The following is a 281,360-nucleotide window of genomic DNA, read 5'->3' as shown; positions in this document are numbered from 1 at the left end:
ACGCCGGGACGTTCCAGCCTGGAGGCAAGTTTCCATCCACAGCAGTCGTTTCTCGTTTTCCACTTTAATGGGTTTATTAATGAGCGTCGCTCCAGAGACTCTTGTTAATATGAAAACATACAAAATGACAAGACTGATGGTGCGGAGACACCGAACACCAAGCGCATTTTGGCACCAGTGAAGCTCCATCTCATCGCTCCTCACCAGCGTGATGTTGGACAGTACTTTGCAGCGGTGGAACATTTACAGAATGATAACACAGGTTAGCCAGATGTTCCAGATGTGCTTATTCCACATCCTCCTTGGAGTGGACAACATCTCCGTGATCCACATTGAAGTCTGGCTGTTGTTTCTGCTCTTCTTCAGGGTGTAAGTTGAAATTTTCCATGACATAAATACAAAAGTGTGGTTTGAAAGTCCACCCCGGTTTGTAGATGTTATTAAGGCGGCGGTGCAGGAGGGCCGTCAGTCCTGGATCCTGAGGATGCTCCTCTTCTCCAGGTCGTTCATCTCCTTGAGGATCAGGGCCACGTTGTAGCGCAGCTCCTGGAATTTGGACAGCGACACCTGCATGGGAAATTAACACGGAAGAAAAACAAGATCATTAAACACATGTAAATATTCCATGAGATAGATCTGCTTCGGGAACTAATAAAACCATTTTAGGGAAATGCGATGGTCCTCATCTTCTGATGTGTCCATGGTAACCTACTCATAACTGCTTCCTGATGTTAGATGATGACGCTCTGTCTGATTTAAATGAATACTGTTGTTGTAGGGAATGTAATGTAACTTCTTCTTCCTCTCCTTTAAGCCTTTAAGTCTTCTCCCATCTAACTCCCAACCAATCATCTGGCTCCATCTAACCCTCTCCTCTTGCACCTACTAACTTCCTGTCCTCTTTCCCTCCATCCATAAACCTCCTATCTGGTCTTCCTCTGAACCTCCAACCTCAGCGTCCTTCTACCAAGATCTCCTCTGTCCATGTCCAAACCATCTCAGTGTGACTTTATCTCCAGAACATCAAACACCCACTGTCCTTCTGATCGACGCCTTCCTGATCCTCTCCATCCTCCTCACTCCCAAAGAGGAACCTCCACCTGTCCATCTCTGCCTCCTGTCTTCTCCTCAGTCTTCTTCCTTTAACACTCTTTTCTCCACCCGTTCCAACCTGCTGGCAAACATCTCCACCCTCTCCACCCTGCTCATGCTTGAATTACTGATTCGTACTACATGAGAAACCAACAGTAAAAAAAACCACACACACACTTCAGCAGTTAACCAGTTCTCCAGGTCTCTGAGGAGACAGTTGAATGAGAAGGTGGTTGGTTGTGTATCTCCGTAAGTGGCCCTGTGATAGATCCAGGGTGAACCTCGCCTCTCGGCCAATCACATCCACCTGCAGCCCTGAGCGCAGGATAAGCAGTGCAGATAATGATGCCACGCGTGTCACGCCTCGCCGAAAGTTCGGCCTCCAGAGCACCGACGCCGACGATCGGCCTCCTCGTACAAAAAGACGTAACCATCTAACGGGCGGTTCATCTAAAATGCACAATTACATAGCTGTTTCTCCCGCAGGAAAACAGAGGCGCATGTTTGGATAATTAGACATAGATTAGGATTATCAAAGAGAATATTTCATAGATCTGGATGGGGTTGTTTGGGAATACAGTCAGCCTCCTATTGAATTAGCAGGAGGGGATCGCGAAGCACTGACAGCTCCACTCTTAGAAGATAAACGTCTAGTGTTTCTGATAATTATATGCATTCAAATAGCTCTTACAGCAGATCTGTGTTTTCACGCGCCGGCTTCCTTTAGATTCAGCCAAGCTGAGCCTCAGCGTTTACGCTATTTGATCCCCATTTGAGAGACGCAGCAGCCCTTTCCCTCCGGGGATCCATTCGTTTTCCTCCCCCAGCTGCCGGCTTTCCACCGAAAGACGTAAAAGAGAGATGTCTCCATCAGTTTGTCATCTCTCCCGGGTGTCAGATGATTTAGCTGTCGCTGGGGACGATGGTCATATGTCCCGCCGCGACAGGCGTCTAGAGACCGTTTTGTCGTATTCTTACGGTACGGTGTCAGATTACCGGGACGTGCACCACAGGGTGCGACGGCACCGCCTCGCCACCCAACAGGAACGCAGCTGTGCTGGCCTGCATGGCCACGGTAGGACAAACAAAACACCTGGTCTGAGCTCCAACTGCTTTTTTTACTTTGCTATTCACCTCCTTGAGTGTTTATTTGGTTTTCTTCTCGGATTACAGCGAGAGATTTTGCACAAGTGCGGTGCATATTATTGGCTTGTGATTTAAATACATGTTTTCATGGTGCGGTAAATGCACACTCCACTAGTTTAGTAACCCTGGGCAGCTGCCGTCCATATTCATCTATGCGCTATTTAATGTCCATTTCAACTGTATTTCTGTGTAGCATAATTTATCATCTGTATATTTCTACTTGTAAATAATGTCCATAATCTACTACATTTAATGCATATGTCCATCTGTGTAATTTGTTCATGGACCCTATCTGTAAATTATTGACATAATACACATTATATCTCCACCTGCTGCTCTTTTGCACTTCTGCTTAAACACTAAACTGCATTTTGTTCCGCTGTACTTGTAACTGTGTCATGAGAACAAAAGTCGAATCTAATCTAAACATGGAATTTGAAGGACCCAAGTTTAGCCGTGTGGTTGCAGTAAGCTCATGAGATCTCCAAGGTCTGATTCGATGGGGGGGCGCCAGGCTGCGACCTGTCAGCGGGTTCTTTAGAGGACCACATGCCCCATTAGCAGCGGGGATGTTAATCGTCCAGCTCGGCTGCCCCGCTTACATCGTCAGGGTTCCTGAAATAGTCTTCAGGGCAGGAGAACTCGCGTGCGAGCTCACGGCGAGGAGCGCAAACCGGACTGGAAATACGGTGAGGGTTCAGGAGGAGTGTGCGCCATCACGTTTCTTTGCAGCTGCATGAGGGCCACTTTATCTGCTAATCAAAAGCGAGCGGTTTGTTTGTTTTGTGTATTGAGAGCAGAAGATATCCTTCAGAGACAAATCCTCAGCAGCATTTATCAGGTTCTTCCGCCGATACAATTTGCACATCGGATGTTGCTGGTGCTTATCTCCTAATACTGCCGTAATCTGGTTATATAACCGGGTGGAGTCCTCCCACTTGTTCTGATTTAAAGAATCTATCCTGAAATAAAGAGGCAGGTACGGGAGGCGGCTCCCCCTGTCGGGGACCACCGTCACGCACTAACTTCTGGAAAATTGCTGACATGGTTGGGTTAGTTTCTGTCGGACGTCCGTCTGATTGGAAGATTCGATTTAAAGGCTATGAAACTATTTGAAAGCAGCCGAAACACCAACTTGCTCATTCACACACCTCCTTTAGATCACATTCAGGCTTCAGAACCCTTGAAGCAGCTGCAGCATGATGTTAAGAGGACCATCCAAAGAAACCCTATCATGATATCTGAGGGTTTCTGAAAGCCAAAATGAAAGCTCCCTCCCTCCCTATCTCTCTCTCTCTCCTCGCCAAGAGTCAAAAGAATTTCTCTTCATGAACCTTAACAAGGAATTTGAGAGGTAAAGAGAGGTAAAACATTCATCCACTCAACATCTACACCACTTATCCTGCACTCAGTGCTGCAGCCTATCTCCGCTGGGATTGGAGCTGGGGTTCACCCTGGACCAATCACAGGGCTGCATATTGAGACATACAACTATTCACCCTCTCATTCACACGCTCAGACACTTTTCTCCCCCCATTCCAACCTTCTTGCACACATTCCTCCACCTCTTCTCCACCCTCTCCCTATTAACTTCTTAAATCCTCCACCAAATTCTATGCTAATTTACGATAGAATATTTAATTTAGTTGTTGCTCATTTGATTTTATGTTCGTACAATCGATATTCTTCATAGATAACTTCATCGACTATAAATTTAAAGTAGTGTCATTTTGCTCATTTACAGGTCTCCATACTTTTCTGTGACTTTTTTTTTCTATTTCTCCTGGTTTGGAGATAGTTTCAAGGTCATTTCTTGCATTTTTGTGAAGACCGAGGTAAACAAAGCTACTGTATGTGTCTGGATGTACAGAATGAAACATACCATCTAAAAGAATACATGTTACAATTTCATTAATTAATTATCAATAACGCTTATCCTGCATTCAAGGCTAAACAGAGTCATAAACGTTCACCCTCACAGTCACTCGTCTGGACAATGAAGGGTCTCAACTGAACATCCTTCATGTGTTTGGACTGTGGGAGGAACCAGGAGAACCCTGAGGAACCCCACGCAGACATGGGGAGAACATGGAGACTCCACACAGGAAGGAACCGGGAATCTAACCGCAGACCTTCTGGCTGTGAGAAGAATGAGCTAACCGCTGCACCTTCTAAGGTGAAATTGGGAAACTTAAGAAAAGAATGACAAAACCAACATGCTGGGCTCAGCAGGCTAAAAACCTGCAAGTCAGCCGGTCACCCACAGCAAGCCGCTCCACAGGCCCACTTTGTTACCATGGTTACCTGCTTCCAAAAAGACTGGAAGGGTTTACTGAAAGGCTGCCAGGATGCAATGGAGGCTAAAATTGCCCCCACAAACCCAAACAGGAGTATTTGCAAATGCAGAAATAGGGAAGTAAACAAGAAGAACTCAGGGGGAAAAAGAGCAGAATCACAATATTCACAGGCTTTTCTCTTAATGTGTCACCACATCTGCTCAGGACTGAAAGCCTTCACTGACACAGGCTCCCGACACAGCCTCAGTGAGCAACCACCTATTTGAAATTTGTTTGCATGGCGAAAACACGTCGAGTCACACTCAGATGTTATCTGATGCTGAACGATTCATAACACGAAACCCCTTGAGGCGGATATGTAACGTTCTGGATTTTTTTCCCGAAAAAAAAGGCCTCTGACGTGCTGCCTTACGTACCTCAAATCTGTGAAAGCGTCCATCAGAGAGCTTCATCTGCATCAGGACAGAAGGCTGCAGGGCCCGGGCCAGCGAGCTGGGGACGGGATGCTGACGTAAATCATAGGATCTTTCCGTAAAAATGAGCAAGTGATGACTAACTGTGAAAAAGACTACTTGGAAAAAATGTTAAAAGTGGGGTAACATGTAGTGTCAGCAAAAACCAATAGCAGTTTTCATATGACTTTCTTAAAAAGATTGTCAACATCGCAAAAATGGACCCTGTCGAATTACTAGTTGCTCTTTAAATGTTATTTTAAATGAAGATACCATGGGTGTCAATGGAGTTAGTCGGGATTTTATAAAAGCATCAACTTGCTCAGCGGAGACACACATGACCATCACATCCAAAACCTCAGAAGTCTCACTGTTTGACTGCAGTGTCACTGCTCCATCTAGTGGCTTAAGTGAACACAACGGCAGTGCAATGCAGGCAGCCTTCACATCAAAATATAGAACCATTTTTTACAATCATCCTTATTAGATGACAGTTTTTACTAAATTGTATTATTGATTCTTTCTGGACACAGATATATATAGACTGTTAAATTTACACTTGTACCTAGATTGACTTTGTATGTATAATGTGGTGTTGTTGTTGTTGTTGTTGTTGTTGTTGTGTACCTTCCCGTCATCAGGAGGTGTGACTGTAAATCCAAGACAAATTCTTTGTATGTTCGAACAGATTGTGATTTTGACTGGCAGTGGAGAAACAATGCCTGTCCTTATTGGTCGTACCTTGTAGAAATGGCGACGTCCACCCTCCATTTGAAGTCCTCTATTGTCGGCAGGTGGGGGTCATTCTGGGACATCGCCGCCTCCATAGCCACGCGGCTGGAGATACAGAGAGAGGAGAGGATGAGGTGGACTGTGGTCTAAGTGCCGTGGCGAAGAAATACAGTTAGGATAAATAGGCCGCCAATACATACCGATTTCCAAACACCGCACTGGAGAAGTCTGAAATAAAGTCCTCTGGTATCCTGAGGTGAGAACATGGAGAGCAGCAGATGACTGAAACTGCCAGCTAGAGGCTAGAATGATAGTGAACAAACTTGTGCTGGGCGGGCTATCGTTACCTTAGTTCTCTAAGATCTTCTCTGAAGGCCTAAAAATGGAGCGCATGTGAGGTTGAAAGGAATATTCAATCATGTTACTTTAAACATATGATCAATGTTTACAAAGTAAGCCTGGGTGGTACAAAGATACACTGGATGTTGTGTATTTTCCAAGTGTGGTGTAATGGCTCAAATCAGTATTTCAACGTTCAAACCTGAACAAAGACTTTAGTCCCGATAAAATCGCGTATTATTGTTTGTGAAAATTCTCTGCCTCCATCCAACCCACAGCCAATAACCTGCCTCTTCTCTGACATCAACTAACTTCCTGTCCTCCACCCTCTCCCAATTAAGTTCTTCTCCACCCTCTCCCTATTAAGTTCTTAAAATCCTCCACCATTACTCTGTGCTAATTCAGTCTAGAATATTTAATTTGTTTTTTGCTAATGTGACTTTATGCTCGTATAATCTATACACTTCATTTAAACAGTAACTTCATTGACTATGAATAGAAAGGAGTGTAACTTTGGTCATTTAGAGTTCCAGCTTGTGCAGATTTCTAGGTTAAATTAAGCACAGGTTTTCTGTTGTTTTTTTTTCTTTTTCTCCTGGTTTGGAGATGTTTTTTTGGTCATTTCTTGCATTTTTGTTGAGAAAGAGGTAAACACAGTCCTGTGTCTAGGTGCACAGATTCAAGCACATCATCAAAAAGAATACATGTTAGAATTTCAGTCATTCATTCATCATCTATACCACTTATCTTGCACTCTGGGTTGCACAGAGTCATAAACATTCATCCTCACACATCTGGATAATGTAGGGTCTCCAAAGAACGTTCTGTGTGTTTTTGGACCGGGGGAAGAACCCAGAGAACCCTGAGGAACCCGATGCACACATGGAGGGGAACATGGAGACTCCACAAAAAGGCCCCCTAAGGGAATTCAACCAGGGGCCGCATAGCTGTGAGGCGGAGAGCGCTCACCGCTGCAACACACGATGCTACTGTATAAGTTGTTAAATAATATGTCACATATAGTTCTATTGCTTCCTTGCCTATATATATATATATATATATATATATACATATATATATATATATATATATATATGTATGTGTGTGTGTGTGTGTGTGTGTGTGGGTGGGGTTGTTTTTGAGGCTCGGCTCACCTCCTGTTTCAGTAAGGTGGCTGGGATGCGGATCGCCTCAGACAGGATCCTGTGCATTCCAGCAACGATGTGACAGAGCCTCTCCTGCGGGACCACACTGCCCTCTGCGATGGCCTTCAGCACCTCCCTGCAGTCCTTCCCCTCCAGGGCACTGACCACAGCTGAGGGTAGAAGAAGGGATTTGCCTTTTTACAGATGTTTAAATGCACAGGAATTTAATCACATCACGCTTTGGACGCAGAGCACTTTCATGTATCCTTTTAACTGTTACTTTTTCCTTTCTTTAACAATGTGCAGTACTACTTTCAATATGATGGGATATTTTTGACATCATCGGGTGCAATATTGATCTCAGTTCCATGGGCTATATTAGGTTCAATATCATGTGCCCTATATTTCTCTATCACATGATGTAATTCAAGATTCAAAGTGTTTAGTGCCTTATGTACAGTCTGGAAAGATGTCACCCTGTACAATGAAATTACTATTTTGCTGTCCACAGTGAAGCCAAATAAGTAGCAAAAACAAAATAGAAAAAGTAAATAATATGCATATTATTGCAATGAGATGTGAACAATGCAGAAAAATGTAAACAGTATTAAGAATCATAAACAGTATTAATAGAATGACAGTATTAATAGGTCATGTTTTATAAAATGCATACTGTCATGTCCAATATTGCTGGCCAGTTTCCAATTTTGGAGCTATCTGGCACAAGAAGTTCTTTCAAGATTAATATAACAAATATCGTATCTCTCTTTGCTTCTGCAGACCTAAACAACGAGTATTCAGCAAAACTTACCCTTGAGGATTCTTCTGAACATCTCTTGGTCTACATCTTGAAGGTTTTTCGACAGCGACTCGATCTCTGGCGGTATCCTGCCTCCAAGGAAGCTAGAGTCCTTAGCATGAGTCAACGACATGGCTAAACATTAAATGTCTTTGTGATATTTGTCAACAATAGTTAGAGAAACTTAGTTTTTTCTCCGATGGACCCAGTATTGGTGTTGTGTCAACGTCCACTTCCGCGTTACGGTCACGTGACCACATTCTCGCTCCCGTGAGTCTCGCGGGGACAGCTGAGATCTCATCCGGGGAAGAAAACAGGGGATTTGCAAATGGTGGTGGCACAAATACCCGCTCTTTAAATGACAAAAGGTTGGTGTTTTCTTCATCGGGATTTGCGTTAAATGACACATTCGACCGCGTATTAGAGAGATCAGATTCATACCGTTTAGGATGAAAATGAGTCTAGTGTCATTTTAAGCTTCCTGCGGGCGCCGTGGATATTTGAAGCGTTAGCATCTAAGCTAACGTCAACGTCAGCTCGCGTTGTTTCAAGCTAACGAGCAAACTTAAATCTCCATTTAACTTTTAACTTTAAGAAAAGTATGTTTTACTTCAATTTTTGGCGACAGACCTGCTTTTCAATATCACAAAACGGAAATTGAAAACGAATCATTAAAAAAATGTTTAAAGTGGGGTGACATCTAGTGCCAGCAATTACCAATAGCAGTTGTTATATATGTTTTTCTTAAACAGCTTGTCAGCGTCAGGAACATAGGGCCTATCTAATTTCTGCTTACTCGTTAAATGTTATCTTAAATGAAGATATCATGGGTGTCAATGGAGTAAATGGTGATTATACAAAATACAATTGTCAACTCACATGCTACCATCACATGAAACACATGTAGGCAAATATATATAGATATATGTACATACATGTATCCTTGCCCTGATCTTTATGTCATCTATTTCTTTCTCAGCTGCGAGTAGACATGTCTGATTCTCTGTATGAGAAGTTTTTGGCCCCCGAGGAGCCGTTCCCTCTCCTCTCCCAGAGGGCCAATCTCAGCGATGTGGGAACCCTGGATGTCAGCGACTTTGGCTGTCAGTTGTCATCCTGTCACCGGACAGACCCTCTGCACCGCTTCCACAGTAACAGGTACAGCAGTGATGGAACACTCAAAAATGCCATCTTTGGGTGATAAAGAGAGTCGGGCAGAACTTAGCTGTGTGCATAACAATCATCAGGAAAGTTATATCATGACAGACATGTCCACAAACAGACAGCAGCTACGCTAACTGATATTATCCCTGTGAAAGAATGGGTCACAAAAGATCCATCTTCCTGTAAGACCCCCAGTAACTGTAATACGCCGGTGCCGTGAAAACTGGCAGCTTCACCTAGCAAACTCATATGAAGGGAAGACAGAGGAAGGAAGCCTTCACTTCCCAGTTTCTTGACAGCCGTATGAGAGTCCCCGTTTTATCCCCCTCTTAATACATCAATGAATGTATATATTTTTTTCATGTTTAACAAACGGGGATGAATCACAGCCCAGTTGTATGATTTTCTTCAATTGTTTTATAATCAGTTGACAGCTTTGAGTATTTTTTCATGGGCCAAAATAATTGTACCGTCAAAATTTGAAACACTTTTCTGCTCAATTTTGATCGACTTTTCACATGGTTTTATCCTTCAACAGAAGTAACAAATGATAGGTGTTTTGATGGCTGAATAAATGGATGCTGAAATCCTGTCTGCAAAAGTTCTGACTTTTCAGCCAACTTTTGAAAAGTAAATCACAACTGACCTGACAAGATGTGCTTCCTTCTCTTTTCGGATCGCATCACATGAGAGCTGAAACCACATGATCGGTCCATCAACAAAAAAGAATTCACACAACTGCTCCCTCAGGTGGAACCTGACCTCCTGCGGCACCAGCGTGGCCAGCTCAGAGTGCAGTGAGGAGCTCTTCTCCTCCGTGTCTGTGGGCGACCAAGATGACTGTTACTCCCTGCTGGACGACCAGGAGCTGACCTCTCTGGACCTGTTCCCGGAGGGCAGCGTTTGCAGCGATGTGTCATCCTCCATCAGCACCTACTGGGACTGGTCTGACAGCGAGTTTGAGTGGCAGGTTGGCCGGCAGTCTTTTACCGTAGCTTCTTGTTCAGGCCTCAGTTCAAGCAAGAGGCAGTCATGACAGGCTGATTATTAAATATTCATTTTGACGTTCAAGTGACCCAAAAGGCTATTTTGTTATGTCGAAATGAAACCCTTATCACGTCTCATCCTACAGTTGCCAGGGAGTGACATTGCCAGTGGCAGCGATGTCCTGTCTGACATCATCCCGAGTGTGCCGAGTTCACCCTGTTTGTTTTCCAAGAGGAAGCCCAAGCCTCATCCTCACCGCAACCTGGACGAGCTACCCTGGAGTGCCATGACCAACGATGAGCAGGTACCGAAAACAAACGTGTCTCTCTGCTTATACGTTGGCGGTCACTGTTACCGTGATCTAGAAAAATTAACACTCGGTGTGCGTTTTTGCCCGCAGGTTGAGTACATCGAGTACCTGAGTCGGAAGGTCAGCACGGAGATGGGTCTGAGGGAGCAGCTGGATATCATCAAGATCATCGACCCCTCGGCTCAGATCTCTCCCACTGACAGCGAGTTCATCATCGAGCTCAACTGTCTCACTGACGAGAAACTCAAGCAGGTGGGTAAAAACACCTGGACTTTCTGTGGAGGGTTTGACCTCTACGATCTTCATGAGGAATAAATAGATGTATGGTTTAAAGATATGGAAGGCCATGAATACCAGCTGGTCCAGTAACTTTCTCATCTTAATACATCAAGTTTCAGTTTTGTCACAGCCATTCTGAACAAACTACCTGGGCAAGTAGTTGCGTTCTGTGGTATTAGTGTGTGAAAACCTCCGTCTGCACGCCCCCCCCCCCTCCCCTCTCATTGCCAGGTGCGCAACTACATCAGAGAGCACAGCCCGAGGCAGAGGGCCACCAGCACCAGAGAGGGCTGGAAGAGGAGCAGCCACAGCAGCGCCAGCACCGGGGGCGTCAGCGGAGCCAGCAGCAGTAACGCAAGCATGGTCAGCTCGGCCAGCTCCTCCACCGGCTCCACCGCCTCAAACTCTGTCGCCGGTAAGATACTGTGTGATGGCTTAGCACGGCTTCTCAAGCCTGCGGGGCCCTCATCGCTGTACACTGGAGGTCCTGTTGGTCCTGACAGATTACTGTTGTGTTGAAGGAGGGACAGCCTCTGCCTGCAGCGGAAGCAGTGCCACCAACATTAGCAGAGCCCACAGCGATGGAAACCTCTCTAGTGCTGCTGAACGTATACGAGACTCAAAAGTAAGCCCCTGAACTGTCTCCTCATCCAGTTTGCATCAAAAGTTGTTGTTTTTTTTTCTTGTGAAAACGCTGACCCCCCCCCCCCTCTCAAAATGACTCCAGAAACGCTCCAAGCAGCGGAAGCTCCAGCAGAAAGCCCTGCGGAAGCGCCAGCTGAAGGAGCAGCGTCAGGCCCGCAAGGAGCGCCTGAGCGGCCTCTTCCTGAACGAGGAAGTGCTCTCGCTGCGCGTGACGGAGGAGGACGACCACGGCGACGACCTGGACATACTGATGTGACACCAGTGAACCAATCAGTGCTCCCTCTACGCCTGCCCGCACCGCCCCGCCACTAACACCGAGTCTGTAGAGCCACAGGCAGACCGCTGCATGCGTTAGCTAACCCGCTCATAAGTAGCAAGAGCTTCTAGAATAATAGCTTCATATTTTGCTTGCTAATGCTAAAAATGCCATAGTTGATTCCAGGCTGCATTTGCTACCATGACAACCAAGACCTTTGCACATGGGCACGACGTGACACATTCTGCTCAGTATAATCAGCTTGAAGATAGCTTTTAGATGCTGGAAACCGCATACATCATGCGACTAATACAGACACGGCGGACAGAAGGACAGATCGGGCTCCTGAAAAACGCTAAATTGCTGGGATTTCAGCTCAGGCCACCATCCTGTACAGTCCAGGGGGATGGAGGAGGGGGGGGTGCTTTAGTCATATTGAGCTCCTACATGATACTTAAAAGTGTGCTGACAAGTGGGTGGTTCAGGTCCTTTAGGACAATGAGGGAAACACTGCAGGAGAGAGCCAATCTCATTATTTTACTTCACTGAGTCATTTCATCAACTGGTGATTGGGGATGAACACATTAACTCTGCGCTTGACAAAAATGGGTTCTCAGTCGAGTGGAAGCAAGCTGGTCTGTCTTTCTATCTGCTCAGTGTTGTGGTCCCATTTCACTCTCAAGGCCTAGAGGGAGCACTGAAACCCTGCATGTTTCAATCACCACCCTGCACACACACTGTGTGCTCTAGTAACTAACCATCGATATATACGCCCTTGAAGCACACGTGTGTTTTGTAAATATATGATAAATAACCACTGGCTTTTAAGTTTTCCCTGGTTCTAAAGGCTTAACTTAAGGGGTTTCCTTTGTATATATTATGACATGGTAGTGAAGTAATTGGTCTCAAGAGCTAAAATATCTGACTAATCAAGTTGCTTTGTCTCGTACTTGAGTTTGTCCATCGTCTCTGTCGGTCCCTGTCTTAAGTTCCACCTTGTGTTTCTCGCCTCGGCCTCACGTTGTCCACTAAAGAGGATGTCTCGGGTGGAAATGATACTTTACAAAGATGTGAGCGTTCAAACCAGTTTACAACTGCTGTGGCGTTTTTTTTTCTGCCCCTGAAAACGACTGGGTTTTCCGGAAACATCAGTTTGCCGTTCACTTTGCTCCGTTTTAACATCCTTTGCTGGATTTCTTCTGTTGTGTCATTTCAGAATTTTGAGTCACCTGAGGTATCTTTGTTTTCCCCTCCCTTTTCTTTCTGTCCAGCTTACAGTGTTTCGGACACCCTGCTCTCCGTAACGTGTTTTGTTGTGAGCTTCCTCTCACATCTCTCCCAATGAAGTTATGTTATCGCGGCGATCATGTCAAAGCAGCTTTACGTATACTGTAGTAATGAATTACTAAAACTCTATTTTGAATATTTGACTATTTGAGAATTTTAAAAGTAAAAAAGAAAAAGAAAAAAAAAACGTGCTTCGTCGTGATGCGACAAATTTATTTGTGTAAATAAAAATGCCATGTGATTGCAGAAAATTGATGGTATATAACTGATTAAACATGGTTGAAAATGAACAGGGGAGTTCTGGTGGTTTCCTGATGTCATAACACTTCTCTGTTGACTGAATTGGAAAATGGGATTTTGTTAATGTCACTATCACATCGATAGGGGGTGGTAATACACTCTAAAATCCTATAGCAAACTCGTATAGGTCAGCTAGTTAAAATTGGCTTATTTTCTGTTTATTCCCTTCAATTTATCTGCCAAAAATGTTTTAAATAAATATCAGGCCTTAAATCTTGAAATACCCAAAATTTTAATCCAAATATAAAACTGACCCACTTCTTATTACTTTTCTCAAAACGAGATTCCTTTCCTCTGATTTTAATTCCTCTTAAAATAAGATTTTCTCTGTATACGCCCCTTCGAGCAGAGAACCATCTCTCAAACCGTTTAGGAAGGCTAAAACAATAAAATGTAAAAAGAGAAAAAAGTTCAAGTGATAAAAATGCTTTTAACTGCGGCATTATGATCTGAAAAATTCCTATTTACAAAATTTGAATGAAAAAAAAAAATCGTTCAATTACCTAAAATGAAAGTCTAAAAAAAGCGAGGGGGTTGAGATCGAGCGTGTTGCCTGTGGAAAAAAAAACGGGGCAAACTTCCTCCAGGGCAGGGGAACCGGAAACCGGAAGTAGTCTCCCGTGACGTCACAATGTTTACACCACGGAGCTATGAAGGAGCGCGCAAGGACGCAGTTCTTCTGATACGACTCCTAAAATAAGACACCGCAATCTTGCAGGGAATCGCGTGCGCGAATGGGCGCGCACGGGATTTTGGGCAACGAGCCCGCGTCGATCGACTACTCCGTGCATGAGGCGTGGAATGAGGCCACCAACGTGTACCTGCTGGTGATCCTGGTCAGCTTCGGCCTCCTGATGTACGCCAAGAAGTGAGCTGCCATTTATCTTTTACAGCCGCGCCGAACCCCGAAGCAAAAATCACGTATTTTGTGAACGTGTGCGATTTTTCACGTCATGCATAAAAACTCGCCGTTGGTCCACAAACGCAGAGGGTCGAGTTGCATCGGTGCGATTCGTCCCACTTTACGGCCAACCGTTATCGCTCCGTAGGCGGCTAACTTCTCTTTTTCTCTGTTCGCTTTTAACTCATGATCGTGTCGGTTACACCGCAGAAACAAGCGGAAGATCATGCGGATCTTCACGCTGCCACCCGCCGCCGGAAGCAGCCCGGAGCCCAACTTCTACGACAGCCTGCAGAAGGTTCGCCTGCGCCAGCAGCTGGAGATGTACTCCCTGGGTGAGTGTCTCCAAACCGTAAGATCTCAAGAGCTGCTTCTCCCTGCAGTCACTTCGGTCATTCTAGAGCTTCTCATCCAGATTGAGAATGAACAGCTTTTACAGAAGTTCATTTCAGCTATTGTTATAAAAAATCTTAAAACGACCGACATATTTGCAAGTTAAAGCTTTGAATATATAGTTCTCATGATATCAGGTCAGTTTTTTCCCCCTCACACTTGTGTTCTGGGTGAATGCATTGTGTACGCAAGTTCAACTGTGCTGCAGAGAAGCCTTGATATTGTTAACTTACCGTTGGTCCTTGGGAGTGTTTTGGAGTGAATCCATCACCCCCTCTCACCCGAGCTGTCCGTCTTCTCCTCCAGCCAGAAAGTTTGAGCAGCAGCAGCAACATCAGCAACAGCAGCAGCAGCAGCAGGGCCAGTCGGACAGCGTGCAGCTCTCCATGGAATGAGGGCCGTCTGTGGGCCAACAGAGGACATACACGCCCATGCCGCCGTGCCCGGAGCAGATCTGACCCGATGGGAAAAGCCGTGGATGTGACGAAAGTCAAGGGTCAACCCAAGAACTGTATCATACTCACCAATCACTGCCATCCTCTAAGCTCGGCATTGTAGATGTGTGTGTGTGTTTTAGTTAGCAGTGTGAAAATAAATATGTGCTTCAGGAGCTGGTGGTTTCAGTCGATGGGATTCTTCACCTCTCCAGAAGTCCACATTCGCTTTCTAGCTTCACCACCGCCCCGAGGCAGATCCAGACCTTCCAGTTCAAACTAGAGCAGCGTAAGAATTTAAGTAGGAATGCAGGTGAGATTCAGGTCAGCATCATTTATTTTTCACACTTAAAAGCAGACAAGCTGGACAAACCAGATGAGACAAAAACCCGATGGAGCAACGCGAGCTGGAAAGATATTAGCGATTGTGTCCGACTGCCAGTCGCCACCATGTTATTTGGACAATCTAATTGGAACCGTCCTCTTTCTGACAGCAGCTTCCATCGCAGCCCCACTGGAATACATGGATTCCTTTGACAAGGATGAATGCCATTGTTGATTGTGGACCAATCTTTGTGTCTTTTTCACGCTTTCCTTTTTGGGCGGAGAAGAATTCAAATGAAAACATTAAAAAAAATAAATAAATAAAAAATGTAAAGAATCCCCCACCAGAAAAGGTCCCATTACTGTCCTACTGAGAGGTGGGAGTTGATAGGTTTCCTTTAGCAATTAACTTGATTTTGGATTACTAAGCTAAAAACCCGACCATTTATCGTGGCCATTTAACATGCACATACGTGTGCATGTTGTCTCTGCAGGGTTACTCTGTCCCATTACTTTCCCTCACTCTGGGAAAAGGAAAATTAATGGGTTTTCTGTTCAGGTGGACAACAAACATGGCTGCTCTGTCAGGACAGAACACCGGAGGAAAAAAAAAAAAGTCTTAAAAGGCAGCGCACACGCACACACACACACACACACACACACACAGTGACAAACTTCAGGTGTTTGCCGGTCAGCTGAAGGTATCTACAGGAATTCTTTCCTTATTGAAGTGCGGTGCCTGCGGACACCCGGCACCCCCTCAGGCTCTTCTGGAAATGTGTACAGATTGCTTCAGGCAGGAAGCAGACTTACAGAGCGAGTTGGCTGAACCTCAGACAAAAACTAATAAAACCAAGCACCTGAACAGTATAAAAATAAGCTTTTTTTCCTAAACTTAATATAAAAACGCAACTATGTACAGGGCTGTGTACAGCCCGCAGTGGACAGGCTGCCGTTTGCATCCAAAGGCCAGAAAGCTATGATAGCATTAGAGAAGCTGAGATGAAGCAGTGTTTTGTTTCTTTAGGGGGTTTTCAAACAAACCCCTCAGCGTCTGGCCCGAGAGCAGATGTCGGCGTCGTCGGCGGACAGCGCGGCGGCGTGTTCCGAGTTCCAGTCCCTGAGGAAGAGTTCCTCCGCCTGGTTCCGCAGGCTACGCAAGTCATCCCCTGGCGTTGATCCCGTCTGGTTGACCACCACGCCCACGCCGGCCGTCTGGGTGAAGTAATCCTCGGACCAGTTGGACGTGCCTGTGGACGGGAGGGAGGAAAAGCGGGGATTCAGAGTCAGGCCTGACCTTCGGGTCATCTGGGAGCCTCCAGAAGGTGAAGACTGAGCTGCAGGAGGAGTGTAAGGAAACACACAAACTGAAAGGAATTATCAGCAAACACAGAGAGGCCTGGAGATGATCCTCCAATGGGCTTGTTGTAGTATCTTATTCATCCATTCATTCATTCATTCAGTTGGGTTCAGCCTGGACCTGTCCATCACAGAACCCCAGAAAAACAACCACCCACTTAAACAACAATTCACTCACATCATACGGAGACACACAACCATTCACCCTCTCATTCACATGTCTATATATAGACAACCATCCACCCTCTGTGCACACACTGATTCACCCTCTCATCCATACATCTCTAGAGACATACAACCATCCACCGATCTGAAAAAGGCAGCGTGCTCCGTACCGATGTAGAGGACTCTGTCAGTCACCATGTACTTGGCGTGGTTGACCCTGGCGTGGGGGATCTGCAGCTGCGCCGCCGTGGAAGGCACCGTGAAGACTTTCTGCACAGAGACACACGCCCGGTGTTCACAGGAACTCCAGGTGATTCCCTTTCACGCCCCGCGGTCTCCACACCTACCACTTGGATGTCACAGTCCATGTGGGGCTTGTTGAGCACCACCAGGGAGCGCAGGAAGGTGAACATGGCAGGGGAAGAATAGGGCCAGCAGCTGACCAGGAGGCGGACCTTCACCTTGTGGTCGTAGGCGGCGGCTCGCAGGGCCGAGTCGATGGCGGGCCAGAACCTGAGAGCGGAAGATGCGACCACCGCTTTAGAGAAGGACCGGAGAGTCGGGAACGCAACTTTTCAAATCGGTGCGCGGAGTCACGTCGTCACCTGGGGGGCTCGCTGAACTTGGACAGGGGGAGGAAGTCCATCACCGAGACGAAGACGAAGCTCCGGGCTTCGGCGATGACGGAGAGGATGGTGGTCAGGTCGTCAGAGCGGCCGCGGGCGGAGATCTGCGGGGGGGCGCTCTGCAGGAGGACGGAGACAGTGAGGCCCGCTCCACACCAAGACCGGACTGGAGGTACCAGATGTTTCTACTTTGAGCTGCCTCGGGCCTGAGACGTGAACTTACAGACAGGTAGACCTGGGCCGGGAGGCCATTCAGCGTCAGCTGCAGGGGCTCCTTGGAGCTGGACAGGGCGGAGAGGCGACTGGGCCAGAAGGGAGGCAGGGAGCCGTTCTTCATCCCGCCGACGAGCCAGTACAAGTCGAAGATGCGAGCGGCATCCTTGGCCAGACAGCTGCAGTCCTCCACCCACAGGCCCACCTCCTTCACCTTCACCAGCACAGGACAACACATCTTGTCTGAAACCCCTCATCCTTCTACATAAGCGACAAAGCAAAAACCCATGAAGGGACGAACGTGCACGCCGTGCGAGTTTACCTCATTCAAAGAGCGCCAGTCCATGTTAGCGCTTCCGACGTAGAGGTGCTTCTCGTCCACCACCCACAGCTTGGTGTGGATGATGCCTCCCGTCAGGGCCTGCAGGTTCACCTCTCTGACGTCTGCACCTGGAGAGAGATGACATGACCTACAACCTTCTTCTTCTACTTTCGTCTTCTCTTTTCAGGGGTCGCCGCAGTGAAACAACCTTTTCCACTCACCCTTTTCTCTGTATCCTCCTCCTCTCTCACACCAACTACCCTCATATCCTCTCACTGCATCCATAAATCTTCTATTTGATGTCTCTCTTTCCCTCCTCCCTGGCAGCTCCAATTCTCGCATCCGTCGAGCAAGATATTCACTACCCCTCCTCTGTACATGACCCAACCATCTAAGTCTGGCTTCTCTGACCTTCTCTCCAGAACATCTAACAGGTGTTGTTCCTCTGATGGACTCGTTCCCGATCCTATCCATCCTCATAACTGTTTCTAGGCCATACAGCATCACTGGTCTCACCACTGTCTTGTACACCTTTCCCTTCATTCTGGCTGAAAGTCTTCTATCGCATAGTTCCCCTGACACTTTTCTCCATCCATTCCAACCTGCTTGAACCCGCCTCTTCACCTCTTTTCCACACTCTCCATTGCTCTGGACTGTTGACCACAAGTACCTGAAATCCTCCAGCTTCTTGATCTCCACTCCCTGTAGCCTTACGGTTCCACCCGGGTTCCCCTCATTCACACAAATACTGTCTCACTGCAACTAACCTTCATTCCTCTCCTTTCCAGAGCACACCTCCACCTCTCGAGATTTTCCTCAACCTGTTTTCTGCTCTCACTACAGATCACAACGTCATCTGCAAACATCATGGTCCATGGAGATTCCTGTCTAACCCTATCTGTCAGCCGGTCCATCACCACTGCAAACAAGAAGGGGCTCAAGAGCTGATCCCTGATAGTCCCACCTCCACCTCATACTTGAACTTCTGTTACCCCTACAGCCCATCGCACCACTGTCTCACAGCTAGCATACATGTCCTGCACCAGTCTAACATACTTCTGTGACATGACCTACTACCATCGACCTGAAATACACCAAAACATGACACCTGAGGACAGCGTCCAAAAAGTGAAGGTCTACCTGCTGCAGCCAGTTCCGATGCGTCTTGGGTTGACTTCTGCGGGCTGTTAACGGCGATCTGGAGATTAACGCCTCTGGCCGGGAGCTGCTTCAGCTGCTCAAAGACCTCTCTCCCCTAACAGAAGGACGAAGAAAAGTCATTAGATGTCAACCTGCTGAGGATGCGTGGAGGTGCCACAATACCCACCAGAGCGTCTAAGGGATCGGCTCCGGATTCCAGATTGTCCCCTTGCAGCGTCAGGTAGAAGGCAGCGATGCGGACGGAGCTCTCAGCCTTCCCAAGCATGTGGAGCCAGCTGTCTGCGATGCTCCTCTCGGATGAAGGCTCCAGACCCTCGGGGATGGTCTCCACCAGCTCCACCCTGGAGGGGAACACTGCGTCAGTACACACTTTCAACCTGGGATGGGAGTGTGTCCAATCAGCTGTGGCTCTATCACACACTCACACAACTGATTTTGGATGAAACCTGCATTAGCATTAGCATGACACCACTTGAAAAATCACACGAAATTCAGCTAGCTGCAACACATAAGGGATGCCTCTGCACAGAGGATTGCTCATGCTAATGCTCCACAGGCTGATGATGAAGCTGTCCAATCTGACCCCCACCTGGAAAATAAGCGTCCTGCTGCCCTGACAGACCTCACAGTCCAAACTGCTACCCTGACACAGATATTTCAGCATCACTGCGATTAGATTACAGCCAACGGAGGGAAAAGTCAGACACACAAATTGAAGCGGGTTTCATAGGTCATCCTGCAAAGATGTTATCTAACGGAGGAAGCCGCATCAGCATGGAGGTGGAAAGGCAAATGGTGCAACCCTGGACAGCTGCAAGCTTCTTCCCATCTGACAGAGTAACAATCTCGCAGGTCCTTTTCTGATTGTGGTTAACCCCAAACAGGTGTGGGCTGTGTGACGCTGGAGAAGTGATGGCTCTCATGATCCTGCAGAGAGCTGTGGGCTCAGCTGGTAGGATGATGATGATGATGACGATGATGATGATGATGATGATGATGATGATGCGCATGGTTGCAGTCTTCAACCTTTCCCAGTAGAGGTCACTAGATTTGACACACCCGTCCTGATTGTATGGTCTGTTTGTAATCACTGAGTCACGCCAACATGACTCTCACGTTACTGATTAAGTAAAATATAACTTATGCACTGCTTTGGAGGAAGCTGGAATTCACTGGTGTGCCTAGAATAGTCTGGATTTATCTGAAACCATTTTTTTCTCTGCTGCTCCGGGCCTCATATTGGATCGGAGACGCGCTGGCTTTTGAGAATGTCTTACCGACAGTCGCGGCTGCAGGAGTTGGTCACGACGCCCAGCCCCTCCAGCCAGTGTAGCTCCAGCTGGGTGGCAAGCTGCTCCACGGACAAGGGGAGCCCGTACTGCCAAACGTGCAGGCCGACCCCACTGAGGAGCAGCATGGTCATGGGTAGGAAGCAGGAGAGCAGAAAGGAGGAGCACCGTGACCTCTGTGAGAGAAGAGAACACAAAAAAAAACAGACATGAGGTCATTCCACAGCAGTCCCTTGCAGGTGATCTCGACTGAGGCCAGAATCACTAACCTGGTTGCACTTGATGGACGCAGCATTGGTGGGTTTTTCTGGCTCTCCAGCGAAGGATGGTTGGTCATTTGGTGCACCTGAGTGATCCTTGTGCCCCAGCTGCTCGAGCTGCTGCTTGCGCTTCTCTTTCACTTCCAGGGAAACCCTGTTTCCGCGCTTCTCCGCAGGCAGATCCTCCTCGTAATCCACATCCGAAGATGAAATGCTGTCCTTCTGTTCGAAGGTGTATATAGGCTTCATGCTCCATGGCGGTTCTTCGTCCATGATGGTCTCGTCCTCATTCTCATGAGTGGAGTCCGCACATTCTGACTTTGCGCTGTCCCCCGAGGCGGTCGCCGTAAAATGTCCACTCTTCTGTACTTTCTCTTCCTGCGGTTCGTGGCTGGGAGGAGCTATCAAGTATTCATGTATCTTTTCAGAGTCTATTCTCAGCTCCTGTTCTTCTTCTTCCATCTGCTCCTTCTCCTCCACCACCTCCTCCCCCTCCTCCTCCTCTTCCTCCTCATCTTCCTCATCCTCTGCTGCTGCTGCTGCTAGTCTGATGGCAGGCCTGCGGCTTGCCATGAGGAACGGTTGCTGGGCAGAGGGGAAGAACATGGAGCCACGAGGGCCCCCGTCCAGTTCTTCCATGGTGTTGACCAGGGAGTGAGATTCATCTTCAGGCTCAGGCACGTGGGTCCAAGGCGGCGGGGGTCCTTTCTCTCTAACGTCAGGCGGCCTGGGCTTTGACGATTCCGTGCTTGCAGCTCTCTCAGCGTGAACCGACTGGACGGGAGAATCTTTCTTAGCGCCGGACGGCTCAGCACTCTGGCTGGAGCTGTTCGGGCGTTTATGGAAAGTAGGAATCCGAGAGACTGGTTTTGCGCCTCTGCGGTTCATGTCTTCCCTTTCCTCCTGCTCTCTCCTTGCAGCCTTGTCTTCGAGTCTGAGGCGGTCCAGCACAACACTGCAAGGTTTAAGGTTCTGAGGAGGAAAGGAGAACAAATCAGTCGCAAGGCAGTACAATCAGCGTATCCGTCAGCAATGCCGCCGCCTGCTACCTTGAAGACATCCGGAGCACAACAGAGATTGGAATACCTGCGGCCACACCTTTTCAAATGAGTACCGGCTGTCTAGCAAAGAGAAAACAACGCCCTTCTCATGACATGACTTAAGATCCCAGCGTTGTTCATGAGCTTGTTTAAGCTACACTGAATGTGCGTTGAGCTCTTTTTCGCTGCCTTTCAGAGCTTCCCGTTTGACTGAAGTCCATGTGGGAATGTGAAATCTTCTTCAGTGCTTTACAGCCACTAGAATCCATGGAGGTCCAATGACAATGTTGTTTTGAATTTGTCCCGTACGCCGACCTTTTCCGCTCTGCGATATTTCGCCTTGATTCGTTGTGTTTACAGAGACGGAAACGATGTCACTTCAGCATCTCTGTGTGACATCACACCCCTCTCCTTCACAGCACGTACATAAGCCGCTGTTGCTTCACAGACCCTGAATGGAATCAGATGTTTGGTTTGGCCTGTCACTTATCAAGTCTTTGTGATGTCACTCTCACACACACACACACACACACACACACACACACACACACACAACTTCCCTGTGTGAGGTCACCCCCCCCCCCCCCCCCCATGCGACCTGATTTCTGGGGTCACAGCCTCGAAATTAGGAGGAAAAGATTCTAAGAGATCGAAATAAATACTTTTTTGGAGACCGACATCCCAAAATAATAATAATAATAATGATATGTTGGAACCTTCACAAATAAGTAAATAACAGACACATACATCGAGTTCTTTGGCAATGTAGTGAAATTTGTTCATGGTCTCCACCTACACTGATTATAGATGAACTTTCATACAGCAATGTCAAGAAAATTTTAACCAGTGCATTACTTACTGTATATACAATAGAAACTGCAAACACTGTACACATTGTATATGCTGTAGTCTACATAGAGTAAATACTGTATATACTGCATTTAGTGTGCTCTGTATATACTGTAAATACTGCATATGCCATGGATATTGAATATCGTCACCCTCTTAAAATAATCACCTAAGTCGTTTTTTTCACGAAACACAAAAAACTGAACCATTTGACGCACTCTTGACATAGGCAGTTTCTACTAAAGGGGCAGAATGGCACAATCTGTTTAACTGAGGATGTAGGCAATTTTGCCAGAGGTGGTCAGCATCATGAGGAGATGATTTAGGCAAAAAAGAAGCATTTTTTGGAAAAAAAAAAAAAATAAATAAATAAAAAAAAATGACTTAGGCGAATATTTCAAGAGGGTGACAATATAGTGTGGACACTGAATTTACCATACAGTACATAGACTGAAGGCAGTCTATGTACTGTAGAACCTGTGTATCCTCAACTTCCTGTTTAGATGCTAAACTGCATTTTTGTTGCCTTGTACTTGTGCATGTATTATGACAATAAAGTTATGTTAGCCTTTCAACCAATTGACGGGTTGCTATTTTTTTATCTAATATAATATATATTCTATCAAAAGATAATATCAATGCTTTACCAGAGTAATTCATAAAATGAGGAAAAAAAAGATACTGATAAGACAGTCCAGCACTCTTTCATGGTAAGGAAATGTTTTCCATGATTCGGTTTACGTTTGAGTCCAATTGATTTAACAGATCACTGGTTGGCTTCATATGCTTATATAAAACACATAGGCGGATCATGAAATATATGCTTTCCCTGAGGAAGTACAAGATACAACCATTTCGGAATTGCAAAGGCGAAAGTTGTCTCTTCAACAGTGATTACAAACCTATTTCAATGAGTTTATCAGACGTTGTCGGGATCATTCAGGAAACACAACACTTTGGGTTTTGGTAGAACGGGGAAAACACAGGGGAAAATACAGCCTCGCTCCAGAAGCTGGAGGGCTTGTGGGTTATATCGGTCGAGAATCCATTCACCCATCCTCGCCTGTCAATAAGGAAGAGGAGGAGGAAAAGGAAATAAACAGCGACCACTCCTTGCAGATGAGAGGAGCCAATAGGGGAGGAAAAATGGGGTTACTACGGGAAAGGAGGTACAGGTTGAGAATAATAATAATTTTTCCTCTATTTATCCCCGTGGGGAAATTCGTTCTCTGCAGTTAACCCATCATGGATGAACCATGAGCAGTAGACTGCCATCCACCAGTGCCGGGGAGCAGTTAGGGGTTCAGCGTCTTGCTCAACAACACTTTGACACACTAGGAGGAGCCAGAAATTGAACCAGAAATGTTCGGTTCCAAAATTGCTCTTCCACGGTGCCTCAAAAATATAGAAGTGAAGGGAGGTGAATAAAGTAGAGGTGAAGGAGGTAGGAGGGGAAAATTTAATGGCATGGAGAAAGATTTCCAACACCAGGAAGGTGTGTGTTCCTCCTGAGAGCAGTTGCAGTCCCGACGGGACGCCCACCCAACTGAAAACCACAGAGACGTAAGGAGCCAGCAACTGGCTGATCATTAATGATGCTGATAAGCTCAACACACACACACACACACACACACACACACACACACACACACACACACACACACACACAAACATGCATACATGCACAAACACACACATGGCCTGGGTCCTGCAGGCGACTGAGATGGTCTCCTACCGTTGGCTCTGCGTCTTCCTCGGCCGGGAGATGAGCGTCTCTCTCCATGTCGAGGCTCCTGGCGGAGTCTGACTCATCGAAATCCTGACAGCATCACAAAGGGGCGGTGGGGGGATAAGGGGGGAGGATAATGCAATAAGACTCGTTAGAAACAAGAAGAGGAGGAGGAGGAGGAGGAGGGGGGTTAGGCTGGAGTGAAGCAGACTAAACCGGAAGTCCAAAACTTACCATGATACGGTGTTTTGCTACCTAAAAGGTGTGGGGTTCTGGCCTCGCTGCTGGAAAATAAAGCCTCGGCAGTCCAACCGAGATCGAAAATAATTCTTTAAAAGTGTAAATATGGCGCGCGTATGACGAGAGAAGTTTTTTTCTCGGAGCCCCTATGGTGTTTTTTGGAGGGGGAAGGAACTAGCGTAACTACCGTTGACGTTAGCCTGCGAGCTACGTGGCCGGCTGTGAAGTTTGTCGGCACCAGAGGAAGAGGAGGCGGGGAGCCCTGCCTAGAAATACCCACCTCGTACGTAACTCTCCCGAACAGGCGGGTCGACCTCCTCACTGGCTCCACTCCCGGCTCCCGTGGTTCTTCCTTCCCGGCGTAGCTAAGAATTCTCCTGGAGCGAAGTAGCATGGACATGGTCCCCGGCGGCGTGCCGGTCACACTCCCGGGGGGAGCGTTGCGGTTACCCGCCGATTAAAAAGAAAAAAAAAAAAAAGTTTTTTTTTTTTTTAAAAAAAGGAAAGAAATAAAAACGTTTGGAGCACCGTTGAAAGTCAATTAACGGGTATTTTGTCGGCTTGCGGGGGAGGAGGGTGGGGGGAGGGGCGAGGAGAAACAACAAATTGAACAAACCGCGATTTCCTGTCTGCATCTGATTGGCGGTTGAAATTTCAAAATGCCTCCATGGCCACGCCCACTGACAATGACGTAGGGTAACGCTGCGGAAGTGGAGGGATTAGCGTCGCTCTGCTGGATGTACCTGCGGATCGCCCTCAAAACAAGGTCTGTCGTCGACGATCGTAATCTCTGATGGGTTAAACATACATTTTTAACGTTTATTTGTGGTGAAATTGTCTGCTAATTGCTGGTGGTTTTTGTTTTTAAATAAAGCTAACAGCGACTAGCTTAAGCCGGTGTTAGCTCGCTCGTAATAAGCGGCTGTAGTCGAATGTTGTTGTTGTCGTCGCTTTTATCTCTCGCTAAGTGTCAAAGGTTGATTTAAACAGTAAAACAAACAGTCTGGTGTGAATTTCAAAACCTGGGATCGGTTTTCAAGTTTCCGCTGTTGGGTAGTTTTTTCTTGGCTGCATTCGTTTGTTGACAGAAGCGTGTGGTCGTTTTAAATCCCCAAGCAAAACACTGATTCATAAATTAACGTTAAGATAAGATAAGAACCACTTTATTTATCCCGAAGGAAATTGCTGTGCCAGAGTTTCAAGTAAAACATAACAATAAAAGATAATAATTGGAAGGAGGGAGAATAAGAAATACAATAAAATATAAAGTGTCAAAGTTAAGGCTATCGAGTGTTAATGTTTTTTGTGGATTGTCATCTCAACATTTTATTTATTGTGATCTCACCATAAGGAAGAGCTAGAAAAAAATTACTATATATGTGTTTTTATTATATTTAATTTTCTGAATGCAAACCATGATAACTAGAAGAACCGTTTTCAATATATTGCTAAGCTTGGCAGGAAAGGAGAAGTCTATTTTTTTTCCTCTGAAAGACTAATATTTGAAACACATGATGTAAAAATGCGGTATTTCCTCAATTTTAACCACATTTCCCCAGTTACCGGATCATTTTTTGCAGCGTGTGTAAATATTTGGAACGTTGTTTCATGTTATGCCATATAAAGGACGTTGCATTCGATTCATCTTGTATGGAAACCACAGGAGGACATTTGCAGGTCACTTGTTAGATTCAAGAAGTAGGATAGAAGCTTATTTGATGAGACGGCACTTTGTGGAGATGTTCTACCGATTTAGTTTTTCGTCACACTTTACTGATTGGCCATTGGAGCAGATGTTTTGACATTTTGCAGGGAGGCTGTCTGAATTCATCTGTGTGTTTTCTGTCACCAGAATCTCCAGCCACGAGAGGCTTCTGGAGTTTCCCGGTCATCATGGAGCGTTAGTCTCGCCTGGACTCCGATGGACGCTCCGGTCACGGCGGCGACTCTGCCCAACTCCTCCACCCCGCTTCCCCCCCTCACCCTTCGCCCCGCCGTCCCCCCCTCGGTCCAGCTGGGCTTCACCGTCCTCTATACAGTCCTGTACGCTGGCCTCTTTCTGGTGGTCTACGCCCAGCTGTGGCTGCTCTTCCTCTACAGACACAAACGATGGAGCTACCAGAGCACCTTCCTGTTCCTGTGCCTGCTGTGGGCCGCCCTGCGCACCATTTTGTTTTCCTTTTACTTCTGCAACGCCCTGGAGGCCAACCGCCTGCCCATAGCAGTCTACTGGCTGCTGTACTGCTTCCCTGTTTGTCTGCAGTTCTTCACCCTCAGCCTCATTAACTTGTATTTCACCCAGGTGAGACCCGTGGGTGTGGAGATCTGGGGGGAAGGGCGGGTTCCTGCTCCAGGTTGGGTGAAGCAATGTCAACACAGAAGTGACGCGCAGCGGTGATCCCCTTATGTTGCGAAAACTACGGGACTTTTCCTCCTCGTGTCAGCGGGAACTTCCACTCCAAAAGGAAAGGTCACGTGTGAAAGCTGTCACATTCAGCCTGACTTTTTTTGTCCTGTTATTGCAGGTTCTGCTCAAAGCCAGAGAGATGTATAACTCCGGAGTGGACAGAGGATTGTAAGTAAATACCAGCTTGAAAACAGAATGAGCTACAGTGAGCGCTGTATCTCAGGCTTCATTCTGAAAGAGCAGATCCCATTTATCTACATGGCCCTGGGTGCAGTATGCTGTGCAGCACCTCCCTCAGGACTGCTTCGGTGTGTGCGATCAGACTTTCACCTCATATAACATTAGTTACAACTCAGCGGAGTTCTGAAACATAACAGGATGGGAGACGGATGGAACGCTAAAGGAGGTCTTAACCTGTAATGTGGTCACCTGATCACCTGAATTCAGAAGAATCTGGATGTGTAAAAGCATTTTGGTGTCACCTTGAGAGAATGACCGTCTGGTCCATACACACACACACACACACACAAACCTTTGTCTGGCGAAACAAAAGAATGTCCCGGCAGTGTGTGTGTGTGTGTGTGTGTGTGTGTCCCTCAGCTGAGCCACATTTAGAGAAACGGCAGTCAGCCAAGTGAGATTAGGGTGAACCTCCCTCTGCATCCTTTGTGATGGTGTGTGTGTGTGTTGCTTTGCAGGAGGCTAGCACGATGTTTGTACGGAACGCTGTGTGCCGTCTTCCTCTGCGTCAACGTGTGCTGCGCCGCCCTCGGGGACCGAGGCAGCGACGGGGGCTCCGGGGACTGGACCTGGATCCTGGTCCTGGTCCGGGTCGTGGTGAACGACCTGCTCTTCATCCTGGACGCGGTGCTTCTGGCTGCCCTGCTGCTGCTTCTGACGCGACACTCCCGCTCCACCAGTCCCTATCTCACCAGCAAGGTGGGCTCAGCCTCCTGCACCTCCTACACTAGTATGCCGATGACATGCTGTTTTCTGAGTCTGGTGTTCTTTGTGCACCGCTGCGTGCAGGGCACCACTGTGTGTCGCACAGTGGCGCTAGGAGCCGCCGTCATCCTGCTGTTCGCCAGCCGGGCCTGCTACAACCTGACCGTGCTCATGGTGTCATGGAACCACCACGTGGAGTCCTTTAACTTCAACTGGTACAACGTCTCCGACCAGGTACAGTTTAACCAGACTGACATTGCAGTGGTTTGAAGTTATGATTGTACTCCGGCATCTCCAGGGACGGAGGGTGCACATCTGCCATTTTCTCAGTTTGAAGGACACACAAATATCCACGTTGTGTCCGACATTTTGTCAAGAGATCTTTCAAACGGCGCCTAACGGAGTGCTTGTTCAATATTCCTCATGTTGAACATCTGGACCAAAGATGTCCTTTGCATCAGTGACGCAGAGCTTCAGGTTTCCTCTGTGTGAATAATGGATTTTTTTGATACAGACTTGGAAACTTCTCAGCATAAGCCTGCACGTGGTGCGTCTCCGCGTGCATTTCCTCTTTTTCCGTATTGAAGTGGAAAGCAGCGGGTGCAGCGAATGTGACCGCTGCTGCTGGCTGGCGTTATTGCCTTGTCTCAGCTGAGAGACCCTCAGGATTTCACTCACCTGTCCGTCCCCAGGCGGACCTGCACAGTCAGCTGGGCGACGAGGGTTACGTGGCGTTCGGCGCCATCCTCTTCATCTGGGAGCTCCTGCCCACGGGTCTGCTCATCCTGATCTTCAGAGTTCGCCGGCCCACTCAAGAGGTGTGTCTCCGGCCGTGTAACTTTCCTAAAGTTCAAAGTGAGATAAAAAATAAAACACAGATGAGATGAAGATCTGAGTAACCTTCAGGATGATAGCACCATTTGGCTGGTCGTCTCCTTGCATATGTGTGTGTGATGTGTTTGTAGAAACCGCAGATGAAGCTAATGCCTTGAGTGTTGGTCCTGCAGGTCAGCACCCGGTCCAGCACCAGTAGGATTCTCCCACGACCCTATTTTTTCGATGATCCTCAAGGCAGTGATGATGACGGCTTGCTCCCCTGGACTCGGAATTCCCATTTGCATTCCAGGTGCGTCCTGCTTCATGTTCTGCACAGCGTGTGTGTATGTGCACGGCAGGTCCGGTCATCGCCTGATGCTCTTCCTCTGGTTCTGTTGCAGCTGGTATGGTTCGGAGACAGCCCCGCTCCTGTTTCCCAGCAACCCTCCGGACCGAACCCATCAGCACCACTCCTTCTACTCCACCCCTCAGAACTGAGCGCCGCCGCTGCGTGGCGGCCGAAGTCGCCCGTCTGCCGTCGCTCCAAGGACGAGGACAAGCAGCCCGAGGCCAGTAGCCCTGCCCCTGTGGAAGTCTGTCTGTGTCGTGCACTGAAACCTCAGGAAATCCTCCACCAATAGGGAAGAAGCACCTTCTAGTTTTTGAACAAACCGTTTTAAAAACCAGTCGATGGCGATCAAAGGGAAGCCGTGGGCAAAGCCCCGAAGCTCCGCCGGGTCCGAGCGGCCCGGAGGTACGGACCGGCGCCTGTCCTGCTTGTGTTTGCATTTCTCCCATGCCGGCATGGCTGGACACCATTAACTGGCTCATAAAACACTATGGCCAATCAGACATATCAGTCAAATTCCTGACCCTTCTCTTGCCGAACAGTGTCACTTTGCAATATTTGAAGTAGCTTTAGCTCCCCTTATCCCCTCACATGTAATTATTTTCTACTTTAACTTATTTTATAAAAAAAAAAAAAAACAGCTGCAATTATTGGTTGGCGAGTCCCTCGCCTGCGGGTTTATTTGCTGTGTAAGAAAGATGACCAATAAAAACCCAACATGTTTGAACCCGAAGGAAGTTTTTCCACAGCGCTCCACACACACTTTTTTTTTTTTTTTTTTCAAGCATAGTCTCGTGCTCACATGATAAATGCAGTTCCGACAACTCACTTGGTCCCAGGTTGAGACGCTTTGCTGCAAACCTAAAATACCTCCTGTGAGAGAGGAATGAATACACACTCTGAAATATTTGCGTTTTCTATTTAACGTATTCTTGGATTTATCTTATTCAGCACGCCTAAACCAAGGCGGTAAAACACATAAGACAGAACTAGATGGTTTTTTTTTTAAAATTGGGATCATTTAAGCCCCCGATCGGCTTGCCGTGATCCACGCATTAGGAGAAAAATCCTGCTGTGATGGCCGACCTCCGGCCTGACGGGTCTCCGGAGCTTTCCTACAGGAACCCGTGATGAAGGATTGACTTGATGCATTCGATGGAAGCACCTGGAGGAAAGCCTTCCTGCTGCTGGAGGCGTGGCCCGATGGACAGAGCAGTGACGCTGCCTGTTCAGTCAAACAGTTTATTCTGCTTTATGTACAGATCATCCTATTAAAACTCTTTATACAGTATGTACAGGTTCAAATAAATCAGTATGTTACAACATGGTTGAGAAACCAGAGTGGCGGACAAAAAAAAAAAAAAAAAAAAGCGTTTCCGGCTCCCTGGATTAGACTCGAGCGGACGTGGAGGGCGATCACCGTCCCGTTTAACGTGGAGTTGAGGAGAATGACGGGGCGGGCGAACACCTGGACGACAGCGGGACTATCAAAACACAAATGTGCCACATTGCTGGTCTGAAATGAGAGTCCTCTCCCCCAGCGGTCCTCCGGTGGAGGGAGACAGCCGTGAAAACTGAATCCAAAGAAAGGAGAAAAAGAAAGCATGCTATTGCTATCGGGCAGAGAGCGCCCTGACGAGCGGTCGGGGTCGACGGGTCTCCCGAGTAGCGTCTCGGTGCGGCAGAAGGCAGAAGCTCGGCGGAAGAGGAGCGGCGGAGAGCCGGAGCCTCTCGCACGAGATCCGTGTTCGGGGTTCGTGTTGGTCCACGGCGGCGCGTCCAATCTGGGATCAGTCTTCGGGTGGAGGGGCGGACGCCGACGTCTCCAGCTTGCGAAGGCGGCGGCGCCTCAGCTCGGCAGCGTTTGGCTCTCCGTCCTCCGGCTCCGCTACGTCTTCTAGGCCGTCTTTCTGTTCTGCATCTGAGGGAGGGGACGTGGAGTCGGCGGGCTGAGGGACGGCCGTGGCTCCACTCGCGGCGCCGGCTGGAACACAAGGGGAACCCCGTCAGGCTCTCAGCTTCACCTCAGGTGGACCGCAGCTCGTCGGGGAATCTGCGGGCGACCTTCTACTCACAGCTGGGGGGGTCCGTCCTCCTGCCGGGACTCTCCGTGCTGCCGTCGGCTGGGGTGGAGGATGCAGAGAAGTTTGTCTCGCCCGCCTCTCCTGTTCTGCCTTCAGCCCGGGGGGGTCTGAAGTGGGGGAGGGGGGGGGGTGGTCAGAGGACTTGTTGCGAATCGGGTCAGACTAGCTGCCGGGACAGCCGACTCACGTGAGCGTGGCCACGGTGCTGAGGTAGTGGTGGATGTTGAGCATGGCGGCGTCCAGCAGGGTGTGGATGTTCTGCAGGCACTGGAGCCGAGCCTCCAGCCCCCGCCGGCCATCGGCCTCCATCTCCCTCAGCTCCTCCTCGGACAGCTGGGACAGAGAGGCTGGGGGCGGCGGCATGGACGACACTAGGAGACAGAGAGAGGGTCAGGGTCCGTCTTCATCATGAAGCCCTGCGTGCAGACTATGAACGAATGGCTTTTCAGAGGCGCTGCTGTGACTTACCGAAAGGGGGAGGCGGGGGCATGGGCAGCCAGGGCGTGGCGGGGAAGGGAGGGGGTGGCAGAGAGAAGGGGAAGCCGGGCACCGACGTCCCGGGGGGGGGAGCCGCCGTCGACGGCGTGTCCGCAGCGGCCGAGGGGGGCTGGGATGAGCCTGGAGGAGACGGAGGTAGGACACTGATGACCTGCAGGCAGAGAAGGGTCGGCTGCATGTACGGACGGCGAGGCGCTTACCGTTGGCCTGCGTGGCCTCGGCGCTGCTCTGCGGCGCCTCAGGAGCCGGGGGGGCGGCGGCAGGGGGGGGCACGGCGGGGAAGGGACCCCAGAAGGGGAAGATGCCGGGGGGGAAGCCGGGCAGCATTCCTGGAGCCACTGGACAGCAAAGAACACCAAACACACCTTCAGTCCAGCTACAAACCCTGACGAGGAGTAACTCCAATAGGTGCTTCCACCCACCGTTGGGGGGGGCTGCGGGCGCGTTGGCGTTGGCTGCGGGAGCAGGGGGCGGGGCCTGCGCCGGAGTTGGGGCCTGGTTATTGTTGGTGGCCCGGAGGACATCCATGCGGCATGTGGGACAGGTCTGCTGCCTCTGGAACCAGGAGCGCAGGCAGCTGTGGGACAGAACACCAGCACGGGTCAGACAAGGACTTTCACAGGTTCTCTGGATCGGTGGTGAAGCTGCTCCACCTGGATTTCTGCTTCCTACAAATTTTGGTGCCTTCAAGCCTTTAGAAAATGATCAAGAGAAAATGTCTTCACTTGAGTAGTATGTGTGTGTTTGGGGGATATATGCAAGTCTAGATGTTTTCAGACAGCGGGACAAGAAGAGCCCCTGGTCCATGTAAATCTCCAAAGTGAACTTCTCCTTTTCTGTTCACCTGCTCCCTTCATGGATCATCACAGCCAATCACCTGCCCCCATCGAACTCACAGCCAATCACCTGCCCCCATCAAACTCACAGCCAATCACCTGCCCCCATCAAACTCACAGCCAATCACCTGCCTCCACCAGCTTGGCACCTTCTCTCACACCATCTACCTCCCTGTCCTCCTTTCCTACTATTATTTATTATTATTGTTATTATTATTGTTATGTTTAACTTGAAACTCTGGAACAACAATTTCCTTCGGGATAAATAAAGTTGCTCTTATTCTTATTCTTCCTCTCCATCCATAAATATCCTCTCTGGTCTTCCTCTGGACCTCCTCCAACCTCAGTATTCTTCGACCCAGACCATCTCATGGTGAAATACAACTGAGACACGTAACCATGGATCTGTCTGAGAAGCCCCCTAGAGTGAAATGAGCTATTGGAACATCTCAGTGTGATCTGTTTGTCCCACTGACGTTTTCAGAGTCTGGCTGAGTTACAACTGAATCCATCAGGGGCCGAACCCGTCAGAGTCCTGCTTTATGGGAGATCTAATCCAGATGTCAGACAGATCTTTTTCTGATTTGCAGGGGGGCCGAAGTGACGCCACGTCCGAGCATCAAAGAGGAAACCCTGTCTCCTGGCAGAACCCACGGACATGTAGAAAGGCCTCGATGTTCCACGTTGGTTGTTGATACTCCAAATGCTCTCCAAACCCCCACTATCACGAAACTCCACTGAAAACACGAGACAAGGCCCTGTTTTCTCCAATCCCTGATCTTAAAAGCAGCAGTTATCAAACAGAAGACCTCTCACACGTTTTAGCAGCTGATCCTTGACAAATCTGAGCCGAACCTTTCGGGACCTGCCTCTGCCGGGACCGAGCCCCCCCATCCTGGATGTTTCTAACAGGACCGACCTGGAGTGGAAAATGTGATTACAAGGCAGCTTCTTGGCTCCGGTGACCATCTCCTCCCGGCAGATGATGCACACGTTGTCGGAGGACTGCAGATCCTCCGGAGTGGCGTCGGGGTATCTGAGCGGAGACGGAGAGGAGCACAGTTTAGGGACGGAGAGCTTCCACCGGGTGAAAGTTCATTTATCCTCGCATGAATCGTCTGCAGAAGCTCAGATCTGACCTCTGAGAATGACGTTAGCACAACAAAATGTCTTCTTGTGCGTGGGTTGGAGGAAATGGGAGTCCATTAATACAAGAAAATAGTAGAACCTTGACTTCGGAGCTGAACTGAGCTTTCCATGACCGAGGTCGTAGCTCAATATGTCAAATTAAATTTTCCCCTTAAAATGAAGGAAAACGCTATTAATCCGATCCAGAGCCCCGGTTTGATGACGTGTTCTTAAATAAGAGAAATGTACTTTATGAATAACAAGTAATGTGTAAAAAATAATACATTATAAGAGAGAATAAGAAATAAACTGGTCTTAAGTGTATTTACGCGAAGGATGGAACAAAGATACAGGCGGCAGCCGAGGACTTTTTCATTTGTGGCTCTATCCTTTACTTACATTCCACACTTGAGTGTTGCTAAATGTAACTTTGCTACACTTTGTCTAAACTTCCTTTATCAACTCTTCAGACGCCTCTTCTGTCAACATCCCCGCCGTCCGCTGCACCAAATCCCCATAAATGTCTCCTGCCTTTTCACAAAGGATGCTCTCCGCCACTGTATCTCACTGAGAACAACTTCTCAATCTCTCGCACACCTCGCTTGTGTATTTCCATGATTTTCTCTGGGCTACCTAGTGGCAGGCGGCACGTCCCACTGTCTGGCGGGACCTTGACACTGTTGGTGTCAAAAACTCATCCTGCTCACTCCTAACTCAGATCTTGGCACAGATCGCACAGCAAAAAAAAACAATTCCACTGAGCGATGGCTCGGAGCTGTTGACGCACTGATAAGTCAAGGTTCCACTGTATTTGTCCCACGCCTTTATTTTATGAAAGCTGTTCTTGCGTCAAAGACAACGCTGCCTTCCAACATTTACTGATACGCATCACATGTCCAGCACCGCAGAAACCCACTTCCATTTGCACTCTTTGGACAGATTGGTTCTAGAGAGAACGGTTACTCACAGCGTGTTCATGTTGCGAATGGCTCGGCGGGACATGATGGCGTCCGTGACGGCTTTCTTAAACTGCCTGAGGAGAAGGAAGCGAGAGAGAACTCAAGACACGCCCCGATTCCATCTGATTGCAAAGCTAGGAGCTGAGATGTTAGCCCGCTCACCTCATGGCCAGGTACATGGGCCGGATGGCAAACAGGGGGAAAGTGTGAACTTTGATCATGATGGTCATAAACGCGATGTACAGCAGCACTTTGATGAAACCTGGAACAAAAGTAGAAAACACCCTGTGAGTAACTCTGTATTTCAGGATGCGATGTGATGTGATGACAATTGGGCGGATGGGCCCTTTACCCGTGAACAGCTCTGTGTAGAGCATGTAGACGGCCTTGTTGTCCCAGGGGTTCTCGCTCTGCAAGTCCACGGTGTGCAGGATGTACTTGATGAAGGTGGTCAGCACCATGGTCAGCAGGATGGCGTACTGCATGGGGAGGGGAGGAGGAGGGCTGTGAGCCGGAGGAGTGATCTGCTGGCTAACAGCCCGGGAAGAGGCAGTCTGTGTTCGCCAGTTATTCACAGATCACGCAAACAGTGCTAATGTTTGACCGTGACCAGTGAAGCGGTTCACTATCATCCCCTCTAAGACAGGTTTTAGCTAAAACTTCCCAATGTTCGGTGCTGCCTTTGGATTTTAAGAGCTCATATTTACTCGCAGAATGAAGAGGAGACAGCGTCATGGATGGCCTTCTGGAATACTTGATTGATGCAACCTTTTTTTAGGATTTTGAAATACATATAGATGTATAATATTGATGAACAACCAGATCACAATGTTCAGTGTCAGAAAAACATAAAATGGATCACTTTTCTAGCACTGGAATGCAAGCAGTACTTTAAGGTTGACTAAGAATACCATTTAAAACCCATCAAGGACAGAATGGACTAAAATAATTCCCCGGATTTATTTCATTTACATAAAGACCGAACTTTATGCAAGCGTGACAAACCTCAAAGCCGAAAACCAGCTGCACCGAGGCTCCGCGGGTGATGATGCTGTAGCAGGCGTGGTTGACGAACAGGAAGTCCAGGATGCCAAGCAGACCCATGAGAGCTGAGGAGACCAAAAACAACAGCTTCACACATGAATTCTAATCCCAAACACCCATTTGCAAAGTGGAACTGGAAGAGCATGACAGGATACTCACACAATACTCTGAGGTGGAAAACCCAGGATATGTTGGGGCTTCGTTCCATCTGATTCACAAGCAAAGATAAATATTCAACTGATAAAAGAAACACAGGGTGCCGATTTATGCGTGTGCTGTCTGAATGAACAGAGCCAGGGAACCGTGTCACAAATTCAGCTCTCAAATACTGTGTTTGGTTTTTGCTTCCCTGTAATAAATGCATCTGCACTATCTGTTTCTCACATCTAGTTCTCATTCATACTGACAAACTTGATGAAATGCTGAAACCTGGACCAGAAGATGCCCGACATCTGGCACATTCTCGTTCATTGTTTACCAAAGAAGACGGTGACACATTAACTTGGCTGCTTGCTTGAATATGAACGCCACTTACAAAATCCACCCGGTCCTCCGCAAGCCAGTGGAAGCACTTGAGGAAGAGCAGGAGGGTGAAGAGGGCGACAAAGCGGGGGGAGAAATCATCCCTGAACACTGTGAACGCCAGGCACGTCTCGGTCACAGCGTACCAGGAGCGCTCGATGAGATGCTGACGGCAGGAGGGAAGACGCATTAATACAAGACAAAATGAGCTTATTCAGACTCCTTGCTCCCATTTGCAGCTGGGACACTGCATCAGTTTCAAACCTACCTCCATTTCTGCAGCTCTTAACTGCCCGAAAAAGACCTTCCTCATGAACTTCCCCAGAAGAAACACCAGCACAAAGGCCTGAATATACAACACCTAAACACAGACGTAAAAACAGGATGGATCACTTATCTGCTTGACGATGCCGACTTAGTTTCACTAAATCCAGGATGGTTACACTGGCGACACTCTTACCGCCATGCTCGGGCTGCTCTTGGTGAGGTAGACAACAGTCGGGTAGAACTGATGTTTGAGGAAGTAGGCATGGGTCACCACAACCCCGGTGAGAATCAGACTGGTGGCGGTCACCAAGGCCGCTCGCACCATGTTTGCCTGAGCTCCAGACACTGGAGGGGAAGCAGGTCACTGCCGTGTTATAGCTGTCTTGTCAAGCAAACTGACATGCAAATATTTGAAAACGGTCCTTGTTCGCATAGAACTGGCTAATATTTATGCCTCAGTCAAAAGCGTGTTGCAAAGCTTTGGATTAAGACATCAGGTCACAATTACAGAAATGCAGCTATTCAAAGCGATAAGGATGTAAGTAGGCCACCGTCACATGCATTAAATTAAGAGGTTTTTTTTTGTGCTCGCCTCTTTCACGATAAATATGACAGAGCTTGAACTGAAAGGATTTTTTCCATATCCTACTAAAGCAAAGAAAAAAAAAGACACTCATACATTACACTGATTTAATTTACTATTCTAACCTCTTTGTGCCGAGTTCTTCATCTCACATAATTACATGATGGGATTTTACTGAGATTCAAGCGGGAGGGTTGTCGCAGCCTCCACTCTCAGAGAATGTGTGACACGACAGCCACCTCATATTTTGCATAAACAAAGACTGGGTTTACACAAACTGCATCTAGTGAGTGGTGGGATTAACCAGGTAAGGCTTCAAAAGAAAGGTGAGTCCTCAGGACAAGGAGTTGCTTCCTGGAAGAAGAGGGCGAGGTTCTCCATACACTTGTAAACGGTGCAGAATCATGAAGTTCACGTTAGAATTCACAGAAATCGAGTAAGACTACCTCCACTTTTGACAGGAAACCAATGAAGCATTGCATTGCAATAAGTCTCTTCACAACATCTGATGTAGTAAAATCTGGGTCTAGCAGTTGTTTCACAGACAATAAAAATATCATCTAATTGACTTAAATCTTACTTGGTCAACTGAAAAACTCCAACTAAGACACATATACCAGTCAAACACATTTTTCTCATCTAAAAATACCAATTATAAAAACATATTCTTGCTAAAATTCAACATCTGTTCCTCAGTGTTTCTTTCATGCTAGTGAAAAGCTAATGTAGCACGATCGCAATGAGGCTAATTGTGGAACACTTAAGTTTCAGAAATCCGATCAACCTTGACACAGCTTTTCACGATGGGGAAAAAAAACTTGAAATGACAAAAGACTAGGATTATACGTCTGAATGCAACGGTAAAGATATTTGTTTGAAACAATAGCGTTCATTTGCCATAAAGTCTAATTCAATCTTCAAGACAGGTAGCTTATTAGGTTGGCTAGCTGCTGCTTGCTAACGTTAGCTAGCTTAACTGATTCCGTTGCAGCTGTCAGGACTCTGATCAACTCACCGATTTCAGCGGAAGACTTGTACCTTGCACGATAAGACGTTTTTTTGCTTGACTGCTAACAAATCTATATTCTTCAAGCTAATCCATTTCGACTGTTAATGACAAACCTCTCAGTGATATTTATTGTCTTCGCCCCTGGATGTCTCGCTACGTGTTTATCTTTGGCTTGCTATTTGGCAGCCACATCATATCCGGCTGTTACGGTAATTGAGCGCAAGCGCAATTCGACCCCCAGCGTGCGACATCATTTTATCCGGTCTTTTGCCCATTTCAAAACAAGATTAGGCATATATTTTGTACACGGTGTGAAAAAAATACAAATTTTTTACAGAAGCGATTTGAATGCCGTACACGCATTGCATTTGCTGTATTAGCGCAATGGTGCGAATCAACCAATGCGGGCTTATCTGGACTTACGGTATTTTACAACGTGGACCAATGGGAAGTTACGATGTTGGTGTCAAAGCTGATTTAAAGTTGTGCAATAATTTACGAAACATTTTTTAAAAATAACACATTTTTTTTCTTTCAGTGTATATAAACCCATACCTGATTTAGATACACATTGTTAAAGCTGTTTATAATTTTTTTTCTTTTGGAAATAAATAAACCCTGCTGGTCCGACGTTGCTGTCATTTCAGCCGCGGCCGCTCCCACGGGATGGGGTGGGGGTGACTCACGCCATGCATGGAGTGCTGCACTTCTTTCAAATTACAAATGGTCATAAAACATAAAAATGACGGCATGCATCATTCGATTGGGATAGTTTTTTGTGTAACTTGTCAGGATCTGCAGCCGTCACGGCCTCATTTTACACTGGGTATTTGCGTTTGCTACGGACTCAAAGGAAAAGGCGTGCTTATGTGAGGACTAAGCTAACTAGAGTGTGATATAAACTGATGAGAACTCCAAATGCAAAGATATTCGAGGAGGACCCTGGAATTCATGAATAAGGCAAACACTGCTCGTTTGTGGAAATTCTGCAGACACAGAATTTATGCACAAGCACATTACCCCCCCCCCCCCCCCCCCCATGTCATCCTAGATGGCAATTTGAAATTAGTAGAAGGGCTTGAAGTCCAGTGAATGAAGTTGTATCATCAACCGTATATTAATAAAACCTGGGCAGCAGTGGTCAGCGCTTCTGCTTCACAGCCAGAAGGTTCCTTGTTGGATTCCCACAGGGGGGCTTTCTGTGTGGAGTCTCCATATTCTCCCCATGTTTGTGCGGGGTTCCTCAATTAAAAATTGTTAAAATTGTCCAGCTGTGTCAATGATAAGGTGAATGCCTGCATGCCTCTAATATATGTGAATGAGTGAGTTTATACTTGTATGTCTCAATCTAGTGTTAAAATGAGAGGGGGGTGGTTGCACATCTCTTTTCATGATCCTGTGATCCACTGGTCCAGGGTGAACCCCACCCCTTTTCCAATGACAGCTGGAATCAGCAGCCCTGCAATCCTGAGAGAAGGAGTGGCTCAGATAATGAATGGATACAATCTCAACAACTGCTTTGACGGTCGTTCCTGCAGAACTCCATACGTCTCACTTTAGATTCTCAACATTCAGGTGTTGATTAAAGACAAACAGATAAAAACACATGGGTTACCAAATAACCTGTTTATTTCATTGAGCTAATGAAGTCAGTTAAACATAATGCCTTGGTACCCATGGCAACATTTAATATGCCTCCACAAAATCCATGAGTGCACAATATTGTTAATACAGTGAGTATGGAAAATGCAGTCACTCTTATTTGAACTAGAGAACAAACAAGAATCAGTAATAACGTCCATTGTCCGATTATATCATGACTACTTCTATTGCAATAGATGTAACATTCACAATTTTGTTAGCTTATGGCATAATAAACTTGTTCAGTGATTGAGCTCCCATATGAAAAACTATCAGGTTGGCAGACATAACTTTCTTAAAAAGGCAGTAGCTCAGTGTTCTTTTCTAGAAGTAGACTATAAAAGAAAGCATTTGTTATATCTGAGCCTAATGGTAAACATAACTGTGTCTATCTTACATGTAAATATCTGACAGATGAATTGGTGTAAAAAACAAAAAAAAACAAAACAGAAAATAGAGTTCAGTAAAATTCCAATCTGTCAGACATAAGGCAGGAGCAGTCAACCATTCGCTTCATTTAAAACTACACAGAGAAATAAAATCATTTGACTAGACAAAATTGGATGCAAAAAAAAAAAATTTAAAAAAAAATTAACATTTGACAGATTCAAGCTTGACAATGGAGCCCTTGATTGTTGCAGGTGTAGTAACATTGTCAAGTTGTACTGTGTCCCATGTTACTGCTACTCGGGCATTCCTCTTACCTGTCTTTTGCCAGGTATATGCCTGTAACATTACTGTTTCAACAACTAGATTACGGCCACAGATGCATTTTCCAGCCAGAGTTCCCCAAAGTAAGTGTAAACAGTTCAGCCATTAAGACCACCTTAAATTATAAAATCACTGAGGGGGTGGAAAAAAGTAAAAAGAAAAACAAAAAAAACAAATTAGACGTGGGTGTGCGGAGTGGGGTGGGGGACTCTCCCAGGCTCCTTGACAGCCGCCATTAGGACACGGAGGAGATGGGGTTTAGAGGCGAACCCATTTGCGTTAGCACTTTGTCCAGCCACTGGAGAGGCCCGTGGAGGTGCACCTCGATCCAGCAGGGGGTGCTGGTGACGTCCTGTCGGTGGTACTCGGCTCCCCAGCCCTGAGGAGGCAGAGCGGATGGCGTTAGGTCCTCTACTTACATCGGAATTATGTTCCTGCTGTGCCACCAGTCGGAACTTACATACTGCACATAAGTGCGTCGTTTGCACAAACACAGTAATATCATACCACATAAAAGCACTGTGCGGTCACTACAAAAAAAAAAAAAAACAACAAAAGAAAGCAAAAGTAGCCCAATCCAATATGGCATACAACAAGCGAATGTAAACGGAGCCATTTTCCTTGTATTATGCCGAGTGACCTCGTATTCATCCACTCCGCTCGCAAATTTGTTTCTTTGCAAACGGTGTACATTTGGGACAGACCAAGACTCTTACATTTATGGAAGATGGCGACATGACCATGAAACACTATGTCAAGGACGTCGTAAACCCGAGGACTGCCTGTACAGTAGCTATCTGGGCAGAACAATATTTTTAACTGTTTTAAGTACCACTCTTGACTTCAGTACTGCTCTAAATTTTAATATTAAAACACCAGCTTCCTGAATGATACATTATTCTTTATTCCCAGCCCTGATTTTGACATCTGAAAAAGGGTTACCTTGACAAAGCTCATTCTAATGGTGCACATTTTGGTGAGCTCATAAACAGCCTCGAAGCCGTGGTTGACCGACTGGGCCAGAAGCTGTGCAAACTCCTGGTTGTTGAAGATCTTGAGGCTGCAGCCGCTGGGGATCTTGCAGACGGTGGTGGGGTGGAAGCCGTGGTGGTAGTTACAGTTACGGCTCTGGACAAAGATGCTGGTGTCGCTGAGGCACTCTGCATACACCTCCCCTCCCACATAGTACAGGTGAACTCCTGATAGATGAGACAGTGTCGGGTCAGGGTCTGTGCACAGCCATCGTTGACCATCTAAATTGGCTCTCTTTCTGTGGAACAGCTCAGTGTTCATCCTACCTTTGCCAATGTGTCGGCGGGTATTTTCGATAGTCGAGTTGCGATTGACGTTGGACAGCAGGCCGAGGCAAAAGCGGTTCTTGTTGTTTGATGGGTCGGTGAAGCCGTCCACTAGCACGCTGGTCGACGAGGCGTGATAAGCCTCCCCAACTCGATTGTTGAGTTCATAGTAGACGATTGAGCACCAGTGAATCGGCTCCTCGTATTCCACTGGTTGCACGTCTAGTGCCACAAAGGAAAAGAGACGAGTCAGACTTTGCCTTGAATATTCTAAGTCTAAGGCATATTTGCTCACTCCTACATTATGGCACAAACAAACAGAAGAGGTTTGGACCACCAAAAAAAAAAAAAAAACTAAGCCAAACACTCGAAAATGCAATCCAAAAACATTTTTTTCAAGATGTAAAGATGGATTTATGAATTTTCAAGCATTGTTTGAAAATGTAAATGCTTTGCGTTGAAACCTGGTGTGAAAAACGTAAGGCCTACTTCTCCAGTCTATTTGGAGAAAGGTTTGGAATTATGGAGAAAAGCGACATTCTTCACAAAAAATTATTCTGACTTGCCAAGAAAACAGATTGAAAGCAAACAGCTCTTAAAATAAAAGTTATGTACTGACTATGTCCAAACTGGACTCTAAAGCAGCCTCTCTCTCAATACAACATTGGAAGCTTTAGAGGAATATGTCTAAGTACCAGGAATGCCCAATCAGTGAATGTGTGCTGGAATTTGTATACTTATTTTATGTAAAAATAGTAAAATATCTGCATCAATGCCATCTTATTTGGCATAAAATTGCTATTTCCCTGATCCTTTTTCTGATGGAAAAAAGCTATTGATCACTGCTGGGGTAAAAAGAAATAGCTTGGCACAGATATACAACCATTTGGATAGCTCTGGTATAAACTAATTATCATTTGACATTTATTTCGGTGTGAAGATCATCATGTTTACATGAGACAACAAAAAGAAACAGGACCACTTTCAGGACAATCTTGTTTCTTTCAAATTTTCAACAACAGATCTGCCAATGGCTGATGGAGTTCTGCTAACATTCACGATCTCAAAGGGGGTTGGTTTCTGGATTAAATCAAAGTCAAGGTAGCCACCGTTTTTGATGGTTTCCACCTCCATGTTGTGGCCTTCAATGGATGCCGTGAATATCCCACACCGATACTATCTAGATGGAACACATGTTCATCCGGTGCGACGACATCGAGCTAACACCTCACCTCCTCTGGCCATGCTCTGTGGAACCAGGCTGCTGCTGGTTTCCATAGACTGGCTCTCCTGGCCCAGCTGCTCATCAGGGGGCATGTAGGCTGGGGGTGGTGTGTCAGCTGAGACAATAAGAGCAGTTAGTGAGGATGAGACCAGTTGCTGCTGGTAAATGCTTTTTGAGTGTGAGTGTGCGAGCATGTGCTTCCACGGTCTGTCTGTGCGCGTGCACAGACACATAAAGATACAAACAATCAGCACATACCCCGGAAAAAGGTCTCAGATTTCACATATTCTTCCCTTGCTGAGCTGCCACATGCTAACCTACTCCCAACAGAGATGCAATATGACCTCCTCTGCATTTTGAGACACTGAGGGGAAATAAAAACCAGGGCAGGAGACATTCAATTTGATTTGATGACCACTGAGTGGCTTTTCTGTGAAAGAGTGAAAATCCCCCAACATCTTGACAATAGCAAGTACCTGTCAAACCCACAAGGTCAAAGGTATTTCACCGTAGATGCTTTAACAGGGCAGGAGAAATGTCTCTGTTAATTACCACTGATTCATATATCGATTCTGTCTGCCATTGGGAACGACTGCCTGCTCCACTGGGTTTATGCCTTGACAGCAGCCAGCAGCTCAGGCAGACACCGCTTACATAGCATTCCCTTTGTTCTCGTGCAGGGCTGTAGCTTGATTCAGACTGATCTAATAACTTGACCTGATTTCGATACAGTTAAGGAGGTTTAAGGCAGGGGTGACCAACTCGGCCAGCCAAAAAAAACATTACAACATCACAACGAATGCACGCCTGCACCTCCACAACAGCAGCAACTTGCGTGGTAACCTATAGGCCAGCAGAGTTCACTGGTATTTTCTCACCTCCACTCACTCAGCCAGATGCGTGACTGTGCTTATTTTCAAAAAACATTGTCAGATTTGGCTTTAATTCAGTTGTGGCCACCACAAATTATGACTATTTTAGCACAAGTGTGACTGTCTTTGAATGCTTGGTGCATTTTCGGGGGGAGAAAAGGGGACTGCTTCATGTTATAAAAAGTTCACCTTGTTCTTGTTGTCTTCGAGAAACTCCTTTTTAGTATGGGGCGAGCGAAAAATCAGCTCCAAGGGGAGGTCTGGTATTTCAAAAAAGAAAGACTTCCCATTGGACATGAATGCCTCAGTCCCCTCTTCTATATTTACACTCTGCTTTACCTTTCCCCTGACTCTTCTGTACAATCCAGATATTGGTGGCTAAGCTAATGCTGCGTTACACAGGTTTCAACAGGAACGCCCCCTCCAGTCATATTTCTGAACGACTCACCAACCCTGATAAGCCTGTTCTAGGATTGATCTGACTTGTTTCAAATATACTGATAACACTATGGGGAAATAAAGTACCTCTATTTTTGTTTTTCTTCAAATGCACATTTATGAAAGGGGAAAACCTCGAAAGACAAATAAAATAAATCCTCTTGTGAAAATTTTGTGTATTTGTGGCCTGACCTCTAGCTTCTGAAATAGTTGCTAGGAAATTAGCAAATAACCTGACTCACACAAAGGACCGAAAAGTATTTTTTGCATGAGCTGCACAACTTCTGAAGAAAAATGACTGGACACAGAGCTCCGAGACGGTCAGAATGCCAGAGAAAGACAATAGTTTGGATATCTGCCCAGGGTGAGGTTCATCGGAGCATGTGGCCTACCTGGGAGCTGGAATGGACTGGAGGGCCCCGAGCTGGCAGGAGAATTTGGGTAAGTACCACTGCTAGCTGGAGAGGGAGGATAAGGAGAGTTGGGTGAGATAGGAAAAGAACCACCTCCACCACCACCACCACTGCTGCTGCCCCCACTGTGCGGCTGCTGGAAGGACTCTGGAAAGGTGGCGTTCAGGGGCATGTGTGGCTCATTGTGGGTCAGGTTGCGGAATTGTACTAGCAAGCTGTGCTGCGGGTTGAACTCGCTGTGCCGCGGTACCAGGACAGGAGGGAGAACTGAAAGACAAGGCAAGACGGCGACAACTTATCAGTATCAGATGCACAGCACAACATTAAGAGGGAACTTCTAAATGTTGAATAATCACTGAGTGAACAAGTGGAAAGAAAAGTAACGTTAGCAGACTCAAGCATACCAACGCTATAAAAAATGGCTTCATGTCAAAGCGCTTTGAAACATAGACACGCACACATGTGCGCGTGAAAAAAAAAGAGATTTTGGTATTTTAGTACACACAGTGTGTTCATTTATATCTTAAAGATTCAAAAACCCATTATTTCCATTAGCATGTGAGAGGATGTGAAATGTAAGCATATTCTATTAGGTGTTTTGATTTGATGCCCCGGTCTTCCTTTGTAGGGTCAAATAAAGAGTGATTTACTGTGGCCCGTTCAAAACTTTACAAGCTAAACTTGCTCATTGGGACTACCAATTTTTAAGATTTGTGATGTATTTGTTAACCATTTTAGGGAAAAGCTACAGACTTCCTATATTTGTCTTGATAACCTGTCAAGCTAATGCCCGGTGCAACGCTGCTAAATGAACGTTTCAAGCATTGCAATTGATAAATCAAGATTAGAGTGTGGCAAAGTGAACCCAGAGTCACAAATAACCAGTCTCCTTCCATTAGCCTCTGCAGCAACATGCTTTAAATGGACTCAAGAAGCCCGGCCACCTTCAGTGGGTGGTTTTTAACGGACATGACATGTGATCCATATCTTTGTACAAGTCAATACTGAGCAGACAGTCACAGGCCAGCCTAGTGTCAGAGGGTCTGTCCCCTCAGGGTCATCCTGGAGATGGTGAGTGACAGATACAGCAAGACAGAGAGGGTGGTGCAAGAAAGCACTCGGGAGTTTGGTCTGGTTATACATTTAGTAACCCTCTCTGATGCCACACCCCATCAAGAGTGCCTCTGGCCCATAATCTAATAAGACTCCAAAAGAGCTACTGATATTGATTTTCTGTTAAATGGAGGGAGCAGCTAGAGCAGGCCTGTGTGATGACAGCCTCCTGACCTTTGTGGATTTGGTTTCCAGCTCTGGTTTACTCAGAGCTTCAGCTCAGGGATGTAACACAGCTCCATTGCGGTGTTATATTTGCTACTTTCCTATATTATATCTGCCATCTATTACTTCCTTTGGAGCAAAGGCTTTTTGTCGGGGAAGAGGGGTCACGGTTTTTCAATGTGAATCTCTCTAGCTTTGACAACTGTATTGTTCTGTTCACTGACTTTTAGTAATGCATTTATTTCCAAGTTTTGTCTTTCCTCCATCGTAAGGCGCCTGCACCTTTGTCTGCTCTGTTTTGATATAATCTTGACTGGAGACGACGCTCTCTGCTGGGGGGGACATGCAGTAAATATTTAGCCTGGTCTGATCCTAAATGTGGTGCTGTGAGATGCACAAAGCTTGTACGTGCGGATGTTTTTCTATGTGAAGTGTTGTATGCAACTGGCTTTTCCAGGCATTTTTCAAACAGAGAGACCCGTCTCCATCTGCAGCCACGCCATTCTGTTCTAGCTCTTGTCTGATCCAAGGCAAACCATAAATACCACTGTGATCTGAAATTTACGTGGGGAAGTGAATACTAAATCACCTCTCCGAGTCAATGAAAGGCTTCCCCGATAAGGACAACGCATAGACCTAGTCTCATCTACACATTGAAAGACGACTCCCGATCTGCATGGATGGACACAGATAATCCCAAAATCAAGTTGGCATTTTCCAGCACTGATGCATAAACACAGATCACTTTGCTCCCTATAAAAACAACTGAGGAGAATTGTGACCATAATTTAATTGAAATAAACCATTTGAATAAAATACCATAATGTTCGGTGTGCCACATTCCAAGTCTTTGAAGTCTCTCAGCAGATGTTTGAGAGGAAGCTGCTACGCTGTTTTCCTGTGGAATTCCGGGAGTGTATTGTGGATCGGGGAGGGGGGGTGGATGACTCAAAACAAAACACTTTATCTGCCTTTGTGTCTCCACGTGGATAGATTTAACCTTCCGCTGAGCCATCAGATCACTTCTATGGTTGGAGCAAATCCCCTTATTTTTGCAAATAACATCAAAGACAGGGTTTCCCTTTGATAAACAACAAATACACTTGTCACATTAATTCTGACTTTGAGAACTTCGTCGACTGGATTTTCGACATTTTATCCGAGTGACATTCTCCTGCCAAATCGCACGTGCGCACACTGGACCAACAAACGTCTTCATGGCAATCAGCGGTACGGCTCATACTGTATGTAGCTATGTTTTGGTAAAAAACATAGGTCATAGGTAAAAAAAATCCTAGTGTTTTTATATGTTTTTATATTTTTTTTGGGTTGATGAAACTGGAATCTACTCCATTTGGCATTGAAGGGAAAACACCAATGCAAAAAAGGAGAAGACTTTGAACAAACTCTTTGCTTCAACAGAGAACTTAGTTGCAGTAGAAGTGAGTTTTATAAAAAGGATTCATCGAGTTCGGGGAAATCAAGCGATTCCTACACAAACGGCTGCCTAAAGTCGTTTAACTGACCGATAGGGACACCGTGACTGACGGCTTGTAATGTAACGAGCAGCTAGCCCCCTTGCAGAAAAAGTAACTGTATATTTACACAAGACCCAACTTTTCCAGATGCTGGTCAGATCATACCAATTTCCTGAAGCTTACATTAAAGCAAAGTATTACTGGGAATAAATCATCCCACTGGATTAATACGATATTTTCATTTCCCATCACTGATGAGAGAATTAAGCCTAAATCATAATTTCAATTTAAAAAATGGCTAACTAGTTCTATGTTTTGTATGGAAGTAAAAATCAGGTAGCTAACAGTAAGTGACAAGTTGTATCGTGTTTTGCGGAGACCGTGAGTACCTACCGGGGCTCTCCACTCGTTTGTAGTGATAGGGGTTGATGCAGACCTCCTTCTGTTTGGAGCCAAATGGGTACTCGCACACCTCCAGGGGCTTGAGCTCATGGTGGGACTGGAGGTCTGGCCAGCGCCACACTCGGCAGTAGATTACGTGAGGCAAACCTTTCCGGTGGGAGACTTGTAATCGACCGTCCAGCGATCTTGGAATGGTAACGCATTTGCTGGGCTGCCCCGGGCAGCTCAGCGCTTTTTCTAGGTCCTCCATAGCACCCTTCTTCTTCTTAAGCTTTTTCACCAGTGCATCGACTGCCTTTTCGGCCCACTTCTCCTCCTCGTCCCCTTGCTTCCAGCCAAGCAGCCGTTTGACCGCCGGGCTTGTAAAGGAGAAGAGACTGGACATGGAGGTCATGCTGAGAGGCGTTATCTAAAAAGCTTCGTTGGACGGTCGTTCCAAATAAGTCCAGTGGACGACGATCCCCAACCAACGTGTGCAGACGGAAAACGACGAGCGTTCAGCCGAAAGAAGAAGCCTACAGGGTGTTAGAATGAGAGTATGTGGGGTAGGGGAGGAGAGAGGACGTTTTAGCCTTGTCTGACCAAGGACAGGAAGCAGGGGAGGGAGAAGAGTCAGCAAGCAGGACGCAGCTGCTGCTGCTCAGGAAGGGCCCTGCAGCAAGCTGTCCGGGGTAGGGTCACCGTCACTGATGGAGCAGGGGGTGGGTGGAGGGGGGTGCGCTCTGCACAAGCACTGTTCAAGACTTCTGTCCGACAGGATCCTCTTCACCTGAACCGAAGTCAGTGACTGAATCCCACAGCTTTCTGCGAACCAAAGCAGACATGACATCAACATTTTTTTTTAACTTGGAATAATCCAAACAAAGAAATTATCAATTAATTTAATTATTTAAATACTTGAATGATAGACTGCAAAGGGCCTCCTTCCCCTTTTTTCGTCTATTAATTTCAATAGACCTTCCATAAACCTTTGAGTCAATTGCATGATACAAGAAAATGAAGCCATTAATAATATCGACATACCCCCTCACACTCAAAAAAAAAAACCAAAACAACAACTTGTGTTCTTCCAAGTGACCACAGTAAATTGCATCAATATAAATGTGCATTGCAGAAAAGATACTTTAAAACACTACATAGATAGTAGGGACAGAAAGCAGTGCTTCGATCATGCTGGCACAGCAGCTGATCAGCTGTGAAGCACATCTTGTCTACTTCTCTCCATCTGTTGTAGACTGAGCCAAAAGTTTAAACAATTGAGTCATATCTGTCGTAATGAAAAAATAAACTTGGCCAGCATGCATACAGATCTGATATAACTGCAAGATATGCAGCTAGACCTTGATTAAATGCAATCTAACAGGTAAATAACTATGCAAAATGAAACACAGCAAGAAAAAAAAAAAAAAAAAAAAATTCTAAAAAGGCAAAATACAATGACTACCGAAATATTTAAATATATGCATTAATGGTAATGTTAGCTCTAAAATCAACCTGCCGATAATGATAATTTACTGCTCAAGTACACGTAACCAACCACATACAGGCATGAGGGTGGCATCTAAACAGTCACAAATATTGAATTATCACGTTAACCTTTTGAAAGGCCTGTGAATTACACTCAATTCAAATGTGTACTAAAACTTGAATGCTGGACATGATTCATCACTGTATGAAGAACCCAGAGAAGCAATATAATACATTACTTTCTTCCACACATGCAGATTTTTTTTTAAAAGAAAAAGGCACAAGAGAATTCATTTTGACCCATATAGTTATTACTGTCCCTACATTTACTCCAAGTTATTACAGTGAAAATACACCAGGGCCCCCAAAATTATAACATATGACAATCTAAGCATACCGTGATATAGCAGACAAACACATGCGGCAGCAGCTGTTTGGGGGCTTGTGAAACTAGCCCTGATAGGAAAGGATGTGACCACAAAGAGCTACTTCCTGCCTCATCCCATCTCTGGCTTGATCCCTCCCTTCCAGCACACAGCTGTCCAACAGCGCTGCACCCATTTCCACGGGGTATTGTTCCACTTACTCCAGAAAGTGAGCGGAAACCTCCAAAAGCGGGACAGGTAGGCATGCACGGGGTGTTGTTTGTGCACCTATAAATGTTGCAAGAGTCTTTTCAGATTTTCGTGATCGTTTCAGTGGGATCCGGCCCCCCTCGCAAACCGTCCCTCCAGACGTGACCGGCAATGATTCACCAGTCCAGGGTGAACAATGACAACACATCATGAGGATATACTTCCAGTCCTGCCAGGGCAAGCTGAAGCACACCAGAGTGAGGAGCACGCCTCAGATGCAGCAATGTTCATCTGGATCGCGAACCTTCCAGATAAAAGCTGATCGCCTCTACAAGTTGATAAGACACTGAGAAGCCTGCTCTGTTTCCACCATCAAAGGGTGCCATTCAAATATCCACTAAATTTACATTCCCTCTTTGAAGAGAGATAGGAGGGGGGACATCAATGGGATAATTAGCCATGATTTAAGAGGATTTGCAGAACTCCAAACTCAGCACACATTCTGAGAAAAGGTAGCAAACATTCATTTATGCCCACTGTGTTTATTTATTTGGTTAGAAAAAGCAAAACAATGACAAAGTCTCAATCGTGCACCCAATACACAATTATGCACAAGTAAGTGGAAGTAGAACTACAGCATTAGTAGTAATACTTGTGCAAGCTTGCAAAGTTGGGCTAAATAAACAATGTGCTATTTTTAAGGCATAAACGAAACAGAGAAACTAGAATGGATTGGAGAACAGTGAATCACAGCGCTGATTTTCCACACACACTGTAAGAAAAACACAATTATTAAATTTCTTGTTACAGGGTTGTGTTTAACACTTAAGCCAAGTGTGGAGAAATAAAATAGAAACAAGGGGAACCACTTTTGCGGCAATGTGTGAAATCTTTTCTGAAACGCAGGGAACGGACAACATGGAAGAGCGACTCGGTGACTAGTCAGCACCCCCACCCAGATGGAGGAGGAATAGAAGAAAAGAAAAAAAGAAAACCAGAAACTCTACACAGAGCTGCAACGCGAATCTGTATTATTCCTCGGTCTAAGTGTGCCACGGAAATCCACGGAGCCGTGACACGGAGTCGGCGGGGCTGTGGAACCGCGATAAAATGCACACTCATGGAAGTAACTTCGAGAAGTTAGCTAGTGGCTAAGCTAACGCTCACGGAACACATCTCGCTTAACTGACACAGTCAGACATATTTAGCTAAGGGGGGGGGTATGTAAAATACACTCTTAAACGACAGGTATCTCTTTTAAACATAGCGTTATCGATGGATACTCTTCCCGTCTAGGGTGAAAGCCTTGAGTTTCATCGTCTTTCCTCATTTATTCCTCCATTCCAAAAACTTTTTAAACTTCACAACTGAAGCTAGGCTAGGCTAGCTGCTAGCCCTGCCCTCTTGAGGGAAAGTGGCTCCGCGCTGATGAGGCGCTCAGTTCGGTCAATCACAACCCTACTTTTCTCCCCCTTTCCCCCCCAAGAAGCGTCGTCATTTTCACAAACCCAGTTTCAGCTTGCGTACCTTTAAGCCGAAGGCGCGACTCATCGCTATCCGTCCCGAGTGTGGCAGTTCCGACTTTCTTTAAGATTCCGTCCCGTTTTCCAGCGCTTCTCCCGTCACTCTCTCCATGCCATGTCCTCTTGTCCCGATCCCGAAGACAGGCAGGCTGGAGAGGCGGAGTACATATCCCTCCGCCGCCAACTGAGAAAATAGTGCACGTTTTGACATTGCAAATCCTGTTGCTTCTACATCGCCGGATCTACCTCCGATTTATATAACATTTAATAATATTTCAAACTTAAATGCATTCAATTTGAACAGCCATGCGTTCGAGATTTTGCAAGTAGTTCGATGCAACTCTCCGCCGCTTCACAGAAAACAACCAACGATATCATCACAACTGTAAAACAATTCAAAAAGCAGAATTAAAAAAATGCTTATGATAGCAAGATAAATTAACATACTCGGCGGTGGTTTTGGCCGATGCCAGTGTTTCCGTGAGTGAAGTTTGAATCCTTCCGCGGGGTGGTGCTGCGGCTCCGGGACGCCTCACAAGTTGCTGGCTCCACTTAGTCTGGAGCTCTGCGGGTTTGTTGTGTATTGTCGGCCTTTGTACTGAGTTGTCCCGAGCGTCACCAGTGTCCGCGCCGTTAATTAATTCAATTAATCAAAACAGTAGCCTCTCTCCTACACGCATGTCTGCAGACGATCGGCTCAGGCCACCGCCTCCTCCTCCTCCTACCCGGTTCCGGGCACAATAGCGTCCAAAGTGCGGATTCTCCACAGGCATCGGCTCCGAGCGCGGTGCAGGAGCTCCGCCCTGCCACTAGAGGGCGCCACTGACCACTTTAAGAATAAGGACAACTTTATTTATCCCAAAGGAAATTGTTGTGCCAGTTACAAGAAAAAAACATAACAATCATAAATAATAGTAGAAAATTGTATAAACAGTAAAAAAAAGGGTGAGAATAAGAAATACAAATAAACTACAAAGTGTCTTAAGTAGCAAGTGAAAGATAAGGAGTGCACAGGATAATGAAAAATATTGTACATGAAGCTGTTATGGAATGAAATATTGCACAGATGCACATATATACAGATAAATTATTACAACTTATACACCTGCTCTATAAATATAAATATCACGATCAGAATATTTTATCGATCTCCAAGGGGGAAGTTGCTTTTTGTTGGAAGCAGTTCCTGCTCACAGGATAAAGGGAATAAGAATATAAAAAACAGAACCACACAGATGCATTTGAGAGTCAAAGTTCATGCCCACTGACACATGAAATTCTGCACAGGCTGCAGATTTCACTCATTTCTTGTCATCAAGTCAACTCCTGCAGTATCAACAGTCCAGAGCAGGGGTCCGCAACCAGCGGCTCTTTCATCCTTACACAAAAATAAATAAATACAAAATAAATTATAAGTATTTAATTTAAGTGTATTTTATTTGTGATAGTCCTTTTTTATTTTTAGATCTAAATTGGAAGATTGTTGTGATCTTGAAATATTAAACAATTTTTTTAAAATTATTTATAAATATATTATTTATCAAAAATAAACGTCACACTCGCGGAAGCTGGTATACCCTTCAGTCAGTATAACCCCGATTTGCAGATGCTGTGCGCAGAAGTTCAGGAGTAGAAATTTCTTTAACCAAGTAAAATAAATATTTATGAAGATATTTTACAAATATTTTTTTATATTTTACAAATATTTTACAAATATTTTACAAATATTTTACAAATATTTCACTTTTTAAATTTTTTTTTTATTGTTTACTGATAGTGATTTTTTCCCAATTTATTTCTAAAATTCAGGTCAAGGCTCCGCTACACACTCTGAAAGCCCAAAGCTCAAAATATTCAAAATGTGTTCATTACATAAATTATATTTAATTTTCTCTGTAGCACTTCGTGGATTTCATAAGCAACACACTACACATTTGTTTATGCAAAGTGTAAAGGTAATAAAAAGCAATGTATACAATGGAACCTTTATTTTAGACTTCAAAAAGTAATTGCGTCTCCCAGTGTTTTCTTTTCTGTGGAAACCAAATGGCTCTTTAGGTGTTAAAGGTTGCCGACCCCTGGATTAGAGCAATGGAGAGGGTGGAAAAAAGAGGTGTGTGATATAAGAGTATCAGCCAGAATGAAAGGAAAGGTGAACAAGGCTCCAGTGGAGAAATTCACAATAAAGCTGACTTTGACTTTGAAAACTGCTAAATCTGTGTATATTTTTGTGCATAGGATATCCCAAAGGTGTGTATTTTTAGTTGTAAGACGGATATGTGAACAGTTTGCATGCATGGAATAAGTGGAGATTCTGTTCTTGCATCAACAGTGTGTTGAATGCATAATCCTGTGACAAATAATTCCCTGCAGAGGATTAATAAACTATTTGTCTATCTATCTCTGACGGCTTCATGCAAAGAGGGATGTGTTTTCAACCTCAACCAGCAGATGTTTAGCTGGGGAATAAAACTTAATTTGTGACGTGCTTTTAAAATTTTAGTTTTTTTTTTTTTTATATTGTCACACTACTATGGATCATTTAGAATTATTTGCCGTGAACTTCTTTGGTGAATTCACATGGGTATTTTTTTATTATAAGCAAAATGGGCAAGTTGCTGAGATAGATATATTAAAAAGAATGAAGTAATTGGGAAAAAATTAAATTTGAACATTCAGGAGAGGAATTTAATTATTTCTCGTCACGTGGAGGACATACCAAGTTGATTTATTTTCTTAATAGCTACGTGTATATTGTGATATATATTTATGCTGATTGACAATCATGTGCCCAAAGTGGAGCAATTTTTTTGTAAAATCATGTGAATAAGATGAGGGCCGGGTGAACAATTTAAGGACAGGAAGAATGTTGTTTTTTTTTGTTCAGGTTTTCAGTATATCACTAACTTGATGGGAAATATCACACAAATAACACAACATCATTGGTTCCATTATAACCAAAAAAGTTGTGGTGTAACTCAACAGTAGGAATAAATAACTGTTAAACAGAAAGGATACTGAAAAGATATGAAATGATAATAATAATAAGAAAGTTGCAGTTTCTCTGTCTCCGATATTTCTCATTTTCTTGTCCTTGGTAATTTAATTTTTATTTTATTTGCATCTATATTTGGAATACTTGCACAAACTTGAACGGTAAATGAGCAAGAAATGACACAATTTTATTCACAGTCTGTGAAATTATATACAGTCTGTATAATATATAAGCACAAAATCAAACAAGCAAAACCATAATTATGACCCAAGTAAAACAGCACAGAATTTGGTGGATAATTTTAAGAGAGGGTGGAGAAGAGGTGGAGGAACGTGTGCATGAAGGTTGGAACGGGTGGAGAGGAGTGTAAAAGGAAAGGTGGAGAAGACAAAGGTGAAGAGCAGCCATGGTGTCTGGGTAGAAGGATGCTGAGGTTGGAGCTGCCAGGCAGGAGGTCTGGAGGAAGACCAGAGAGGTTTATGGATGAAGGGAAAGAGGACAAGAAGTTAGCTGCGTAAGAGGAGAGGGTTAGATGGAGGCAGATGATTGGCTGTGGTGACCCCTGAAGGCGAGGGGATTGGCCCAAAGGAAAAGAAGAGGAAGAGTTAAGTTATTTTGAAAAAAAAAAAGAAAAATGTACATCACAAACAATGTTGCATCCACAGTACATCTTTATATTGTCCAGCCCTAAGTGACATATCAGTGTCCTTGTGCATGAAGATAAACAATTTAAGACAAGCTCTGCTGTGAAGGCTGTCAGCTTAGAGCTCACACATTCTTTTTAATTTTTATTGGATTTAAATTGATTGAGAGAGAAGAAAAAAGGCTCCATTTAAAATCAACAAAATCCTTCACAAAAAATTCCCAAAAATGATTTCTGCAGTTTTCATTGTGACATAGATATTTACAGAAAGTGAGTGATGCATGAGCATAAAGTAACCGACACTCATGCTGTTAAATGGGGATTACAGTGTGAGGTAAAAACAGCGCTCTCCTCCTGCAGCAGCGTGGAGGAGACGTCCCAGCGAGCGTCCTCCAGGACAAGGACGTCGTGCTATCAGTTACTCTCCGTTCAAGACATTTTTTGTTTTTATTTGACACGTGGAACAACTGGCGTCACAACCCCCGGGTCAGTCACGTGACGGGTCCATGATTGAAAAAAATTAAACATCTTAGTGTCGGAAGAACCAGCAAGAGCATCGACTCGATCGATCGTTGAGCCCTATTCAACTGGATATTAGTTTTGATTTTGTGGTACACGGCAGCTAGCGGAGTGAGTCGGGCTCTCCCCGACAGTTAACAAACAATAAAATAATCCTTTTCTACTTATTGGTTAAAAACTATGACACCAGGTTGGAGTGCGAGAATAAATGGAAGAGTCTGGAGCGTTGAAGGGTTCATTTCAGATGTTTAATGGACCAGAGTTAGACTCCATTTATCCTGTGGCTGTTTGGTTTCATAACGGGCTTTAAAAATACAAAATAAACAAAAACACACACTTTGGCCTGTAGCAGCAAAGAGGGCAGAGTGCATGCGCTGACCCGTGCCGGGCGTCCGATGGTTTGAACAGCCTCTATTTTTGATTTTTTTTTTTTTTTTTTTTGGAATGTGTGTCGTACACATGTGCTCAGGCATATTCTACATTCTTCTAGTCAGAAAGTTTGGGATGGTTTCTTTGTTTTTGTTGCTGCGGTGCAGTTTTTTGTGGGTTTTCTGACAGAGAGGGGAGGGTGAAGGCGCCGGCCTCACGGTGGCAGAGCGCCCCCAGGACGGCTCTGATCAATAACTTGGGAAGGTTGATAAACCCTCCTCGCTCTGACGCGTGGACGGTGAGGTTTTCTGTGCTTTTTGGGCACTGTGAGCTTCCTCTGGGTCTTTTTGTTGACCACAACCTGAGCCAAGTCTGACCTGAACCGGTGTGCAGACATGAAACGCGCCTGTCTCTGCACGCAGCATGGCCTGAGCCTTCATAGGCTGGTTTACGACGGCCAGTGTTTATTTTCTGTGCTACCACATTACATTTGGCCGCCTGCGTCTCATGCAGTGGGTTCTACCCACCAGTACGGTATTGCTGCTGATTCCTATTCAGGGACTTCTGTACACATTACTATTTTTCAGGCTAAAACACATAAGTGGTGGAAAATACGAGGAATCGCACTGGATCCTCAAATTGACAGAGTGGCACCCATGGTTGTAACGGATCCACTTTTGGTACTTAAAGAAGGAGATCGATGAACAATTTATCAAATGGAAAGTGGCGGTGATGGATAGTCCACAACGCGTCACGATGGTCACCGGTTGTAGCAAATGAAGGCACTGAAAACAAAAACAAAAACAGAGATCTGTCTAAAACACCCCTACGGTCGGCGTAGAGACGAAACATTCTTGCAGCATCTGAGTTTTATGTATCAGAAAGTGAGGAGCAAGACTGAAGATTTGCATTTCACGAGGCAAACGGCTGGTGAGCTGGGACGCGAGGAGAGCGCGGCGATCCTTCGGCGCCGGACACTATCTGTCCTGGCTGTCCGGCCTGAGGCCGCAGTCCGAGGCGTCCTCCGAAGGTGTGTCCAGCACGGGGTTGACGAAGCCTTCGAACTCGGCGTCCGCGCCTTCCTCCGGGTGGGTGCTCACAAAATCATTCTCCCACTCCAGCGCGGTGGAGTCCTCGGAGGCTGAGGCCGGGCCGCTGGACGCCTGCTTGCCTGCGGGCCTCAGGGCTGCGCGCAGGATGTCCTCCTCGGTCCGGGACCGCTCCCAGGCGGGGAGGGCTCGATTGATCCCTGTGGCGTGGATGCATCATTTAAAACTGAGAGCAGAAGGTCACACGTCCGGTCCCATCTAACACCGAGGTGGGATTCTACATAAAAAGCCAAGAACCCATTGCAGAGATCTACTCCAATTTGAGATGTTAGATTTGCACCAAAATGCTGTTTATGTCATTTATCGATGCGCTGCTTTCCTTCACAGCTTGGACAAGGGTTTCCAAAAATGACTGGGTATCCCTAAAGTTGAGCAGCATAAAAGCATCATGAAGGCCTTTAGTAATGACTACTTTTTGCTTTCATAATGATTTGGAGATGGCACTGTGGTTAGCTCCTCTTTCTAACAGCCAGAAGGTCCCTGGTTAGATGTGGAGTCTCCATGTTCTCCCACAGTCCCAACACATGGAGGAAGTTCATTGGAAACAAGGAATTGTGGGAGTGAATGGTTGTCTGTCTGTATATGAGGCCCTGTGATTGGTCCAGGGTGAACCCCGCCTCCTGGCCAATCACAGCTGGGATAGGCCTCACATTATCAGTATTTGAGTGTCTTATCAACTTTGAATATTTCACAAATCTGTTCGATTTTAGCCATTCATAATCCCCATCCTGTACGCTGGGCTTTTTGGAGCAGGAGAAAATGGGCCAGAGGTGGGGATGAACCTGTTCACCTGCCAATCACAAAGCCACATACAGAGACATAGGAACTTTCACTCCTTCAGTCTCCACGTTTTTGGACTGCAGGAGGAACACGGAGAACCCAGGAGAACATGGACACTCCTCAAAGAGAGGAGTTGACTTGGCAATCCGCTTGCTGTGACCACAGTGCCAAGTCACATAGCAACCCCGCGCCCACCACCTCTGCTCTTCAGCCCTCACGCTCTGAACGTTCATGCTCGGACCTACGCCTTCAGGAGGCCGTGAATCATTTAAAGCTGGTCGGCAAAGAACTCATACCTTCCTCATCCTCCCACTCCAGATCCAGCGAGGTGCCATCGTCGTTGGTGGAGCGTGTTTTGGTGGTGAAGTCCCAGCTGTACTCCGTGTTGGGGGTCACCGCGGTGGTGTCCGAGGGGAGCCCTGAGACGACACGTGTCCACGAGAGGGGAGGACGACAGATTTGAAGGCATCTGCATGTTTCTAAAGAGGTTACGGGGTGTGGGCGTTTCACTCACTGTTGCTCCTGAAAGCCTCTGACTGGGCTTTGACATTTTGGAGGTAGACGTCGAAGCCTTCGCCGGGGGTCTGTCTGGAAAAAAGGCGCGTGGATCAAAAAGGATAATGAAAAGAACGGCACCTGACGGGCATGCAAATATAGAGTTAATTTGTCCCGCAGCCAATCGCTGCCAAGGGTTTCCGGGAGAGATGAAAGGTGTTACTTTACTCCCTTTGCCAATTCTGTAGAAGACATCCCCTCGCCAGGCTTGGGTCAATTTCTCCTTTGGACAACAAAGTAAATGTCTGTCGTCATCTGCCGCTTTCTCTTCCTTCGATGTTGGAAGATGCGAGTTGAGTGTTTGGCTTTTAGAAGACGTTTTATAAATGGTCTTGTTATTTTCGCGTCTCGAGACCTGCGTGCCACAATTACTCCGTTGTTTAATGACCTGAAGTGACATACTTGCTTTGAGGGGTTTCGCCGCTCGGGCCGTCCGCCTTCCCCCGCTTCCTCTGGGCAGACAGCTGCAAAGGAAAACACGAGATCAAGCACAAAGATAGCCTGGGGTTTCCTGGCAGCTTGGTGCGGTCTGGGAATTGTGCGGTTTGCAAAAAAAAACAAAAAAAACAAAAAAAAAACACTCAAAGAGGCGGTGGGATGGATGTAGGATGACACGAAAGATGCCTCGACTTATTTCATTTCCTTGGTTCAGACCTTCGAACGTATGGGAGCTTCACAACCAGTCCTTTTTTTTTTTCCCCAATGGAAGCGGCTTTGGGTCAAAGAAGCTGCATTCATATTAGATTTGGATTCAATGGAAGATAAAACCAGGAGCATCACAACATTCAGAGGCCTTACTTCAACATCAATTTAGCTTTTGCTATCCACTGGTCTTTTTCTTCTAACTGTGGACTTATTTTGTTCAGGAGTTTTCATTGAATGAGACATCGAGATGAAGTGTGAACGGTCTCATATCTCTACATGCTGCCCTGGTGATCCCGCTTCTCATTCAGCGACAACTGGGATAGCTCCAGCAATGAATGAAAGAACAAAATCCCAAACTTTGACTGGGGAATAAAACAATCAATCTCTTTTTGGATTTAAAAAGAATCCCTGATAAATTCCACGGGGAGGAATTCGCTCTTTTCTTCATCAAAAAGCTCAAATATGAAAGTCTTGGCTTTTATTTTTTTAAAGCTTTTTCGACCAGTTTGTGTTTTTGTGCAAATCAGTGAATCTGCATTTCCCGCTCACACGCACCGGACCGTCCTGTGCGTTCGCTGAGGCTGCGGCGAGGAATGAGGGAAAACACTGACATGAAAATGTGGAAGTAACAGGCAAGTCAAGACTGCATGCTGTGACTGACACCAGGTTAATGAGGACAACGGGAAATCAAAAGAAAAAAAAAGAAAAGAAAAGGTATGACAGAAAGTAAACACTGTGTGAGGGCGAGGCACTGAGGTTGTTAAGGTAAACTGGCAGAAGGGAGGAGCGCTCTGTGTCGCCTCACCTCCGTCAATTTGCGTTCACGTGCCAGCCTGGCGGCCTCACGCTGGGCAGCGTTTCTAGCCTCCTCTTCTAGCCTTAACTTCTCCTCTTGTTCCTCTAACTGAACAGATGTGACACATTGAAACAAAAACAAAACAACAAAACACAGAACAGAAAAGTTACAGAAACAGAAAAAACAATGCGGCAAAATGAAAAAAAAAAAACAAAAAAAAAAAACAAGCAAAGTCTAAAACATAGAACAAAAAAAAGTAATGGGGCTTGGTAGCTTATGAGGAAATATTAATCTCACTTCACATTCCTCTTGGAGGTCTTTAAATTCCACCTTACCTCCGCTTGGAGCTTCTGGTCTATCAGGACCTGCTTGTCTGAGATGGCAGCGTAGTGATGGTCTTTGAGGTGCTTGATCTCGTCTTCGCTGATGGGCCTGACAAAGCACAGACATGCTGAACGGGCAGAAGATCTAGACACGACACGGTGTTTCTGCTCAGACGTCTGCGGCGTCTTACCTGGGGCAGGGCTGTGGGCTTTCAGCCTGCAACGAGACACACGACATTCAGAAGGCGTCCTCAAGCTACTAGTTTAAAAAGGGGGCAGACCGTTCGATCTACTAACTATCTACACGATGAAAACTAAAGGAGGCCAGAAACCTATCTGGATAAATAAGACCAAGAGACACAGAGCAAGGATCTAGAAAACAAATGGAGCCGTCACTCCTCCCACTTGCTGAGCTTTGAGCAGCCGCTTCATCTTTTATTATTTGTATACCTATACACGATCTTTATGCTAACATATGTTACATCTCACGCTTTGAGAATACAGTGGACCCCAAAAGTGAAGTAGGCACGTGATCATTTTGATGGTATTTACAGGCATATTAACCCTCAACGAACCTCAACCGACCATTCACGAACCTCCCTGCGCATACACCTCCGCCTTCTGCTTTACTGCTGTTTTTTTTTCTTCAGAAACATTGTTATAGGCACTCGCTGCCGCCGCTTTTTTTTTTCTGGTTGAAAATGGTTTTCCACTGCAATGGCCCCGTCGATCAAGTTACAAAAGTGGAACCATATCGTCGTCCCGATATTGTGCCTTTTTTAGCAGTGCATTTGCGCTGTTTGTCAAAGTCATTCGAGTGTGAGACCGGCCTCTTCAATTTCTTCCCCTTCTTGTCGGTTCTCTTCCTCGCTGGCAGACCTCATCATCTCGGTGAGGTCTTTGCCTGTCAACGGATCCGACTGGCAGTCTATGAAGCCATTGATGTCGCCAGGAGTCATGTCGGAGAAGCCATCTCCTCCAATAATACGTGTCAGCAAAGGAGATCTCAAAATGATTTATTTTATAAAATTAATTTTAGTTTAATCCTACAATGTTTTTCACCGTTTTTTTTCTTCTTAGGCTACAATGAGACTATTTCATCGTGAAAACATTTTTCAAATACTGCAAAAAACGCTAAAGAACTATAAATCGCGATAACCGAATTACAAAAAAAATCCAGAGTAGTGAGGGCGCGAAAGCCAAACCGCAAAGTAGCAAGGATCCACTGTAATTGGTTTCATGACAAGGTCCTTGTTGACTGCTATCGGATCTGCGCGCTGGACCCGCTTATGAGAATATAGATAAATACCAAAGCTAAAACAACAGGCCTGTTCACACAGGTAAACAATATCACTATTTGTTTTCATAAATGCCGGCCAGGGACCGAGGACGACTACTGGCTACTTCCCATGAGGCAAGAAATGGAAAATTTTCACGTCATTTAGCAACGCCTTGTTTCTAAATGAAAGCTTGATCATTAAAACTAAACAACCAAAATAAAAAATAAAAAATCACTTACCTCATCGCTTTCTACCAGGTTCTCAAACTGCAAAATAAATCACAATTTGCACAGTTAAAACAACATAGTCATCATCTAGATGAGACAAGGATTCTGTGAAAAATACCTCTATTGTGTAGTGTTCCCCTCTTGTGCTGCTGCGGAAGTATTTAGATCTGCGTGGATAACGGAGGAAATACATAATTGAAAGACCCGACAGGAAAGTCCTAGTTAATCTGCTGCAAAGGTTGACATCAGCTCAAGCCCGAATTGATTGCCGCGGGAAGATGGAGCACCACGTCTACCTCAGAGTCAACTTAATTTGAAAGCGAGCAATAGATCAAAAGCCCATATCGGACCTAAATGCCAGTGTTCTCGCTGCATATTCATAAGAACTCGGAATAATGTGGAAGCGTAGGCTGTATATTTTCCTACTCAGCACACCACCGTGGAATCCATCTAGTGAGGTTCTCAGAGGAATTCTCAACTATAACTATCTTGGTGGGTTTGACCCCGTTGTTAGATATGACTCATTCTTCGATATGTGATTGGAGGATTAGACAACATGGAGTGAGTGAAGAGGAAGATGCCGTCGCCATGACATCACACCCGAGGGTGCCGGAGGCTGATTCACTTGCTGCCAGGAAAGCAGCTGTGGGAGAAATCCTGGCTTTGCCTCGGTCTTGCTCATGGTGAGACTGAGGGCAAGGCTCCAGCGACTAAGTCAGGAGGAGAAGAGTCTTTGTGGTACAACCCCAACAATCGAGGGTGTTGGCCCACTAGATTTGAGGAGCTGGTCATGGTTACTGCATGCAGAGGGAATCACATCCCCCATCTGCTAGGTAGGGACAGACTTTTCCCAAGGAGAGCAACCACATGCAGCATGTAAGGTGACGCTAACTGTATGGGATGGAGGAACATGGTCTTAGCCTGCTTTGGCTGATGCACACTGTTTGAAAACACAAACCGAGACAAGGTTTGCTGATGCTTATTTCAAACTCTGGTAGTTTTAGAACTAAATCTATTTGCTACCAGGGGAAACGGCCCAGCTTTGGCCAGTTTCTGTGATCACCAGCCAGTCAGTCTATAGCTTTGGGTTGCATTTATACCGACCATGAACCACAAAGCCTGCCCAGACAAATGGGGGCGATAAATAACAATGAGATTTGGGCTCGGTTAGCTGATCATGACAACAGGGGTGAGTTTAAGGTGAGTGGAGTCCAAGCTGTTTCAGTGATTGCATGCATGAGGCACACCTGTGCATACTAGTTTATATTTACAATAACACGACAGTGCTGTTGATGACTTCATTTATATGGTCAGTTAGGCCTCAGGCAACATGGAATTAAAAAAAAGGTTTCAAGCGATAATCAAATTGTCTACAAGAAGGGAGATATTTGGCAAAAATGCACAATAGCATTTAATATACAGCACAGATAAGCCAAAGCAGCGCCGGGTGCAGACCACTCCATCATATTTAGGCTTCTATGGCATTGATCTTGATATGTTTTTCAACCAGAAGAGGCTGGTACAAAGGCTGAGGATTCAGGATTTCTGCAGGCCTGCGTGGGTTCCCCCAGTCCCCTTCCGCTGTACAAAATCAAGCAGGATGTTCATTGGAGACCCAGATGTGTGAGTGACAGGGTGAATGGTTGCACATCTCTATGTAGCACCGCCATCAACAGGCAACCGGTCTGGGGTGAACCCCGCCTATCTGACAATGACAGCTGAGACAGGTTCCTGCACCCCTGCAGAAATTCGTTCTTTTTCAGCAAAAGTTGACTTTCAAGAGGAACAAATCATATTGCAAAGGGACTTGTAAAAAATAATACTGTCTATACATGCGAGGCTTGCACTCAGATGAAATGTGCTTATCATAAATTGTTCCAAAAAGCGTTCGACCTCTCAGTGAGAGTTTTCATGCAAACCCTAATCTACTAAGATGTGGCCTCATATGATCAAATATTAGGGAAGGAAAACCAGAAGAGGGATGCTGGTCTTGACTTTGGCTGTACACACACACTGAATATATTTCAAACAGCGCTGAACAGTATGAAAACTAACTCACAGAGATGTTCCTCAAGATTTTTGTTTCAATTCTCTTTATTAAGGATGGCGCAAGACCTGTTACACATCAAACCATGACACGAATGGAGCTGCAGCAATTCATGAAGTCAATGAAAAGTGAATTACAGCCTACTGGTTGATGCAAGGCACGAAACTCTCCGGATACACATGCTCTGATGTTTTTATAATACTTAAATAAACAGTAATTAGGTACTTTACTGTTGGCTGATATATCACATTCGGCTGGGAGGAGCTGCTGGGAACTTTTGCTTCATATATTAAGAATATTAGCCAATCTGCATGGCTAATGCTAACCATTATCTGTTTTGTAAGGCTCGCTAGTTTACTGTCCGAACTGATGATGACAATAGGGGTGGGGTCTGACTCCCAGCTGTCACCGGTGGACTGTGGGGGGGTTACACCCCACGGAATTTGTCAGATAAAAAAACAAAAAAAAACTTAGACGTCGAGAGTTTCTTAAAATAACCCCATCTTTGCTACTTATAGAGGCGAACGCAAGGCGGTAGCAAACGTCCTGACTGATACGATACACCCGCTAAACAGCTACTAGCTAAGCTGAATGGGAGCTAGTTAGCTCCCCGAAGCTAGTAGCATGTTCCACTCACCCGCCGCCCCTGTGGATCCGGTCGGCTTCCCGTCTGTAGAGCCCGGCACAGTAAGCCCAGCAGTTTCCCATGGCATCGTCAGGTAGACGGGCATCCAGCTGACGAGCCAGTTACTCCCCGGACAGCTGTTCGGGTTCTACATGTCCGGTTTGCCGCTGATCAGGTGGTCTTCCCCCACAGTAAACTTACTTCCTCGTTCCTCTGTCGACTCGGCCGAGGACCGATCAGACGCCCCGGTCCAACAGCGCCACCTACCGTCTGCTTCCGGTATGGTGCTTGCTGGAAAAGCCCATCAGGCGTGGTGACAAAATGAGCATTCTTGCATTCATTCATTCATTATCTAAATGCTTTTCCTGCACTCAGGGTCGCAAAGGGGCTGCAGACTGTCCCAGCTGACATTGGGTGAAAGGCAGGATTCCCTTCCATCACATATGAACACAACCATTCATCCTCACTCACACGTCACGCAGAGCAGCGGTCCCTGGACTGGTACTGGTCTGTGCATCATTCAGTACCGGCCCGCAAAGAAAATCTTTCTTTGCACAAACTATAGTTTTTTCATTAGACCTTCCGGATCTTATTTTGAAAAACGATAGTGTAATCGTATTCAGATTAAATACTGTGAACTGACAAAAGTTTTGATCATTGGAACTCCTGCGCCTGTTACTGGTGTGCGGCAACATTTTGATGCATAAAACCGGTCCCTGGTACAAAAAAGGTTTGGGACCATGGATGTGGAGCACATGTGTTCAAACTCAAGGCCCACAGGCAAAATGTGGACCGCCATCTCATATTATGTGGCCTGCGAAAACATGTGAAAAGGTCTGATTGTCTTAAAATAAATAAGTCAAACATTGACAATAAACTACATTTCCCGCAATTCATGTCGATGGTGTTACCCATGAAGTTACCCGCCATTAGATTGCAGTGACACCTATGCCATTTTCAACAAGTGATCCCTAAGTGTCCAGGAGGAGAAAGTTGATGCAGATGGAAGGTTGTTTCAAGAAAGATGGGAATGCATATGTAACATTTTGTATTTGAATGAGTAATACATTCAGAGTTATTTAACATTAAGGAGTAATTACATTTATTTGATATTACATTTGGTTGAATTTACTTACATTTGTACTGTTAATGTTACATTTGGCCCTTTGAGGGCAACTATTATGCTGATGTGGCTCTCTGTGAAAATGAGTTTGACACTCCTGATGGAGTGTGTGTTTGGCCTGTTAGAGGAACCCGGAGAATCCGGCGGAACCCCACGCAGACACGGGGAGAACATGGAGACTCCCCACACATTCTTGCTGTGAGGAGGAGGTACAAAATACTGAACATCATCCCAAAATAACACCAGCACCTTCTCCCATTTAATCCAGCAGCTTTATTAACAGCATGACTGCAAGCTTAACTTTTAACCCCCCCTTTTCTCCCCTGGTTCCCCTGGTTCTCCCCTCTCATGGTTAGTCAGATCTTTAATCTGTGTCATCTGCAGTGAAAAGGTATGCATGGAGCTCATCCTCCACGGGAATGCTCTCCACCTTCTCTACTTTGACCTTTTGGGGAGCAGGTGTGGACCTGGGGAGGAGCTTCCGTCCACTCTGGAATAGAACATGACAGTGGGTTTGGTGTTAACCTCTCAGATATACATTATATAGATATATACATCCACTTAGATGTTTTTTTTTGCGCCATGATGATCGGTTGTCCCTGTGAGATCACACCGCCGCACTCACGGCTCTCTTGGTGTCGTCCATGGATCTCTCCATGTAACGCCTCATCCTCTCCCTCTGCTTCTCCTTCTGCTCCCTCAGCTTCTCCTCCCTCTGCCTGCACAGACACAGACCCACGCATGAACACTCGGGACATCGGCTGACTGCCAGAGAGCAACACCTGCACAAAACTGGAGACACGCTAGGTGGATGATGTTGAGCAAAACACTGAACTCCTAATTGCCCCCCCGGTGCTGTGGATGGCACCTTACTGCTAATGGGTCTTCCATGATGGGATTAATAAAGGATAAATTATTATTATGATGATGATTATTATTATTATTATTGTTGTTGTTGTTATCATCATCATCATCATCATTATTATTATTATTATTGTTATTGTTGATGTTGTTGTTGTTATTATTTATATTATTATTATTATCATCGTCATCATTATTATTATTATTATTATTATTATCATTATTATTATTATTGCTGTTGTTGTTGTTGTTATTTTTATTATTATTAACTGACAACTTTTATGCGCTGTTTTGATTTCTGGATATTCATTCGTTCATTCATTCTCTACTCCGCTTCTCCTGCACTCTAGGTCATGGGGGGTTGCTATTGAATTGCAATTTTTGTAAGTCGCTTTGGATACAAGCGTCTGCGACATCAACCATTCACCCTCTCATTCACAAGTCATGTAGAGAAAAATGAACATTCACCCTCTCATTCACATATCTAGACTAATTCAGGGTGTTTGGTGGAGGAAGTGCAGATTGTGCACCTTTCTGATTTCTAGATAATGAACCAAAATACACAGATCATGAAAAATGTTATTGACAAACCTGGTCCTCCTCTCGCTGTCCTTGATCTTCTGCATCAGGTCCAGACGGTCCTCAGGGATTTTTTCGAGGTTTTGCAGCAGCGAAGACAAGTGGCTCTCGATGCTGGCCAGCTTCTCCAGGGTGCTGAGGCCGCTCACCCTGTCATCCACACAGCAGCGGTGCACCTCGGCCACCTTCTCCCCGAGAGCGTCCAGCATGCCGTCCTGCGGTTGGAGAGGAAGGAGCAGATGTCGGGCTGCTCAGATCTTCACATCCAGTCCTGCAGGCGGCGTCCTCCCTCACCTGGTCCTCCGTGTTCAACGACAGGTGGAGCTGAACCTTCTGCCTCAGCTTAGCTGCTCTCTCCTTCTCTCTCTGGATTCTCTGGTTCATCTCAGTCATCTGCAAGGTTTGCTGCTCTTCATCCTTGGCGCTGGCAGTGGGGTTCAGGAAGTAAATGTCATATTTCCAAAGTAGAAAATCCTGCCGATTCGCACAATTTTGTCAGAGGCATCCAAAAGACAGCAGGCAGAACTAGAAGTTGCAGAGATGAGGATGTTGAGGTTCTTTTCGGGAGGGACCAGGATGGATAGGATCAGGAATGAGGCTATCAGGGGAACAGCACATGTTAGATGTTTTGGAGAGAAGGTCAGAGAAGCCAGACTGAGATGGTTCGGTTACGTACAGAGGAGGGATAGAGAATATATTGGTAGACGGATGCTGGAATTGGAGCTGCCAGGCAAGAGGTCTCGAGGAAGACCAAAGAGAAGATTTATGGACGTAGTGAGAGAGGATATGAAGATAGTCGGTGTGAGAGAGGAGGATACAGAGAATAGGGTTAGATGGAGAAAGTTGACTCGCTGTGGCGACCCCTGAAGGGAAAAGCCGAAAGAAGAAGAAGTCAGAGGCATCCAAACATTCACCCTCTCATTCACATGTCTAGACAATACGATGTCTCCAATGAACCTCTTGCATGTTCTTGGACTGCAGGAGGAACCTGGAAGAGAACATGGAGACTCCACAGAGAAAGGCCTCCTGTGGGAATCCAACTGGGGACCTCCACGCCATGAGGAGGAGATGCTAACCCCTGCTCCACATGCCATCCTTTACTTTAGATAAGTGATTTTAAAAGTAAAGTAAGCCGAGAAGTTTCTAGATCGCTCTTCCGTCCGCTCCTAGCTGTGAGAGCCTCTGAAGTAAGGTGTTTACTTGTCGGCATAAAGCCTTCTCTCCACCGCCGCTTACATCTTCCTCCGCGTCGACTCCATCGACTGCCGCAGCTCGTCCAGCCTCTCCTCCACCCGCGTGGAGTTCTGGATGAGGGACAGGTTCTGCTCCGTCAGCTCCGTCATCAGATCCAGGAGCTGCTGGGGGTCGGTGAAGAACAGCTGCGGCTCATCCTGCGTGAGACGGGCGGACGGAGGTGAGCGGCTGGGACGCCGTGGAAGGGGGAGATCAACAAAAACCCACCTCGTATTCAGAGTCGTCACTGGACATCAGGGATTGATGGCGCAGAGGAAAAATCACAGCATTGGTTATTTTTGTGTGAGCAAGTGTGTGTGTGAGTATGTGTGTGTGTGTGTGTGTGTGTGTGTGTGTAGAACCTGGCATTGTCTCTCAGGAGAGGTGGCTCCAGCCCTGGACCAGACGCCGCCTCCTGCAGACCTGCATGTCAAATTCTTCCATCAATGCCTTTTATTTCCTAAGATTCAGCGGAATCTAAATTATGGGATGCAGGCTTGCCTGCTTGCTCCTCAGCCGCGGCCTGTCCTTCACCAGGTCTTCTCAGATGAACCTTGTGAGATGACTTTGCCCTCTGGGCCTCCTGCCACTCGGGAGGGGACAAGTTGAAGAGGAGATCTTTGTATCTCTTGTAGTCCTTGAGGGTTTCCTCGAACACCAAGATCTCGCTGCAAAGACAAACACGACACACCGGCAGGCACAGCTGAACGTGAACATCAGAAGAAGAAAGAAGAACTGCAACAAATGGAGGAAAGTGAGCCTGAGGAGAGGTGGTTTGAAAAAGACGGAGGATCAGAAACAGATAATAGAAGGAGAAATGTGCATTCATGTGGGATCATGCATCTGAGCTTCAGCTGGTAGACCTCGGTGAGAAGATCACCTCTTAATGGTCCCTATTTGGGAGGTCAGCTTCCTGATTACTGCGTTGTTCTCTTGTTTGGTCTTGGCCTCCTGTTCCAGGCTGTGAAAGGAGACAGCCGTGTGTGAAGGTCAGCAAACAATGAGGTGTTTTTCCACACCTTCTCCGTGGGGTAACCCTCACAATGTCCTGGTCTCCACGGACTTCTTCTCGTTCTCCCTCAGGAACCCTTCGAACTTGAGGTTGTCTCTCTCGATGGCTTTTTCCAGCTGCCTCAGCTGTTTCTCCTCCTTTGCGATGGCCTTATCGATCTTCTCTATCTCGGACCTCGTGGTCACCAGCGATATCTGAGGAGCCAGGGGCGGAGGGGGTCAGGAGGTCAGTCACGAAGTACCAGACTGGAGAATTTAGGAACCCCACGCAGACATGGAGCCTCCACACACAGAGGCTCACAGTGGGAATCCAACCAGGGACCATCTGGCCGAGGTGGAGGAGGAGCTAACCCCTGCTCCACCTTGAATGTTTACCAGAAGACATAACCTGTCCTTCAGAACAGAGGACACACACTATATGGGCAAAAGTATTAGCTCACCCATCCAAATAATTGGAATCAGTTGTTTCAATCACTTCCGTGGCAACAGGTTTATAAAATCAAGCACTTAGGCTTGCAGACTGTTTTTTACAAACATTTGTGAAAGAATGGGTCGCTCTCAGGAACTCAGTGAATTCCAGCGTGGAACTGTGATAGGATGCAACCTTTGCAACAAATCCAGTTGTGAAATTTCCTCGCGCCTAAATATGCCACACTCAACTGTCGGCTGTATAATAAGAACATGGAAGTGTTTGGGAACGACAGCAACTCAGATGTGAAGTGGTTGGCCAGGTAAACTAACGGAGCTAACATCTGCATCTGCTAACAGCTGCATCCAGGCCACACATCACTAAGTGCAATGCAAAGCGTGGGATGCAGCGGTGTAAAACACGCCGCCACTGGACTCTTGAGCAGTGGGGACGCGTTCTCTGGAGAGACGAATCGCGCTTCTCCATCTGGCAATCTGATGGACGAGTCTGGGTTTGGCGGTTGCCAGGAGAACGCTACTTGTCTGACTGCAGCGTGCCAAGTGTGAAGTTTGGTTGAGGGGGGTATTATGATGTGGGGTTGCTTTTGGCCCTTTATTCCCATCTTTGTGGGAATAATTTGGAGCTGGACCTTTCCTTTACCAACATGACTATGCACCAGTGCACAAAGTCAGGTGCACTGGTGTGGATGAACTTGACCGGCCTGCTCAGAGACGGGATGAATTAGAGCGGAGACTGAGAGCCAGGCCTTCTCGTCCAACATCAGAGTGTGACCTTACAAATGCGCTTCTGGAAGAATGGTCAAAAATTCCCATAAACACACTCCTGAATCTTGTGGACAAGAGTTGAAGCTGTTATATCTGCCAAGGGTGGACCGACATTGTACTGAACCCTATGGCTCAGGAATTGGAGGTTATTTAAGTTCATATGAGTTAAGGCAAGTGAGTGAATACTTCTGGCCATATAGTGTATCTCCAGTGTGTGTTTTCAAGCGGATGAGAAGGTGCTTTACCTCCAGCACTGCCTTCTGCCTCTCCATGGAGATCAGGTCGTGCTTCCTGTCCTTCATCACACCTTCTGGGGATATAAAACAGAGAGGACTCTGAGTAATCGCAATCTCCGCGCTCCTCCACAAGCGCTGTGTCTTCCCACCTCGCCTCAGCATGGCCATCTTCAGCCCGTGTCTCTGCAAGGTTCGTTCACAAAGAGGCGCTTCGGTGTGCTTGAGATGCTTCATCTTCTCCTTGGCCTCCTCGCTCTCCTCTTCATGGAGCTGCTCCAGGAGCTCCCTTCTCTGCCGGGCCACCGGCGGCGTCGTGCGAGTCGTCTTCTCGGCAATCGGGAGAGGGAGGAACATTCGCATCTCCTTGGGGTTGGAGGAAAGGTTGTTACATTTTCACTTTTTAGAGAAACTACGCACACGCACACACACACACACACACACACACACACACCTTTTGCTGTTGGGCCTTCTCTTCTCTGCTCTGCAGGAATATGTCATCACCGTCGGGCACTTTGAACGGACTCGCTGGCTCCGCCCTTCCTCTCCTCCGTCTCATGTCTGCCACACAGACACCGTGGACACGGTCGGTGTGTCTCTACGTCTGATAAAGTTATTGTCAAGTTCTCACGAGTGTTATTGGTGACTCCTGGTTGTCATGACAACATGTCGGGTGTAACTTAACACCCTGGCCAATTTCGAATAACACAACCTAATCAATCTGATCAGTGGAGTTCAGATGTTTTATTCAACCGTCTTATTCATCAGACATCCAGAAAATGATTCATTCACTCATTCATTCATTCATTCATTTGTCCAGTCACTATTCCAGCTGTGATTGGCCGAGAGGAGGGGTTCACTCTGGACCGACCAATCACAGGGAACACACGGAGACATGCAACCCTTCACCCTCTCATTCACATGTCAAACTAACACACTGACAAAAAACAGTATGACACCAATCTAAGATACCTATCCTTATGACAAATAGACTTTATTTACAATCTTTGTTTTTTTCTCTCCTACCTATTTACTTCTTATTTGAGAGAGGTTTTTTCTCATGAGGCCCAAAATCGCCGACGGCACGTACTTTTAAAGTCCTTTTGACTTCAGAGCTATCCTAGGAAATATCATTATTATTATTATTGCTGTTTGGCGGTCACCCCCTGGTGCCTGCAAAGAGCAGCGGGGACTCCTTGAGTTGCAGCAGATGATGCAATGCCTCACTCCCCTGCTGGTGTGAAGCCTCCGCTGGACACAGAGGATGTCCACGTCCTGTCTGCAGGACTTACGTGCGGCCTCCAAAACCAGAGAAACCTGAAGACGGTCCTACCGTGCGTTGGTGCGGGTCGGAGTAGCTCTGGACGAGTTGAGTTCCCTCTGTGTACTGTTGTCATGGTAACTGTTGCCTTCACGGCAACTCCCTCCGTGCATGTGGCGTGTGCGTGTGTGAGCGTACACGTTCCTTCCGCCAGGGGGCGCCCGAAGTCCGAGAGACCGCACAATGTCTTCTTCTTCTTCTTCTTCTTCTTCTTCTTCTTCTTCTTCTTCTTCTTCTTCTTCTCCTCCTTTCGTCTTTTTCCTTCAGGGGTCGCATGTAATTTTAAAATGATCTATGAGTATGGATTTTATACATATAATACAGATTCATGAATTGTACTTATGTGTATATCTAAACACATATTTATTTTTTTAGAATATGTATACATACATACACAGACTGTATATATGTATTCCAAAAAAATACACATGTACAATTCATGAATCTGAATTTTATGTGTAAATCCATACTTATAGACTGAGACAGATCAATGATTTTGTATATATATTCCTAAATATAAACACACACAAATACATGTATATATGCTTTGAGTGCAGAATAAGTGCTATAGATAATGAGTGAATAAATAAATAAATATGTATGTAGATAACTCATGTTTTTTATGTAATTTTAAAAGTATATATAAATTGTAGCGAATCACGAAAGTTGGGGTTTATGTTGATGCTTGTTTTCCGTGTGATTTTTGGGTTTCTGGGAATTTTGTGGGTGTGGTTTGGGGTGCAAGGAATTCTGTTTTTTTTTGTTTTTTTTTACCTGGAATTTAGCGGGAACAGTTGTATTGCAGTCTTGTGTGGCGTGGCTGTGGCCAACAACAACTATCGCTTATTAAACAGACGTTTTACTGTCAACCAGATGTTTCCCTGACTAAAACACTACAATATTATGTTCATATGTCCTTTTGAAAAGATACATGTATCAAATTCGATTGTAATTTTTAAAACTACATATACACACACTCTAAGACGGATCAATGATCAATATATATATAGATTAATGTATATCATATGTATCATAATAGTATGTAATTTTAAAAGTATATATATGTACAAACACACAGATAAAGAGATGTATACATAGATGCATTCGCTAATATAGTTTGATCTAATTCTGTAATGAAGGGAAGTTGTCTTCATTGCCAAGACCTGTGTGTGTGTGTGCGTGTGTGTGTGTGTGTGTGTGTGTGTGTGTGTGTGCGTGTGTGTGTGTGTGTGTGTGTGATTTCACTTAGAAGCCAGTGTTGTACCTTGGCTCCCACGCATCCACACATGACCCCAGCGCATCTCGGCTGCTCAAAGCAACCCACACACTACGCTCGCTCGGAGGAAATCCCGGTGTCGGGCTGCCGGGTTAAAGTAACACGAAGGTGTGTGTGTGTGTGTGTGTGTGTGTGGGGGGGGGGGGGGTGTTGCGCTGTGTTTTATTCACACTGAAGACCAATAATTGTGGGGGTGAGAAGGAAAACTAACTCCAAGCCCGTAGTTGGAAACTTGAAATAATCCAGTGTGAGGTCTCAGTATACTGTGAGTATATTGTACACTGCCTTCTGCTAAAACGCAACTGACTTATATCCATCCATCCATCCATCCATCCATCCATCCATCCATCCATAGTCTGCCGTCTGCCGTTTATCCTGCACTCAGGGTCGAGGGCGAGGCTTTAGCCAATCCCAGCTGTCACACCAGTCACCAGTCAATGGCAGGGCCACATATACAGACTGACAACCATTCGCTCACTCATTCATTCAGGGCAATTTTCCCAGTTTTTTCCAAGGAATTCAGGAATGAGTTCACCAGAGGGACAGCACAAGCTTGATGTTTTGGAAAAGTCAGGAAAGCCAGACTGAAATGGGTGGACCATGCATAGAGGAGGGATAGTGAATATATTGGTAGATGGATGCTGGAATTGGAGCATCAAGGCAGGAGGTGTAGAGGACGACCAAAGAGAAGATTCATGGATGTAGTAAGAGAGGATATGAAGTTAGTGGGTGTGGGAATAGGATTAGATGGAGAAGGTTGATTTAGTGTGGCGACCACTGAACAGACAAGCTGAAAGGAAAAGAAAGAAAGAAGATATGTATATATACTACTCAAAAAATAAAGGGAACACTAAAGTTACACATCTGAGATCTGAATGAATGAAATCTTCTTATTAAATACTTTGTTCTTTACATAGTTGAATGTGCTGGCAACAAAATCACACAGAAATGATCAATTGAAATCAAATTTATGAACCCATGGTCGTCTGGATTTGGAGTCCGCTCCAAATTATAGTGGAAAAACACACGAAACGCTGATGCAACGTTGATGTAATGTCCTTAAAACAAGTCAAAATGAATCAGTGTTGCTTCCTAAATGGACACTTTGATTTCACAGAATATGATTGACTTGGAGTTACATTGTGTTTTTTCAGTGTCCCCTTTAGTTTTTTGAGCAGTACATATATATATATAGGTACATGAGCCTAGCCTAACCTTAACTAGTGTAGCCTAACCTTACCGAACCTAGCCTAGCCTAGCCTAATGTAGCCTGGCCTTATGTAGCCTAGCTGGTGGAGCAAGTGTCCCTCCAATCAGGTGGTTTGCTCTGCAGTTGGATGTGTCCTAGGCCAAGAACCCCCACCACCACCACCCAATTGCTCTGCCACCTGCGGTGTGTGTGTGTGAGTGAACATGTTCACCAGTGAATGTGATCCTGCGTGCACCACTTTGGAACTGCAGGGTGTGAAGGTGCTTTTTAAGTGGATGCTGCTAGTGACTGTGCTACTAGTGACTGTACCGGTGTAGCATTTGTCTTTCATTCATTAATTCATGCATTCACTCTCTCAGTCCCGTCGCTGTTCCGTTCGCTGAAGGAAATAATGTTGTTTCACGTCATCGTCACACGTGAAAATATGTACATGCACTTCTGGTTGTGGCCACTAGGGGGCGCAGTGAGTCTCCTCAGCCAATGCAAACTGCCCCCACCTTCCTCCCAACGTAAGCCAACACTGGGGGTTGGGTAATAATAATAATAATAATGATAATAACAATACGTTTTATTTAAAACGCTTTACTCGAGATCAGTGTGACAGGTCACAAATTGATGGAAACGCCCTTTTTATTTATATTTCTCAAGTATGTCAAAACGATAGTCATGTTTTTTCAGATGTTTAAAGCCGGGACATCGTTTGCGGAGTCTTAATGAATGTACTCGATCGATTATCCTCGGTGTTATTCTTCCCGGCGCTCACACACACGGTCTGCTTAATTGAATTAATTATTGCACTGTGAATTGGGAATTTGAAAAAGACATTTTTTTTTTTCTAAAATTAGGACCCTCTGAAGCATGTCTAATACCAGTTTACACCAAACCGCTATTTACTAGGGGTGAATGTGGAGCTTGACGTAAAGTGGGGGAATTATACAATTCCTCTCTGCGTGAACTTTTTGTCAATAGCTTCCCATCAAAGGGATTTCAAATATCCTCATTATCTTCTGTGATTAGCATTCTTTAAAGACCACCGGCAACCGATATAGACTCACGGTATCGTCGCTTGTTCTGACACACACCGGCTGGAGGATTCAACTGAAATGAGGCCACTTTGCAGCATCAACAGCAGGACCCCCACATTCCTCCTCCTGGGATGCAACTGATGAAGGGTGCATTGATAAAGACACATGCACTATTTTCAACATGAGAGGCTGTGCGCATATACTTTTCTCCCGTTATATACAGTATATACAACATCGGTTTGTTCTTTGTACCTTTTCCATCTCATTCTGTATGCATGTATTATATCATCCCATCTTTAGATACATGTTCTTATATATCCATCCCATTCTCGACATTTACACCCTAAATTCCGGACTTTAAGCCGCTACTTTTTTCACATGTTTTGAACAGTGCGGCTTAAACAATGATGCAGCTAATTTATGTATTTTTTAGAGCTAACAAGCTTCAAAACATTGAGCATTGTCACATTGGACCCGTGAAATTACCGTGAAATTCTCAGGCTGCTCAATTCCGACGCCGAAGATGACGACTTTACTGGTTTAAGTGCGCAGGAGGAAGACAAAGATAGCAATCAGCTGGAGTAGGACAAAGCAGGGATAGAAAATTGAAGGATGGATGGACTTTTCCTTGTGTTATATATTATTCATCTTTTCGATCAGCTGTGTTACAGGCGCTGTTTGGAAAAAAGCATTTCCAGTGAGTATTCGTGGATGTTACCAGGATGTATTCAATTTAAAGTTTAAAAAAAGGGTTTCTGTGTAAATATTTCATGTTACAACATGGACACCTGCTGCTTATACACAAGTGCGGCCTATTTATGTACACACATATTTATTTAGTACTTTTTAGCCAATGCGCTATATATTCAGGTGCGCTCAATAGTCCAGGAATTATACTTATATATTCATCTCATTCTGTATTTATTTTTCTATATCCATTTCATTCTGCAAGTACTGTGCATCAAAACAAAACAGCTTGAGAAAAGTAAACAATAACAACAAGCTAGGATGGGGTTGGATTGGATGGATGGATATACTTCTAAGATGTGCACAACAACCTACAGCAAGCAAAAATCTACGTGGATACGTAACTCTCAAAGGTTGGGATTTTGCAGGAATGGATGCTTGTGTGGACACTTCCGGTGTGAAGTCTCCATATTCTCCGGGCTTCTACCACAGTCCAAAAACAAGTAGGAGGTTCATTGGAGTTGAATTTCATGGATGAGTGGGTGAACGGTTGTATGTTCCTATACGGCCAATCGCAGCTGTGCGGGATATACGGAATAAAAAAAGGAATGAATGAATTAACTTTTGTGTGATAAATAACTTTTAGTGTTGGTCCACGACATGAAAATGGAACAGGAATATGTTTGGAATGGAGAATTTCTACCAGAGGGTAGTTTTAGACTCTTTCACCCCATGGCTGTATTATTCAATTCATAGAATCACCGAATATAAAGTCTAAGTCCTGGTATTATATGTCTGAGATGCATCCTTACGCTATTTCGCATTGATTGCAGATTAAAGGGGAAACAAACAAAAAAAAAAAAAATCACTTTGTCACGTGACGGCGGACTCGGGCAGAGAACCACACCTCGGAGCAGGAAACTGGGTTGAAGCGCTTTATTTGAGTAGAACGGCAGGTAGGGTCTCGCTGTAAGCCCCTGGCCCCAAGACGGAGTTGCACAGGGCTGGATCTCAGACAGGGTCCAGGCTGGGTAGGGGTCCGGTCATGGCTGGGTAGGGGTCCGGTCATGGCTGGGTAGGGGTCCGGTCATGGCTGGGTAGGGGTCCGGTCATGGCTGGGTAGGGGTCCGGTCATGGCTGGGCAGGGGTCTGGGACAACAACAATCCCCCGGCATCAGGCAGAGCGTGCCGCTGCCCTTTATAGGGATCTTGATTAGCGGCAGCTGCTGCAGCTGGCGCCGATTACGAATTGGACCCAGGTGTGATACCCTGACACTTTTATATTCAATGGAAGTAATGGAAAATGAAAACAAGGATTTGTCACGATCAAAACTCCGTGGCGGTGAATCTCCGAGCTCGGACTTCCAGCTTCCTGAGCTCAGGAGCCGTCACAAATGGCCGTATACGTTGCACTCTTGAGTTAAGGTCAGTGAAACGCCAATGGGTTTGCAACAAAATCAATCGGTAGCCAATTACCGGGTCAATTTCAGAGGACGTGCAGATAATCATCTGAGTAAAAGGGTGCTGCAGCAGAGCAGGGGGGGCAGCAAAACAAGATTTGGCTGGATGGCAGACAGATTGGAGGGAGTTTGGTGCCGCGGCATCGAGGTCTGAAACCCGGAGGAACGCGTGAGGGCGGCTCCTTACTCAGCAGTAAAACTGCAGATCTGCTCCGAGGACGTGACAGCTACAGGAAATGAGAGTGCAAGAAGCTCAGTAATGAGAACATTGCATCTGTTCATTCATTCGTTCATCCGTTATCCTATCCTGCAACCAGGGTCGCAGGGGGGTTGGAGCCTTTCCTAGCTGTGATTGGGCGAGGGGCGAGGTTCACCCTGGACCAATCACATGGTTTCATATTGAGACGTACAACATTCACACTCTCATTCCCACATCTGGACAATGCAGGGTCTCCAGTGAACCTCCTGCATGTTTACTGTGCGGAGAAGGTGCTAACAGGACACCACCACAGCATGATGTAAGACAATGAGCAGGCTGGGAATTGGGCGTACTCATGTGAATGATGCATTGTTTATTACATGAAATCACTTTTCAGGTGCCCTTGACCTGGAGGTTAGATTCTTTTAACGTGCAGCGTTTGTGCACCAGACAGAAAGACCATGATGTGCAGGAGTGGAAAAAAAATACAACTTGCAATTCAGTATATTTTTCCACACATAGCATAAATAAATAAAAACAAGTAAAAATAAAATAAAATAAAATTCTATTAAATTATATTAAATTAAATTAAATTAAATTAAAGTAGCTGCCTGCTACTTTCCTCCTTGTCCTTGCTCAGCTCAGTGAGGCTTTTGCTTCACCATGTCAGGAAACAAACCCTGAGAACTTTGCTGACGCTCTATTCCAGCGAACCCCCACCCTTTCCGGACGAAATGCTGAGCGCCGCATCCCGACGGCGGCGACGGCAGTGCTAAACCGGGTCGGATTAGCCTGCTGAACACTGAGTGTCGGCGGTGGACGCAGGCAGCAGCTGGCCTTGAGATCTGAGCTGCACCAAGTGGAGTTTGACCAGGTGACATTTGGATCTCACCTGGATCTCAGAGAGAACCGCTAACAAGCGTGTCCTAGTGTGCTGCAGGACACGCAATTTAGTGAAACCAAATACGCTGCGCCTTTGGAGGATCTTCGGGAAGGAGACAACTGGATCCCATGATCAGAGGTCACACGGCGGCCCATCTAGCACGCCGTTATTTTGTTTGCTTTCTCGATGTGGAAGCTTCACCCGACTGTGAAACCACCAGCTGTCCATGGAAGCTGTGGGAACACCACAGGCTCCTGAAGGCATTAGCATCAATGCTATAGAATAACCACGTTAGAAACGTTGAGGTTTTCTTCCCTGGAAATGGCTTCTCTCGACAGAGAAGAAGTCCTCTTTTTGCCCGGCATCCAACCACCTGCCAGGGTGCATCTCTGAAAGTTCTCGCTGCTCTCTAAAACTGTATTTCTTCCACAGGGGATTTTCACAGATCATGGACACATGGACCTGGAAGACCCCCTCGAAAGCAATGAGCGTTGCAGGAGGCGACAGTAATGATATTCACGGATAACCACAGCTCTAAAACCTCACGAGGGAAGCAGAAGATAAGTCCCTACTTGTACCCCTTGGTAAGTAGCTCCTGTCAGGATTTGAAGGTGACCTTCTTGCCCTTGTCTTTATGCTTGTCAGAGCCGGTTAGCACCGTGTGGAACACCGGGTACGGCTCCCATATCATGTCCATGACTTCATCGCTCGCGCTGTAGTAATCACGGAGTGTGGCGTTCACGTGTGTGATGGGCGGAAACGGCCTCCGCTCCAAGTCCTCCACCCTGACGGCGTAAATGGGCGCCTTGCCCTCCTCTTTGTGCTTCTCGGAGTTCTTCAACATGGTGTGAAAGGAAGGAGACGGCTCCCATAGCATGTCCATAACCTCATCGCTGGCGCCGTAGTACCTGCGCAGTGTGGCGTTCACGTGACTGACGGGCGCGTACGAGCTCCTCCTGATCTCCTCGTGCTTGTCGGACCTCGTCGGCGCGGCGGTGCTCGGTTTGGCGTCTTTGACCTTGTCGGTTGACCGGGACGTGGTCGAGGTCGGCCCACCGCTCGCGGACTCCATCCCCGGCCCTCTACGGGGATGGGCGGCGCGGCAGCAGCGACGGCGCTGTGAAGTGATGTCACGGCCCTCTGAGGCGAATCACAGTGACATCACAGCCCCGCCTTTCACAGCTTCCCGCCTTGCTCCGTATGACATCATGGCGGCCCCCGACACAGCGCCTTCGCTCCCAACATAACTCAAAATGCAACCGTGGCAAATCCGCGTCGGGCCAATGGCTGCTTGGTGGAGTTCCTGACTCCTTGGGGATCCACGCCGGTCTTCGATTGAGATCCGGATGATCAAACGATGCTTTGCTTATTATGATAACTTCATGACAAAAGGGCCCGTGACAAATGAGCTGAGCACGAGGAGGCGGCACGGCGATTCGCACTTTCACCCCATGGTTAGCCCTTTCATCCAACGGTTAGCAATTTCATTCTAAGGTTAGTACTTTCACCCCACGATTAGCAATTTCATGCCATGGTTAGCATTTTCGCCCTACAGTTAACGCTTTCACCCCATAGTTAACGGTTTCACCTCACGGTTAACGGTTTCACCCAACGGTTAGCAATTTTATCTCACAGTTAGTGTTTTCACCTCAGGGTTAGCAAATTTCATCTCATGGTCAGCATTTTTCACCCCATGGTTAGCAATTTCACGCAAAGGTTAGCGTTTTCACCACACAGTTAGCAATTTCATCCCACGCTTAGCGTTTTCAACCCACAGTTCACACTTTCACCCCACAGTTAGCTATTTCATCCCACGGTTAACGCTTTAACCCCACATATGTGGAGGTTCTCAGTCATCCAGGTCACAGTGAATTCCTGTTGAAATCTTCTTGTTGTGGACTTGGTTAGTGCTGCATGGTTAGCGATTTCACCCCACAGCAACAAGGTTCTCTGTTGGAGTCCGACAAGGGGGGCTTTCTGTATGGAGTGTAGCATTTCTTGTTTGCATTCATTCATCAATTCGTGATCGGTTCCGCTTATCCCGACTTTACTGGCCGTCATTGTCTAGAGGCAGGTTCACACAGGGCCTCACATAGAAACCAATCATTCACTCACTCATTCACACCTTAAACAGATGTGCAACCATTCACCTGTTCCTTCAAATGCCATATGGAGATTTAGAACAGTTCACCCTCTCATGCACATGTCTGGACAATGTAGGGTCTCTACTGAAGCTCCTGGGAGGAACCTGGAGAACCATGAGGAACCCCACGCAGACACTTGGTGAACTTGGAGACTCCACACAGGAAGGCGGTGGACCTTGTGGCTGCGAGGCGTAGCAGCTAACTGCTGTGTTGGCTGATATTTTACATATAATTTTGCATTGCTGTCTGGACAAGCGTACACACTGATCAACTCATTGGAAGGTGATGGGTATGGATCTGCGTGATGAACATTTTAAATCTCCGATAGCCCGACGTGAGGCTTCTCAACTTCTGCAATTTCAAAAACAATCCATCCAATGCTGAACACTTCACCCTTAAATTCATACTTAGTGTTTATTCGCCGTTCACAGACTGGAGACCCGGTGAAACAGCGTCCTGCCGCGTCACTGGAAATTCACCGCTGAACATTTGGGCGATTCCACCCGCGGCCGGCACTTTGATCCCAGAGGGAAATAATCCTCATATAATTAAAAACTCGTTAGCGAGCAGACGCCCAGTCCTGTCTGGAGAGAGCGGCGTCTGTATTTGGAGACGCAGGCGGCAATTTGGCAGCCAAAGGACGGCTTAGGGGGTTTAATTGGGGGGGGTGGGGGGGTGAAAATAGACATCGAGCAGTCGTTTTTTTATCGGGCGCTGCTGCGGAAACCGTCCCTCAGCAAGGAGAAACATGCGATTGCTGCACTGGGATGGTTTAGTTCTCTAACCCCGGAAAGTTAATTGCCGTGGAGACAGCTGAGAATAATGGGATCCACCTTTTGGACAAAACCATTAGCGATAAAGGACAATGACTTCTCTCACCTTGGCCCACAATTCAAAACCATTTAAACCCCGTCATCACCCCCGACCTGAGGGTCGCCACCCACAAATTTCGATGTTCGATCGTTTCCCCCGGAGACACGCTGGAGTGGTGGTTAGAGCCTCCTCCTCACAGCCAGAAGGTCTCCGGTCCCACAGTCCAAACACATGCACTGGAGATCATATGATATCCAGACCTGGACATGCTTATATGTCTCTACACGATGTTGTGACTGAGAGGGTGAAAGGCTGTAGGTCTCTAGATGTGGACCGGTTTGAAGGACCGGTCCAGGCCCAATCGCGGCTGGGATGGGCTCCAGCCCCTCTCCGAACCCTGAGTGCAGGATAAGGGTTGTAGCTAATGAAGGAATGAATGAATTCATTTATTTTCCCGGTGAGTTTATTTTGCTGCCAGAACATTTTGTCCTTGTTCAGAGTGCAGTCTTCACGGTGTCCACAGGTACCTGTGGGTGCCAAAGGACAGCAGGCAAATCGTCCTGCAGCTTCCATTATGGGAGTTCTGTTGAAGGGCACTTAGGTTTGTCCATGTGTCCACTTGCCAGTATCTTTGTAGTTTCTGGTGTGAAAATGTATATTTTATGGGATTTAATCAGAAAATAATAGCCTCTCTTTGATCCGCCTTCCCTTTTTTTTGGCCGACATGAACTTCCAGAAGTGTCCAAAGTACGCCATTCAGAGGTCAGCGCTGACCACCAATCATTATATTTTAGGAGGGAGCTCCTCTGGGGTCCAACTGTGGACCCCGGACCTTCACTGGATGACATTGTCTCTACATTTGGACGGGCGTTGCGATCAACACGACCGCCTTCGTTCCAACTGTCCAATCAGCTCATGCTCATCTCCTTCCCGCCCTAGCTGGCCCGGCAGGGGCCGACGCCGGCTCCAACGAGCGGTTGGCTGCCGGCAACTCCTCCCTCGTGGAAGGTGATTCGGAAAAGACGTTTCATCCCGGAAGGGTTTGTCTCAAGGTCATGCATGTATTGAATCTAATCTCAGTGCCGGCACACCTGGGACGCGATCGACACAGTTTGCTCGGCTTGATAGGCCCGCGGCGACCTTGAGTACCCCGATGGACTGAAACCCTCTCCCGCCCCTCCTTCAGGCAACCAACATCCCATCACACATTTGGACGGTTGCACTTCATCAGGTCCAAACTCATCCTGGATCCTGTGTTCGTACGCCATCTTCATTGGTACTCAATCTGAGCAGGCTGAACGGTTGTATGTATCCGTAGGTGTCCCTGTGATTGACAGGCCTCTCGGCCAATGACAGCTGGGATTGGCCGCTCCCCAGAGTGACAGATGATACAGATGGTATAATAAATGAATGAACAAATGAGTGAACGTTTCTTCTCCTGACTTGTGTTTTTTTCATCAGCCGAGTCAGAAATCTTCATTCCAGTCATTCTTCGAGCCACCAGGGTTTTTTGTTGCTGGGTGATTTATTCATCTAGCTAATGTCACCTGACCCCTCCTGCCACTTGGCTGCTCCCCATCAACAGCCGGGGGCTCGAGTGCTGTTGATATTGTCAGAAAATCTGCAAACGGCTATTTTCTAATTAGCTTCCTCTCAGCTCGCCGCTTAATTGTCATGCATATAAAACATCTCACTTTTGGCCGTACTTTCGTGCTCCTAAGTGGTTCCGATCGGCTTCGCTAGCTTCAGCGGGCTCAAAAACGTGCCCGAATAAGGCAAACAGGAAAAAGATGAGCATAAAGAAGCACGGTGTCGATCTCAAAAGATGATCACCTCACTTGAGGACCCAGGTGGAGTCATGTGTGTCCGTCAGGGGGCTGCGCAGACATCTGAACAGGATGGAAACAAATGGTGAGATTGTGATTCATTAGCACCTCGGGCACCGAAGGAAAACGTGTCCGCTCGTGTAAGGTGGAATTCCCACAGGAGGCGTAGGAGCAAGGGTGGAGAGGGAGATGAAGATGAGGCACGGTGCTTTGGATGTGTTGGCCCGCGGGCGATGAGGCACACTGGAGGAGATGGAGAGTGAACGAATCGAATGTCTGTCTGCGGGAGGAAACAACCCCGGCGCGTCCTCGAGAACTGTGAGATGTTAGCGCTTCTTTTTGGAGATGCGACGGGATTCTCCTGTCCAGATGTCTGTAACGCTCTGGCCTATATCTCGGCGTCGGAAACCTGGCCGTCGGTCCAGGCCCTCATCCCGGTGGCTCCTCTGAGAGCGAGACGCTATTTCCAGTGTGTCTATTTATACGGCACTGCCTCAATAGAGAGGCGAAATGAAGCGAGAGCTTCCCTGCAAATCAGGACAGGATACTGAGGGCTTTGACGGATCAGGATCTCATTTTTCACCGCCAGTTACACAAATTTATCCGGCCACCAAAAGCCTCTACAGGATTGATACAATGAGTTAACTGTCATAGGGAGAGCGGCATGCTATTCATTTGTAGAGTCAGGGAAAACACCTGGTTGACGGTAAACCGTCTGTTTTATAAGCAATAGCTGTTTTGTTGGCCACAGCCACGCCACACAAGACTCAATACAACTAACTGCTCCCGCTCAATTCCAGGATAAAAAAAAAAAAAGAATTCCTTGCACCTCAAACCACACCCACAAAATTCCCAGCAATCCCAAAATCACACAGAAAACAAGCATCAACATAAAGCCCAACATTCGTGACTTGCTACGTATTGATCCCGCTAACTTGAAGTTCGGCTCACCGTCAACAGGGACTCATTCCAGTGTTTTTTCCGAAAAAAATAAAACAGGAGGCACTGAGTGTGCGGGATTCTGTGTTGGAGATTCATGTTTTCCCAGCAGGTTGTTGGTCTGCGACCCCATGTGATGACCTCCGTCCTGAGGTCACCTCCGGGCTTCATCCTCCGCCGGGGAGAGCCGGGTCCCTGAAAACCTCAACACTTACAAAAACACCCAAGATAGAGCTTGAATGTCTTAGATAACGCGTGAATGAATGAGAGATTGGTTGTACGTCTCTTTATGATTTGTAAATAAGAGGATGAATGATGGTCTTTATATGCTATGCGATTGAGAGAGAGTGAATGGTTGCATGTCTCTCTACGACATGTGAGTGAGAGGGTGAATTGTTTGTCTCTATAGGATTTGTGAATGAATAGTTGTATGTCTATGTGACGTGAATGAAAGGGTGAAGAGTTTCATGTCTATATGACGTGAATAAGAGGGTGAATGATCTTGATATGATGTGTGAATGAGAGGGTTTTACGTCAATAAGAGGCGCTGGGATTGACCGTTCTGCAGAGAACCCTGCCTGTGGCTCAATCCCAACAGGGATAGGCTCCAACCAACAGTGAATGAATGAATGAATAAATGAATGAACGGCTTTAGGGATTATAACGTGTACATGCACAATTTATAGTCAGTTTTTATAGGTCCCCAACCTTTTTTGCAGCACGGACCGGTTTAACGCCATACAACATTTTTACAGACCAGCCTTTAAGGCGTGGTGGATAAATACAAATTAATATCAATATAGAAATATTCCTGCTCTTTTTCTTTCAAAATACTCCAAAAAATTTTTTTTTAAGTTTTGAAGGCTTCATTGCCTCATTGAAGAGTCGGTCGCTGCAAATTACGCGGAGCGGACTCTGTGCGTGGGAATCACCCGTCACGATAAATCCATATTTTAGGTTGGTCTCCTGTTCGGTTGGTCCAGACCTTTTCCCCTGTACAGAGAAACTTTCCAAAGATTTTTTTTTACTCATTTTGCAAGCTTGTGGGTTTAATATTAGCGTTAATGTATCGTGTGACCGAGACAAGCGTCTTTACAAGCATCTTGACATTCGTCAAGAGTGACATAAGGGAGAGAATTCAGTCATTTTTCAAGATTAAACCTTGTTCAGACTCGGATCCTAAATAGAACGGAAATAAAGTAAGTTATTTATTCTCTCTGTGTGGCCCGGGGGGGCCGGGGACCGCTGCTAGAGCGGATCATAACCCATCATGTATATGTACATCCCAGTTTTCCAGCCTCTGTGAGCTGCATCACTCTTTCTGTAAAGAAAAAAAAAAAACAAAATGTACAGCTCAATGTAAAGTCTTTCTCCTTCCCGCAGCAGATCATTTGTCCCTCCACTGAAGCCCGTGCAGTCATATTGTGTGCAGGAGAATTCAAACTGAATCCGGGCCGTTCTCTTAGCAGCTGAGATACTTCCGCGTGACACTTTGCGGCCCTTTTGATTTAAGGCAGGTCTCATCCCTATTTAATAAGGAACGCTTGACGGAAACAGGTGCCGGCTTAGAGAGCAAACCCGCACATTAGAGGGAGGATGACTTCGCGGCCGCTGAATTCATTTTCCTAATCTTCTTCAACTCTCTCTAATGGTTGGATAATCTATGTCTGCGGCTGCAAACGGTGCGTCGACGTTTGCGTTTCTATACCCCGGGATCTGCCGGGGAACAAAAGTAATCCTCTAAAATGTATATTTTTAAATCCATTCACATGAGGTGTTTATTCATCATATACAGGACTGTCTCAGAAAATTTGAATATTATGGTGAAGTTCTTTATCTTCTGTAATGCAATTAAAAAACAAGAATTACTTTTTCATGATATTCTAATATTTTGAGATGGATTTTTCTTAAGATGTAAGCCATAATCAGCAATATTAAAATATCAAAAGGCTTGGAATATTTCAGTTGCTTTGTAATGAATCCAGAATGTATGACATTTATGTTTTTGTAATTGCATTACAGAAGATAAAGAATTTTATCACAATATTCTAATTTTCTGAGACAGTCGTGTAAGTTGTGATTGAAACACGCACGCGACTTTTCCATCCCATAAAAAGTAGCATAAAAACTTGTCTGGTTGTCCCCCTTGCAGGGATTCAAAAGATGCTACTGTTTCCATGGTGACATGCCAACACTCCTTATGTGCTCTGTGTGTATGTGTGTGTGACACCCAAGGTTATATAGTGTCACACTCTTTCCGTTGCAATTGTCATGCCTCAGCAGAACGACTCGGTGGAGTTTGCGTGGCTCCAGCTGCTGCTGCCAGTGGGGGTCCCGGCTGCCGGGGGATGGGGGGGGGGGTTGTGCAGCACAGGGGGACTTTTGGGGGGGCGGGGTGAATTTTATTCACATACATACTGTAGACCCTGGGCTTACCAACGCCCCTAATCCCAAACAAATCGTCCAACAAACCATCAAATTTTGAGTGCCGCTGCGAGCCGTGGACGAACATGAACAAACTCACTTGCTTTCTGTGTTGTGGCGTTGTAGCGGCAGTCGTGCGTGCTACTCCGTGTTATTTCCACCATTCATCGTTGTGTTTTAAGTTTTAAGGCTGTTTTCTGTAAGTTAGCCTCATTAAAGTTAGCCCCAAAAAAGTTAAAAATGCCGGTGACAGTGGTGTTAAGATGAAGTTAAGCATTGCAGTCGAACTGAAGACAGAAATAATAGCTAACCGTGAGAGCGGTGTTGGTGCTACTATGACATGGCTCAGTCAACCGTCTGGACAATCCTGGAGGACAAAGATGTGCTAAAGACAGCTGATGTGGATAAAGGGGCGTCTACGCTAACAAAACAAATTCTCAAGTCTTAGAAGGAGTAGACAAGCTATTGTTTGTTTGGATGAAATACAGACAGCTAGCTTGAGGTAGTGTTAGCGTTAGCGTTGGCAAGGGTCTCACATGAGAGAAGGGTTTACTTTTACGTTAGTGAAGAAAATGCCGAGTTCAAGTGCTGGCAAGAACAGACAGAACACCAGAGATAAAGTAATTATTAAGCTTATCTTAAATTTCTCTCTGTATCTTTGCCCCAACTAAACCTATAAAAGGATTCCAAAGAGCACAGTATGCTTTTGGTGCTGCAGAACAGATCAATAGGGTTTACATTGATCTCAACGGGAAACATCGATTCATGTTGCAAACAGTCAAAAACTGAATTTAATTGGTAAGCCCAGGTTCTGCTGTACTGTATATGTGCAATTGGCCTTGCTGTGGGAAGTAACATCTAAATTACATAAGATGGATATCTTAATGTCTTTTTCAGTCTTTAATTTAACATTTAGAGCGATAGACTCGCTGTCCTTCCAATCAGAAGGTTGGCGGTTCGATCCCCAGCTCCTTCTGAAGCGTCCTTCGGTACTGAAATCCCCCGAGTTGCCCCCTGATGGTCCGGCTAGCGTCTTGCTTGGCGGCCCTGCTGGTGTAATGCCATAGCAGTGGAGATCATTTACCAAAATGGTCCATCATGTCAAAACACCAATAACAGTTAACTTGCTTTCACTTCTTGGTATGGCGGCAAAGTGGTACAGCAATACCAGAAGGTCCCTGGTTGGATTCACACAGTTTGGAGTCTCCATGTTCGACCCCATGTCTCATTGAGGCCCCTCAGGGTTTTCCGGGGTTCACTGGAGACATGAAAATGTCTTGACGCATGAATGAAAGGGTGACGAGTCGCTTGTCTTTATGGCATATGAATAAGGGGGTGATTGTATGTCTATATGATGTGTTACAGAGAGGAGCAATAGTTGTATGTCTCCATATGATGTGTTAAAGAGAGGGTCAGAAGTTGTATGTCTAGAGGACTTGTGAGAGGGTGAATGGTTGCACGTCTCTGTATGATGAGTGAATGAGTGAGTGAATGGTTGTATAAATAAATGTGGCCCTGTGATGGTTCCATGGTGAACCCCACTTCCTGCCCAATGGCGGCTGGGGAGCGTCTCCAGCTGCTCCTGCAACCCCTCACTGCAGGATGAGCGTCACAGATACTAGATGAACTTCTCGCTGACGCTCATTCTTCAGGTTGATGCTGTGATCATTTCGGCTTATTAAATAATTATCAGGGAAAGTATACGTGACTCCTTTTCCTTCGTTTTGAAACCATCACAGGAAAGGCGCTGATTGCAGGAAGAGAAACCGGAGTTCTGCCAGACAATGACCCAATTTCCGTGGACTATTTTCGAACACCGACGAATGAGCGGCTTTTGCCTCTGCCGTCGACGCCGATAGAACATAAATTTGCGTAGAATTCCTGCTTCTCAAAGATTCTACCTGCAACTGCTCACTGTTGCTTGCCAACTCAAAGACATGTGTGAAACAGCACACATGTAGAAGTACACGTGTGCGCAAATTCACACATGCACTCTCGCACCATTAGCCATGGAGAGGGGCGAACATTCGCCCACCGGCACTTGCATGCCTCGTCTTGTATCTCCCGGCGGCAATGTCTCTCGCAGACGTGTTTGGAGTCATCACCGGGAAGCATATATGAACGTGTGAACGCCTCATTTCCGCCCGTGTTTGAGGAATAAATAGATAAATAAATGGAAACGCCGCCGCCGCCCACAGCAGCTGCGCTCCTCTGCAGGCGGCAGAGCCGGCATGGTGAGTCAGTCGTTGCCAAGTGTGTTCGGAAAAAAATAAAAAATAATTAAAATAAAGTAACAAAGGGGTGATTTTTACTGGTTGGAAAAGATGGGAAGGGACCAGGTGCCTCCAGGTTTGGAGAAATGGGTCTCCGTCGTTGTTTGGTTTGTCATAAGTGTTAGAAGACAGGAGGTAGCAGAGGTGGAGATGTGGAGGTTCCTCTCTGGGAGTGAGGAGGAGGGAAGGAGTCCATCGGAGGGACAGCACATGGTATTCTGGAGATAAAGTCACATTGAGACGGTTTGGACATTGACAGAGGAGGGATGGAGAAGGTTTGGGTAGAAGGATGCTGAGGTTGGAGCTGCCAGACAGGAGGTCTGGAGGAAGACCAGGGAGGTTTATGGATGGAGGAGAAGAGGAAGTGAGTTGATGTGAGAGGAGAGGGTTAAATGGAAGCAGATGGTCTGTAAAGGGAGCAGCCTAGAGGAGGAAAAGAAGAAAAAGATGTTTATGGAGACAAACATTGGAGATAAAGCCTGTCCAGATTCCCTCATGCACTGATATCTCCTGCAGAACATGTCCTCCAATGTTCAGGTAGAAGATGGCAGTTTTTTGGCACAATAGTACTAACAGCTTTTCGGGCAAGTTCCATGGGGAGAGCCTTCAAAGTGGGTTTGAGGTCTCCAGCGTGGACTCAGCGCGTCCGGGCATGAGGAGACCCGGGGTCCCACACACCGGCGTCCACCTGGACAGATGGCTCGAGGCTGATTGCCAGAAGGTGCAGTCACTGAAGGTACCTGCTGATAAACACAGGAAACCAACGGCTGCTGTGCTCAACATACTGGTCATGTATCTCTACCATGGGTCGAACTGTATTCATCCATACATTTGACTGCGCCTCCATGTTCTCCCTGTGTCTGCGTGGGGTTCCTCGGGGTTCTCCGGGTTCCTCCGACAGTCCAAACACATGCAGGAGGCTCATTGGAGACCCTACATTGTAAATGAGAGGGTGAATGGTTGAGCGTCTCCATGAATTCACAACATGTCTTCTGAATTGCTCCTGCAGTGAAACAAGACGAACAGAGTTCCTTCAAAATCCACCATCTCTCTCTGTTCGTACAAATTATCTGCCATCGCCGGCCGGGCCGCCCACTCCGATGGCTGCCGGCGAGCTCTTTGTGGGTGTGTGTTCCCCTTTAAGCACCGGCACCAGATGGCTGCCGCAAAAAACAAAATCCCACAGGTTATTGTTTTAAATTCTGCAGGTTTTAATGCATTCATAGGTTCCGGCAGAGCAGACGGGACACAGATGTGTCCGCTGATATAAAGCATTTTTGCAATGGATAGCATTCACCTGTTCGCTAATAGCGGCAGAGCCGCCATGCTAGGCTGTGACCCGGGGGGGTCGGTGTCTTTGCCCAAGGACACTTCGGCATGCAGACAGGAGAAAGCCTTGTGAGAAGGCCCATGATGAACCCTGCTTCTGGCCCAATCACAGCAGAGGTCGACTCCAGCGGTACAGATAATGGATGAATAAATTCACCCATTCACGAACACTCACAGAAGGTCATGCAAGGTGCCAACCATACCATCTGGAGCAACTTGGTGTCTTTTCCAAGGTCACTCCAGCATACAGCCAGGAGGAGCCGGGATTTGAATCGACAACCTCCCGCCCTATCAGCTGAGTTATGGCCGCTCTTGAATCTTGAAAATCGCTCTGACTCAAATCTGAAACATTCTGCAGACCCCAGGACCTTGTACTGCTCTGGGAACATGATGGCGGAAGCCGATCCGGAGTCAGACCCGACCGCGGTGCACGCTGGGTGTGTTCCCAGCCTTCGTCCACGGCCCGCTCAACAACCGAGACCCTCTCGAACCTCACGGAAGAGCTCTCCGATCTCCGAATGGAAAATTTTCCATCTGCCACCTCGCCGGGCTCTCAAGCCTCACCAAGTGGCTCGGGAGGCGGATGAGAGGACGACAGGCCACTCTCACAATCACTCACACTCACAAGTGTTTAATGGTTCCAGATGATGCCTCTTTTGTCTTCCGTGGATGACTCTGGTTTTCATTATTAGGAAAAAAAAATGCTTAATGTGGGGTTGTTTTTTTTTTTAAAACCCTTCCGGTAACCCGTTCTCGGAGGAGTCCTCCTGGTCTCGGGATCACTCTTAGATCCGGATTGAGATGCCCGGCGCTGCTGGAGGACTTTTGGGACACGAGCGTCCGGTCTGACGCCTTGTCCTCCTCTGGCCGGGAGGAAGGAGAGCGGCGGCGCAGATCCCCGAGGCGAAGGAGGCCACGCTCCCTCCCATGAACACGGCAGATGCACCTTGTTGTTATTTTTAAAGACTCACGGGTCAGAGAAAAAAAAAAAAAACAACCTTGAAGGGGAGATCACTTCCTCGCCATCTTCCGTAGAAGGACAGGCGTCCGGCTCACGTCTGCGGGAGCAAATCAAACTGAGTGTCGGATAAATGCACCCCCACGCTGAACGGGAGCCAGATTTTGTGACCCCGCCGCCGCCGCCGCCACCGCCACCTGCATGCACTCTGGAGAACACACCTATCAGCCCGAGGACGTCTCCTTCTCAGAGGATTCATATTGGACTCGCCCAAGCGCAGAACAAGCGCAGATGTTCATCCCATTAAGGAACCGTCCTTTTTCCTTGAGGAAAGACAAACATCCAGGCGATATATTTAGTAACTCACTCGTGGAGCCGCGCTCCGGAGGCCCCGTGTTCTGGATCGGGGCCAGAGTACGGAGGATCGTGGTGCGACGGGGCCACATGACGGCTGCCTCTGGGTGAAGCTTTGACGGTTGCAGGACTCCGGATCCTGTGATACAACTGTGGAGGCCGGGGATATCAAAAGGACTTTCACGGATCAATATGTACGCAGCGAGGAGGTGAAAGTGAATGTTGTATGTCTCTATATGTGGCCCTGTGATGGACGGATCCAAGGTGAACCTCGCCTCTGGTCTAATGACAGCATGGACCCGCAAGCCTGAATGCAGGACAAGAAGGAGAGAGAATCAATGAATGAATATATTCAGTGCAGCTGCTGCTGCTACACCTTAGGCATATCAGACTAAACTGTTTGTTGTGGAGGACTACCGGGAATCTCAACCCCCCTCGGGCGAATCCTGTCTTCCGTGTGCTGTGATGTCACAAAGGGGGGAAGGAGGCTATCTGTGATGTCACAGACAGCGGGCGCTGGCTAACCCTCAAAGTCAGCCTACCAAAAAGAAAGAGTTATCCGGAAGCTGACGTTCTTGGAGGGCGCGTGCTGACGCGAGATATCCCCCGTGCCGACTGCCACGTCGAGATACGCCAGGAGGAGCCGCCATGGCCGAGGCGTCCAAAGAAAAGTCCCAAAGACGGGAGAAGAAGACGGGCAAGGGGCCATCAGAGGGCAAAAGCAAAGACGGAGCTGCCAAGACCAAGGAGTAGGTGCAGGGTGATGTTTAGCCCCCCACCTCCGAGTCATCCAGGTCCCATTAGTTTTCGTGAAGTGACGCGATGCGTTCACCGTCTCTTACAGCTCTGCTAGCACAGTGTCGGGCACGGACGACGTCGGACACCATGACGACTTGACGATGGCAACAGAGAACACCTACCAGCTGGGTAAATCTAAGTATAAATATCAGATCCGGGGAAGCCGATGAGGAATCATTACATTCGCTCATTCATTCATCATCTATATGGCTTATGGCTTATATAGCCGATCCCTGCTGTGATCGGGCGGAAGGCGGGGTTCACTCTGGACCAATCACGGCGCCACATATAGAGACAAACAACCATTCACCTTCTCACTCACACATCTTTTGCAAACATACGATCACTGGGATGACATCCCGGGAAATGGAAATAAAGAGTCAAAGTCCGACTGGATGAGGATTTAAGGCATATATTGGTCATCAGAGGAGTTTGGAGCTCAGCTAGGTGGTGACATCACGATGACATGCAGAGCGATGCAACTGTTACGTCACATTTTAAATGTGAATTGAACCTCAACAACAACACGTTCATCACAATTGCAGATATCACACCCAGCCAATGATTCCCAATCAGAAATAGATGTGTTTTATTTTTACATCTCTACCTATATGTGAGTGTAGACCACCCACGAGAAGGGTTTTACAGGTTTTACCACCTGTATTTCAATGTTTTCACACCAAAGTAGTCACAGGGAAAGGATCTTCTGCTGTTACCTCTCTTCTCAGGACCTTACAAACGCTTCCCCGTCACTGCGGTCACAGACATACTGAGGGAGGTGCTCACCAGCCACATCCAGGGGGAGGAGTACGAAGTCCAGTGGTCTCAACAAGTGGCAAAAACGATATGTGAGGTAAAAATGAAGTGGAAATTGAGGTGAAAAACGAATGGTACCAACCATCTGCTTAAAGGCTCTGGCACGGTTTAGACAAGAACGGTTCTGGGCGAAAACGCAAAGTTCTAGTTGCGCTCTGGCCGTCTGTCCGAGCGAGCACAATATGGAAATGGGCTCCAGCGTGGAAAGATTTGAAAAAGCCTGCGTCTCCATAGCGACGGGAATGGTGATTCAACATGGCAACACTTTGAAACAGGCATGCTTGCCGAGATTGCAGCCAGTTGCCATGCACAGGTGAGTTGGCCATAAGGACAATGGTGCACCCAAGTGTACTCTAGGGCAGTGGTCCTCAACCTTTTTATCACCGTGGACAGATCAACACTTGACAATTTTACCTGGGGGGTAGATTGTAGATCGTTTATATTGCAAATATAATAATTAATGTGAATCCACCGTTTACTCTTATGCAACTTTATCAGCAGCTTCCTCGTAACATTGCGTCAACAACATAACATGAGCATATTGAAGACTTCATTGCCTCATTAGTGAGCTGGTCGCTAAATATGTTGCAGAGCGGGCTTGGTCTAAGGGAATCACCTGTTGCGATAAATCCAGATTTTAAGTACTCCTGGTATTGTCTGTTAAAACCTGTCTTTCCCTTGGAAGGTGTAGGCTTGTCTTCTGTCTCTTCACTGGGCATTTTCCCCTTAGAAAAGAAACTTTCCAAAGACGTCTGTTTTTGACTCATTTTGGTAGCTTGTGAGTTAAATTTTTGGCGCTCAAGTGACCGAGATGTAACTGAGAGAATACGGTCATTTTTCAAAATAAAGATTATTCAGACTCATATAATGAATCCAACGGATATAATTCGTTATTTCTTGGGTGACCCTGTATCAACTAATCCACGTACCGGTACCGGTCCGCAGCCTGGGGGTTGGGGGCCACTACTTTAGGGTACTCCGGAGTTGTATCCTTGAGCACACTTGGGAACACTTGGGTCCACCATTGTCCTTGTGGCTATCTCACCTGCAGCTACTCTGGAGTTATACCCTGGAGTACTCTGGGTACTCCAGGGTACTCTGAGTACTCCGAGTACCTCAACCCCACATCTCCATGTAGGGTAACTCCAACTAATCGTCGGTCCATTCAAACGCCCCATGTCTCACCATTGTTGTTTACAGTCATTTCAATTCCCATGAGACGGGAAGTGCCTCTAAGCACGCATGTGTTTAGTTCATCACATATTACAGCGCCACCTACTGGCCTGGCAAGTTTCTGGTGTTTCCAGAACTTCTAAAACGTGGACCAGTTTTCCTGTGGTGTGAACCGGGGCCTTGTTCTCTCGGATTGTGTCTTCAGGTTGTCAAGGGCCGCATTAAGGAGCTCATGATCCCCCGTTTCAAGATGGTGGTGCTGGCCCACGTCGGCCAGCTGGCCGGGCAGAGCATGCAGATCTGCAGCCGCTGCCTCTGGGACGTGAGAAATGATACCTTCGCCTCGTACTCCTACAGGACCCACTCTCTGTACGGCGTGGCCACTGTTTACGCCGTTTACTATGAATGAAACGGACCCTTGCGTATTTCCAAGTATACAAAATAAAATTATAAAATCGTGAATTGATAAAAATAACCTATTCTGGCAGATTGTCGGGACCTAAATCCAAAAAACAAAGAATTGACTTCAATGGTATAAATCGACAGGGGCCGGCTGAGTCTCAGCTGATGCGCCCTTCCAATCAGAGGGTCGACTGTTCGATTCCCCGCCTCCTCCTGTCTGCATGCTGAGGTCGTCCTTTGGCGGGAAGGAACCAAACCCCAAGTTGCTCCCCGTGGTCTGGTTGGCGCTCCGAGTGTAAATGGCTGAATGCTGTCTAGTGTGAATCACTTTGAAAACTCAAGGAAAGCAATTCTGTCATGTGATGATGCAAGGGAAGCATGTCTGGGAAATTTCATGTACACCTACTAGCCTGAGTGCTATATGTATATTTACAGTAGACCCTGGGGTTATGAACCCCCCGAATCACAAAATAATTGGCTTACAAATGGAGATTTCCATCAAATTTTGAATGGAGCTGCGAACAAGCCTCAGTGCACGAACACGCAAGCAAGCAAACTCGCAGGCTCTCCGTGTTGTGGCGATTTAGCGTAGCGGCAGTCGTGAATGTTATTCTTGTGTTCTCCTATTTTTTTCTAAATAAGCCGGCCTCATTATGACTCCCAAAAAAGCTAAATGTGCTGGTGATAGTGGAGTTAAGATGAAGTGAAGAATCACAGTTGATCTGAAGAAGGAAATAATAGCTAAATGTGAAAACGGTGTTGGTGTTACTATGACAGGGATCAGTCAACCATCTGTACAATCTTGAAGAACAATGAAGTGTGAAAAGAAGGCTGATGTGGCCAAAAGGGCAACTACGTTAGCAAAGCAAAGGTCTCAAGTCTTAGAAGAAATAGAAAAGTTATTGTTAGTTTGGATGAATCACAGACGGCTAGCTGGAGATAGCGTTAGCATTAGTGTTAACATTAGCGTTAGCAAGGGTCTCATACGCGAAAAGGCTTTATGTTTGCTGCTTTAGTGAAGGAAAGGATGGTTTGAGAAATTTGATTGAGAAAATGAATGTCCCATTTTTGGATAATTCTCCATCAAAGAACAAATTTCTCTGGATTGTTCCCTTACTCAAGGAGCAGCCGCCCAACCAGCCATCGAACCACTGAAAATGACACAAAGAAGGCACAGAACACAGGAAACACTAAAAACAAAGCTTATCTTTTATTCCTTTCTGAATTTTTGCCACAAATAAATCCATAGTTTTAAAATGAATGCAGTATGTTTTTGGTGCCTGTTGGATTTACATCGATTTCACTGGGGAAACATTGATTTTGTCAGAGAATGACTTACCGTAATTTCCGGACTATAGGCCACGACTTTTTTCACACGTTTTGAACACTGCAGATTAAACAATGAAGTTGCTGATTTATTGCGAATTTATTCATTTCTTGTGGGGGCTAACGGGCTTCATGCTGCCAAAATATTTAACCTCGTCACTTTGAACTAATGATATTAACGTGAAATTCTCAGGCTGTTCAATTACATACTTGTGGATCAGGCTGTTCCGGCACATATTTGTGGATGTATTTACTTGAAGGTGAAAACAATTTTTCTGTGTAAATATCTCAAGTCACAACATGGACACCTGCAGCTTATAGACAAGTGCGGCCTATATATGTACACATATATTAATTTCCCAATTTTCAGCCGGTGTGGCTTATATTCAGATCCGCTCAAGAGTCCAGAAATGACGGTAAATCGGTGAGCCGAGGTTGTACTGTATTTATTTATGATGCTTTACACTGGGTCAGAAAGTTCTGCGTGATATCCAGGAGCAGGCTATAAATAAATGCATTCATTTTCATTGTTTGCTGGGACAATAAAGCTAGAAACAGGTCAGTCTATGATCCGGACTGTGCTTTCCCGCCGCTCCGTCCTCCTCCTCCGTCAGCCGTCACACCTGCCGTCAATCACCTGACCGACCCACCTGAAGCCGATCACCTGCCGTCAGACACCGAGGACTCTCCGGATCTTGCGAACCACCCCTGTTCTTGTCATCGCCGTTAGCTTTGTTTCTCTTGAGCTGCCAGACGCCCCGGCCGTTCCCTTACGGTGATCTCTTACACTTGGACCTTCAACCCTTCATGATGCTGGAAGTTAAAAGCGACAAGACAGAACTTTTGGGTAAGAGCGAAAGTCACAGACCTGAATCTACAATTTACCGGAATTGTCTTCAAAATGGTAGGGATTTAAAATTTGAATTATTTAACACAAGTATCTAAGTCCGCAAACTAAACTATATCCGGCAACGTGACTCCTACAAAAAAAAAAAAAATCCCCTTTAGTTGTCCTGATGGTCCACAATTGACTTTTACAGACTTTATTTTTAAGTGAGAACCTAACGTGGGGCTAGAAAGGCCAACATCCAACACCAGTCCGATATTAGCTTTTAATTTTAAGTTGGACAATAAACTGGACCGGACTATTAACACCAACGCCATCTTCAAGAAGGGTCAGAGCCGTCTGTTCTTCCTCAGGAGGCTCAGATCTTTCAATGTCTGCAGGACCATGCTGCAGATGTTCTACCACTCGGTGGTGTCCAGCGTCATCTTCTACGCTGTTGTGTGCTGGGGCAGCAGGCTCAAGACAGCTGACGCTAACAGACTCAACAAGCTCAATCAGGAGAGCTGGATCTGTCCTGGGTGTGGAGCTGGAGTCAGTGGTGCAGGTGTCAGAGAGGAGGATGCTGAAGAAGCTCCTCAGCATCATGGACAACATCCATCACCCCCTGCATGCCACACTGACGTTCTGTCAGAGCTCTTTCAGCCGTAGACTGATACCACCGAGGAGCTCCACTGAACGCCACAGGAGGTCTTTCCTCCCTGAGGCGATCAGACTTTTTAATTCCTCTTCATTCAGCCGCCGGCAACCATAAAACTTTAACCTAAAAACAAACAAAAATGTGCAATATCTCATTTCTGTGCAATATTCAGAAACTGTGCAATATTTCATCTCATAACAGCTACACTACAATGTTCCCTTCTTTCATACTATTGTGCACTCCTTACCTCACTTGTTACTAAGACACTTATAGTTTTATCACTGCTTACTAAGACACTTTATAGTTTCACTGAGACACTTTATAGTTTATTTTATTTCTAATTCTGCCTTTCTTTTATTATTTATTACTGTTATATTTTCTGTAACTGGCACAGCAATTTCCTTCGGGATTAATAAAGTTGTTCTTATTCTTATTCTTAATTTGAAAAGGAAAATCAAGATTATGTCCACCAACTTGGAAGCAGTGGCGCCGGAAGCGTCTGAATATCTGCATCTGCATTTCGGCTGAAATCAAGAGCATTGAAATGTAGCCGGTTTGCTAACATGTTATATTTATATATGAATGGCTTGAATTATGTATAAGCTGTGCTATATTTGCTTGTCTGGAGCTTCGGCCTGTCAGAGCCTTGCCTTTTGAAGCGGACGCCTGTCAGCCGGTCTGCTGAGACCCGCCAAGACGCTCCATTAGTTTGTTCCCGGTCGATGACGACGATGATCCAAAAGGACGTCAGGAGGCGGTTGAACTTGATTTAAGTTCACGTGGAAGCCGGGAGGAGAAGCAGACTGTCGGAGGAGGATCTGATATGAGGTGTGTGTTCCTCTCCAACCACCTCACACTCTTCCCTCCTCCCTTGATTCATTAGCACCCTGAATGGCCACAGCACCCCAACAAAACACACAAACACACACACACAAAACTTCAAAAACCCAGGAATTGACTGAACATCATGTTGTGTGACAAAAAAAGTCATGGGAAAAGGTTATCAACAGGCCCAACATGCTTCCAATAAGATGCAACGGCCCTTTACCGCTGTACCTCACCTTCACACACACTCACACACACTCATCACACACACATGAAATCTAGGTTATCTTAGCAGTCCTGCTGCAGGGCACACAGCGTGTAAAGCCTGAAGAAACCTGTTTCAAGGAACGTCGGGACAAACGGCGTCTTGCACACACACACACACACACACACACACATATCCAGGAGCACAATGTGTATCTGTGCTCACACACACACACACACGCACACACACTCTGAAGCCATAAACGAGTCCAGTAAGTGAAGGTGGATTAGAAGCTGCTATCGGGGAGCCTTGCTGAATGCGCTGCATGTAGAGTGTGTGTGAGCACAGATACACATTGTCACATTGTGCGTGTGTGTGCGTGTGTGTGTGGGGGGGGCACAGAAAGGTCAGCGCTGCATAATCAGCTGACTTTTCCCCCAAACCTGGACTCCCTGACATTTCAGGGCTTTTAACAGTGTGAGTGAGCGGAGGGTCTCCTGGTCGGAGAAACTGATCCTAATCAAACGCTACAGCAGGGAATAAAACTTGGATTAAAGCCTGCCTCTGCGAAGAACATGTATATTACACTCACACACACACACACACACTCACACACACACACAGCCCGCACAGAGCCGCCTCGCTCCAGTGCGTTGTGGGAGGACCGCGGTGGGCCGCTGTGCTGGTGGAGCGGAGATGTTCTCCACACAACAGGACTTTGGCGTGCATGGAACGGCCCTGCTTAGTGTTTCTTCATATGTCCAGTCACACCAGGTGGCCCCTGTGTGTGTGTGTGTGTGGCGTGTGTGTGTGTGTGTGTGTGTGTACTGTATACACTTCAAATCTAATCAAGGGAGCCACTGTGGTGGAACCCAGACATCTTGCTTGTCCTGCGAGACTTAGTTGCACTTCACCTTCAGAGCTACACACACACACACCACACACCGAGACAGTGTCACAGCACACACACACACACACACACACACACACACACACACACGGGGAGGGGGAGGGTCTTGTGCTTGTCCTAGGTGCAGAGAAATCTGTGAAGCAGCATGTGGCTTGTCCCAGTTCTTTTACAGTACCTGTGTGTGTGCACGTGTGTGTGTGTGTGTGTGTGTGTGTGTGTGTGTGTGTGTCTGATTGCGTATTGCGACAAAGACTGACCCATTTGAATTTCCACGTCGCCGCTCCACGACGGGTCTCGGAAAGTAGTCCGACGTGGCGGCGTGAAGGTCGGGAGGTGCCCCGGGGTCAAAGGGCACGCCGGCTCAAAACCAGAAAGTAAGTCAGAAAGGAGGACGTTGGTGCATGTGTGTGTGCATGCATATGTGTGTGTGTGTGCGTGTGTGCGTGTGTGAAAAGTGAACTCAGCCACCGCCTCCTGTTTAAGTCTTTTTAATAGCAATACATCTGAACTGCATCTTGACCAGAGAGAGAGGAGGAAGAGGAGGAAGAGGGAGAGGAGGAGGAGGAGGAAGAGATGGAAGAGGGGGAGGAGGAGAGATGCAAACAGAGGGAGGGAGGGAGAGGCAGAGAATCCGGGTGAGGAAGAGGGTGCACTGACTCTTCCTCCGGATGCCCGCGGTGACAGCAGCAGCGGCTCGGAGTGACCAGAAGGGATGAAGGTGTGTGCGTGTGTGTGTGCGTGTGTGCGTTATGACTGCAGGAGCGAAGCTCTCCGCGCCGCTCTGACCTCCTCCTCCTCCTCCTCCTCCTCCTCCTCCTCCTCCAGCCCTGGAAGGCAGCTGGAGCTGAGATGTGAAGCAGCCTGAAGGATGGCATGCAGAGATGGGAGCTGCCAGGAAGGAGACGGTGACCGCGACGCGCACGGCGCGCATTCGGACCCTCTACTTTCTCCTGTTGGCCACCTGGTGAGTCTCCAACCCTCCTCCTCTGTCACCCGTCCGCTGCAGGAGGTGCATCTCCTCAACTTTGCGCTCCTCTGCTCTCCAGGTTGAGGACGATCTCCGCACAGACGCGGAAGGACGAGCGGATCTACCCGGAGAATTTCACGCGGATCCTGGACCGGCTCCTGGACGGATACGACAACCGGCTGCGCCCCGGATTCGGCGGTGCGTGGATTCACGCAACTTCTAATTTCTTCCTTTTTTTTGTTGTTTTTTCCACCGAAAAAAAAAAAAAAGGCATTGCGGGGTTTGGGTGGAACTCCGACCCGTAATACAACTTTATAACGCTGTAATAACAACTTTGACTGGGTTGGAAGGCAGAAGAAGAGGTGACAAACCCGCCGAGATGATTTGTGTGCAACCAAATATCTTGAACGTGTGTGTTTGTGTGTGTGTGTGTTTCCTCTGGAAGCCCTGCCCTGGACTCCACCTTCTCGCTTGCAGTTGTGTAACCAGGTCGCAGGGACGAAAAGGGGTTAACGCGCAATGCAAGTGCTAAAACTGTGGATTTCATTTCCTCTTTTCGTCCTCCTCTTCCTCTCCAGCGTCAGCGCCGTCCCCCCTCCTCCACCTCCTCCTCCTCCTCCTCCTCCGCCCTCCACGTCCAGGAGAAAGCCCATCAGACGGGATTATCCCGGGACGCGGCGGGCTCAGGGCCGGATAAAGTCCAGTTGCATTTTATTCCCGCGGCTCCCAAAAGGCCGTGTAGAGCAGGTCTTCTGGACGGCGCTCTCCGAGAGGACCTGCAGAGACCCCGCGAAACACAAAGGAGGAACCCGGGCCAGATCCTGGCTCGGGACGGGCGGCCTTCTGCCTGGAGCAGAGGAGGATATGGAGGGTGCGAGGGTTGGGAGGCACGAAGAGCTCAGGCTGCTAATAGCAGTGGTGCTAACAGCTACATGCTAAATAACAATAACAGCTTCAATATTCCTACCAACCGTGGTGGACGCCTGGTGGGTAGATCAAGCCCCGCCCCTCCTGGGAACCTGACCAATGAGAGCTCAGTGGTCACTATCACTTTGTGGAGTCAGCCCAGCTAGCGGCTTGGCTAATGCTAACTATAAGCGTTTGGAAGCTGTTCTCCATCAAAGAAAGGGTGTCCACGCACCTGGATGGAGATCTGACGATGGTTCCGCGGAAGAACGTCAGGGGTCGGTTCCTTCTTAAATGCGCCGGAGGTTTGAACGTGCGATCTGTGTTCTGTTGTCTCCTCAGGACCCGTGACCGAGGTGAAGACGGACATCTACGTGACCAGCTTCGGGCCCGTCTCGGATGTTGAGATGGTAGGTTCTCCCGTCTCCGCCCCCTCCGGCCCGCGTTTCCGTCCCGATGACCGTCCCTGCTGTGTGTCCGCCGTACCTCAGGAGTACACCATGGACGTGTTCTTCAGGCAGACCTGGGTGGACCGCCGGCTGATGTACGAGGGCCCCGTGGAGATCCTGAGGCTGAACAACCTGATGGTGACCAAGGTCTGGACCCCAGACACCTTCTTCAGGAACGGCAAGAAGTCGGTGGCTCACAACATGACGGCGCCCAATAAGCTTTTCCGCATCATGAAGAACGGCACCATCCTCTACACCATGAGGTGACTGTCTTTAGCTCCAAACATCTGAGGACGATGTGAACCAGTGAACCGGACCTCCTGGACTTTAGTCTTTAGGTGGAGAACTTTGACCTTTGACCTTTTGTGGCAGAAACCTGTTTGTCCAAAGAGGAAGGGAGGGGTCCAGGTTTGGCATGGATTCCTCATTAGAGCAGGAACCTTCTCACTCATGTGCACATCTGCTCTAACATGTGTGTGTGTGTGTGTGTGTGTGTGTGTGTCCACTGCACCAGACTGACCATCAGCGCTGAGTGTCCCATGAAGCTGGTGGACTTCCCCATGGACGGACATGCGTGCCCACTCAAGTTCGGGAGCTGTAAGTTCCAAGTGTGTGTGTGTGTGTGTGTGTGTGTGTGATGTTGAAACACACCTGTGCAATAAAGGAGAAGACAATGATGTTCTGAGGAAGAGGGCGGGTCGAGTGGCGGAAACCTTCAAATCTCTTCCAGAATTGGATCTACCATTTTCTGGCCATGAGCCGAATCAGGTGTGTGTGTGTGTGTGTGTGTGTTGAGACGAGTCCCATCCCAACCCGCTCTGACCCTGGAGGCCGCGGTCTCCCGATGTTCTGCGGCGTCCGCCCGATCCAGGAGGATGACGTGCGTCTCCGAGCCTGAACAATGAAGTCCCGGCCCGACGGAGATGTTTCCAGCGGCCCTCTGCTCAGCAGAAAGTCCTTATCTCCAGCACGGCGACTCCTCAGAAGGAGCTGCTCGCTCTTATCGCGGGAGAAGCAGCGATGTGAAGATTCCATCAGGAGGAGGAGGAGGAAGAAGAAGAGGAAGAGGAGGAGGGGGATGAGTTTCTCCTCCTGCCACTCACATCGCCGTGACATTGTCGAGGACAAATTCGCGTTTCTCACTTATCGTGGTCTTTCCGCCCCTCCTCCCTCCATCTCCACCTCCGTCTTCACCTCCTCCTCCTCCTCCTCTTGCGGTCCGGAGGAAGGATCTGCCGTGGCCCAGAGCGAAGGAAAGGTCAGAATCCCTTCCTCTGCCTCCGGGCAGCGCAGACCTATGCAGCTACTTTCCATAACCGGTGTGTGTGTGTGTGTGTGTGTGTGTGTGTGCGTGCTAATTTCCCCTTTGTCTGCTCTGCCTTGGTTCCTCCTCCATCAGCCCTGCCCTCTGCCTCTCCATCTGGAACCCCCCAATCCGTCCGTCAAGCGTTGGTCCAGGAGGATCTGGCGATCTCCTGCCGAGGACGTCAAAAGCCCTACGAGGCTGAGAACAGAAGAGAAGAAGAAGAAAGTAGAAGTTGTTTCCACCAGCATACGGGAGGCAGGTCCCTCTGGAGGAGCTGCTTCTCCGTGGTGGACCACAGGCCGGGAACTTGAGATACCAGGCAGATTGGAGATTGAGAGGATTTGCAAATTGGACCTGTGAATCTTCTTTTCCTTCCTCCTGCTACCTTCAGGGTCTACAGCCAATCATCTGCCTCCATCTAACCTTCTCCTTTCACACCAGCTTACTTGCTGTCCTCCGTCCATAAACCTCCTCTCTGGTCTTCCTCTGGACCTCCTTCTAGATCTTCTCCATCCCTCCCTCCTCGGTCCACGTCCAAACCATCTCAGTGTGACTTTATCTCCAGAACATCTAACATGTACTGTCCTCCTGATGGACACCTTCCTGATCCTCTCCATCCTCCTCACCTCCACATCTCCATCTCCTCCTGCCTCCTGTCTCCACCTCAGCTCTTTCCACTTCCACCTTCTCCATCTTTCCTTTCCTCCTGGCTGAGACTCTCTTCTCCACCCTCTCCATTGCTCTGGGCTGCTGAAGTACTTAAACTCCTCCACCTTCTTCATCTCCACCCGCTGTAGCCTCGCCGTTCCTCTTAGGTTCCTCTCACCTGGAGCTGATGACCTCCACGAGAGCATAGACATCTTATCTTCTCAGCCTGTTGTTTGTGATGAATGGACATAATGGAGGTGGAACTCATCGCGATGTGGTTTGACCTCCACCGCCGGGTTCCCGGTGGAAGTCCCAGTGGTGGAGTCAAACCCCGCTCCTTCTCCTCCGGTGGTCCACTCCGAGTTCAGTCCAAGCCCTACGTGACGGGAGAACGCTTGATCTTTGGAGTCGAGAAGATGCAGACCAAGTGGATGTTCTGCCCGGCATCAGCCCGCTTTCTGCTTTCCACCCGCAGATGCGTATCCCAAAACCGAGATGATCTACACGTGGACCAAAGGCCCTCAGCATTCGGTGGAGGTCCCCCCCGAGTCCTCCAGCCTGGTCCAGTACGATCTCATCGGCCAGACGGTCTCGAGCGAGACCATCAAGTCCATCACAGGTGAGACACGGAGCCCCGTGGAGTTAAAGAAACATCCCGACGCCTTTAAACAAAGCTTGAAGAGCTTTGTCTTCTCTGTTGAACCTCCAGGTGAATACGTGGTGATGACGGTCTTCTTCCACTTGAAGCGCAAAATGGGCTACTTCATGATCCAGACCTACATCCCCTGCATCATGACAGTCATCCTCTCCCAAGTGTCCTTCTGGATAAACAAAGAATCCGTGCCGGCGCGCACCGTCTTCGGTACGTAGACCTTTCTGCAGACCACGCCGCCAGAGGTTCGTGTGGGAACGTTTGGACGGCCGCGAGGAGCAGACGTGACCCGTGCAAAGCCTCCAAATCTGATGAGAATGAACAATAATCGCAATTACACGATGCGGGCGGCACGGTGCGGGAGGGGTTAGAGCTCCTCTTCGCGGTTCCTGGTTGGGTTCCTTCCTGTGTGGAGCCTCCATGTTCTCCATATCTCTGCATGGGGTTCCTCAGCTTCCTCCTACAGTCCAAACACATGCAGGACCTTCACTGGAGACCCTTCATTGTCCAGACGTGTGAATGAGAGGGTGGATGGTTGGATGTCTCTGTATGCGTCCCTGTGATTGGTCCATCTCTTGCCCAATCACAGCTGGGATAAGCTCCGCCCCCCCCCCAACCACCACCCTGACTGCAGGCTGCATGATGACTGAATGAATGAACTTTCTCCTCATGTGGTCATCTACAGTCTGCAATCCAGTATTTCACTGCCGCCGAACCTCTCCCAGAATTTGTTTTTATTCTTCTCCTCACGGATCTGGAAGATACTGGACCTTCTCCGCTCCCTTCCTGATGCTCCTTTCTGCTCCATGCCTGTCAGGTGTCTCCTGGTGTCAAGATCCAGCTTTCTGTTGTCACTTATTGTGCTGGGAGTGTCTGAGTCTGTGTGTGGAAGGAGAGTCCTCCTCCTCCTCCTCCTCCTCCTCACCGCCGTACTGTTTTGACAACGTCGTCTCTCGGCGTCCCGCTATGAGTGTGGAAGGAGCAGTTTGTAAGGAGGACAAACGGGACTCCGGGCAAATCAGCTGGTGCAGCTTGTGAGCAATGAGCAGCGCTGGCAGCATGACGGCCAGAGGGCGCCGTCTTCTGCAGGGGGGGGGGGTTTGTCAGGTGGTAGTTTGAGACGACAGCGCGGGTGTGGAAAGGTCACGACGCTTCCTGTTTACGGTTTCTTGCAACAACTCTGATTCCACGTTCTTAATCTATAGCCTCTTTCACACTTTTTCACGCCGGGAATTTCTGCAAGTCCTAGAACTTTTGCTGGAAAGAGAATATTTCCTGGCGAATCGGGAAACCATGGGAACAAGGGACCGTGAACCTCAGCTACTAGAGTCTTCCTAGCTCCTTCTCCAAGCCAGGGCCTCTTTATGCTTCCACTGGAACTCATAATTGATACTTCTTGCAAACTTCGGAGTGTATTCTTGGGACAAAATGGACAGAAGCAGCAAGAAGTGAAGCTACGAAGCGGTCCAAACTCTTCTGTCCTGCCACGCCTCAGAGGGATTTTGCAGAGGAACATCTACATTTTGGACCAGAATAAGTGTGGAGTTAGCTAACGGCTAACAGGGTTCTTCACAGTGCCGGGAGAAGATAAAAACACCTCAACCATCTGATAGTTGATGGTTATTATTCCGTGAATGCTGTGGTAGCTTCACCCCCATGGTGTCCACATCCTCTTTTTCTTACTGGTTTGTTTTGGTGTGCGGAGGAGGAGCAGGAACCTTCATCACAAAACTTTACTTATCAACGTTTCAAGTTGCTCAGCGACTGAAGGAATGGTGATCGGAGAAGAAGTGAGGCGGTATCGCCTGCAAACCCAGTGTTTGTGTCCATGAGCAAGGCACTGAGCCCATTCCATATTTTCCTCTTAGACATGACGCCTCCGATCCAACCGTCTCTCCTGTGGGGTCTGAAGAGGTTAATTACAAGGTGCGAGCAAATCCAACTCTGCCAGAAAAACCCAGGTGGTTGAAACCCCGTCAGCCTGGCTCGCTCTCCGCCGTCCCTCGTTTTTTTCGTTCCTCTATGTTTGCCTGCCATCTGACAGGAAGGCATTATTTATGAGCCCGAGCCCCGGGTGTCTTGGAGTCTAAATAGTCATTAAGAATGTTCTGGAAAAGCCCGCGGACTCCTGCGCTCGCAAGAAGCCCCGTCAGATAGTCAACAGATTGAAGGGACTTTCACCTCGAAATGGCATTTCAATCATCTGCTCTGCCCCGTCTGCAGAGGATCGAAGCATGGTGATTTGTCCATATATGTGGACCTTCTCCAACCTTCTCTTCTCCTCTCTCCATTGCTCTGGACCGTTGACCCTCAGTCCTTAAAATCCTCCACCTTCTCGATCTCCACTACCTGTATCTACTTGGGTTCCTCTCATTCACACACATATTCTGTCTTGTTGCAGCTGACCTCCATCAATCTCCTCTCCAGGTCATACCTCCACCTCTCTAAATGTCCTTCCACCTGCTCCCTGCTCCCACTGCAGATCACAGTGTCATCTGCAAACATCGTAATCCGTTGTGATCCCTGCCTCACCTCATCTGTCATCCTGTCCATCACCATAGCCAACAAGAAAGTGCTCCGAGCTGCTCCGTGATGCTCTCCTACCTCCACCTTCGACTCCTCCTTCACACCTCCCAACCGTCTCTCAGCGGGCATACATGTTCTGCACCGGTCCAACACAGTTCTTTGGTCCGTGCGTATAGTGCATACTGTCTGTAAATGAGAGACGGTTTGCCTCCTCTGTTTTTTTGTGCTTCTGCTTCTGCTTCATATTGGAGGTTGATATCCTCAGCCTGCAGCTCAGAGCTACGGTTCACCTATCAATGTCATCCAGCCGTTTTTGATTGACAAGCAATTATATGGCGGTCACGTCCTGGCTCAGAGGGCGGATTTATGTTGAGGAAGGACTTCGAGGCGCAGCTTGTTCTGAATAGCCGACGTAAAAGGGGATTTTCTCCAAATCACATTATTGCTATTGGTTAATAACAGCAAGGGCGAGCTACAGGCGGACGCCGCGTGCTCGTGTTGCTGTAAGATCCAAACACGACCTTGCACGGCGGGCGGACCAATCACGGGCCGTCCTTTAGTGCTGTGTTGTATAAACACTTATTTTACCCTTGGCTGGGCCGGTGGAGTCCACGTCTGGAGTTCTCTCCGCCCATGTACGTCATGAGGAGACCCCGGAGGGCACGACGAAGCATTCCGTCACACTTTTTAGTTACGCTAATATCATTTGTGGTGCTTCCTGACGGCCAAGGTGATCCCACATAGAACCTCGCTAGTGGTGTGTCTCTTTCTGGAGCTCCCAGTCCAACATGTGGTCGACCCCCGTTCTCATGGATGAAGGGGCAAAGTAACAGGAAGCTCTCAGGAGGACACACTCTGAAGTTAGCGCTCTAGCAGATGCAGATCCAATGGAAGTGAAAAGGGATCCTCACAGGTTCATTACTGTGGTTACCGTGTTGCTACGGAAACGCATATCGTTTGTACCGACAGAAGAGCCGCGCACGGCGTTGAATCCGATAGCTGCACTGAGGGTTTTCTCATCTTCAATTCATGACGTTTAATTGAAGTTCATTTTACCGTCTCCCGTTCCCACCCTTGAAGGCATCACCACCGTCCTGACCATGACCACGCTGAGCATCAGCGCTCGCCACTCCCTCCCGAAGGTCTCCTACGCCACGGCGATGGACTGGTTCATCGCCGTCTGCTTCGCCTTCGTCTTCTCCGCCCTCATCGAGTTCGCCGCCGTCAACTACTTCACCAACGCGCAGATCGAGCGGGCCAAGAAGAAGCCGGCCAAGTGTCCCCCAGTGCCCCAGACCACGCCTGTCAAGGTCAAGGACACCGAGGAAGTGCTGCAGGTGAGATTCCGGTGGAGCCGCGACAAACAACGTAATAGCACTTAGGTTCGAGGAGCTCTCACGCAGCATGATTATGTGCCCACTGGAGGTTGGAGAGACCTGAAGTGGGCCTGTCTGAGGATCATTCACTGCTTTTAGAAGATCAGAGGGGCATAAAACAAAGCCCACCTGGATCCTGTATGTTCTCGGGAAGCCCACAGATTTAGAGCCAATGACCGCAAACGGAGAAGTACCGTCGGCGGTTGTTTGGGAAAAGTGTTGCATAGTATGCTCAAGTGCGAAAGGAGCAGAGAAGAGGAAGGAGATCAGGAGATCTCCATCCACATGCACTCACATGCCTCTTTCTTAGAATATATTCGTACCAGCTCCTCCATTTGTTATCGTCTTGAAGTGATTCCTGTCCTGTAGTGGACGTGTTATATGGAAACACAACGCATGCGTAGGAAGTATGTGGTCGGTGACACAGTCATACTTGTTTACCTGCGTCACCTGAGCATATATGATCCAATGAGGGCCAATCGAACCATCGCTTCTCGGCCCGTCCACTGGCCCGGCATCCGTCTGGGGCTTAGGCACGGAGAACTCCCGGCTACTGACATTTCGTCGCTTCGCACCTCATGGCCGCACCGCCGTAAATAGCCGTCTGGTTGGTGCCACTCCAGCCACTCCCCGCCCATCTTCATTGCATGTCTGCTCGTGCTCGACGGACCACCGTTTCAGCCAGGCTGCGTTTGAACTAGCGTGGCCTTTTACTGTAGGCCCAAACCCCTGGAGCAAGGTGTTTACGCCTTCATCGAGGTCCTGGTTGAGACATCCGTCGATGCTTGTTTTGAAGAGAGAAAGAACTTGGTCGCATTCGGTTCTACATGCAGTACACCATCGGCGAAAGTCAACCGCTGCATTCACCCCTTGACAGATGAACCCATGAGCAGTAGGCTTCGCCGCACCAGAGGAGAAGTTAGCGGTTCTTGCTCAACCACAATGGACTGGAACTGAGTTGCTTTGAATACTCGAGCTCCCTGGTTTGTACCAACGGCGACGCCTTCCGCCGCTCCACCGATAAATCCATGAATTAATTCAGGTGTGATCTGACAGGCTGGTCAGGTTGCAGAAGGAGGGGAAGCAGCGGCGTCGGACGTTAGTCGAGATGCGGATTTGACGGTAGCCTTGCGATGTGGCACATCTTTGTGTTAATTATTGCTGGTGTGATCTGCTGGGCGCGGGGGGAGCGTGTCTGACGGCGATATGAGATTTAGCAGATAGATCCCAGAGGCTGACATAACGTCGGCCATGCATATGTCACTTTTTACGCTAACCGCTTTAAGTTGCCCCCTCCGGTCCAAATCCCAGCGTGGCGTAATCATGCAGTACAGTGACAACGGCACTTCAGTGGATTAGTAGGTTGCCACGGCAACAGGGCCCGAGTTTATCTATACGGCTTTCAGCGAGGCTCTTGCTCCGGGGAGGTGGTGGCGAACACTCGAGTCCCGCCGAAGCCCCCTCGGGGTTTGACGTCGAGGGTCATCGAGGTTTGCCGTCCGGCGTCGCTGCGGACGCGACGGAATCCGGAGAATTCTATTCGCGACGTGGTTTGTTCCCACAAATGCGTCGCCGCCAGCAGCGCGGCTCTGCTCCTGCTCGGAAGCATCAACCCTGGCAGGATAAGCTCCTTTGACGGCGCGCTGCATTACCACGCAGATGCACTGGTACCTACTTTCCGTCTTAAGCTCGTGCGGAATGAGTGAAATCCCTGGTAAGTGACATCTGTATCGCACACACTCCCTCGGCCCGCCCGCTGATGAAGGCCATCTGTGTCGCGTGGGTGTAATCAGATCAATACGTGGCCATATTCACTTTTCACCGCGGGCTCACAGCGGGAACTGTGACTGATTAATAACAGCTGCAGAGATCTGGTACTTAGTGTTTGAATCAACAGAAAAACAAACACAACCAGATTGATTGAAAAGAATAACAGGAGAATAAACTCTGAAATGAGTGAATATTTTTAATTTCCCGTCCTATGTGTGTGATTAATGGTTACCTAACTCTCATTAGGTTATTCCTCATACGTGCAGGAAGTGGATTAACCAACATATGGTACGGGATTCTGGACTTATAATGGAATAGATAGAAATCACAATCTTAATCTCCGATCTGCTGTTATGGGATTCAGGTTGAGGAAATGAATATTAGCAAGCTACATGCAGATCTTCTCCACAGAGACCTGCACGGGGTTTTTCATTTCCAGCGTGGCCTTGTCAGGGCCCTCCGGTGGATCATGAAGCACAAGTGGTCGCTTCTGCCGGCCTTCATGCTTCTCAGTAGTACATTGACGACGCGTTATCAGCTTTGCCACTGGAACTTACGTCTCCGGTGATTCCAGCCGATGGAGGTTTATCTCATCGTGGTGCATCCGGCGCATTAGCGGGTGGATGTTAGGTCATGGTGCGCTTTCCCTGGGGTCTTCCGCCACCGTAACGCTCATTGTTTTCTGTCTGCCTCACAGCAAAACCCCGACACCAATGGGAACCTGAGGAAGCGGATGAATTATATCCCCCAGCAGGAGCAAAGCAGCCAGCAGAAGGCCCAGTCCACCACGAACATCTCAGGCGTGGGAAAAGCCAGACCGCCGCTACCTTTGGGCAGCGGCGCCAACGGCAGCTCCTCCACCCTCTCCCGCTCCAGCCCCAAATCCGAGAGCCTTCTCAGCGTAGCCTCCTCCTCCGCGCAGCTCATGAAATGCGCGCCCCAGGCGGCGGCCTCCACGCCAGACGTGATGGCGGGAACGCCGCGCAAGCAGAACGCCCCCTCTTCCTCTCTGCAGCATCTGCTCGCGCCCAAGCTGGAGCGCATCCAGATGATGGGGAACAAATTGGAGCTGAAGCAGACGCCGTGCTCCCAGCCCACCACCGCCGGTATGGGCGGGACCAGCAAGATCGACAAATACGCCCGGATCCTGTTCCCGGTGTCCTTCGGGGCGTTCAACATGGTCTACTGGGTGGTCTACCTATCCAAGGACACGATGGTGGCTAAAGGTGGCTAGACTCTGCACCTGCAACCAGATTGAAGTATCATTGCTTTTTTTGAAACAAGAGGGTGCGAATAAGGATTACAAGTTCCGCGAGCAATACAAAGAAAGCAGAATGTACTTCGGTGGCGCGGAGGAGACACTCGCAACACATTCGCCATACTGAAGTTCATGAGCTTGCATGCATGGGAACAACTTAACCCAATCACTAACGTCCAAGACTGAAGTCCCACATTCTGGATCGACCTCCTCGCGTCTTCGGCGACAATCTCAAGACGTTTTCTTTTTCCCCCATTTTCCTACTTTTGTACCTCGGACTCGGGAAGACTTTTGGACATGTCTGGCATGGTTGCATTGAGATGAACTGTATCATGTAAACATATATATATATATATATATATATGCATATATATAAATATATGCATATATATTGATCTTTTAGAGTTGTGCCTGCTGGGTTATCTGAAGGCGAGTTGATGGAGAAGGTCAGCAGGAGGTCAGATCGGAGTTTCCAGGGACTTTTCCTTTAAAAAAAAAAAAAAACATCTCTCATGTAATTCATTTTTAAATACCCCGTTGACTAGGACTGATCAACATGGAAAAGCCTCTTTTACAGAACTTGCTAAAAAAAAAAAAAAAAAAAAAAAAGCATCTCGCTCATAAAGGATTAAACTAAATCTGGAAAAACTGGAGATAAAAAAAAAAATTGATGAACGGCGAAAGTATATAAGCTTCTTTTCTGCCATGGCGGGTTGCCAGATCGTGGACAAAAGACTGCATGTGAGATTACAACTCTGTCATTGTAAGACGTGCGAGTAGATCACTAGAGCAATAATATGAGATGGTTGTTTATTCAGGGATATATCTGCATATTGGTTGGAGCTGGCCGGTGCGATCCAAACGCCAGAGCAATTTTTACCTCCTTGTGGCGTTTCGACGCCATTTCCATTTTTTTTAACCGAACGCATAAGTTCACCGCATTTCATGGTGATAGACGGGGGAAGCCATCTGCGAGGTGTGACTCAGCCCGATTACACCAGCTGCATTTCCTAAGTTGCTTTCCTTTTCTTTTTTTAAATTCATCCCTGAAGGAAGGCGGGAGTCTCACGGCAGCGGATACTGTGAAGGAATATAATAAATGGACTAAATATGAAAAAGAGACTAAGAATACATGCGCTGTCCTTTTTATAACGTGCATAACTCAGTATCTGCAACCGAGGGAAGATGTAGATCGGACAAGTGGGCCGTGGGGATCAGAGAACCGTCAGAACTGGACTGGATTGTACAGATTGGAACGTAGAGCGCCAGCCATGTGCGTGTTAGAGCATTAATAGCAACTTTAAAAAGTGCAACCAAAGGCTCATTTACGCTCAGTGTTGATTATACAGTCGGGTCCTTCTGCCTGTCCTTGCCTTTCGTTTCCTGCGTAGTCCTGTACGCTCTCGGAGTAGCCCAACCCAGCAAACGGAGCATACCGGAAGTCGTGCTTCACGGTATGCCCAAGTGCAACCAGCCAAAGGAACAAGGAAGGATCATGCTGACGTGTGTGCCATGTACTGCGCTGCCTCTTCCTTAGATTGTACATTATCACCAGCTCCTCCGCTGGCGCCAAATTTTCTATTGTCTGAAACAGAACTTGGGACTTAGAAGTGAACTCTGCACTGTCCTCCTGTAGATGTAGACAACTATGGCAATGTAACGCAAGCATGTAGCAAGTACATGAACAGTGACGTTTGAAAGGGACGTACATGTTTAATTACGTAACCTGAGCAGTAATGAGCCTTTAGTCCGCTTTTGCTAACTATCAGTATGTGATTGTTGTCAAAACTTGTCACGGTAACTGGATTCTCGAAGAGGGTTTTGTTCTTTTTTTTATCTTGCAGACGTTCCTTCTCTCATGTGGGCCTTGGGTTGGTCCAGCTTGAGAGGGTTTGTTTTGCAGCGGTTTGGTCGAATGGGGTTGTTTTGTTAATGTGTGCCTCATTTGGGTAACCAAGGGAGGAACTCTGGGGACTAACCTGAATTGGACTCAGGTAGGACTTGGACTTAGGTAGCAGTAAGGCTGATGTGAAAAACAGAAGGAATCTGTGAGCTCACCTGGATAGAGGCTCCTACGTGAGTAGCTGGTTCCTGATTTGGGTTGCTGAACTCTGCGGGTAGACCTCAGCATGGCATTTCTATGGAGGTGAAGGTTGACTTGAAGACTTTGGTTCAGAGAAGGCCTCTTAGCTTTGACAAAGATGGCTCCTTTGACTCCTCTCTCAAATCAGAAGTCTTCTCTGTCTCCATAGGAGTGGCCCTACACTTCTTCAGGTGGAGTCCTAACCTGAAGAAGTGTCTCTCCTTTGTTGGATTGTTGGGTTGCATTAGTCCTGGAATAACTAAGTCCAGTTGGCACGACAAGATTCCGTATCGATGGATGTGTGATGTTTCTCGATAGAGTTTAGACAATTAATGCGGATGTTCAACGCAAGATAACAAACCCGTTTGTCAAGCTAGGAAGCCAGATAACATGGGAATACTAAAGAGCTAGAATTTCAGAAATCTCTGCCAATCGTTGGTCAACCAGTGGAAGGAGCAGAATGCTTGCTGGAGGTGCATCTTTGGAGGATTTTTGCCGTCCCATCTGTCCCGCCCAGTCCACGGCTTCTCAACAGATTTGATAAACAGCGTGTCATCATTCTTTATATTTCCGGGACTACCCAAGCCCCGAGATAGGCCCATGTGGAACCTCGCACTCCCGCTGGTTGGGACTCACATTAAATATAAATCACGAATAACTTCAAGTCCTACATTGGACAACTAGACCACAAGACCACTAATATCCTCTTCAAACCGCCTGTTTCACGTTGTATGAGTGTTAACACCATGATTTTTTCAAGATGTACGACTTGGGAGCAGGTGTTGAGAACACCTCGAGAGGTGATAATGAAAAACATGGTCAATAAATAAATCTGCTACTATGTGAACCCCTCCTCCATCCCCCTGTCATCCTGGCATCACGCTATGCTATCTGCTCTCGTCACATACATGTAGGGGCCAAGGCGAGCGCCGTCCCTGGACCATGTGGACTACTTTCTGCGAGTGGCTTATTTTCTTTTGGCTCTAGTCAGTAAATTCCAGGATGCCTTTGGGACAGCAGTTACGAAGCTATGTTTGAAGACAATATCGTGAACCGCAGCAGGAGCACGGAGCAGGTGGGACATCTAGAGAGGCGGAGGAATGACCTGGAGAGGAGAATGATGAAGGTCAGCAGCAACAAGACAGAATACATGTGGGAAATGAGAGGAACCCAAGTGGATACGGGTAGTGGAGATCAAGAAGGTGGAGGATTTTAAGGACTTAGGGTCAATGGTCCAGAGCAATGGAGAGTGGAGAAGAGAAGGTTGGATGATGGAAGAGTAACAGCCAGAAGGAAAGGAAAGGTGTAGAAGACGGAGGAGAGGTGTCTGGTTTGGAGACACAGGAGAAGACAGGAGGCAGAGCGGGAGGCAGCAGAGATGAAGGTGTTGGAGGTTCCTCATTTAGAGGGAGGAGGAGGGAGATGATCGGGAAGGAGTCCATCAGAGGGACAGTACATGGTAGATGTTCTGGAGATAAAGTCACATTGAGATGGTTTTGACATGGATGGAGGAGTGATGGAGAAGATCTGGGTTGAAGGATGCTGTGGTTGGAGCTGCAAGAGAGGAGGTTTATGGATGGAGGGAAGAGGACAGGAAGTAAGTTGGTATGAGAGGACCGGTGGCCACCCCTGAAGGGAGCAGCCAGAAGGCGAAGAAGAAGATAAACACGGTATGTACACATTAGCCTTGACAGCCCTGACAATCTGTGCTTTCCCTGAATGCAGCAGGGTAATGAGCTGGACCAGGAGCACCTGGACTCACTGTTTCCAAGGTCATGACCTCCAGCGGTGAGCCTACAACTCCCCCTCGCAACACCTCCACACAGCCTGTGACATCTGATGCGATCACACCACCCATCTGACGTATCTTCCAATCTATAATCGATCGGTCGAGAAGACTTGTAGAACCTCATCGGACGCGCTCCGCCCCCCGGGAGGTCCAGTGGACTCAGAAGGTGGAGGCTGTCCTGGTGCCACAGCAGAGTCATCCCTTGTTGTGATGTGGCGGCGGCGGCGGCGCACTGATGGACGAATGGCGCCGCTCGCCGATCGCACCGCTCATGAAGCCGCTCGAGTGTGAAATTGTTTTGCCGTTATTGCCGGGCTGTTGTTCCTGGCGCTTCGCCCCGCCACTCTCACAAGGGCCTACAAGCCATAGCTCAACTCCAGAACACGGGACCTGCACTAATGAGGACCCCGTCAGCAGAAGACTGATGCTCAGGGCGGCTTTGCTGCTCCAGACGTCTGCACCATGGATGGATCCGCCCCGGACACAGCGGCCTGCCTTTTTGTGCCCCTCTAACAGGTGGCTCGCGAGGGTTTGCGCCTCCTCCTCACAGCCAGAAAGTCCCCGGTTTCCTTCCTGTGGGGAGTCTCCATGTTCTGGGGGTTCCTCAGGGTTCTCCGGGTTCCTCCCACAGTCCAAACACATGGGTGAAAAGTTGTTTATCTCATTGAAGTGTGAATGAATGAGTGACTGGTTGAATGTCTCTGTATGATGTGTGAATCAGAGGGTGAATATGGTCTAGATAAAGTGTGAGCGAATGAGTGAATGGTTGTATTTCTCTATACAATGTGTGGATGAAAGGGTGAATGGTTGTCAATTTGAAGTTTAGATGAATGAGAGAATGATTGGGATCTGACACATGAATGAGTTAGGGAACGCTCGTGTCTATATTATGTATGAATAAGAGGGTGAATAATATTTTGCCTAAATGATGTGTGAATGAATGGGTGAATAGTTAGTGTCTCCATACTGTGGCCCTGTGGTTGATGGAGATTGAACCCTGCCTGTCGTCCATGGGAGCTGGGATAGGAATGAATGAATGAATGAATGAATGGATGGATGGATGGATGGATGGATGGATGTCACTGGTGGTTGCACCGGTGCCTCCCAGTGTTTTCTGCTCCCTCTGAACTGTAGGCAGGTTGTATGTTGAGCTCCAGCAGGGAACCATCTGTTCATCAGTAACATTTCCGTCTATATAACAGCTCCTACGCCCCCTCCCACAAACAAATCATGATTATGTATAAATGACCTCCGACCAGCAGGGGTGTCTGAGACGGAGCTCCTGGAAAAGCATTGAAAACAAGGTATGAAGCTCCCTCTAGTGGCTCAGCGCAGAGAATCCTGGTCCTTGTGGCGGGACAGGAAGGATCGCACCGGCTTCCTCTGCGGGATCCAGAACCACGAGGCTTCACACCGTGACAGATGAGGGTCAGAGGGCTGGAGGTCACAGAGGGGTCACCGGGCCAGAGGTGAACTGCAGGGGTTTAAGCTGTGAGCAAACACACACTGAATCCTAATCGTTTTTTTTTTCTTCCCGAATAGGTCAATAGATCTGTGATAAACCAATGGCGTTGATGGAGAAGTTGGGTGTGGGTGAAGATGCTCTTCTGCAGATGTGTGATGGAGGGACTGACGTCCAGGTCCTTGGACTCCTAGCGTCTGGAAAAATGACTGACAAGGGGGGCTAATTACACACACACACACACACACACACATTCAAGATCTTTGATTGCACACAAATCATTTCAGATCATCTCACACGCACATATGTACACACTGTGCACACATACAAGCATACACATAGACAAACACCTATCAGCAGATACACACACACACACACACACGCACACGATAAAGCATATACACACGCACATACACATACCCATAAACAAGCATATACAGCCATGCACGTGCACACACACACACGCACATACATATGCACATACTGATACACTCTTATAAATACACATATACACATGCACTCATAAAATCTGTGCACAGATACACATTGACTTACAAATATGCACATACGAAAACAGACACATGTACACACATGCTACTCATATACACACGTACTGTGCTCATACAGACATACAGGCAAAGACATAGACAAACACATATAAGCAGGTACACACACACACACATACACACACATACAACACACATACTGTGCACATGCTCACATATACATAAACATGTACACATACACACACGTGGACACACATACAAACACACACACATTCATGAACTCATGTGCATACATACTATACACACATACACGTACACTTCCACAAACACACATATGTAAACACACTCGTACACACCCGCACACATTCACAAATGCACCGACACTGTGCACATGCACACATCCAGGCTACACAAGGACACATGCACACATGTGGAAACACACACACAAACACACGTATAAGTAGGAACATATATGTACATGTACACACACACACATAAACAAGTACATACACTTATACGCGTATACACACCCATATACACAAGCATATAAACACATGCACAAACACACACACATATCAAACATGGATACATACACATACAGGCACACACACACACGGACAGGGATGGGTACATACACAAACACTAAATACTGTGCAAATGCATAGACACAGGTACACACATTGACACATGCACACACATACATATACAGATACACATACACACACACACACACACATGTGGACACAAACACATGCACATTCATGCACACACACAAACAAGCACATACACCCACACCCATGCATACACACACGTATGCAGTGAGACAAACATATGAGGATTCAGAGCTGACACACACAGAGTTGGAGGAAAATTTTAAGTCAGTATTTAACCATGTCATTTATCACCCTAATTGATCAGCTCCACGGATCAATACATAGGTGTGTGACGTGGCACAGCCCCTCAGGTCTGAGGGACCAGATTACAGTTTATCGATGACTTTCCTGATGGTCCTTCAGTTATTGATGCCGCTTTATGATTTCAAATCCAGAGGCTGCGGGGCATTCTATTTGTCACGGCCGTGATCGATAACCCTGATCAATCTAATAAGGGCGGAGGCATAGTATTGATCTCGCAGTGAATTAGTCCAATAATGACGGTGCTTATGTGGAGCAACTGAATCATGTGGACCAACTGTAAATGGAAATGACAAGGAGAGGGAAGCTTTCTGTGCACGGCCAGGAAGGATTAACAAGCATATATATATATATATATATGTAAAACCATACACTATGTACAGAAAGACACACACATAAACGCACACACATGCACACAAACACACTCTTAGACACACTGAACACACACATACACATACCTATATAGACACGTACACAAGTACACTAATGCAAATATACTCATGTACACACACACACACACTCACATACACACACGTACACATACACACACAAATAGACATGCTGAACCATACACATACTCACACACACAAATACATGCCTTTACCCACTAAGGATGCACGTACACACAAACACATACACACTCATACATACAAATACAAGCCCATACACACATACAGATGCACACACATACAAATACAAATATGCACATACACACAGACACATGCACACAACATATACACATACTAACACACAAACACATGTACTGTATACACATGCAGATGCCTGCACACACATACACAACACACATGCACACAAATAGACACATATACGTCTACACGGACATAAACATACAAGCACATAAATACGTACATATATGCCCAGACATGCATGTGCGCACACACACACACACACACACACACACACACACACGTGTGTTCATACATAATTAATTAGAAATCTGCTCTTATCTATTGATACTATTGATACATTTTGGCAGGAAACCCCGTGAATTTGTTGGAAGAGATGGCCTACCAGAGTGTGAGATGTGTGTGTGTGTTTGAGTGTGTGTGCGTGCATGTGTGTGTGTTGCTCCAAGATCAATACGAGTGGATCAGGAAGGAAAATCACGGAATTTCAACCTAAAAATGCAGAAATTCTCTATAAATGCAGCAGAAGCGGTGTTATGTGGTCACTTCCAGTGAACACGACCACGCACGGGTGGAGCCTTTGGGTGGCGGTCGATGTCTGGGCCTGATGTATCTCCTTACTTTGCTGACGGACCCCCCCCCCCCCCCCTTTACCGGATGGAAAAGCCGTCACGCCTCTTTACCGGATGGAAAAGCCGTCGGATAAGATGCCGCCGCATTAGGTAAAAGTGCGGCGGCTAGATAGAAGGCTAATCTGATAAGCTGGCGTGTGCAGATCGGAGAGTGCAGATGTTCACTGGCAGGAAATAACATTAGGACAAAAGGGAAGAAAAATCCTGATTGCCTGATTTAAATGGTATTAGCATTAGAGTAGAAGCTATGAAGCCGGGAAACACTTGTCGGGAGGTGGGTGCTCTTCAGCAGATGATTGACACCAATGGATATTTATGTAAACAAGGATCTTCTCTGTTTTCCTTCTCCGGTTGTGTGGGCTTCCGTCCTGACACCCTGGTACGATGTACGTTTTAGCCGTCTTGGTTCGTCGTCATCGACGTGTCGGCGCAAAATCTGTCCCGAAAAAGCAGAGGATATACAAACTGCGTTCAAAAGAGGGAACGCGTCCAAGATCGTCTTCCACCCACTGGAGACAGGCGTTCGCCCAACGAACCCCTCTGAGATCATCGAAATGGGAAGCTTCCCCTGCTTTTGGTGCCCTCTAGTGGCCGTGGGTGATACGGCTTGGAGGATCATCAGCGCAACACGTGTGTCTTTGCTCCACCTCCAAATCCTCGCTCCCGTGAAATTTATCTCTATTTTTCGGATTTCCAAAGTGTTGCAGGACCTTCAGGAGCTGCCTCTCCCACCAGCAAGATGCTGGCACCGGGTGTGTGTGAGTTTATTTCCCAGCCCCTTGCACACAAGCTCAGCGGTTAATTTTAGCTCTGGTTGGAAGAAAGAAAAAAAAAAAAAAAAAGGTGTTATTGTGAAAAAGATGGCAGACTCGGTACAACCTGGCTTTGGTTTCCGTGGTAACCTGAGGGGGCGGGGGTGGGATTTTGCAGCGCGGAAGAACTCCAGCCGCATAAATCACATTACCGGGGTCACTAAAGTGACCCTTATTTTTGTCCTGTGAATCACGGCTGGAATTATGTAAGCTACAGGAGCATGACACGCACGTGGCCTCGCTTGCGTCACCTGATGTGATGTCATCACGCAGCCGACGGCGTGAACTCCACCTGAACCCGTTCGCCTCCGTCCGGCGAGCCGAAGGACACGTCCGAATTGTCCGCCAGGCCTGGACGTTCCCGGTGAGGAGCCTCCATCCTGGATGGATGTCTGTCTCCGGATCAGGGGTGTCAAACTCATTTTCACCGAGGGCCACATCAGCATCATGGTTGCCCTCAAAGGGCCACATGTAACGGTAAATATGTGACCAAATGTAATGTAAAATAAATGGAACTACTGTATTTTCACGACTATAAGGCGCACATAAAAGTCTTAGATTTTTTTCAAATGTGCGGCGCGCCCTATAATGCAATGCGCCCTGTGTCCGTAATAGAGAACACCATGAGAAAGTTATAGGGGGAAGTGTGGGCGTTGATTGTATATAAAAGAACGGGTATGTGCGTTATGCAGAACATTGTTGTTTTAACAACCCTGAAAACATCGCTGACAAACACATCCAGCCCGGCCACATCACTAACATGGACGAGGTGCCGCTCACTTTCGACATCCCGGTGAGTCACACTGTGGGGAAGAAGAGGACCAGCACGCTAGCGGTACGCACAACAGGGTACGAAAAGTCTTCTTGGAGACCATAGTTTCACTAAGAGTGTAAGGCAGCGCTGTGCGAGTTACGCCACAATTTGCGAATGGATTGCAGATGCTCGGGCTAACGTGTCTGCTGGCACTGTTGTTCGAGCTTTCGCAAAAACCGGCATCATTTCCGAGGAGCCGCGCGGCGCGGAAAGCAACTCCGACAGTGAAGAAAGTGAACCTGGCATGCTTGATGGAGATTTAGCGCAGCTGTTCAAATCAGAAACAGAGGATGAGGGACTTCCATGGGTTTGATTGATGACGATTACCGGTAAAAAAATGTGAATACCAAACTTAGTTTTGCTCCCGGTCTATTTTTAAATAAGCACACTTGTATGCTTGTGTGTGTTGTTGTAAGGCGGACGTAGTAGAGGACACTATGAGAACGTTAAAGGGGCAAGTGTGGGCGTGGATTGTATATAAAACCCGCGCCCTATAATCAGGTGCGCCTTATGTGTGTGTTAAATACAGTAATGGAACGCATAACTGAGACTGCGCCTTTTAGTGCGTTGCGCCCTCTGGTCATGAAAATACGGTACTCCTTAATTTTAAATAACTGATTTTCTTTTTGTTGAAAACCTTTTTGTCTCATTTAAAAGGGCAGAATAACAGAAAGAGCTCAGGCGATTTCTTCAGCCACACTAAAGCTAGCTTTCACTGCCGCAGTGTTTTTGGATGAACGCATTCTGCTGTCATTCTAGTTTGGCTTTTAATTTTTGGACAGTTTGTTGTTTTTCTGGAAGGCTAATTTCGGCATACTTAGCTCCGTGTTTGGTGTCAAAACACCAACGCAGATCGTTCTCTTTGACAACCGACAGCCTCATAACACAAAAGACATGCCGTTTCTTCTCCTTGAAGCACAAACACGTATTCGCCTTCCCATCTTTCTTGAATCAGCCTTCCATCTGCATCAACTTTTCTCCTCCTAGACATTTAGGGATCATTTGTATTTCTCAATTCCACTTGTTGAAAATCACATCAATGTAGATACAGTGCAATCTAATGGCGGGATGCTGTAGCATGATCTGGATGAATCGTGGGAAATGTAGTTTATGGTCAATGCATGCTTTTGACTTCTGTTTTTTAAGACAGTCAGACCATTTTAGACGTTCTTGCGGGCCACATTTGTCCTGTGGGCCTTGAGTTTGACACACGTGCTCTAGATGGTGCCTGAATGAGAGGGTGATTGGTGCTTCTACTCGCACAAACGGCTCTATCTATCAATCCATCCATCTATCTAGCTTGCTAGCTAGCTGGATAGCTATCTGTCCATTGGTACATCTATCTAACTATCTGTCATTCTATGTGCACGTGTGTGTATGAGTGAGAACACACACAGAAGAGTAAATAGACAAGATAGTAACTTTAATCTGATATGTAATCAGGTTACTCCTGAGCAGGGTAATTTGTTACTCTGTAATTCGCCTTATGAATCACCGAATAGGGTAATTGCGGTCCTCCACCATCCAGGTGGATCTCAACTCCTGCAGTCACCTTGGTCACCTCAGCTGGAAGCTCCTGTTCTGGAACCCACCAGTGGTACGTTGCCTATTTCCTCCTGGTTCTTAATCCCATGTGAATATCACCAACATGAGGATCTTCGCCTCATCCCATATTCCCACATTGTACCTGGTGTCCATGATGCTTCATCTGCATGCAGGAGGTTTCTGACGGTGTGTGTGTGTGTGTGTCGTGCTTCCTCTTTTTCGGGCACAAGATGTATGTGCGCGTGTCAGACTTGTGAGGAGACGTCTGCTGGAAGCCGGGCGGACACATGGAGGTTCCCACCCTCCTTCCCACTGCAGCGTCCACGCCCTGAAGACCCCCGAGCTGGAGGCAACCTCCACCACACACACTTGGAAGAACCACATCCCACCGTCCAGGTCCTCCTCGTCAAGAAGACGTTGGACCTCCATCGTGCGTGGCTCTGTGAGGTGACCTATCACTTTAAGAGTCTCAGCGCCCTTCCACGGGCTCCTCATCTTCTCTCCTTTCCCTCTCTCACAACATCTATCTTCTGCCATGCATGGCTTGTTGCCGAGGTAACAAGGCCGGAGAACAGTTTAGCATTTCCAGCTTCAACTCATGCTGACACACAGCTGACAGCAGAGCGCTGTCTCCACCCCCCCAAAAAAATGTCACAGAAGTCTCCAACCATGGCAAAGTGAGCGGTGGCTGGAGCTTGTGTGTGTGTGTGTGTGTGTGTGTGTGTGTGTGTGTGTGTGTGTGTGTGTGTGTGTGATGACAAACAGACTGTAGGGGATGGAAATGCTCCACTTTGTACATTCAAATATCTGTGGAAGGATTTTACCGTCTCTGACCAGCAGAGGACACTGTGTGTGTGTGTGTGTGTGTGTGTGTGTGTGTGTGTGTGTGTGTGTGTGTGTGTGTGTGTGTGTGTGTCATATCAAATGAACATATGCAAACACATGCAAATACGTGCACGGATGTCAGCCATGCTTCCGAGCACGACACCCCCCCCACCCCATGTCTCACATTGTGGTTGTTGTTGAATTCCAGAGATGTTCTTCATCACCCCCCATCATCATCACCCCTGACAGGAAGGGGTCGCCCTGTGTGTGTTGTGTGTGTGTGTGTGTGTGTGTGTGTGTGTGTGTGTGTGTGTGTGTGTGTGTGTGTGTGTGTGTAGCTTCCCTACACTGTTTAGAGGTAATCCATCTATCAACAAAAGCAAATAGACGTTCATTCATTTATTCATTCATTCATTATCCTATCCTGCACTCCGCAGGGGTGGGGGGGGGGCTATCCCCACTGTAATTGGTCGAGAGGTTGACCTTTGACCTGTGGTACACCTTTTCCAGGGGTCACCTTCACCGAGGTGACCATAAGTCCCCTGTCACCGCTGTGAATTATAGGAGTGAGGCTAGAGGGAGAACCCTTTTGTCCAGAGATGTGTGTGTGTGTGTGTGTGTGTGTGTGTGTGTGTGTGTGTGTGTGTGTGTGTGTGTTACATCCACCACACCTCCCCTTCATATACACATCATTTCCTGTGAATCATTTCAATATGATATGTGAGTGTTTGGATGTTTGAATAGCATGAATGAGTGAATGGTTGCATGTCTCTATATGAGGCCCTGTGATTGGTCCAGGGCGAACCCCTCCTCTCGTCCAATCACGGCTGGTGTCACTCACCTGTGGCCGATCGCCAATCAGGACCCCGCCCTGAGGTTCCTCCAGGCACCAGATCGTCCCCTCACCTGCCGCCGGCGCTCCGGCAGGTCTCGTGCACACATTTGGATACTTCTGCAGACATCTTCTGCCCGTGCCTCGCGAAGAACTTCGATGGAGAACCTCGGCCGGAGTGGAGCATTAGCACCCTGCCGAGAAGGCGAGTTCTAGTGTGGAGAATCAACTCCAGGGAGGCTTCAATCAAATACATGGTGAGGAGCTCAAATAGAATCAGGGAAAACACCGCGCCTTAAAATAAACCTCAAAAATAGAAGCGACATGAAGATACCTTCATGTACGTGAAGATCAGCGTGTTATATTTGTGCGTGATGCATCGATTCACAAGCGATCACAACACCAGGCCATCGGCGTGTCCGTCCCAGCGCTGCAAAATCACCTGCCGCTCTGCATCTCTGCAGAGTATTTGTAGGGATGCCCCACAGTGTGTGTGTGTGTGTGTGTGTGTCAACAAAGGAGGTGTGTGCGTTCGTGCACGACAGCGTGGCTGTTTGTGGGGCTGGAGGTTCCCCACGTTTTTTTTTTCCCCCGCAGATGTTTTGAATTTTTAGACGTGAATAGTTGTATGTCTCCATCCGCGTCCCTGTGATGGTCCAGGATGAACTTTGGGATGGATCTCCTCCTCCACAACCCGGCTGCTGCAGGATCATGCGATGAGATAATGAAATATACTTTAATAATCCCATGATTGGGATTTTTTTTTTTTTTAGCCACAGCAGCAAGGCATTCAAATAAAAAGGCATAAAAATAAAGAGTAAACATAAGACCTTTTGCAGGTAGGAGTCTAAAATGTCCTCGCGGGTGGAGCATCACTGATGCAGAAGCAGCTTAGGAATGTTCTTGTTCTTCTTTTTCGAGCTGCTCCCCTCAGGGGGTCACGGCCAATCATCTGCCTCCATCAAACCCTGGTGATAAATCACTGGCTTCCCCTTTGTTTGTAAGCCTGGTGTGTGTGTGTGTGTGTGTGTGTGTGTGTGTTGATTGGTCACAATCTGCAACCGAAACACTGTTTCGACCGAGTTGATCAAAAGAATATGAGATCAGTGCAGCAAAATATTGTGTTTTTTTTTCCCGATATCTTTGATAAAACATGCAAATTAACCGTTCACCCTCTCCTCCACACGTCTGGACGACGTCAGGTCTCCAGTGAAGCTTCTGCACGTGTTTGGAGAACCCGACCGCGGACCTTCTGGCCTTCTCACAAGTTCTCCGCCCTTACGATGTAGTTAGACGTGACGTCAGCAGAGATCCCCGCCCGTCCTCCTGCAAAGGCCCGGTGAGGAGCGAGGAGCTGGAAGAACATCTCCCAGGTCTTCCAGGGGAAAGCGGCAGCAGCAGCAGGAGCCGAGCCGGGGCTGCGCCGCTTTTAAGTCTGGCATGCAAAGTGTCCAGAGGTGGAAGCTCACCCAGAAGGTCTGCGTGGATGCAGAAGATCAAGCTACGTCTAGTGGGATCCTGTGAGATAAGGAGGCCCGGGGGCTCGGCAGGAGATACCGGCTCAGGAAAATGGATGCCCTTCTGTAATTAGTCGGGAATGTTCTGGATCACGGGCTGGTGGTCCGGATGAGAGGATGAACGTATGAGAGCTCCACCGGGAGTGGAGGCAGATGTTCTGTTGGTGAACGTCCACCCAGACGTTCAGCAACTGGTACGGCTCCTTTTGAAGACACGTCCTTTTTCCATCGTTCCACAGAGCTGCTTTGTTTTTGCATAATCAATACTTTGCTCCTAATTGATCGGAGGAGGAGGAGAAGCTGCAGGAGGAGATGTAGCTGCAGAGGCAGGAGGCGACAGGAGAAGCTTCAGGAGGGTCTGTAGCAGGGGGAGCTGGAGGAGGAAATGAAGGAGGAGGAGATGCTGGAGAAGCTTCAGGAGAAGGTCAAGGAGAAGAAGCTGCTGGAGGAGGAGCTGAAGAAAGAGATGCTGAAGGAGGAGAAGCTTCAGGAGGTGAAATGGGAGGAGGAGGAGCTGTAGGAGAAGCTTCAGGAGAAACCTTAGGAGTCTCTGGGAGAAGCAGCAGGAGGAGAAGGCTGCAGGAGGAGCTGTTGGAGGATGCTGGAGGAGTAGCTGTAGCTATAGAAGGAGGAGGCTACAGGAGAAGCTTCAGGAGGATCGGTGGCAAGGGGAGCTGGAAGAGGAGCTGAAGGAGGAGGAGATGCTGGAGGAGATGGAGAGGGAGCTGCAGGAGAAGCTGAAGGAGGAGGAGCTGGAGAAGGGGACGGTGAAGGAGGAGGAGCTGGAGGATGAGGTGCTGAACGAGGAGAAGCTTCAGGAGGTGAAGTGAGAGGAGGAGGAGCTGCAGGAGAAACCTGAGGAGTCTGTGGGAGAAGCAGTTGGAGGAGCTGTAGCTGCAGAGGGAGGAAGCTACAGGAGAAGCTTCAGGAGGATCTATAGCAGGGGAAGCTGGAAGAGGAGATGGAAGGAGGAGGAGATGGAGAAGAAGCTGCAGGAGACGCTTCAGGAGAAGCTGAAGGAGGAGAAGCTGCAGGAGGTGAAGTGAGAGGAGGAGGAGCTGCAGGGGAAACCCTAGGAGTCGGTGGGAGAAGCTGCAGGAGGAGCTGTAGGAGGATGCTGGAGGAGTAGCTGGAGCTGCAGAGGGAGGAGGCTACAGGAGAAGCTTCAGGAGGATCTATAGCAGAGGGAGCTGGAGGAGGAGCTGCAGGAGGAGGAGATGCTGGAGGAGATGGAGATGGAGCTGCAGGAGGAGTTGGAGGAGGAGCAGCAGGAGAAGACCCGCTTGATACCAAACTACCTCTAGGACCCAGTGCTTCTCCTCCTGAAGCCTTTGTAGTTTTTTTGTGTGGAGACTGAGGAGGTGGGGGTTGGGGTGAGGAGGGGTGAGATGTGCTCCTCGCTTATCACGATTCGCATCGAGCTGCTGCCGGAGGAGGACGAGGAGGAGGAGGAGGAGGAGGAGGAAGAAGAAGAAGAAGGGGAGGAGGAGGAAGAGGAGGACGCCGAGCAGGGAGGCGTGAAGGCAGCAGCGGCAGCAGCAGCACCGTCTCCGCTCCTGATCTTCATCCTCTGGTTCCACCGCTTCATCTGAGGGAGGTGCCGGTTCTTCCCCCGCAGACCGGGATCGGGGTCCGCAGCTTTTGTTCCCATGACAGCCGCGCGTCCCCGCACAGCGGCGCCAGGCGCGCACAACTTTCCCCGCGGCCCGGCGGGCTCTCTGTGCACCTGAGGTGAGGCCACTCCATTCCATCACCTGACATTTTTTACGCACGGAATTGTGGCCCCCGCGCACTGACGGGGAGCCTCGATTCACGCGTGGAGGCTGTCCGTGAATACTAATCCAGGAGGAGGAGGAGGAGGAGGAGGAGGGGGAGGAGGGGATCCCCGACCCCACCGACACCCCCCCGGAACCGGCGAGTGAGTGAACCGGAGCCACCGTTCTTTGCAGCGGCGGCTCCTGCGGCGTGCAGCCGGTGGAGCAGCCATGTGGAGCGGGGGGAGCGCACCTCTGGTCCTCGCCTGCCTGGTGCTCGCCTGGAAGACCAGGTGAGCCCCATCCACCCCACCACCACCTCCCGGACCCCAGCTTTATTTTTCTGTGTGTGATCGCCCACTCGGGTCTCCAGGGACCCCGGGTGTTACCCGACCCCCACGGCATGCTGGTGGGTGGGTGGGTGGGTTCAGAACCCGCATGCAACCCGCAATCTGCATGCATCAATCATATAAACCCCTGAGACGGCCATCCGTTTTCTCGTGGTAACGAGTTATTTAACCCCGTGATGTCGAGATAAAGGTTCCCTCAACATTGTGGATGTAAAGTTTAGAGAAGTTAAAACAAAAATCGGAATAAAAGGGGGGTGGGGGGTATCTCGTTACCACGAGGAAACGAGGCGTGGGCAGGCTTCGGAGCAAAGCTTGCAACGGGTGGAGGAAAGCGTCCATCCCAGAATACACCCAGCGCTTGGATTCCTGGCAACACCGGGATGGAAACCATGGCGGGATTCCAACTTGAGGCCCTTAGCCAATCAGGAACAGGCAGCATATGTGCACTTCCTGTTTGTGGGTTACTTCCTGTACTCTGCGTTCCCCATGACCAGCTCGGCAGTCATCGCCTGAAACTAGTTTTCAAGAGATTTTAACACGAGCTTCAAATATCTGCTTTTTATTTTGCTGGGGGGATTATTCTGGGATGGCTTTCAACTTTTAGCGGTTGAACCCATGATGGCAAAAAGTCTGCTATGAATTTTGTGCCATTTTGTGTCAATGCATCGATGCATATTTGGTAATTGATATGATTCGTGGCGTGCAAGTTGGCGCTCGGCGACAACGGCGAGGAAACGGCGCCGTTTACCAAGGAGGAACCTCGGGCAGATCCCAGCTGGACGGGGGCGGTCTTCTGCCTCGACCGGTTGGGGTTGCGAGGCAGAGATGGAGGGGTTGCGAGTCATATCGCTGCTAATACCTTTAGCGTTGACAGCGAAATGGTAATAACAGACACAATCCAAAAGTAGCTTAAATATTCAGAGGAAACAACAATGGTAGCCCCCTGGGGAGATGCTTCAGTAGATTAGGCCACGCCCCCTACAGAGCCGCCCAATCAGAGAGCCCGGGGCCTGGAAGAGAGGGTACAAGGTTGCTTTCAAGCACTTGTGAGGAGACGTGATTGCAGAGAGAGGTGCATCATGGGATGTCCCTCAGCAGTCAGCCTATGGTAGCATGGCTAGAGGCTAGGCTAATGCTAACTACAGGGTTTCTCAAAAAGATAGTTTATATAATCTGGTGCTCGCGCGGCGTCAATTCGAGGAACGCTACAGAGAACAGGGCATGTCCAGAAAGTATCGGATATCGCCATTTTGGGCGGTGATTTAAGTGTAGAACCCTCAAATGAATTATTTTATTTATGATGAACCTGCTCTTCTGCGTACATTTGCATATCCGCTTGTGTCTTGGCTCTGGTAGCAGTTGGCTCAGGAATGTTCTGCTTTGAACTGGGTCATCTGCGTGGATGTGGCGTGGCGTTCGCGCGAGCGTAGGCAGGTATCGCTTCCCCGCCAGACGATGGCGACCTCCTCTCCTAGATAAGGGAGGTAAATACGGTTTCCGTGGTTCTCGTGTGTCCGTTCACCAGGTCGGTGGAAGCCGATTCCACGTCGGACGCCTTCAAAACCAACATCACGCTGTTCACGCGGATCCTGGACCGACTGCTGGACGGATACGACAACCGCCTGCGGCCCGGCCTCGGAGGTAAGACGCCACCGGCCAATGGTTCTGCGGTGGGACGGGATGGTGGGGTTTGGCTGCGCGGGGATCTGGTGATGGACCCCAATCCTGGAAGACCTTACACTACATTACTGATATAAAGCTCATGGTTTGTGAAGATTCATTGCTCATTTGTAGTGGATTTCTCTAAGTTCCTTGCAAATTTTTGGTGCAAGAGGGTCCCTTGCTGGATTCCCACAGGGTTCCTCTCTGTGTGGACTCTCCATGTTCTCCCGGTGTCTGCGTCAGGGTCGTCTTGGTTCCTTCCACGGTCCAAACACATGCAGGAGGTTCAGTGGAGACCTTACATGGTCCAGACGTGTGGATGGAGCCAACGGTTATACACAGATCTGAAACACCGGAGAACCCTTTCATTCTCGTCCTTTGGAACGTAATGTGAATGTATGAGCTTGTATTTCAGAGTTTCAGAATTTCAGAGTTTCTAATCATATTCACATTAGATCAGGGGTTGGCAAACTTTTTGGCTCAGGGGCCGCATTGATTTTAAAAATTTGACAGACGGGCCGGGTCACCACAAATTACGATGCATATAAATAAAAAAAAAAAACGCATTTGTTAACAGTGCATAACAGACTCGTGTGATTCTATGAGCACCCACCCAAAAGTCTGATATAGACCCCAAGATTAGCAAGAAGATGCTGACGGTTGTTCAAAAGATAAAACCAACAATAACAGATAACAGTTGCCAGGAGGTTCGTTAAGGGTTGAGCGAGGTTCGTTGAGGGTTAATATATCTGTAAATACCATCAAAATGATCACGCCTCTTCTTCGCGGACATTCACATTTCAGCGCACAAATCGTTTTTTCCCTTGTAGCTTCACGTCCAGCTCATTCATGTGTTGTCGAGTAGCTCCTAAAATGAAATAATATCCCGTTTGAGCTCCAACGTTCATCGATCCAATCATTCACATCAAGTATGAATTCTGTACCAATCTTTAAAGGGCCGGATTAAAAAGACCAACGGGCCGGATGTGGCCCGCGGGCCGTAGTTTGCCCGCCCCTGCATTAGATAAAAAGGTGTTTCGTTTACCCCCCATGCCTGCACCTCATAAAGACCTGGGATTTTTCTGTTTCTTCATTAAAGATTGGATTTTAATCTCACGACCGCTCCGACGTAGATCCTCGGAGACGTTAAGTGAATCCCCGCGGTAGCCGAAAGGTGGCGTTTAAAAAGCGAGATCCTTCAACTCCGTGTCGGCCTTCAATATTTCTCACCTCCCAATCCGCAGCGGAGGCCACATATATTCCAACGTGATGAAGAAGTACGACTCCTCCGGCGGGCCGAGGCGCGCCTCACACCTCCCCCATCACTCTCTGCGTTTTGGCATCTCATATCCAGCCGGTACCCCCTCGCCCCCGAAAAAGCCGAGCGCTCTCCCGCGGGACCCGCCGCCATTTGAAATTCAAATTCCCGGGGCCATCAGCCCCGGCCCCGGGAGCCGCCATATGGGGAGGCGGACCTCCTCCGGCTGGGCCGCGCTCAACGCTCCGGCGCCTTATTAGATGTTTCCTCCAAGACAATGTGTGTTTTTCAGCGCAGATACGGGGCGAAGCTCGCACAGACACAGTTTTCCATCATGGCGTGGGGTGACATACAGTTTTAATCAGATTCAGCCATCCCGGGAGCCCGAAGGCCCCCGACATAGAGCGGGGAGAGGAAAAATTACATTTGATGGAATTTTCCATGTCGCAAACACGCTAGATGGGTAGCACATAAATGCACCACCGGACTCCCGTTCAAAGCACATCCATAATTGGTAGTGAGGAGCGGCGACGTGGCGTGGAGGGCGTTCCAGAAAACATACATGCCTTATCATAGTGCTGCTCCGCATCAATCATTTATCCGGTGATCAATCATTTATTGGCGGCGTCCTCGGATACGCAGGGAAGACGTTTATCCTCTTCTAATAAGAACAAAACCCTCCAAGTCTCTTGTTCACCGCCGACTGGAAGCACCAGTGGTTTCCTTCGTCGACAAAGCATTCATTCATCTTTCAATACAAGACAAGATGTTGCTGGAGTGTAAATAGCCAAAGTTATTTGTGCGGTGATTTAAATGTAGAACCTCAAATGGATTATTTTTTTTATGATTATCATTTATTTAATTTGATTTAATTCTTATTGTTATTCTTATTGTAATTCTTCTTGTTACTATTCTAATCTTATTTAATTTTTATGCGCGGGCCAACTAGGAATCATGTAAATTGAACAAAATGAAAAGTGAAATATTTAATTTTTTTTGCATTTTATCTTAACTTTAAAATTATTATCATATACATAATTTTGTATATAATCATCCAAACAAAATTAAACAAAAAGAAAAAAAATAAGAAGCTTCTAAATTCAATATTGATTGAAAAGACTTTATTCAAATATTCAAAGATTCTCACAGTGAGAATGATAGTCTGATCCTCGCTGCAGATCCGCTGACCTCGATGTTTTTATTCATATGTCACTCGCTGATCGGTGTTGTTGTCTTCCCATTAACGGCCGGGGATCGCTCGGTAAAGAACTCCCACGTGGGTTTAGAGATGGATAACAAGGTCCAGGTTGGGACTTTAGTGGGACTGGATGACCGTCCACACGCTGGAGGCATGCAGTCGACCTTCTGTGTGTGTGTTGTCACAGCGATGAAAGATCTGAGCTTGCACTTTCATTTTCACTCGATTGGTTGTTATCGGTCCCGATGTGGCGGCGCGCTGGAGCAGCAGTCGACACCTCCTGACAGCCAGAAGGTCCCTGGTTGGATTCCCACAGGAGGCCTTTCTGTGTGGAGTCTCCATGTTCCCCCCGAGTCTCCAGGGGTTCTCAAGGGTTCTCCGGGTTCCTCCAAGAGGGTCACCGGAGACCCTGAATTGTCCGGATGTCTGAATGACAGGGTGAATAATAGGTGTGATTTGGAAATGTCTGGGCTAATGTTCACGTCTCTCTGAGATTTGTGAAGGACGGGGTGAATGGTTGTATGTCTCTGTGACTGGAGAATGAGAGTTTGAATGGCTGAATGTCCCTGTGACATGAATGAATGGGTGAATGCTTGTTTGTCTATTTGATATGTGAATGAGTGAAAGGTTGTATGTCTCTATACAACAAATGAATGAATGAGTGGTTTTACATCTGCATGTGACGAATGAGAGAAGGGTTGTATTTCTTGAAAAACAAATGAATGAATGAGTGAAGAGTTGTATGTCTCTATATAGCAAATGAATGAATGAACGGTTGTACGTCTGCATATGATGTATAAATGAGTGAATGGTTCTACAGTATGTCTCTTAAAACGAATGAATGAGTGGTTGTACATCTGCATAGGACAAATGAATGGGTGAATGGTTGTATTTCTCAAAAACAAATGAATATATGAGTGAATGGTTATATGTCTCTAAAAACAAATAAATGAGTGAATGGTTGTATTTCTCTGAAACTGAATGAATGAATGAATGAATGAATGAATTAAAGGTTGCATGTCCCTATAACGAATGAATGAACAGTCCTGCATCTGCATATGATGAATGAATGAGTGAATGGTTCTATGTCTAAAAACAAACTAATGAGCGAATGGTTGTGTTCCTCTAAAAATGAATGAATAAATGAATGAATGAAAGGTTGTATGTCTCTATATATAACAAATGAGTAAATGAGTGGTTGTACCTCTGTATATGAAAAATGAATGAAGTAGTGAATGTTTTATGACTATATGACAAATGAATGAGTGAATGCGGAAATAGGCTCCTGCAGTAGATACTGAATGAATGAATGAATTAATCAATTAATGAGTTCCAATGCCGAGCCGAGGTTCATCCAGCCTTCTTACTGGATGATGGTCAACCTCTGTGAGGAAAATGCTGCGCCTACAAGGACTGAACCTCCATAGACCCGCACATGGACGGAGAACACCAGAGCTTCTGAGTCCTGAAGCAAGCAGCAGCTGGAAGTTGTTCTGGGGAGGAAGGGAGATGGACGGGGTGAGGGGTTGGAGACGGTGGATCGGCTGTTTGAGGAAGTCATTTCTGGTGAGGCCCAAACCAACCCTCCGGCTGCTTGCTGAACTTGTCCTTCAACACAAGTCCTTCTTCCAGGAAACTGCTGCAAAGCTCCGCACCTTTAATTCCAATGAAGCCTGACCTCAACCATCACCAAAGCTCTCAGAAGGGAATGATCCCTCAAGCTCACGACACCTTCTCCTAGCTGGCTCCGGACAATGCTTCAGACGAGGAACGAGCTCAGGAGGATCAAAACGAAGAAGGCCGCCTCTCCTGCTGGCGTTAGGAGGAACAGAGCTGTGGAGAACATCCCGTCTGACGTTCCTCCCGATTGGAGATCATCCTCTTGGTGGGAGCGATCTTCTGTGATTCTAGGACGCTTCTCCCGGAGGACGAGCTGGTCTGCGCCGGTGGAGAACACCACTCTGAGCTTCTGCCGTGCGGAACGCGGCCCTGGCTCTGGTCCTGCCCACCCTCTGCCGCAGACACTCTCCCACCGCACGCCCACAAGCCACCTGCCGCAGCTTCTCCCGGGACTCGCCGATTGTGAGCTCCACCACGGGCGGAGACTACAGGAAGTGCAGAGGACCGATCCAGGACCGGCGCCAATGGAACCGCCTCCAGATGGATGTGGGGGAGAACCAAAGGATGCCAGGAGATATCTGCTGGTGGAGCAGTGTCGCTGTCATATATAGAGATATATATTTCCCTCTGTGTGTATATATTTAGATATACACTGCTCAAAAAAATTAAGGGAACACTAAAACAACACATCCTAGATCTTAATGAATGAAATATTCTTATTAAATATTTCGTTCTTTACATTGTTGAGTGTAAAGAATGTAAAATCAGAAAAATTATCAATGGAAATCAAATCTATGAACCCATGGAGGTCTGGATTTGGAGTCAGACTCCAAATTAAAGTGGAAAAACACACGACAGGCTGATCCAACGTTGACGTAACGTCCTTAAAACAAGTCAAAATGAATCAGTGTTGCTTCCTAAGAGGACAGTTTGATTTCACACAAGTGTGAGTGACTTGGAGTTACATTGTGTTGTTTGAGTGTTCCCTTTTATTTTTTTGAGCAGTATATCTTGCTTGTGTAACTTATTCATTTGTTTCATCATCACTGGAGATTCTGCTGAGAGGGTGATTGGTTGATAAATGCAGACGGACATTGATCACCTCGATGCAGCGACAGCTTCTTTTGTGCATTTAGATTCCCTTAAACACTATAATATATATGTATGTGTGTGTGTGTGTGTGTGTGTGTGTGGGGTCAAGTGTAATCCATGGTTAATCTGATTCGCTTATCTTGATGTTGTTTTGTTGTAGTTTCGTAAGTGTTAGCATGTAGGCTTATAGCGCTAATTGATAGGGATACAAGAAGGTCCCTGGTTGGATTCTCCAAGTTCTCCCTGTGGGGTGGAGAAGTGAGAGTTCCTTCCGGGTTCTTCCACACTTGCAGGGGGTTCACTGGAGACCCTGCATGGTCCAGACGTCTGGATGAGAGAGTAATTGGTTTGCATGCGTCTATATGTGGCTATATGTGATTGACGGGTTTGGGGTGAATCCCACCTCTCAGCCAATCACGGCTGGGTTTACTCCAGCAACTCCCAAGTACAGGAAAGGCGTTGTAAATGATGAATGAATGAATGTTCCTGCAGGGTTCATCTAGTGTGTCTGAGTTGTTCGTCTGCCGGTTGATTTCCGCTTGAAGACCTTCTGCCTGTTTAATGTCACTGCGTTCATCACACACATTTAATGGGCAGAAGGTTCCTACAAACCCCGGACAAACCGGCTGTCCAGGACGTCAGACGTCTGACAGCTGAAGAGTAAAGTTCTTTTCCCTGGTGCTGGGCCGGGATGTGCACCGTCACCAGAAATCCAAACCCACAGCCTCGTGGCTGCGAACGGACCTGCTGAGTTAGCGAGCAATAGTTGTGATTCCATTAGCAGCAGATTCCCCGATGCAGTGTCTTCTTCTTGGGGTTTTCACCTCCCAGCGTGTGTGTGGCGGCTCTCCGACGCTTTCCCGTCTTTCCTACCACGGTCCAAAATGATAATAATGGCAGGCAGGTTTTTCTTATCGTTCCGTAGGAACTCATGGATGCTGTGATTGGTGGGACTCACAAGCCACTAGCTATTAGCAGAGACTTCCTGTGGATCTTTCCTGGTCACTGGTCAGATGTTTGGTTGGGACAAAAGGGTCAGAATCAGTGAGAAAATGGCGCGATCTCCTTGCCTGCTTCGCCTCAGAGAGGTTTCCAGGGCTTGCAGAGGAACATCTACATTTTGGACCAGAACAAGTGTGGAGCTAACAGGGTTAGCCGTTAGGGTGCAAGATAAAAACACTTCAACCATCTGGTAGTCCATGGTTATTATTCCATGAACGCTGTGGCAGCTTCCACCTCCATGGTGTCCACGTTGTCTTCTTCTTCTTGGGCGGTTTGTCTTTGAGCGTGGAGCTGAAGGTGCACGTCGCACCGATCCTTACCTCATTGCCCGTGGGAATGCAGGACTAGAAGGTTCCCCAGGAGGAGGAGGCTACTTCCCGGAGCTGAATCTGAGCCAGACGCAACTTAGCAACTTTCTGTCCAAAAGCATTTCCTCCAGCAAACCTGGAGCAGCTACAAGAACACCTGCTTGCAAAGACCCCTGATCGTTGCACCGCCTCCACCGGTAAGCCTTTAGCTATCAGGGTGATTTATGAGCATTGATTTCCTTGTTTGTCATTCCGACGTGACCGGCGATCTCACCGCCATGGTGACCGTAGCCGCTTGCGCGCGAGCTAAAGCAGCACGAGCGTTACATCCGAAACGGGCAGCGCGATGATGATGAAGGACGCGCATTAGACCCCGGCTCCAGCTGGAAAGCGGTTGCTGAAATACAATAGAGTGGAAAGCTCTAATGAGCTCTGCTGGATCAATGCCTGCTGGAATAATCAGCGTCGGGGCGGGGGGGGGGGCTCCGTGGCACTTTATCCGAATGTTATAATTTAAGTGCTGCCGTGGTTTGATCAATACAATTAAATCTTGCTCCGGTCACAAAGCTGGCGGTTCGGTGAGCCTCCCCGCTCCGGGCCCGGGTCCAGGCCACCTTCAGATGATCCGCAAAACACACCATAATGACCGTTCTCTGTGGGAAAACCGTGTGAGGTGTTGCCTTCAAGCGCGAAAAACAACAATCATCACATGGTGATGGTATTTTGAAAAAAAAAAAACAAACAAAACAAAACAACTCATCTTTCCCCCTGAGGGCTCTCCTGGGTTTTCCTGCAGAAGGGAAGCCTCTCTGAGAATTAGCTCCACTCTTCATAAGGACCTCCTTAGAAGGTGCGGGAAACAGCTTTTCAAAGGGAATTTCCGCAAAGTAGAGAGGTGATTTTGATGGTATTTACAGGTATATATTAACCCACACTCAATTCTTTACGAACCTCCCGCAAACTGATATCAACACACCGTCATCATCCGCGTTCTTGCACAGGTTCGTCGGTCGGAACGGTATCTTCGAATCCTTTTGGATCTTCTGCTGAAGGCGCAGGCGTATGCTTGACTGGCGTTTTTTTGCTTCAGAAACATTGTCACAGACACTTGCTGCCTCTGCTTTTTTTCTGGTTGAAAATGGTTTTCTACACCGCCATGGCCCCGTCGATCAAGTTACAAAAGTGGACCGAACCGAACCGTATCGTCGTCCCAGTCTTGAGACATATTTTGCAGGGGCTTTCGCGGCGTTTGTCAAAGCTGCAAGAGACCGGTCTCTTCAAGTTTTTCCTCTTCTTGTCGCTTCTCTTTCTGCCAGACTTCATCATGGCTATTTAATCACAAAAGAAATGTTCAAACGATAGATAGAACGATAAATCGCGAGAACCAAATTAGAAAAAAAAATTCAGCCAAGTAGCGAGGACACAAAAGCAGTATAGTTTGTGTCTAATGGACACGAATGTTCAGATGCTCACAAGATCCCTCCTGAAAAATATACAATATATAGCTTGATATCTTTCTGGATATGGATAACGACATAGCGGATTAGCCGAACACATAAAATATATTGAAGTTTGAAAACTAAATGTCATCAATTTGGATATTTTACAACTCTTTTATTGCAAATGAAGCCTTCTGGTCTCCTCCGGAGAGGCCTATCGGAAAGCACGAGGTGAGCGGAGACGCCGACACTCTAAAAGATTAAGACCAGAGTTCTGGGATCGCTAAACATCTTGTCCGTCGTGTAATTCACTCCAGAGGGAACCGGACCTCCGCAGCGTGATCCATTAGCGTCTGACACGGGGCCCAAAACGTTATTTTCTAAATGAACATATATAAATTAAATTAACGATGGAGTCAATGCCTTCCTAGCGCACATTCAATTAGGCTCTCGGGCAACGGAGCGCCGCCGCTGATCACAGCTGGCAGCCCGAATACTTCAGCCCCGTGTTCATTTGGATTTTCCAAACCCTATCGGAATCGTATCTTCGTTCCCTCCCTCACGTCTGCTCAGGAGCTGCGGATGGGGAACGGAAAGAACCGGATCAGGGATGGGGTGAGGAGCTCGGCCATCCAGGAGGGGCTCAGAGTAGAGCCACTGCTCCTCCAGCATCCAGACGAGCTCGGGGTGCCTCCCGGATGCCTCCGGGGCGCGTCCCGCCGGGAGGGGAACCCGGAGAAGATCCGGGACGTGCCTGGGAACTCCTCGAGAGTTCGCCTCTGGAAGCGCTGGGATGGGGAAAGGAAGGTCAACTCTGTCTGCTTAGGAGACCCCAACCTGGATGAGAGGCAGAAGATGCCTGTTTGGATGAGGTTCTCCATCATGGTGGAGGAAAAACATCGATCCGATTTTGATGAAGATGCACTTATGTCCTCCTAAATGGACACCTCCACTTTCCCTTGATCTGCATCACTTTCCTGACCATTAATACACTGCTCAAAAAAATAAAGGGAACACTTAAAAAACACATCCTAGATCTAAATGAATGAAATATTCTTATGAAATACTTTGCTCTTTACACAGTTGAATGTGCTGACAACAAAATCACACAAAAATGATCAATGGAAATCAATTGTATCAACCCATGGAGGTCTGGATTAGGAATCACACTCAAAATTAAAGTGTAAAAACAAACTCCAGGCTGATCCAACTTTGATGTAATGTCCTTAAAACAAGTCAAAATGAATCTGTGTTGCTTCCTGAGCGGACACTATGATTTCACAGAAGTGTGATTGACTTGGAGTTACATTGTGTTATTCAAGTGTTCCCTTTATTTTTTTGAGCAGTATATATCTTGTTAGGAGGCCGAGGCCGAGGACCAACCCCTCGGAGTAACCATCTCTTTGGACTGTACCTAGCGCCGTCGTTTTCGCCGTGTACTCCAGAGCGACGAGTAAAAGTGAAAAGCTTTTTTCTTTTTTAAATTGACCGAGCATGAGCGATCCGGCTTCAGTAATTATTGAAAGAGACGGAGTGTGGAGGAAGCAAATGGACCTAAAGCGCAGCGGCGGCGGCGGCACTGATGCGGTTGCACATTATCACGTGAGCGGGGAAGCATATGAGGCCCCGCGCTCCCTATCTGTCACATCAGCGTGAACATTTAGGACAGATTTCATGCGTTTAAAATCACGACCGCCGCGTCACTGACGCTCGCTAACTTTGCCCCCCCGCTGGAGTCGCGTTCGGACGGGTTCGCGGGGGGTCAAGTGCGGGTGAAACGCTTGAAAGCGGCGGCGGCACGGCAAACATTTCAAGCTCCCGGTGAAACTCGGCTACACAACGTTCGGTAAAACCTGTGTTTTATGTGTTAGACCTGCTAGCTGCTTCGCTAGCGGCACACTGGGACGGTGGTTAGCATCTTCTACTCACGTCTTTGGTTGGATTCTCAAAGAGGTTGCTTTCTGTGTGGAGTCTCCATGTTCTCCCTTTATCTGCGAGGGGTTCCCCAGGGTTCTCTGGGTTCCTCCAAACATGCAGGAGGTTCGTGTGAATGAGAGGGTGAATGGTTGGAAGCTCCATATGTGGCCCCATGGGTGAACCCCGCCTCTCGGCTAATAGTAGCCGGGATGGGCTTTCGGGCCCTCTGTGACCCCGAGTGCAGGATGAGCGATGCAGATCACGAATGAAGTTCTCGGTTCCAAGATGTCCTGCTATCTTTTGTATCACTCCAGGCTCACCCTGTGTTGTCTTCTCTCCAGACAGAGTCACTGAAGTCAAGACAAACATCTACGTGACCAGTTTCGGACCCGTCTCAGACACAGACATGGTAAGGAAAGATTTGCACTTTTACTCTTTAGATGATACATATATATTTTTTTATCTGAATATCTGCTATGGTACGGAAAAGCATACATTAGTCATGTGTCAGTGTTGAAATGGATTTTCCATTTGGGATTATGTTGACATTTTGATGGTCCCACATCTCAGTACTGGTATGAGCCAAAAACAAACATCTGTTGACCATCTCCTGGATGATTTTAGCTAACTGCCTTGTTCTTACTTTTGGATTTCTAAGCTAATATTGGTGTTATCACCGACTGCTTCAGTGAGAAGGAAACGGGTTGTTGTTTCTTTCTCCCCCTCCTCCAGTTTGGAAACAACAACTCCATTTATTTGCATGCGCGCATGTAGAACACGGCGCCGAAGTGGGGCGACTCTTCCCCGCTCCAGCGTCACGGCTGTTCATCTGACAATTTCCAGCTTATAAATTATTGAAAGTTCTCTTGTTATTCAAGTCAGCCCTTTTGTTTATCCCGGGCTCCCCCCTGCTTATCAATCTGAGACACGCACAGACGCCAGCCCATCACACCGTCAGCACCACGTCCCCGTTCAGAAGGCTCATTTTCCAAGCAATTGATCCATTGATAGGACGGTTATCGGGCTGGAGTTCAATGCCGTGGCCTCCGACTGATATGTAAATCCGTGAGAGCGGAAAGACGAGGAACAGGTCTCCCAGACGGGATCGGAAAATGCGACAGCTAAAAAGGGGGAAAAAGAAAAACGATCTGTTCGTTTCGGCTTTGCCCGACTTTTTCCTTATGCGACCCATTTTCAGCCAGAGAAGAACGACTGGGCGGGACTAAAACTCCAGAGGTGACCAAAGATCTTAAATCTGAGAACCGCGTTAACCCGAAAAGAAAACCGTCTCATAAAAAGGAGCAGCAGCTGTAAAGTGGTTTCCGCCGCCCGACGTGATTTATCTGGCAATCCATCAGATTGCTGAGACGGCTGCTGTGAACGATTTATAGATGCCACTGATGCTAAAAGTTAGTCAGTGGCTAGTCAGCTAAATGTGCTTTTTAGTGGCGCTCCAACTTGAAATGAATCATTTTAATTTAATCTTTAACTTCCATCCCATCGTAGCGTCCACCTCTGCTCTTCAGCACAGCAGATGATTAAAAACTAGCCTGTCTGCATTTCATAGTCATAGCTGCAATTAGACGCTGCTGCTAATGCTCTTGGATGATGTTTCATCCTTCCGACCATCAGCGGCGACTTTTTTCATCGACCCATCAACATCAGTCCTGATGCACGTGGCACCCGCTGACGTGCACAGATGGCACAGCTATGGCACAGCAGTGCTGGCAACCCTTAGATCTTCTGCAGCTTCTTGTACTCCAAACCAATGGTTAGCATTATTCGGGTAGCTAAGGGTCATTCATAGAGTCGACTTCCGAGTACCACGTTCCGTTTCCGGCCATAACAAAGATGGGGATGGCAAGATAATGTGCATTCCAAGAATGAGGCAGCGCCATAGAGGGTGGCGGTCTCATGTGGACGTAGAATTCCTGTACCCGGTTATACTGACTCCATGTAGCCTTCTTCTCTGTTCCCCGAGCATACCGTGCAACACCGCCCCACTGCAACTTACAGCGATAACTCTCTGTTTGCTGCATTTGGCTAGGCGTCCGTGAGCTCCTGGAGAATGTAAAGGAGTATGCAGGAAATAAACGCATAGGACGGACAGAAGGCTCAGCCCAGATTTTACATTAAGCATAAATGAGGCTTCAGCTGCAAACAGCCAGTTTGAAGTTGCCATTACTGCTCAAATGTGCTCATAACTGGTGCTATGAGCTTTGGAAAAACAAACTCATGGACTCATTTGTGAATTATTAAATTTCTCAGGGCAGACCTCAGATAGAAGATAGCTGAAGCGGCCGATATTAACTTGGGGTGTTTAGCTGATTTTAAAATAGGCCCAGTTTTACTTAACAATTGTGTCGTAAACACAGGCGACACCGCAGCACTCCAGATTTCAGGAATCTCAATGGTCGCCATTGGAAATGTTGAGCAGCACGTCAAACCAGAACACGATTTTGTCCGGAGTTCTCTTTTAAGGAGCGACTTGGTCCTCCCGGGCTTCCACGAGTCTAGGATTCACTGGGCAATTTTCAGTGTCCCAGTATCTCCACGCCAAGGGCTTTTCAGCTGTAAAGAGGGAAAAAAAAGAAAACCCGGCAAGAGTTTATCTCTCCCCCTTACTCCCAGCAACTGAATCACACACACACACACACACACACACACACACGCTCACATATATTTTCCACAGTGCAGTGCTTTCTGAGCTAAATCCCTTTGTGTGTATGTGTGGTTTCTTTTGACAACGGAGGATAGTCGGTCAAGGGGTTGTCCTGGCCTGAGAGCCAGCCTAGAGAAACATTGGTGCACGGCTGCAAGGAGCACTCGCACACACACACACACACACACACACACACACACACACACACACACACAAACAGACACAGGGCCACGGCCTCACCTTGATGGAGCACTGGCTAATAGGGGGAGTCATTCAGGGCCGAGGTGGCAGGGGAAGTCATTTGTGAGGATCGGCTTGTTTGGCTTGATAAAACATGGCAGTGCGGAGTGCACTCCTTTATTTGACGGATTTACTCGGGAATGGGAGTGAGCCTCGCACACTGTGGACACTGATTCTGGTCCAAGTTTGACTTCAGGGTGCGACTGACCCGCCCATCCATCTCCTCTGCCCTCAGGAGTACACCATAGACGTGTTCTTCCGCCAAACCTGGAAGGACGAGAGGTTGAAGTTTCACGGGCCGATGAATATTTTGCCGCTCAACAACCTGATGGCAAGTAAAATCTGGACGCCGGACACCTTCTTCCACAACGGGAAGAAGTCCGTGGCTCACAACATGACCATGCCCAACAAACTGTTGAGGATCCAGGATGACGGCACGCTCCTGTACACCATGAGGTAATTCGGTTAGCGCAAGTAGATCAGCCATTTTTGAATGACACTGACTTGCTGACTGGCAGAGGTTAATGAAGGAATTGTTTTAAAGTCAGTACTCCAACTATGACACTATGGACAGACCTTCTTCATTGTGTTATTGCTTGTTGTATGTTGCATGTATATACAAAGCAAAGTTACTCAAACATGACATCACCATAAAAGGGGCAAAGCAGAACTGAAAAATTTGACTATTCCAATGCCTCTCACTGCCGATGGCAGTGACTACCCAACAGATCAAGGGAAGATCACTGACGATCAGGTTACCGTGGCTACCATCTCTAGATGGGACATGTCGGGCAGCAAGTGATTTGTCTCATCAGAGTTGGTATGTTGGACGCACATGAGTGACTTGGAAAAGTCCAAATTGTGATGGCGAGACGCTCATATGGGTTCTTCCAAATCTGGAGTGGCCTGGTGCCCGATGCAGATGATGGAAGGATGGAAAAGTGGTGGACTGGTGGCCGAAGCTCACCGGTGCACTGGAGGCAGGCTTGTGTGGTCCAACAAAAGATCTGCTTTATGTTGAATTCCAGAACGGGTTGGTTTGTTTTGAAAAGGGTCTGAGTCCACTGAGAATCAGCTGCATACTGGTCAGATGGTCTGTGCCAAAAGACTTATGAGGGGGAACATGACGTGGACCAGAGAACGGTAGAAGATGGTCACCTGGTCTGATGAATCATGTTTCCTGTTACATTAGCGCCCTTCTCTATCGAAATGCCAAGAACCTTTATTACCAGGAACTCATGCACCCTGGGAATAGAGCTCTTGGTCATTTCCGTGGTCTGCATTTCCACTGAGCCTCAAAGTTCAGGGGGAGTTATTCAAATCAGGCAGAAGATACATGGGGAAGTGGTCATGGCACTACATCTCGAGCATACACTCGGACCCTTCGTATCGCCTACTCAGAAGAGCCTGGAACTCGAACAAAGGTTGCAGCCAGAAAGTGTTTTCCACCAATCAATGTCCACGGTTTGTTGAAGTGCACTGATTGGTGGAACACACTTGAGGTGTTTCCCTGCCCCTCAGATAATCCTGGGTATTTGGAAAGTCCTATCAGGTCCTTTTTGTTTGGGATCGAGGGAACGTTGCTTTACCTGGGTAATGCCCTTCGGGGCCCACCGGAGCTTCTCAGAATTCCAGGTAACTTAGAATCTTGGGAAAAGGTGCTGCGGTGGAAAAGGGGCTAATGTGCAGATGGCTGGGTGTGTTTGTGTATTTGTTTTGTGTGTCCGCTCATTGGCGGGGGAAAACGTGCCACCAGGGTGTTCTATGGGAAGAGGCCAGGTCGGTGGAAGCAGGGCGATACTCTGGACCCTGTTCTGCGGGGAATCCTCAGGACATGCCATTATTTGGATGTCCTTTGGACCTGTACCACCTACTTGATTAGTGGACCAATGCACTTGAATGATCCCATGATTGGGAAACGGACCATGAGCATGCCGTCATGGAAACAGCACTCCCCAATGTCAGCAGCCTCTTTCAGCAGGACAATGTGCCCTGCTGCACTGCAAGATATGTCCCAGGAACGCTTCAAGGACGACCAGTCCAATGCGTTGCCTTGGTCACTCGTGGGATGTTGCTTGACAAGCTAGTCTGATCCTTGGAGACTCGCAGCCTCCGGGATCTGACGTGGAGGTTTTTTCTGCCAAATGCCAAAACACAACAGCTGGAGGTCTAGAAAATTCTGTGCCTTGAAAGGGCAGGGTCAGTTTAGATGGTAGGAGGGGGACAGCAAGGGACTGGAGGTCACAGTTTTATATCTGATTAGTGGACGTATGCTCTGGTAGCAGAAACATCTCAAGGGTAGCTTATTGCTAACCTGGGGACCCATAGTCAACCAATCAATGGCTTGCGTCGATTCCACATGACACCTCTTTTTCTCGTGCATCTGCTTTTTTACAATTCGGCGTTATTTTTTGTTACCTTGCATTTCAGGAAATTCAACAGAAATGATAAAATATAGCAAGTTCCTCTCACATTGGCCAGCTGTAATACACCCAGCACAGGTGCATACGACTCATTTTCTCTGCAAAGAAAGACTCCAGTTGTAGCCTTTTGTTTCCCGCTGGTCCCCTGCAGCCCCGTTTTTACTTTGTTGCGGTGAAGATGAAGAAAAACATCACGACACATCTTGAATACCGCATCTTGAACCGCCGCTGTTTGCTCGCAATGCATCCCGGAGGTCTTTTCTAATTCCCTTGTGAATTGGCTGCAGGTTAACTGTGCACGCCGAGTGCCCGATGCACCTGGAGGATTTCCCCATGGACTTTCATTCCTGCCCGCTGAAATTCGGCAGCTGTGAGTAACCAAGATCACGGTCAAATGCTTGTTTTTCGACCCGCCAGTTTCTTGCCACGGCAGGAGATGGGCGTATTCCAATGCAACACACCAGCGGTCCCCAAACCCCGGGCTGCGGACCAGTAACGGTCTGTGGGTGGTTTGGTGCCGGGCTGAACAGAAAGAATAAATAACTTACATTATTTCCAGTTTATTTACTGTCCGAGTCCGAACAATGCTTGTTTTTTTTTTTAAAAATGACCAAATTCTCTCCGCTACATCCATCTATGACTCGTTCTTGACGCATGACAAGATGCTTGTCATTAACGCTAGTATTTAACCTACAAACTAGCAAAATGAGTAAATAACAGAAGTCTTTGGAAAGTCTCTTTGCAAAGGGGAAAAGGCCTAGTGAGGAGATAGAAGAAGAGTCTGTAACCACGAAGAAAAAGAAAGCTACATTTAACAGACAATACCAGGAGATATACCTAAAATATGGATTCATCACAACAGGTGATTCACACACACCAAGCCCGCTCTGCATTATGTGCTTCAAAACTGGAGACCAAGCACCCTGCATTAAAAACAAGCCTTTGGAGTATTTTGAAAGAAAAAAAGCGGGAGTATTTCTATATTAGTATCAATATGTATTTTTCTGCCACACCTAAAAGGCTGGACTGTGAAAATATTAAACCGGTCCATGCCGCGAAAATGGTCGGGCTCTGCTACAATACACGACGACATATTCCAATGCAATACGCTGAAACCTTGGTTAAAGTCACAGCAGGCGTAATCTATTTACCCCATGTGAGAAATGTTACTAAAAAGTACTATCAGAGGTAGTATTTCCACAGGTACTACCTGAGTACTGCGTCCGTCCGTGGCTTTCGACCGGAGCGGCGCCTTGAAGTTTCCTTGTGGCAGCTTTGAACATCAACGTCGGACGCGCGTTTTCCCTTTTTAAATCATTCACGCTCGGAGGCGAGAACTGTCGGAAAAATAAATATTTAATTAAAAAGAAAAATGGATTCTATCTCAGGGGGTCGGCCGAAACAAGCCGGGGCGTCCAGCAGTCGATGGCGCTCTGACAGATTGAAAAGGGCAAATATCACTCGGCATCGATCAGCCGTCAAACATTTACAAACGACATCTTCAAGAGGGTTTTTCTTTCTTTCCGGCAAACAGAGGGGGGTTTTCATTTGTCTCCCCAAAGTAATGACTTCATTATCATCTACAGAGGTTGCCGCTCCACATCTATCCCCCACTGGATCTGTTTTTTTTTTTTTTCCGTTTTAGACGCCTACACCATTTCCGAAGTCACGTACGCCTGGACTCGCAACGCCTCCGACTCGGTGGTGGTGGAGGGGGAGAGCTCCCGCCTCAACCAGTACGACCTGCTGGGACAAACCGTGGGACAGGAGACCATCAAATCCAGCACAGGTGAATCTCCTGCAGGGTTAAAGAAAATGAAAATAATGGCACTTTCACGACTTGACGTTAAGCGTTATTCCGATCCGGAACGTCGTCAAAGTGCATCGATGACGACAAGTTGATTCAGTTGATTCCACCGGCACCGGTACGAGAAGGGTGGCAGACCTCTGCGTGACCTGAGTGAGAAGGTGACGGTCCGTATGTGATGTGAATGAGAGGGTGAATGGTTGCCTCTTGGCCAGTGACTGCAGGATAAGCAGTGTAGATAATGAATGAATGAATGATCGAACAAACGAACTCTGAAGTCCGCGCGCTGGCAGCAGTGAGTGTGCACATTAAACGTGCAAGCCGAGATGCAAACAGTGGCGTGCAGCCGACTGTCCATGATTGTGACTTCCTGTCTGATGCATTTGAGCTCGGTGGGAAAAAACGAGCAGTGAACAGTTCGCCTCCATCACGTCGGTTACCTCTAACTTTTGGCTGCACGGCTTCAGTCTAGCAGCAATATTGTGATTTCGGCTGAGAGCGCTCTGCTGCCGACGCCGAGCTCCTCTCGCCGTACCGAGCCGCAGGAGCGCTGAGCAAAGTGCATCGCCTGCCCCCCTCTCCCACCCCCGCTTTGTTCCTTGTTTTGTTCATCTGCGTTTGGTCGTGTCCCAGAGACCCAGAAACAGCAAGATAGGTGAGCCCGCCGCCGCCTCCGCCGTCGCGACAAGCCTTTCCACTTTCCCGGCGCTCCCCTCGGAGCAGACATTTTGATGGATGCGAGGGTCGGGAGGGAGCGCATCTGTCTGCTGTGGATGTGGGAGAGTTCTGGGCGGATGGAGTGGCTGCCGTGTACTTCAGTGATTTTAACTCGGCGCCCAAAGACACGGGGATGTCTGACAAAAGTGCAGCGAGGCAGTCATGCGTGACGCGTTCCCGGCCCGGGATGTGAATAACTTGGCGTGCGTGGAGAAATGGGGCATTTCACTTAAACGGTGGCGGGGCGGAGGAGGGTGGGGGCTGAGAGAGGCATTAGCGAGTGAATCCAACAGCGGTGAGCTCATTAGCGGACATGATGTTGAAGCCTGTTTTACAAGATAAGGCTCAGATAGCGGTTAGCTTTCCAGATAAAATGCAAAGGGAGCGGAGGTGTTTTAGTTTTGGACTTGTTGTCACATTTTAAGATGATGAGGAGATGTGCTTGAAAGATCCCATGATCGGGAAATTGTTTAGCAGCAGCAAGATATGCAAGGACAAGACAGTGACAAGCTAAAAATACGAGTGAAAAATAAATCAAATGAATAAACTCTGAAGTGTAAAAATAAGATTCTTTTGCCACAGCAGCGTAAGTTATAGTGTCAATAAATATGAATATAAATATAAATAGAGAGACAATTAAAAGACAAATAGCATAAGATATCCACCAAAAATAGACAGCAGAGAGAACAACAACAACATAAAGGATAAGAATGGACAACAGGATGGAGAAAAGGAAAAAAAAAAGGGCAGTAAGGGTGAAAATAGACAAGCAAAACAACAACAACAACAGGGATAGGAACATAAACAGAGCGACAATAGCAATGACGTAAATAAACCAAGAAAAAACAGGGTGTGAATGGGCTGAACGAGGATAAAATAGATAACAAAGGTAGGGCGTGACACATGTGGTAGCAAGTATAAGTAAAATCTAAAAACAATACAAAATACAAAAAACACGGTACATATTTGCAGAAACATGATTTGTGCATGTTTATATGCAGAAGCGCTTCAGGGACGCAGCTCTACATGCTTTCTATGGTGAGAAGGTGAATGAGATGAGACGAGATGTACCATATTGATCCCTGGATTAGGTTAACATACAAGAACAGACAATAAAAAAATAATAAAATAAAATGAATCAAAATCTGGGGGTTTAAAAAGGTCTATCTAAAAGCGTCTATGCTTAATTAAGATGAGATAGGATATACTTTATTGATTCCCATAGGGGAAATTCTTTTGTCACAACAGGGCAGCAATGACAATATCAATAAGTATGAGTTTAAATATAAGTAAAAGAGACAATTAAAAGATAGCAAAAGACATCCACAAATAAATAGACAGCAGAGTGAACAACAACAAGGATAAGAATAGACAAGAGAATGAAAGAAAAAAAACAGCAAGGGTGAGAATAGACAACCAAAACGATAACAACAAGGATAAGAACGGAAACAGTGACAATAACGATGATAAAAATAAACACGATGCGAACGGAGTGACACGAACAAGGGTTTAAAAAAAAAAAAAAATAGACAACAGAATTAGGGCATGACATGTGCGAATGAGAGAGGTTGTAAGGTTGTGGTAGCACAGATGCATCTCCGGCCAGAGATATAGGCAGCAGGAAAAAAATAAAATAAAAGGTTTTGCAAAGTGGCAATGTGGCAATGTAAAGTCAGTAGTGTGATTAATGATGCAAACGCATCCTTGAATGGCTGTAGGCCTCTGTGTGACGTGTGAGCGAGAAGGTGAATGGTTGTGAGTCTCCATATGAGGCCCTGTGATGAAGCGGTCCAAGGTGAACCCCGTCTCTCGCCCAATCACAGCTGGGATCGGCTCCCCCGCTTCCCTGAGTGCGGGATAAGCGATATGGATAATGGATGAATGACTGTATTTGTAGCGTATCCATCCGCAGTACTCCCTGTAGATGTCTTATCTACGTATACATGATGGGAATGTTTCCAACGATAATCCCACAAAGGACTTCAGGTTGGTGTTTTCACAGACTCCGAGCGAACGCGAGCAAACAGCGGCGCCTTTGTTTGTACGTCACTTTGCATTTGCTCAAAGGATCAACAGAACACACAGCTGTCGCGTAAAGACAGTCCTCTGGTGTGATTTACCGAAATTGCACGCGTTGTGATCGGCGATGTTGCTCACATAGTGCAGCTTCCCCACGGGTGCAGAAATAGCCGTGACGCCGTCGGTCAGAGGCGTTCAGGAATCGGCGGCCGACCGTTTCTGATCCCAATTATTATTATTTTATCGGGAAACACTGTGTCATCACATGCGCCGCTGGATTTCCTCCTCTTCTCGCTGTTCTTTGCTTCTCTGGAGTCGAACTCAGACGCCGTCCGGCGCTCTGGTCGTCATTAGCGATAGCAATGGTGACGATGGGTGGTGTTGGTGGAAATGTACCAAAGTGTATGCTGGGTATTAGAAAGGTAGAGCTAGATTCAGAGTGCAGTCGACTTATTTGGTTTGTTTACTTATTTATGTGTATGTATGTGCATGTTTATATTTATATATATCTATATATGTGTGTGTGTATTTATATATTTTTTCCACATTGTCACTATTGTTTTGAATTTATTTATTTCTACTTCGTTTTTTTCTTGTTTTTGTTATTGTGTATTGTTTCTTTTAAATTTGTTTTTGTCTGCACGGTGTCCTTCAGTAAGGTCGAATAAGGTGCCTTAAATAAAATGTATTATTATTTATTATTATCAAATAAGATTAGAATGTGTGAAGCAGAGGGTGAATGCTGGTTTGTCTCAATGAGTGGCCCTATGATGGATCCAGGGTGAATCCCACCTCTCGCCCAGTAACTGAAATAGGCTCCAGTGACGGAAAAGAAGGATGGATAATGTATGAATGAATGAATGAATGAATGAATGAATGAATGTGATCATATTGTCTAATGCTGAGGCCATCTCGTCATGCCTCCATTTGTTGCGAGACAATAAGTTTTTCTGTGAGAGGTGAAACCTGGGGATGTTCACCGGTTGTCGAAAGACAAAAACTCACACGGCGGCTAAATGTGGAAACATTTAATGTCATCCCGCAACAGGGGTGACACAGAGAACGGTTGTGAGAGGGTGAACGAGCGACGCGATCGTGTTCCGAGACGGAGTTCGGCATCCGAAACGAGCTGCATAGGAGAAACGGCTTCCTGAGGGTGGATCTGAATGCGGAAGCCCTTCTGAGGCCGACAGCGGGGCGGGAGAGGGCTGACAGACGTTTGATTTATTTGTTTATTTCTTTTATTTATTTTTCTTCTCGTTTATACTCGCCGGGGACTGACAGGCACGCTGACATCCGGTGACTGGAGGTTATAAAGTGACAGGAGGCGAGTCTCGGTCGCGGCCGACGTGGAATACATTTGGAATCGGTGATGAGAGTCTGCTGTTGCCGTGGAGACCCGCGGAGAGGAAAGGCCGACGTTTACCGGCGTCACGGGGAGAAATGGGTCCCCCCAAATATTTGCACAAACAGTGATTTGATAGCGGAAGGATCGGCAGACGGAGAAAGAAACACCGTCAGTGCGCCGAAACCTCGGTGAATGGACATCATCCCATCGTCATGACGACCAAAAGGAAAACCCCAGTATGTCTTTATGTAGCTGGGAGGTGCAGCTCCTCGACCTTCAGGCTCAGATCGAGTTCCCCTTTGGGTCAATGGTTGTACGTCTCTAAATGACATATGGATGACAAGGTGAATGATTGTGTGTTTTTCTAAAATGTGTGATTGTGAGGGTGAATGTGATTTCACTATGAATGAGAGGGTGAATTGTTGCATGTCTCTAAATCTCACGTTGACGGGAGTGAATGTGTCTGTATCGGGTGTGGATGAGAGGGCGAATGTAGTTTTTCTCCATATATGGAAGATAAATGGCTTTATGTCTCTGTAGGAAGTGTGAATGAGTGAATGAATGGTTGTATGTCTGTAAATGACATGTGAATGAGCGGATGAATGCAGTTTTCCTCTATGTGACTCGTGAACGAATGAGTGAATGGTGGTATATCTCTGTTCTGAGCGGCCCGGGTTTGACCGGGCCGCAGAATGACAGCAACTCGATTTTTTCCTGTTTCTTATGGGCCGGGTGACACGGAGGCGCTGTGGGGGAGGAGAGAGAGAAGACTCAGCGCTTCTCATACCTTCTGTCTCCTCGGCACAGAAGCGACAAGCCTCTGCAGCCATTTTATGAAAATCAGGCCTCGGCCAGAGGAAAGACGTATCCATGAAGGAAGGGTTACGCTAACCAGGGAATAATTACCCGCTGATCAATAACTCGGAGATTGACGCCCCGACCGGCGATGCCGAAGCAGCATCGGTGTTCAGAAGGAGGGCCGGGAGTCGAGCGCTCGGCTTGGCTGTCAAACAAAACAATCAAGTCGTCCCTGCGAGACGGAGGAACAATGAGTCGGGAGCAGAGGACGCGGCCATATCGTTAGCATGCACGCGAATGTCCGTAGAGTTGTGCTGAACGCGTCCCAAAAAGGGAGAAAGCCTCAGCCTACACCTGACAGCTGAGCCAAATTTAACACACAATTTGTTTCCATGGCAGCGCCGCATGTTGCCACGGAAACGTAGCTACAAAACCGATCATAGAGTACTTATATAGGTTAGCGGGCTTTAAATAGAAGCGTGGAGATACGGAGTCAGAAGATCGGTCTGGGGGGGGTCGCGAGATGATCGGGGACTGGAGCCTTTTGTTTATTTACACAAAATAATCCAGATTATTTGCAGAACGAAGAGCTCTTTTAGGGTGGATTTTGAAACATGCATATTTCATACACTGCTTCAGAGTCTCATTGCAGGGTCTGAAAGCAGAGCGTCTGCATGGTTCACGAGGCAGATCCATCAAACGGACAAATGGACCACTTGACCTCTGACCTCGCTGGGGGGGGGCGTCCGTCCAGATGATTTATCATTTATGGCCTGATTAGCGACTCGGCGGTGACAGTGATACAACGCTGAATAGCACGCTCTCAAAGGTTTCTACAAATCCAGACGCGGGTCAAGCCCCTTTCCAGTAAAAAGAGATAGTAATCCTCGATGCGAGGGAATGCGCTGGAAGGCCTGCGTCGCCGCCACGGAGAAGAATCAGCGGACTCCAGGAGTGGATAGCAAAGTGATCGGTGGTTCTGGTCGCGGGTCCGCCCATCACCGGCGGTGGTGATTGTCTCCATCCCCCCGGTGTTTGTCGAGTGCGGAGGCTGTTTGCCGAGACTGGAGAGATCTGTGTGTCGGAGCGGCGGCGCTGATCTAATTTTAGCGGCAGAGGACGGAAACAAGTGTCAGGCATTAGTGGTTGAGCGGAAGAATTCTCGCCTGCCGCGCTGGAGGCCCGGCTCGGATTCCTGGCCAATGCAACCCAAACTTATCGTCCTTGGAACTGAACATTCCTGGTTCGATTCCTGGCTGCTCCGAGTGGGCTGGTGGACGGCAGCCTACTGCTCCTGATTCATCCCATGATGGGTTCATTGCAGAAAACGAATTTCCCCACCAGGGATTAATAAAGCAGAAGAATAAGAATAAGAACAACGTTATTTATCCCGAAGGAAATTGTTGTGCAAGACTTACAAGAAAAACATAGCAATAATAAATAATAGTAGATAATTATATAAACAGTAAAAAAAAAAGGGGGGAGAATAAGAAATACAAATAAACTATAAAGTGTCTCTAATAACAAGTGAAAACTATAAAGTGTCTTAAGTAACAAGTGAAAACTATAAAGTGTCTTAAGGTCTTAAGTACCAAGTGAAAGATAAGGAGTGCACAAGAGTATGAAAAAATATTGTACATGTAGCTGTTATGAAATATTGCACAGTTATTAACATATATACAGATAAATTATTACAGTTTACAGTAAATGGGTGAGATTTTTTTTTTTTTTTTTTTTTTTAAGATTCCCTGCGGTTGAAGGGAGAGGAAATAAAAAGTCTGATAGCCTCAGGTAGGAAAGACCTCCTGTGGCGTTCAGTGGAGCTCCTCGCTGGTATCAGTCTACAGCTTAAAGAGCTCTGACAGGGCGTCAGTGTGGCATGCAGGGGGTGATGAACATTGTCCATGCTGCTGATAAATTATTGTTATTACGTTTTACCGGTGAAGAGCAGGGGTGAGGGGGATCTCGCAAACTAGGGATGTTACCGTGCGACGACACGATACTTCTAAAAGATCTGCCTGCCCCAGGACGCCCACCAGTATGACATAGTTTAGCCTGCTGGTTGTCATCCATTCAGTCATCATCTTCATCGCCTAGCCTGCTTTCAGGGTGGCAGCGGCGGAGCTGCCCGAGAGATGGGATTCACCCTGGTCTGGTCGATCTCAGTATAGGCATACGACCTTTCACCTTGTCATCCACACAAGCGAACCTCCTGCATGTAATGCGTCTTCCATCCCCAGCGGCTCAGCAGGCCCCCTAGAGGCCATTGCTGGAACTGCACATCCAATCGTACTGTATGGTGAGGATGATGAAAGGGATGCCGCTCATGTGTTTTCTAAAACCTTAATGAATCGGGTTCAAGAGATGTTGGAGAGAGAGTTCTGAGGAGCTTCTTGGAGAAGGTATGGATCCAGGGCCTGCGGACTCTGGTTGGTGAATCAAGCAGTTGGTGCTCCTCCTTCATGCTCCGATTCTGAAGTCTTCTCTTGGCTGGGGTTTTCTAGAGCAGCATCTAGTCTTTCGTTTGGCTCGCACATGACAACGGGCCTCCCTGGTTCAGGTATCAGTTCCCAGGATGGAGCTTCTCCCCGGTGGTTGCTCCACTCCGGGGAATCCCTGCCTCGCTCTCATTGAGTAAGAACATCCTTTCATGCACTAAATGGTCCTATCTAGGTTAAGTGGTGTGCGATGCTTCATAGGAGGCGAATGCCTGCCTGTGACTGTTCCTCTTGTTTAACTAGTCGCTCCGCGTTATCTGATTGGCTGGCTTTAAATGAATCATTCATCGCCAGTGTGTCAGTGTTTGATGTGGCGTACTCGCAAAGTAGGTCATTTGGCACGAACGGGAGCGCTCTCGGGCTTCGCGGGGACGGACATCTTGCGTAAGCCGGCGAACGCATCACGCCGGGACTAACCCCCCCCTCTCCTGTGCCGCCATGGAGCCATACGTTCGCGTTCTTCACCGTTTTACGCCGCCGTCCTGTTGCACTTGTTCATAATTCATCACCGCGGCGTGTCTTCGAAGCGTAGTTGCGGCTTTGACCCGACCGGGCGCCCCGATCCCTTGGAGATGTAGTTTTTTTTTCCCCCCGATTCACCCCGCGACTCGATTACATGACTGTAATGATAACAACGAAATTATTGAATAAATATGCTGGAGAACGGACGAGGAGCGAAGCATCTGGTGCGATCTGCAAACCAAACTGGCCTTCAGAAAGCGTCGGTCGAAGCGGCGTTGTGTGAATCGGCGTCAGAGACCGTGAGATGTTGGATACCCGGCCCTCGGAGGCGAAGGCCCCTCTTGCAGCCTCGTCTTCTGCAAAGGCGCCGTTTACATCCGCTCCTCGCCTCCATGAGATGATCCTTATCTTCACGCCCCACCTCCTTCACGAAGGCTTTCCTGGAGGAGATTCCACCACAGCTGATGGATTCCTTCCTTCGCCTTCCCAAATGAGTGCGAGAGAGGGACAATTAATATCTTTAAATACAAGCGGTGAAGCTCCGGCTTCACCGTGAAAGAGAGAGAATGAAAAAAAAAATCTGGGATTAGTGATCAAAATGGCCCCCCTTCTCCTCCTCCTCCTCTCCACGCTGCTGAAAAAGGACTTTCCTCCTGCCAAGTGTCGGTGGTGTGTATCAAGGCCTTCGTTTCAGCATCGCAGCAAATGAGCTATGTTTCTCTGTTCCGTTGCCATGGGTAACACAAGCTTTTTTTTTCCTTCTTCTCATGTCTAATCTTGGCTTCTCTTTGCAACGTCTTCCATGTGGAAGGCCTGCTGGTAGTTCAGGGGCTCATAGAGCCCCCTTCTAATGAGACACGCTCACTCACACACACACACACACACACACACACACACACACACAGTACCTCAGTGATGACTGTTAACAACAACATGCTGTGATGATGGTCTGATTAAGATCCTGTCTCCGACCACACGGAGGAAATCAGGCCACCCGGTCCGAGGGATGGGGTATCCAAGAGACCGGTTATGGTTGAGAGACAGTTACCATCCACGGATGTGCACGGAGGTGACTGCATGAGAGGGTGAAGGTTGTGTGTCTCCACATGTGATCCTGTGATCATTCCGGGGTGAACAGAATGTGTCGTCCAATGACAGCTGACCCCGAATGCGGGATAAAGGCTTTAGATAATTAATGAATGAATAAGTATCGGGTTTTAATTCACACAATCAAATTTCTTCTGTCTCCTCAAGTCTGTGGAGGTACTCGGTCATCCGGGTTATGGTGAATTCTTCATTTTTCGACCAAGAATTTCTCTTCCAGGTTCTCTGGAAGTGTCAGTGAGTTTCTCCTCGAGGTGTCGGATACCGCACGAGTCTAGCTGCGGAAAGCGTCCCGGTCAAAGTAAGACCTAGTCAGGGATATCGGGCTGTGTGGCTTCGCCAGGGGTGGCAGATCATCGCAGCACCAGGTCCATAGGGACGGACCTTAGGTGGTTCTGCACGAACAAACCAAGCACCACAGTGGGGCTGCTAACACAACTGAAAGGTGTTGGTGACATCAAGTTGGTCGGTCCTTATTGTCTCTTTGTTTCTTGCTTGATGTCATTGTGTCGCGTATTCGCACAGTTGTGCTAGAAGGGGTATTTTCCAAAAGGCAAACCCTTCTGCACAAATATTAGAGACAACCGATTCCGATTTTTCTGCTCTTTACATGGCCGGGATCTGACGTTGGCAGAACGGCAGGAGTACACTGCTTAACCGACAATCGATGTGTTTACTTTAACAAATGAGACTTATCCGGGGTAATTAAGTGCCTGAGGAGATTAGCCGCGACTGGCTGCCTTCGTGAATCCAGAGCAAAGAGATGCGTACCCGTCTCGTGAAAGATAACTCCCGATCCCAGCGGGACTCGGGACGCGCAGTCTTCGTTAGCCAAACTCGTCTGGTTACAACTGTGAGATTGCATCCCTTTTAAATCGCCTCTTCATTCAAATCAAACTGTCGGTTGGACTTTTATCCAGCGGAATTCTCAATGTGAGTCTGCAGATATTTGAAATTTTGGACGACGTCACCAGCACGTGATCCGAGGGTTGCGACCTCTTGACCGGCCTCTCGTCCGCGCAGGTGAATACACGGTGATGACGGCCCATTTCCATCTGAAGAGGAAGATCGGCTACTTCGTCATCCAGACATACCTGCCGTGCATCATGACCGTCATTCTGTCCCAAGTGTCTTTCTGGCTGAACAGGGAGTCCGTGCCGGCCAGGACCGTATTCGGTAAGTTTATACCTTTGTCATCCTCCTCCCTAAATAGAGGCTCGAGTCCCTGTAAGCCACCGGTTCCAGATCTTAGACGAGATCTCGGTAAATGGCCGCAAGCCGGTGACAAATGGACATCGGAGGAGAAAGGGGATGCATCTGGAGACGCTTCACTGCCTTCTCAGAAAAGTCGGACTTGTTTGCTACCCAAGTGGAACTAATGCTAGCGACTCTGGAGTGGTTAATTCACGGAGGAGGAGGAGGCAATCGTCCTTTAGGCAAACAGTTAAAGCATTACCGAAGGTCAGTGGACGTTGCGATTGTAGCCGGAGATGTCGGACATTATTAAAAGTGGTAAAGATGAATAACGGCGTTACATAACGTCTTGACCAGCCTGACCGCATCCTCCTTTTGTTATGTAACAACACGCACTCATGCTAATGTAGCGTATCGTCCCAAGAAAAAACTGGACGAGGTAGCTTCCCCTGGGTTTGTTTCTAAAGATGTCAAATGTGTTGTGAACCCATGTGTTGCCAGGCGTCACCACCGTTCTCACCATGACAACTCTGAGCATCAGCGCACGGAATTCTCTCCCCAAGGTGGCCTACGCCACGGCCATGGACTGGTTCATCGCCGTCTGCTATGCCTTCGTCTTCTCCGCCCTGATCGAGTTCGCCACCGTCAACTATTTCACCAAGCGCGGCTGGGCGTGGGACGGAAAGAGTGTCGTGACGGACAAGGTGACGAGGGGAAGAGCCCACTTTGATGGTTTCTAATGGTCAGATGATTTTCAGAAGGTCGCTGGGGGACGCTTCACCACTCCACAAAAGTTGTATCTGGGGAAGTATTTATTTTACTGAAAGATCATTAAATTACGAATGGAACGCCGGTCACACCATATTACATGATCAGTAGGTGGTGCCTCAGTGGAGCAGTGGTTAGAACTTCCTCCCTGATTGGGTTCTTCTGGGCTCTCTGGGTTCCTCCCAGAGTCCAAAAACATGCTGGATATGGATACGTCTCCATATGTGGCTCTGTGATCGGCCGGCGATCTCCACCCTCCCCAACCCGTGACCTTTACTGCAGGATAAGTTCTGTCCTGATGAATGAATGAACCATCAGTCGAAAGTAATGATCTCTAAAATGCCCCATTTGAACAGATTGTTGTGTCTTGAGTTCTTGTCCTGCACTTTTTGGGTAACTCTGGTTCCTTTTACTGTCCCTTGAATGTTGAAGTTTGGGTGTGTTAGACACAATATAATTCAGGGGTGGGCAATACATTTTTACAAGGGGCCATATGAGAAACCTGAATGGTGTTGGATGATCGAACAGATGATAACGTAAACTTATATCTGCTCACGATTAATCATGCTACATTGTAAAAAGGCAGTAATTTACATATATATCCTGATTAGCTGCTACTGCTTATCATAATAATGAAATAATAAACATTGCAAAGAAAATCAATAATTACATCAGTGATTTAGACCTTCTTAGAATGTCTAATCTGTTGACCTTCGCAAACACTAAAAAAAGTGTTTAGCGTTATGCCAAAGATATAAAATTGATCAACTTTATGGAAAAAGCAAAAAGTGTTTTTTGATAGCATATTACTGCTGCAGAGTTCGACAAACACTCCTTAGTAAACTGTCTGTCTGAAAACAGCTTACATTTCCCGCCACTTTTGTGGGATATGGTGTAAATTGCTTTTGAAAGCTGCATTTCTTGGTTTGTTGATAAAAATTGATAAAAAATACCCTTGCTGGTTTTGTGGTTTTGCTAGCAAGACATCTGATTACCTTCATCAGAGGAAGTCTTTGTATCCTTCTTTAAATTCCTTCAAATTTTAATCCTTATACACCGCTTTACCTTTGGCTTCTGTAAATAAATATTTTGCGGCCCATGTCTTGTTAGAGACATGGCGTTCGGTATCAGCTTTTTTTGGCATGAACTGACATTTCGAAGGGTGAACTGGCTAGCATCTCAGTTCACATGCCCATGTCATAGATGTAGATGCGTGCTTCCTAACATAAAAAAACAAAATTAAATTAAAGCAACACTTGTATAACATGAATGGAATAAATGTTTTTTCATTCATGTTCTGATTAACCTCCAGTGGGCCGGAAAGGGATGCCCAAAGGGCCGGATGTGACCCAAGGGCCATAAAATGCCCAGGTCTAATATGATGGTTTGTGTGCACAAAAGGGTCGTGGAGTTACGTGAGGTCCATCCCAATGTAGTTTAAGGGAAGAATCACGAGTGCTAGATTTGCATTCATGTAGACTCCGGTTGCATGTCTTCATGACTTCAAGTATTTACCAAGCAGATGTTTGATTTGTGCCTCTCTCCTTTTTGGTGTGTCGGCAGAAAAAAGAGAGGGCATCTGTGGTCAAGAAGAATAACGCCTACGCCGTGGCGGTGGCCAACTATGCACCCAACATCACCAAGGACACGGGCACGCTTCCCACCATCGCCAAAGGGGGAGCGTCCGACCCCAACAAGCCCAAGGCGGACGGCAAAGCCCAGGAGAGCAAGAAGACGTTCAACAGCGTCAGCAAAATCGACAGGATGTCGAGGATTTTGTTCCCGGTGCTGTTTGGCTCCTTCAACCTGGTCTACTGGGCCACCTACTTAAACAGAGAACCCGTTATAAAGGACATGGTCCCGTCCAATTAGAGGTCCCCGTTCTCCGGCTCCGGTCCGGGGACTACGGGACAAACCAAATACCTCCAACGACTGTGTACTCAAACCTTTGGACTGCAGCGTGACCCTCGACTCTCCGCCTGTTTTTTACACCGTCCGCAGCACTTTTGAGGAACCCTGGCTTTTTGTAAATGTGTACGTCTATTTCTATCCATAGTTCCATGGTGGTATTATCGTGTGAGTATTTTAGTTAGAGTGCATACTTTATTTGAACCATGTGACCACTGTACATACGATCCAGGAAGGGGGAGGGAGGGAGGTGCGTGTAAAAACACTGACATGAACATCTGACTCAAGATTAAGTAAATGTTTTGAATTTCTGCCGGTTAAGTCCACTCTTGGTATTTCAGCATATTCTCTTTTTTTTTTTTTTTTCATTTGAGCGAAAGGGACTAATTTCATCTTCTTTTCTTTGCCCTCTAACAGTGGCCTGACTTTCTTTTACGTCCAAGCCAATGCAAAAACTCCGTTGTATTATATATTTACAGCGAGGACGGTATTATTCTCATTTTTTCTCGTGTGTGACTATTGCTATGGGGCGTCAACACGTAACACTGAGAAGGAATGATATAGAAGTGCATTTTTACTTTTGATTTTTAATTTAACTAAAATAACAACAGAATAATCCGATGATTGAATGGGGGCGTTTTTCCTATCCGTGCTTTTTAGAACTGAAACAACCAAGTTTACATGCACGGACGTGTATTTGAAAAGTCTTACCTCCAGGGGGCAGGGAAACTCCGCAAGTGGCCGGCGCTCACACGAAGCGCTGACCGATCATTGCCTTACGCCAGCGTACCAGCAGACATCATCATCCTAGCTCGACCTTCCATGCATCCAGTTTCGCTCCTCGGTAGCGGACAGCTTCCCTTCTTTTCCCTTTTCCAAGCTTCTCCTCGAAGGCGCGGAACACTGACGAGTGCTGCAAACCCCAAATCCAAGATGTGACTCATTCATTTGTTCATTATCTATACCTTATCTGAGGCTGACCAATATAGACGCACGCAACCATTCACCCACTCATTTACGCGTTCGGAGAGACACACACATGTGATATTATTTAAAATAGAAAAAAAAAAGAAGAAAGTGGGAACGATCTGATTCACTTTCCATGACTCAGGTTGTTTTTTTCTTCATGCTTTACCTGGCAAACTGTATGTTTTCACTTATAGAGGAAACCGGGTTGGTTCGACGAGCGTTGAATCACTGACGCGTAATGGGATGGTTACCAACGCGTCTTGTTCTCGTGCAGAATGATTGTTGCACTTCCCTCGCGCTCATGTAATCCACGTCTGTCAGCGACCAAACCACACCGGTCGGTGTTGAGGTTTCCCCTTTCTTTCTCAGTCCTCGGTCTGAAACGAGCCCCATATCTATAGCCACATGTGATCACCTACTGCTTATTTAAGATTATTTCGAATACAGAGGTTCAATTGTTTAGACGGATGTTGCATGAACGACAATTGTATCTTCCTTTCCTATTAGGTTTTCAGGATTTATTCATTCATTTGAACTGATTTTCCCCGGCATCCTGATGAAATCTTAAACATTCCGGACACCATGATTGTCCTTGAGGTGGATGCTGGATCGCACATCTCCTAATAAAGACACGTATCATCTCGGTACTTTAAATCCAGTCTCCCGTGCCTTGCTGACACTGGATATTCAGGGCTGACAGTGATATTTGGGAGATTGCGTGTGTTCTGTTATTATTATTGTTGATTTTTTTCTATCATAAGCCTATGAAAATAAAATAAAAAAAACACCCTTTCTGTAAATGATTCTACGGATTCACTTAAAACATATAGAGATCAGAAATATGGGAATTGCTTTCGCCCCATGCTGGATTCACCCACGCAAGACAGAGATCATTAGTAGGAAGTTGGGGTTCAGCGTCTTTTGCCTGTGGTTGGTAAGCAAATCACTGACCTTTCGATTGGAGGGGCGCCCCGCTCGTTCAACAGCCACCCCGAAATACGTGATATCAAGGTTATAACTGGAGCAGAGGAATTTGCGGTGGTGCTCTTCTCTTGAAACTCATGCTTTCACTAACACTGGCACACCATAGGGGATTATTGGGGCTGAATTGGGGGTTTACAAGCGATCGACAAAAGCTACTTTGACATTCTTATCTCGTATTTGATGCAGAAAGCGGTTCAGCGAGCGAGAGGCCAGCTTTTAAATTAGATCTGAAGACGGGGGGAGGACGTTAACACCATCGGCCAGGACCTGTCACTGTGAGCGGGGAACCCACAAAGGGCCCTGTGGCACTGAGCTGGGAGATGCAAAGCTCTCTGAAATTCAGTTTTCTCATCAAGTCTGTGCACCACTAAGCCTCTGTGCATTCAGACCCCATGCTGTGCAAGGTTTCCCCCCCTCCATCTCCTCTATCTCCTCCATCCACAGCTTCCTGTTCTCTTCCTCTCCGTTCACATGCCTCCTTTCTGTTCTTCCTCCAGACGTCCTGCCTGGCGGCTCCAACCATAGCATCCTTCTGCCCAGATCTCCACCATCCCTCCACATACCAACCATCTTAGTGTGACTTTATCTCCAAACTTGAACAACACCGTCTCGTTTAAATCGCTCCGCTATCATTGAGAATATCGAAACACAACAAATAACGAGGGGAACTGAAACAGCCCATCAGCTGGTCTGATGTCCAGGATGGGATGCTAATGAGCTCGCTAATTTTGAGCCAAATGTTTAACTTTGTGACTCCTTTTAATCAGATAAGTCGAGTGTGATTATTATGTGTGCGTGTGTGTAAGTGTGTGTGTGTATGTGTGTGCGTTTGTGTGTTTGTGTGTGTGTGTGTATATAGCTCGAGAAAGGAACCCTCCCTCTGCTAGGTAGCTTAGTAAAATGAGCTGTGGCAAACAGTAATCGAATAACCAGCGTGTCAATTGAAACATGCTCTCGCGTCCATGTCATAGCCAACACATTCACCACGTAAAGTGACAATATGAAATGAAGAGAAATTGCCAGTCATTTCTGATAACAAAATATAGATAAAGCACTGAATATTGCACAGGTTTACCTGTCCAAAGCCTCAGCTCAACGAGTCCTTAGCTGCGATGTGTGAAACCCAATTCGGTGACATCTTGATCCACATGCTTTTAAAATGGGGAATTCCTTCTGAATGTCCAGACAGGATGGAAAACAAAACAAAACAAAACAAACTATTAAGTCTGACATTTGTCAATGAATCATTTCATACTGTTTGCAAAGACAAGCGACGGACATCGTCTAGCTAGTTGTTAGCTAATTGTTATTTTCTGTCAAGACTATATTTACACCTTTTTCCTAAGCTTATAGTATTCCAATTCAAGTATATATCACACACATAAACTTTCAAAAAAGACATATTTCACATTATTCATTTTGTCATTTTTACTGTTTTGTTAGTCAGCAACAACTTATGAATAAACCACCATGTTTGTTAGCTCACATCCAAGCGTCGAGATTTGCTAATGAGATGTTATCAAAGACAAATGCAAAATTGGCCTTAACAACTTCCTCTCATTCTATTTCATTTTCTGTACATTGTACACATGAGGTGCAAATGTTGAATTCTTGATGGAGATGGTGTTGGGGAGACTTAGGAGGGATGGAGACCCAAGCGAATGACGTGCTCCTGTTTTTCGAGACGTGAAGCGGCTCTTGAGCGGGGGGGAGGAGGTATCGTTGTCATGGCAACTGGTATTCCGTTTTACCCTCAATCTGAGCAAGTTGTAATTCCCTGTATTCGAGCTGACACAAGGATAATCATCGAGATAGATAGATAGATAGATAGATTGCTTTTCAATTTCTTAAAAGTACTTAGAAGTCACTTTAAAAACGTGTAGTTTTGATCATTCGCCAAAGGGTCGTGTTTCTGCGTCCCTTCGCAAAAAAAACTACATCTCCCAGAAGTCCTTGCGCGTGATGCGTCATCCAAAATGTCAGCGCGCGTGTAACTCGCTGTGCCGGGGATCGCGATGAAGTACTCAATTCCTGGGGGACTGTGTTTATTTGTACTATCCTGGCGTCCACGGGTGCTATCTCACTGTGACAGCAACCCCCTGAGTTGTTAGTTTTATCATTAATATTGAAATAATGGTGTTGTTAGCAATGCTCTCGGTCAGCAAGCTAACACTAGCTAGCTAGCAAGCAGAGATTAGCCTTCCTCCTGTCTCACTGTGGGGGTCACCGGCGGGATGATGTCTCACTCCCTGCTTGCCCGCTGGTGTGAGACGCCGGTGTGCAGGCGTGTGTTCCTGCTCAGGTCGCTCAGAAGGAGACCTCCGAGCTGGAACACCAGTTACTCTGTGCTGAGACACCGATGGATCAACCGGCTGCCCGTCTCCTCCGGTAGCCTCTGGATCCAGGGCTCGGACTTCTGCTCCCAGACCGGCCAGGTAGCAGCGAGCAGAGGAGGTGGAAGCTCCACTGGTGGAAAAGACCTCACTGAAATCTCGTGTCTCCAGCAGGGAGTCGTCGACCTGGCCAAGTTTCCTGCGGAGAGAATCAGGAATTTTTGCATCATTGCCCACATCGACCATGGGAAAAGCACCCTGGCAGACAGGCTGCTGGAGATGACAGGTCAACCACATGGAAGCTAATGTTAGCTTTGTGATTGAATTAACAGCTGATATTTTGGGCTTTTATTCAGTGACACACACGCAAACCATAAAAGAAAAGCAGTTTATGCTCAAGATTCAAAGTGTTTTTAGTCATATGCATAGTATTGCATCAGGATGTGTTGAAAGAAAGGGTGCAAATGTAAGTATAAACAGTTATGTTCAAGGTATGTGCAGGTTGAGAAAGCGCAGATTGACAGTTTACAAGTTGCGTGCAGCTTTGAGTGCAAATTCAAAAAGTGCAGGTTGCATGCAGACAGTTAAATAAAGTGAGTTAGATGAACAGTTGAGTTCAAGTGCAGAGAAGTGGACAAATGGGCGCATGTACTTGTCCTGAGTAGAGCGTTGTTATTGACTCCTGTCAGTTGTCCAGGAGTCTGATGGCATTTGGGTAGAATGAGCTCTTCAGTCATGATGAAATTTCACAGTCCTGTACCTCCGGCATGGTCTGCGTTGTAGGTGGATATTTCAGCAGAAATACTGAAATGGTTAAATTGCTGGATGGTGAAATTATCAGGTCATGTAGCACTTTGCTCTGGATTGCATTCATACATTCACACACAGAAAAAACGGATGCAGACGGACACAGAAAAAAGACTATTTAAAGGAAAAAGACATTTTATATTTGTCGTAAGATATACTTAAATTACTGTATTTTTCTAAATGCCTCACTCTGCTTTTTGCATTATATTGTATTTTCACCCCTGTCGTGACTGTTATGGCCAGAGCAAACCGTGTGCATGTCTTAAACAGGAGCCATCGCAAAGACGGAGAAGAACAAACAGGTGCTGGACAAGCTGCAGGTGGAGCGAGAGAGAGGGATCACCGTCAAAGCCCAGACGGCCTCCTTGTTCTACAGCCGCCACGGCCACCGGCACCTCCTGAACCTCATCGATACGCCGGTGAGTCCCCAGAGTGGCGTGTTCCGCGAGGGGACACATACTGTGGAACCTTGACTTAGGAGCTGAGATAGGAGTTCTGTGACCGAGCTCGTAACTCACTTTGCTTGTCAGATTAAACTTGCCCATTGAAATGAAATGCTATCAATCTGCTCCAGACCCCCTGGTTTTGCTGCGTGTTTTTAAACCAAAAAAATTGTACTTTATAAATAAAAAAAATAAAAAGTAAAAATAATGACATAATAATAGAGAATGTAAAGAAATTAAGTGGTCTTACTCAGTGTAGATTGGCTGAAGATGGCTGTTACAGCAGAGGAGATGGTTTGGGGAGTTTTTCATTTTTCATTTTCATCTATTTGTAATTTTCTGGCTCCACACTTAATGCTACAATGTGTTGCTAAATGCAACTTTACTCCACTTTATGTCTAAACTCCATTTATTGATCGATTTATTGATCCTCTTTCTAAAACCATCAGACCATCTCGGATAAGCTTTGAACGACTCTTTCGACGCCTTGTCCGTCCACGTTCCCGCCGTCTGCAGCACCAAAACCCTGTAAATGTCTCCTGCCTTCGCACAGAAGATGCTCTCCATCAATCTCTTCATGGACAAGTCCATGACACACACATCTCGCTCGGGTTTTTCCATGATTTTCTCTGGGTGACCTAGCAGTGGGCGGCGTATCGCACTGGCTTTAAACGCCACATCGGTGTCAGCCTCCGGATTCAGGGCTCAAAGTTGTATCCAGAGGCTCATCCCGCTTGCTCCTAATTGAGATCAGGGCTCGTATCACTAAGCAAAAAACATCTCTGTGACGGCTCGTTTCTCGGAAACCTCCTACGTGTATGTACTCGTAGGTACATCCGATGATTCTCCTCCCACCTCTCCCCAGGGCCACGTGGACTTCAGCTATGAAGTGTCTCGCTCCCTCTCTGCCTGCCAGGGTGTCCTGTTGATCGTTGACGCCAACCAGGTAGGAAATGCCACCGATGACTGCCGTGGTGGATGGCAATGTTGCTCCTGCCTTGCGCTTATCGCTGAGTTCTTGTCGTCTCCAAGGGGATTCAAGCGCAGACGGTGGCCAACTTCTACCTGGCATTTGAAGCCCAGCTGACCATCATCCCTGTCATCAACAAGGTGCCTCCAGAGCTGCCGGGCTTTGTTTCCATACAAACAACTTGGCTGTGACGCAGCGGCTGTCTCTGCACCCCCACCAGATCGACTTGAAGAACGCCGACCCAGAGAGGGTGGAGTCGCAGATCGAGAAAGTGTTCGATATTCCGCGTGAGGAATGCATTCGGGTGAGTTAGGGGGACATTCCGGTCCCGTCTTGAGTTCCTCAATAGAATGTGTCTTGTTTTCAGAATAAATATTTTATTTTCTTCTTCAGATTTCAGCCAAACACGGAACAAATGTCGAAGACGTCCTGCAGGCGGTCGTGGACAGGATTCCGCCGTGAGGAGACAGAGGATCTGTCACTTTCCTGCCGAGGAAGCGTTTCCCCACTAATCCTGAAGTTCTCCTTCACCTCTGTGTTCTCAGGCCGTCGGCGAGCGTCGAGGATCCTTTCCGGGCGCTGGTGTTTGACTCCACCTTCGACCACTACAGAGGGGTGGTGGCCAACATCGCCGTGCTCGGAGGTCGGGTCAGAAAGGGCGACAGGATCGTGTCCGCGCATTTGGGCAAAACCTACGAGGTCCACGAGCTGGGGCTTCTTCGGCCGGACGAGCACCCGACACAGATACTGTACGCTGGCCTCTTCAAGCTAAATGTAACAGTCGCATGAGAATTCTCACCCCTCAAGTATGAGCATGCTCTTTTATGAAGCTTCATGGTGTCCAACTCCTCGAGTTTGTTTCCCTTCATTACTTAAACTCAGTGACATGAAGTATTTGCGTGTCCCACTCTGTTACATGACGAGTTGTGCCTGTGTCGCAGCTTTGCGGGCCAGGTGGGCTTCCTCATCTCAGGGATGAAAGATGTGAAGGAGGCGCAGATCGGCGACACCCTCCACCTCCAGGGGCAGCCGGTGGAGGCCCTCCCGGGGTTCAAGCCGGCAAAAGCAATGGTGTTTGCAGGTGGGAGCTCCGATGTCTGCCATGTATATGTGACATTGCTGAGTTGAAATTGAGAGAAACCGCTTCTGGAACAGTGACGTGGTTCTTACTCAGCATGCAAAATCAGCAGCTCTCTGAAGATAAACGCCCCTTGATGGATCTGCTCATGCACCGTGCAGGCGGTGCTCCGGGCGAAAAGAAATCTCCTGGATGTGCACTTTGTCTTCCCCTGGTGTTTGTGTTCTGCTCCCCAGGCATGTATCCCATGGACCAGTCGGAGTACCCAGGCCTACGCAGCGCCATTGAGAGGCTGACCCTGAACGACTCGAGCGTCACGGTGCAGAGAGACAGCAGCCTGGCCCTGGGCGCCGGCTGGAGGTCAGCAAAGAGCTCCACACATTCAAAGCGGTCTCTGTTGCTTTGTTTCCGGATTCTTCCGTTGCCGCTACGCCTCAGGCACGCCGTATCGCTGCTTTACAGCACGTCACCACACATACGCATATCAGAAGTATCGGGAGGCAGGGACATTTATAACAATTAGACCCAAAACAGGAACAGGAAAATAGCATCCATGCTAATTCTGACTTTACACCACGGCTCCAAATCAATTGCCTTCACATGCAATTTTAACTTGATGATTTATTCTTGTCGAATAAAGGTATTTCTTTTCTGAAATGATCCGTTGCACGTGGTAAGATTTGCAGAGCAACCCTGGAGCTGGGTCTGGAAAGCGTGCTCCGTCAAGGGATGGAAACCAGAGGTAGCTAGGAAAAGGATCTGCAGCGAATAGGGCCCTCACCAGGAGCCGGGCAGCCATCTCACCTCTCGCTTTTGTTTTACACCGTTCGCGTTGCGTGTTTTACGGGGCAGCAAGCAATCTCCGTGACACCAAGATGCAAAGCCAAAGGAAGGAACTGCTGCACTTGGCAGCGAACACCGTCCAAACAGCCACTCTGGAATTAAAGAAGCACAATGTGTTGTTCTGAATCCTGGCTGAGCCCTGTGAACTCTGTTGTCCCCCCTGCAGGCTGGGCTTCCTGGGCCTCCTCCACATGGAGGTGTTCAACCAGAGGCTGGAGCAGGAGTACAACGCCACGGTGATCGTGACGGCTCCCACGGTGCCCTACAAGGCCGTCCTCTCCTCGGCCAAACTCATCAAGGTAGGAGACGTCACCCCGCTGGCACCGTAGCAGCAGGACTTGACTTAAAATTTCCGATAGCCTCAGAGGATGCAGGTGAGAGGTTCGGGTGCCCTTTACACAATTCCCTATAAACCATATGGGACAGTCCAGAGAATTCGTCTCCATGTTGGATGTTACACATCTTCTGATTCCCCCGCGACATTTTCCGATTCAGCTGGGCGGTAGTAGTTAGCGCCGCTTATTATTACTATTATCATTATTATTATGCTTAAAATACAAAGTAGTGCAGTTTGCAATGACGAATGTTCTGCTTATGGTTTGGGTTTGGGATGAAAACAGGTTAAAAGTAACTTGCTGCTATCCCTGCAGGAGCACGGCGGCGAGGAGATCACCATCGTGAACCCGGCCCAGTTCCCGGACCGGTCGCAGGTGCTGGAGTACCTGGAGCCCATGGTGCTGGGAACCATCCTGGCCCCGGACACCTTCACCGGGAAGATCATGTCTCTCTGCCAGGTGAGAGATGTTTCCTGGATTTGCAGCAGAGGGGAGAAAGGCTGCTTCTCCTTCCGGGGTTTGAGGGCCGTGAACGCTGATCATCTCCATACCTGATTTGGAAAAACGATCCCGGGAGTTCGTCTATCATGGGCAGGAACTGTGTTAGCATCTTTGCTAACTCCATGATACCTCAAACCTCCTGGTCCTGATCTTCTGCTGAAATGCTCCTCAAAGAATCAGATGTTTGACGCTGTCATCCTTCTGCATGAGTTGAAACACCGTGCTGTCATCACCTGCTGTGCTGTTGCAGAATCGGCGCGGCATCCAGAAGAACATGGTGTACATCGACGACCAGCGCGTCATGATGAAGTATCTGTTCCCGTTGAATGAGATCGTGGTGGATTTCTACGACCTCCTCAAATCGCTGTCTTCTGGATACGCCAGGTAGAGCAGATCGTAGGCCTTGTTGGAGAACCAGGGTGACTTCAGCCTGGATGCATTCATTCGTCACTCATTCACGCTTGGTCCCTGCGCAGCTTCGACTACGAGAACGCAGGTTTCCAAGCCGCAGACCTGATAAAGATGGACATCCTGCTGAACGGGCGCCCCGTGGAGGAGCTCACCACCATCGTCCACAGGTAGAACTTCCGTGAGGGTGGCGTCAGCTGTTCTGATTGAACGCTTAGACGTTTGACGGGGGGGGGGGGGGTCAGCTGAAGGTCGAGCGGGTCTTTATTGGCGGAGGATCCAGGCAGGGAGCGGGGAGTGTGTTTGCCTCCCGGCAGAGAAGGTTATTATCCGTTAATTAACTGAATTTATGCGCTGAGAAGACGCTTAGTGTCAAGGACAGCAGGGCCAGGAGACCATAAACCATGGTGGAGCGCAGCAGATCTGTGCTTTATGGATTCGCGTTAAGACACTGCAGGCTCTGGTGCTTCTAGACTCCTGTCGGCGGCGTCTCTCTGACAATTTCTGCCTGGAGCCTCTGAGCAGGACGTCTCACCACGCTTTCATACCGATTGATCAAAAGAGTGTATCGTATCCTCCTGATCTCCTGATAGAAGCCCAGCATGTGCTAACATCCGACTGATGGGAATGATTTGACACTGACACAGGTATGATACAGATACAGAAAGGCGGCACAGAGATGCAGGAGGTTAGCACCTCCTCCTCTTCCCTGTTTGGATTCCCACAGCAGGGCTTTCTTTGTGATGTCTCCATGTTCTCCAGGTTCCCCCCACGGTCCACAAACATGCAGAAGGGTCGTGTGAGAACCTAAATCGACCTAGCCTGTGATGAGACGGTGAATGGTTGTGTGTCTGTGGATGAACTGTGGAGTCCAGGATGAACCTGATGATTATATCTCATGGCATGACAGTCATCGTTGAGATGAAGTTAAAGCTTCAAATGTGTTTCAAAGCTGATGGTTCCTCCCAGGGTTCTGCAGCCGGCCAGACTGCCCCGCTGACTCGTCCCCCTCTGCTGCTGCGCTGCCCAATTTCACCCAGCAGGTGTCACTGTTGGATCCCATTTCACTCTGGTTCCTCTCTAACCTTCATTCACCATCAGCACCGTCCACCATCCAGGAGCACGGCGGCCGGAGCTGCTGCCTGATGGAAATGGTGGCAGGTCAAGAGGAGTGTGAAACGTCTGTGCCGTTGTGTTGATGGCCGGTGTTCCCTCTGCAGAGAGCGTGCGTACAGCATGGGGAAGGCCATGTGCGAGCGGCTGAAGGAGTCCATACCCAGGCAGATGTTCGAGATCGCCGTCCAGGCGGCCCTCGGCAGTAAAATCATCGCCAGAGAGACGTGAGTGCAAGTGTGTTGTAGGCATACTTATTTGTGATATAATCATTTTGCTCAAACATTTCAATGGATATTACACCTTTATCATAATCACGACTTCTCCTTGTTTCAGGAAAGATGCTTTCTAAGACCCATATCTGAGCAGCTGTCATTTAAATAGAGTTGTTTATTATGTATCTCCATTTTCAGAATAAAGGCCTACAGGAAGAATGTGCTCGCCAAATGTGTAAGTAACTTCCACCTGCAATGAAAAAGACAAAAACAGGGGACAAAGAAAAAGTTAGTCTTCTCTCCCCTGCCAACAGTATGGAGGAGACATCACACGGAAGATGAAGCTCCTGAAGAAACAGGCGGAGGGCAAGAAGAAGATGAGACGTATCGGCAATGTGGACGTTCCCAAAGACGCCTTCATCAAGGTTCTGAAGAGGAACGACAAATAAACAGCAGGACTTCAGGCCTCGCCTGCTGGAGCGTATCTCTGGAACCACAGAACCCGCTGGTTTCTTCTGGTCTGTATTGCTGCTCTGACTGAACATCTGGTCGGCCGTCTCAATAAAGCTTCTTCCTTTTGAAGAAGGGACCTCGTGCATAATAAACTTGGCGGTGGACTTACGGGGAGGTGCTTTCTTTAGACGTAATATGGCACAAATACATCTCTATGGCAGCCACGTTCATACTGAGACACGATTCGTGTGTGGATGGGAGGAACCCTGCTGGAGATGAAGAAGGTCAGCAGTCCAGAGCAATAGAGAGGGTAGAGGAGATGGAAATGGAGACGATTGCAGCCATGTGGTCTGGTTAAGTACACTGAGGAGAACATAGGAGGCAGAGATGAGGAGGTTCAAGCAAGGGGCAGCACATGGTAGATGTTCTGGAGATAAAGTCAGAGATGGTTTGGAGATGGACAGGAGGGTGGGTGAGGTTCCCAGGAGGACCAGATAGGTGGTTTATGGATGGAGGGGAAGAGAACAGGGAGGTAGTTGGTGTGAGAGGGTGAGGTGGAGGGAGATGATTGGCTGAAGCCCCGTAAGGGAGCGGTCTGAAGAAGAATTCACCAGTGGGACCTCCAGCAGGAGGTTCTGCCTGTCTCCTGGTGAATCACAGCCTTCCATATGGTGCTGGAACGGCAGCAGACCACCCCCGTGGAGAACCTCCCAGAGCCTTGCTGTGAGGAGCTGTCGAGTGACCCCCGGCCTGGAGAGCTCCACGGATAAAAACTAGCTTAATGTGCAGGCCACGTCTCTCTCTCATTCCCACAACAGCTGAAGTTCTCCCCTGGAATCATCTGCTTCAGGCTCCATGGAAGGAATGACAATATCTCATCGCCTCCCGCCCTCTGCACTCGGACAATTCGAGCCAATCTCATTTCAGTGCAGTTTGATGGGAACAAATCTGTTGTTATTGCCGCGGTGCACGGTCCATCTCTGCAGACCTTTATCAGGTAAAGCTTCAGGGGTGCAGGAAAGAACACGCTGTGGTCCAAACACCTGCTGACAGACACGCATAACGGCAAATAGACCGCATTCATGTTGTAGACCCGCTTTCTACTGATCACTCCTCACGGTTTTACACTCCAGTCATAATGGGAGACACTGGACCGCGGGGTTACGCTCTGCTAATGCATTCACACGCAGATGGCGCAGTGTCAGCAGCAGTTCGGGCCTCAGTAAGCGCTCAAGGGCACTTTGGCCCGAGCCGCGCTGTCCTAAACGGGCTCTGGTCATTTGGAAAAAAGGAAAAAGAACTAATGGAAGATAAATCACTTGTTAGTTTTTCAAAAGTAATGTAGAAAGTCATTTGTCATCCATGCTTGTCACGTCTCTTCTGTTATTATGAGGCATGTCCTTGTGTGTGGATGGTCAGCGAATAGGAGGAACTCGCAAGAGACACACACACATGCACGTGTCTTTGACAGAGGGTAAATAAAGATTAAATCCAAAACACTGTCAGGAAATAAATATATAGAAACAGAAAAGGTACATTATTTCAAGTACACCATATGAGCAAGTAGATGTAAATGCCATCTTGATCTATTTTTACATTATTTAAATTACAACATGTTAAAAAATGAAGTGGTTGACACTTACATATCGGTTATACACGAATTAATGAGCAAAATGAATATGAATAAAATAATTAAGCATCTCATTTAAATACCACCTTTGATTTTTTTGTGTTTTTGTTTTTCAAGCAGACATGATCTATCTATTCATGTATGCAAAGGGCCACGTATTCCTTCACCCTCTCGTGTTGTTGAAAATACTTTTGTGAAAATGCAGATGAGCCAATTTTCACCGTAAAGCACATTTTCTGTTTACGAGCCTGAGTGCAGGATAAGTGGTCTAGAAAGTAAATTGTATTTGCGTGCACTTTATACTTTATAGATTGTTTATTGTGCACTTTACTGTTAATGTGCGTTTTCTTATTATTTCCTTAATTTTATGCCACCATGAATGAGAAACGTCTTCCCAATGCCTCGGTATGTGTACAGTCGGGGAAATTGAAACTAAAGCTGACTTCTGCTTAAACAATGAATGAATGAAAGAGTGATGATCATGAGAAACAGGAAGTGCACACTTTGATTGTTGAAACCTTTTTTTTAAACTTCTAACTCTTGCAAAGGTGCATAAATGAGACAAAATACATATTTTTAAGTGTTTCGATTCCGGAAGTAACATAATCTACTCCGAACACCTGTCAATGTTTACATTGTATTGAGAAAAAAAAACGCGCTTGGTTATGTTTGTCCCTAAGCGGCACCCGTAGCTAATCGCTATCAACCCGGAAATTTCGATAAACGGTTGCGAAGCCAGGTGTTTTCATCGCTAACTGCGTTAAAGTCCATCAAAACCTACGACTGCGAGCGTATTCTTCAGACAAAAGGGACAACGCGGCTCTAGATGTGCCTTTTTTTTCGTGCGCGTTAAGCAATGTAAGAGGTTAGCCGTCCGCTGCTAGCCGTCGGTGATTGACAGCTGCTCCCGGACTCCAACCGCCGACATGAAAGTCCGCTCGTCGGTGTTCGCCTCGTTCATCGTGATCCTCGAGGTACTGGGCGTCGCCCTGTTCCTGCGGGGGTTTTTCCCGGTGCCCGTCAAGTCCTCCTTCTCGTCCAAGAGCAGGTTGTCGGATCTGCCGGCGGAGCCGCTGAGCGGTGGGTCCCCCCTCCCGCCCCTCAAGTCCCCCCGGCCCGCCCCCCTCCCCGCCGTCCTCTCCCGGCTGCTGTGGCTCATGTTGGGTTTCCTTGCTTTGCAGGCTCCCCGAACTCCTCCCGGCTCCCCCAGCCGCTGTTTAGACGGCTGGTCATCATGCTGGTGGATGCCCTGCGGGAGGACTTCGTGTTCGGACCCAACGGCCGCGCGCACATGCCCCACACCAGGCACCTGGTGGAGAGGGGCTCCTCGCTGAGTTTCGTGGCTAAAGCCAGACCTCCGACCGTCACCATGCCGAGGATCAAGGTGAGGAGGTACCGGGGCTTTACGGCTGCAGCGCAGGTCTCTGGAAACATGTTCGTGCAGGTTCTGACTCGGGTTGAGGGTGTCAGGGTCAAAGGTCAAATCCTCTTCCTCTGGGCTGCTCCCCTCAGGGTTCTCCTCAACCTCCTCCATCCAACCCAGTTCTCTGTGTCCTCTTCTCACACTCCAACTGACTTCATGTCCTCTGTCACTACATCCTTAAATCTTCTGTAAGGTCTTCCTCCAGGCCTCCTGCCTGGCAGTTCCAACTTCCCAACCTCACCATCCTTTTACCCAGATCTCCTCCATCTCTCCTCTGTCCATGTCCAAACCATCTCAGTGTGACTTTATCTCCAGAATGTCTACCATGGTCTGTCCCTCTGATGGACTCCCTCCTGATCTTCTCCATCCTCCTCACTCCCAAAGAGGAACCTCAGCATCTCCAGCTCTGCCTCCTGTCTTCTCCTCCGAACCACACAAGCATCTCTGCTCTCATCACAGAGTTGTACTCCTTTCTTTTCCTCCTGCTTGGACACATTTCTTCACCTCTTCTCCAACCTCTCCATTTGCTAAGGACTGTTGACCCTAAGTACTTTGCATCCCTCCACCTTCATCTCCATCGAGGTCAAAGGTCAAATGAATAGTGGAATGTCGGAGCAGAAAGCGAACGGTGACGGATCGGCTGGTTTTCTGGAGCCAGATTTAAAATATCATCAACAGGCGAGTCTGTTCCTCAGATCATGAATCAGTTTTATTCGATAAAGAATAACTTATTATTATATCCTTGATTTTAAATTGAATAATCCAGCTGTATCAACTGCTGTTGATGGTTTTGCCAACAAATTAGCCTTACTCAGAATATGTTTTTTTTTTTTTCCAAGTTTATTTCCACCACACAGATCATGATGGTTGCAGATGATATTTTGATCTGTGGTGGGAGCAGGTGCGAGGTATGACCAGGGGACGAGAGGGATGAAGGTTAGCCGCAGAAAGGCAGAATACAGTTGCGTGAATAAGAGGAACCCAAGTGGAACGGAGGAGTCAGGAATGGAGAGGGTGGAGAAGAGGTGGAGAGACACGTCCCAGCAGGCTTTGACAGGAAAGGTGGAGAAGACGGAGGCGAGAGCAGCCATGTTGTCTGGTTTGGAGACAGGAAGAAGACAGGAGGGAGCAGAGATGAAGATGTGGAGGTTTGTCTTTGGGAGGGAGGAGGATGGAGAGCATCAGGAATCCCATCAGAAGGACAACACATGTTAGATGTTCTGAAGGTAAAGGCAGACTGGGATGGTTCGGACATGGATCGAGGAGGGATGAAGCATATCTGGGTAGAAGGATGCTGAGGTTGGAGCTGCCTGGCAGGAGGTCTGGAGGAAAACCAGAGGAGGTTCATCAATGGAGGGGTAGAGGACAGGAAGCTAGCTGGTGTGAGAGGATAGCGTGCAGAGGATGGGCTTAGACCAGGGGTGGGATAACTGCAACCACATCCGGCCCGTTGGTCTTTTTAATCCAGAATTCATACTTGATTTAAATGATTTGGTCAATGAATGTGGGAGCTCATACAGGAGATTATTTCATTTTTGGAGCTACTTGAGAATTTTCCTGAGCTGAATGGCACAGATTGGCTTTGTGATTCAGCCTTTACTGTGGACATGCTGACACACATAAATGAGCCGGACGTGAAGCTACAAGGGAAAAAGCGGTTTGTGCATGAAATCCAGGCAAACATCAGAGCCTTCGAAACCAAGCTGGTTTTATTTTCAAAGCGAATGTCAGACGAGTCTGATATGTACTGTTAACTAATGTTTTTTTTAAAATTTTTTCTATACTTATCGTATCTTGTGCTGACCCGGTCCGTCTGTCAAATTTTGAAAGTCAATGCGGCCCCTGAGCCAAAATGTTTGGCCACCCCTGGCTCAGATGGAGGTAGTCGATTGGCTGTGGCGACTCGTGAAAGGGGGCAACCCCATGGAGGAGAAGAAGACCGGGAAGTAGAGTTGACACACTGCAGACAGAGGCCAGGCTGATGATGAGCTCCAGCGCTGGACTTCGGCGCTGCCAAGTATTTAGACATCGAGATCGCCAACAGCGAGGGTTGCGATCCTCGGCCGTCCTCGCCGTCCCGATCGATCGTCGCGCACCACGGAAGGAGGATGGTGCCCGCAGGAAGCCTGCTGCCGATATGATCAGCTGTTTTTGATGCCATTATTGATCAGGAAAATGCTACGATCAGCAGCATGAGCTGTAATGGTCTGACCCAGAGTGGTCAGACCTACACCTCTAATAGATTTTATTTTGCACCAACTGTCTTTGTAACTTGGGATAATGAGGTTTGTGGCTCGTGTCCACTGAGATTAATAACAAGGTTTCCGCGGGTCATTAAAAAGCATTAAGAGTCATTAGATAGATTTTGCATAATTGAAGACCTTTAATAGCTTTAAACATTCAATTCATTGTTTAGAGGCATTAAAAATGGAAATACACCTGATTGGAAAACACATTATTTGCAATCTATTTTGATTAGGCTTTATAAAAATTTTACAGTTTTATACGGTGATGGTCGGCGATGATTGACAGGCCGAAGCCTTTAATTGGCTGTTGTTTATGGCCGGAGATATGACGGTGGTCGAAGTTACAACCCCAGAGTTGGAGCGAAATGGAAACTGAGAAATATGCACTAATAATCAGACACAAAGTTAAATCCCTGGCATTCTTCAGCTCCATTGTCACTCAGTAGGTCATATGTACAAAGCTGTTAGTGGGAAATCTATTGCAGATGCACATGATTGACATTATTATAAATAAACGCGTCTGCAGTTTATAGATAGATTTGTTGAAAGTGGCATTAAATTAGATCAGCCGATACCCGCATAAACCCCGGAGTAAACACCTCGGGACAAATCGTGGGGTTTGTCGTTACCTACAAGCAAAACGGGACGTCCACCCAAAGAGCTGTGGTGGAGGGCGAAGCCCAGAAATACCGCCATCTCCACGTTGCGCGTACTTCAAAAACCACGGCGCCGACGTCATCTTCTCTGGTATTATTACACAATTTACAAAATCATTACACCGTGTGAATGTGGTCGCTTTGTTCCGTCTGACACCTCTGGCGCCCCGCCGGGAGCCGCCTCTCTCCCCCCCCCAACCCAGCCAAGTGTGGGAGCAATTACACTCTGGATCCACCTCGTTGTTTACGCAGAGCTTCCCGAAAGAGCGATTTCTATCTCTATCCCGACGCTGAGGTGTGAAGAAGCGGTTTCTCGCGTGCGACGTTGCTCCGGGACGACGCCTAACGAAGCCTGAGATGGGGGTCAGATTCAGGAGCTGATCCATCCGTTGGAGACGTTGGACCTTTTAGCCGGTTTCACCGACGGATCCAAAAATTCCAACATCTCAGATCTTTGCTGAAAATACTACCAAGTACACCAAAGCTGCCAATAGCCTTGTTTGTTTTGTTTTTTTAATGCCTTTAAATAGGATTGCCACGATGTCCAAAGCACACCGATGAGTAATCGTAACGCCTCTGCACGACTGCAGAGGGGATACTTCGCCAACGCCGTTCCCTCGGAGGGCTGGACATGAACGTACCACTTAACCCCCCCCCTTAATTTTCCTTTGAGAAGTCAGTGAAAGAGTGAACAGTGTTTTATGCTTAATTGAAATACTAACTGCGTCTCTGCTGTGGTCTCAGAGGAACCTGTTATATAATAGCAGGATACGTTCACTTACCGGGGACGGTTATTTTTCCCAGCCGGGACTGGAAGGGCTCCCACCGCTGCCGGCTCTGTCATTCTGCTTCATTCTGAATGCAGCACACGGACCGGCATGTTTGCAGATGACATGGCGATCTGCAGCGGGAGCAGGTGGAGGGACATCTAGAGAGGTGGAGGTCTGACCTGTGGAAAAGAGAGGGAGGAAGGTCAGCAGCAGCAGCATGACAGAATACATGTGTGTGGATGAGAGGAGAAGGTCGGAGAAAAGTGTCGGGGGTGAACGAAGAGCATGAAAGGGAGGGTGGAGACACCGAGGAGAAGACTAGAGCGGAAGATCAGGAGGTTTTCTTTGGGAGAGAGGAGGATGGAGAGGATCAGGAATGAGTCCATTAGAGAGACAACATATGTTAGATGCTCTGGAGGTAAAAGCAGAATGAGATGGTTTGGACGTGGACGGATGAGGGATGGAGAAGATGTGGGTAGAAGGATGCTGCCTGGCGGGAGGTTTGGAGGAAGATCGGAGAGGAGGGTTAAGATGATTGGCTGTGGGAACCCCATGAGAGCAGCAGTCTTGAACGCTTCATCAGAAATCTACATAAACATCTACAAAGGTTCTCCTTTTTTTTGGCCCTTGACACTTTTCTAATCATTTTAAGTGTTTTAGTCGATTCAAAAAAAGTGGAAAGCTAATTTTATTCTCGCACATTCATGTATTAAATTTGACAGTAACGCCAAACGGCCAACATTTGTTTTCCCCGCTTTTTAACATCACACTTTTCTTGTTAGTTCTTGAAGGTGTACAAAGAATTGAATTTCCACTTTCCTACAAATATCTTAGCTGTTTCACTGAACGTTCCAGTTATTTCTCAGGCTCTTTTTCACTTCATCCTTTCCACTTTTTTGTCCTTTTTTTTTTTTTAAGCCAATGTCAGGTTGTTTTAGCATAATGATATTCTTTAAACTCCACATCACACCGCCTTCATTTAGTAGTTTTTTTAACTCATCTCTACTTGTTAGCAATGAAAAGACACATCAGTCCATTTATCGCCGATATTCCAGAGCCAGCAGAGCTTCGGCGCTTTGCCCCGTAGCCAAGAATCTAAAAGCAGAATGCCAGAAACTTGTTATTTCAAATTTGTACCAGAGTTATCAGCTCGTGTGTCTGAAAATAGGACTGGATAACAGAATTGGGGAAGGGTGAAAACAGGGTGAGTTGTCACATTTGGATGATGTGTCATGCTGATCCCGGTATTTTCGGCAGCCGAGCCAGTAGGGAATGACAGCGGTGGCGTGTGCGTGACGCCTGACAGGTGGTCCTTTCTGAAAGCGCCAAGACGGCGGGCGGCCCGGGAGGGAACCGGCGCGCTTCTCCTCCGTTGCGTCGGAGATCGTTTTCAAACGGAGCGGCGCAGAGGAAGAGTCAAACCGAAGTTATTGTAAAAAGAAGAACACGGAGGAGAAGATTCGTCGTCCGCCGCTTCGGAGGAGACCGTCTTAACGAAGCCCCGCCGCTCAATGTGACGAGGATATTCGACGAGACCGGTCGTGTAGGGCTGCCCATCAAATGTACCGCGTATTCGGTTTTGTCCTGCGTCCTTAATCGGAGGTGAATCTCGATTTGAACGAGTTGTTTTGTTGTTTGCTCGGCACCGGTGGGAGGAGGGCCGAGCACGGGGGCCCTGACACGCAGAAACCGTAACGCTGCCCACCAGATGATGTCGTTCGGAGGCACTAGTCGCTCAACAGAATGTCGGAATGGGGCCCGCTTTTGCCTCGTTTCAGCCAATGAGATGAACTCTAACTGGTCACTCTTCGTGATTGTTGTCCGCCGGTGGCCAGACGAGGCTCTAAATGGAGACTTTGGAGAAACCTGTGCTAAAATACGGTGCGATTATTGTCTGAAAGACATCGAAACTGTCATTTATCTGTATTTATGGCTTCATAGTTTCAGTATTGATGCATCTTGTAAAGTCACTTCGGACAGAGATTAAGTTTAGGGCCTTCGGCTTTGGCCTTCATTGTTAAACACTTACAAAACCACATTTAATGATTTCTAACTCGGCTTCAAAGCAGTTAAGGGACAATTGGAAGTAGTAAGAATATCGGATATATGCGGATCAAAGAAGGCATTCTTTCTGGATGAAGGTTTTCATCTTCCAACCAGGAATGAAGAAGAATTACGGGTTCTCGTGTGACTCGCGGGGAAAAATTCCAATCACGCAGTCAGCCGTCGACCTGAAGAGAAATCCTCGGTTGACTTGTGACTACTCCAGAAGCTTTTGATCCCCTGCCTTCAGAAACACGACTTTACCAAACAGCCAAACCCGGTGGCGGGTACAAACACAGAGGTCCCTCTCCCCCCCCGGAGCGCACCGACAATCGCTCAGGCTCTGCGTCCAAAAGAATTCGAAGCGGATTTCAAAAAAGAAGAAGAAAAGTCAGATCCGTTGCTGCTAGCTAGATCAGTCATAGAAAATGAGAACTTTGCAATTTCCTCTCTGGAATCAGCCGGTAAATGAAAAAGGCAACACGAAGACGGGTTTGGAGCAACGGAACCACACCTCGTACGAATGAGTGACTATTTATGAACAAGCTGTACACTTCAAATATACATCTTCACATATCTCACGATAATCCAAAGATTGGATGAAGATACGAAGATCCTCCAGATCGAATCCAAAGAATCTCACGATTTTGGTGTCGCTTAGTCGCAAATCTGTGCGGGTCGAGATCCGGGGGGGGCCGGGGGGGCGCAAGTTAATGGGGTCATCTGTGATCTGGAGGAAGGATGAGCTGTGAGGGATTGAGGTGGACTTTGAGGGAGACAGATGTTCCCGCGTAATCCACCGATGACAGATTTTCCGGTGGTAAGAGAAGAACGCGGTAGCCCTACAAACGCAGGAGGGGGGCTTAACATTCAGAGGCACCGGCAGGAGTGGTTTGTTGGCACCTGGGAGCCAGCGAGTGTGAGCGAGCACAGTGGAGTACGTAGGCGAGGAGGAGGAGGAGGAGATGCCGCCTCACTCTCAGCTGTGCCACAATGTGTAAGTTTTGATTCTTCTGAGAAGTCCATCTGTACCTCCCCAAAAAGAAAGGACCAGTCACGGCATCTGACGGAGCTGTCGCAGTCACGCTTTTCAAGCCTGATGTAATCCATGTTCATACCGTCTTCGTTCTCAAACCTTTTCAAGATAAAATACCAGATAGCTGATTTTTGAAGCGCCGTCATTGCTAGGATACCCCCACAGACGACAGCCCTTCGGTGATTGAACCCTCCGAGGTGAATTTTTGGGCGCTCCAGCACCAAAAACAAGCATACCGCCTGAGCGCCGGGGGTTGCTCTCTGGAGTGTTTTTACCAAGTATGCGAATTTGTTTTCGATGTCTCGAGCCTTAGCGCTATCTGGGGGTGGGGGTGGGGGGATTAGAGCTCGGAGTGTTTTAATCACGGGGCTGGAGTTCGGCCATACATCAGTAGGTGGCAGCACAAGCCAGCTCCCGTTTATTATCACTGCATTGCAGCCTGACATGACCCAGCCAACAAACTTTAAATCACCAGCTCGCAGTGGCTCCCTGTTTAACTCGCTACGTAAACTCGCCGTCTACTGTATCACCTTTTGGATTAAATCACATGATTTGTCTGGCCCCGGTATCTTTACTCGAATTTCAAATACGATGCATTGCAGTTATACTTGAAATGACCCCGGACTCGCCCCACATAATTGCTCCATTCTAGTCGGGGGGGGGGGTTTCTCGCCGTGATGGGATTTGAAAAATGGCTGGTTTTTCTCTCTGGGTTTGTATTCCCCTGTGGTCAGTTGAGCCCGGGCGAACGGCGACGCGGCAATCAGTGCACATTACTGGGGCAGTGGAGCCGGACTCTGATCCAGTTAATCGTGGCACAAACGGCGGCGTTGAGTGCCGGCCTGTGTAGCGCCGGCGCAGAGGAGCAGATGCTGAATTGTTTTGCTGGTCGTCCAAAGGTATCACTGCAGGGAAGTAAAAAACCTTATCCAGAAACTGAAGCCTTTGTGGTCTGACATCTTTACAAGACTTCCAGGGAGAGTCTGATACCGCATTTGACGTTCGTGCAAAGGCCCGACATGAGCCGACACACACACTGTAGGACACTTATTAGTACAGTGATTGGACACTAATTCATTCTGCGTGCACCTTGGAGTCAATGCCATCCGCAGTGGTCATGAGAGTTTCCTTTTTTGCAAACTTTCTGCAATAGTTCTCCCGGTGGCTCTTTCTGCTGACTCTGCATTTGTGTAGTACTTGTATTTGTGTTGACAAAGGCCTACTTTTGTCCGATCTACCGGTTTCATTAGGCTTACTATTTCTATTATTAGACCGTGGACATGGCCGAGGCTGGAGTGGCAGAAACAGAGGACCGTTTTTTTTTTTTGTTTGTTTTTTTTTTGATGTGGAACTATCCTCCCCCTTCTTGAAAACAGGCATCTGCATTGGGAGCAGCAAAAACGGTTGCACGGAAGGAAGCGGTAAATAATTGAGCTCAGGAACCAAGCTCACAGATTGGGGGCTATAAGTTTCCTCTTGGTTCACCGGTTGGAGTGCCGTTAATTGTTGTCAGCGTTATTAGATTGACAACCGGGAGGCACAAACCTTTCAAAGTGTTGCGCCTTGTTTCTATGTAACACAGTAAATAACAATTAAAAAAACATTAGGAGTCTGGTGATATTAAAGATAGGATACCGGAAAAAGAAGGCTCGTACCCTGTGAGCGTTCTTAAAGCCCCCCCTGCCCTCTGAGTGGGGGCGTAATGTCTTCGGGTTATTGCTGTTTTGTCCCTGGTGTCTGTGGGAGTCTGCAGTCAGAGTCTCGAGAGGCCAGGGCCGGTCACCAGTCCATCACAGGGCCACAGATAAAGACATACAACCAGTCAGTCCCTCATTCACGAGTCTTCTACAACTGCGTCGGAGCAATTTCGGGCGTCCGATGAACCTCCTGCTTGTTTCTGGACTGTTGGAGGAACCCGGAGATACATGGAGACTCCATAAGGTAGACTGTTGGGAGCGAACCAGGGACCTTCTTGCTATGAGAAGGAGGCGCTAACCGCTATCCGCTATCCGTCGTCGTTCGACTCACAAGCCGCGAGTCAAACAAATATGACAGAACTGATCTGTGTCCTTGTTTTGAATGAATCGGTCATCGGGTCCGTGCAGATCAACCGATACGATCCCCCCCCGAACCAAAAACGTCCGCTTTAACAAAGCCTTTTGTTCTCTTCTCGCGTGATCACCGCCCAGGAGCTGGTAAAAAACCCAAACTATTTAAAAATCATCTGCCGTGGGGTTGCATTAAGGCATACGAGGCTTCGCTCTCTCCCTCGCACGTCCAGACAAATTAGAGTTCAGTTAAGTAATCAAATGTTTGGCGCCTGTTGGTGGAAAACCCAGCGAGCGCCGTTCTGTGAATGTTTTCGCGGACACGCTTGATGGCTTCTTATCTGGGAAGGGCCCCCGTAGAAACAGTTTAAACAGGGGTAGGCCGGTAATTGGATGAACCGTCTGTAAATCGTCACCCTCCGCTGCCAAGACTCTCGCCCAATCTGGACAGCAGAAGAGTGATAACATCGTTTCCCGTGAGATAATTCCTAGGTGCCATTATCCACCAGCGCATATAGGTGCCGGCACCGTCCAAGGAGTCGTTTTTTTAAGGGTCGCTGTGTTGACACGCAACATCACATTGGCGCGTGATGCCTTCCTGTCAAGGAGTGAAGTTCCTTTTTGGTACAGGCACGAAAAACCAACTCCCGAGCCCGCCAACATGGATTGTCATGTAATCTCACGAGGTTGAGTCCACGGCGACGCCGTGGAAATGAATAATCCGGTCTGAGAAATTAGGTGGAAATAATGAACAGTCAAGCCTCTGCGTGCGCAAATACTCCCACACCTCATTGTTATGTATTATATTTTCAGACTTTATTATTCATTTGTTTTAAATTACCTTGTAAAACAGTGTCATTCGTCCGTGTGCCCTTTGAAATAAGCCCATTTTCCTTTTGAGTTTGTCGTCGCTGCGTCACCAAACTATGACTTACACCAAGCCGCTTGCATAGCCAGGCAATATTGACTTTTCATTTTGCCGCTTCCTTCCTTAAACACGCCGCTGGGTTGGAAACCGCCTGCAGTAAGACTCAACAAATCCTGACTGTGCCGCTGTGGCGTCGGAAAGAGGAATCCGGTCTGTGATATTTGCATCCTTGGAAGATTTCCGCCAAGATACATTTGCCTTCAGCCATCCATCAACCCCTGCAGAGTTTGCTCGCGTAGCGACTGCAGGACGGCGGACCGGAGGGGGCCGTGTCTGGGCGCGCGCCATCTCCGTCTGGTACCGCCGTCAGGTGCTAAAAGAAGTGTCGGCGCCGCACGCTAATGGCAAAGTTTTGGAATATTGACAATTTGGTGGAACGTTTTTAATTTGTTGCAAAGAGATGTCGTTTTTCAGGGGGGAAACGAGTTAGCGATAAACTTTATGGGAAAATGAAAGAATATGACAATGTTAAGACTCCTCTTGCAGAAAGCGAACCGGGTAGGAGTGTACACTGGCGGAGCTCATTATCAGATCCGCAGCGAGTACAGAATAGAGGAACGGGATAGAAAACACCTCCAATCGTCCAACAATGGGAAATTTCTACACGCATCCGAGGGAGTTTGTCTCGGCTTTCAGGGCCAGCGCTATTCTGTATATTAAGATCGGTATATCGGTTTTCAGTCGACCAACCAAGGTCGGTACGTGAGGAGTTTTTGCCCACGTTAAAAACTGGCAGTGGATTCTGCAGCGACTCTTTCTCTCCCTCTAAAGGCACATGAAGCATTAAATTGGTCTTCGGGCTATTCAAAACCATACTACTTTTTGGTGAGCGCTGCAGTAAATTCGCAGGCGAATACTTTATATAATACTTACACGGAAGCGCCTTTTAACGTAAAACACCACAGATGGGAAGGTTGCCGGTCGGATCCCCGGTTCCTGCGACGGGTCGGGCCGGGCAGCCGCCGCCGGCACGTGAATGGGTTTAATGTAATCCGGCACCAAGCACTTTGGAACCGCGATATGTTGAAAGCTGTATATAAGTGGAGACCATTTACCATATAAAGCCAACGGTATCAGCAGAGTGCCCGGACACACCCTGCATTCTGGGGGTACTCGAGTTGAGAACGAAATAGTGTTTTAAGCAGCGACTTAAAAGATGACATTGAATTTACTGGCGCGTCGAGTCCCTCCAACACCTGGGGCCTCAGACAATAAAAGCTGGTCACTTCTGATTTTCACCGCGAGCGCCGAACGCCCCCGAGGGTCCCGGGCTGCGCTTCAGGCAGCTCATGGAGGGATTAAAGAACAGTGTTTCCTGTCAGCGTCTGCAGTCTTGTGTCTACTTTGCTGCGTGGAGACAAGGCCTTTGTACTTCCCCCGTGATGGTGCACCAGTCTCTCTGCTGACTTCTGAGGCAGGCTGTGTTTTCCTGTCAGTCAAACGGAGGCCAGTCTTGTTTTCACTCAGATTCCATGATGAAATTGGTAGAAACTTTTACCTCATAAATACCATCTGTGCATCTACCTGATCTGAAATCAGCGGAGCCGGACTGCCTTGTTGGAAATTTTTTTTTTTTTTTTTTTTTTAGTCCACCAGATTATTAATTTGTATACGGTGTGTTATCTACAGTGTAGACACTGCCGGTGCACGAGGATTAATTAGCTGGATTAATATGATGAAACTGTAAGGCTGTATAACACTATTAAGAGACTATTATTGTTCAAAGGACAATGACAAAAACATATCCTTCCCCAGGCTCTCACCACTGGCAGTATCCCAGGCTTCATTGATGTGGTAATGAACCTAAATTCTCCTGCACTATTGGAAGACAACCTCATTTGGCAAGCCAAGACGGCGGGGAAGAAGATAATCTTCTACGGAGATGACACCTGGGTTCGCCTCTTCCCGAAACATTTCATGGAGTACGACGGCACCACTTCCTTCTTTGTATCCGACTACACCGAGGTAAGGGCGCGCTAGAGACGGGACCCGGATCCCGGGGATTGCTTTCTCTTGTAGCATGAAGTCAAGTCGTCAATGATCCGCTTCTTTCATTTGTCAAATGATCAAATCCACCGCCGAGCCTGAGCTCGTGCTTTTATTTGTTGTTACATTGTGCGGCATGAGGTTGCCGCAGACCCGTACCCTGCAGATTTAGGCCTGCAGCCTCGGGACACTGCGTCGTGTTCTGGGATTCCACCCGGCCGCTCCCTTGATTGAACACCTCATTAAATTAGTTTATTCCTTTTCCCTGCTTTGGAATATCGTGATGTTTTTTTTTTTTTTTTTTTTTTGGACTCAAACCGACACTGCCTGCTTTCGGGTTTATCCACCTTTTGACTGACAGGTTGCCAACGCAGCAGCGTCTGCTGACAAGGCTCCCCCTCCTCCCCGTCTCAGGTTGCTTCCTCGTCACTAAAAGACGCACTCCTGCATAAAGACGAACCCCGTGGTCATGTTTCTCACGATAACCTCGCTAACGACGTTTCACGTCCGTGAAGCGCCGCGAGGAGCACACACGGGCGTAGATACCCTTCACGAATGCACCTTTTCCAGGGGATCCGGCTGCTGCAACGTCTAAGATCTGCATTAGAGAGAATCCAGACAGAACAACCGGGGAGGAGAAGAACTGCGACAACAAACGGCTCGTGAAATATTGTAGCCTCGACTACCATAGCAACAAATCCACAAAGAACTCAGTGTTTTTATTAGACAATCATGACTATTTATACTGGGCGGCACGGCCGTGCGGTGGACAGCACCTCCTCCTCACGGCAAGGAGTTCCCTGACTGGATTCCCGCAGGGAGGCCTGTCTCTGTGGAGTCTCCATGTTCTCTGAATGGGTGAATAGTTGTATGTCTCGGGTGGAATTTTGTAACGATCATGTAAATGAGAGGGTGAATGATGGTTCGTCTCTTCACGTGGCCCTGGTATCCCGCCTCTTGTCCAATCACAGTTGGGATAGCCTGCAGCCCCTCCCCTGTTGGCAGGATAAGCGGTGTAGATAATAAATGAACGTCTGTCTGTGTGGAGGCAAGTTACCTAGAAGGTCGATCATTTTTGTTTCCCTTCTCAGATTTCCTCTTTCACTGAATTGCAGTATAGAAATAGGTCTCCCCAAATGAAGTTGTGGTTGAAATTCTATGTAATTTGTGGGAATCTTCTCCCCGTCCAGGTGGACAACAACGTGACCCGTCACCTGGACAGCACGCTCAAGAGGGACGACTGGGACATTCTGATCCTCCACTACCTCGGCCTGGACCACATCGGCCACATCAGCGGGCCTCACAGCTCGCTCATTCAGCCCAAACTGCTGGAGATGGACGACATTCTGAAGAAGATCCACAGCGCCCTTATTGCAAAGGTACCTTGTTTTCTCTCTTCTGATATGCATACAAGTCTGGCTCCCATAGTGATGATGGAGTTCTGTTCGGGCAAAATGAAAGACAACACAAAAAGCTATGGTCGTCAACCTTTGATGGCCTGAGACTCAGGCATATCTTGAACAACGTAGCCAGCCTCCTAAACAGAACACCGGGCTCTCCGAGCGCCGCCACGTTGATGATTCGGTGGACGGGAAAAACACCATCCCCGTAGACGACTAGAGTGGTACCGACCACTTTCAGCGGAAAAAGGAAAAGCAGACCTTAAAAGTAGCTAAGTGGCTCCAAATGACAGCGCAATGAGGTTGTTCTTATTTTTATATTGAATTGTTGTCAGACCCAAAGAACATTTATCGATTAGTGTCTTGAAAGCAACCGAATGAGACAAAAATTTGAGCAGTCACTTCCAGCCCGCTGCGTCGCGCTGACATCGACAGGAGCAGAAATCACCGCGTACGCTCAGACAATTCATGGCGGTGAGCGGTCGGGACACGGCTGGGTTTTTGTCCTCTGCGCGCCGTCTCAGGGGATTGCAAATCAGGCTGTAAAGAAGGTCGACTTGATAGATTTTCACCTGTTTCACGCCTTTTCATGTTTTAACAACATCTGGTAAAGGATATAGCCAGAAGGTGCCACGTTGGTGCAGTGGTGCAGAGTTTCCCCCTTACAGCAAGAAGGTCCCTGGTTGGATTCCCTGACTTTCTGTGTGGAGTTGTTCTCCCCGTGTTTGCAAGGGGTTCCTCCCACAGTCCAAAAACGTGCAGGAGATTCATTGGAGACCCTACGTTGTCCTGGCGTGTGAATGGTTGCATGTCTCTGTCGGTGGCCCTGTGATGGATCCAGGGTGAACCCCGCCTCTCGGCCAATGACAGCCGGGAGAGCCTCTGGTGAAGCTGAGTGCGGGTTAGGTGGGACGCTGCAGATCATGAATGAGTGAGGCAAAGTTGTGGCCATTTTTGTACAAAGTCCCTCCGACGCCTGGTGGTCACCTGACGTCTGATGGACGAGCTCTCTCCCCGCCACCTTCCCGTGTCTTTTGACGAATCCGTCCGAGTTGTGGCTGATCGTGTGACAGTGACGGGCTCCAAGCCCTCACCTCACCGTCTGCGCTCTCTCGATTTGTATTTATCGCTGCGGCTTCTTTTTAGTCTCCGAACCGCATAATGTCAGCATTACAGCTTTTAAATTTTTAATAATGTGTGTTTTATGACTTTTGCATTTTAATGTCTTCTGCGAGATATTGCGATGGCAGATAAGTGATGTTTGTGCCCGTGGCCCATGCGTGTCATTTCCAAATAGGATGATGATATCGCCGTTTTTGTTTTCAAATCAGTGGCAGATTTTTTTAAATTTTTTAAAGGGGGGGGCGGGTGATTATTTTATTACACAGCCTCATTTGTTAGCCTCCAACAGTTACTGCCTTATCAGTTGCTGCAACCCAGACATTTAATAAACTGTTTAGCTCTTTATGGTATCTTGACTTTGGTCACATCTTCCACCTGTGCGTAATGTCCTATGACATACGTTTTGCTAATGGCCGGTAGTTTCCAGTCGTTTAGCTGCACGACGTCTCTTTAGCTTGTCAAGTCATGGTCTCCCCCCCCCCCCCCCCCCCCCGCTCCCACGTCCCTCTGGAATTGCAGGGCTCGCAGGTTGTTCTGAAGCCGACAAACCAAACCGGTGCAGGTTGTCTGCCGGGATGCGGATGCACCGTTTCATTTAACATTAATCCCGTGGAGTTAATTCCCGTCTCCTCAGGTGATGGCACCTATACAATGTGGCAGGTTCATAAGGGCTCCCAGGGAGCTCTTTGATTTAATTGGGTTTGAAATCCCTTGCTTCAGTCACATTTGTGGAAGCTGTGCCCCTCCCCCACCTCCCATGACCTAAATATAAGCATAAACCAACAAGGTCCCTTAGGATACCTTTAGAAGTCAGTAAAAAAAAAAAATATAGCAACGTTTTCTCTGATCAGCCTGATCTAAACATGTTGGGGGAATAATCTTGTCATCTCAGAGGCTGGCTGTTGTTTGCAGCTGCATCTTTAAGTATGAAAAGGAGCATCGGTTCCTTCTGCAGCTCAGCAGAGAACGGAGAAGGGAAAAAAAGATCAGCCCTGAAAGTTCTCTTTGTAATATGATGCAAGTTGCCTATTTCAGTAGGCACATTTTCAGGGTAGAGACGCACTCTACCTGCAGTGCAGCTGACGCAAGGCTCTCCATTATAACGTGATTGCAAAGAAGGACCTCCTAGTCATAAAGCCCGTGTCAGACCCTTGTGTTCACGGGGAACCAATGGCCCCAATCTCCTCTTTTGGATGTTTCACATTTTAATGTCGGGCCGCTACATTCAGGGAACAGGGTTCTTAAGACGTTCTTTCACGCCGTTCCCCGGCTTGTCACAAACACATCAGTGCAACGGGCGGCGGAGATGTTCAACGGCCGATTACTTGTACTCCAAAAATGACACACATCACGGCGTAGTGGTGTAATTCCGCTCTGACGTCACATCGGACGTCTGACCCGCGAATAGAGGGAAATGTTTAAAATGGTCTGTTACCATCATTATCTTCTTGGTTCTTGCTCGCTAGCCATTACATTACATTACATTGCATTTGGCAGACGCTTTTATCCGAAGCAACTTACAATAGAGGACATAGGGACTGCAAATACACGAAGCACAGGAAATATACAGAACAGTAAGCTTGGGTTAGTGAGTTTTTTTCTTTTTTTTGACAAAGACATACACAAACGTACACACACACACACTTCATAGCCTAACTTGCTGCCTGACCTGATCTGGGGCATCAGCGCAGTAAAAAGTCCTGAAAGAGAACAGTTTTTACCTGTTTCTTGAAGGTTGAGATGGATGATGCTAGTCTTGTTGCTTCTGGAAGTTTGTTCCACCACTGAGGTAGTAGAACTGAGAACAGTTTTGCCTGAGATCGCTTATAGCGAGCAAAAGGTACTGCTAGTAGGTATCAAATACAGGAGTGCGGGATAAACGGAGTAGTAGCCAGCTAATTCCTCACTTGTTTCAGGTTAAGTCTTGCTTATTTCCACGCCATTCGTTGCTCATTTTTTTAGATAATTTCTTGATTTTCGGCTGAATTCTCTCTATAGTCAGACAATCTCTGGCTCACATGACAAGTTGCAATGTCACTCATAGCATCGTTTCCCCAATTTTAATGACAATGCGGTCAACTTAGCAAAGAGATCCACTGGCTCCCGCTGCAGTCTTGTTTTTATTACCATGAACTTAACTATCTTATACCCCTTCTGTTGTACAGTGTGGAGAACAAGTATTTGATACAGTGGGTGAATGGTTGCATGTCTCCATTCATAGGAGACACAGGGCATGTCTGGCCCTGTGATTGGTCCAGGATGAACCCTGACTTTCGCCCAATCACAGCGGGAATAGGTTCCCAGCCTCCCTGCGACCCTCAGTGCAGGATCAACGGTGTAGATGACGAATGAAAGAATGACCTATCTAAGTATTTCCAATGTCTACCTGATATCCGGCTGTTCCAGGTATTCATTTCTAAAATGTGACAGATTTCTTTGGAAATGTGAACGCAACATTTGACCCTAGATATCGGTCTTCGCAGTGCCAGGCCGGTTCTCCGGCGTTCTCCTTTCACCACGACTTGATTTGTACAAGTGGTGTCAAGTCCCCTTCGGTGGCCTTGGCTTTCTTGTTCTTCTACATTCACCGCAGTCTGTTCACTCCTAATTTTGGAGGTCAGACCAACAAATGAGGAACATCAAGAGCCGGTAAAATCTCACTGACTGTGGGTGTTGATATTTTCCACTTTTGAGAGGCGGCTGCTTTTGTTTTGTTCCGAAATAACACCGTATCAACGCCAGCTGTCATTGGTTTCTAAATCTAATGGCTGTTATCCAGACACTGACGCGCCTATGTTTCTCAACCAGGTACCAACATCTAAACCCTGCTGTCCTGCGGGGAACCTGGGGTGAAGGAATGAACACATCAACAGAATATTTTGTTAAAACATTTTACTTTGGGGCAAAAACTTTTCAGATACAAGGCAGTTCCTTGGTGCATTCATACACCAGGGACCTTGTACCTTACCTTCTCGAGCCATCGCAGCTCCTACACCAAGGCAGGGCCCTTTTTACAGTTCCATTGAAACTCATCGGTTTTGGGTGATTAGTGGAACTCGTAAGCCGCGCCCATTTCCAAACAATTCTTGCAGATTGCAGAGCTCCATCTTTAAAAGCTGTCCTAGTCAGATGTTTTGTTGGGACAAAGCTCTTCTCCAAGCTCTTCTGGCCTACCATGCCTCAGAGGGGTCTCCAGGGCTCGTAGAGGAACATTTTAGCTAACGGCTAACAGGGTTCCTCACACAGCGAAGCAGTGCAGGGAGAAGATGAAAACACTCCAACCATCTGATAGTTATTATTCCAGGAACGCTTGGCAACCTCCACCACCATGGTGTCCACGTCGTCTTCTCTCCTTCTTCTCCGCTGGTTTGTTTTGGAGTGTGGAGCTTAAGGTGGATGTTACACTGATCCCCACCGTGGTCCCTCACTGTCTGTGAAAATGCCCAACTGGAGTCCCCCTGGAGGAGGAGGCTACCTCCTGGAGCCAGATTCAGGCTGGACTCGTCTCAGAACGTCTCTGTGAGAGACCTGTGTGCGCCAATAAAACTGGCTGAGAAACTTTCAGATACTCATCCAGGCTCTCGTCCTCTCTTGTTTGGACTACCGCAACTCCCTCCTTGCAGGTGCCCCGGCAGTGACCATCAGGCCTCCGGAGCTTATTCAGAAAGCGGCAGCCCGCCTGGTGTTCAACCGTCCCAAATTCTCCCACAAAACTCCCCGTCTTATGTCCAGACACCGGCTTCCGGTAGCCGCCTGCATTGAATTCACGTCGCCGGTGCTCGCTTACCAGGCGGTGAATGGTACAGCTCCGTCTTAATTCCAGATTATGGTCGAGCCACATGTCCCTACCCGTCCCCTGCCGATCGAACCGGTCTCGGCTCCTCAGTGGTGGAACGAACTCCCGAAAAAGGTCAGAACAGCGGGGTCGTCGCCTAACTTTCGCCGTGAGCCGAAAACATATCTCTTCACCAAGCACTACCGCACTAATCGCACTTAGCCCACAACCCCCCGAAAAGAAAAAAAGAACATTAAAAAAAAAGTATGTATATAGTTCTAAGATGGCTATTTGGTTGAGTGGTCACGTCTGACTTCCAACTACTTGTACTTCGGATCTTCAGTGGCTTAATTGAACTTTTTGTAAGATGCTTTGGATAAAAGCGTCTGCCAAATGACTGTAATGTAATGTAATGTAAACGTCACGGTCCAACTCGACCTGCCCTTCATGGCACCGCCATTATTTCGCAGCGCGAACCAATCGCATTGCTCTGCTCAGCGTAAACCCTACCACCTCACCGTCGGGGGGCAAGGACATCTGAGAGCCGCTGATCTTCGGATCCTCCCTGACTTCGCCGTTCTCACGGATAACAGAAGCTGCCATTCGGTACAAAACAGAGCTTGGCAGGAGGTGCGAAACCCTCCCTGAAGAGCTTGACAGAACATGAGTAAACCTGGACAAGCAGCTCACTCTGTAAGTGGATGAGTGGTGTTGGGCAGCACCTCCCTCCTCCACCCCCTTCCTTGTGTACAGCACCTTTTACAAGCGTGAGAGAGGCAAAATCTGGGACACAGGGCCGTATTTTACTCTTTGTGGGATAAAGGGGGAAGAACTATAATGGGTTTGCTTCACTAGCGCATTTTGGCTCTACCTCCAGTATTCCCTCTGTAAGTTTATCATTTTATAGCTCCTCGGAAGTTAATCAGAAAAGTGAGATCTATAAATTGCTGTAGCTCCATTCGAGCTGACAGTTCAGTGCCTTGGAGCTGCAACGGGGACCAAAATAACAGTTTGTTCTAATGATTTAATCATGTCTGCTCTCAGATTGGTAATTAGTTCTCCACATCTGAAAGTTATGTAGTTCATGCTCTTGATTTAATTTCTTTTTTTTTCCTTGTTGTTGTTGTTGTTGTGGAAGGGCTCGTTTCAATCTCTCTCTCTCTCTCTGATGTTAATCTGCCAAGACAAAAAAAACGAGAGACCGCCCGAAATAGAAACCCAATCGTACTGGTAGAGGTTTCTCTTCTGAGAGGTGAGCACCTCCTGCTCACAGCTAGAAGATCCCTGGTTGGATTTCCATTCTGGCCTTTCTGTTTGGTGCTTCCATGTACCTTCCACGTCTGCGTGGGGTTCCTCAAGGTTCCTCCCGCAGTCCAAACACATGCAGGAGGATCTCCGGACACCCTGCGAATGGTTTTAGGTCTCAATGAAGTGAATGAAAGAGTGAATGGTTGTAGGTCTCTGCATGAGGTGCGGAGGAGAGGGTGAATGCGATGGATTTGCGAGTCCAGGCAGAGCCCGCCTTCTACCCGATGACCCCTCTGTGACCCTGACAAGCGGGATAGAAAATAAACGAACGAACATCTGTCTCTACCCCGCGGAAACAAAAAGCGAGAGCCTGCCTGAAATAGCAGCCGATGTTCGTTCAGGTGTAGGCTTTTATTCTGACAGCTTTCACCGCCGAGCCGAGGACTTCGGCAGACCCCAGCCCAACGAGCCGCCGCCTCCGTCGGCAGGTCTTTGACATGAACCCTCATCCGGCAGCTTCGGCTCATGAAATGCCATTTTGGTCCATTAACAAATAAAAGGATTAAAAAAAAAAAAAAACAACAGGTGTATATTTGGCTGTATTTCCCCCCCCCCCCCTGAAGAATTCCGCTTTGCTGGGGAAACTGAAGAATGTGAAGGAGAACCACACGTCCCGGGGTTCGCATCCATCTGCCGAGATGATTCACTTTGCATCTGGATGCACAACAATAATAAGAAAGCGAAAAAAAAAAACAAAAAAAAAAACAAACAGCCGATGATTCAGGATTCACCGAGCAGCGCGGATCTTTGAAACATCCGAATCACAACAATGACTCATTACCGGGGCAATATGGGAAACAATGCCACAGTAATGGGCTCATTTTAATTTGGTTTTAAGAAATCCTGACAGAGGTTTCGAAATCACACGCGCAGAGAGGAGAGAGCGCGAGGGGAGAGCAGAGCGGCATTTTAATATCTCATTAGCTTTCACATTCGTAACTTGACGTGACTCTGAATGGGCAAACTTAAGAACTGTTTATAACACAAGGCGACGCGGAGATGGAGTTGTGAAGGGCCTGTTGTGGTCGGATCTGACTCGTCAAAGGAGGCGTCGCGCGGAGAAACGCGGCGACGCTTCGCGTTTGAAACAGCAGGTAGTCGCCGGCTCCCCGCCGTGACTCTGACATCCCGACATGCGGGTCGGAGGATCAATCACTTTCCCCGGTGCCGGCTTATATTAAGTTTTTGTATAATAACATATGCGGCGCCGGCTTCAGCTGTTTGGGCGAAGAAGCCCAACGTGTTCCACACCGGTGTTGTTGTTGTCGTTCAGCCGAACGGCGGCGCAGACTGTTTAGAGAACGGGGAGGGGTGGAGCCCAGCTGCTGCGGTTTGTTCACGAGAGGTCGGTCTAAAATAAGAGTGACGCAGAGGCATGGAAAGTGGAACAGCGGTAGGTTTGCATAGAAAAGTGAAACATCTTCTTCTGATTCTTTGGGCTGCTTCCTTCAGGGGCCACCATCTGCTTCCATCTTACCTCCTCCTCGCACAGCAGCTTATTTCCTGTCGTTTTTCCCTCCAAGATCTGGGTCTTCCTCTTACCCAGATCTTCACCGTCCCTCCTCCGTCCATTGGTGTCAACTTCACAATCTTCTTCTCCTGTAGGTTGCCCCTTTCAGGAGACACCCCAGAGAATCATCTTCCATCCAAGCCCATTCTATGTATCCTCTCCTGTCGCACCAACTAACATCCTGTCCTCCTTCCCCCATTAACTTCCTCTCTGGTGTCTGTGGAGGTTCTCGGTCGTCCAGGTTGTGAGGAATTCTTATCAAAATCTTCTCGTCTTGGCAACCGGACTCCAAATTCTTCGCTTGAAGATGTGTCACCCGTCATCTGAGAGGCTTCTTCAGTTGTCCAGTTGCCATGACAAGAAGATTTTTGTTCAGGGGACCAGGAATGAACAAAGTGCCAAGTGTTTTTTTGTAGCGAAAGAACTCCAAAAGATCTTCCGTGAAGCAACTTCACATTAGATTTCCATTCAGTGCATGGAAGATCTGCAGGAATGTAACAATGAGGAAGTCAATGCAGAGAAAAAGGGATGAAATGAAAAGATTGTCCATTACAAAGTCTTCTTCTTCCTTTCCTGGGTGCTCCTTGAGGGGTCACCACAGCCAATCATCTCCCCTCATCTATCCCAGAACCAATCACCTGTCTCCAGCGAACTTTTTGTCCTCTTCCCCTCCACCCATAAACCTCCTTTCTGGTCTTCCTCTGTATTGCCAACCTCAGCATCCTTCTTCCCAGAGCTTCTCCAACCCTCCTCTGTCCATGTCCAAACCATCTCAGTGGGACTTTATCTCCAGAACATCTACCATGTGCTGTCCCCTTGATGGACTCCTTCCTGATCCTCCTCACTCCCAAAGGGGAACCTCCACATCTTCATCCCTTTTTTAAATGTCGTTCTTTAGTATCATTTTGAGTACCTTCTGCACTGGGCCAACAACACGCCTCAACAAGAGGTCCAGTTGCCCCCCTGCCAAGTTTGGCGTTCAGTTATGCCAAGCCTTACTGGAAAGGAAAACTCTAAATATGGAGGTGGCGTGATTCATATCTCATCTCGTGCCCGTCACCCACCACGGGAAGACTCCCAAATGAACCACAGGGTTGCATTGACACGAGCATACCGTTGATGCCAACAACAGTTTGGGCCCTGCTACGTCCCCAATGAGATCTCAGATGAAGCTTCACTTCAAGTTACAAATCACAAGACTAGTCTTAATCAAACCGGCGATCCGTGCCAAAGCTAACCAATGGCCGCGCAGCACCGCACTGCACATTTACTCTTGTTTTAGGCCGAAGTAGCCAATCCTTTTTGGGAGCTCTTGACTCCGCATGTCCAAATTACAGCAGTACACTTATAGATCTTTTCTAATCCGTTCAGAGATGAGACTGGTATTTCATGAAAGGACGCCTGTGGATTTTTTACCGCCGACGCCTGCCAAACTCAAACGTGTCCCAGAGATAAAGCCCGAGTCTAAACATGTCCTGGATGGCAAAGGAGCCAAGCTGCCATTGAATGATGAGCTGCCACGTCTCACACTGCTCTTACATCCATTGGAGTCTTTTCCAAGGTTTGTGTTGCGAGCAGTGAGCGCACCCCGGGGGTTACCTCCCCCTTTGCTCTCCGACTTCATCACCTACACACCCCGAGGAGAGCCAGTCTTTGTTGCACATGTTTTCTTTAATGCGTCATCAGTCTTTTTTTTTTTTTCCCCCTTCCCCGCTTCTTCCTCACGGTTCAATGCAAAAACGTAAAGGTTTGTCCGCAAGGGCTCGATTGTCCACATTTCCCCTCTTTGGCTGATTAGAAAAAAAAATGGAATTGCATTACTGGTGCCGTGCCGAACCAGACCCTCCGACACAAAACAACACGGGTGGCATCCAATCAGAATCTAGCTGCGAGGAAGTAATCCCGCATAGTGTTTTTATTTATTTCTTTTTTAAATTGCTTGTACGTGAGTCATCGTTGCAGCGGTCAGAGCGTCGAGATTCAGCCAGACATATTTCAAATAGAAGCAACCACCTCTTGGTAGGTCGGTGAAGTTCTCATTATCTTTGTGGCCGTTTCAGCCTGGAATGAGGAGGAGGAGCAAATAGCGCAGCCGTTAGCTCCTCCTCCTCCTCAAAGCAAGAAGGTCCATGGTTGGATTCCCACAGGGAGGCCTTCCTGTGTGGGGTCTCCATATTCTCTCTGTGTCTCCGTGGGGTTCCTCAGGGTTCTCCGGGTTCCTCCCAAAGTCCAGACACATGCAGAAGCTTCACTGGAGACCCTACACACTGGCCAGAATGGATGGATGTCTGTCAGATGTCTAAATGAGATGGTGAACTGTCATTAGTCTCTGTGTGGTATAGATAATGAATGAGTGAATGAAAGAGTGTATTGCATCAGTGTGCTAGCATGTTGCGACTTATTTGCTGTGGCCAAATTGGATCGGGATCAATAATATAACTGCACGGACGAAGGCGAAAAACAGACCGCCGATGCCGTCAATAACCTGTCCACTGGTCTGCATTCAAAGGGAAATATTAAAAAGCCTACAAGTCTGTTTTTTGTTTACACCGGAATGAGGAGTGAATCATGAGTGTTTTCCGAAATGTTACCTGCACGAGCAGGAACAAATGGAAACTCCACGGTGTCACCCGCTTCCTCCAAGATGAATAATGTATCAGCAGCAGCAGTGGGTTATAAGTGGTAGCATCAATGAGTAATATTAATGTACCATTTGCGCGGCACCATCACCTGTGGGGAGTTAGGGGATGCAGGACTTGAACTCCTAAAATTTGGAAACCACTTGTCTATGTGACTGGAATCGCTCAATGATTCTATCCTCGATGTTGTCTCATCAGCCTTGGGTTTGGGTTTTCACTCTGACGGATGTTTTTTTTTTTTTTTGGTGCATCTGCAGAGACAGCACCAACAAGAATGTGAAACCTTCCCTTTTGCCGTGCAAAGCTTCGCTGTTGGAATGTTGGTAGCTTGTCTGTACAAAGAAGGACCATCAGGCCAAAGGTTGGACTTTGAAAGTCTGCCAGTTCAGCAAAGTCCTCCCATTATTACCACTGAAATGCCTGAGGTGTGGTCAGCGGACGGCGTGGAGTGTGCGGCGCTCGGCTGCCGTCTCCAGCAACAGTGGTAGCCAGTGCAAAGTCGGAGTAACTCGGCGCTCATTACAATACACAGGCATGCAATTCCACCATTCTGTGTTTGCACTGTCACACCACACGTTAGTGTGTGTTCAATGCCCACATTGTTGCGTAGTGGCTGTTGCTTCTGTGTGTGTGTGTGTGTGTGTGTGTGTGTGTGTGTGTGTGTGTGTGTGTGTGTGTGTTACTGTATGCTGGTTTTGTGTGTTAGGAGGTGGTCATTGTCAGCTGTGGTGTTTTGCACCCGGCTTGTTGTCATTTCCTGCTGATTTGCACGCTGTGTGTGTACGTGATGGAGCCAATATTTGTCAGAGTGATTTGCATTCAGCTCCAGATATTAGCCTTTTTTTCGGGGGGGTTGATAATTTTCACTCACTGTTCCGTGTGTCTGCCTGCCAGATAAGGCTGGACGGGCATCTTCATTTCCCTATCAGAACTGCTATTTTTGTTTTGCAATGGGAGAGGATACAGTAAACAAGGGGTACAAGTGCATGGCGGTCAATAAAGCGTCTCGCTAACTGTGGAAACCAATCCCAGTCCTCGCTCTTTAATGGGATCTGAATATGTCACAATCCTCCAAAGGATGACATCTCTTCACCTCCGTGTTCCCCGGATCATCTTGAATCTGCCTCCCTCCTTTTTTAAATTGTTTAGACCGCGGGATACATTCGAAGGTCGCCCTCTGAAACTGGCCCAGAATCTGTCATGGAGCTGATTTTCGGGCACGAAGCGCTGCATGTGAATTGAGTTGTGGCTGCAGCTCCTTCACCTGCACGGGAACCCTTGATGGAGACGGTGTCGGTCTGGATTGAACAAGCAAATATAAAATCCTAGTTAATAGCAATATTACATGCCCAAAGAAACAACAATAAATATAACAATGGGGAAACCCTGCTCCCTTCAGTATGTAGATTACGGACGGCAAAACAATAAAAATATTAACAACAAACTGACTTTGGATCACATGTTTATGTTTCATGTAATATATAGTGAAAGATATCGGTGTTTGTGTTGCATTTCATATTCTCGGTATTAGCCAACATCACCACCAGGACTGAGTTATGTATTATCATCATTGGTGTTTTGATTAAATCACATCAATAGGCATTGAAGAAAACATTTTTGGGGGGGCAAGACAAGAACACTCATGATGTTGACATGAACCCAGTGCACTCCATATGGATCAGATTGGGGAAGGCGCCCCAGGATCCATCCCATCCATTCAGAAGGTCTTTCCCAACAGGACATCCATGTGGTCAAAACATCTCAGTGTAATTACTTTAAGCTAAGTATGTTGAGCGCTTTCCAGGCTCATCAGTGATTGAGCAATTCTTGGATCACCTTTTTTATTTTACCGATTAGAGAAAGTGGCGTGGCCTTGTGATGTGCAGACTTTGCCTCGTCCGAGATGCTTTTGGATGCCGATGTGTGAAGGGAGCCTGCGTTTAATGATAACTATGAAAGGGAAATGCAGCTTTGATCTGTGAGGTTTGTTGCACGAATCAGAAAATGGACTTTGGTCCGTGTTTTTCATTCTTGGTTGGTTTGTGTTTTTTTTTTTTTTTTTTTTTTTTTTTTTGAGAATGAGCTGAATTAAAGAATAGTTCTTGGTTTCTTAGCCCCCAGGCCAATTGAAGGTCAGATGAAGGTTTTTAGTTCTCAATGCACTCAGAAAAATAACATTGCAGCTTGACTCATTAACGGCTGACGACGTGCTAAACCAAATATTTCCAAGCTAAACAACTCCATGCTGCTCCTGCGGCCTTTTCTAAGTCTACGAAAGCCCCCCCCCGGATAGCCCACTGAAAGTTAACTTGGAGAAACAACCACAGCTGCTTTCAGACAGAAAATTTCTAAGAACTCTCCAGCTTGAATTTGGTTCCAAGAAGTAGCCTCCTCCAGGGGAATTTTTTAGTTTTGCATTCCCACAAGCAGTGGAGGACCGCGGTGGGGAAGGTGCAATGAGGCGCCTGCATCGTGCACCTTCAGCTCCACTCTCAAAACAAACCAGCGAAGAAGGAGACGACATGGACAGCATGGAATTCATGGAATAAACACCATGGACTAGCAGATGGTTGGAGTGTTTTTATCTTCTCCCTGCACCGCTTCGACGTGTGAAGAACCCTGCTGGTGGAATTCTGATGTTGTAGATGTTCCTCTGCGAGCCCTGGAAACCCCTCTGAGGTGGAGCGGGACAGAAGAGCTCGGACCTCTTCATCACTCCATTTCTCACTGCTTCTGCCCATTTTTGGCCCAAAAACATCTAACCGGTGACAGGATAGGTCTTAAAATATGGTTAGTTAGTATCTGGAAGTGTCTGGGTCATGTGTTTGGCTTATGAGTTCTACCAAGAACCCACCATAAAAAGACCCTGCCTGGGAGTAGGAGCTCTGAAGACGATTCTATGAGCTGAGGTCCAAGGTCCTCTGCTGTCCCAATGCACCAAGAAACAGCCCAGTTACTGAAAAGGTTCTAGGAACTCCAAAAAGATCCTTTACTGCGAAAGGGGCTTTTTACATCACGCTTTATTTTTAGCAGATGTGTCCAAAGAGGCTGCTTAGCTCGCATATTGTCTGAGCTGAGTTTGGAAGCTCAGGCTCACCCAAATGCTCAAGGAAATCCGCGAGTACGTGCAATACCCGCTCGAGGGTTTCCATACACTGCAGCTGGATGAGGGATCGGCTAATGCGCCCGTACAATCGGACGGTTGGCGGTTTGATCCCCATGGCTGCCCCTTCGCCTCACATTGAAATTGAATCCATGTTCGGATGGTTTGAGTGTAAAAGACCATGGACTTACAGTGGACATACCTGCCAGGAACATAGTGTCGATAACGTCGGGTCAAGACCATTTTGGGGGCGAGGGCTTTCGGAGGCTCAGTACACCGGGTTTGGTTGGGGCTCTTGAGTCGTTCCCCACTGCAACTTCATCTCACCTCACTTTGTGAACAAGCTATTCCTTTCAGTGAACTTTCCAGCGTCTGTATGAACGATTCAGTCCTAAAGCAGAAGATGTGTCACCTATCCAAAGCCAGAAGTCGTATTTGCTTGCTTACCTCCATCGGTTCGGTCTTTTTTCTTACTCCATGATTTTGATATCTTTCTATGTACGACAACACTAGAGCTAAAGAGTCCCTTGAAAAGGTGGCAGGATTTAGGTTTTGTTAACATCTGCAGTCATGTTTTCAGTCTCAGAAGGCCCCCCTGGTCAAATTTGCCATTAATGGCGTGTTCTCGTTCGTCGAGCTGAAAGAGAATCGTTAATGGATGGAGCCGAGCTTGATCAAAGTCTGTCAGGCTCAACAAACTTTTTAATCCCGTGTCTTTATACGTCGCATTGTGTGCCGTATTCAAAACACCAACATCTCGATATTCAGATTCCTCTTCATCGTGCTGATTATCTGCCGGAAAGGTGCGAGCAACGACACACAAAGACTCGGGCTGAGCTTGTCCTCGGTGGGAGAATTTAAAGCATTAAAATCCATCACAGCTTTGCAGATTCTTTCATTTCATTCTGGAAAAAAAAACCTTGCCAAGTTGCCACTTGCATATCTGATTCCACGCACATCATTCCATCACCTCGTCCTACTGCAAATGGCTGGCTTAGAGATGTTTACCATGAATTCCATTTCACAAGTAGTATGTTGTCAACAATATAAGACCGTCATTTTCAAACCGTCAGTCATTTCCTTGTAATCCTGGACGTTCTCAGGGGAGCTAACAGACACGTAGCCAAACAAAGGGTGCATCCCCGACGTAAGTCGCAGTGTTGCGGTATGTTCAAGTGCGACTATCTAGGGAAACAGGGAAGAAGAAGACGACAACACGGCGTCGATGTAACTGGGGAGGAGAACTCCCCGTCGCCATGTTTGTTGTCTGAAGTTCAGAAATTAGAAGCTCGGAAAGCTGCACTGCCCTCGATTGGACGTGACGCTCAACAACCCTAAAGTACACATGGGTTCGGAAAGTACACGTAAATAACGCTGGCATAAATGAGCCTTGAGCCTCTTGGGTATGTCTTCCGTGACTTGTTGGCACCTCACAAATTTGTTGTTGACGGTAGAATTGCACTTGCCTTCCCCCAGGAGGCGGAGGGCTCCTTGCCCTACCTGCTGGTGCTGTGTGGAGACCACGGCATGTCGGAGACCGGCAGCCACGGGGGCTCATCGGAGCCGGAGGTCAACACGCCGCTGGTGCTCATCAGCCCGGCCTTCAGGAGGAAAGGTGAGCCCGCCGAATCTTCTCGCCCGCCGTCCTCGGGTTCTACCGCGCCCACCGACAGACCAGTGCGCCGCTGTGTTCCCGAGGGTCAGGACAACTCCACGGCGAACTGATGGCGCTCGCCCTGCGGGACACGGGAACAACTGATAGAAAATCTTTGTCTAACTTGTTCACATACATGTCAGTCAGTTCATGGAATGGGCGGCGGTAGAACAAAAACTCTGCTCTGGTAAACGCGGTGCGGCGTGAAGGTGTGATTGCGATAATTGCTTCTCTCTCAGCCGTGGATTTTTTTTTTTAAAACTATATTTATAGACCACTCATGTTAATGGAGAGCGGCTGGTTGCGCGAGCTCGCCGTACCTCCCGTGGTTCCTCGGGCTTGGATGATTCGCCAAGCGAGAGGACTGTTTTCAAATGATAAAAGTTTTGAGCGAGCGCAGACGAGGGAGAGCGGATATGCGTTTCCTGTCCTTACTAATGAAACGCGTCCAAAGAAAGTGGATGGGTTGTGTTTATTATAAATACGGGAATTAGACACCGGGATGGAGCTGCGTCTGACTGTCTGGATGTTACCGACCCTCTTTTCTCACATCAACTAACCTCCTGTCCTCTTTCTCTCCATTCATAAACCACCTCTTCCACTCCGGCGTCTTTCTACCGTCCCTCCTCTGTCCGTGTCCAAACCATCTCGGTCCATCGGCGACAGACTCGTTCCTCCTCGCTCCAAAAGTGGTCGCTCCACATCTTCCTCTCTGCCACCTCCAGCTCCGCTTCCTGTCTCTTCCATAGACGAACGTAAAATCACTGCAAGGCAATGTTTCGAAATACAAGAAAATATTTTAAATGTAAATAATGCCCCGGCTCGCATCACGGAGATGGACCCACGGCGGCCCGTTGTATCTGTTTTTCGATGCAAATTGAAACTTCGGCCATGATTTTCCTCACAAGGGTGACAAAGGAGCGTCCAGGTGGACGTCCAGGAGGGCCGGGCAGGGAGGATAGGCTGTCAGCGGCCTGCTCCGACCAAACCCAACTATGCATTTCTAAGGGTTCAGAAAGTTGTGCACAATGGATTCCATTCTCGTCGGACACTTCACGCACCTCTATCTGGCGCTCCCTGATTATATATGTTTATATATAAGGTATTACGTGGATGTTTTTGGTAGGAATCCTGTGTGGTGCAGACTTATGGACTAGATTCCTTTCTTTTCTCCACCCTCTACCGTTCTCAGAGCAGCGATGACCAAAGAACGCCTGAATGAGGTCGGGAGCGTCATTTGAAAGCACTCGCCACAGCCACGGCTGCCAAATCCCAACTTCAGCAGGGTTTTTTAATATATTGATATAGACGTGCCAAATGATGTGATGCTAGGGTCAGAGGTCACGGGCAATTTCTCTGAATTTCTCTTTAAGTTATTTGTATGACAGGAGATTTTGGACGTAGTGAGCGCGAAAGATGGCCTGGATCAGTTCGGCGGCATCGCCCCGAACAAGCTAACGGCTGCCTCAGATCTTCCCGTGTTTTATTTAAAAATGTCAATATCTTCGTCGGGTTGTCAACCAATCGGCTAACGGCTGTGATTCCGGTTGTGTGTCAGCCGTGGTGGCCCCGGTAGGAAGACCATTTTTAGATGAAGAGCTGGGATCCGAGATGGATGAATGAATAAACAAGCTCAACGTTTTGTGATACACCGTCAAAACCAAACAGTAATTGGTAGAACAGGTACTCCTCCAATAGGAAGTTTGGGGTTTCAATCCCCGGCTCCTCCTGTCCGCATGCAGAAGTGTCCTCGGGCAAGGGAGTTAACCTCAAGACTCGCCCGATGGTCTGGTTAACGCCGTGTGAGGGAGCGAGTGATTTTTCCCGATGTCTCGCCCATCCACAGACGCCAACATGTGGCCAAAGTAATTGCAAAGATTGAGATGAATGATCCCCTTTGGGGAACATCTGTTGAGATGAGCCAGCTTGCGAAAGCGCACGAAAGAAGCCGCTTGAGCTTTCGCCGCACACGTATGAAGCCGGACGTGCTCTCACGGACGACCGACTCGACAGACGTGTCGAACATGCGTTCGGTCACGTCATGGGTGCGCGCCGCCGCCACGATTAGACATAATCATGCATTCACAGGCACAATTTGTGAGGTCGCGGCGCCGCCGGCCAGCACTGGGATGAAACAAGGCCGCGGCGGTCAGGAAATTGATACTTGTCGATATGTGGGTGCCGTGAGAGAGAGATGAGAGAGGGCTGTAATTCTCCTCCACTCAAAAATAAATAAGCAGGTAGACGGCGGCAATAACAAACAGGTTTGGTATGCAGGCGAGAGCGTCAGGGTGAATCAGGGACCTGCTGCTAAGTCTAATTGTAACGCAGCTCCTCCATCGCTCAGCCGTCCCGACGACTCCCATGTATATGTGGACGGAGTAATACCTGCCCTTTGGCGCTCCTCCAGCTCGCGGTCTTATTTCTGATTGGAGGTCACCGGAAAGCTCAGCTGCTTGTTGTTTTTATTAAAAAGGACTAAGTTGGACCGTCCCGGAGTCCCGGGAGTGACTCCGTGCCTCCGCCCCGCCGTTCAGCCCCGCTGGTGGGAAAGCGCTGCTTCCTGAGCTCCCCTCCTGCAAATTGGCCCAATCTGCCGCTGACATTGCCGGACCTTGAGGATTAGTTCCTTTTTAATTAGGCGCTGTGCGCGTCAGAAGCCAGACAGCGGTTGTTTACATCCCTATCTCGACCCTTGTGCTAGTTTATTTATTTTTGTATACGAGGTATTGCAGCGGAGACCGAGGGAAACCGGCGACGTCGAGAACGTCACAGAGACTCGAAGCCCGTGGCGGAAATGGTGCAACGAGATGCAATGTTTTTCTCGGATACTTTGACGGCCACGTGGGTTCAGGCCTCCTCTCAGCGAACGTCAGGTGTTTCCTGCAGGAGAGACTCACGCGGGGCATTCTGCGTGGTTGCCGCCGCTCTGGAAATCAGGATGAAAGAGGTCGTTTCACATTTCGGGGAACGTCTGGGAGTTGACGCTGCGCTGCATCTGGCGCCGTAATATGTGGCTCCATCATCCGTGAATCAGCGCCGACTGTGTGTCATAGTTTGACTGAGTCATGACACGTATCTCCTGCCAGAATGCCAACGGACAATCCGGGGCAGCTCTCCAATAACGTGAGCCGCTTCCAAGAAAAGTCCGGCTCGAATTGGGTTCCAGGAAGTAGCCCCTTCCGGGGGGCACGTTTCAGTTTCGCGTTCCCAAAGACGGTGAGGGACCACAGTGCCCCTTCAGCTCAATACTCCAAAACAGCGATGAAGAAGAGGAGGAAGAATATGTGGACACTGCGGAGGTAATAACCATGGACTATCAGATGGTTGGAGTGTTTTTATCTTCTTCCTGCACTCTTCACAGTGTGAAGAATCCCGTTAGCCGTTAGCGCACTTATTCTGGTCTAAAATGTAGATGTTCCTCTGCGAGCCCTGGAAGCCCCTCTGTGTGTAGAAGGCCAGAAGAGCTCGGACATCTCAGTTGACCAATTTCTCGCCGCTCCTGTCCATTTTGTCCGAGAAAACATCAGAGCAGTGACCAGGATAGCTTTTAAAAATCCAAGCTCCCTGGCTCCTCTGCTGTTTGAATCCACCGAGAAACAGCCCGGTTCCTGACAAGATTCCCCGAAAAGTTCCCAAAGTGAGAATCTCTAAATGTCTCGTGAACTCTCTTTCTCCATTGCAGAAGCGATTATAGAATCTTTTTTTTTGTCAAGCGCACCGGGATGAGATCCAGCTGCCATTTGGAAACATATCCAACACTCAAAGTAGAAAAGTAGCTAACTCATCAACGCACCCGTCAGTCGTGCTTTGCTGAAGAAGCCCCTTGCGCCATGATAGTCATACAAACCAGCTCTCGCCTTTCCGCAGATTTTGTCTCCCTTTCATATAAAGTGAATAATGCTCCCAATTACTTTGCCGTAATTAACCAATTAGCTCATGGCTCCGGGGCTCCTCTGTCTCCTCTGTCCCTCTGCTTGGCTCCGACGCCCGCGAATCACCTCCATCTGCAACAGTCAAACCCACCGTTTGGATGGATTGTTCTCCAATGATAAACACTAAACACATGCACACACGCACACACACACACACACACACACACACACACACACACACACACACACACACAGAGGCTCATAACCGGCAGGGAAACCTAGCAGCCTCCTCATGGTCTCGTCTGGACTGCAAAGACGTTGTGTCGTCTTCATTTAATTAATTCATTTATTATCGGCACCTTCCATCATTTCTGGATTATAAGCCGCTCCTTTTTCCACACGCTTTGAACTCTGCGGCTTTAACACTGATGCAGCTAATATATGGATTTTTTTTTTTTCTCGCTAACGAGCTTCACGCCGCCAAAACATTTAACCTCGTCACATGGGACCAATGAAATTACCGTGAAATTCTGAGGCCGTTCAATTACGGCACTTAAGAAGACAACTTTACTGGTTTGAGTGCGCGGGAGGAAGACAAAGTTAGCGATCATCTGGAGTAGGACAAAGCGGGGATGGAAAATGGATGGATAGATGGGCTTTTCCTTGTGTTATTTATTATTCATCTATTCATCAGCCGTGTTGCAGGCACCATTTTGGAAAAAAAAGAATTTCCACAAAAGAGTATTTCTGGATGTTACCGGTATGTGCTTTCTTAAAAATTAAAATAAAATGTTCTTGAGCAAATTTCTCATGTTACAATGTAGATACGTGCAGCTTACAGACAAGAACAGCCTATATATGTACACATTCCTTTGTTTAATTTTAGCCGGTGCGGCTTATATTCAGGTGTGCTCCATAACCTGGAAATTACGGTATACCTCTATATTATAGTGACATACAACCATTCACCCTCTCATTCATGAGTCATGTAGAGAAAAACTACATTCACCCTCTAATTCACGTCATAAGGAGACATACGAGCATTCACTCACCCATTCACATGTCATATAGAGACATGCAGTAATTCATCCTCTCATTCACGAGTTATTCGGAGAAAAAGCACATTCACCCTGTCATTTGCATATTATATAGTAACAGACAACCATTCACACACTCATTCACACTTCTTATGGAGACTTAGAAGTAATCACTCACTCATTCACATGTCATATAGACAAAAACTACATTCACCCTCTCATTCACACTTCATATCAAGACATTCACCAAGCACCTTCCATGCAAGCTCTGCTGCCGTGTGTGTGTGTGTGTGTGTGTGTGTGTGTGTGTGTGTGTGTGTGTGTGTGTGTGTGTGTGTGTGTGTGTGTGTGTGTGTGTGTGTGTGTGTGTGTGTGGAGCCAACCCGCCAGTTCCAATAGTGATCTTTCTCTGTGCAAATGGCTTGAGTTCCAGCGGTTTGGTCCATCTGCACCTGATGCTGCTTCTAGGTTTGGCTTTGGTTTCACATTCTGTCTCAAGCAAAAAACAACAGAACATACTTTAGACTGCAGCTTTTAGTTGTTTTTGTTTTCCAGCGTGATAAAACACTGTTGAGTAAAGCGGCGAACCGCCGACAACCACGTCGTACATTATATGGGAAACAAATACAGACTGCGGCCGCAGATTAGCTGCGAGTCCGTCCTCCATCCTGCTCATGCAGCCCAACAACCCTGGTGATTAATATAGAGGCTTTCTCTTAGTTCTTCTTTGCTTTTAAATATTTATTTTCCAAATTGCAAAGCGATGCAGTGTTTGACCGCACCGGGTAAATATGTCCGATCTTTTCCGGGACGGCCCGGCTCCCTCCTGCAGAAGCACATCCCCCGGAGCTGTTGGTCCTCATGCATACCTAAATGCCCCCTGTTGTTTCTTCTGTTTCTGTCCTGTTAGCGGGGATGGAGAAGCCCGGTGTGGTGGAGCAGGTGGACCTGACCCCCACCCTGGCCCTGGCTTTTGGCCTGCCCATATCCCAGAACAGCGTGGGCCGCCTCATCCCGGGCGTGCTGGAGGAAACCTCCCTCCGGGACCAGCTGCGCTTCCTGCACCTCAACGGCCACCAGCTGAGCTGCCTGCTCAGGGACAGCATGCCGACCTACAAGAAAGGTAGGTCCTCCAGAGTCGTATGCTCCGATCTGGACACTGAATTGGGATTTTTTTTTTTTTCTTTGAAAATCACCGGCCTGATCTGAGCAGATTAAAAAGATGTTTTTACCCCATTTTTTGGGGGGCATATATATGGATTTAGCGATTAGCCCCCGTCACCTCTCAGCTAGAAGCTCCTTGGTTTGGTTCCCACCAGGTGGTGTCTCCATGTTCTCCCCGTGGTTCCTCCTGCAGAGATTCACTGGAGACCTTACATTGTCCAGACGTGTGAATGGTTGACGTCTCCAAATGTGTTCCTGTGTTAAGCCCACCTCTCAGCCAATCACAGCGGAGATAGGCTCCCTGAGTGTAGGATAAGCGGCGTGGATGAGGAATGAACAAATTTTCTCGTCATTTTAATTTCAAATTACGCATCACACTTTTCAATCATGGAAAAAGATTTAAGGCTTAAGACGCTATGCAGGGTATATTTAGTGTGTGTGTGTGTGTGTGTGTGTGTGTGTTGCCCTGCCCTAAATCCTGCCGTTGATATGTCAGTGCATTCTTACTAACTCATGCAGCGTCTCCTTGATGAGCTATCATTCCAGTCACTGACCTGTAGTTTTATCATTATTCTTAGTATTTCTCAGCCCGTCCTGGAGAAGGTCACTGTGCTGTTTGGTCGGAGCGTCCGCCGTCTGCTTTGTCCATTTTGTTATTTTCTGACAGTTGCGGGAGCTGCGAACAACAAGAGCATAGCTTAATATCTAAGATGGCTGTACATGTTCGACAAAGGTGTGGAGATGAAAGAGAAGTTTAGAGGCGTAACCGTCGGTTCTCGGATGGACGCCCGGGATCCGTGTCGGACGCCGGCGTTTGTATTCTGCTGGGCAAACGTGCTCCTCAGTAATGGCAGGAGATGGGCTTCCTGCGAGGAGAAGTCCGGCTCTTCGTTATTCATCCGGCGTGGTGGGCTTCATCAAAGCCTCGAGGAGCGTTTAACTTGAAACGCTGTGATTAATATGAGAGCGCCGTCACGCCCGGGATGAAAGATCCAACGCTCGAACGTGCGCCAACACGGTGGTAACCTGCGGATGGCTGAGGTTCACCAGATGGCTCTCCTGTGGGAGAACATCAGCAGACCTCACGTCACCTACAGAGGAACATAGAGAAACCTTTTTTGTCACATGGTAGATGTTCTGGAGAAAAAAATCACGTTGAGATGGTTTGGACGTGGACAGAGGGGGGATGGAGAAGGTCTGGGTGGAAGGATGCTGAGGTTGGAGGTTTGGAAAAAGATCAGAGAGGAGGTTTATGGTTGGAGGGGAAGAGGACAGGACGTTTGCTGGTGGCTGGTGATTGGCTGTGGTGACTCCTCAGGGAAAGGAAGAAGAAGAAGAAGACCTTGGTTTGGACAATCTTTTCATTTCATCCCTTCTTCTCTGCATCGACGTCCTCATTGTTACATTCCTGCAGATCTTCCATGCACTGAATGGAAATTTCCTGTGAAGTTGCTTCTCGGAAGTTCTTTTGGGGTTCTTTCACAAAAAGGAAACAAAAAAAAAAACAAACACCTGAGGCGTTGGACCTTCTCGCGTGCGTCCGAGAACACCGGGACCTTCGTTCCTCAACTCCAAAACATCCGAGGCGAGCGAAGGCTGCACAGAACGTCCTCCAGGACTCCTGCTGCTCACTTCTCTCCCGGGTCACTATGTTTGGCGGACTTATCCATCTCCATCTCTCTCCGCCAGAGAGATCCAGCGGTGGCTGCCATTACCAATGCTAATGTTTAGCCGTCCGGCTGTCATTCATGCTAGCGTTTGCGATGAGACAGAAGGTCGTGGGCGGTCTGCTTTGAATTTAACCTCCCTTCTGTGGGGAAAACTCGGGTTTTCCTTGCTGTGTTAACAGCTGTGCAACATTCGACATGTCTTATCGTTCCTGCGCTACATGTACTTTGTGTATGTTAAGGGCATGCTAATGGACCTATGGAGGAATTTACTTACAAACGCACAAAATGTGTTGTTTTTCTGCTTGTCTCTTTATATAAGCTTGCCTATAACATCATTCGGGGTGGAGTCTGTAAGGAGACTTCACCCTGTTCGGCCGAATAGAGACTTGAGCTTTGTTTCTAATTGCAGACGACTGCCGATCACCGCTGATCAATGTTGACTGTTGTTGGCCATGGCTGGTTTTTCGCGTTTATTCGATCTCAGAAGACTTATTATTGTCCTGCCTCCTCACCATTTAGACTTTTTGCCTCTACACCGTCCTCTCTTCAGGACGATGTCTAAGAATCGGACATTTTCCCGCTGGGCAGGCGGACTCTCTCCGTCTCAGGCTCGACAGCTTCACCCCTTTGTGAAATCGCTCGATCAGAGTCAAAGAATCCACTCACTCACCCGCTCACTCCGAGGCGGAGCAGGGCAGCGGGTGGGAACCGAGGTAAAAGGAAGGGAGGCGAGGTGTCCAGGAGGGTGAAGGGTTGTATAACTCTATATGACGTGAATAGCGAGAGCCGTGATTGGCCCCTGCCCTCCTGTGTGCCGGATAAGCGCCACAGATAACGAACCAATGAGTCGATCAATGAATGAACGACAGCGTATCAATGGCCTCCGGTTCTCCAGACGTCTACTTCCACGCCGTCCCACTTTCCAGTGGACGTCCCAAGGAGTGATGGATGGAGTTGCGGCGTCTTTAATGGCCGCTTTAATTCGGCTCACATCAATAATTGAGGAGGCCGGGGGAACGCCGCCGTCCTAACAGGCTCAGTTTAACTGCAAATACAGTGTAATTAAAACACGTGTCCGTTCACTTCTTTGTGATGCGGTGGGTCTCATACGGCTCTTTACCCTGAGAGAGTTGACAGAGAGCAGATTGTGACGCTTGTCTCCCAGGACTACATGGACCTCCATGGAGAGGACTTGAAGATAATGTGAACTAGAGGACGTTCAATCCGAAGGGTTGAGTTCGACACGTAGGGGAGCTTCTTCCTACAATTGTTTGGCGGCAATGTTTAGCACTTGGATCTCACAGCCAGAAGATCCCTGGTTGGATTCCCACAGGATTCCTTCCTGTGTGGAGTCTCCATGTTCTCCCTGTATCTGCGTGGGGTTCCTCAGGGTTCTACGCGTTCCTCCCACAGTCCAAACACATGCAGGAGGTGAATCGTCCAGACAAGTGAATGGTTGCTCGTCCATATGAGGTGTGAATGAGAGGGTGAATGTATCTATATGACTTGTGAATGAGAGGGTGAGTGGTTGTTTCTCTTTCTGGCCTGTTATGAGAGGGTGAATGTTTGTGTGGGGCAGCTTGGATAGATGAAGCAGCCCTTCAACCCTGAGTGCAGGATAAGCAGTAGATAATTATGAATGAATGAATGAATGAATGAATGAATGCAGAGGTTGGTGTTGACCTGATATTTATTGGGTATGTCCCTTTTCTTCAGCCGTCCTTTTCACGAGCCTCTTTCCTGGTGGTATCCTCAGGACTCTCCTTCCAAAACAGTGTTGCCTCCTTGAGGAGCACCATCTTGTTACTGTTGGACCACAACATTAGGTCCCGGCAGAGGTTCGACTTCCTGGTCGAGATGTGGCTTCACTTCACAACAACTCTGGATGGGACGTGATGTGATGTCGTACGGCTGGAGCGCCGTTCTCCTGAGCGGTGACGGAAACCTCTTTCCTTCTCCTACTTAGGATGTCTGACAAACGAGTGAACGGTTGAAATACGATGATAAGGGGGTCACATCAGCCACACGGCGATGAAATAACTCGTGCGGCTGCTCCGCCAGCTGCAGAGCTTCGTAATTATCCGCAAAGTTAGCCGGGGATCAATTTCCATTCAGCCGGGCGTTTCATGTTATTAAAAGGAAAGAGAGGAACTGCTATCATTGATCATGTCACAGCCGCCCTCCAGTCCGCCCGCTAATAATCTACTCCTCCACCTCGGACACCGCGCCATAAATACACCTGTGTCCTCGCTTCGCTGGAATAGGATATGAAGGCGGGCTCTGACCCGAGTGCCACCAACACTTGTAGTTCCACCGGGAATCACTCGAACGACCCCTGCAGCACATCCGTGCATCGCCGCTCGGATAAAAACACCAACTTTCGCCACCAATGTATACTCTGTGTGTGTGTGTGTGGGTGTGTGTGTGTGTTTGTGTGTATTGCTTTGAAGAACACCAATCAGCCACTATGAGAAAATGGCAGCCACGTGTTCTCGTTTTTTTAAAATAACCGCTCACGTTACAAACCCGATTCCCTGGGAAACACGTTTTTTTTTTCCCTCTCTATTTCAGTCGCCGGTTTCCATAGCGATGAGATGCAGACCTACATTTGGATGCGTTGATTTCTTTAATCTGTCCGCTCGGGTCGTCTTCTCGCTGCTGCGCGGCGGATTGGAACGGCTTTCCCTGCTGGGATGTTGGCCGGGACCTGATGTTTTCGCCTTGCAGGACAGTCTGAAAGCAGCGTCGCCCATTCCACTCTCTCAAAAAAAAAAAAAAAAAAATCAAAATCTGGTGAATTTTGATCACACGCACCTGTTAGATACGCAACGACTAGCTGACCAGTCTACAGGATGTCAGTGACGTCATTATGCGTATCCCGGCTTGCAAGGCCTCGCTCAATAATCGATGTTTCGCTTCAGCTGATTGGAATAGCTCAGAGTGAGACGTCTTACTTTTGCAAAATCTGCGATGCGTTGCGTCGTGGAGGCAGCTAAAGCCGGGCTAACGGCAAACGACAGCCCGAAGTTTCGGATAATTTGGTGTGTAATGGCACCGGAAAATGTTCATTTTATCGCAGATTGTAACTTTTGGAGTATTTAGTTGTTTTGTTGTAACAAACTTTGTCAGGCACTGGAGATGTTTTGCACAAAACACTTTTTATTTTAAGGGAAAGCAAAGCACTTTGTAGAACCCGGGAGGCTCGCTTCACAAACCTTGTTGTGAAAAGTTGCGGTCAACCGACCCGTGGCCTGTTGAAGAAGTCGTTCACGCCAGCGCTCACCTTCCCCTGAAGTCGGAAGAGCCCGGAAACGCCAAAAGTAAAGACTTCAAACTCCCGACTCTTTAAATAACTTCGCCCTCCCTCCCACCATCTCCGTCTGTCTCCCAGGTTTCCATCTTCATATTGTGTTTTTCTTGGGCTCCTAACCCCAGGCTTCTTGGAGGGCCATTAACCATTCCCTGTACTTTTAGACAGATGAAACATGGCCGCGGCTATCGATATTGTATGATTCATGCCCGTGGCTTAAGGTTGTAATATTTCCACCAGCCCCGCTGTCTGGCGAAACCGCGCTCACTATTTATCACCCCTCCGCCCGTGCCGCCGAGATAGGTGTTGCGCCGCAAAGTGTGCTTGTGCTCGGAGCGCGTCCCGTGCAACAAATCAAGCCCCAGTACCGCTTTGTCCTTGAGCGGGTTTTAAAAGCTCCGAGGCGAAAATGCAAACCGGCCACGTTCCGCGTGATTGGAGTAGAACTGCAACCATTCACAGCCCGTTTGGACCCTCACTCGTCATGCCTGGTTCTTCACCACGACTCATGTCTTTCCCGTGTCGAGTGCACGGCGTGGTGGCGCTAAAGTTAGATCCTCCAACTCTCAGGCAAGAAGATCCCGGGTTGGATTCCCATTGCGTGGAGTCTTCATGTTCTTCCCGTATCTGCATGGAGATCCTCAGGATTCTCCGCTGTGAAGCCAGATAGTTCGCAAAACAAGTAAAACAATAAGTAATAAGCATATTGTTGCATTGAGCCGTTAACAGTGCAAAGGTGTAAACCGGATGTGCGTGGGTAAGAGTGCAAATGTGAAATATTCTGTTCACTACAGAGTTGTGTGTTTCTACACGGCATATGAGTGAGAGTGTGAGTGTGAACAAGGGAGGAAATGGTTGTGTGTGTGTGAATGAGAGGATGAGTGAATGGTTGTATGTCTGTTCATGAAGCGGGAGTGAAAGTGTGTTTGTTGTGGCGTGGTGAACCCGCCCCCACCGTTGTTCCATCCTGATCCCGAGATCGAGATAAGCTGGATAGATGAATGAATGAAGATAAGAATAATGCTCAGAGAAGTAAAAAATGCCTAGTTTCCTCCAGTGGTGCAGCGTCGGACGTGAAGCAAGATGATTGATGACGCCATAAATGGAATTATCAAACTGTCATTCATCAAAACACCACGCCACTCTTTTTTTAATATATTTTATGATGAAACAAAGCGGTTCCTGGTCTAACACTAAAAACGTCTATTTCCAATCTCTTTTATTTGCGTTTCAGACTCATTTGCATTCAGAGATGTAGAATACAGTCTCATATTTAACCGCCCGGGACGCATTTGTTTACACAGCCTCATTTTATTTTAAGCAGCTGCTTCGGGGGCCGCGCTGACAACCGGGGCCCCCCCACCCCAACGGAGGGAGTCCTGACACCAAGATCTCACACACATCCTCAGCTTCTGGGTGTGTGTGTATGTGTGTTTGTGTTCGGGCGATTACCAAACGTTAGCATCCGACAGCGGCCGGGACAGAACGTGTGAAAAGCAGGTTATGCTTTCAACCGGATCACCTTCATCCCTTCGCACCCGTCACCAACCTTGCACCCATCTGTCCATCCATCTTATCTCTCTATCTGAAAATAAATTGCGATGAAAAGACAAAGATAAATACGAGCCGGCCGGTACACTCCGCACTCCGAATTATTGGGTGATATTTATTATCTTCCCACCTGTGGGGCAGAGGGATGGTTGCTCTCAAACCATATACATAATTAAATAAATGATTGCCAGGGTGAATTATGGAAGCACCACGGAGGAGTAGCCCGGAGTGCTGCAGTGTATGTATGTGTGTGTGTGTGTGTGTGTGTGCATGAAAATTGTCCAGATGGGCGAATGACAGGATGACTCCAAATGACTTGTGAATGAGGCAGTGTTTCTATATAATGTGTAAATGAGAGGGTGAATACTTGTATGCCTGCCTAAGACTTGTAAATGAGTGGGTGAGTGAATGGTCCAATGAGTGAATAGTTGTTTGTCTCCATACAAATGAGTGCATGAATGGTTGGTTGTGTCCATATGTGGTGTGAATGAGTGAGCGACCATATATGGCATCTAGAACATCAGCCCGATGTGTCGTTTCAAAGCTGCTCCTCACCTGCAGACGTTTGTTTGTGCATCGTTATGTGGAAGCCGAGTCGAGGTGGAGCTTTGACTAAAAACACCGAAAATTGTCACAGTGAACTTGTACAGCAGGCGCTCCTTCGCTCCCTGTTTGAAGACCCGCAGCGGGCCACCTCTTGTTCTGGCGCCGAGCGCCGGAATGCACAAGTGGCCATCTTTAATCAGCTCAGTGGCTGCTTCAACCGGCTTCATCTCCCAGGAGGACGACAGGCAGGAGGCGGCCGCAGAGACGCTTCGGGTTTGGTTGTCCTGGGGGAAGTCCTTGTTGTTGCTCTGCGATGTATCCTCAGCGGCCCCTCGGTATCTTTGTCCCGTACGAGCCCGTTTGTCTGCACTGGAGGTGTAGCGGGTCGAAGGCGAGCCGGTCCGCGTTCTTCTGGTCCCATCCCCAAGGGTTTGAGGAGAAGCATCCATCAAAGCAGATCTATACCTTTGTAAAGTTTGGACTTGGCTCTCCGCTCTCTGTTCCCGGCGATTCAGCTGAATCGTAACAGATTTTGGAAAAATGGGCCAAAAAAGTTGCACTTCTTATCTTCACTCGGGGATGAAAAAGTTTCAGAGTTCCTCTCCGCCTGTAGGAAGGGTTTCTGGGTTTTCCCCGAAGTTCTGGAGGAACCTTCTGAAGTCGCAGCGCCAGAGTCAAGGAGCACGCCGTCTCCAGACTTCTAACCATTTATCAGGAAGTGTGTTACAGTAGAGTCTCGCGATGTGGAGTTTGAAAGATGTGTTGTTTACCGGGCAGGGAGCTTCTTCTGAAAGATGGCGTTGTCAAAACTATAGGATGCGATGTTTACTCATACCAGAGACCGAGCGTGCGGTTCCGTCAGCAGAGAACGCCAACGATGTAGCGAGCGAAGCTGACCCTCGTCCGTTTCCTGTGTTCCAGAGGCGGGCTTTGAGCTGTACCGCGTGGCAGAGAAGGCCCACGGGAGCTGGATGAAGCTGTACCTCGAAGGCAACACGTCCGAGGTGCTGACCAACATGGGCAAGAAAGTCCTGAAGCAGTACCTGGAGGCCCTGGCCGCCATGAGCTCGGCCCTCAGCAAGCAGCTGGGGAAGTACGACATGTACTCCATGATCGCCGGGATGGTCTTCGTCTTCCAGGTGAATGTCTTTTAGATGAGTCCCCTTTGAAAAGTGGTCCCGGTTTTCAAGTCAAAACAGTCCAAAACGGTGACACTGATCAGTTTGGAGATACTTGGACAATCGCCTTTAAGGTCTCCAACTTAGGACTCCATGCTTAGGTCTAGATTTAGCCCAGATGTCCCAGATATGACGGCTGTGGTTGAATGAACGGAAAGACCTACACTGTGACGTTCATGTAATTCCAGGAAGTAGCCTCCTCCTTCTGGGTAACCTTTGAGTTGTGCATTCCCACAGGCAGCGAGGGACCACGGTAGGTACTGATGTGATGTGCACCTTCAGCTCTGCACTCTGAGACAAACCACCGAACAAGAAAAAGAGGACAACCTGGACACCACGGAGATGATAGCTGCCACCGCGTTCATGGAATAATAACCATAGACTATCAGATGGTTGAAATTATTTTATCTTCTCCCTGCACTGCTTCACCGTGGGAAGAACCCCGTGAGCCGTTAGCTTACTCCGGGCTTAGTTTGGTCCAAAAATGGGTGTTCCTCTGCGAGCCCTGGAAGCCCCTCTGAGGACAGAAGAGGTTGGACCTCTTCATCGCTCCATGTCTCACTGCTTCTGTCCATGTTGTCCCAAGAAAACGTCCGAGCAGTGACCCCCCCTATAGATTTTCGCAAGGAGTATCTGCTAATGGGGATGGTTTATGAGTTCCACCCGCCTCCGAGCCCCTATGACAGGGGTGTCAAACTCAAATACGTAGTGGGCCAAAATTCAAAACTGGGACAAAGTCGCGGGCCAACTTTGATATTTATTGAAAAAAATCTTCAGATATAACAATGAATCTTTTCATATGGACCCAAACAAGTTTTGCTTAAAAACTAAATATGGAACAAGCATAGCTTAATGCTATACAATGTATAACTTAATATTGCACACATGCAAAATACTGTTTTCTGCCTGAGTAGCAGGGTGCCAGTATTAGCATAAGGTCGCTTTGACTACGGTACACAGAGGAGAGGCCGTTTATGGGTCCTGTTGTGATTTTCGTGCCAAAACACCAGCAGAAAATTCTGGGATTTGCAGAATTAGCGATACATGCACTGTAGACTATACCGATGGGACAGCTCTAGTAGTCATTTGGACCAAATATAATTACAGTGTGAGCCAAATTTGGCCCACGGGCCAGAGTTTGACACCTACGCCCTGTGAGTTCTCTATCGAATCTCCAGAAGACCCTGCTTGGGAGTAGGAGCTAAGACGGTTCCAGAGCTGAGGTCCACGTTCCCTGGTTCCTCTGCTGTAGAATGCACCAAGAAACTGCTTCATTCCAGAGAAGCTTCGAGGAACTACAGAAAGTTCCTGCGGCAGGAAAGTGGCCGTAGATCCACGGTCGCAATCCCTATTGATGTTTCGATGCTGCGGAATCAAAACTAACGAGTTCCTAAAATGTTTTCTCTCCTCCTCCTCCTCCGAAGCTGCTCCTGGTGTTACTGCTGGCGATGCCCGAAGCGCTGAGCGGTGCGGCGGCCGTGGACGTCCCTCTGCTCCCGGCGCTGCTCTCGCTGCCGTTCTACCTGCTGTGCCTGCTGCTGGCCTCCGTGCACGTGCTGGTGTGCACGTCCGCCGAGAGCTCCTGTTACTTCTGCAGCCTCTCCTGGGGCCTCGTGTTCGCCGCCGTCGCCTTTTCCTCCGCCATGTTTTGCATTCTGGTCACCATGGCAACAAGAAGACTCCCGCCCGGACCGAGGAGCCACGGGAAGGTGCGTACCGCGCGCCGGCCCCGGCTCTCGGTGTTGTGATTGACTTTCCCGGGCTTCGCGTCCTGATGGGTTTACATCAAGATAACATTAAGGCACAATTAAAGCGGAGATTGGATCCTGGCAGAGCCGCCGTCCTCGGGAAAAGGAAACTTAACTCAAAGCCGTTCGGAGGATTTGTTCGTGCTTTCGACGTTCGTTCGCTCATTTCCCCGGCGGCGAGAGACACGAGCGCACGAGACGTCGAGGTTTCTTACAGAAGCGCTTTGCTGAATCCGTGAAGGCTCCGGAGGGGACGGCGGGCCCTCCTCTGTTTCCTCTGATTTTTTTTTTTTTTTTTTTTCCCACATAATTAGCCTTTTAGATTGATTTTCTGTCACTCTCGTAGTGAAAGTTTTTTTGTTTTTTTTTTAATTTAAATAGTCTTAGAGAGGCGCTTTGCACGAATCAAACAGATTATCCGCTTAATTGCCGAGAAAATTTGCCACGGCATCGCACCGCATTACCGTAGCGCGCGTGAAAAGCCGGGCTTGGAAACGCGTGAATGCCGGCCCGATGGGTGAAGCGATGAAACTTCTCGTGATGGTGCGTTCCTGTCAAGTCTTCTACTTAGCGATGGGATGGCGGTGAGTAGCAGCAGCTTCTGCAACCGAACCCCGTCCGACGGGGAACGCCGGCGGAACACGTGACGCCGCCGTTGATGTAAATAATCCAGGTTTGACGTGCCTCCGTGTTTGAGCGACGCTTGATAATCAACTGAACCGCCGCATTCCACCGGAGTTCAATCTCCACTTGCGCCTTCCGTTAAAGTCAGATTGGACAGGACAGAAACCAAATTGAGAGGGTAAATGGTTCCTCATCCATATGAGATGTAAATGAAAGGGTGAGTGTGTTTTGTCTCTACATAAGGAATGAATGGTTGAATGTTTCTACCTGATGAATAAATGTGAGGCTGATCGCTTGTTTCTCCATATGGCCTGCAGTGAGAGGGTGAATGATTTGTCCATGTTCTCCCCGTGTCTGCATGGGGTTCCTCAGGGTTCTCCGGGTTCCTCCCACCATCCAAACATGTGAAGGAGGTTCACTAGAGACCCTACATTGTACATGTACAGTGAATGGTCCGTGCCTTCCTGAGGCGCGCAAACAAGACTGCTATGAATGAGTGAATGGTTGTACGACTCACTATGACCTGTGGTGAAAGGGTAATGTGTGATTGACAGGGTGATGGTTGAATGTGTCTAAGTGATGTGTTAATGGAAGGATGAATGGTTTAGCTGTGTCAAAATCTTCTTGTCGTGGCAACTGGACTTGAATTTCTTCACTTGTAGACATTTCAATCAAGTGGCTTCTTCTGTTTTGAGTATGTCTGCAAATGTGGTACCTGTGATAGGCCGGTCCGCGGTGAACCCCGCCTCTCGTCCAATGACAGCTGAGATAGGCTCCATAGCCCCCGTGACTGCAGGATAAGCCTATAAATAATGAATGCACGAACGAATTAATAAAAAGAGAATAGCAGTTGTAACAGAAGCCGCCTAGAATAGAAGTCATACCTCGTTGTTTTCCGTAGTCCCATAGAAGTTTGTTGATGTTTTGTTTTGTTTTTTTTTGTCCGACTGGCTCCTAGAAGAGATCCAAAGAGAAAAAAAACTCTGATGTTGTGTTCAAATGAAAATGGTGGTAACGTTCCTGGAACAGTGACATAAAACAGGATAAACACAACATCATAAACGGGATTCTTTGTAAAGTTATTACTGCATACCCGATTTCAGTCCGTCACTAGTCGCAGTCGCAGATGGTGAGATCGGTCATTCCGAAGGTTAAGATAATCCTTCTCGGATATAAATTGCTCAAACAGACGATCCTTCTTTCCCGTCGCCTGTCTTTGCTCATTTCAATTTATTTGTAAAAGGTTACATTCCCATTTAATAACTCGGGAAAAGTGCTCAGAAGGCAAGGAACGGGTCAGCCCAGCCGTTGGGTCGGGGCTCTTTATACCTCAGCACAGAGGGAAAACAAACTCTTGATCCCTCTATCACTTTGGAGCTCAGAAGATTTGTCCAGCGGTCGGTTATTGATGTCAGCACCATGTGACGGATGTTTTCTGACCATTTGAAATGGGATTTGAACGCCGAGCTGATTTTCAGTGTCGCCATCGGGGACGACCGGTGACTGAACACTGGCCAGCAGTATCATGCTTTCGATATGGCGACACCATGAAAGCATATTAATGCTCCTCAGATGTCCACAAAGAAAGGCATACATGTATCGACCATCAGTGAGACGGGAGCTCGGACAGTGAGAGTCTTTTCCTTGAATTCATTTTTGTAACGGTACTTCCGTACCGGAAGAGGTCAGGGCAGGATACCCGTCGTCAGTTCTTCCGGTGGCAGCTGGACTTGGTGTCTCTCCTTGAAGTCGTTCCTCCTCTTCACCCAAGAGGCTTCCTCACTTCTCACAGACTGCGGGGAAGCTTCCGGCATACAACTACTGGGGTTGTGGCTGGGCGTCGGTTCAAGTTGAGAGGATTGTTGTGCCACTCGACCTCAGCAGTTCCTTCCGTCGGCATGAGAGGGGAAACCTCTTCAAGAAGAAAAACTAGGTCCAGTTGTCACTGTAAGGTTGGACCACTGAGAACCTTCACAGACTCGGCACATGGTAGTTAGCCGTAGTACGAGTAGATGATGGAAAATTGGTTAAGAGTACCGTAATTTCCAGACTATTGAGCGCACCGTCAAAGTCGTCTTCTTCGGTGTCGGAGTTGAACGGATTCAGAATTTCTCGGTCATTTCATCGGTCCGATGTGACGAGGATAAACGTTTTAGCGGCGTGAAGCTCGTTAGCGTCCCCCGCCCAAAAAAGTCCACATATTAGCCGCATCGTTGTTTACGTGAAAAAGCCGTTGTTTACGGCTTATCGTCCGGAAATCACGGTACTTACACATGCACACACAGTCGCAGAAGCATCAGCAGACACATCTCGCTGCGGTCGTATTCACATCCTGCTCCAGAAGCCGCCACGGTTACGGGCGTAATGTGCGTCAGAGCCGGTGACTGCGCTTTGAGAGGAAAGCAACATCCGAACGAGGTCCATTCACCATCTGCTCCGGAGTGTGATGGGTCGTCTCCTCCCCCACGCCTCCACCGAGGTGGCTGGAAATGGGCCCGATGGTTCTTCTGATCGACAGAAGGACCGGATGAACAGATGTACGTGAAGACATAACCTCTTTGGAAGGGGTGATTAGGAAGCCGATGCTCTTTGTAAACAACCTGCTGGTTCGCACTAACAAACACATTCGGGTTACTTCCTCAGCCTGATCTCTGCGACTCGGTGGGTTGAGATGCTCGAAGAGTCCGTTAGCTAAAGGTTGTGACGGCTCACAGGAGATGGTTGATGAAAGGTGTCCAAGACGGCGGTGGCGCCAGGGGTGCTGAACAGTGGAAGCAGAGCTGGAGGTAGCAGATATGAAGATGTTGCAGGTTCTCTTCGGGAGGGAGGAGGATGAAGAAGATCAGGAATGTTCTGGAGATGTTCTGGAGATAAAGTCAGACTGAGATGGTTTGCATGTGGACAGAAGGGGGGATGGAGAAGATCTGGGTAGAAGGTTGCTGAGGTTGGAAACACCAGGCAGGAGGTCTGGAGGAAGACCAGAGAGAAGGTTTATGGATGGAGGGAAGGAGGACAGGAAGTTTGTTGTTGCGGGAAGGGAGGGTTAGATAGAGGCAGATGATTGGCTGAGGTGATCCTTGAAGGGAGCAGCCAAAAGAAGAAGACTAGATGTTGAGAAGTGCAGTTTGAACAGAGGCATCGTTTGGGACGACAGACTTTTCTCCAGACTCCAGGCAGCTCCAGGAACGTCCTCTCCTCTGTGGTTTCCTCTCATCCCCGAGCAAAAGTCCATTCGAAGACTAGTAAATACTTTTGGAACCTCATCGTTCCTTGAGGTTTTCTTTTTTTTTTTTTTTTTAAAAAAAAAGCAAGTTAAGAGTAGCAAATCGTGTGACATTAAAGTAACGTGAGGTAAATCCAAAGCAGCAGCAGATCCCCTCGGAGGGAGAAACCAAGTACATTTATCCGAGAGGCGTTGGACTTTGTTCAGAGAAAGCAAGTCAAACGACTTTCTGGACAAAAGTGTTTTCAGCGGCTTCACAAAGCTTCGCGGGAGGCGAGCGAGCAAGCGAGACGGGGAAGTAACTCCGGAGTCGAGGGTCGAAGAAATCACCGTTATCTCCTGCTTGAAAATGAGTTTGAGGGACATCCAAAGGAACCGTAGGACTTTCTTTTTTTTTTTTCTTAAACTTCCAGACGTCAACTGTGAGGTTGATGCCGAGCCGTTTTCAAAGCTCATCTGAAAAGCAGCGGCCGCGGCTCCTGAATTTCCCACCGTTTTTTCGCTCCACGCCGTCTCACACGGCGCCGAAGCTTTAACCGCCTCCTGAAATTGGTGATAAAGTGTTCACAATTATGGCCCCAGCTCCGGTGCCAAAATCGTTATCGCTTTAATAACCTGAGTGAGAAAATACAATTAGTGGACTCGGCATCTTCTGAGTCATGACTGACAAACTCATTTGATCTCCAGATTAGATACCGCTGTAATGGCGGACGATTAGCGGTGGTTCCTCCCGCGTGCCTTGGAAGCTCTGCTTCTGTAATATGATCAAAGCTTTTAAAAAGGAAATCTGGAATCGGGCGTCTTGGAGATCGAGATTGTTTGTCTTTGGATGCCGAAGCTTTGCCTCCTTCCCTTTCACAAGTGGACCGAAAGTGTTTGGGTTTGTTCTTTAAAAGTACCGTAATTTCCATACTATTGAACGCACCTGAATATAAGCCGCACTAGCTAAAAATAGCTAAATAGATATATTGTACGTGTATATATGCCGCGCTAGTTGATAAGCTGCAGGTGTCCACTTTGTAACATGAGATATTTACACAGAAACATTTTTATTTCAACTTTTAATGAAGTACATATCGGTAACATCCACAAATATGTACTGGTAATGCTTTTTCCGAACAGCGCCTGCATCACGGCTGATGAAAAAGGAGAATAGTAAACAATACAAGGAAAAGTCCATCCGTTTTCTACCCCCGCTTTGTCCTATTCTAGCTGGTCGCTATCTTCATCTTCCTCCTGCGCACTAAAACCAGTAAAGTTGCCTTCCTCGGTGTCGGAATTGAACAGCCTCTGAATTTCATTTCGGTAATTTCATCGGTCCGATGTGTCGACGCTAAAGGTTTTGGCGCCCCCAAAAATACAGCTGCGTCGTTGTTTTTTAAGCCGGAGTGTTCAAATCGTGTGGGGGAAAAAAGTAGCGTCTTGTAGTCCGGAAATTACGGTATTAGAACTGCTTTATTTTGATATTTGGTTAGTGCCTCACCAAGGTCCATTGTCCAGGAGTGTGAATGACAGAGTGAACGCTTGCATTTCTGAATAACATGGATGGGAGTACATGGTTACATGTCAATGCGAGGGTGTACGGTTGCGTGTCTCTGTACGCGGCCCTGCGATCCACCGGCGTGAAGCCCGCCTCTCGACCAATCACAGGCGAAGCAGACAAGCGATGTAGATGATGAATGAATGGGTGAATATTTTAAGAGAAAAAGCTGGAGAGCAGAGAAGTGAGGTTCGACCGAGGCTAAATTCCAATAACGCGTCCGACTCCTCCTCCAATGCCGGCCGGATCGTATCCTGTCCATATTTCATCGCCTGTGAATTGAAATCATTACCGGTGGAAGTTTTTCTCGCAGAGCGCCGGACTAATTTATGTAATATTGGAAACTCAAACCGCACAGTTTGTGTTGTTAAACCGTAGAGCGAGAGGAGGCGGTGGACGGAAAGGAAACGGAAATGAGGGTGTTTCTGAGAGGAGCCGCGGGACTCCACGGCCTAGATGGAGCTTCGGCCCGACCCGGGTCCCTGTTGGACCTGAAACAGACATTTGTGCAGACACACAAGGCATTCATTAGGACGAGCAGTGTGTGTGTGTGTGTGTGTGCGTGTGCGTGTGCGTGTGTGTGTGTCTAAATAAATGTCTCGATCAGTGGGATCAGACATTATTCACCCTTTAACAAAGTGGCCCTCTGGTGTGTTTGGTGTCTGATTGAAGGCGCGCTCGTGTGTGTGTGTGTGTGTGTGTGTGTGTGTGTGTCACACAGCTGTGGCCCTCTGGTGTGTTTGGTCTCTGATTGAAGTTGTGTGTGTGTGTGTGTGTGTGTGTGTGTGTGTGTGTGTGTCACACAGTGGCGCTTTCTCTGACGCGCTCATTAAGTGTATTTACAAGCATTCAGATCCATGTGAACGGTTGTATGTCTCTTTATGGTGTGTGATTGAGAAGGTGAATGGAAAGTCAACCATTCACCCTCTCATTTTTAAGTCATCTAGTGGCACAGAACCATCACTCCCTCATTCAGACTACTGTTAAATTCAGTCTTTCGTGAAATGACTGAGTATGTGGATGAGAGGTTGAATGGCTGAATATCTCTATATGTACAGGACTGTCTCAGGAAATTAGAATATTGTGATAAAGTTCTTTCTTTTCTGTAATGCAATTACTAAAACAAAAATGTCTTACATTCTGGATTCATTACTAATCAACTGAAATATTTCAAGCCTTTTATTATTTTAATATTGTTGATTGTGGCTTACATCTTAAGAAAACTCAAAAATCCTATCTCAAAATATTAGAAAATCATGAAAAAGTAATTTTTTTTTTTTTATTGCATTACAGAAGATAGAGGACTTCATCACAATATTCTAATTTTCGGAGACGGTCCTGTATGTGGCCCGATGATCCACTGGATATGAATGAATGAATGTAGTTTTTCAATTTTATTTTTTATTTTTTTAACTAGCTCAAATCATCCGGGCGTTCCCCCCTCGTGTGTGTGTGTGCGCCGCGGTGACGGGACCACCTTCCGGGTGATCGCCGATTGCCGTACGAGAAGCCGGAAAGGCCGGGATCTACAAAGGGGCCAAAAAGGAGTGTGTTGCGTGTGAGATGTGCACCCGACGCTATGAGCAAGAAACATCAGAGCGGCAATCCCACAGTGTACACACTCGCACTGTAGCCTGCAGGTTGTTTCTCTGCAAGCTCAGCCTCCCAAGACTCTCTGTTTGTCTGAGAAAAATAGTCCCGACAAAAAAAAAAAAGAAAAAAAAAAAGGTTGGCTGAACTCCATTTGAACCGCGCGCGACTTAGTTTTCCGCCGCCAACAACGAAATGGAACAATTTGCATGCGAGCGCGCAAGCGGGCGAACCCCAATCCGAGCCACGCAAATTGAAGTGTGCACCAGCGACCGGACGCAATTACGAAAGAACGCGGCGGGCGCTTACGGATATTTCTCCGCCTCGTAACTACGGATCGGAAGATTCTACGTTGAGTGGGTTTGATGATTCCAGACAGGTTCCGCATGAAGAAGGTGTTAATTAAAAATTAAACATTCCTCTTTTTTTTTTTTCTTCCAAGGGTCCCTTGGAAAGGGGCGGCGGTGAGTGGCTGCTGTCGGAGCTGGACGTCCTGCTTCTGGCCGGGACGGTCGCACACACCCTCAGCCTGTCGGCCAGCAGCTTCGTGGAGGAGGAGCACCAAACCTGGTACTTCCTGTTGAACACCCTCTGCCTCGCCGTCTTCCAGGACGTCTGCCGCAAGTACTTCCGTGAGAAGAAGGGCTCTGAGGACGAAGACGAGTGCGCTCTGCCGTCCAAAGACTGCCGTCCCCCCGGCCGCCCCAAAGCCGAGGTCCGCTCCGAGAAGTGGCTAGCGTTAGCCACGCCGCTGTTCACCCTGGTGTGCTGCCGCTTGCTGCGCTCCCTCAACCAGACCGGCGTGCAGTGGGCTCACCTTCCTGACGTGGGACATTGGCTGAACAGGTTGGTTTCAGCTGAAAACATCATTTTTCAGACGGGGATACACCGAATTCTTATTTGATAATGAGGATTCTCCCGTCAGGAGCCCACAGAGAGAATATACAGGAAGTCCTCGGTGGTTATCGATGGCTGGAATGCAAAACCTCCTATCTGCAAATTTTTCGATTTTTGGGTTTTTGCATCCAACGGTGAGAAATGGGATGGCTCCACATTTTCAGTCTACGTGCAAGATAATCCCACCCTTTCTTTTGACAGAAATGTCACATGACAAAACTCCTATGTGCACAATGAAGCAGAAAAAATGAGGAAAAAAACACTTACCTGCATTGTCAGTGGTAAACATACCAATTATAACACAGAAATATAGTCTGTGAACAATATAATATTCTTGAATATCTTTAACAAAGACCATACTTCAATCAAATGAAATGTTTTTTTCATTTCCTGAAAAACGTGGGTTTTTTTTTTCAGATAGGAGGTTTTGAATTCCAGCCATCGTTATGTCACCGTCTCCCATAAATTTGCTAAGAAAGTCTGGTTCCGTCATTCTGACGTACAACATTTTAGAACAAATTTCGCGCAGGTGGTATCTGGCGCCAGAGCGGCGGAATACCGTACGTGTCACGCGGCGTTCTACGAGACAGACAGCTTTTTCTATTACGTTCGCCATTTGCACTTTTGATTGCATTTGTGACGGACGGTACCGTATTCGAGCTCTGACTTTCGACGAAAATCTTGATAAAATCTTGCGGTCGCCGCGTGTTTGTATCACCGGCCAAACACGCGGCAACTCCAATCAGCTAACCGCTCTTAGCTTGTCAGACGTCAATCCGCTTTCATCGGAAGATCTGAGCTCCTGTGTGGAAAAACCTAGCCGAAGCAGAGCTACGATAATTAGTCGATTTTATCCGGCGAGGGTTAGTGCCGGCGCGGCATCGAACTATTTTTGTTTATTTGTTCCCGCCAACTGGAGGACGCTTGGCTCAAGCACACTCGCCAGCTTGCCGCTAGAATTGTCGCCCCGTCTAGGGTTTGGAAAGTAGCGTTTATCACCGGCAACACCTGCTTGGCACCGGCGCAGATTTGAGCAGTAAGCAGGATCAAAAGCCCTTCAGCTCTGGCCAATTCACTTAAACAATAAGCTTCAAGATGCTTGAATGCCGTTTGTAGGTGAGAGCAACTTGAAGAAGGCTGTTCAAAAACAAAAAACAAAAAAAAGTTTTGACATCAATTGGTGTTCTACCATTGAAGAATTTCGATTATCGAGCTCCTGAGGCATCGACAGACCTCCGCCGGTCATCCGAAGGAGAACAATGTCACGCTTCCGTCCATTCCGTCGTTTTTTTTTTTTTGAGAAACACTAAAAGTCAGACATAAACTGCCATCATGTTCGGATTACGTCAAGCTAGTATGTTAGCTTTGTGTGCTTTTCACAGCCTGGGTTTTGGGGTGTGAAAACAACAACATGGATGTGAAGGTGTTACTGTTCAACGGGGCGAAGATGAAGTCATAGCAAAACGTTGACAGAGACAAAAATCACTGGACCGCAAGACAGTGACAGGATGCGCCGTGTACATTTTCCACGACGCCTGTTCGTGCGAGCAGAGAATCCGCAACGTCGGTTCGGATCCCGAAGCCTTCGAGAGAATCTCCTCTTGAGACCTTCTTTATAGCTGTGCTTTCCCGGCATGGAAACTAGCAGACCATCAACGGATACTTCAAAAATCGAAGGGAGCCCCGTGTTTTTCCTCGCCGAAGCTTTTTTTTTTTTTTTTTTTTTTGCAGCCTTCGATATTCTCTCAGCAGCGCGGAGCCCAGGATTACAGCTCCGTCTTTAACATGCATCCCGTAGCCGAATAGAGATGTGGAATTTGACCTTTTCCCCGTCCAGCGGCGCCCTTTCCTCCTACCTGCGCCGCCTCTCGTCTGGATAATGAGATCTAGGTTGCGTTCTCGCCCGAAAGCGCCTCGACTTCCAGACGGCTAACGACCGCACGCCGGGCTTCTTTTTAGCTCCAGAACCGTCCTGGACGCTTATTTTAAAAGAAAATGAATCCAGAGTGGAACTGGACGTCATGTTTAAACAAAACTTGCCTAACGGAGAAACTAACGGCAGGAGCTCATTGACACCGATAGCACGTCTTCGTCGTATTTCTGTTCCCGCGTGCGCTTTTAAATCACGCTTCCATTTCCAAATGTAAGGAAAATTTAAACTCCAGGCTTTTTTTTTTTTTTTTTTTTTCGTGAAAAAGCACAACAGCAGCCGTGGAACAGTGGTCGGTAGAAGATGCTGTGTTTATCAGAGATTAGTGAGGAAACAAGGGGGATTTAAAAAGGCAAATTATTTTATTTACTCTTTCATGCTCCACTCAAATTCACTTTTATTACGCAGTTAGCCGGAGAGCAACCAGACGCCATAAATTCTGTTTTTATTTCAGCGGGTTATAACTAACATTTACTGAAGCGCTGCCGACATAATCATTTCTCTGCCCTTTTTTTTTTTTTTTTATAAGTCTCTTTTGTCCTCCTCGAGCAAAACAAGTTTATATTACCCACCAAAAGACATAGAAAACCTCACCGATAGCATTCGAAATGAAATTCCATCGGGTCCCGACACCAAACCCTGCGGAGCACCAGAGGGCCTTCAGCTAAAATGTCTTTCAGAAATATTCATTAAATAAATGTTGAAACCCAAACCTTTTTAACCTGCAAACTGATCAATGCTCTCGGGGTGATGTTATACTTTTCTATAAGGGGACAGAAAAAGGAACTGGATTCATTTTCTTCTAAAACTACATTCATAATCAGTAGAGGGAAAACAAAAAAAAAATCCTTCAAAGATGTGGCGGGAGAATTCAAAGCTAAATGAGAGCGTAAGCTTGGATTTTAGGTCGGATTCGACTTTACGGTCGCTACACGTGTGCGATCACGGGGTAACGAAATGCGGTTTAGCAGCTCGCCAGAAGTGCAAAAGAGCAAAAGGTGCAGATATAATATAAGAATGAACAGTATACACATGGTATTATACATATTTATTCCATTCATTCATTATCTACACTGCCAATCGCAGGGCCATATATGGATATACAGACATTCCTCCTCTCATTCATTCATCATTTAAAGACATTCAACCATTCACTCTGTCTTTTACATCACATAGAGGCATTCAACCATTCATCCCCTTATTCATAAGTTATATAGTCATACAACTATTTACCCCTTCATTCAGCCGTCACATAGACACATACAACCAATCACTTATTCGTTTATTCGTATAGTGCAGGGGTCTCGGACTCGCGGCCCTCTGAACAATATTTTGTGGCCCTTTGCCTGAAATCAAATCTTTGTGTTAGTTTTTTTCTCACATGCATCCTGGGGGTTTTATACAGTGGGTTTCAAGAAAAAAAATGGGCAAGAAAAATGAAAAAGTAACTGTGAGATGTATTTTTTGCTTCAAAATTTGAAAACAAAATGATTTTTTTTTAAGGAAAAAATGTCAAGTGATATTGTTAAAATGATCTTTTCATATTTGTATAAAAATATAAAAACCACAAAAACGACAGCAAAAAAAAAGGGCAAAATTAAAAAGATTGATTATTGATTTAATAACCAGAATAGCCACCATCAGCCATGTAAACATTATGCCTCCTCTTATACATGCTAACAATCAATCATCCAATAAATTCTACTGGCCAAATTTCCCGCGGTGACAAGATTTTCTCTTTTAACTCAACCATATTTTTAGGGTGTAATTTCATCCATTTTTTTCTAAAATTCATTTTTAATATCAATTCGTCATATATTTTTTTTAGAGAAACAGTTCATTACATATAAAGATTTCTATAATTTACCTGTTTACCTCCTTTACACTAAAACAAAGGAAACAGTTGGACTGAGTGTTACTTCTAGGTAATGATTTTGTTGGTCCGGCCCCCTTGACAAGGGTCTTCAGTGAAGCTCCTGCATGTGTTTGGACTGTGGGAGGAACCCGGGGAACCCTGAGGAACCCCACGCAAACACGGGGAGAACATGGAGACTCCACACAGAGATCCAACCAGGCGCCTTCTGGCTGTGAGGAGGAGGCGCTAACGGCTGCTCCACCTCATTAATATTCCTCCATAATACATTCAAATCTTTTCCTTCCTTTCTTAGCAGCCCGTCATTCAGTACTTTCATTTGCAGTTTTCTTCCTCGGAGTGTCATTTTAAAAGTCCTCTTCATCACGTGGCCCTTCTTCACTGTGCTTCTTCTCTCAGCTCGGAACACAAAACCATCCTCTCCCTCCTGGCCGCCTTCTGCCTGCTGCTCATTTACCTCCTAATTCAAAGACGGTGCTCCTGGGTGTCCAAAGTGGCCCTCGCCCTCGGACTTCTGGGTGTCTACAGCTACCGGGCAGCTGTGGGCAATGTTGCCTTTCCCTGGCAACACTCGGCCCGAAATACGTCCAAGTAAGTTTTGTTTTTTTTTCTTCTTATCTTCTCCTTCCCCCTCGGTTTCCGTCGCAGTGTCGTCAGTTAGAGGATATCATCTGGGGCCGTGACGTCGGAGGTAGCTCCTGACAGGATGCTCCCTGGAGCAGGGCTGCTCTGCCGCTTTGCACCGAGATCAGCTGATTTAAATGTGAACTGCGTCGGTTGCATTTTTTTTGCGGAGGGGGGCCTCCAAGATCTGAACCAATCAGATACCTTTCCTTCCATCTGCAGAGTACATGGAGGCGCCACTGAAGGCCTTTCTATCATCCATCTAGTGCAATTTGGATATTCAACTTCGCCATATTGAAATATAACATTTGATCAAATACAGATTTGAGTTGATTAGCTCGACCCCGACTAGCCTTTTTTTTTTTTTTTTTTTTTTTTTACAAATTTTAATCGACTTACTGTTACTGTAAATCTTCGCTTCATGGTACCCAAACGGAAAGTGCCTTTAATTTAATTAATTACGTTGGAAAAATGTCCCAAATGAGATTTGACTGCCGGACTAAATGGCCTCCTGTAAGAAACGCGGCGTTAGCGAGAAGCCTCTTCAACCCTGACCCCGTCCTGATTCCTACCGAGGACAAAATGAAAGTAGCAATCCACATCGGAGAGGAGCGACGGGGTTGATTGAGGTGGTGACCGAAGAGGGAGCCAGGAGGTTTGCACATCACTTAGCCGGTATGATGCCTTTTCGAAATTAAGATCTCGGCATTGAGCGTAGAGAACATGCAAGAACTATGGGACCCCAACGGGATATACTTTAGATGAACATAGAGATGATGTGGACTGAGGTGGTTGGGACATGGACAGAGGAGGGACGGAGAAGATCTGGGGAGAAGGATGCCGCGGATGGAGGAGTTTATCAACAATCCAAGATGCTAAAGTTTTAGCATCCAGCAACATTTGTGACTTCTCCTTCTTAGCAAATAGCTTCTTGCCCATTGGGTGTGTAATAAATTATGAGACAGCGGTACGGTCCCTCAGGCCATCATTAGCAGATAAAACATGGAGGGAAAACATAATCTTGGACGTCTCGTAATTGCACTGACATTGAAAATGTTGCATTTCAGGGTTGGTAATCCCACAGAACTGTCATGTTGATTTGTATTCCACTCAGTGTTGACAACGTGGGCATGTTCAAACACTGTTCCCGTCATTTTCTTGATCCGTGCCTTCGCAAGCTGAAACCGGAGACTCCTGTGAGCTTAAATCGGAGGGTTCTTTCCGAAAAAGTAGATGTGGCCTAGGTATCTGCAAAATGTAGGAGTACGGCACTCCCTCTGGTGTCCTGCAGGGGCACTCCTCGACTGAAACCATTAGTCGGATTGAGGCGTCCCGACTTGTTGTTGGTGGTTGCTGGTTTTGTAAAGGGCGACCCTCCATTTGGAGTCGCATTAACTACACCGTAGGGTGATTCGGGGGTGTGGTTACCATGGTGACTGGTAGGGGCACCTGTACACCTGGCGCGAGTAAAGTTATCCTGGAGTTGGGACCTTGGTGCCAATGATTTACGCTGCTTATCCCCGATAATCTGTCCATTATGATGACAGTTATCAGAGGAGGCCAGGAAGAGGGGATATTGAAGACCTCCCAGATCCTCAGTGTCTTCATTTTTTACTTCGCCGACTGTAGCTTGGCACGGAGCTATCTTCCGCTAACCCCCTTCTCCTCCCCCCTCGTCACAAAATAATGAGTGTGCAGGGCTGTGCTGTTCCCCTCTGTCTAGTTTCCCCGACCTCCCTTCATCCAGCGCCGGTGCCTGGCCCCCCCTAACCTTTCCTGTTCTCTTTTGGCAGCCTCTCCCACTAGCTCACCTAATTAAAAGCTCAACCTCTCAACCCAACCCATACAAATACACCTTAGCACACCCCTGTAGTGACCCCGCAACCTCCTGACAGACTAGATGATTGACAAGGTTGTTCCAGTTGGTATGCTCTACCAGCCTTTTCTTCAGACTTCAAGAACGTAGTCATCACGGGCACCAAGCTAATGCTCTTTTTTATTGATTTGAGCAAAGACGAAAGTCCCTTTGTCACTATTGGGACTTTCTGCAGTTCCTAGAACCTTTTCAAGAACCGGGCTGTTTCTTATTGCACTCGGACAGCAGAGGAACCAGAGACCGTGGACCTCAGCTTCCAGAACCGTTTTAGCTCCCACTCCGAGGCAGGGCGTTTTTACAGTTTACTCGTATGTAGTAGATGTTTGATAAATGCTGGTACTGACGGCCAGACGGCCTATGGCGGCCACAGCTCAGATGTTTACTTGGGACGAAACGGACAGAAACAGTGTGAAATGGTGCGATGAGGAGCTCCAAGTTCTCGGATGCTATGCCTCAGACGGGTTTACAGGGCTCGCAGAGGGACACCCACATTTTGGACCAGAATAGGTGCAGAGTTAGCTTATGGCTAACAAGGTTCCTCACACAGGCCGAAGCAGTGCAGGGAGGAGATAACAACACTTCAACCATCTGATAGTCCATGGTTGTTATTCCATGAATGCTGAAGGTGCACGTCACACCAGTCCCTATCATGGTCCCTCACTGCCCGTGGAAATACAACTGAAAGGTGCCCCTGGAGGAGGAGGCTACTTCTGGAATTAAATTCGAGCCGAACACTTCTTAGAACTCAGTTCTTGAAAAATTTTTCAGCCTGAAAGCGTCGGATTTGTTTGGAGATCTATCACAGTAGCATGCAATTTATCCCGGGTGTTTTAACTTCAGACATGGTAAGCCCGGAGAGAAATGAACAACAACAATGGCTGTATTATAGGGCTGTAAAGGTTGCAGCAACTGAAAGTCCGAAATAGCGACAAATATACCTCGGCTGTGCCCATTTTCAGTGACCATATATTCTTGTTTCTATTCGGTCGAAGTACAATCATCTACCCGACCGCAACGGAGCTAAAACACGTCCCTCCTTCCAAACTAGGCTGGAAAGCAAGAAAGGAAAGGCTTTGTAGAACAGCACCTTTTTCTAATCTTGTCTTCCAGGGTAATGCCATCTGTGTCTTTATCAAAGTAAAGTCCCTAACAACTCCCTCCTTCCCCGCTTGTTTTACATTACATTAAATTACATCATTTGCCAGATGCCTTTGTCCAAAGCGACTCGCAAAAGTGCATTTCGTCATCAGCGCCAAGTCAAACAGGCACCATAGTCCTCATGAGCCCGATGAGCTCAGAGGTGGCATGCATTGAAGAATTTTTGTTTTATGCCAGGGTACAATGGAAGCTCCAGAACGGTCCAGGTGTAAAGCAGACTTTTGTCTTTCGTATTTCACCGTCACTTGAACGAAGACTTCTCTGGTGTGACGAAGGTGGAAGCCCCAAATCAAAAGAGAAGTGAGCGTTGTCTGGATCCTTGCTGGACTCACAGGTCCAAGTCTGTTTGTGTCACATGAACCTCAGCATCTGATAGTTGGAGGTGTTAAAAGGCAAGCGTAATGCCACTCTCTTGGGGGGAGATTTGCTCATCATGGGCTCATATTCTTTGATAGTTTGCCCCACCCTGGATTATGGGCACTTTACAAATTCAAATAAAAGCCTTTTTTTATTTTTATTAACTCAGTGCAGTCTTGCATCGCAGCCCACAAGCTCGATTGTAACAATTATTAAACAGGCTTCAAATTCACCGTCAAGGTGGTAGCCTCATCATGGGACTCCGCAGAAGTGCAGCTGGAAGACGGCACCTTCCCCGCCTGGGACTTGTACTCTTCTCTCGTGAGGAAACCTGAAATTTTGTGTCAGAAAGAGAGCTCCCGTGGAGACGGAGACTTTCACGAGAGGGACATCTTTTCCGGGTTGAAAGTACAGCCTCGTCCCGTCAAGCCTGAGCGAGAGGTGGAGCACTTTCATCCAGGTGCTGATGTCTTTCAGACAGACAGCGATGCGTCTGTCAGTCAGAGCATTTCGGAGGGGAGGGGTGGGAGAGACGACTGCACTCGGCACTGCACTGCCAGGAGAAGCTATAGGAGGACATTTATTTGTGCCTCTTGCTGCTATTGTGTCTTTCAGAATGGCCAAGCAGACAGCGTTTCAAACTAAAGTTTCCCGTCCCTCCGGCGGTTTTGGCCCGTATGTGCCTCGGTCACTTTATCAGCACAGCAGGTGAATAGACGACGATTATTTATTTGGATAATGGGTTTGGACAAGTACAGAGGAGATTGCTGACGTTAGAACTACCAGGCAGGAGGTCTAGAGAAAGACCAGAAAGTCGGTTTGTGCACGGAGGGAAAGAGGACAGGTAGTTATTTGGTGTGACAGAAGACGATGCAGAGGAGAGGGTTAGATGGAGGCAGATGATTGGCTGCGGTGACGGCTAAAAGGAAAGGGAACAGCTAAAAGGAAAAGAAGAAGTCGTGTCAAAAATCCAAGATGCGAAAGTTTAAGCAATAAGCAGCACTTCTGACTTCCCCCTCTTAACAAATAGTTTCTCGCCTGTTGGGATGTGTAATGAATTATTAGACAGCGATACAGTCCCTCGGGCCATCATTAACCAGTAAAATATGGAGGCAAAATCATCTTGGCAGTCTTGGCTGCGGTGACCCCTGAAGGAAGCGGACGAAAATGATAAGTAGAAGGAGAATGGATAACAACAGATCCAAAGCCCCGTTGGTTTCCTGCACTGGTAGCGCTAATTGCTAATTTAACTTCGCCAAGTTAGCCACGACTTGTATGTATTTTTTTTTGTTTTCCTCCTCGGGAACATACCTTCTTGCTCAGGGCATCCTCCAAAATATCCAAGTAGATGCACAGTATAGGTGGGCTGCTGGGGCTCAGTTAGTAGACTTGGCAACCCTCAATCATGCTAAAGTGTCCTCGGGCAAGATACTGGCCGCTCCCGGCTGCTCCCGATGTTCAGGTTTGCCTCTTGCAATGCAGCTCTCCCACCAGTGAGATCCAGTGTAAAGGCTTTGAATGCACTACAGTGGCCCCTTAAGATACAAATTTTTCAAGATACAAAGGGCAATTCAAGCAAATTTTATCCTTGAAATATGAAAAATGTTCATTTTATGAATACGAGAGGGAGAACATTTAAATTGCGGTGGGCGGCAAGCGAGGTCCCGCTACTCAAATCCGCTTCATGACGCCGCTGCATCTTCTGACTTGGCGCCGCTCGCTGCTCCCAACTAGAAGAATGCCTTGCAGCTTCCGGCATCCCTCGGCCACTTCATACAGTACACAGATCTCGTGCCGTACTCTTGCGTGGCATCATTTTATATCTTTGTGCTTATTTTGTGTATTTTTTTCAATCATCATGGGCCCGAAGAAAGCAAGTGAGCCAAGGTTCTTGGTAAGCCAAGAAGACGCTTTCATAAAAAAATTAAACACGAAATAATAGCGAAGCAAGGACGTGATGTAGGTGTGACCAATATCACACGTGAATATAATCGCAGTGCATCCACGATATGTACCATTTTATGAGTTTTGGGAGGATGGGAACGAGTGAATTTGTTTTCTGTTATTTTAAATTGGGAAAACTCATTTAAGACACGAAACAAATCAACATAGGAACCCACAACTTCTGGAACAAATTCAATTTGTATTTTAAGGGACCGCTGTGTATATAAAAGCGAACACCATTTATATAAAGTAGAATCCAGTTGTTGTTTTTTTTTGGTAAGAATTTCAGTTCACACAATGTTCAATGGCGTTAAGAGTTTCTGAAGGCCTCAACAATCGACATGTCGTAAGAACCTGTTTGGATTCTGAAAAAGTCTTGGAGATGCCAAACTAATTTCCAGTAGGAAGAAGGTGAAGATGCAGCTGAAAGGCAGGGCCTGTCCAAAGTGTTAACCTCAAAGTTTGTTACATCGTCTGTCCTTAATCTCGGCATTCAAAGCTCATTTTCTACCAAAAACGTCGGCACATTCAATGTTTATATTTTCATCTGCGTCGGTGTCTTTGTGCGCCTCACACCGCCACCAAACATGACCCATTTTATCATGTAGAGGACTGTTGATCTCGTCCCCAATTTAAAAATATTCATGCATACAGATTCTGCTTAAAAATGGAAATGTATTCAAACTCGTCTCAAAACACCTGTGAACTCCTGACACACACACACACACACACACACACAGACACACACACACACACGCGCGCACACACACAAACAGAGCAGAGAAAGCGAAAAGGAGAATTCAGGTTTTCGGCATCATCAGTTCTGTCCCCCAAGTGCGATTCCCGCTTTCGCTGCAAGCGTATGGACATTTATCAACGGTACCAATTTTCAAATGACTTTTTTTTTTTTTTAGATCGAAATAATCTCAGAAATATTAAACACGAGGCAAAGTAGAACAATGAGTGATGCACGTTTCCCAGAAATGCAGGCATTGAGTCCATTTTTTAAATTTTTTTTTGAAGTTCAAGCTAATCACGTGGGTATATCCGAGGTCCTGGTCCGAGTCCAAACCCGGGTCCGGCCAGAGTGGACGCTCACTCACGGCCGTCAGCTCCAAAGCCTCGGTCGGGCAGTGAATCACGCGTCCTAGCTGATTTACTCTTGGTGCTAGCGTGATGCAGGTGATTGATGAAGGAGATACACCAGACGCATTGAGGGGATTGGGGGCCCGATGTCACCTCTCTTTCGCTAGCAACAAAACCGGTGCTTGTTTCCAAGGTAACATGAAATCCAGGCAGCTCCCCGGTCACAGCTTGACAAGCTACTATTTTCTGTCTTCTTTTAATAATATTAACATTAAAAAGATGCAGGTAACCAGATCCTTTTGATTCTCCAGAGGAAACACTGCGGTTTCCCCTAAGGCTGCGAATCCCCTGAAAACGTTTTGGATGGTTTTTTTTTTTGTTTTTTTTCCTCCCAACAACATGAAAAATTCACGAGTAGGTAAATAGTCAAGATACGGATTTGAGAAAAGGCAACCCGAGTCCCCGGTATCTCAAGTTATGTGCCTCATTAGCACACGGTTGGTATGTTTTGTTCAGGCAACGGCGGACGGGCAACTCGCCCCGCTAATAAACTATGTTAGCAAGAACTAATAATGTGACCAAGGCAAAAGAAGTTCTATCTGCGTCTGCTTCACCTGGACCAAAGGGTTCCCCTTAAGTTAGCACTGAAGTGACTCATTTGTGCTCAGAGAAAGTGCCAACATGTCTCCACGTCATGACGTCGAGCCTTCATCTAAGAGCACTCAAATCTCCCGCTGTCAACTTAGCGTCGCAGCTGGAATTAGTGGCGGCGTGGTGCAGGAGGTGTAGCGATCCAGACATTCCTGGTACGATTCCTGGCTCCTCCTGGTGTATCACGGTGCGATACACTAGGAGGTACACTATCGTGGAGCAAGACACTGAACCCCCTGGCACTACTCGGGGTTCATGGTAAAATGATGAAAATTATGAAATTCATTCAAGCTGTGTTTGGATATCTGTATTCCACAACCTCGTGGCCCCAAACTTTCCCATTAATCCCATAAATGGCCATCTTCACATGAAAATACATGACTTGTTTTCTTGTATTTCTTGTATTGCTAGCGCCTGGCATGGCAGCCTTGCTTTCTCGTGTGAAACCTTCCTCTCTCTTGGAGCTGGGAAGTCGTTTTCCCAGACTTATGGTCCACGTGCCGCCGCCACCCTCCCAGGATTACATGTTGGATTTTGTCTCTCAAAACTAATAAAAACAGGATCACGGTCTGTTGTTGTGTTTACACATCGCAGCGTGGAGACGATACATATGTAAGAGCCTGTGAAAATGTAAATGTATATGAGCATACCATTGGTTTGGAACTCCTTTAGGGCCACCGTGTTCCATTTTGGTGACATCACACCTTTTGAATTGGTTTACCAAAACGTTTGGTTTGGCCCTGAGGTGTTGCTTTGAGTCGAGGCGACGTTCTTTATGAAGTTTCCCAATCAGAAACCAATTTTTCCACAATGACTCCAGCCACAGGCGGGTGCCCAAATAAACGCCAATGATTTAGGACTTTTATTTGGAGCCTCAAGACTTGATAGTGTCCCAAAGACCTAATAGTTAAAAATCTGAAATCATAAAAGAAAACATTCAGTAAATCCACTGACATTTCTCCGTGCTCAGACTCGCACCGCCTTTGCATTCAACCTCTCCGGCCTGATTAAAAACCATTTACTGAACTCTTAAAATAACAGTAACCCTGCGTGTCTGAGGACCATAAATAGTGCCGTTGTAATGGAACAATTAGGGCTTTTGCCACTTTCATGAGAACAAAACCCAGTCGGTGAATGGAGTTTCCAAACACTCTGCATACTTCGACCACGTATCCTTCAGAAGACAGAGTCATGAGCCCGCTGCCGGTGTGTTGCAAGTGGAAGGGCCGAGACACGAGCGTCCTTTTGGACTTGATCGTCTTTCCCCTCTGCGCCGTGTCCGGGAACCCGTACATTTACCCATCATTTGGGATCCGGCTCAAAATCCAAACGATTCCAGTCTCTGTTTTCTGTCGCCCATTCCATGTAATTATAGGAACGTTTCTCTACTTTGAAATGTCGAAGGAAAATGCGATACCCTTCCTGTGTGTCATCCCCGTAAAGGTTCATTTTAATGCACAAGTCTCAGAAGACAATACTTCTGATGGAACGCAAGGGTGTGTTCTTCATACAAGAGCGTCCGCGGTGTGATAGCGAGATCGGGTGAACGATACGACGGCGCTTTTTCAAGACAAGCGCTACGAGGGGAAACATGAGCTCGATAATGTTCCAAGTCTTGTCGCATCCACGCGTCGGTTAACAAGGAAGCCCACCAGCTCAGCTCCATCAGCGTCCGCGCTCGCAATAAAAATCCAGGCCGAGGTTTTTTCCCGCTTTTGCTTTTGTATGAAATAATGATGACTACAATCCCTGCCATATTGTTAGGGGAGTTGTGAATAATAAAGAGTAAATCCGGCGCTATATGGAGAGTATTACTGCGCTCTCTCCCTCTCTCTGTTGAAACAGGTCCTCATAAAACACGCTGATTAATAATACATGTTCAATACTTGCTCAACTCCTTCAGGGTCAGCGATTATACTACCGTGCTGGCGCAGCTCGGCCCGTGTCCTGCCGCTGAGAACCCTCCACCTAGAAAGCCGTACATCTCGCCCGTGGTGTAAAACCACTGTGCCGCTGTTTGCAAATGGAATTCCTCGTAGCATCGCGGCGGCGGCGGCCGGTCAGCAGGTGCACTCCCTCCGAGCGCCGACCTCGGTAACTAAGTTTGTCCGCTCCTTTGCAGGGAATAGAATTAGAGAGAATGCGATTATACAATTAGAGGCATCTTCGGTCGGAGATCTCCGAAACATCCATCTGCCCGATGAATTCCGTCACCGGCTAATGCCCTTTATTTTACACCGTCCGACGTGAAATACGATCCGGCCCTACGTCGTTAGCGTCGCCTCTTGTCTGTTTTTGTTTTAAAGATAAACCTCTTTATCTCCGGTCTCGGATCCGTGTTAATAGAAGTTCACCAAAGAGAGGAAATTTGCTATAAACAATATTTTCATTGCGGTTGGTGTGGATAAGAATACGCGCTCAATCCCCATAATGTAAATTACACTAGAAGTAATTGCCTTCATAACCGAGAGCGCTTCCCTTGTAAAGCTTCAATTTAGGACATTTTGAGGGCATAAATTATTGATACGTGGAGAGGGATTTGTGTGGAGTAAGCCTTTTAGGGAGAGAAGAGCCTCATGGAAAGTTTTTACCTTGAAAGAGTGTCGGATGATAGACCTGGATTTACTGTTGTTGCCACAGGGCAGAATGGACCCTTTTTTTTTTTTTTCCTGCCGTATTAAATCTTACTGACATGAATTAATGATTAACGTGGTCGGAGCATTTCGGGCTGAAACAAATGGAGACTTTTTGTTCAGTGCAGTGTGACAGCAGGGATGTGGTCACGGAATATCGGGGAAATTATGGGTCTTTTCACAGCATGAGATTGTTTGTTTTCCAGCTCCACTAATTGTGTAATGATTCATGAAAAAAAAAAAAAAAAAGGAAATCTCCAACTTCCACTATGAGTCACAAACTTTCATTAAATCCCTGCCTTTCTAGAAAGCTGTTTTTTAAGGATTGATAATATAGAAATTCTAGGACATGTACGAGAGCTGTAAGACAGAGGCGAGGTGTGTCGTTGGGGATGAAGGTGGAGGTGTGGAGTCCATCAGGGAGCAACTCTGAGCCCCTTCTTGTTTGCTACGGTGATGGACAGCCTGAGAGATGAGGTTAGACGGGGATCTCCATGCACGGTTCGCAGATGACGTTGTGATCTGGAGTGGGGGAAGAACTCAAGAGAGGTGGAGGTATGACCTGGAAAGGTGAGCGGTGAAGGTTATCCGGACAAGAATACATGTCTGTGAAGGAGATGGACCCAAGAGGAACAGCGAGGATACAGGAAGCCGAGATGAAAAAAAATTGTCCAAAAAAATTGGATCATGGGGAGAAGAGGCGGAGAAAGGCGGGTTTTGGGTGGAGAAATGAAAGGAATGGTGGAGAAGATGGAGGTGAAGAGCAGCCACGTTGTATGGAAGACTGGAGGCAGAGCTGGAGGCAGCGGAGATGGAGATGTGGAGGTTCCTCTTTGGGAGTGAGAAGGATGGAGAGGATCGGGAAGGGACTGCACCATGTTAGCTGTTCTGGAGATAAAGTCACTCTGAGATGGTTTGGATGTGGACAGAGGAGGGATGGAGAAGATCTGGCTGGGAGGATGCTGAGGTTGAAGGTCTGGAGGAAGACCGGAGAGGAGGTTTATGGATGGAGGGAAAGAGGACGGGGTCAGATGGAGGCAGGTGATTGGCTGTGGAGACCCCTGAAGGAAAAGCATTAAAACTAGAAAGAGTTTTTAAAAACATGAAACCGAAATGATTTCAAATCATTATTTTTCCCTCAAATGCCATTCGCCCAGTTTTAATTATTACTCATCAAGATGTTCATTGATTCATGTTCAATCTTGTGCCTCCTGGAAGCGGGCCAGTGTGGAGGCCAGTCCCAGCTGGCTGATCGACAGCCTCTATTTTCATGCTGGTTTTGAGCGGTCGCTGCTTCTCACTTGACACGGTACTCTTGTTTTTTTTTTCTCCAAATTAGCAAAGAAATACCACCCCGCCTGTTTATGAGCTGTTGGCCATTCCGCTGCTCTGAATATACAGTGAATTCCGAGAGTAATTAGGTAGTTTAGGCCCGGAGAGGCCCGGCCCGATCCCAATGGCAGCGTCCGCGACTTATTTTTTTAAAAACACACTTGGAAGTTCACGCAAAATACGAGGAGACGCCGTTTGTTTTTCTTGGGCTTTGGGGGGGAAACGGGCCGGCTCACAGGTGGCGAGATGTCAGGATTCCCAGCATCATTTGTCGCCCGTAGGAAAAGGTAAATCCGTGTCGTCGTCCTCGACGGCGCCCGGCACCGGGAGTGTTCTGCGCAGGAAGGTCCCGAAAGCTCGCCGGAAGCTGGTTTTAATCCCGTAATACCGTTTAAACCCGCCAGCGTGTCAATCATCGGAGCTGTTCACGCGGGATGATGACGCAAGAGATAAACGATTATCGACGTATTCGCGCTAACGTGCCGTGCGCATGAGTTGGGGATACCGAAGATTCGGCCACGAGAGCCGCCCGCCTCGGCGTCCTCAGCTGTCCACGTACGCATCCATTTGGTGAACCAATTGGGATGGCGGTTAACTCATGACAGACAAATCGCCATCGTGATGGGCTGACTCAGAACGAGGATGGGATCCGTCCACGATGGAAGGGATGATGAAAGAGTGACACTAATGCTGGCAAGCCGGGGATGTGAGATAGAAGTTTAGCTCTGACACGGCAGTGAAGAGTACTTCTAACATGTGTCACTGATTAAGTGGCGCCACGCCGTCGGCAATATGGCTGCGAAGCTGCAACGAGACAGGAGACCTGTGTGAATGAGAAGGACCCAGGTGGGTAGACTAGAACTTTATTAATCCCGAAGGAAGTACTTTTGCCGGACGGCCCCAACATCACATCAATTCACTTGAAACGCAACATTGATTTTATACTGTCAGGTTTCCTTCTTGCAGAAAAGGGGAGGGGTTATGAAGTTTGATGGCCACAGGTAAGAAAGATCTTTGGTGGCGTTCTGCGGCGGTCCCGGTCTACAGCCGAAGGCGCTCCGGTAGGACTTCAGCACAGCTTGCGAAGGGTGAGAGTCGTTGTCCCTGATACCGAGCAGCTTCTTCAACATCCTCCTCTCAGACACTCCACTAGGGGGTCCGATTCAACTCCCAGGATGGAGCCAGCCTTCCTGATGAGCTTATTAAGTCCGTAACCGTTCGCTGCCTTCAGCCTACAGCTCCGGTACACCACGGCGTCGAAGATGACGCCGGACGCCACCGTGTGATAAAACATCTGTAGGCATTGAGTCTCCTGAGAAAGAACAGTCGGCTCTGACCTTTCTTATATTTGGCATCTACGTTTTTAGTCCAGTCGAGTTTATTGAGGCTACGGGGAGTGGAGATGAAGAAGGTGGAGAAGTTTAAGTGCGTTGGGTCAACGGTCCAGAGCTGCGGAGAGGAGATGGAGAGATGTTTGCAAGCAGGGCCGGAACGGGTGGATAAAAGTGTCGGAGTCTGAAAGGAAAGCCGGTAAGGACGGAGGGGAGGGCCGCCGTGGTGTCTGGTTTGGAGACGCCGAGGCAGGAAGCAGAGATGACGATGTGGAGGATGGAGAAGATCGGGAGTTCATCAGAGGAGCAGCACGCGTCAGATGTTCTGGGGGTAAAGTGTGGACACGGACAGACGAGGGATGGAGAAGATCTGGGTAGAAGGATGCTGAGGCTGGAGCTGCCGGGCAGGAGGTCTGGAGGAAGACCGGAGAGGAGGTTTACGGATGGAGGGGGAGAGGAGACGGGTTAGACGGAGGCAGATGATTGGCTGCGGCGAGGTGGAGTGGCCGAAAGGAAAAGCAGACAGTGTCCCGTTAATCAGCACGAGTGATTGGAGATTTTAAAATCCTTAATTGCAAATCATCGCCTTTCTTTCTGTTCCTTCCTGATCATTTTTCCAGTTCCGGGGTCGCTTTTCTGATAATCTAATATCCGCATTTCCATTTTCTCTATTAGTTCCCAACAAAACTTTGTTCTGCACGACGAGACACTTTTACAGCCGCCACTTTATCATGCCACCCTTATCACTCACAGACAATAAGGCTTTTAAAACGGAGACATCGACACGTACCCACAGAACGCTCATATCGAAGGATATATCACAATGTAACACATAAAGGGCAAGGTCTGTGAACGAAGCTTATTGGAGCTTCGAAAAACGGGTTGCTTCTTCTCCCCTTTAGAAATCAGGGCTTTTGTTAAAGGAGGCGTTTAAGCCATTCCAATATAAATGTCAAATTATCATCTGTATTCTCATGTTAACCAGGATGGATGTTGAATGCGCGACGGTAAAGCAGTCCCGTCCAAATCGTCCGAGCAAAGCGATGCACGGACTATTCCGTAGCTCAACAGAACTTTGTCCGGGGAGATTTGCGAATCTCACATCCTGGTTTGTGGACTGTGCTTCACATTCGGTCACCTTCCTTTCTCACGGCATGTATCTAGTCTTCTCTGATGGCCTTCCTCTTGCAGCTCAACGTAGTGCTGTCACACAGGCAGCTGGAATTCAACTGTACGTGGTCTTTTCCGCTCGATGGCGACCTGCCGTTTAGATTCAGTGTCCTCTTGAGTGCACTTTATGTATCCATGAGCTCTTCAGATTTTGATACGACCGGAGCGGGGTTCTTTTCAGACTCCTGACTGGTTGTCAAGACCGCACGTTGTATCCGTTGTTCGGCGAAATTGACCGACTTACTCGCCGCTCCGCTGATATATCAGCTAAATATGTCGGTAAACAAGACGTGCCAAACAGATACGAGCCGGCCATCGTGTTGGGATCTTTCGAGATCTACCGCGGCCTTTACAGAGCCTCTTCGGCGTCGAGAAAGTCTAATACTTAAATGATGTCGTGAATTTATGTCGATGCCATATTTTCCAAAGTTTTAACAATGCAGAGAGCACAACGGAGTGATAGACCCTGAATCTCGAGGTGGTTCATTCCGCCTTCCAGTCTCATATCCTAAATTATTGATGTTACCTTGACAGACTGCATACCGAGTAAAAGAAGAGTTATGACAGAATATAAATATCAGAAATTCTGTCTAACATGAGACCAGGAAACCGCTTTAATTAGAGCATTATGGCAAAGCGTATGATTGGCCCGTGCAGAAACCGTCCCTCTCTCCGTCCGAATAACTGACATGTTTTATTTAGCGTGTGAAATATAAACCATCTAAAGGAGTTTTCGAAATTCCGGGCGGTCGTAAGACAACGTATTTCCATGCGGTCGTTCGGTGAAAGGCTCGCCGGCCTCCCGACATGACTGATTTAAGAGAGGCCTCGGGGTCCGTTGGATTAGATTCATTGTTTATTCTGCAAAGACAGACGAAGACGGGAACGACTCTCCCCTGCGCTGGGCGGACGGTCACCATCCTGAAGGCTACCTTTGACCGTTGAAGATGCTTTTTAACTCTACCGTCACCATCGCTCGGCTATTTTCTAATATGAACGGTTCATGATCGTTTCTCAGCCGTGACATTTCTGAAATAGGCTTTTCAGTCTTTAGAATAATAGAAATCTTTGTCGAATATTTCACGGCCGTCGGCGGAGGCACAGCGGGCAGCCGCGGTTCGGTCAGCGGAGCTCGCCGAAGGTTGGCCGTTTGATCCCTGCTAAAGAGTCCTCGGGCGAGACGTTGAATCTGCTCCCAATGTTCCGCTTTGCGCCTTGAGTGTGACTGTGTGGGTGTGAGCAGCTGAGGCTAACTTTATCCTGTCCAAACCCGTCCTAACTTCTGGCTTTTTTTTAAAAGTGAATTGACCGGGAGATGTTGGAGATGATGTGTATAAAGTATCCTCTTGTTGTTACCGTGTCAGCCCGTGTCTCAGCTATTGGAAATCATTAGGCTGGTTCCTCGGCGCAGGATCTATTCTGCATAACAAATGGACAAGAGCGAGCTGGTTTTTGAGCCCTCGTCCCCTCTAAATATCACGATGAATTGATAATTCCTCTCCCACCTTTCCTAGATACTTTAAACATCATTGGTCGTTATAAGGTGCTCTCGCCGCGTTGCATTTCTACAAGTTTCTTTTTCACATTTCTCATCTCCCCCATTTCTTGCTCCCCCTCCAAACACCTTTCTTATTTCGGATCTCAAGTGAAGGCAAAGAAGAGAATTCTTGTAAGAGATGTTAACTTTCTCTTCATAATCCTGAAACCACCACATATTCTGTCTCTCGCAAGAAAAACACCTCACACTTGCCATTGCAATTGCAATTGGAAAAAGACATACCGTTCTGCACACTTTTATTGTGATGCCGTTTGGGGTGGTGAGCAGAAAACCGAAGTGGCCTGAAGGTGTGAGCCAAGGGAGTTCCATGTTTTGACCTCATCTCGGGGCTCTGGCGTGAAATTTTCTTCCGCCGCTGACCAATGAGAAGCAGGGAGTCTGAGTACACCGTGTCTGGTTGGTGGGGATTCTCCGATATTCGGTGTCCGATGTACATGATCCGTTCGGGAGTCCTGTCCAGCTTTGCACATTGTCCAAGATATTTAATATCCCTTAAAAAGAAATGGGCATTTCACGGTCAGGCAGTTCTCCGCGAGAAACCAATCGGAAAAGAAATCAACCCCTAACCGTGCGGATGGGTGATGATCCAAAACATCCTGCGAAGGGAAATAAGGCCTGAGGCTGAGGAGGGATGTTTCCTGGCATGGCCTGGTCAGTCCAGAGGTCTCGGCACAACAGAACTTGTTGTTTTTTTCTTTATTGTGTTACTTTGGACAAGCATGTAACAGGAAGACAGCGAGCGAGCGGCAACTTGTTTAAATGTTAAAGTATCCACACTGAGGAGGCTGTTTTCAAGCCTTGACAGGATATATTCGTAGCCGCCGTCTTTCGTCCAGTTACTCCTGAACCCCTAAAATGTGTGAAATGATAGTTACCCATGAATGCTGGACATATTTTATTCAAGGTGAAAGTCCAGTTCCAGATCCCTTGCGGTGGCGCAGACCGTCCGTCAGCCCACAAAATTTGGGTTCAATGGTTTTTTTACCGGGGAAATCAAAAAAAAAAAGAAAGCCCAACCGGTGTTCTTCTGTGTTTCAGGGGCACAGTGGAGGCACGCTTTGTTTACGTCTTCGTTTTGGGCATCCTCTTCACGGGCACCAAGGACCTGCTGCGATCCCAGATCATCACGGTGGACGCCAAGTTGAAGAGCAGGGGGTTATGGGAGATTTACAGCGGCCTGGTTTTGTTGGTCTCGCTGCTGTTTCGTGCCCATAACCTGCCCGTGCTGTGCGGCTGTCTGCTGATCCAGATGCTCATGGCCCAGTTCATCTGGAAGAAGCTCAGCTACGACGCCGCCCAGACCACCATCATGCACTACTGGTTCGGTCAAGCCTTCTTCTACTTCCAGGTAGGCCAGAAAAAGCTGTTGGGGAATCTTCACCCTTGTCGCAGTTACAAGAACTTCCATAAAAGCCTCATTTGCTTTTTATTTTATTCTCCCATCTGGATAAGAACTTCATGAAGGTCACCACTTATTAGGAAAATGAACTTTCGGCTGTGTTTCGCTTGTCCGAATCGGACAAGCTGTACTACTCGGTCCAAATTCTGCCGTGGCAACTGGACTTGGCGTTTCTCTCCTTGAAGATGTCCATCCTTTCATCCCAGCGGCTTCTTCGGCTCTAACGAAATGTGGGAAGTTTCCGGTATATAAGCGCTTCGGCTGGCCGTCGGGCCGCGGTGCAAGTTGAGAGGGTTCATGATGTGAATGACTGAGTTGTTTTGCAGCAGCCGGGTTGAAAAGTCTAATCTTCTTAGCCCACAGCAAGTAGTTTCGTGATCTAACCCTTAACAAGTACTGTAATTTCCGGACTATTTAGCACTCCTGAATATATAAAACTATACAGTATATGTATGTGTATGTATATATGTATACAGTGGGGACAACAAGTGACAACAAGCTGATTTTTCAGCTTTTCCCACTTCCAAAGCATGTAGAGGTCTGTCATTTCTATCTCTTTAACTGTTTTAGATTCTGTCACTGTATATTCACATATTTGGACCGGAAATGCCTTTTTCCGAACAGTGCCTGTAACTCGGCTGAAAATTATCAATAATAAATAACACAAGGAAAAGTCCATCCATCCATCCATCCATCCATCCATTTTCAATCCCTGTTTTGTCCAACTCCAGCTGATCGCCATCCTCGTCTAACTCCTGCGCACTAAAACCTGTAAAGTCATTTTCTTCAATGTCGGAATTGAACAGCCTCACAAAAAGCACACTTTCCATCCATTGAGCCTACTAGCGCTATCTCAATATCTATAAATATGTCTAATTTGGGGGCACATTGGCTGCAATTAAATCCATATTACTCTACTTCACCATCAACTCCTGCAATCCTTGTCTGGATTCTTGAGCCGCCGACCCTCTGCGTCGGTACCTTCGAGGCCCGTCTTTGGAGGAACCGAGGGGCGGGAAGTTGAATCGGACAAGTCCGTCATCGTTGCGGTTGAAAAGAAAAGTTTATAGTTCCTCTAATTGCTTGGAGTGTAAAGTCAGCTCTGGCAGAAAGCGCGTGAAACACGATGGTTTTTCTTCAAATGGTAGGATAATGGCGTGTCCTCAGAAAAGCCTCATGAGAAGCAGTGACGGCCCGATGCCTATTTGTTTCCATGAGCAGGACAGAACGTGTTCGGTGACGGGACGGGAGATAGCTCAGCCGACAGAAGCTCTTCTGATGTCGTAGCTGTTGCATGGTGTTGGCGCCAGATGCGAACGTGCATCTGGAGCTAATATGAAACCGGTACGTGCATTGCAGCCAGCAGGGGACAGATGTGATCATTCCTGCGGGTAATAAAGCAGTCAGGATTAATGACGGAGTCGCGTCTTTGACTCGACAACAGCTGTTTTCGTAAAGGTAGCGAGCGACGCTCGTAAAAGTTTTGTTGCGGTCAAATCGCAAATCCCGGTCCGTTGTGTCCACTAGCGTCTTCATTTTGACGAACCCGCCGTGATATTTACACATCGGTGCCTCACACGCTTCTGGTTGCTCGGTGTTTACTTCTGAGCAGCTAGAAATAGTCCTCAACGGCTGTTTGACTAACAGTTTACTAGGAAACAACCCAAAAACCTCTTTTTGCCTTGTTCATTGAATACCGAAACAAGCGATATCGGACGTCGGACGGCGATCTGCAGCCATCGCCAGAAGAACGAGCCCCCGAAATCCAAATCCTGGGTGGGAGCGGGGGGGACAAGGGACAGGAGGGGATTGTAAGGGACATCTAATTTAACGCTCTGACACAGGGGTGCAGAAACATTAGGAAAGCCATCACCGATGATAAAGTGGATGGCGCTGTAACCGCCGCCGCTCCGGGCCGGGGAGCCGTTTCAGTGTAAATGATATTACCCCCATCCAGCGGCGGCGTGAAGGCCAACTGGTGTTTCCTTCTGATGTGTCACGGTCTTATGAGCTATGAATGAGCCTCGGAGATAGAAATGACACTTGGCTTTTGATTTAACCCCCACTTAGGACAGATACTTTGTTGTCCTTTGTCTCCGCTGTTGACAACACCGGCATCCACTTCACTTGCGATGTGATAACTGTCATTAATGCTGCGATCATGTGTGCGGGGATAAACCTGCCGCTACGCCGCCGCCACCCACATTCCATCTCAGGCTTCCAGGCATGTCATTACAGACCTTTTTGAGTAATAATATCTTGCACAATGCATCTGTAAACCGCCAACGTATGCAGGGGGGGGGGGGGGGGGGGCTGATGGGAAACAAACAGAAGGGAAGGAAGGTGTAACTCACCGTTATTAGAAGCAAGTCAGATTAAATCTCCTCCGGGAGCGAAGTAGTAACTGATCACCGGAATGGATTCATGTTCCTCTGCATTGTGATGGAAACCAATGATAGAAACGAAAGAAGAGAACGCACGTGCCTTTGCGATGGGTAATGGGCTGTAAGTGGAGTGAATGATGTGAAGTAGCCTGTTGAAGACAGAGTTGTAACAAAATCAAAGAAGAAAAAAAAAAAAAAAGAAGGAACAAATGATGTTTCCCATTAGTATGATTAAAAAGATCTTTTTATACAGCTCCTTGATTTACCCTCGATGGTGTGATTATAGTTGTTGACTTGCAAATACACTTAATACACTCCGAAATAAAGACAAGGCGCCGAGCATACAGTAGGAATAGACCGAAAACTTTAGGAAATCCAAGTCATTACTTGCTTGTTACAAAAAGAAAGGAAAAATTAAACATTAGTTACACTCAGTCTTCCATTTCTATCCTCTTTGAGATGATCTACAGTCCATGTCAAACTTCGGCCCGCGGGCCAAATGTGGCCCATCATTCGCATGAGCCGATTGAGAAATACAAATGAACGCTTAATGTCCAGGAAGAGAAAAGTTGATCCAGATGGAAGGCTATTACATGTTTGTACTTCAAGGAGGAAAAAAAAACGGTATATCTTTTGTGTTATGAGGTTGAGTTGGTTGTCAGAGCACAATTTACGTCGGCCTTTTGACACCAAACGCAGGGCTAAATATGTCAAAGTTTGCCTTCCAGAAAAACAACAAATTGTCCAAGAATTATAAGCTAAACGACGACGGCAGCAGAACGTGTCCACGAAAGCCGCATCCAAAAACGCTGCGGCAGCGAAAGCCGGCTTTTGTAACAGAGCAACTAGTAAACATAATTTGTTTTTTTACATCTATGCAAATGCATATCGATGGCTTGAATACAAAACCTCCTATCTGAAAAAAACACTTTTTTCAGGAAATGAAAAAAACATTTCATTTGATTGTAGTATGGTCTTTTTTAAAGATATTCAAGAATATTCTTTTGTTCACAGACTATATTTCTATGTTATAATTTAAAAATACATAGCATGTATGTTTACCACTGATAATGCAGATAAGTGTTTTTTTTCCTAATTTTTTCTGCTTCATTGTGCACATAGGAGTTTTGTCATGTGACATTTATGTCAAAAGAAAGGGCGGGATTATCTTGCAAAACGTGGAGCCATCCCATTTCTTACCATTCCATGCAAAAACCCAAAATCGAAAAAATTTCCAGCCATCGATATGTAACATTTTGGATTTGAACGAGTAACAAATTCAGTTATTTAACATTAACATTTATTTTTACATTACTTTTAGTTGCATTTATACTGTTACCGATACATGTGGCCCTTTGAGGGTCACCTTGATGCTGACGTGGCCCTCGGTGAAAATGAGTTTGACGCCCCTGATCTACGGAGACCCAACAATCCACCAGGATCGAGCACCTGGAGACGGCAGTGCAGGAAACTGCCTTTTACAGATCCAGGAGCCTCGGACAGATCCTGGCCGGAGGCGGGCGGCCTTCCGCCTCGACCGGCTGTGGTAGAAAGAGAAAGGGCAAGAGAGGACAGAGAAATGGAAAGTTTTTTTTTCACATTTTGTATTTACACGTCAGCATTTACTAACCAACTGGGAAAATTTTTGTATCATTGGCCATTTTTGTAAGATAACACCAGGAGGGCTGAACATGAAAAACTACTGAGTCCGCATTCCAGGGTGGAACTGTCCGACACCGCGAACCCAGCCGTTGCCTTATTTTTTATTTATTTCTTTTTTTGAAACAGCAATTTCAAGCGGCTTTTCTTATTTTTCTCACACTAGTTAAACAGTTGTAACGACTTCCTCAGGGCCAACGCTCTGAGTGGCACACAGTGTGGAGTGTGGGGATATTAAATTCAGATGAGTGTGAAAACATACATTATGTATTATGTTCGTTTTGTCCATCAGCACAGATCTGTCGGCGATTGAAGCTTGATAAGCGCACGCTTCGATGTGCGTTTTAGCTTCCATGCCGCTCGTCTCTGGGCATCAGTTTGAGATGCGAACCTTATTTTTGTAAAAGATCCTGTTCTGTGCCAGAAGAGTCAAAACAACATGAGCTCTGGAACATGGTTTTAGACATTTTAGCATTTAATTATCGACAGGCAACCTCCAGCAGGGTGTCGTATTCCAGGGTTCAGCTGGAAGGTTTGCTGTCCTGGAACTTCAGCAGAGTTTTAGAGAATGTGGCCACTGAGACGACCACGCCAAGGAAAGGACTTGATGTACACACATCCTTTTCCCGCGTATACACTCCCTTCACTGCACACACACAGGCAACATGCACAGACCGACGAGTTGGCACAGCTCATCTAGTCTTGAAATGGTAACCGGTCCTTACAGGGGATTAGATTCACCCATTGACACACAGAAGGCGGCAGAGCTGCCATGCAGGGCGCTAACCAGACCGCGGTGGGCAACTGGGGATTCGGCGTCTCGCCTGAGGACACCGTGACACACAGGCAGGGTGGCTTATTTCCAGCTTGGACTCACAGATGACTTAATTTTGAGTTGAGCTAAGTCTAAGTGTCTCCATCGTCGGGAGCGGCCGGAGGATTCAAATCCAACCGGCAAAACGTTTCCCACCGCGTCTCCTCGCTTTGGAGGTCGAGCACTCAGGCCTGCACCGTTCCCTCGCTGAGTGCCGCGCATGGACTCACCCACCATTCCAGAATATGGTGAAGTTGACTAAAGATGTCTGATCACATCATTTGTTTTCGCATCTTCATAGCAATTTGGCTGCCTTATGAAGTGCCTTCCTCGTGTACATCTTCTCTAATATCAGGGTCTCAATAGAAAACAAATGCTACCAAATATTGCGTGGAAGATGTACCAAGAGTACCACAAATGCTTTGAGAGTGTTGATAGAGAAGTACGAAGGTCTGACAGAGCTACGCTGCACCTTTGTAAATCAAGAGCGAACATACGGCATGATGCCGAGAGGAACTGTGGAGTTACGAGGAGATCCAGAGCAGCAGAGGAGTGTGTTACGGTGGTGCAGGACATGTATGAGAGCTGTGAGATGGTGGTGAGGTCTGACATGGGTTAGGCAGAGGAGTTCAAGGTAGAGGTGGGAGTGCATCAGGGATCAGCTGCGGGCCCCTGCTTGTTTTCTAGGATGATGGACGGCCTGACAGATGAGGTGAGACAGGGATCTCCATGAACCGCGATGTTTGCAGATGACATTGTGGTCTGTGGTGGGAGCAGGTGGAGGGATGTCTGGAGAGGTGGAGGTGAGGAAGGAGGAGAATGAAGGTTAGCCCTAACAAGACAGAATACATGAGGTACCCATGTGGAACAGAGAGGCTGATTGACAGCTACACCCTACGCCGCCATTCCCCGCTGCCCGACCGACTCGGCCCTCATCCGTAGGGCCGCTGATTGGCATCAGAATACGCTGTGACTCATGTACGATTTCACCAGCGTATGGATTTATAAGCTCCTGCAGATGATGGAAGACACCGCGGATATCTGCACAGCTCAGAGAACATTGAATCTCTTTGCTCTTCCGTCGCTCCCCAGTATTACTCCTTTATTTAGTTTTAAATGAGCCAGCAGGCGGCCGCGAAGGCGAAGTTCCTGCTGAAATGGTCAGGAGATACGGGGTTACAGGTACAGAGGGGGTACCTACAAGTATTGCCGTATCCTTGATAATGCACGTAAGACTGACACCCAGCCTCCACTCAGAGCTTCTCCTGCCGACAGGAAATGCGTTCAGGTCTACAGACGCTGCTTTTCCTGCTCTCAGACGATCCTCCTGTCTGAGTCTCCACCGCGAACCGCCTCTAAAAGCCACTCAGATGTTCCCCTTCGCCATTCATATCTGACGTAGATGACCGCCGGGGTTCCTAAGAACCCCATGCTCTCTTCCACGTAGCGTAATTAGCGCACCGTGACCGTGAACACTCACCGTGCGTTGCCATTTTTCATATTTCTGCTCTTGTCTGCTTGGGTTCCCTCCGTTAATTTCACTCATCTGTAGACGTTTGACGAGTTTTTCCAAAGGCATTATTTTAACAAAATTGGCAGGGAACTGTTTTGGAAGCGGGGCGGCACGGCGGTGTAGCCGTTAGCACTCACGCCCCACAGCAAGAACATCTCTGGCGTTTGGTACCGAGGTGCAAAGACAGAATTAAGTTGTTCAAAATTAAATGAATTATTTTTTGATGAGTATTTTGAAAAACTGCATCCTCCGTCTGCGCCCCACTCCTGCACTTGACTCAGTCTAAGGGATTTTTGGCAAGTAAGCCGGCACGCTAACCCTTGCTAAAGTGGCCCGAAAACAAATGTCGCTGGAGAGCTTATTTGAAAAAACGAGATGCCAGATGGGGTCTCAGAGTGCCGGCAGAGAGAGTTGTGTTTAAAAAAAAAAATACCAAAAGTCCCACTTAAACAGGTTCATCACAGCAGCCCCACTCCAAAATGGTTGGAGACCACAGCTCTAAATGATGTACCATTTAGTTAATGGTTGTGCGATAATTATTATTTTCATAATTATCATTATTATTATTGTGCATACATTTGCATACAGAGAGTACATGTTAGTTACCGTCAAGTAACTTAAAGTAATTTCCTATTGAGCACACCTGAATATAAGCAGCTAAAAATAAATGAATAAATATATGTGTACATATGTAGGTTGTTTATAAACCGCAGGTGTCCACGTCGTAGCATGAGATATTTACACAGAAACTTCTTTTTCTTTTTTTTTTTTTTTTTACTTTTAATTAAATACATGCCGGTAACATCCACAAATACGTAACGGAAATGCTTTTTTCCGAACAGCGCCTGTAGCGCGGCTGATGAAAATGATTAATAATAAATAACACAAGGAAAAGTCCATCCATTTTCTATCCCCGCTTTTTCCTTCACCAGATGATCGCTATCTTCGTCTTCCTCCTGCGTGCTAAAATCAGTAAATTCGTCTTCTTAAGTGTCGGAATTGAACGACCTCGGAATTTCACTGTGATTTCGTTGGTCCGATGTGACGAGGGTAAATGTTTTGGCGTCATGAAGCTCTAAAAAAAAAAATCCATAAATTTGCCGCATCACTGTTTAAGCCGCAGTGTTCAAAGCGTGTGGAAAAAGTAGCAGCTTATAGTCCAGAAATGATATATAACGTGCTCATTGAATGGTTGAATTTCTCTTTATCGTCGCTTTCTTTCAGTCTTTTTTTTTTTTTCCAGTTTTTCAGAAAACACAAAACACTGAGTCATATGTTGAAATAGGAGTTAATTTAGGCAAAAATAAATGTCAAATGACTCGGGCAGCTATTTTAAGAAGGCGATGATATTGCATGTGCATGAGTGAGTGAAGACGTCACCGGTTACTGAAGATGTAGATCGCACGGTGAAACAAACCCTCGATGTTTTACCGCCCGAACCAAACGAGCCGTTTCGACGACTACCGATTCAGCTTCTGGCTTCCAAGTCCCTCGTCACCACGCTGAAGTTTTGGAGACGCTGAAGATGGCCGCCTGTCCAACTCAGTCCCGGGGACAACAGGGGTGGATCATCCTGCTCAGTGGTTCATAAACTGCAAATTGTTGGCACCGAAGAATAACACCTGTACTCCTGTTTCCCTGTGTCTAATTAAAACGTTCCTACTTCCTCCTCAGTTATCAGATAGGTGTGGGCAGAAGGGAGCTAGAACTTCATTTTTTTTTTGCAACGTCTGGATCATTATAAAGTCTAGATTCCGCAGGAAGAGGCTCCTTGAATTATTTAAGCCGTCATTATTGTATCTTTCCCTCAACCCCTATCCTAATTTGAACTCGCTCGAGAAAAAAAAAACGCGGGCAAGAAGTGACAGCTTCTCGGGTGATGCCGTTCGGCAACTCGGCCGGGATGATTTATGTGAAGGCGGCGCCGCTGAGGTGTGAACGGGACGCGGGTGATTTCGGTCGTCTCAACGCACCGGCCAGAAATCACGCCGAGCGCCGGCACGGGACAGGTCGGAATACAGATGATTTTCTCCGTGAGTTTTGACGTTTTATGAATTTGCTTACAAACCTTGCGCAGGAAAGAGCACTTGAATCTCAATTAGGGGCAGGGAAGTCCAGAATTTCGGTTCGGACGAAGGTGAAACGGGGTGCATCGTCGTCGTCGAGCCAGAAATGGGTTGTAGTCTCTGATAAGAGTGCGGTATGCCTCATACCGCCTTAGCTTGAGAGGCTTCAACTGGCATCAAGTCCCAAACTCTTTGAGGAAATGACCAAAAAGCAAACCACCTAAGGACTTCGCCATGTCTTGTCTTTCCATTCTGGCTTTCATCGCCGTCTTCTGGCTGTTCCCTTGAGGAGTTGCCAAAGTGAATCAACTTCCTTCACCAACCAACTCCGTGTCCTCTTGGTGGTTCCAACCTCAGCCTTCTCCTTCCCTGAGCTTCACCGTCCCTCCTCTGTCCACGTCAGTGTCTTTTGTACCTTTTGAAAAAGCTGAAAGAGACATTTCTCTGCTCCCGCAGGGCAATTCCAACAACATCGCGACAGTGGACATCTCAGTGGGCTTCATTGGATTGGAAAGCTACGTCGAGGCGCCGGCCATCTTCCTAACGGCGCTCAGCACCTACGCGGGACCCCTGCTCTGGGCCTGCCATCTCATCTGCCACCTCAGCTCGGAGAGGGACAGGTGAGCGTGGAAAAGCCCGTCCGAAACCAAAAAATACGTGATGGGATAAGAAGGTATCCTCGCTGAACGATACCCCCAATTTGTCTGGATAGTGACCTATTACCGAAGTTGCGGGCTCGTACGTTTGATTTGTCCGACTTTGATAATCTTCGCTTTCTTGCCATCTGATAGACGCGGTGCCAAATTGCAGCAGAAGCCGTCTCGGGGCGATGTTTATACACAGGCTCTACTTTTTCTCAGAACACTGAGAGCCAATAACTTCGTCATGAATAATTGCTTGGCGACAGTGGCCGGCAGCAGCGTGAGCCGGAGATCATTTAGGACGAACCGGGAGCCAGGACCGACGGTACTCTTGATGAAAACCGAGTGTTTTATGCCACTCTAAAAACGGAGAGAGGTTGTCCGTCTGCACTCGGACACTCAGGACCACGAGCGGCTCCGAACCCTCGGAGCGCGGCGGGCTAATATGATACTCGGCGAGATATGACGGACGCCCGATCGTTAATGTTTGTAGGTGAGGAGACGGGGTTTAGATTCCAGCCTGAGTTTAGGGGGAGGAAGCTAATTTGAGTGAAATACGATCTGATGAGGCTTCAGAGAGCGGCCAGAGCGGCCCGGTGATAAGGAATTGCACTCCTGCAGTCTGGAAGTCTACCTCATTTTTGGACGGGGAGGCAGGAAGTGCGTTACCCCGAGGGTTCACGCCTGGGAGCCTGGGTGGCGACCACGCTGTCTCCAAGGTCTTTTCAGGTCAAAGAAATTCCCTTCTGTTTTCCAACGTAGCCAAATCGAAGTAGCTGCCAAGCATACTTCCAGCACATTTTACAATCAGGAAGGTCTGAAAAGGCATCATTGTCTCATAACACTCAGAACCAAAGAGGTGAAAGTCCAAGAAAAGGATCACTTAACTTGACAACTCTTCAAGAAGCGGCATTAAAAACCGCTTCCAGGAGAGAAAGATACCGGCCCATCATCAGATTCTTGTCATTACTCTTTGGCTGCGGCCGTCCTGGTGCAAGGAAGTCTCCAGATTGTTATTCACTCACAGCAAGAAGGAAACCCACATTCAGGCGCTCAAAGACGTGTTTAAAGACCTCACACCTTCATGAAGAGGCTGCCGGAGAAAGACCAAACCTCGGTAGCCGACCGAAGAAGCCTCTCGGCGGAAAAGTGCAACGGCTTCACGGGAAGAAATTCGGGTCCAGTTGCCACGAAAAGATTTTAACAAGAATTGGCCGAAACTTAGGTTCACTTACGATCAAGTCATTGTTTTTAAACGCGCCAAATCAGGACGCGGTCGCCCGATGGCTCTCCCTGTGCAGAGCAGGTCCGGACCACGCTCTTCAAGGTGATCCACAGAAAAGAATCACTTGGCAGCGGGAAAACTCTACCTTTTATTAGCGCCACTATTACTTGTCGAAATCTCCTCGTCGTGGCAACTGGGCTCGAATTTCTTCACTTGCAGACGTTTCACCTTCTTACAAGGGCTTACAGGGCTGGAATATCCTCAAATGAGGAAGATTTTGACAAGAACTCACCTGGATGACCTGGATGACTGAGAGCCTCCACAGACACGTTGCTACTCTTATTATTAGTACAGCTGTCAGAAAACGACCTGCATGCAGGACCTCCAAGATCTCAACTGATGTTTCCTTTGCTGAAAAAGCAACTTTTATTCTTCTGTACTTTTTGTATGTTCACAGTTTATCACATTGAGCGGAGGTCTAGACCAGCGGTCGGCAATCTTTGCCACACAAAAAGCCTTTTGGACCCGTTTCCCCAAAGTATAGAAAACACTGCGAGCCACGCAACCCTTTTGAAATATAAAATGAATTTACATGACATATTATGTTCCTTTTTTATTTTGGCCTTTATGGTATGTATAAACAAAATATTTGTTGCATTTTTTTTAATCGGTGAACAATGCAGTGAATATTTCTGCATGCAACATTTGAACTCAGAAAAAAAGATTGAAGGTTACTTTTAAGCAAAATATTCAATGTCTAGTTCAGTCCTTCTTGTATTCATGAAAAAAACAAAATTACCTTCCCTTCTCTGTGCGCTGTCACCTTTTTACCAGCGCAGTCGCTTACTAAGAGCGACAAGAATATTTGTACACGTTTTACTCAGAAGTTAAAAGATCGCCATAATCATCATATTAAAAATTGCATTTTAAAAAAATGCATGGCGGCAGTGGTTAGCGCTTCGGCGTCACAGCACGAAGGACCCCGGTTTGATTCCGACAAGGGAACCTCGGGAGGAGGGTTTCCTCCCTCCTGCAGCTTAATTGGGAAAAAAAACTGGGAAAAATTACCCCGAATGAGCGAGTGAATTGTTGTTTATCCATGTATGTGGCCCTACAAATTGACCGGCGACCAGGCCAGGGTGTTGCCGCCTCTCGCGGGATAAGCGGCAGAAGATACTTTTGATTAATTACTCATTAATTATTGTCCAAAGCCACGGGGAGCCGCATCAGAGGCATCAAATAGCCGCCGACCCCTGGTCTGGGAGACTCCATCTCACCCCCAGCCAATCATCTTCCTCCATTCAACCCAGAACCAATCACCTGCCTCCATCTAACCCTCTCCTCTGACACCAACTTCCTGTCCTCTTCCCCTCCATCCATGAACCTCCTCGTGGGTCTTCTTCCAGACTTCCTGCTTGGCAGCTCCAACCTTAGCATCCCTCTACCCAGATCGAACCATCACAGCGTGACTTTATCTCCAGATCATCGAACTTCTGCCGTCCCTCTGATGGCGTCTCCGTCCTCCTCCCTCCCCAAAGAGGAACCTCCACATCTTCATCTCTGCCTCCCGTCCAATCCTCAGTGTCTCCTCCTTACATGTGCAGAAGGTTCCCTTGGATGTGCACCTTCCATTGAGATGTTGTGATGTTGTTTACTGAGTTTCCACCTCCAGCCTGGACTTCCTCCAGGTCTCCTGCACGGTCAACATGCTTCCCCCTGCTTTGGGACGAGGCCCGAACCTCCTCCTCCTTCTCAGCTGAAGCTTTGCCCGTTTGAACGAACGAGATCCAAGTTCTCATTTTCACGCCCCGTATTCCTCTTCACTCCTTCACAATTTCGGGCAAAGTCTGCAGCGGCTGGCGTTTATCTCCACACGCTGGGTCTCCTAATCTCCTCGCCGCGCTCCTCCTCCTCCTCCTCCAATCATGCGGCTTTTAAAGTCCATTAAGTTCTTTATCGGAACCGGACAGAAATCTGTATTTATTTTGGTGGGAAAATAATTGGATTGGACTCTTCTTCCGGGCTACGTTTGGAGGAAACCTGCAAAAAGAAAATAAATGTGAAGACGTGCCCATCGCTGAGACGACCGCGGAGGTTCCCCGTCGTCCAGGTCGCGGTTATTTCTTGTGGAAATGTTTTGACGACGCGTCACTTTAGAAAGAAGCGAGCGGCTCGGGTTGCCGTGGTATCCTCGCGTTTGACCCGTCCATTCCTTCTCCGCAGGAGTCCATCGGCCGTCCGTCACGGCTGCTACTGCCTGGCCCTGCTCAGGTCGGTCCCGGCGGCGGCCTACATCGTGCTGGTGACGGCCCTGCGCTACCACCTCTTCATCTGGAGCGTCTTCTCGCCCAAGCTCCTGTACGAGTCCATGCACCTGCTTCTGACGGCCGCCGTCTGCCTCGTCTTCAACGCCATGGAGCAGAGCCGCGCTCCCGCCGCGTCGTAGTTCCGGGGGGCCGGGCGTCTCCGCTTCGAGGTATCCGAACATCAGACTCTCCGTGTCAGGAAACGCCACCGCGACGCTCAACGCTCGACTTAGCGCCTTGCAGTTTGTCAACAGATGTACCGCCGGAAAGATCCATCCTCTATGACACTTTGTTGGCAAGCGAACGCAGCGAGAGAGCGCTTAAAAAGCGCTCTTAGCCCTGGGGGGAGACTGTGGAGAAATAAAAATAAAATGGCATGGAGATGGTTTTTAAACAAGCTAACTTTGTGATATATATATATATCTACTGAGCTCAGGGATGAGTGATTTTCGTCTCTGAGGGGGGAAAAAAAAAACGTTTTGGCCGAGCGGGGAGAGAACAGGCGTGTTTGAATGGAAACGCTGTTTTTTGGGGTTTTTTTTTTTAGGTGTTGGTTTTAGGTGTCCTGGTGGATCGGTTCATCTTCAGAGTCCGTTCGGATTAGATAATATCTCATCTGGGTGATCTGTCCGAATTATTCCACGGGGTTTGGTCTCCATTGCTTTCGCTACGATCTACTGATGCTAAGGGTGATTAAAAAATAAGCACAAATTCCCTATATTTTACTCTTCAAAATCGAGAAAGCGGTTTGCGCCTCCGCCGCCTCTGGGCTCACAGCTGGGCTGAAATTCCGTAGTAATTCAATAGTAACTGCAAAAATCAATTCGACCGCGCAGTATTTTCTCTAAATCCAGATTATTTATCTCATCAGAATGTTATCTTAAACAAATATATGTGTCTTCTTGACTCCCCACGTTTATTCAGTTTTGTGTTCATGACATTTATTTATGACTCAAATACCCGACAAAGGGACTTGTTGAAGCGTCCGGGACAGAACGTCATTAATCAGTGAAGATTTATTTTCCGTTTGGTGTGCAAAGCCATTTGTTTGTGTGAAACTCACCTCTACAGACAGGAAACACCTGGCGGAGCCCGAAAGAGGGCGGCCAGTGCCGTTCATCCCTCCGTCTTAAATGTTTTTTTATAATTCCATGCAGATGGAGGGGTAACCGGGGCGGCCAGACAATGATTTATGCGCCTGTTCTCAGTGCAGAAGGTCACTGGAGCCGCCAATCATCATCACCGTCCAATAGGAACGTTGTCTGTCCGGACCTTAAAGTCCGGCTTCGGGGTTTAATTTACCCTTCCGTTCACTCTCATTAATGCAGGCACATCCTTTAATAGAAACACCTGAGATTTGGACCTTGTGTGTGTGTGTGTGTGTGTGCGTTTGGTTCCGTGCGCCGCAGACGAAATGTATGGTCTTCTTCGACTTCTACGCGGTGTGTTCAATATCACCCAGAACAGCAGGCAAGAAAAAGCTGACAAGTGAGCTGGCCGTCGTCCAAAGCAATAAGAGCGCCGAGCCAAAGGAGCAAACAATTCGCCGCCGTCCAACTTCTTGTGGAGTGGAGTTGTTATTGTTACGCCTTCCCTCTGATTGCTTCCAGGCCGCACCCAACGCACCCAATGAGGAAAAGCCCAGGGTTGATTTATAAATCTATATGTCTGCGACACGGCGGCCCCTTGGTCAGAGCTTCCAGCTCTCGGCTTGGATTCCCGCAGGAGGCCTTTCTGTGTGGAGTCCCCGTGTTTCTCCACGTGTCCGCGTGGGGTTCCTCCGGGTTCTCCGGGTTCCTCCCACAGTCCAGGTTAAGTGGCGACCCTACATCTTCCGGACGTGTGAATAGTCTCTATATGAAGCCCCGCGATTGGTCCAGGGGGAACCTCGCCTCTTACTGTCCAATCACAGCTCCACACCCTGGACCGCAGGATGAACGATCTAGACAAGGAATGAACAAATGAATGCCCTGTTAGCTGGCGCCGGGTGCGCCACACACCTCAGCAGACGGCGAGATCCCATTTGTGCACGCTTCACCTCGGAGCAGCTGTCAGCGTGAGGAGCGGCGCCATCAGACCTGTTTAATAAACTCGGCCGACACCACCGTCGGTTTCTTGTCACATGTTTGCCGAAGGCGATGATCCCTCCTCGCCGGTTAGAACCTGGCAGCTCTTACATCCTCTCGCTCTCAGACGTGTCCGGGAAAGCCCCCCCCCCCGGAGCTCGTGCACGGTGTCACCTCCGGGCTCGGAAGCCAACCCCGAGTTCCCCCCCCCGCGCTCGTCACTCACCTTGATGAGCCGTCTGCCATGAAACGCCACCTCGCGTCTCACCCCAGGCCCGGATCCCTGACATCCTGCCGCCGCCGCGGGCGGCAAGGAAGGGAAAGGAAAAGCGTAAAATTCTCGCTTCTGAAATGGATATTCGCAATTTCCGACACCCCGACCGCGTCGGCGGCGGCGGGAAACGTCCGGAACATCAGTGAAAAGTCGGACAAAGAAGCGGATTTGCATTTGAATCCGCAGGGTCGCCGGCGGACGCGCACTTCATCACGGGAGGTTTGCATAGCGAGCGGGGCGGCGGGGGGACACATCAAGGCGAGGAGCCCGCCGCCGGCGAGTCCTTCCCCGCCGGCGGGCGAGGAATCTGTGCGCCGCTTCAAAGGCCGATAGAAGGCATTCAGGAGGCAGGTAATGACCTTCAGCTCCGGAGACGGACGGCTCGTTTGGACACGGAGACGCCGGCGTTCGCTCGACGACGTGTGAGCGATTGCGCGGCGCGATGAAGATGAAGCGGGTGTTTCGTGGAAGGGAGGACGCCGGGAGGAGTCGCCTTCGATGCGGGGCGGTTCAAATGCAGCGTCGCTTCCAGGAGGAACCGCGGGACGGGGAGGTCACGGTCTGACGCTCGTCAGAATTCTCGCCGGTTTTCCCCCTGAAATGAAATGAGCCAGAAGTTTGGGAGCTCATCTGGTCGGATTTCTTCTCGAATAGAAAGACCCCTTCGTTGCTGCAAAGGAGATGAAACCAACCCATTCCTCGCCGTCGCGGCCGCCTCCGGTAGCTCCTAGCAGGGACTGATGTTTGCTTGTCAAGTATCTTGGTGGAAACCGGAAGAAACAGATGACGGATACAGGAGGCCTCCTCAGGCTCTTCCTCGCACAAAGGCTGAGGAGCTTAGTCATCCAGCAGGAGTTCAGAGCAGAGCTGCTCCACCTAGATGAGCCAGATGAAGAAGATCCTCCTGAGATTCAGTCCCCAGGTAGACGGGGAGATGGAGGTCTGGAAGAAGACCAGACAGGAGGTTTATGAAAGGAGGATAGCAAGTTAGCTGGTGTGAAAGGAGAGGTGTTAGTGAGTAACTCTAAGCTCTGCAGAGGGGGAGACTCAGCGGGCTCTTTGGAGGCAAGATCCAGAGAATCCCACCGAGTTCCTTCTTGCTCGGCCTTTTACTGTGTGAAAATGTATTGGTGTTGTTGACAAGATCACATACAGGGAGAGGGTAATTCCTGTTTACATTCAGGGGGGTAGGTTCCTTATCAGGGGGTAGGTTCCCATTTGCTTTGCAGTCATTTGGCAGACGCTTTCATCCAAAGCGACTTACGTTGGAGGTTCATGGGATTGAACCCCAGGACCTCATGCATGCGCTCCACCACTGAGCTGCAACACCTTTATGCTTATTTGAATTTACAATCACGGGAGTAGGTTCCTGTTTAAGGACAAAGGCCATTTGTGCTCGCACGCCCTGCTGTCTTCATGTGAGTAGTCGAAATAACATAGCAAGGAAATAACATATAGCAAGGAAACTCAAACAAGAGGTTGAGATGGAGGCGGGTGATTGGCTGTGGAGACTCATGAAGGGAGCAGCCAGAAGAAGAAGTGGAAGCCGTGCACGCACTCTTTCCAGTCTAGCTCTTCCAGAAACAGGCACCGAAGTGACCTTCTTGAGTTGGACCTCGGAGTCCTCTCCTCCTCCTCCTCCCCTTGATATATTGTCGCCAAGCTAAGCGACTCCGCCGGCAAACGATGAAGGCGAAAAGCAACATGAACGGTTAATTTGCCGCTCCTTCCGCAGCATCGAGTTTTTGTACTCGGGTGCCATCCGTCTCGTGATGTACCAACGGAAACCGCACCGCGGCTCAAGGCGTGAGTCGAAGTTAATCGTCCTTCTCGGAACCGTCGGAAGCTCCCGAGGAGGTTCATCAAACCCGTTGAAGGGCGGAGAGGAGGAGGTTTTACAACTGTCACCTCCGCAGAGGCCGGGAGATATGGAAGCCCAGACCTTCGGAAGGACTTCATTCTTCTCATATCGATATATTTCACGACGTGGGAGTGGAGTGGAGGAGCCGATCCCAGCTGTGATTGGGCGAGAGGCGACGTCAACCCGGATGGATCCCAGGGTCTCGCGGAGACATCGGGTCGTTCACCCCCACTCGGAGTCCTCCATGGACCGACAGCCAGATGTTGAGCCTGGAGAGAACCAACGCAGACAGGGAGGAGTCCCACCTGGAACCTTCTGGCAGAGGGAGAAAGCATTTGTTTGAAAGCTGTCCCGTGTGGAGTCTCCATGTTCTCCGGGTTCCTCCCGCAGTCCGAACACATGCAGGAGCTTCACCGGAGACCCCGCATTGTCCACACGCGTGAATGGTTGTACGTCTTTATTGATGATTGACAGCTGACCTGTCCGGATTAAACCCCGCCTCTCACTTCATCTCAGCTGGGATTGGCTCCGGCTTCTACCGAAGACGCAGCGCTCGCGTCGGCCAGCGCCATATCCGCGTTCTTTAATTTAAAACAGTTCTGCTCAACTGACTGCGCGCGTGACCGTCCAAACCAAATGAGCTTTTACTAGATTGTCTATTCTTATTTATTTATCCCCCCCCAAAAAAAGCTTCTGTATGATGCGTCTGAAGCGGTGCGAGGAGAAGCCACTGACGGACGCCACCACCCTCCGCCCGCCACCCGCCACCCCCTCCCACGACGCCCAACGGCCCATGAAATTGACCCGGGTAATTGTTGTCTCCAAGGTGTGTGCCGGCGCCCAAAAACTCTTCATGTCCAACCTTTTGATAAACCCATGTTTTAGCCAAATAGGAGTACTTTCCGCTGCTTTTTTTTTTTTTTTTTTCAGCATATAAACTTTGTTTGTCTTGACCCAGAATGTTTTGAAGATACAAAAAATAAAGGGGACACTTAAACAACACAATGTAACTCCAAGTCAATTACACTTCTGTCAAATCAAAATGTCCACTTAGGAAGCTACACTGATTCATTTTGACTTGTTTTAAGGACATTACATCAAACCCGGATCAGCCTGTCGTGTGTTTTTTCCACTTTAATTTCGAGTGTGACTCCAAATCCAGACCTCCATGGGTTCATACATTTAATTTCCATTGATAATTTTTGTGTGATTTTGTTGTCAGCACATTCAACTGTGTAAAGAGCAAAGTATTTAATAAGAATATTTCATCCATTCAAATCTAGGATGTAAATTTAGTGTTCCCATTATTTTTTGGAGCAGTGTATATTATGCAATACTGTAAAATAATTGTGAATAAACAGTAACTGTTTGATTCATGTAGCCTTTTTGCATAAAACATGTATGATTGACATTTTTTATTTAATATACCTATGCAATTAATCCTGTGTGTGTGTGCGTGTGTGTGCGTGTGTGTGTGTGTGTTCACATCAGCTTCTTTCAGATACTGAAACCTCTTTAAATTTCATGTAGCTTCCGGCATCTGGTTGTGTAGAGGCTCATTTATGCTAACGTTATGTACATAAACAGGTATGTCGTTTTTTCTCCACTTAGTCCCTGTGTTCAGTTTGCGTTTTCATGGTTTTTAAGCAACGTACACATTAAGGGACAGTACAGAGTTCCATATAAGATGCTAAGATGCTAACAAACATGGCGCCGGTGGAGGAGTTGGCTATCATGTACATTCTAAGAGGTGGAATTAGCCTTTAGAATAAATGAGCCTTTAGCCGTTTTGCCGTTCCAAAGTAAAGCTAAATTGAAATTGAAAAATCCCGACGGGCCACCGTTCCCAGAAACCAAGGCCGGTCCCGGAGGTCGTGGAACTCATGACGTGAAGCCCACGCCGGTCCACTTTCTGTTTGGCTCCTCGACTCCTGACGACAGATATTTTAAGCAGAATTCATGGACGTGGGATTTAAAGTAATTAGCATCCATTAAATCGTCCTCCGGCCGGGTTCTGTTTGGGCGAGGGCCATCCGTCTGCAGGCCGAACCTCCTGCAGGATGGATGAGGCTCGTTCGCCGGCGACGCTCCGGAGCTCCTCCTGGCTTTTCCTCCCCCCCATGCAGAAAAAGGGCCCGACCGCTCACCTAGCCGGACCTCGCGGCGTGGCAGCGGAGGACAATCATTTGCTAACCAACCTTGTCTCTGCTCCCGCCCACGGAATAATTATTTTATGCCTGGAGGAAAACGATGCCAAAGCCGTCTTTAAAGGAGCCGCACGAATCGAGCTCGGCTCCCGTCTGAGTGGGAGTCCTGAAAAGTTCCACAAACAATGCACCTCCGTGTCCGTGATCGTCCCGATAGGAGCAAAGACTTCCGTGTTTCTGGTTTAAATGGACGGCAAAACAACATCAACATCCAAATTCGTTTCCGCCGTGAGATCTTCCTTGTTCTCCCTCAGAGACGGGTTGAGGGCCCGCCATCTTGGAGGGGCCCGGAGTAGACCTGCTGCTGAGGAGGCATCTGGACGCACAGCTAAGGCTCCGCACTCCAAAACAAACCAGTGGAGAGGAAGTGGAAGACAATGTGGACCGACTAATGGAAGAATAACCGTGGACTACCGGATGGTTGACGTTTTTTTATCTTCTCCCTGCACTGCTTCGCCGTGTAAAGAACCCGTCTGAGGCGTAGCAGGCCAGAAGAGCGTGGACCTCTTCATCGCTCCATTTCTCGCTGCTTCTGTCCATTTTGTCCCGAGAAAACACCTGAGCAGCGCCCAGGATAGGTTTTAAAGACGGCACTCCAGGATCCACAAGAAGTGTCTGCTAATGGACGTGGTTTATGAGCTCCACCGAACACCAAGCACCCATGCATTCCTGTGGAACCATAGACAGACCCTGTCGTCTTAGGGGCTAAGATGGTTCTGGGATCTGAGGTCCATGGTCCCTGGTTCCTCTGCTGTCTGAATCCACCAAGAAATGGGTCCTCAAAAGGTCCTAGAAGCTGCAAGACTAGCCTTCCGTGAGAACGGGGCTTTGGATTTTCCCAGTAGTGGGCTCACAAAACGTAAACGTTCAGATTTCGTACCCGTCGTGGAGCTCAGGGAGGTAAGCGCTTCTTGATCAGCTGTGTTTACCCTTCATTCGCTCTTCTTTTGTATTATCTTTAAGCTCCTGGCTGATCTCCACGCCGTGCGCCACCTGGCTCCTCGCCCCGTTTGCACGATCAGCAGTGATATAAGGTAAAAGATGTGGTTCTAGGTTCAACACCAACCCATCGGAGTGCAGGTCTCCCCCCCCGTCTCCTCCCCGTGGCCGTTTCTCCCGGTCCTTGACGGCTCGGCCGAACGCGTCCGAGACGTTTTCTCCCGGGGAGGCCGCGCCGCCTGTTGGTCCGCTGAAATCTGTCAGCAGATAAGGGAGTTTAATGGCCTGCCAAAGTCCAAAACACCTGATCCGTCACCTTGACTGCCGCTTCCAGCCATTGTAACCGACACAGATGAACTTCTGGCCACGGCTCGGAGTCGCTGTATCAGCAGGGCGGGGGAGGAGGTTACCGTAACGCGTGATTCGGCCCGAGGGGTCGCGCATTAATCACTTCGCGCCGACGGGACCAACCGGACTCAGAGAACGCCTGATGTTCACATCCGGGTGACCCTCGAGTTTCCTCGGGGTCCTTGACAAACTCCAACTCATGAGAACAACCTCACCTCCTGCTCTTACCCCCCAGGGTACCTTCCACCTCAGGCACCTCCAGAACTGAAACCGTCAAATCCCGATCCTTCCTCTCAGTAATCCGCCCGATTTGTTATAACATCCCGTCTTTCTTCCCTCTGTTCACCTCCGGAAGAGCCTTTGTGAGGCAAAAAGTCTTTTATTCCCCTGTTCGTTTCACCGTCCTTTTCAGATTCTCGTCACAGTCCCGTGGTGTTTGAAGGTGTTGGAAAACCGCACCGCCAGAAAGTTTCATGCTGTTCCACTGGAATTGTTTGTTATTTCATGATATGTCCTTTCTCCCACATGGAAACTCAGCTTTTGCGAGAAACATACGACTGCTCTGACTGTCAGCTTGGACAATTCATCCAGGTTCCAGGTGAGTCTCGTTGCTTTCAGCCCTTCGAAGTTCACGAACGGCCTTCGTCAACTCGGTCGTCTTCGTAAAACGTAGAAGTTTAGATCCGGTCGGATTGATTTGTTGTGGGAGTATCCAAGATGGCCTCCTCTTGAGCGTGCTGAGATATTGCCTTAGCTGGAGTGACTTGGCCTTTTTCACATTCTCATTTATCTAAGTCTTTTTTTAATATTCCAAAGAGCTTCTGCAGGTGCATTAAGAGCTCTTCCCACAAGCCGCAGGACAACAACCGCATCATCAATATAAGTGACCGCCGGGCTCAACACATTAGTGATGGGATTCATTAGCTGCCGAGACGCGGGCTTCTTCGGCTTCTTCATGCCGAGGAGCGGCGGTGACATACGAGCGAGTCTCCGCGGCCTGAAAATCCCACTTAAATACATCTTGAGTTCCCTCCCTCGTGGAAACTCCGACGACAGACCCCGTTATTTCTTCGGCGAATGAAACTAGTACAGTCCGGTCTTCTCGCTCCGTCGCCACCTCCGTAACCGGCAAACACACATCCGCGACCCTTCGAGAAAATTGGTCTATCGCCGCCGGCCCGGACCGCCGCGGATCCTGCGGGAAACTCCGAGCAGTAAGAGCTCCGGCAGGAGCTGCACTAAGCTACCGCACCTGTTTGGTATCGACGGCACTAAAAAACATGACCTTAGACTCCGGCTTTTGATACTTAGCTGGCCGGCTAAGAGTCCTTTGGTTTAGAAGTGCCACAAAAGTGCTTCACGCTTGCACACACACACACACACACACACACACTCCACCCGTCAGCAGCATCCGCGGATATTTGGGGCGTCTCCAGGTTGGCATTAGCACACCGTCATTAACGAACCCCTCGATACCGTGTTTGTTTTACCCGGCGGTCGCAGCTAATTCTGCGAGCAGGTTTACCTCTGGCAACTGATTTACTGCACTCCATGCGGCAAACATTCTGCCTGCCAAATCAACTGGAAGGGCAGGCGGCGGGTGGAGGGGGGGGGTCTCCTTACCAAGACGACACCTCTTCTTCGGCAGAGGACTTTGCATGTGTCAAGCGGGTACACTGTCTGGATGTTACGTCTGACTGATTTTGGTCTTCAAAAGGGCTCACCTGGCCGTGGGCCGAGTCGCCCCCCCCCCTCGCAGATAAAACCCCGCGTCGCCGATTTAGACACCGCTCCGGAAGGTTCTAACAGACAGAGCGAAACGGGAACAGAGGCCTCTTCGGTTCCCCCTGATGTGCGTAGATGAGCCCGATGCAGCAGTTTTATCTGAAGCAATTATCCGGGCTCCCATGACAGATGGGCCCGGTGCCGTGTTCCCCCCGAGAACAGTAGCGGGAGAACCAGCCGCCGCCTCCACCTCTGTAAACATCATTAAAAGGCCCGGATCGTCGGCAGCTCTCAAACGTGTCGGGACGCGATAAGATCACGAGCAGGCGAACCCGCTAGCTTGATGTCACGAGGTTCTTCCTTTCCAAGGATTTACCGAAGGGGGGGGTTTGTGGGCGAACCGCACGCGGCGGCTGCGATAGAACTTGCGTCGATCAGAAAGCTGGTGGTTTCGTCACCGACTCCCCCGCCTTCGTGCCAAAGTGTCTTTTGGCAAGACGCAACCCCGTCGCTCTCCGCGGCCCGGTTAGCGCCTGGCAAGGAAGCTCCGCCGCCGTCGAATGGGGAATTTCTCAACATCCCCCGACCGGTCGGTTCGGACTTTGAGAGGATCTCACACTGTCAGCCTAAAAAAAATCTCACCGCCATCACTTGACGTTAATGAAAATCCAACGTCCGAGCAGAGCCGGCTGAAGTTCCTGTCGTCCCGGCTATCAGCCTGATTAAGATTTCAAGCAACATCCTTGTTAAGGACCCGGCGGGCGCCCATTTATCTTCTGGCCACTAGCAACGGACAGCGAGTTCCTTCAACCGTCTCAGATGAACGGCCCCCTCGGGACGGTACCGCTGCGCCGAAGAGACGCGTCCGACCATCAGGCGGCAAAGTCAGATCCGAGCCGAGAAGGGGACTCGCACCTCCGGCGCTCGAGCGACCGACGGACGGACGAACGACCCCCCGGAGATCGGGTCGTCCTTCTCCGCCCCGTTCTTCCCGCCGTCCCCGCGGAAAGAAGAACCCGGAAAGCGTCTCATCTTCTTTTTTCCTTCGCCTCGGTCGCTTCCGTCCCGCCCCGCGAACCTCCGTCGAGCGGTTTCTCATCGCCACGTCACTCCCACCCCTCCCCGCTTCCCGGCGAGTCACGTAGAAAATGAAAGGTGGCCTTGAAATGAAAACTACCCCTTCGGCGTCCGGATGTGAGGAAAACAGCCTTAACTCTACACTCGGAATGATAATTGTCGCTCCGACGGAGCGGCCGGGAAGCATTAACGCCATCATCCGGTCCGAGACGCCGCATCCGTTCCCCACACATAGATATATGTTTATATATAAACAATGAAAAATGATTTGCCAGCACACGGGGAAAATTGGCTGCCACCAAAAATAGGACAAATCTGCCGCCTGTGGTGCGTTTGGTTCGCGCGAGCGATGATCCAATGAAACGCATTAATTCAGCCGGTGTTTGACATCCGTCTGAATCGGCGCAGCAGCCGATTTCCGCTCTCGCTCGCAGAAGCCGTTCTCCTGAATTATTGCGGGTTCGGGACGCCGTTAAGTCAAATTCAAAGCTACGACTGCAGGTGCCGGAGTCGAGCTCCCACCCAAAGAATGGCCACAAATCTGAGAGGCTGGCAAAGCAACGGCCGGATCACCTCTTCAACTCGCCGCCGCCTTGATTTATGGCCCAAAGTTGTAAAACTGCACTTAATAACCCTCGGACTCCGCTCGCTGTCCGGAAGAGGGGGGTCTCTGACGTCAGGACGGGGGTTGTTGATCTTAAAAATAATAATGTGATCATAACAAAGCGGCTCCGGATCAATAATCCCCGAGCAGCTCTGGGAGTTTCAGCCACATCATTCTGTGAGCAAATCTACTGTTTTATGCCAAGCACTCTGTTTTCTTAACAACGAATACACACACACACACACACATTCATATATATATTTCATTTTCTCTCTCTCTCTCTCTCTCTCTATATATATATATATATGAGGGGTATATTTGTATATATATCTATATATGTGTGTGTATGTGTTGTATGCATAGATTTACACACAAACACACATGTATACGTGTGTGTGGGTGGGATGTATATATTTGTATATATATCTTTGTGTGTGTGTGTGTGTGTGTGTATAGGACTGTATCAGAAAATTAGAATATTGTGATGAAGTTCTTTATGAGATGAGATGAGAACAACTTTATTAATCCCGAAGGAAATTGTTGTGCCAGAGTTTCACGTAAAAAACATAACAGTAATAGATAATAGCAGAAAGGAGGAAGAATAAGAAATACAATGAAATATGAATTGTCTCAACTGTTAGCAGTAACTACAAAAACTACAAAAACAAAAATCTCCTACATTCTGGATTAATTACAAATCAACTGAAATATTGCAAGCCTTTTATTATTTTAATATTGCTGATCATGGCTTACCTCTTGAGAAAACTCAAAAATCCTATCTCAAAGATTCGGAATATCATGAAAAAGTAATTTTTGTTTTTTTAATTGCATTACTGAAAATAAAGAACTATCACAATATTCTAATTTTCCGAGACAGTCCTGTATATATACCCGTCGCCTCCTCAGTGTCTCCAAACCAGATAACACCATTTATTCAGATGACTTATTTAAAGAGGACATCATCATCCCGAAGAACTTAACGGCCCAGGAACCAGAGTTGTCCACGCTGAACGAACCGTCTTCATAAAAGTCCCTCCATAAATTCCGTCCCGGAAAACTGGGATAATCCGAAAAAAAAAAACTCAGCTCATCTCAGACCTTTGGTCCGGGAACACGTCGATGTTCTATGATGAAGTGCCGTCAGCGCTCCTGCGGGCGGGGAAGAGACGGACCGCTCCGCCACATTATTTATACACGTATGAATGGAAAAAGACGAGGATATTCTGAACGGTGAATCCGGTCTCTTGTACATTATTCATTCATTCATTATCTGTAACGCTCACCTGCACGCCGGAGCCTATCCCAGCTGTGATTGGACGAGAGGCGGGGTCACCTTGGACCGATCGCAGGGACACATATTGAGACATCCGACCTTTCGCCCTCTCATTCGCGCATCTGGAGCGTCTCCAAGAGAACCCCGAGGAACCCCACGCAAACACGAGGAGAACATGAAGACCCCACATGGAAAGATCCCCCCCAAAACCAGGGACCTTCTGGCTGTGTAACCTCTGCATGAATGCATGTGTTCTGTCAGATGCTGGGATGGATACCGGAGAAACGACAGCAAACAAATCCAGACAGCAAATGTTTTTATTTGTTTTGCCTCAAAAAAATAGCCGATCCCGCGCCGGTGATTTGCATCGATTATTAATCAACTTGAGTGTTTGCACATCAGCTGTGCAGTGGAGCGAGCATGTGTGTGTGCGCGTTTGTTTGTGTGTTGATGAAGACGCCGTGCAGGCTGAGCCGCACACACACACACACACACACACACACTGCAGTGACACAAACAAATGAGCGTATCCTTCCGCGTGGAAGCCTGGCGGTGAACCGGGCAAAGCCGGCGATGTGGGTTTGTCGCTCCCCAGTCGCCGCCGGTGAGGAAAACTCGGAAACTTCTGGTGTTTTCAGAGCATCTTAAGCTTCCTGCGCTGGTGGTGGCGGCGTGGTTGGCGCCGAAACGCCTGGGAAGCCCAGGCCCAGGTAATCAAACGCATTTTTCTGCCAGAAAAGCTCCGGCGTTGGCTTTGCGGACGCCGCTGGAGCTTTTCCAGCCACAACTTTCCCCCGCCTGGCAACTTCACACAGACAAATGGGCGTCTGTCTGCTGAGAGGCTTTTAGGCCGTATTGATTTGGGGCTTTTGATTCCATAAGTGTGGCCGAGCAGTTTTTTTGTCCTTGACATGCGTCCGGATGGGCGGGCGGGCGGGCGCAGGCGGAGGAGGCGCCGTATTTTTTTGGGCTAATTGTTAGCGTATAAGTGCAAATCGTCCACTCGGAGCGCGGCGATCGTGCAGAGAGACGCTCTTTCCACGGGGGAAGGACCCAGATGCAAGTCAGCAGATTCCAGCGCCGGGAATGGGGGGGCTGTCATTACACTAATGCAGCAATAATATCCGTTTAGAGGATCTCCACCCGCGGTGGAGGTGGAGGTTGGGGATTCTTCATCCAGAGGCAGGAGAACACAGACCTGACTATAATAGACAGCCTGCGTTTAAAACGAACACCCGTGCTGCATTATTGAGCTTTAAATACTGCCATTACTGCCCCCCTCCTGTGTGTGTGTGTGTGTGTGTGTGTGTGTGGGCTGATTAATAATATGTGCATGTGTGTCAGGAGGCGACGCTCGGTCAGCGTCCTTCGCTGAACTCAGCTGTTTCGCCCTGTCAGCGGAAAGGTCATGACCTCTGACCTCTGATGTCACTTCCTCCTGGACGGCGTGGAAGTACCCCACCGTGTCCAGCTGATATTTAAACGCAGCGGTCGTTCTTAATTAACAGTATTTGTCCCCTCTGAGCTCCTTAGTAATATATTTTATGTGTTATTAGGTAGTAACAACCCCCCCGGCCCTCCTCGGGAGGATTCCTGGGAGTCGTAGTTTTCTGGTGTGACGGCTCACCTCAGTGGAGGAATAACGCTCAATTTATTTCCCATTTTGTGCAAAAAGCTAGTTTTTATTCAAATGTATTATTTTTTGATATCATAGCCAGCTTCTCCCCGCGTCTGCGTGGGGTTCCTCGGGGTTCTCCGGATTCCTCCCGCACTCCAAACACAAGCAGGAAGTTCACTGGAGACCCTACGTTGTCCAGGCGTCTTAATGATAAGGTGAAGGTTGGACGTCTCCGGATGACGTGCGAGATGGTGAATTGAAATGTCTGGTGAGAAACATACAGCCCTTCCTTCACACGTCCGAACAATACAGGATCTTCTGTGAACCTCCTACATGTCTTGGCCTGCGGGAGGAAGCGGCTGCTTCTTCTCAAACCTTAAATCTCCTCTCTGGTCTTCCTCCAGACTTCCTGCCTGACGGCTCCAACCTCAGCATCCTTCTACCCAGATCTTCACCGAACCTCCTCCTCTCCACGTCTAAACCGTCTCAGCGTGACAACCCACTGGAAAGTGTCTGATTATTTATAAATATGTATCTTTCTTGGTAACTTGGTTACTTTCTCTGTAGTTTCTAAGTATCTGTAGGACTTCAGAAGGATGCAAGTTTCACCTGAGATGTTTGGCTCCTGCTTGAACTCCAGCTGTGGAACCTCAGAGCGTTTTTTTTTTTTTTTTGTTTGTTTTTTTTTGCATAAAAAGCGCCGTTTTGCCTCATCGCAGCATCTCCGTGAACGAAAGGATGATGACATCCAGGAGGCCGAGAAGAAAAGGGACATTCTCAAACATCTCAAACGCTTCCCTCGCAGGCTCACGGGCGTCGGGCTGGCCTTCGCAGACAAGGAACAGACCAGACATGGAACTCACCCTCTCGCAGAAGACACTCTGAATCACCCCAGCAAGAACTTCTAATTTTGAGGACTTCATCAACCTCGTGCAGGAAATCCTCTGCATTTGACCATCATGGATGATGGGGAGAAGATCCAGAGCAGCTTGGTTACGAGGAGAAAGGAGTGGCTTGAGGAGGTCAGGTAAAGGAAGGGCGTCAGCAACGCAGCGCAAGGAGTCTTTTGGGATCTTCTGGCGTAAACTTGGTGAAGCGTTAAAAGCGGAGCAGAGGTAGTCATGCAGGGACAGGTTGAGACAGTCAGGATCTTCTGGGGTCCTCTAGGATCTTCCAGCTCCTGGGATCCTTCAGAATGTTCCAGCATTCCAGTCAGGGACTGGAAGGACATCGGCAACGTAGCACAACGAGTCAGGATCTTCTTCTGTAGACTATGTAGGTAGTCGGGATCTTCCTGCTGAGACCAACCCGGGGTATGTCAGGACACCACTGGGAAGCGGAAGGTCACAGATCCCTAGACTCTAGACCAGAGATGGGAACTATCTGGCAGGGGAGGAGGACAGGAGGAGGAAGGCCAGGAACCCAGAAGCAGCCTGGACTGAGAGTACCTCATTTGACACTCTGACCCTGGGAGGAGCTCGGGAATCCAACCTACGTACTCATCCATATCGATATCCGCCCAATGCCTTGCGTCATCGAAAGACTACACGTGTGGCACACCTCCAGTGGGATGCCACGCACCTCTTGGACTTCCCCTCTTTCGTTTTTTTTTTTTGGTAACTTCATGTCTGCCTCTGTTGAAGAATCCATCTCCTTACGCCTCCGGCCTTGAGGAGACGTTCCTGCGTTCCGTCGCAAAGGCAGGCGATCAGCCGCTCCCACGTCTTTCTGGACCATGAAACTTTCAGGAGACCGGCACTGATTCCCCCCCTGGGGGCGGTGACGGACTTAATCTCACAGCTTTTTATTTTCTTTCTCGCAGGAAGAACAGAAGTTGTTTTATTTATTCATTTATTTTTAAGCCTGTCCCCGCTTTATCCCGCGTCGGGCGAAGCCTCGAAGGGGGTGCAGAGCATCAGCGGGGCCGATGAAGGGGGGGGGAATCCGGGGAGATTAGAACACTCAGCCGGTAAAGCGCTGCTTAAAAGTTCCCCGTCAGAGCGGCGGCGCAGAGATGTTTGTTCGAGGGGAATCGGATGGTTTTAAAGGACGGAGGATCTAAGGTCACGTCTGGAGAACATTGAGACGGGAGCAAAGGTCTCGCCTGGACCGACGAGGTTGAATTAGTGAATGAATGAAGTTTGAACCTTCGACCCCTAAACACTGATTTCATTCATGATCGATGGCAGGGGGGGCACAGCTTAGCGACCTCCGTCTCTATAAGGGTCCCTGTGATTGGTCCGGGGTGAACCCCACCTCTTGTCCAATCACAGCTGGGATCAGCGGCGTAGAGAATGAATGAATGAATGAATGAATGAATGAATGAATGAGTTTCTCCAACAAGCAGCCTGTTCTGACCGGGTTCTACGTTTTCTACGGGTCTGTATTTTGCAGCTGTAAGCCCAGCTCTCCTCCTCCTCGGGAATGACCGTGTTCAAAAAAAACCAACCCAAATGTAAAGATCAGGATGCAGAAGCCAGATATGAGACCAGGTCGGACTCAAGATCGTCTCTTGGGTATCTGGATGAGGGTTGGCAGAGTGTGCCGGAGAACCCGACGGTGTAAGGGTTCTGGAAACGAACCCAGGAAAAATCAAGGTTATGCAGGCTGTTGGCTCCAGGAGAACCCGACAGTGTCGGGGTTCCGCAGGAGAACCCGACAGTGTCGGGGTTCTGCAGGCCGCAGGCTGCGGGAGAACCCGTCAGCGTCCAGGTTCCGAAGGAGAACCCAGCAGAGTCAGGGTTCTGGAAAAGAACCCGGAAGCGTCAGGGTTCTACAGGCCAATCCTCCAGGAGAACCCGGCAGTAACGGGGTTCCGGGAAAGAACCCGGCAGCGTCCACGGGTCGCAGCTCCCAGAGTCCAGATCAGGTTAAATAGACTTTTTATTCACAAGTAAAAATCTTAACAGCAAACATTCAGAACATTGTCTTGTTTTGTTTTGTTTTTTTTTTAAACAGACTAGCGGGCTGCGGCTCCGGGGCCCGAGGACTGTCCGCCGTCACCCCTCCGTACCTCCACCCGCAGGGCTGGGGGGGGGTTTGGGGCGCACAGGTGTGACAACTCCAGCGTGAGAAGCAACCGGGTGAATTCCAAAAAGAAACCTACTGCTCCGGATGGAGGAGGAAGGGGTGAGGAAGAGGAGGGTGTGCAAGCGCGGAGCGGTTGATTGTCACGGCACGAAGTGGGGAGGCGGCGGCGGTGGAGGTGGAGGAGGAGGTGGGGGGGTGGAAGGGGAGCTCCGGCGGGCTATGTGTCGCATCCCTCGGCGGGGAAGATGTCCTCGTAGGCGGGCGGCGGCTCGCCGGGCAGGCGGAAGGAGAAGGGGAAGCAGCGGTTGAGCTCCGGGTCCGAGGGCGCGTACCCCGGCAGCTCGATGCACGGGTGCCCGCCGCGCCGCGCCTCCGCGCCCGCCTCAGCCGCCGCGCTCGCCGCGCACAGGTCGATGTAGGATACCGGCTGCGGGTCCCGCTCCCCGGCCAGCACCACGCCGCTCCGGCGGCCGCGGCGGCTCCGCGACAGCTGCGCGCTTTTGTAGCGCTTGATGAAGAGCAGGTTGACGAGTCCCAGCAGGCACTCCAGGGTGCTGAGCACCGTGGACACCACCAGGCTCCGCTGGTAGTCCCGCAGCCGCCCGCAGGCGGGGTCCTCCAGCGGCGGCTGCAAGCAGTAGTGGGAGCGCTTCCTCTCCGCCAGCGCCGCCGCGTCCCCGTCCACCACGGCGCCGGAGAAGGCGGTGAGCACCCCCAGGAGGAAGACCACCACGCCGAGGAGGAAGAAATTCCTGCAGCCGGGCTTCTCCGCGCAGCACATAAGCGCGGCGCCCAGCAGCGCCTGGCCGGCGCCCAGCAGCAACCCGGAGTAGAAAGCCCCGGCGGCGGCGCCCAGCTGGAAGTGCGTCCGCACGGCGGCTCCGAGCGAGACGCAGCGCAGCCCCACCGCCACCTCGGCCAGGGCGCACAGGAGGAGCAGCGCGCCGGACAGCGCGGCGCACAGCCCCGTCCCGCTGCAAGTCATGGTGATCCCCCGCTGGCGCTCCGGACGCCCCCGCCGCCGTCCTCATCCTCTCCCGTCCGCTCCGCCGGCTCCCCCGGACCCGCGGCGGGTCATCGTCGGTGCTCCTGCGGCTCAGAGCGGCCGGTCCGCGCCGCCGCGGAGTCTCCCGCTCATCCCCGCGCAGCTCCGCGGGAGCGGATCGATAACTAACGACGGGAGCGCCTCCTGCAGGGGGGGAGCTATTGCATCGATAATCGATAATCCCCCCCCCCCCCCGCCAAAAAAAATATGATCGGTCAGGTCCGGTGCGTGCGGCGTCGGCGCGCTCCGTGCACGCAAAGTTGTTTTTTTTTTTCCCGCGTCCTCGTCCGGGAGAGAGTGTGTGCGAGGCGCGGGGGTCGAGCCGTGCGTGTCTTGTGCGTGAAGGAGGGGAGGGGAGGGGAGGGAGACACCCGGAGGGTGCGGGGGGGAGAGGGGGTTGCGGTGCAAGGCTGACCCGCAAAGGCTCCGCTAGAAAAAAAAAAAAGGGGGGGGGCAGTAGCGCCGCGCCGGTCTTTGAACGCACCGCCGCCCCTCTCCGGATTAATCCGCGGGATTATTAATCCCAGGCGTTCGTTGCTTTTTACGTTTCCCGGGAATTAACGCTCCTTCCGCTACGCCTACTCCCTAAGTAGCGCCCCTCCTCTTTCTTCCCCTCCTCCTCCCTCTCCTTCCTTCCTTCTCCTCCTCTTCCTCAGCGTCACGCACACTGAGTGGACATCATCCACGCACAAAAAGTATGAATAATAGAGGAGTCAAACGCGGCCAGATGGCAGCGGACCGGACTCTGAGGAGGATGAATAGGAGGAGGAGGAGGAGGTAGAGGCGTCTCCACGGCCTGTGGTCCGGTCAGAGCTGATGGAGGGTCACGCAGAGGTGGAGGCAAGGAGACGCCTTGGAGTCTCACCATCATATGGGGTGAGTCATCAGTGATGCACACACACACTCTTTGAGTGTGTGTGTGGAGATGGATGATACTTTTGAATGGCTTGTTCGATGGTCAGAGGAGGTTCCTCCCTTGGTCCCCCCTCCAAATGTGTCTCCAAGTTCTCTTCAGCCCTCCAGGTGGATCCGACCTCCTGCTCCCCAGTGCTCGAGGTCCAGATGGTGGTCAGAACTTTCTACAAGAAGATCCTGGAAGATCTACCTTTCCTTTCGGTTCCTGACCTGAAGATCCCGGAGGACCCTGCTGGCTTCCTGTTCCTGACCCTCCCTGTGCTGTGTACCTTCTACAGAAGGAGATCCTGGAAGATCCCACCCTCGTTCCTACCTCCTCCAGCTGATGTGGGTCCTGTGAGGAAGCGCGATGCGGTGAAGATGAAGACCTACATCTCTTCCAAGTCCTCGTCTTCTGAAGACCCCACAGGTGTGAAGCTCCTCTTGAACGTCGGAAGGTCGACCAGATCGGCGAGGAGGAGGAGTTGGAGGACTTGTGGAAACCTTCGGGACGACGAGCCTCCCAGGGACGCTGGAGGTTCTTCACGGAGAGCCTGTTGATCATCTGGACCGGCCGGCCGTCTTACATCACCCTGCTGACCGGTGGATCCGGATCTTTCCAGAACGTGGGTGTCTTGAAGCCTTGAGATGGTTGGAACCGTGATGAAGAGCGATGCAAATGAAGTGGAAGCTGGCCGGCTCTCCAGCAGAAGGAGAAGGAGGAGGAGGAGGAACCGCCGGGCCAGCGCATCTTCATCTCCACAACGTCGAGGGACATCGTTCCACAGAAGATTCAGCGATCCGGTGCCGGTCTCCATCCCAGGACTGTCCACAACATGGAGGACAACCTCTCAGGAAGGAGAACCAAGACTCGGCAGTCGCTTCATCGGTGTTTCGATCCTTGATCTGCTCGTTCGTCCTCTTTCCTCCTGAGCGTGTGGGATGATGAGCGTGAGCTGGACCTTCACACCGCCAGCATTCCGAGGCTGCCACACATCCGGTGTGAAGCACATCAAGCCTCCAGGTCGAGGACCTGAAGCTCCCAGGGTGATGAACTTGAAGCTTCAAATAAAGAACCCGAGGCCTCCAGATCAGGAACTCAAACCCTGCAGGTCAGGAATCGTAAACCTCCAGTTCAGGAACCTGAGGCCTCCAGATCTGGGAACCTCTGGATATGCAAAGCTGTCTTCTCACATAATGTAAGTGACACATTAAATGTGTTTAAGGTGGCAATGAATTTTGTGACTGCAGAATCCCAATGAGACGTGTGTGTGTGTGTGTGTGTGTTTATGTAATCAACCAAACATCAAGGTGGCCTGCAGCAGAGACGCAACAATGTTATGGCTGATCTCCTGGTGCGAGTCAACTTTAACTTGCCCGTGAACTTGCCCGTGTGTGTGTGTGTGTGTGTGTGTGTGTGTGTGTGTGTGTGTGTGTGTGTGTCAGCCCCAATGGGGGGCGCGGAGGAGCTCCAGCATCCAAGATGCAGTTTTACAGCGGCGGTAACAAGAGCCCTGACAGGTCTGCCTGTAAAAGCGGCGCCGGCCTATAAATATTAATGGGTGTGAAGCAGCAGCCTCCCGCCACCCCGCAGAAGAACACACACCCTCAGACCTTCTCCAGACGGGGAGGAGAAGGACGCCCAGGTCCGGGGTCCGACCGGCAGGAGGTGAGAGACGGGTCCGGTGATTCCATGACAGTTTTCAAAGCTGTTAAAAAAAAAAAAATCAAATTTGGGGCTCCTCAGGCTGGGGGTTCTGGGGTTCCTCCACAGCGGCACGTCACCGAGAAGAGTCGGGACACGAAGGAGAAGGTTCGGGTTGCGACGAGGTAAAGGTGCGACAACAGCGGCGGCGGGAAGAACAAGTGGATTATGAAGAACTGGATCAGTAGCAATCGAGGGAGTGAGAGAGTGAATGATCATCTATATGATGCATGATTGAGAGGGTGGGTGTTGAATGTCTGATGTGTCACCCAGAGGGTGAACATTTTATTTGACATGTGAATGAGAGGGTGAACGGTTTCACGTCTCTGAACCCCCGGTCTCGTCCAATCACACACGGGATGAGCGGTGTAGATATGAAATAAATAAATGAATGAATGAAGAATTGTATCTATCCAGAAACAAAGCATGAGTGTGAGTACTAGTGTTTTACTCTATACCAGATCCCCTTTTTCCTCATGAAACAGACAAGAAGAACTTGATAGTAGCATCACGAGCAGTAATGGGAGTTTTCTAAGCAAAATACTTGATCGCGATAGAAACCCTCCTCCACCCTGAAAGTGTCCTTGACTTAAACATGGCCCTTTGAATAAACCGTTTGTTCCAAGGCGCTTGTTTCCATCCGTGCCTGCAGACCCTTGGCGACCAGCATGCGGTTCAACGTTAGGAGGGAAGAATGGAGTACGCTATGGATCCTGACCTGCAGGAACGTGGACTCTTAACAGACCTCATCATTCATTCATTCATTCATTCATTATCTCTGCCACTAATCCTGCTGTCAGGGGTGCTGCAGCCTATCCCAGCTGCGATTGGTCGAGAGGGGCCGATCCAATGTAAACATTCACCCTCTCATTCACACGTCATGTAGAGATGTACGACTATTCCCCCTCTTATTCACAGAGAACATATTGAGACATATAAACATTCACCCTCTCATTCACGCATTATACGGAGACATTGCATGATTCACTCTCATCCACGTCATATACAGACATTCACCCTCTTATTCCCGTGTCCTATAGAGACCTGCAGCCGTTCACCCTGTCGTCCAGCGCTGGTGAACACGGCTGAGGTTTCTGTCTGCTTTCAGAAAGCTTAGAAGCGCTTCCTGCGCTCCTGTTAGGTCGGATTGATTCGGCTTTTTATGAAAGACCTTCGCTTCAGGATAAG

At 47.8% G+C, this 281,360-nt stretch overlaps 15 protein-coding genes across 24 annotated transcripts; 8 read left to right on the top strand and 7 right to left on the bottom strand.

The window, feature by feature from the left end:
- Window positions 1-34: 34 nt before the first annotated feature.
- On the bottom strand, window positions 35-8,236 carry commd5 (COMM domain containing 5). The gene is made up of 7 exons (XM_086178878.1): window positions 8,015-8,236; window positions 7,213-7,373; window positions 6,067-6,095; window positions 5,920-5,970; window positions 5,729-5,824; window positions 4,952-5,027; window positions 35-567 (listed from the first exon to the last, which is right to left on the bottom strand). Exons 1-7 carry the CDS (start codon window positions 8,133-8,135, stop codon window positions 466-468), a joined length of 636 nt encoding a protein of 211 aa, XP_086035004.1. The 5' UTR covers window positions 8,136-8,236; the 3' UTR covers window positions 35-465.
- A 38-nt stretch (window positions 8,237-8,274) lies between these two features.
- fam199x (family with sequence similarity 199, X-linked) lies at window positions 8,275-13,216 on the top strand. Its single transcript, XM_086178532.1, has 8 exons — window positions 8,275-8,370; window positions 8,982-9,160; window positions 9,917-10,136; window positions 10,299-10,457; window positions 10,554-10,715; window positions 10,974-11,157; window positions 11,264-11,367; window positions 11,470-13,216. Exons 2-8 carry the CDS (start codon window positions 8,994-8,996, stop codon window positions 11,641-11,643), a joined length of 1,170 nt encoding a protein of 389 aa, XP_086034658.1. The 5' UTR covers window positions 8,275-8,370; window positions 8,982-8,993; the 3' UTR covers window positions 11,644-13,216.
- Window positions 13,217-13,848: 632 nt separating this feature from the next.
- smim19 (small integral membrane protein 19) lies at window positions 13,849-15,128 on the top strand. 2 transcript variants are annotated; one of them, XM_086178536.1, is made up of 3 exons: window positions 13,849-14,086; window positions 14,342-14,466; window positions 14,831-15,128. In XM_086178536.1, exons 1-3 carry the CDS (start codon window positions 13,965-13,967, stop codon window positions 14,917-14,919), a joined length of 336 nt encoding a protein of 111 aa, XP_086034662.1. In that variant the 5' UTR covers window positions 13,849-13,964; the 3' UTR covers window positions 14,920-15,128. The 2 variants fall into 2 exon arrangements, with proteins under 2 accessions (XP_086034662.1, XP_086034661.1); XM_086178535.1 differs by having other exon boundaries at window positions 13,849-14,098.
- A 153-nt stretch (window positions 15,129-15,281) lies between these two features.
- pld7 (phospholipase D family, member 7) lies at window positions 15,282-25,013 on the bottom strand. 2 transcript variants are annotated; one of them, XM_086178528.1, is made up of 12 exons: window positions 24,816-25,013; window positions 24,302-24,385; window positions 20,687-21,649; window positions 20,406-20,593; window positions 19,295-19,469; window positions 19,108-19,222; window positions 17,968-18,095; window positions 17,656-17,859; window positions 17,412-17,551; window positions 17,154-17,319; window positions 16,977-17,076; window positions 15,282-16,532 (listed from the first exon to the last, which is right to left on the bottom strand). In XM_086178528.1, exons 1-12 carry the CDS (start codon window positions 24,933-24,935, stop codon window positions 16,330-16,332), a joined length of 2,586 nt encoding a protein of 861 aa, XP_086034654.1. In that variant the 5' UTR covers window positions 24,936-25,013; the 3' UTR covers window positions 15,282-16,329. The 2 variants fall into 2 exon arrangements, with proteins under 2 accessions (XP_086034654.1, XP_086034655.1); XM_086178529.1 differs by lacking the exon at window positions 24,816-25,013 and adding an exon at window positions 24,530-24,655.
- A 156-nt stretch (window positions 25,014-25,169) lies between these two features.
- Window positions 25,170-29,779, top strand: gpr137 (G protein-coupled receptor 137). Its single transcript, XM_086178533.1, has 8 exons — window positions 25,170-25,301; window positions 26,388-26,837; window positions 27,061-27,110; window positions 27,641-27,881; window positions 27,972-28,121; window positions 28,580-28,705; window positions 28,895-29,013; window positions 29,105-29,779. The coding sequence occupies exons 2-8, from the start codon at window positions 26,457-26,459 to the stop codon at window positions 29,199-29,201; spliced, it is 1,164 nt and encodes a 387-aa protein (XP_086034659.1). The 5' UTR covers window positions 25,170-25,301; window positions 26,388-26,456; the 3' UTR covers window positions 29,202-29,779.
- Window positions 29,780-30,695: 916 nt separating this feature from the next.
- syvn1 (synovial apoptosis inhibitor 1, synoviolin) lies at window positions 30,696-38,127 on the bottom strand. Of its 2 annotated transcripts, none has more exons than XM_086178531.1 (16): window positions 37,989-38,127; window positions 36,584-36,735; window positions 36,392-36,484; window positions 36,137-36,289; window positions 35,761-35,809; window positions 35,563-35,666; window positions 34,910-35,036; window positions 34,720-34,819; window positions 34,566-34,631; window positions 33,390-33,506; window positions 32,057-32,211; window positions 31,835-31,972; window positions 31,605-31,754; window positions 31,324-31,507; window positions 31,128-31,243; window positions 30,696-31,036 (listed from the first exon to the last, which is right to left on the bottom strand). In XM_086178531.1, exons 2-16 carry the CDS (start codon window positions 36,713-36,715, stop codon window positions 30,843-30,845), a joined length of 1,878 nt encoding a protein of 625 aa, XP_086034657.1. In that variant the 5' UTR covers window positions 36,716-36,735; window positions 37,989-38,127; the 3' UTR covers window positions 30,696-30,842. The 2 variants fall into 2 exon arrangements, with proteins under 2 accessions (XP_086034657.1, XP_086034656.1); XM_086178530.1 differs by lacking the exon at window positions 37,989-38,127 and adding an exon at window positions 37,099-37,241.
- A 1,466-nt stretch (window positions 38,128-39,593) lies between these two features.
- smad5 (SMAD family member 5) lies at window positions 39,594-51,446 on the bottom strand. Of its 2 annotated transcripts, XM_086178624.1 has the most exons (8): window positions 51,308-51,441; window positions 47,730-48,542; window positions 44,707-44,847; window positions 44,560-44,625; window positions 42,865-42,972; window positions 41,633-41,854; window positions 41,277-41,533; window positions 39,594-40,713 (listed from the first exon to the last, which is right to left on the bottom strand). In XM_086178624.1, exons 2-8 carry the CDS (start codon window positions 48,130-48,132, stop codon window positions 40,570-40,572), a joined length of 1,341 nt encoding a protein of 446 aa, XP_086034750.1. In that variant the 5' UTR covers window positions 48,133-48,542; window positions 51,308-51,441; the 3' UTR covers window positions 39,594-40,569. The 2 variants fall into 2 exon arrangements, with proteins under 2 accessions (XP_086034750.1, XP_086034749.1); XM_086178623.1 differs by having other exon boundaries at window positions 44,560-44,847; window positions 51,308-51,446.
- Window positions 51,447-54,464: 3,018 nt separating this feature from the next.
- Window positions 54,465-64,443, bottom strand: ap1ar (adaptor related protein complex 1 associated regulatory protein). 3 transcript variants are annotated; one of them, XM_086178825.1, is made up of 11 exons: window positions 64,229-64,443; window positions 61,663-61,711; window positions 61,557-61,583; window positions 60,229-60,254; window positions 60,050-60,146; window positions 59,724-59,822; window positions 58,676-58,737; window positions 58,437-58,578; window positions 58,233-58,306; window positions 58,015-58,137; window positions 54,465-57,078 (listed from the first exon to the last, which is right to left on the bottom strand). In XM_086178825.1, exons 1-10 carry the CDS (start codon window positions 64,297-64,299, stop codon window positions 58,020-58,022), a joined length of 765 nt encoding a protein of 254 aa, XP_086034951.1. In that variant the 5' UTR covers window positions 64,300-64,443; the 3' UTR covers window positions 54,465-57,078; window positions 58,015-58,019. The 3 variants fall into 3 exon arrangements, with proteins under 3 accessions (XP_086034951.1, XP_086034949.1, XP_086034950.1); XM_086178823.1 differs by lacking the exon at window positions 58,437-58,578; XM_086178824.1 differs by lacking the exons at window positions 58,437-58,578; window positions 59,724-59,822.
- Window positions 64,444-65,597: 1,154 nt separating this feature from the next.
- Window positions 65,598-71,847, bottom strand: LOC147215748 (cilia- and flagella-associated protein 100-like). Its single transcript, XM_086178606.1, has 13 exons — window positions 71,784-71,847; window positions 70,905-71,011; window positions 70,603-70,816; window positions 70,463-70,527; window positions 69,055-69,218; window positions 68,893-68,973; window positions 68,514-68,680; window positions 68,241-68,374; window positions 68,016-68,170; window positions 67,074-67,203; window positions 66,792-66,994; window positions 65,965-66,058; window positions 65,598-65,829 (listed from the first exon to the last, which is right to left on the bottom strand). The coding sequence occupies exons 1-13, from the start codon at window positions 71,845-71,847 to the stop codon at window positions 65,704-65,706; spliced, it is 1,704 nt and encodes a 567-aa protein (XP_086034732.1). The 3' UTR covers window positions 65,598-65,703.
- A 20,372-nt stretch (window positions 71,848-92,219) lies between these two features.
- LOC147215747 (dynein light chain Tctex-type 5-B-like) lies at window positions 92,220-94,767 on the top strand. Its single transcript, XM_086139233.1, has 4 exons — window positions 92,220-92,320; window positions 92,416-92,498; window positions 93,098-93,222; window positions 94,564-94,767. The coding sequence occupies exons 1-4, from the start codon at window positions 92,220-92,222 to the stop codon at window positions 94,765-94,767; spliced, it is 513 nt and encodes a 170-aa protein (XP_085995359.1).
- A 5,347-nt stretch (window positions 94,768-100,114) lies between these two features.
- On the top strand, window positions 100,115-112,490 carry gabra4 (gamma-aminobutyric acid type A receptor subunit alpha4). Its single transcript, XM_086139347.1, has 10 exons — window positions 100,115-100,228; window positions 100,336-100,474; window positions 100,557-100,675; window positions 101,726-101,793; window positions 101,875-102,095; window positions 102,347-102,429; window positions 104,262-104,405; window positions 104,496-104,648; window positions 108,045-108,301; window positions 110,808-112,490. The coding sequence occupies exons 2-10, from the start codon at window positions 100,392-100,394 to the stop codon at window positions 111,342-111,344; spliced, it is 1,665 nt and encodes a 554-aa protein (XP_085995473.1). The 5' UTR covers window positions 100,115-100,228; window positions 100,336-100,391; the 3' UTR covers window positions 111,345-112,490.
- Window positions 112,491-127,202: 14,712 nt separating this feature from the next.
- On the top strand, window positions 127,203-161,053 carry gabra2b (gamma-aminobutyric acid type A receptor subunit alpha2b). Of its 2 annotated transcripts, XM_086139348.1 has the most exons (10): window positions 127,203-127,477; window positions 127,598-127,793; window positions 129,376-129,491; window positions 139,688-139,755; window positions 142,484-142,704; window positions 144,959-145,041; window positions 146,317-146,460; window positions 156,448-156,600; window positions 157,120-157,322; window positions 158,950-161,053. In XM_086139348.1, exons 2-10 carry the CDS (start codon window positions 127,732-127,734, stop codon window positions 159,256-159,258), a joined length of 1,359 nt encoding a protein of 452 aa, XP_085995474.1. In that variant the 5' UTR covers window positions 127,203-127,477; window positions 127,598-127,731; the 3' UTR covers window positions 159,259-161,053. The 2 variants fall into 2 exon arrangements, with proteins under 2 accessions (XP_085995474.1, XP_085995475.1); XM_086139349.1 differs by lacking the exon at window positions 129,376-129,491 and having other exon boundaries at window positions 127,203-127,793.
- Window positions 161,054-163,201: 2,148 nt separating this feature from the next.
- guf1 (GTP binding elongation factor GUF1) lies at window positions 163,202-170,915 on the top strand. Of its 3 annotated transcripts, none has more exons than XM_086178709.1 (17): window positions 163,202-163,682; window positions 163,755-163,866; window positions 164,658-164,806; window positions 165,696-165,776; window positions 165,863-165,940; window positions 166,021-166,104; window positions 166,194-166,258; window positions 166,346-166,549; window positions 166,742-166,881; window positions 167,115-167,238; window positions 167,888-168,020; window positions 168,372-168,515; window positions 168,808-168,941; window positions 169,034-169,135; window positions 170,186-170,305; window positions 170,492-170,528; window positions 170,608-170,915. In XM_086178709.1, the coding sequence occupies exons 1-17, from the start codon at window positions 163,482-163,484 to the stop codon at window positions 170,740-170,742; spliced, it is 2,043 nt and encodes a 680-aa protein (XP_086034835.1). In that variant the 5' UTR covers window positions 163,202-163,481; the 3' UTR covers window positions 170,743-170,915. The 3 variants fall into 3 exon arrangements, with proteins under 3 accessions (XP_086034835.1, XP_086034834.1, XP_086034836.1); XM_086178708.1 differs by having other exon boundaries at window positions 163,203-163,682; window positions 163,752-163,866; XM_086178710.1 differs by lacking the exons at window positions 170,186-170,305; window positions 170,492-170,528; window positions 170,608-170,915 and adding an exon at window positions 170,067-170,161 and having other exon boundaries at window positions 163,203-163,682; window positions 163,752-163,866.
- A 1,977-nt stretch (window positions 170,916-172,892) lies between these two features.
- On the top strand, window positions 172,893-259,900 carry pigg (phosphatidylinositol glycan anchor biosynthesis class G (EMM blood group)). Its single transcript, XM_086178691.1, has 13 exons — window positions 172,893-173,456; window positions 173,558-173,760; window positions 185,282-185,491; window positions 186,703-186,891; window positions 201,846-201,984; window positions 207,846-208,058; window positions 216,098-216,315; window positions 217,779-218,063; window positions 225,522-225,925; window positions 230,179-230,370; window positions 246,538-246,847; window positions 255,791-255,954; window positions 259,424-259,900. Exons 1-13 carry the CDS (start codon window positions 173,303-173,305, stop codon window positions 259,644-259,646), a joined length of 2,904 nt encoding a protein of 967 aa, XP_086034817.1. The 5' UTR covers window positions 172,893-173,302; the 3' UTR covers window positions 259,647-259,900.
- Window positions 259,901-276,365: 16,465 nt separating this feature from the next.
- On the bottom strand, window positions 276,366-278,443 carry tmem271 (transmembrane protein 271). The gene has a single exon (XM_086178702.1). It carries the CDS (start codon window positions 277,511-277,513, stop codon window positions 276,746-276,748), a length of 768 nt encoding a protein of 255 aa, XP_086034828.1. The 5' UTR covers window positions 277,514-278,443; the 3' UTR covers window positions 276,366-276,745.
- Between the last annotated feature and the right edge of the window lie 2,917 nt (window positions 278,444-281,360).

Source organism: Fistularia commersonii, chromosome 31 (genome assembly GCF_037954325.1).
Source record: "Fistularia commersonii isolate RoL2024-O1a breed Wild chromosome 31, RoL_Fcom_v1.0, whole genome shotgun sequence".
Classification (NCBI taxonomy): Eukaryota; Metazoa; Chordata; class Actinopteri; order Syngnathiformes; family Fistulariidae; genus Fistularia; species Fistularia commersonii.
The sequence above is the reverse complement of the archived record's forward strand: the minus strand, read 5'-3'. Positions and strand labels throughout refer to the sequence as shown.

What these genes read in the sequence shown, in the direction of transcription:
- ap1ar (XM_086178823.1), bottom strand. Translation starts at nt 64,299, where the DNA reads ATGGGAAACTGCTGGGCTTACTGTGCCGGGCTCTACAGACGGGAAGCC. An exon ending in ACCAGAAGCTCCAAGCGGAG is followed by an intron (nt 59,823 to 60,049) that starts GTAAGGTGGAAT and finishes ACATCTGTTCAG; the next exon opens with TTAGAGGAACAAGAGGAGAA. An exon ending in GTGAACGCAAATTGACGGAG is followed by an intron (nt 58,738 to 59,723) that starts GTGAGGCGACAC and finishes TTTCCTTTGCAG; the next exon opens with CTGTCTGCCCAGAGGAAGCG.
- gabra2b (XM_086139348.1), top strand. Translation starts at nt 127,732, where the DNA reads ATGTGGAGCGGGGGGAGCGCACCTCTGGTCCTCGCCTGCCTGGTGCTC. An exon ending in CCTGCGGCCCGGCCTCGGAG is followed by an intron (nt 129,492 to 139,687) that starts GTAAGACGCCAC and finishes TCTTCTCTCCAG; the next exon opens with ACAGAGTCACTGAAGTCAAG. An exon ending in CCCGCTGAAATTCGGCAGCT is followed by an intron (nt 145,042 to 146,316) that starts GTGAGTAACCAA and finishes TTTCCGTTTTAG; the next exon opens with ACGCCTACACCATTTCCGAA.
- gpr137 (XM_086178533.1), top strand. Translation starts at nt 26,457, where the DNA reads ATGGACGCTCCGGTCACGGCGGCGACTCTGCCCAACTCCTCCACCCCG. An exon ending in TCCGGAGTGGACAGAGGATT is followed by an intron (nt 27,111 to 27,640) that starts GTAAGTAAATAC and finishes GTTGCTTTGCAG; the next exon opens with GAGGCTAGCACGATGTTTGT. An exon ending in GTCCCTATCTCACCAGCAAG is followed by an intron (nt 27,882 to 27,971) that starts GTGGGCTCAGCC and finishes CGCTGCGTGCAG; the next exon opens with GGCACCACTGTGTGTCGCAC.
- syvn1 (XM_086178530.1), bottom strand. Translation starts at nt 37,120, where the DNA reads ATGAAGAACTCGGCACAAAGAG. An exon ending in AATCACATTTTCCACTCCAG is followed by an intron (nt 32,212 to 33,389) that starts GTCGGTCCTGTT and finishes TCTGTCCCACAG; the next exon opens with CTGCCTGCGCTCCTGGTTCC. An exon ending in GCCCGCAGCCCCCCCCAACG is followed by an intron (nt 31,973 to 32,056) that starts GTGGGTGGAAGC and finishes TTTGCTGTCCAG; the next exon opens with TGGCTCCAGGAATGCTGCCC.
- tmem271 (XM_086178702.1), bottom strand. Translation starts at nt 277,513, where the DNA reads ATGACTTGCAGCGGGACGGGGCTGTGCGCCGCGCTGTCCGGCGCGCTG.
- smim19 (XM_086178535.1), top strand. Translation starts at nt 13,965, where the DNA reads ATGGGCGCGCACGGGATTTTGGGCAACGAGCCCGCGTCGATCGACTAC. An exon ending in CTCCTGATGTACGCCAAGAA is followed by an intron (nt 14,099 to 14,341) that starts GTGAGCTGCCAT and finishes GTTACACCGCAG; the next exon opens with AAACAAGCGGAAGATCATGC. An exon ending in GCTGGAGATGTACTCCCTGG is followed by an intron (nt 14,467 to 14,830) that starts GTGAGTGTCTCC and finishes CTTCTCCTCCAG; the next exon opens with CCAGAAAGTTTGAGCAGCAG.
- fam199x (XM_086178532.1), top strand. Translation starts at nt 8,994, where the DNA reads ATGTCTGATTCTCTGTATGAGAAGTTTTTGGCCCCCGAGGAGCCGTTC. An exon ending in CTGACGAGAAACTCAAGCAG is followed by an intron (nt 10,716 to 10,973) that starts GTGGGTAAAAAC and finishes TCTCATTGCCAG; the next exon opens with GTGCGCAACTACATCAGAGA. An exon ending in AACGTATACGAGACTCAAAA is followed by an intron (nt 11,368 to 11,469) that starts GTAAGCCCCTGA and finishes AAATGACTCCAG; the next exon opens with AAACGCTCCAAGCAGCGGAA.
- LOC147215747 (XM_086139233.1), top strand. Translation starts at nt 92,220, where the DNA reads ATGGCCGAGGCGTCCAAAGAAAAGTCCCAAAGACGGGAGAAGAAGACG. An exon ending in GGAGCTGCCAAGACCAAGGA is followed by an intron (nt 92,321 to 92,415) that starts GTAGGTGCAGGG and finishes CGTCTCTTACAG; the next exon opens with CTCTGCTAGCACAGTGTCGG. An exon ending in TGGCAAAAACGATATGTGAG is followed by an intron (nt 93,223 to 94,563) that starts GTAAAAATGAAG and finishes TTGTGTCTTCAG; the next exon opens with GTTGTCAAGGGCCGCATTAA.
- LOC147215748 (XM_086178606.1), bottom strand. Translation starts at nt 71,847, where the DNA reads ATGACAACAGTACACAGAGGGAACTCAACTCGTCCAGAGCTACTCCGA. An exon ending in TCCGTGGAGACCAGGACATT is followed by an intron (nt 68,974 to 69,054) that starts GTGAGGGTTACC and finishes CTCCTTTCACAG; the next exon opens with CCTGGAACAGGAGGCCAAGA. An exon ending in CGTTGAACACGGAGGACCAG is followed by an intron (nt 66,995 to 67,073) that starts GTGAGGGAGGAC and finishes CTCCAACCGCAG; the next exon opens with GACGGCATGCTGGACGCTCT.
- commd5 (XM_086178878.1), bottom strand. Translation starts at nt 8,135, where the DNA reads ATGTCGTTGACTCATGCTAAGGACTCTAGCTTCCTTGGAGGCAGGATA. An exon ending in GAAGATCTTAGAGAACTAAG is followed by an intron (nt 5,971 to 6,066) that starts GTAACGATAGCC and finishes TTCTCACCTCAG; the next exon opens with GATACCAGAGGACTTTATTT. An exon ending in AGTGCGGTGTTTGGAAATCG is followed by an intron (nt 5,825 to 5,919) that starts GTATGTATTGGC and finishes CTGTATCTCCAG; the next exon opens with CCGCGTGGCTATGGAGGCGG.
- pld7 (XM_086178528.1), bottom strand. Translation starts at nt 24,935, where the DNA reads ATGTCCATGCTACTTCGCTCCAGGAGAATTCTTAGCTACGCCGGGAAG. An exon ending in TCCTGCAGCCGCGACTGTCG is followed by an intron (nt 19,470 to 20,405) that starts GTAAGACATTCT and finishes GTTCCCCTCCAG; the next exon opens with GGTGGAGCTGGTGGAGACCA. An exon ending in CCGATCCCTTAGACGCTCTG is followed by an intron (nt 19,223 to 19,294) that starts GTGGGTATTGTG and finishes TCCTTCTGTTAG; the next exon opens with GGGAGAGAGGTCTTTGAGCA.
- guf1 (XM_086178708.1), top strand. Translation starts at nt 163,482, where the DNA reads ATGATGTCTCACTCCCTGCTTGCCCGCTGGTGTGAGACGCCGGTGTGC. An exon ending in TGATCGTTGACGCCAACCAG is followed by an intron (nt 165,777 to 165,862) that starts GTAGGAAATGCC and finishes GTCGTCTCCAAG; the next exon opens with GGGATTCAAGCGCAGACGGT. An exon ending in AAAATCATCGCCAGAGAGAC is followed by an intron (nt 170,306 to 170,491) that starts GTGAGTGCAAGT and finishes CTCCATTTTCAG; the next exon opens with AATAAAGGCCTACAGGAAGA.
- smad5 (XM_086178623.1), bottom strand. Translation starts at nt 48,132, where the DNA reads ATGACCTCCATGTCCAGTCTCTTCTCCTTTACAAGCCCGGCGGTCAAA. An exon ending in CAAACGAGTGGAGAGCCCCG is followed by an intron (nt 44,848 to 47,729) that starts GTAGGTACTCAC and finishes CTTGTCTTTCAG; the next exon opens with TTCTCCCTCCTGTCCTGGTA. An exon ending in CCGCCGACACATTGGCAAAG is followed by an intron (nt 41,534 to 41,632) that starts GTAGGATGAACA and finishes CTCATCTATCAG; the next exon opens with GAGTTCACCTGTACTATGTG.
- pigg (XM_086178691.1), top strand. Translation starts at nt 173,303, where the DNA reads ATGAAAGTCCGCTCGTCGGTGTTCGCCTCGTTCATCGTGATCCTCGAG. An exon ending in CATGCCGACCTACAAGAAAG is followed by an intron (nt 208,059 to 216,097) that starts GTAGGTCCTCCA and finishes CCTGTGTTCCAG; the next exon opens with AGGCGGGCTTTGAGCTGTAC. An exon ending in GACCGAGGAGCCACGGGAAG is followed by an intron (nt 218,064 to 225,521) that starts GTGCGTACCGCG and finishes TTTTCTTCCAAG; the next exon opens with GGTCCCTTGGAAAGGGGCGG.
- gabra4 (XM_086139347.1), top strand. Translation starts at nt 100,392, where the DNA reads ATGGGAGCTGCCAGGAAGGAGACGGTGACCGCGACGCGCACGGCGCGC. An exon ending in TTTCTCCTGTTGGCCACCTG is followed by an intron (nt 100,475 to 100,556) that starts GTGAGTCTCCAA and finishes TCTGCTCTCCAG; the next exon opens with GTTGAGGACGATCTCCGCAC. An exon ending in CCCACTCAAGTTCGGGAGCT is followed by an intron (nt 102,430 to 104,261) that starts GTAAGTTCCAAG and finishes TTCCACCCGCAG; the next exon opens with ATGCGTATCCCAAAACCGAG.